This window comes from Peromyscus californicus, unplaced genomic scaffold (assembly GCF_007827085.1).
Source record: "Peromyscus californicus insignis strain IS unplaced genomic scaffold, ASM782708v3 Scaffold_7__1_contigs__length_154581171, whole genome shotgun sequence".
NCBI classification, from domain to species: Eukaryota; Metazoa; Chordata; class Mammalia; order Rodentia; family Cricetidae; genus Peromyscus; species Peromyscus californicus.
The window spans coordinates 84,747,016-85,035,373 of record NW_026294595.1 but is presented as its reverse complement, the minus strand read 5'-3'; the positions used below and the strand labels follow the sequence as shown (position 1 = coordinate 85,035,373).

The following is a 288,358-nucleotide window of genomic DNA, read 5'->3' as shown; positions in this document are numbered from 1 at the left end:
CATTTTGTGAAGAGGTGGTGCAGCTGAGATGGAAACCCAGGAAACTGCCGAGTTTATACCTTCAATCACATTGTGACAGATACCAGTACATTAAGTCCAAATATTTACTGACAGGAAACACTATTTGTTCTTAGTGGATCACTTCTTAAGATGTATGTACAGGCTGATCCAAAACAAATGGCTCAGTTTGTTGGATACTGATGTGAACAAAAGCAGAATTATGATCAATGTGGTTGAATCACTAAAAGAGGGGTTACATGAATCCTAGACAACCAATTCCCTTCCCTAGACCTGCTTCTCTTCTAGTTAAAAAAGAGGTGAGGTAATACAAATGAACTCCTAAAATACTTTGTGTCCCCCACTTCATCTCAAAACAATTAACGGGTACCTCAAGTGGGCGAAATCACTGTTGTCAAATATTGAATGTGAGGCTAATTTAAACTCCAGTGTTTGCTCTACAAAATTCAAATAATGTTTGGCAATGTGAAGGGCTCTTGATCCTCCACCTAAAGCAGAGGTTTTCAATTCCCAGCTATCAACCCTTTTTCTTTTCTTTCTATTGACAGTATTTGCATTAGTCGGGAGAGGGAAGCCCAGACTTGTGTCGAGAGTTTGACTGTTGGAGAAAAGTACATACCTGGAGGGGAATGGTGTTTAACAAGGCACAGGGCATCGGTCTCTGCCTGGCTCCTTCCAAGCTGGGCCTCCCCCACTTTTGCTTTGTTCCAACGCTAGATCAGAGGCTCATGTGGAAACTTGCTAAAGTCAAATACTATCACAAAACTCCAGCCCAGCTCTGCTGGGAGGAGAACAAGATTCTTGCCAGATAAACGTTGGAGCCAAAGGTATTAGAAGAGCTGGAGACTCACACCAGGGCTCCTTGGAGTGACCAGCCTCCTACACTGGTCCCAAACTCTCCTCTATTCCTCGGGGTAACAGGAATGCTGACACTATTCTTATCTGTCTAAACCTTTTAGAATTGCTTTTAATAGGCAGTGGTACAGACTTTCTTTGCTCGGTGCCACAAGAAGGAGAAATGTTAAGGTAATTCTCTGTTGTGCCTCCAAAGCTCTTAGACTATTTCAACCATCAAATGAACCGGGGTTAAGGTTTCATTCAGAACTAGATACATCTGCATAAATGGCTTAACCATTTAAAGGTTAAGTTCCCTCAACTGTGAAATTAGAGTAATTATGCCCCTACTTAAGGATTCAACATGATAACACCTGGCACACACCACATGCATAATAAAAGGGAATGTTTATTATTCTATTCCATTCATGAGGGTCATCTAAGGCCATTTGATCTTCTGAAGCCAATCAAATGTTTAGAGAAAATTCTTTAAGTATTTTCTAGAAGATTTTTTTTTAATACCTTAGACCAATTCTCCCCATGATTTTGTGGGGTGGAGGCTGTAGTTCGGTGGATATCAAACTTTCCCAGCATTTAGGAAGCCATGCATTTGATCCCCACACAATGTATGCTGGACACCAAGGCACATGCCTGTAATGCCAGTACTTGGGAAGTGGAGACAAGAGAAGCAGAGGTCATTTTCGCCTGTACAATAATTTTGAGTAAGGCCAGCCTAGTACACACCTATTATAAGAAATTAACTAAACAGTGTCTTATAAGTTGTATGTACATACATACATGTACAATATTCAATTTAATAAATTATAGCTTGAAATCATTAAAATTAATAAATTATAGCTTGACATCATTAAAATTATTCAAAATTTTTCAAATATTTACTATCATTGAAGTTCATATAGCTAGACTTAGAATTAAACTTCTTGTTTGCTGATTTCAATACAGTATTTTTTTTCTTCCATACAAAGAGTTTTCAAAGGGTTGAAAAGTTGGCTCAGTGGTTAAGAGCATCTAGTGCTCTGGCAGAGACCCAGGTTCAGTTCTTAGCACCCAGATGGCAGCTCAGAACCATTGGTAACTCCAGTTCCAGGAAATCCAACTCCCTCTTCTGGCCGCTACAGATACTGTGCACATGTGATGGACATGACCTCATGGGAGCACACACATATACCTATGCATAATACATAAAACTAAGTAAAATAAAAAAGAGTTTTCCGAGTCTTAAAAACCCTTCGTGAGAGGGCATGATTTGTTTATTTATTCGTGGCGGTCCAGGCTGGATTACAATTTTGTGCTACCATGTCTGTCAAATAGACAATAGCACGCAAGATGGCAAAACACTGTTGTTACTAATAAGAGTTAGGAGAAGGGACACCCGCAGGTCATCCTCCCTCTCTACTTCCCAGAGCTGCAAATCTCTCTCTCCTAGACTCCCCCTCTGGTTACAGCCAGATCTGCGCACAAAGTATCATTGCCTGAGATCCACCAAAGACTAGAGATCTCAACTTAAGAGAGCAGTCAGAAAGCCATGCTTGCTTGCATTTGCCCTGCTCATTCCAGGGGCTCCATGTTCCCCCTGTCCTGATCCCTATTTCCCACTACCTTTCTGACCCTTTAACCAGTTACCATTTTCTGGCTCACAATCCCCCTTAACCTTATCAGCCCCTGACTCTGTTACAAGACATGGTTCTTGAACCTGCTTCTAGCTTCCTGTGCATTGTTGCCTATAGAGGCAGGAAAGCTTCCAACCTTCCCTGATGTCGTGAAGACCTCTGCAGCCCCCTCCTCAATACCCCTTCACCATCTTTCAAAAGTCACTAATGTGGTTACTCAAAGTTCTGGGCTATTTTTCGTGTCCCATTTTCTTTGGTGTCAGATTACTATGTTAAAGGTACATATGTCTCTGTCCCTTTAACTGCTCCACTCAGCGAGAAGTGTAAATCCAGGCAGAATACGCATGTCATATTTCCATATGCATGCCTGAGCAAGCTGTTCTTTGCCTAGGTACAGAACTGAGCTAGTCAGAAAGATTAAGATTCAAGGACTGTTGTATAATTTAAAACCCAACTTAGTTTTTAATCTTGTCAGCATTTATCATAGAACTCTACTGAGAGTTGCTAGGTGCTCAGAGATCTAATTAATTTCCTAATTTGCTTCTATCCAACTCTATTCCCATCAAGAAATCAATGAGGAAAATTGAGTAATAGAATAGAGCCAAGCCTTCCCATGTTCGGGAACAAAAACCCATGAAAATCATCTCTCCATTGTTCTTTTCTGCGCCTAGCCCTCTCCTGGCTCCCTGCTGATCACAACTTGCTCAACCTACCATGGTCCACTAATAAACTAGAACATACGAAGTAAGCCCAAGATCTGTAGGCCTTGAGCCCAGAATTTTCTCCCTGTTTTCTTCCAGCTAAGTTCCACTGTGCTTCAAGGCCTGCAATAAATCTCTTCCCCACCTGAACCTTCCATTACCCCTGTTGGAAAGTGTCTTCCAGCTGCTGGCTCACATAGCTCTTACTTTTTCACTCACTTATGGCGCTTACTTCATTCTGCCTCATGCTCCAAGAACTTGTTTACGGCAGATCAGTCTTTCCCATGAGACTAGAAGCAACTCAGAAGCAGGGAGCCTACTATATTCATTTCTGGCTCTGGCCCCTTTAGCCCCCCTCTATCCCAGCACTTTGCATACTACAGTCCACAGTCTGTTGAGCTGTTCAAAGAACCCACTGTTAGAGCGTCCAGGAGCATTGGACATCTTGAGAGCCTTCTGCATCATGAATGGTAACTACTTTGCCAAGAGCAGGAAGGAACTAATCCAAGCACCACCATATTTGGCCTGCCTGTGAGACTATTTGTTTTCCTGTTTTCCACTCATTCTTAATTACAATTGCGCTACCTCATGTGTTTCCTTTTTCTGCTACTGGAACACACTATCAGCTGTCTGTGTCAATTCAGTATTGACGCAGGAAGTTCCAGTCAGTAAGTTTCCTCCTTGTTTCCAGACACACTGAAGGAGTCCAGCACCCATGGCCAACAGTCAGACTTCATTAGAGTTCCTGCTTCTCCCAGAAAGCCTGGGCTGGGTAGAGAGGGAAACACCGGACTGAAGACTGATGATTCCACTCAAGCTTTCTCCCTGACACCTGCTTTTTATAACTTGGTTTCCTTATCTGTGAATTGATACAAATAAGTTTTAAGTGAAAAGAGCAGCAGGAGTGTTTTTCTAGAGACTCTGGATATAAGGCAAGTAAAGTGCTAGGTCATGTATTTGAGAAGTTTGTTCACTAAAGGGATGGTCAGATCTGTCCCAGGAATAAGAATAACATGGCCTGGTTTGGGTGATAAGTAAATACTATCAAATGTCACCTGGGGAAAAAAAAAAGATCTGTCATTTACTCATCAAGGGCTCACCACAGACAGCCACAGTGATTGGCAGTTACGTTCTCTTGTGAACTGCCTGCCACTTTCTTCCCATTCATCTACCAAGACTCTTAAAATCAAGTTGGCTTTAAGAATAGAGACTCCAGAAAATTAGGTCCTGCCTTTCATACCACTGAGGAGACTGTTGCTATTGGCTTCCCTATCAAGGGTGTTTGCCTAATTCAGTTAAGGAAGGCCCGACAGTGTGCCAGCATTTCTTTTCCTACTTATGCAAGCAGGCCATCCCAGCTTATAGTAACCTATCATTCTTTATTACAAAACTCATTCTGGGCATGTCATTCACCTTGAATAAGCCTCTAAGGCACAGGATGCCTTCAAGAGAGCCACACAGCATCAAGGAACTATCTTGACTGGAGCAGTACAGGCCACAACCTAGAAATGTAGGAAAGGTTGACTGATAGACTATAAGGCATTCATCATACACAGGGCTAACCACTATCTTTACTAACTCTGTGGGGCTTAATAAAGTTTAAAACCCCTCTCATTGCTACCGCCCATGGCTTTGAATACATTGGTCCCAAATTACCAGCAAGTCACATTTCAAATACAAATCATACAGTGTCCCTGAGAAGGTGAACTAAAATCATAGTTATATCCACTGCAATATTAGCTATTTGTCAATTTGTAAAATGCCCAACAAAGATGGTCAGAGGGTAGAGAAGCAGCTACCAGATCCCATGGACATTCCAAAAAAGCATAGGCTGTCTTGTGTTCTAACAAATCCTGCTTCATAACAGATTCTGTCCTTGGAAAGTGGCCTTTGGACCTTATAGTCTTACTCTCTAGAAACAAAACTGTCTATTCATCTAATGGCAGATGAACTATATATATCATCAAACCAGGATGCTCTGTATGAATGGAGCAAAGACAGAAAAAAAAATATCAAAATGTTTGTGAGGGTTTTACATTTTTGTTTGTTTGTTTTTCGAGACAGGGTTTCTCTGTGTAGTTTTGGTGCCTGTCCTGGATCTTGCTCTGTAGACCAGGCTGGCCTCAAACTCACAGTGATCCTCCTGGCTCTGCCTCCTGAGTGCTGGGATTAAAGGCATGTGCCACCACTGCCTAAATGAGGGTTTTAAATTTTCCTGATCGTAAAAGTCTTTGCTTCCATAAGAGATTGGCCCCACCTTTTGGAGCCATTGGGTCTAAAAAGGTCTTTCTGATTATGAAATATTAAAATAATTTTACAATATTAGGTGATTAATGACCATAATAGTACTGGAAGTTTGATGACATCTCCAACTAGCTGTCCACCACTGACTGTTGCTCCCCCTCTAATCCTCACTTTTCCTAGCTACAGAGTGGTAACGAGAGTGAGTGGCCTGCCTCTCACATTTCTCGGGGCTGTTGATTTCACACTGTTGATGGGACATTGGTTTACAAAAATAAAGACTGGATATGATTATAAAGATATATTAAGTTTTTAAGGTTTTGTTACTTCCCTTCATATGAGGACACACACACACACACACACACACACACACACACACACACACACACTCCTGAGTCTGGTATCATAGACTTGTACTTCCAGCTACTAAGGGGGCTGAAGCAAGAGAATTATAAATTCAAGGCCTGTGTAGGTTACAGAAAAAGCTCAAGGCCAGACTGGACAACTTAGCGAAGCCCCGTCTCAAAATAAAATGCATGGGCTGGGAGGTAGACCAGTTGTTAAACTACTTGTTTTGCACACATAAGAACCTGAGTTTGGCCGGCGGTGGTGGTGCACGCCTTTAATCCCAGCACTCGGGAGGCAGAGGCAGGAGGATCTCTGCGAGTTCGAGGCCAGCCTGGGCTTCAGAGTGAGTTCCAGGAAAGGCGCAAAGCTACACAGAGAAACCCTGTCTCTAAAAACCAAAAAAAAAAAAAAACCCAAGTTTGATCTCCAGAATCCATGTGGGGATTAAAAAACAAAGCCAGGCGTGGTCGTACATACTGATAACCTTGGGCCTGGGAAGAGACAGGCTGTATCCTGAGACTTGAAGGCTAGTCATCCTCTTCAACTTGGTGGGTTACAGGCCACTGAGAGACCTTGTCTCAAAATAAAAGTGTACAGCATCTAAGGAATGGCCCCTGACTATGGAACAATGCCTGGAGTTGTCCTCTGTTCTCTATAAGTAAGTGCACACATGTGTGCCCATACACACATATGCATGCAGCACACCCATGCATATACAAAAATAATAAGTTAAAAGGGGGTAAGGGTGTGGTGTCCCATGCCTATAACCCCAGCACTTGGGAGGTAGAAGCAGAGGATGTGAAGTTCAACCTCAGCTGTATAGTGAGTTCCAAGCTACCCTTGGTTTCATGAGACCCTGCCTCCAAGAACACCCTCCACCAAATTCCCAAGTGCCAGGCATGGTAGCTCTCCCCCCATAATCCCTGCTGAAAAGCAGAGAAGCAGATGATCACTGTAAATTGTAGGCTATCCTACATAATAAGATGCTGTCTCAAAGAGAGAGAGGATGGGGGCTAGGATTACAGTTTAGTGGCAGAGCAGTGGCCTAACCTGTGTGCAACCCTAGCTTCTAGTCACCCCCTGACCAGTGGGGCAGACTTCTGCAGTATGTGTGTGTGTGTGTGTGTGTGTGTGTGTGTGTGTGTGTGTGTGTGTGTGTGTATAATTTCTTCCACTGTGTGTTTGGTATATTGGAGCAAGCCCCTTAAGTCCCATCTCAAATGTGATTTGCAAAGCTAGTTAAAGGGATATTATCCTTTAAAACAGTTACTTCAAATAAGAAAAAGTCAGCCTCAAAGTGAATTTGAATCGATGTGCTATGAAGTAGAGAAAACACCAAATGACAGTTTCCCAGGGCACCAGGTTGAATCCTGGGAAGTCAGTGCGGTTTCCAGTTCACTGCACGGGAGCACACACACACCTAAGGCAATGCATGGGCCTGTTCCTAGAGTAACTTTGACTCAGTCTTTCAGAGTAAAATCGCGGTCTTTCTACTGAGTTACAGAATTTTACTGTATGGTACTTCTTCACAACTGGGAAACAAGCAACAATATATTAAATAAAAGCTAGTTGTGAAAGGCATTATGCTGAGTGAAAGACCCCACAGTTGCAAAGGCTACTCACCTTCTACATCTGTAACAGCCCGGATGTTCAAAACTATTGTTACAAGGAACACAAGCTACAGGAAGCAATGGGATGAGGCACCAAATAAAGTTGAAGGTCACAGCATCAGCCCCCTGAACTCTCAAATCTTCCGAACTGTAATTTCTTAAATTTGATAAATTAACTTCAGCTTGGAGATCCTTATGGGCTGGTAACGTTATATAAAACTCCTGGGTAGCATTTCAGTATTTGAAAAACAATGTATCTGGAATCCTGACTGCCACAGGAAGCAAAAGAAAACGTTAATTAAGGGATCGCCCGAGTTACCAGAGTATCGCCACAAGAGGGCGCGTGGTGCTCACCTGTAAAAAAAAAAATCTTACTGGGTTTTTGCATCCTAGCTCACAAATTTCAATCAAATGACTTGAAATCATAGAATAAGCAAAGCCACTTAGTTTATTCGGCAAAGTTAACCGCTGAGAAGCTGCAGCCATGAGAAAGAACTTAAGTGGACACAAGCCGTTTCTGTGGCCTTTGATCCCTCTTGATATGGTCCCTACGCAGACCTTGGTGCATCTTCTTGCGACTCATCACCCATCTCTCTCCCCTTCACTTCAGCAAGAGGCTTTTCTGAGTTCTCTTGTTTTTCCACAAGTGTCCAGCACAAAGTAGGGCCCAGTCCTTGCCTATATAGGCCTAGCATGCTGAATGGCTTAGTACACGGTTTGATCTACTGAATTTTAGATCTGAGATACAGTTGGCAAAGTAAAGGTAAAAGAAATGGTGCTTTTCGACCAGCTTTTACTGGAAGTCTAGTGTCTATTGCCTGTGAAACATGGCAATGTGTGGTCAATGAAAATGAAACATTCTCCCGACTTTTAGAGCTCTCAAAATAATTGAGGTAACTGACTATAAAATGGACAAGAAGGGACAGAAAGGGTGAACAGTTTTGAAGGAACTTTAAAGATGAAGCATTGAGAACATAGACTTATTGCCTCTTATCTTTAATCCACTGCCAAAGTCTATGTTCAAAACACTTAGCTCTCCTAAGCTACAGAGACTACCTGTGTGATTGATTACTCACATCTGCTGGGAGTGCAGAATGCTGCTCAGACACTCTTGTCTTTTTGCTTTTGCTCTGGCAAAACTGAAGCCCACACAAGGGAAATAACCTGGTCCAGGTCACTTCGAACCGGGAAGAGGGGCAGAGTTTTCAGAGCATTATAACCCCAAGGCAGGTCAGTGCCCTGGAAAACATGGAACCATATGTTTCCTGTTCTGAAGGTCACAGCAACTCCCACATGGACGACTGGAAGAGACAACAATCCAGGGCAATTGGAGTGCACGCCTTGGACAGTTTTCTTCTTTTAAAATATTTCATCATTTCTTTTCCTTTTCTATTTTTTAGGAGACCCTTGCATGCTTTAGAATGTGTATACATAAAAAATAAAGTACAGGTGTAAAATAAACATAAATAGAATATTTGGTTCCCTGCCCTGATTCCTCTACCTGCCAAAAGATATCCAGTATTTGAAATGTGACTCTCCCCGCCTCGTTTTCCCTTCTGAGCTTCCCTGTATCTGTTCATATCCTCAGACACTGCATTTCCACTTGTTTGGGAGTATTATAAAAAACTGAATCATGCAGGTTGCATTCCTCCGCAATTTGATTCTTCACTAAAATGTTATTTTAAAGGTTTCCAAAACCCAAGTTTGTGATGGAAGGAGCGCTAGGGTAATTGCATGGACTGGAGGTGAGAACTCCCTGCCACTTTATGAGGCAGTTAACAGTCGCTCAACTGCCTTGAAAGCTGCCTGGGGCCCATGACATAGTTTTCTTCAGCTAAGGCAGAGTGCAAGTTGAAGCTAGAGCTGAACTGTTTATGACAACGGAGGAGAGAGACCCGGCTTTGTGTCCTAAAGGTGTGGCTCTCTCATTTCTCAGTGGTTAACAAGGCCTTTCCTTTAAAAGGATGTCATTTTAGGAGCCTGCCCAGGATACGCAGACTTTCATCCATCCCTAGCAGACTAGAGAAACAGCGAGGTACAGGCTCTACTGCCGTGACCTGCAACAACATGCTGCCCCTGAACCCTCACGCTTCGCAACTCACGCTGAAACATGACCTTCTTCCCAGCCAGTGGAGCTCCTCACTCGCCTGAGCCAGCCTGGTTTCTCTCTTGCCTGGACCACTGCTGCATCAGCATCCATGCTTTGTGTCGACTTCCTCCCAGTTCTCCTCAGCAGGCTCAACTGCCCTTCATTCAGACTCTTCAAGGGCTTCCAAGCCTCCCTCAGAACAAAGTCCAAGACCCTTATGAAAATGGCTGCCAAGCCCCTAATGGCTCTCCCCTTACCTGCTTCTCTGTATTATCTACTTTCCTCTGCCCCTTCAACCACAAGAGCTTTCCTGTCCTTCCCCAGGCTTGTCACATCTTGGGGTAGCAGCCTCATGAGGCAGGCGTATTCCCTACCCCAGATCTGTTCGTGTCTGTTTCCTTCTTATCTCAGTACAAAAGTCATCTTCCCAGAAATGCTTCCTGGATTACTGGTAACAGTCCACAGACAGCACGCCCCTACAGCGGCCCTTCTAACAAGCACTCTTTTATCCCCTCCCACTCCTTATCACTGACTGAAATTGGTTTTTTGCTGTTGTTCTTGTTCACTTGTTCATTGATTTCTACTCTAAGATTTCATTGTCAGGAACTCTGGCTTCGGCCTCATCTGTTCTAATGGGAGTCTCCCATATTTGGTGGAATGCTTATCCCACACTGGAAAACCACTGTGTAGTTACAAATGAATACACTTAATGTTGTTGATGCAGTATCTTGATGTTGACTAGCAGCAACAGAGCCCAGTCGGCACTAGCCTGGATGCTCATACAAACTGTGATTTTTTTTTTATTTTTTTACTATCCTTATCTCCCATGGGGAGGATTTTCCTTTGCTGTTTACAGTTACTGAAACATATTACTCTCTCCTTCCAGACTGGCTTCCTGGATGCAAAGAAACTCAATTACCTTGTCCATTAAGTGGTACTCTCCATGTCCTTAACTCTTCCCTCCCATGTGTATTACTGTCCAATGTCTGGCAACCAGAAAGAGTCTGAGACCTCATCAGATAGGCTACACTGATGTCATTAGTCTTTCCAATGGGTTAACTACATGAAGCAGCTGGTGTGGATGATCTTAAAATCCACACATCAAATCCTGTCACTCTCTGGCCCTAAACTCCGTCACGGCATCCCTTTGCCTTGTCAAAAAACAAAAACAGATCTTTTAAAGGACCCACGAAGCACACTACGGCCTGATCCTGCCACCTCACCAGCGCCATGGGCCACTCACCCTCCCGGCTGTCACTGCCACATCACCCTTGCTTTCATGTGAAACACTCCAAGTCTAGAGAGACAGACTGGAATGAACTGGAATGCTCTTGTTAACAAATGAGGAACAAGCAAACAAAGTTATATTTCTACTACTTTGAGTGGAAACTCTTTCCAGAGTTTCTAGTTCTGATTCTATGGAGGCCAGAGTCAAAAGTGAGTTAGTGATATTCTTTATGGATGTTTAAAGATGAAGAAGAAAGTCCTGATTGAATCTTTCCTGTTCTCACAAAAATTCAATAGAATCACTGCTGTTTGGTATTTTGATCATATTCTGACAATAAAGTTTGCTTTGAATCAGAGAGTAGAGCTAGCTACTAGCTGACCAAAATTAACCATTGAGGTTTTGGAGGACTGAGGACAGATAGAGAGACAGGAAGTAGTAGGATGAAGCTTAGAGAGAGTCTCAGCCCCTTTTTGATCAAGGAACAAGAGAGAGAGGAGGTCACTGGTTGCTTCTCCACTGCTTCTCTGATCATTCAGGTTCTTACCCCGATACCTGACTCCCAAGTTTTTATTGATAAAGAATAATTAGATAAATACTTCTGGTGTTCAACATGGGGCACCATTTGTAGGCAGATTTTTTTCATTGGGACTGCTGGCTCTCCAGTAATGACACTGAGACTTATTATTAATTATAAAAGCACAGCCATTAGCTAGGCAGGAGGTATAGGAAGAATAGCCAGACACAGAATGCCAGGAGACTCAGAGGGAACAAGACATGCTAGAGGGCAGGTAAAACCATGCCATGTGGCAATATATAGATTAACAAAAGTGGGTCAATTTAAGTTGTAAGAGCTAGTTAGTAACAAGGCTAAGCTATGGCCAAGCTTTTATAATTAATAATAAGTCTCATTACTGGGGAGCCAGTAGTCCTGATGAAAAACATCCACCTATAGTCAACTTTTGGGGTTTATTGTTATTGCCTTTTTAAGGAAAAATGTGCTACTTACTAGTATATCTATTAACTGTCTCTTGCTCCAACTGTGGAAAATGAAGAGAGAGTCTTACTGGCTTGTATACACAGTATATTGATCTGGTTAGTGGAGATAGTCTCCATTTATGTGTATGTATGTGTTTATATGTGCAGTTCCATGTCACGGATAAGTTATGTATATTATCAATCCATTGGGTATTCTCACACAGTTAAATCTTTGGAACATATTTTATAATTTTAGATCCTTATGTTGATGTTGCTAATAAGAAAGGAAGTTTCTTAGGTAAATTTCCCTCTTTGTATTTGCCTACTTTTTCCACACCCAAAGGTGATCTCACTTTGCTGTTACCAACTGTTAAGGTTTTATATCTAAATATGTACATAGATCTTGTCCCAACCACATCCTTGTCCTCTCCAAGACTGACATTTGAGTTTGGACAATGGTTGCAAAGACCACACTTGTACCACAGTGCTCATGCTCTGGATCCTCACTAAATGCTTATTTGTGGACAGAGGACATTTTTTTTAAAGATTGTTTTTATCTCAACATCTGGCCCCTGAACTTTAAATAAGTAGGGACTTTCCAACAACTTCCATTTTGCTCATGGTAAACATCACCTCTCTCAGAGCATGCTCTGTCTCTATTGTAAGGGTCCACACTAGTCGGATTTTCAAACAGAAGACCCCTGACACTTCCATCAAGAAGGATGGCTTGGGGTGGGAGGTGAGTGACTAGAGTCCCCATATTTCATTGAATTTGAAACAAAGGGTCAATTTGGGCAATTTGAGTCCTCCATCAATAATATCATCTGAGACAGGATCATCAATTCATTTCTTCTGAACTAAGACCTTCGACCACAGTTCTCAGGCTGAGCTAGTGGCCTTGGATGAGCTGACATTTCTCAGCAGCTCAGGCTCAAATGAGATATCATGGGCCTGTTATGAGCCAGCAAGACTGAAGAGAAGTTGGGGTGTTTCCAGCCACAAATAAGGAATATATGTTTGTACATATATACATATATACATACATGTATTTATGGTGTGAGAGATAAAAATATCAAGAGAGGTGGGTCTCAAGAATTCATCAGCATTTTTAAGGAGTGACAATTGAGAGGTTCAAATGTCTCAAGCAGAAAACAAGGAACAAAAATCACCTGGATATTTCTTTACAGTCTCTAACTAACTTATGCTTCAGAAATCTACAGATGCGTCATTAGTAAAAGTAGATGTGAAGAATGACCCATTTTAACAAAATGAGAATTATGCCAACAGAAATTATGCCTATTAGAAATTATTGAATATAAGGATTAGATTACTCTATAGTAGGTTTTCTGTATCGTGATAATTGGTTTCTCCACTAACACAGTAAGCCAGATCAAGCTGAATTTCAAAAGTAAAAGAACAGGTTTATTTGAGCAAAGCAACTCCTGGGTAAGTCCTCCAGCCCGAGAGGTCAGGCTGGAAAAGTCACTCACCTAAACTAAAGCAGGGAGCTTGTATACCCTGTAGATGAAGGGTGATGATGTGTCTACCATAAGCTGGGTTTGTGCCCAAGTATGGTCAAAAGCTGAGCACTTTGGGCAGGGACTTGGGCTGTTGGCAGCTTCAGGGGAGGAACTGCAATAGCCACCAAAAATGTGGAACTGGGCTTTTTGGTGCCTTTTCTTTCTTGGAGATTCTCAGAGAGGGTGGGGTTTGGAGAGACAGAGAAAGGAATGGGGCTTTCTGCATCATGCAGGGGTGAGCTGGAGCTTCCAACTGAACACACAATTTTGTTTTGGTTTGTTTGTTTGTTTGTTGAGACAGAGTTTCTCTGTGTAGCTCTAACTGTCCTGGAACTCACTCTGTAGACAAGGCTGGCCTAGAACTCACAGATCCACTTACCTCTGCCTTCCAAGTGCTGGGATTAAAGGCATGGACCACCACCACCTAGATAAATTACTCCAAATTTTATTGTTATTTATATTTAAACAAAAGAGCTGACAACATTCTTGATCAATGTATAAGATAATGTAAGAGAAATCAGTAAAAATTATCTACAACGAAAGAATTCTGGGTAAACCTAGTCTTAGTTTTTTAGAGGCAGTTGATGCACAAATACAAAAGTTTTTTATGTGGATGCCTTTTTAAGGCTGTGTAAAAGTTATGCCACATGTGTATATGTGTCCAAAGAGGCCAGAAGAGGGTGTAGAGTGCCCTGTGACTTGGGTGCTGGGAATCTGTAAGAGGAGGAGGCACACTTGAATACTTAGCCATCTCCAGGCCCAGGACCAATTATTAACTTGGGATTGGTCTTGTGTTAGTAACAGTGCAAAAGAGATGAGATTTGTTCTGACGACAGGTCCATGGAGTCCCGTGCATATCTTACTGTGTTATACCAAATCTAACTTTAAAAAGGAACAATTATTTTTAAACACCCAAATTTATGATTTTTATTTTTTTGCCTTTCAGATTAATTGCATGTCTGTTATCTTCTGTCATCTCTCCAGGGCCCAAAAGTAGATCTGCTTATATATAGACTGAAGGTCAGAATTGAGCAAGGCTCCTGCTTTTCTGTGGGACTGTATGTCATGAGTCATGGCCAGAGTGTAACAGCTCCCGAATTATGATCTGTGTGAATGAAAAAAGGAAGGCAGTTACAGACCACAGAGTTGTTACAAATTTTGTTATTATTTTTCCCAAATGTCTCCAAAATATATTTGAATATGCAAAAATTGCGGTGGTGGCGCACGCCTTTAATCCCAGCACTCGGGAGGCAGAGCCAGGCGGATCTCTGTGAGTTCGAGGCCAGCCTGGGCTACCAAGTGAGTCCCAGGAAAGGCGCAAAGCTACACAGAGAAACCCTGTCTCGAAAAACCAAAAAAAAAAAAAAAAAAAAAATTCAAAATCAAGGTGTTTTTACATCAGAAAAGATCTTGGGGAAATGTGCTCAAACTTTCCATTTTCCTTATTCCTGTTTTCACTTCTTTCTCTCTTTTTTTTTTCCGTCCTTCCTGGAGTGAGCAAAACAAACATGCCATCAAGAGGAGATGAGCCAAGAGGAGGTGCAGACAGAAGGGTTTTCCACAAACTCAAATCCACTCACAACGGTTGGTCCCTTTCAAATGCCTTACATAGTTACCCACTGTCAAGAAAGCAGCGGAGCCCTGAGAGGACTTAGGAATGCACCTTCTCTTTCTTCCCATTATCCATCCTCAGATTTGGGCCAGCTGCACCAGGCTGCCAGTGTTTCAGGACGCATTCTGCTCATCCTCATCCAATTTATCCACTCGGCCATGAGTTTCTTGCAGACTGTGGCTGGTCTGGGTACTATGGCCTGTCCTCCATATAGACAGATTCAAACTTCTTATTGAAAGTACTTAAAACTGTTTCCACACTGAACATACATAGACTTTCTTGTCATCATTCCCTAAACATATGTATACCAACTAGTGATAGTGTTATGATAGCTACTGTAATCTAAGCATGGTTTTAAAGAGCTCAGTAGCTGGTGCTTTGTTACATTGAAATACTGTAGTTTTATAAAGGATTTGAGTAGACGCAGATTTTCATATCCAAGGGAGTCCCAGAACTAATCTCACACCGAAACCGAAGAATGGCTGGCTACATTTGTGTTCTCCCCGATTACAGGATAATTTGTTTATACCTTGTTGCCTATGAGTTTCTACCAAATTGGAACTCCCCAACAATACTTCAAGTTGTTAAATTTGTCTACTTTCTTAGTGTGTTACTGACTAGTGAGTTAAGAAGTCTGTGCAAACGCTGAAGTGTGAGGAAGTGAATACTCATGGGCAAAGCATGCATTAGTACAATCTGCCTAAAGAGGGATTTAAACACCAGAAGTCTATTATTTTCAAAAGTAGTGTAGAAAGGAGTGTCTGAACGTGTATCCTAGGGATATACCCCGCACACATGCTAGTAGCTTGACTCTGGTGGTGCTTAGAAGAGAAAGTTGTGATAAACAACCAAAATACTCAACACTGAGTGACTCGCTAATGAAATCATGTGGGAGTGTGTGCTTCATAAATAAAGATGGCTCAGCTGATAAACGGCTTGTCATACAAACATGAGGACCTAAGCTTGATCCTCAAGAACCTGTGTTTAAAAAAAGAAAAGAAGAAAAAACAAAAACAAAAACGGGGCAGACCTGACCTAAAGGGGGGTGGGAGGGTGGGGGGCAGAGGGTGCAAAGACAGGAGGATCCCTGGGTCTCTGACCAGCCAGGCTAGCTAAACAGGTGAGCTCCAGCTTCAGCAAGAGACTCTGCCTCAAAAAATAGGAAAGTGATTGAAGAAAACTTCTCATGTTGACCTCTGACCTCCACACGTGTACACACATACACATTCACAGAAACACACACACACACAAGCACACGTGTAAATAAATAAATATGGCCCAATTAAAGAGAAGTGTTTGCAGCCTTGGAAAGATGATATTGCTGTATTAAGAAGTTGAAAACTGCGGCCTGTGTATTATAATCCAAGTTTTGAAACGAAAGGAATGTTTTATTCATAAAAGATGTCAAAAAAAACCTCACATGTGATTATTTAATTACCTAAGTGACAATAACTTTTTTTTAAATAATAAGATACTACAAAATTGAGATAATAAGTGAGATAAACTGGGCATTAATAGGAACACCTTCAGTTGCCTTGGGCTAGATTCTTTTCTCTGAGCAGAGCAATGACACAGTGGGTCAGTGTCTCAGTTTTCAAGCTGTAGCAACTTCTTAGCTGCGTCTGTTGGTGGGATGACGATGACACCTGCCAGGACACTTTCCAGTGTGGCAAGCTGAAGAAGCATCCATTCCGTAAGCAAGCAGTAACTGTCCTCACATCAGCTAACACACTGGAAAAAGGACGGAACCGTCCTGTTTTGCTTTCAAAGCCCCTCTCCCACCCTTAGTACATGCATCTCACTGCCCACATGCTCAGCTCAGTCATTTCCTCAAAGAGAAAACTAAATTGTTTGCCTCCATCTTTTTACCAATCACAGCACACTCAACTAAAGCATTTTACACAGAGAACAGTAAACTGAGAACTGAGCTACAGTTCCTTAAACATTTCAAGCCCCAAGTGGGCTTTCTAACTCTTCATTAAGTCATTATTGGGCTGCTTCACCAATACATGCTCACCAGTCACCCTGGGACTTAAAACAGAAAGAACTCTTGGTCTACGAGGGTGGAGTGAGGGTGAAGGGCTTGGAGACAGCTGGTTGCTTTTATACGGGGACTGGCCTTTCTCGAAGGAAAATCGGCCTGGCTTCTGACTATAAACAGGAATTAGTAATGTAGAAAGAAGTAGAACAGAGAAGTCTAGTGGCTGAGAGACCTTTCCTAGAGAGCAGGCCCCTGGGAAGGAGAAAGGGCCAGGCTGCTACTCCTTGCTGGGATTTCTGTTAGACTCAGTGGCAGCCAGAGGACCAGGTTTAGGGCAGACAAATTTGACTTTAGAATACTGGCTCGGGTATCTCATACTGTGTGTGCTAGGCAAGTTACAAAACCCTTTGAGCTCAGTTTTCCCACCAGAAAAGTGGGTGTTGTAAAGCCTACCTGGCAACATTGTTGGGAATAATTAGAGTAATATAGGAGCCCATGAACGTACCACATAAATGCTGATGTACCACATAAATGCTGATGTACCACATAAATGCTGATGACGTCATCTACGGAGGGGAAGGGAAATCAAGTGGGGTACAAAGAAGGTTTGTAGGTTTCAATATGCTATCTTTTAATTCCAGAATGCCAGTCAGCATCCCTCAGCCAGAGAGAAGGTATCAGCGGAACTTGCATCATCTCCAGGTAGAGGCCACTGTTGGCCCAGCCTTTCTGAATAAGACAGCGTGGCACTGGCTCTTTGTAGAGACCATCTGCCTCTCTAGCCTTAGATGCTTTCTTTGTCTTTCCCTGCAATTGTCCATATAGGCTTACCATTGTGGGCAAGCGTTTCTGTGTCATCAGAATGCCACCCGCTCCCACTCATGGCTGTGGCTGGAGGAATTCAGAGGCAGAGATTTAAAAAAATAAATAAATAAAATAAAGGAGGAGGAGATTAGGGAGAACAAGAATTACCAGTTGGAGCTGGCATTCTTCACGGATGGTGCATTTGAGTTATTGGAGTTTAATCATAAACCTTCATTGGGAAATACAAAACTCGTTGATGTCCAGGAGTTTGACATTTGCTGCTGACCCCCATCTCGCTTCCAAATGAGGCCTCACTTGCTTGAGTGAGGCAAGCAGGGAAACCAAGGTCATTTCTAGGTTCCTTCTTGACCTTTCTGTATCACCTTAAAAATCAGCTCGCACCCTCTCTCTCTCTCTCTCAAAATCACATACAGAGAGAGAGAGAGAGAGAGAGAGAGAGAGAGAGAGAGAGAGAGAGAGAGAGAGAGAGAGAGAGCCACAGCTCTCCATAATAAAGATAAAAGCAACGGCTAAAGCAAAGTGACAAAAAGCCCTTTTGAAGGAAAAGGCTCACTGGCCTGGAAGGAATCACAGACATCATGTCCCCTATCTGTCTGATAAAATTTCATCTAAAATCCCTCCTGGCTGAATGGAGAGCCAGCCAGTCCAAAAGCTCACGAGAAAGCTGAGAGCCGCACATCCATTCTTTCCCGGTCTCAGCAACAGATAAGTACTGAGTGCTAACACTAACAAAATGAAAACGGGCCCTTACTAAGCCCCTACTCACGATGAACAAAGTGGGCAAGGCACGTGGAACTAAAAGGCTTTCCACGTGAGGCAGATATTGCGCAATTACAAGTAAAAACATATCCTAGGAAGTGCCTGAAGGAGATGCTCAAGGAGCCCCAGAAGTGACCGAAATGGGACCAGACCATATCTAAGGAAGACCTTGTGTGGTCAAAGAACTAAATGAAGCCAGTGTCCTCAGAGCAGGTAGAGCAGAGGTGGGCAGGGCTAGACCACATGGGATTCACTGAGCGGAGGAGGAGGTGGCTCGTTCTCCTGAGAGCAGGGAGATGGATATCCACAGAGTCCAACAGTAAAATATGGTTAACAGCACAGGGCTTGTAGGCAGCCACACCAGGACAGTACGAACCTCTCAAGTCCAAGGCTGCTGCTCAGCTTCTCTCAAAGCTCAACAGGGGCACAGAAGATGACATTCTCTTCAACTCAATGTCAGCCAGCCATCCTTTCAGTTAGTGCTGCGGCCTTTTGACTCAGATACGTGTATTGAGTTCCTCTATGTTTTACCCCATCCTAGACTACGAGGTAAGCAGCTTACTAGAGGCAAGCAGTCAAATAAGACACAGAAGGTTAATGACCAAATCTTGGTCAAAATCAAACAAGTGCTGCTACAAAGAAGTGGGTGAAGACACAGCTATGAAGGCCAGCAGGGTTTAACCCTGGGTTACATTGTTACTGTGACGCCTATTGGCCATGTGACCTTGGGTGGACCCTGTGTTACATTGTTACTGTGACGCCTATTGGCCATGTGACCTTGGGTGGACCCTGTGTTACATTGTTACTGTGACGCCTATTGGCCCTGTGACCTTGGGTGGACACCTCTCTCAGCCCAAACCCTTTTGATGTTTGGAGAGTAGGTTGGGAGCACTGAAAACACTATTGAGATGTTTATCTTGAAGGTTTGGGGGGTTTTACATGTGTTTGTATATGTGATGTATGTGGATGTGCTCATGTTCATGTATGCAGGCACTCTGTATGAGAAAGGATGTGTGTGGAAGCCAGAGGTTGACCGTGGGTATCTTCCTCAATCCCACTACTGGATATATTGATTCAGGATCTGTCACTGAACCTCAGAGCTCGCCGAGATTCTTCTAGTCTAGCTAGCCAGTTTGTCTGACTCTGCCTCCTGGGGCTGGGATTACAGGGGGGCCACCTGACATTTATGTGGACTCTGGGATCTGAACTCTGATCCTCAGAGTTGCCAGAGAAATGCTTTACCCACTGAGCAACCTCTCGACTCCTTAACCTGCAGTTTTAAGCTAATCATTCACTTATAAGTTATAAATCTTAATGTGTATTTTCTCTCTTTTTTTCTATTCAGCCTACAAATTTTATTTTATTAAATATTTGATCAGCAAGGCACTTTTAAAGAGTTCTGCCAGTGGCTGGTTGTATTTACAGACTTAAGGAGTTATATTCCTCAGGTAGTTTAACTGCATTTATAAGTTAATTTAATTTTAAAAGTCTCAATCGAGGAAAGGCAGTGATGGTGAAAGCATTTAATCCCAGCACTTGGGAAGCAGAGGCAGGCAGATCTCTGTGAGTTCAAGGCCAGCCTGGTCTAAGAAAAGAGTTCCAGGACAGCCAGAATGGTTACACAGAAAAATCCTGTTTCAAAAAATGAAAAACAAACAAATAAAATAGTCTCAATCGCCTGATTAACAAAGTTATAAAAAATTAATCTAATAATTAGATTAATCAATATGATTGACATGAATTTTTACTTAAAGTTATATTTCAATATGTCAATTATAAATTTTAAATTAGAATAACATAAAACATTTTAATAAGTTAAATTCTTAATTATTACTTGTATATAAAAGACAACATGGTCTGATGCAATGTTTACCAGGAAAAAAACCACACAATAGAAAACTTAGACTTCCCCTAAGGTCTTCAGGCAGTAAGACATCATCACAAGGGGAGCCTCTGATTTCCCCCACAGGGAAGATATTTGTCTAGAGTTGACCAAGGTCTTCAGAGAACAGCCTTTTAACTGGCCTCCTTTGGAACGAGATGCCTAGCCTTGAGGAGTTATATTCCAAAGTGGTCACCATCTGATCTGAACAAACTTTCCACTAAACCCTTCGTTTTCAATATCTCTTACCCCTCATCATGTGTGTGTGCACACATGCACACACAGAGAGAAAGGGAGGGAGGGAGAGAAGAAACTAAGATCTATTCTGCTCCATGTGACTACTAGGATTTATGAATAACTTCAGATCTAACAAACGCCAGCACTTAACTGAGCTGAGTATTCAGAGCCTGAGTACACAAGCTGACTCTGCCTTTGCTGCCTTCTAGTCCCAACAGGAACCCAATGGTGGAATTATCCTGTTCCCATGGTTAACTGCAACCCACATAAGACCTGACACCTGGCCAAACGGTGCCAAACAGTCCCTGGGCCCAGTCTCGAAAACACTCATCTGTAATGAAAAGCACAGTCCAGTGAGCAGCTAGAGAAAGAGGCCCAGGTGTCACTGGAGAAAGTTTTCTTACTTGAAAGAATACTTGGGGTCTGGCAAGGACACAGCCGTCCCTCCTCCTTGGTCTTGACAGTATCACAACAAGAGCTCTCCTCCAGACATTTGGACTGGCTGGGAAATGAGCACGACAGTAAACACATGCTCTTTCGCTTGGGACCTGACTAATCAGATTACCTGCCTCTGATACATCTCAGGAACTTTATGGTGAGGCCATTTGGAAATTCAGCTCTCTGAAGGTAGGAATGGTGGATCGCCATTGTTTGTTGGGATCTAAAATTACTCTGCATACCTTGCAATCACGTGAGACAGAACATCTCTTACTCTATTGTCCCCTGCTTCGGAGGAGCTAACTGCCAGCCCTGTTCTTGTCAAGGAGTCCAAACATTATCATTCAAAGGCCGTATTTACAAATGGAGCAGGATGGCCATAAAACCGATGACCTTGCTGCTTCTGGAATCTCATAAAAAGTTTCCAAGCTGCTCCTCCCCAGAGCAAATAAGGGTGTTGCAGTTGCTAGTCCCCTGGCAGCACTCCAGCTGGGGCTATTACATTCCTCCCTCATAAACTTTCCTCTGAGCTCCGAATACAGACTTGCCTGCTTGTCTGGGCGCTTAACTCTAGAAGTGCTGCTGTGTTTGGAGCATTTAAACCCAGATGTAGGAACAACGTAGAAGAAAAATAGGAAGAGAAAAAGAAAAGAGGCGACTTGGACACTCTGCTATGGACCAGGAACCATACAGTTTTCTTATTCAAGCTTTGCAACTTATTCACATAATTTTCCCCTGTGTTCTCAGGCACCGAAGGGCTGAGTCTGGCATTTTTTGTGTGTGTGTGGAGATAACAGTGGGCATCGGAGAGTGTGTGTGTGTGTGTGTGTGTGTGTGTGTGCACACACGCGTGTGCTTGCGAACTTCCCTCTGGCCTGCACAATCTAGATCGCCTGGTGATACAGGTGAGGTGGAGAAAAGGCAATGGGGGTAATGAGTCAGAGCAGGACTTCTGAGAGCCCATTGTTTTACTGACAGAGAAGCTGGCCTAGCTGGCAGGTGTCTTTTGCCCTTTCCCCTTCTTGCCTCTTTGAAGGGTGTAGGGCTTAGAGGAGCAGCCTTCACATTATGATCAAAGAGAGAAGATAGCTAGCAGGAAGGACGGCAGAGCCAACGCATGCAAGTCTCTGGGAGATCGTCTCTCAACTCCTAAGTGCCTATGCTCGAGTGTATTATTGACAGAGAGAGAGAGAGAAAGAGAGAGAGAGAGAGAGAGAGAGAGAGAGAGAGAGAGAGGAAGAGAGACAGAGACAGAGAGAGAGAGAGAGAGGAAGAGAGACAGAGACAGAGAGAGAGGGAGACAGAGACAGACAGAGAGAGAGACAGAGACAGAGAGAGAGACAGAGACAGAGAGAGAGCACACCATTCCTTATGGTGGTAGAAAGACTTACTCTACGGTCTTCACCTACTAGTGTCCTAATGACCATGGCTGTGTACCTGACCTCCCTTGCACAGGGAGGGACTGGTGACCTTTCTCTAACAATGGGAATGACAACGGTGGAGGAATGGCTGAGCTTCGACTAAGCATGTGTTCTGAGACTTCATCCACTAGCCAACGCAGTCTAGAGAGCTTCCTGGGCAATGGTGGAGTGAGCGGCCCGTGGAGCTGACAACTTCCTTAGGAGAGAAGCTCATGAGACAAGGAACCGTGGGAGGCATCTAGGAACTGGGTGTGACCTTCCACCACCGAGTCTGGCCCGCATCAGAAGCTGCTCCCAACCCTGTCACTGAGGACTCATCATTAAGGATGCCTCCAGGTGAGAACACAGCCCAGCTGATACCCCCATTAGAGGCTTGTGAGATCCTGAGTGAAGGGCCCAACCCAGCCATGCCCAGACTCAAGACCCACAGAAACTTAACAGTGTGTGCTGTTTAAAGTCGCCAAGTTGGTGGCCATTTGTTCTGCAGCAATATTACATTAAATACACTCTTTTATACTACTCTGACCATCTTCCATATATGCAGAGAAATAAAATCTGTTTGGTGGCTACAGAGGACCCATGTTCAATCTCTAGTACCCATGTTCAATCCCTAGTAGACATGCCAGTTCACAACCATCTGTAAGGATCAACATCCTTTCTGGCCTCCAAGGGCATTAGGCACATACATGATGCATAGACACACATATAGGCAAACACTCATACACAGAAAACAATAATTTGGGTCTTGAAAAGTTGACCTAGCTCCACTGGTAGCCCACCTGTCCAGCATGCACAAGCCCATGAATTTAGTCCCCAGCACAGCATAAATCAAACACAGTGGCACATGTCTGTAATCCCACCACTCGGGAGGTAGAGGTGGAGAGGAAGGCAGGAGAGTTGAAGTGCAAGGTCATCCTCAGTGAAATAGTGACTCAAAGCCAGCCTGGGCTAAAAGCAACCCTCCAAAATAAAATGCTTTTAGCCATCAGGCAATTAAGAACTAGAAAAGAAAAGAAAAACTGTAAACTACATCTTTGACTGGTCTAAGGCAGGAGAATAGACAAACCCTTCTCTTTTTAAAGTTTCCAGATTTGCTGGGAAGTTTTGTAACCTGAAAGTGGCAATATGAGCTGGCATCTCTGAGTGCTCACCATGTGGGCACTGCCTGCATCAAGCTTGTCTCTTAAATTATCTTTACACTGCATTTGTCCTACAAAGTGGGAATAAACATTACTCCCACAAGATGCTTGAGAAAACTGAGATGAAAAAGAGGTGACGTGGCAGGCCAGTGGAGGCAGGACTCAAAAGCCAGCCGTCCGAGGTATTTAAACACTATGCTATTCATTCGGCTGTAAAAGAAGAAAAATTGTAACAAGGAGGGGGAAAAAGCCCTCTCCTATACTCCAAATGCCTGGAGGGAAAACCACAAATAACTTTTGGATTGCTTTCCTAACACAATAGCAAATAGACAAACATCTACTATCTATTTGCTCTTTCAGTTGATATGCTATAAGCAGATGTGTGTGTGTGTGTGTGTGTGTGTGTGTGTGTGTGTGTGTGTGTGTGTGTGTGTGTGTGTGTTCCAAAGTATCTGCAAACATCAACTGTATATTCCTTTCCTTGGACATCCCATAATTTACCAAGTTCTTCTCCAGATAGCATGTAATTTTAGATGCTTCTCATTTGGGGTTATTATGAATGAGGCTGTACTCAGCTTCTCTGAGTACATAAAGTTTTGTCTGTATTTTAAGTTTCTATGTTAAGGGCCAGTGAAATGACTCAATGGGTAAGGCATTTGCTGCCAAGCCTGATGATCTAAGCTAAATCCCCAGGACCCACACAAAGAATCAACTTCCAAAAGTTATTCTCTGGCCTCCACACATGCACCTTAGCCTAAATGCACCTAAACACACAGACATACAGACACACACACACACACACACACACACACACACACACACACACACACACACATCACAGCACATCATATCACAGCACACCAGAATAACATTTTTTGAGTCTCTGTGTTAAGACTGAATCCTCCAAGTGGTTGAATCCAAAAAGATGCTCATACTGAAGGAACTTACACTCCATGCACTGCTTGGCTCTAGCAAGAAGTTACCCCTAGGAAGTTTTGAAGACAAGAGGAGGAAGATGTTTATCTCATGAATGTTTCTGTAGGTTAGTTTCTTCATAAGTGGCACAAGGGGCTACTCCTTTAGAGGGCTAGATTTTTATTGCCATCTGGAGTACAGTCCTTCTTGCAGAAGCTATAAAATTCGAGGTTAATTGTTGGTAAGCTCCTGTAGTGTTTGCTTTCCAAACTGTCTCACAGCCATGGTCTCAGCCCTTTTTACAGGTTCCTAAATAAACACAGGGGCCTGAAGACTGCTGTCCACTGTGAGCAGATCCTAGCTTCCACCCATGTTTTTAATTCTCATTAGCATCTACCATATTTTCCATTTTTTCAAGATGTTCAAAAAGTTGCCAACACCATAAGCACAAAAATACGCTATTTGCTAAAGCCATAATAATTGAAACTGAAAAGAATCCATTGCGATGCTGAATGACCCAGGAGAACTGGTTTTCATTCCATCTTCTACTGATGTGTTTTAAAGTAAGGTGACAGACCCAGCCATGAGAATGGAAAGGAATTTTAAGGTAGCAGATCATGAAGATAGCTGACGTTTTCTAGACACTGTGTGTGTCATACACTAGGCTAAAGACTCCACATGGGTTGTTTCCTGGCATTTTTGCTTGTGTAATAAATAATGACGTTTTGTTTCCATTTCTCTCTGAGTCAAATTGAGCATCAATTTATTGAACTCCAGGCAAGCATTTCTTACTTTATTTGAATGATGTTGTCATGCAGCAAATTGTAGCAAATTAAGATCATTAAAAATGTCTGTGCTGGCCTGGAGAGATGGCTCAGTGGTTAAGAACACTGGCTGTTCTTCCAAAAGTCTTGAGTTCAATTCCCAGCAACCACATGCTGGCTCACAACCATCTGTTATAAGATTCAGTAACTTCTTCTGGCCTGCAGGCATACATGGAGGGAGAACACTGTATACATAATAAACAAATCTTTCTTAAAAAATGTCTGTGCCTAGAGAAAAGATATCCTTGTACCATGGTCACACAATGGCAGATCATCCAAGGCTTACTCCACTGAAGTCTTACTGGAGAGTTCGGCAACCTCCTGAGGAGCAGAGCCACAGCTGTAAGCATGGTCATTTGATCCAGCATTAAATATCTGATGGAAAACCTTGATACCCACCCATCCAACAAACGAAGTCATCCTGGTTCAACTGCTGGGCACTCAAGTAGATACCTCAGCATGTTTAGAGGTATAGTATGCAGGTGGGAAAAGTGACAGAGAAAGGCCACCTAGTCTGAGCCTGGGGTTGTGAAGGGCTTTCCAGAGACAATGAAACTTAAGAGAAGGTGGAGCAGAAGAGTTCTTTGTGCAGTAGGAACCTTGTGATGAAAAATGTAGAGAGCAGAGATAGAGGCTTCCATGGGCTGAGAATGGATGGAACACAATGTTCTAAGGAAGAGAGTGGGTACAGGTGAATCTGAATTGGTCAGCCAGGTCAGCATCCGGGATCTGGTGAGACCAGTTTAAAGTTCACCCAAGTTTACTGTCCACTAACATCCACTATCTGCTGACAATGGGAAGCCATGACAGGTCTCACTTGAACTTGACAGAGACACCAAGCATGAGGCTAAATTGCACATGGACACAATCAGTCCTGAGATTCAGAATTCACTGTGTAATGCTTGTCACACAAGGGTGTGCTGAACACACTTGGGCTCAGAAGCAAACAGCTAGCTAACCATGAAGCGTTTGGAATGTTCACAAACCAGGTCAAGCTGACCAGAGTCTTGAAGGAGAAGTGTAACAATGGGCATTCCAAGTAGCAAATGGCTTGCTTTTCTCTGCACTCTTCTATGACGAGACACTGACATCTTAGGAATTATCACATGCCTGAAGACTTCCCACTTGAAAATATCCCAAATTCACACCTCTCTCTCTCTGTTCTTTATTTATTTATTCTTTTTGAGAGAGAGTCTCTCTATATAGTCCTAGCTGTCTTGGAGTTTATTATGTAGAACATGCTAGCCTTGAACTCACAGAAATCTCCCTGCTGGGATTAAAGGCCTATGCCACCACACTCGGCTTTATTTTATTTCTAATCAGTGGTATGTTCTCATAGTATAAGGCTGGGCTACTTTTCCAAGGTTATGTGACAGAAATCATTCCCCTGCCTCCAACAACCTTCTTCCTTGCCAAGAGAATATTAGCCTATTCAAGAGTCCAAAGTACCACATCCCAGAAGAGGTGAATCCAGATTGGTCTGGATAGGTCATACTTCTTTATCATTTGTCAGGCACTCACTTCCCAAGAGTCCTTAGATTCTAAGAATGTCCACATGATGCTACTTCTAGTCAGTAATACTCTGATCCATCAAAAGAGTAAGCCACTTCAAACTCCCCATCCCACTTCATACCACCATTATAACTGCAAATACTATTGTGATACTTGGAGATGCGGCAGTCATCCTGCAGCCATAAGTCAGATAGCAGAAGGCTTGATGTCCTACATAAGTATGGAAGACAGAAAGGTGCTTGCCATTCAATAATACTGTCAATAATACTGTTAAAGTGCTGTTCTCACCTTAGATTATTTGTCCCTAGACTTTCAGTCATGGGGCTTAAACATCTCAATGACTTAGTAGTCAGAGTTCCTGGTTGTTACTAGTCACCAAATAAATCCTCAATTATATGGGTAAAAGAGGATAATTTACCTTCTTACCAGACTTTTGAATCTTACCAGATTTGAAAACATGAAGGAAGGAAGGAAGGAAGGAAGGAAGGAAGGAAGGAAGGAAGGAAGAGAGGGAGGGAGGGAGGGAGGGAGGGAGGGAGGGAGGGAGGAAGGAAAGAAAAGAAAAGAAAGAAAGAAAGAAAGAAAAAGAGAAAGAAAAAAAGAAAGGAAGGAAGGAGATGCATGTGGAGACCCCTCCCACCTCCAACCCTGGAAACACAAGGCTGCCTTCTGTGAAGCCTCCCCATGCAATGATACTTTTCCTTGGCGAGCAGGAGAGATTTGGTCTTCTGGCTTGCTGACCAATACTGACCCTTCCTTCATCACCCTTTGGGTTTGGCCAGGCATTTGTTCACGGTGGTCCCGCTGCAGGGCCTGGCTGCTCAGGAAAGTTGAACTTGTCAAAAACCAGTCAGATTCTCCTTGGCAACTGCAAAGGCGAGCTGTCACCAGTGCTGTCACCAGTCACAGCAGAAAGGACTATGTGTTCATCGCAGGCCTTCGTGAGTCACAGTCTGCACACTCTGCAAACCTCCCCTGGCAAGTCAGACCCTGCCCCAGTCTCCAAGGAGAGTGCTTCCTACCCAGAGCCCCTTCAACACAACAGACTCTTGGTGTGGTTGCCTAATCTGTGAGCTGCACAAGTGGTCATGTTATGAATGACTCTGAGTCATCGCTGAGGGCAGTCCGTGTGGAACGTGTATGCAAAGAGGAGAGGGTGGTACCTGCTGACTACTAGACAAGACGCAAGTCTTCCCTGGCTGTGGCTCTTCCTCGCTCTACGCCTTTCAGAAGGAACTCATGCCTCATACAATGAGGCTTCGTTTCTCTCCACCTCTTGGTGACCGATTTTTTTAATATGCTCTTGTTTGCCGGTATCAGCCAGAGCTCAGAGAACTGCACCCCATACAGTCGGATCTTCAGAGGACTGAAGGTGAGAAAGAAAAGGAGCTCAGATTGTTTGATTTTTAATTTTAAGCATGAGTTTTAAATATGATTCCCCCTCTTCCTCTTACATCTTTTCACAGGCCTGATATACACCCTGAATGTGACTATCCCGTTTGGCATAAGAAAATTCCCAAACCTCAATTAGCACAATTCATGGAAAGTTTCCCTCCCTACTGACCTTTGTACGTGTGGTCATAGTTCGGTTTTTACTTCTTCCAGGAAGTCTTCCACAATTTCATTGAAGAGTGCTTCATTTATACTACCTACAACTTCCTTGATGAGATAATCTATCATATCATACTGCTAGTTCTAGCAGGGTCTACTGACGCAGGGGCTATCTCAGGCCATCTGTGAATAGAACACTCTCTGGCATGTGCTAGACATCAAAAGTAAATATATGGGGTGAGTGGGGTTGAAGGAAGGGGTTGTCCTCTACATCCCTCTATGACTGAGTTGATCTCAAAACAGGTCCCCAGACCCCTAGAGAAGGGAGGACAGGACAGAGCAGGGGGGCATTCCTGAAGTTTTATCCAAGCCCAAGACCTTGAGAAAACGGACTAACTCTTATATTTGCTATCCAATAAAAGAGAATCCCATCTTCCTACCTCATGTGGCCTCATGGAAGAACTCACAAAATCTTGAGTAGGCATCTATAAAAGCCGTGGCACACACAGTCTACCTTCAGAACACTGGGCTAAATGTTGAAGACCATGGGTAAGTGTCAAAGCAGAAGACTTCTTGGTGGACAAGCACACTATTCAGTGAAAGTAGAATGATATAGTCTCAAGGGTCTGTCCTGAAACACCATCTGTCTGCAGATGGGTCATGTTTGTGAGGCACCCACAAGCTCACCCTTGACTGTCTAATACTGGTTGGAGAGGCCCTTCTAAAGGGACCAGAATGGGAGGAGCACACTGGCTACTTGTTAAGAACTCACCAGATGGTTCAGTGAAGAAAGTAAACATGAGGACCTGGGTTCAGATTCTGAAGACCCACATAAAGGCCAGGCATGGCTGTGTGTACCTAGAAGCTTAGTTCTAAAGGTGGCAGAAGAAGTTCCCTAGCCAGTTAGCCTAACTAAAATTCAGCAAGCCAGCAAACCCTGGGTCAATGAGAGGCTCTATTTCAAGGGGATAAGGTAGAGAGTCACAAAGCAGGACACCCAATATGCTCCTTTGGCCTAAACACCACACACACACACACACACACACACACACACACACACACACACCTCTACAAGTAGAGAAAAAAGGACAGTGAATAAAATTGTCTGGTACCATTTAGACCACAAGAGTTTTCAAGGACCCCACCAGTGAGGTTGGGATGAGAAAGAAGAGGATACAGGAAGTTTAGGAGCCAAGAAAGCTGGGAGGAAGCCAAGTTGTAAAGCATAAGTGCTCCAGGGCTTCTTAACCAAGAGTTAGTCATTCCATATTTCTGAGCCCCAGTTTCTCCATCAGTGAAGTAGGAAAAGCAGTCCCCTACATTATAGGACTGTTGCAGAGATTAAAGGAGAGTGTATGATCACAACTTTCAGCCCACATTAACTGTCCAATATATACCACTATCATTTAATTATGAGTAGGGACCAAAAACCAGTCAGTTCTCCTTCCTGTACAATGTAGAATTCCTTCCTGAATGTCCAGGGCACCCCAAGTTTTATCTGGATGTCTTCCAAATGCCTGAAACACCACCTGGTTTTAAATCATCTGGGACTCATACACCCAGTACCGTCTTCTCCATCAGTTCGGGTCATGTGGATCTACCTTGGGTATTTGTGCATCTTTACTATTTTGTCATTCAACACAGATTCAATTCTTTGTGGCTCTGACTGGACTTTGTGTCATGATTCTCTGATCGATGACGGCAGGGAGCCCTGTGGATGCCCTGCATTTGTCTTCTGGCTCCCCAGAAATTGTGCTTCTTGGATAGAAGCTCCTTAACTTCCTAGCTGAGTCCATCAAACTCCTAAAGCTCAGGTGCTAGTCAGACAAAGGTGGTGCCCAGGAAAAGTGAATGGTACCCACTGGCTCCCATGCTCCATGTCTGTTTCAGGTCATCACTGAAATGGTGCTCAGACCCTAACCTAAACTCTAGAAATGATGGTTTGGCTCAGACTAACAGATAAGGAAAATGAATCACACTGCAGGAAGTGAATCTGAAAAACTAGAATGACCCACCATATACCACACATCCTGTGTAACCCAAATACAGTCCTCACAACCTTAATACTCCTGTTTTTTGTTTTTTTAAGGGAATTGAAATATTCCAATCAGGAATCATGTGGTCAAGCCTAGATTCAAACCTATCTCTGTCTCCAAGGTCAGAGTCTATACATTTTCATTTTCTAATACTAGTCATAAAAAATGCAAGCTCATCTTCTGGGGAAACAATTACCATAGACACATACTATCACCCTTTCGTAACTACTGTACCCTTCTCCTGTCCACCGAAGACTTGTTGAGATCCTGGTCAGCTGCCAAACAGCTGGGGTTTCTTCTTCTTAGGGCCTTCCCTAGAGCAGTTGTTCTCAACCTGTGGGTCGAGACCCCTTTGGGAGTCAAACGACCCTTTCATAGGGTCACTTAAGACCATTGGAAAACACAGATATTTGCATCATGATTCATAACAGTAGCAAGATTACAGTTATGAAATAGCAATGAAAATAGTTTTATGGTTTGGGGTCACCACAAACTATATTAAAGGGTCGCAGCATTAGGAAGGTTGAGAACCACTTCAAGGCAGGAGAATACAACATACCCATTAGATCTGGCTCCCACACCAAGCAGCCTATGTTCGAATCCCTGCTCCACCAATGCTAGCTGGATGTTCTCCGGCTACATTTTCTTTGTCTCCTGTGAAGACTGACAGGTTATACAAGGGCTGACACAGCAAGGGCTAGATAAGTTTGAACTACCATAGTTAAAAGATAGTTTTATAAAGAAATGGACAAGGGTTGCTTTAGTCTTACTGAGCAGATAAGGAAATTGTGACTGAAAATGGCTGATACGTTTTGCTAAGGTCACAGTCTCTTCAGAGACAAGGTCAGAAGGCGAGGACTAGGTAAGGCTTTCCTCCAGCCTCTTCATCCAGTGCTCCTGTGCCTCCTGCTTGCTGATCTACAAGACAGAAAAAGCATGGAAGCGACTGATCCAAGACCTGATTTCTTCTTCCCATGGTGCTGTCACAGGAACCAGGAAGAAGTCGTCCCAACCCTCCATTTCTTTATAAACCTGCAATGCTGTCCTCTCTGCTTAAAAGCTGCTTAGGAACTCACTGGTTAAAATGCATTTCAGATTCTGTGAGAGAAGCAAGGTCACACGGACATCTTGCCTCCATATGCCTCTGAAAACCTGCTCAGCATCCCCTAATCCCTGATGAGGCGTGCTCTTCTGTGGTCCTTTCTTCTAAGGTTTCCACCATTGGGGGTGGGTATTCTCTCAAAGCTCGTTCTCTGACAACTTCTCCTGCCCTGAGTCATGTCCAAATCAGAGGGAGGAGCGCTGCCAAGAGCTTCAGCATTTACATAAACTCTTAATCAGCCCTCAGGTTCACCACAGTGGATGCATCAGTTACACTGATGTCCTGGCAAAGGACCAGGGCCTCGCATTATGCTGCTTTGCCTCAGAAGTGCAAGGGGACCTTGGAAAAATCACGCTCTCTGGCTGTTGCTTGAGCTTCAGGAACAGGTTCCAGATTCTCCCTTTTTAAGAGTTCGATCCTGGGCAGTATTTGTGTTTATTTGTTCATTTTGGTAAATTTGTATTGGCTTGTTACGATGGAGATAAGTGCTGGACATACATTTATGAGTGAAGGAGATTTTATGGATTGACACACAATAATATAAACAAAGGATGCAAAATAGAGTGTAGTGGGGGATAGCCACTTGATCTTTGACTGGGGATCTCTCTTGTGTTTATAGCTCTTCAGTTTCTTGCCCGCTTTTCCACTTTTTCTAGCATTTTAACTTTCAGGTTGCTGACATACGTTATCTCAGTCAATCCTCACCCCAAACCCCTAAAGGATGGCTATGATCATGCCCATTTTACACATGAGAAGAATGAGACTCAAAGAACACAGATGATTTGCCCATGACCACACAGATGCTACGCGCTTTGAACCCAGGTGTCTGATTTCAAGATACAAGTTTTTCAGCCACTCAGCTTTGCAAGTTCCCTGTGGAAGCCGGACTTTGTGGACTGCTGTTTCACTATCATCTGTCTGGCTCAAGAACATTAGAGGTGTGTAGGATTAGGATTGACTCCTGAAATCTCTTATGCCCCATGCCCTGCTCCTCCCTGTTCCGAATCATAGCTGACACTCCTATGTATCTCCTACTGTATGCCAGGTATGGTTCCAGCACTTTACACTTCTAAAGTCTCTACCACAAAGTATGAGGTGGCTGCTTTATTGTCCTGCTCTTCATTTAATGACAGGAATACTGAGTAATAAAGTTGATTAAGCACTTGGCCAAGGAGACACAGTACTAAGTAGCCCAGAGATGCAACTAAACTGGGCAGGCTAAGGTCCGGAGACTCTAAACATTACATCACTCGTGTAATCTTATTGTTTCATGGGCCTCCTTTATATTTCTTTCAAAATTATCGAGTTGTTTACCCATTTACAAATCTAATGTCCTCTTCTTTATACTCTCCAACTACCTGTCCTCATTCCTCAGCCCTTTGGCGAGAGTTAATTGACTGCTGTCCACGTTTCCATCACTCTGTGCTCCATTTCCCAGCATTTTGTCCATAAATCCTCAGTTTCATCAGTTGGGTTCAGGCCATCTCCAGCAGTTAACAGGGGTGGAGCTCAAGCTGCCCAGGGTATTGTCACATAGTGATACCTGGGACTTGTTAGAAGTGCTATTATTATGAAATGTTATACATACATTTATATATCAACAACATTTCATAATATATGTATACATACACATATACATATGTATATATACATATACATATATATATCCATGTTGAATCTCTTCCCTCCTCTGTCTCTTTCTCTGTCTACCTCTGTCTCTCTGTCTCTCTGCCTCTGTCCACCTACCCTTTATGTGTGTGTGTGTGTGTGTGTGTGTGTGTGTGTGTGTGTGTGTGTGTGACACATATTTGAGGAGTGCTCTACCACGGAGACAAGGACAAAGGATTAGGCAGCGGATGTTCAGGAAGAATAAAGCAAAGTGGAAATTCTGACTCTTTTTCCTCCAAGCATAGTTTTTGGAGAAAGAATCTAAAATTGTCCTAGAATGTTTAGGGCCTTTAGTATTCTGAGCCCTGGCCTCCTGCGCATGTCATCTGCCTGACCCTCAGAGAGAGCTGAAGGCCGGCAGCTGCAGGCCCAGGAGGCTGGAAAATGGAGCACAACACGGAAGCGGGTATGGAGTGTGATTGTTCCTGAGCAGCAGGGACAGTGGCTGCTCTGGGCACTTCAGGAAGTATTTGCTCTAAGAGGCCCTTCCAGCTATTGTTGTGAAGGCCAAGCATGCTGGGTTGGCACCAGGACAGGTGCCCTCTCCAGGCGAGAGTTCTTCCCGGGGCATTTGGAGGTATGAGGGGCAGTAAGGCTAAAAGGCAGGTAGTGGGAAGAGAGTGAGGGGCATAGGAACCAGGACAGAGCCTCAGGCTTGATCTTCTGTTGCCTTCATCATTAATTCCAGGAACCACGGCCTCTAGGTTTATTTCTGTTGCTTCCTGTCGTGGTTGCACTGATTGATGAGAAGCCAGATGCTTCTGGCGATCGCCTGGCTGGGCCAGCAGGATTTATCCTGTGCCACCACGAGGAGTGAGGGCTCGAAAGTCCCAGATTCTGGGCATGAATGCTGCCCTTGCCTGTATCCTTGAGCTTCCTCTTCCTTTTCCATAAAGAAGGCCAATAACCAGCTTGAGTGACTATGGGGAAGAGATAAGCTATGATTGATGAACCTGTCCAGAACACAATGGCAGTGGGAAAACGCTTGCTTCCTCCCTTCTCCTGAGCAGCTGGACCCGGGAGGGGCAGGCATGGGGAGGCACTTGGGCAGTACAGATCACGTTTCCCGGGTTCCTCCCTGTTGAGCCTGCTCCAGCCTGAATTCTCCTGACAGCTGCCCCCCTCCACTGCTTGGCCTTGCCCACGACTCCTAATTGAACAAAGAAAAGCCTCTGCTTTGCTCTAGGGAAAGATAAATATGAAGAATGATGCAATATGTGACTCCCAATGCCACAGGCCACAGAGGCAATCCAGGCTGGTATCCTAAAGCCATGCCAGGAATGCAAGCCAATCCTCTTCTATCCCATGAATTCAAGAAATGTTGACGGCAGCTCTGTCTCCTCCCTGTCATGTGATCTAGGGTGCTAGCTCTGACACCGAGGCAGGGGGTGATTTCTTAAGTACCGGCTTCTGTCAAAGTGACTTTTAGTAGCAGTAGGTATTTGTCAAGAACAAAGTACCATTTTATTTTTATTTTTAAGACTTTATTTTGTGTGTGGCAGTTGAGTGCATATACTTGTGGTTGTGGTGCATATACTTATGTATGTAAGGGTGTATATGTATGAGGCCAGAAGAGACCACCGGATGTCCTCCTCTGTCACTTTCCTTCTATCTCTCTGAGATAGGTCTCTCCAGGAACCTGGAGAGGCTAGAAGACAGTAAGCACCAGCAATCCTCCTGTTCCTGTTCACCTCCAGAGCTGGGATTATAGGCATGCTCAGAACACACAGCTTGCTATGCAGGTACCAGGATCCAAAGTCCTGTCTTCATGATTGTGCAGAAAGTGCTGTTAACCAAAGAACCATCTTCCCAGCTCTCGACAGGCATCATTTTAAAATCTTCAGGTTATCTAAATTGATTGTTACAAGCACATTTTGAGGTGACTATTGCTCACATCTCCATTTTACAAAGGAGGAAACTGAATCTCAGTGTTTAGTCACTGTAGAGACCACCAAATTAATGAGCTGTGGGTCAAATTCAAACAGACTTCTATTCTAGCATTTTCAATTTCCCCATACTACAACTAGCTCTTAAATCAAATGAAACCTACAGCCTTAGTTCTTTCAGAGAGACACCATAAAAGTAGAATTCCCACAGCAAATCCGCCTTCAAGAACTACACTGAGTTTGAAGAGCCACTCGGGACTCAGGGTGTTCTCTGAAGGGAAAAGAAGCAGGAAGCCGGATGCAGCTGGCCCTCTCTCAGCTGAATTCAGAACAAGGTTCTGGAATGGTCTTTGGCCCTCTTGGGCTCTCAGCGGGCTCATTTGCAAAAGGAGATGAGAAAATGGATTTGCCTTTCGAGGAGGTCCCTTCCAGTCCCAGCATTCCAGGATCCGAGGGCCCAGCTACGTTCGTGGAGCGTGTCCTTGGCACTGGATGCTGCACTGCATTTTTCTATAATCACAGCCAGTGTTGGCTGAGCACTGGCTGTTTGCCAGGCCCTGCTCTAAGTGCCATGTTCCCCTGTTTATCTCATTTAACCCACCGAACAGCACTAAGAAGTATTATTCTCTCCCGCTGCCAGGGTTTTAAAGCCCAGGTTGGGGCGGGGAGGGGATTGGAGTACACCCAGAGTCACCATATTAGTAAAATGCATGGGGCTTGAATCCAGTTCTGTCTGACTCCATTAACACCTGCTTTTGATTACTGTGCCACTCACAGTGCCTCCTCAATGTCAGGCAAAGACATGTGCCAGGAGCAAGCAATGTTGGTTTTTGAATTCCCACTGGCTATCTGCAGTGGCTTCTTCTTCTTCTTCTTCTTCTTCTTCTTCTTCTTCTTCTTCTTCTTCTTCTTCTTCTTCTTCTTCTTCTTCTTCTTCTTCTTCATTCCAATCATCAGTCACAGAGCGTGACTTAAATAGGTCAGGGAGAAGGAGGTCCGCAGCTGCTGGACATGGCTACAGCCATGCTCTACCTATAGTCCCTCCTGTTGGCCTCATGGCAACGTAAGCAAGGCACTACATTTGAAAATAAACTGCGTCGCTGGGAGAGAGGCCCCTTTAGTTGTAACCCCCACAGGGCTAAATGGTGGCCTAGCAGCTATGAGTATTTTCTCTGAAGTGGAGAGCCAATTCCATGTACTCTGAGTGAACAGGTTGGGAAACTTGAGAACCGTAAGGACATCAGGGAAAATTCTGTGAGTGGTTGCCTGCCAGGAAAGGACAATGTGGCCCTGGCTGCACTCGGCACTCATGACTTGGAATCTGTTTCACACTCCCCTCCTGCCCCACTCCAAACTAAGGAAATCAAGAGGCCTTAGGAGGTAAAAGCCTAAACAGGCTCTCCATGGCGGAGGACTGCAGGCTGCAGGACTGTTTGTCTCAGAAGGGAACCTTGTCATGGCTGACTAGCTTGCCAGGGCAGGTCCCCCTGGCTCAGACACAAATCCCACTAATCCCATGGGCTGACAGAAAAATGGGTCAGAGATGGAGATCCTCTCAGCCCGAGGGAAGGGGTCCAGTCAGACTTTCAGGACAAGCTGCTGAAGCACGGCTCTCAGAGTGGCCATCCATCTGGGACAGGCAGCTTGAAATGAAAGAAATTTCCAATAAAAATGCCTTTCTATGAGCTCACTCACTGCAAGTCACCGCACTGCCCGGTCACTCCCCGAAAACAATTTCTGCCATTCACTCAGAGCTTCTTCATTCTATCAAATGAAATTGGAGTGGGGAAAAGGAGTAATTTCTGGAATAAAACCTCAAGTGTCCTCACTTAGAAAACAATGTAAGCATGTGAAGAAATCCCCATTTCTCTCCCCCTCCCCTCCTAGAGACTAGTCTTGACTCCTTCCTATGAATATTTGTTTGAACATGGAACTGAATTATTGTTAGCTGCATTGCAGTAGATCCATCTATCAATTGGTAAATGCTTCTTGGCCTTCACTCATACTGGTGTAGTTTTGTTTCTGGGTTCAGTGGGAATTTTTAGTCCAAAGGAACTAATTTGAAACTCCAGATTAGTCACGCTGCACCTTCAAGATACTAACAAATGCCCTTTGCTTCCTGGGCCTTGGTGTTCCCCTCTAAAACGGGACAAGTACTAGCACCACCTACCTATCTCAAAATACCAGAGGAGATATTTATACAAGACACCTGGGACAAGGAAGGGGCTCTGAAAAAATCAGTTCTTCCCCCTCTTCTCACACAAAGCAAAGGAAATATTGCAGTAGTGAAGGACAAAGAAAACCATGAAAGATTTTGCTGCCCAAACCTCCTTCTGCTTCAAATAATTACACCTCTCCCAATCCCACCACCTACCAATATATGCCCCAGATTCTTACATTGAGGTCCCCTGCACTGAAGACTTTTCCTTCCCAAAGCCAATCAGAGATACCTAAGTGTGATCAAGGACAAGACTGTGAGGTCCCCTTAATAACTGCCTGGGCCCACATGCCAAGGCTTTGCTCCACATGACTCCGTGACACTGGGCTCCACAATGGTACCCTCATGCTAAATGCCATCAAAATTTCTACCAATGCCCTTCTCTGGATGACCAAAAAGAGTATCCTTTCTCCTTCTGCCCATTCTCACCTCTCACTCTAAGAAATATATTAGAATGACATCTTTTAGTAAAAGTGACTAGGTTTCAGGTTCTGGTGATACAATCTCATTTTGAATTGTGGCTTCATAAGGGCCCATTATAATCATTCATTTAACGTATGTACCACAGTATCTTGGACATAGTGAAGTTACAATGCTCTATTGTTTTTATGTCCTGGTCATTACAGGTTTATAGACCGTTTGCATTCCTAAAAGGTAGTAAATTGTTTTTGCAAGCTTGTCATCAAGAAAAAAAAAAAAGAGGGTTAAAAAACAAAACTATAAAATTTATAAAGGAAAACTTTCTAAGATTTTTTTTTTAAGAAAAAAAAAAAAAGCACAGCACATGGATTGGTTAGATTCTGCCAAATTTTTCTTCAGTCTTCAACATACCCCTTAGGGTAAATACTTGCTTCCCTGAAGGGGAAGATAACAGCTGAGTATAAATGCTGCCCACTGACCAGAACATAATCCAAGTCAATCAGACTTCAAAGCCAACAGAGTGTTTGTTACATTGCTGCTTCTCACATACCTAGTAAGAAAATAATGCTCAGCATTTTTTTTTTTGCAAGGTGGAAAAGATGGAGGGCAGTGTGGGCAAAGAAAGTGGAGCTTGAGTTAGGCATGGTGGTTCATGGGTGCGATCTGAGGCAGGAGGATCAAGAGCCAAGGTCATTCTTAGCTATGTAGAAAGTTCTAGCTCTTGGACCCTGTCTCAGGCAAATAATTGAGAGGATGTTGGGCATTAGAAGAGTGGTTGTGTTTCTGGCAGAATTAATAAGGCAACAGCAAAGGAACTGGTTTGGAAAGGAAAGCAGCCAACAGTGTAAGGGCATCAGCAGCTAACTCAGCAAACACTGCAGCAGCGTTCTGGGTCCTGTTGCTGCCTGGGAGTCCAGCTGGCATTCACACTCGCTTGAAACCCCTTTTGGAAGGGTGCCAGACATCTTGTTTAAATTCTGCTGAGTACAGGGAGGGACAGTGGTATCCCCTGTGTGTCTGAGATGCTGCTTCTCCTGGGTCCAGCCCTCAGGGAGGCATCGTTCCAAAGCACTAAAGCAAACATGCCTGAGCCTCTCTACCAGCTCACAGCCCTCATAAGCACAGAGCCTGGGAACAGTGCTAAAGAGAGCTAGGCAGCAGGCTAGGTAGCAAGAGACTTCATGGAAGCCTCATTAGCTGAGAAAGCAAAGGACTTCGTGGAAGCAGCATTAGCTGAGGAAGCAAAGGACTTCATGGAAGCATCATTAGCTGAGGAAGCAAAGGACTTCATGGAAGCAGCATTAGCTGAGGAAGCAAAGGACTTCATGGAAGCAACATTAGCGGAGGAATTAGCTATGATTAACTTCTCTCTTTAGGGTTTGCTAGAGCACTGAGCATATACTGCTTCAGTGACTAGAAAAGAAGTCAAAGGCGTATTTTTGTTGTGGTGGTGGTTGGTTGGTTTTTAAACCAATGTGGTCATTTCCGAGTTGTGGGATTATATGTGATTTGTGTGGCTGCCTCGTGCCTTTGTGTGTTTTAAATTTTACTATATTTTCCCCCTTCAAACAAGTAATGCATTAGGGTTTAAAAGAAAAAATAGAAGCATTATGAAAAACCAAACAACACTAAGTCTATGGGACTGTGAGTATTAACTCCCTTGGCCTGCGAGTCTCCTGTCACAGCATGTTAAAGGCAGAATTAGGGAAATCCTCCTGCCAGGAAGGGTGGCTGTCTACCTGGGGTATCAGACACAGGTAATTTATGCCAACTGCATCCCTAAATGGACCAAAACACTGTTGAAAAGTTATTGATAATGTTCAACTGGTTTACCTTACTATTTATTAATAAATGATGAGGGTTTGGATGTGTTTCCCCTACCCAAATTCATGTTGTCAGCTCCATACTTCAAACCTGGAAGGAAATACTCAGGCTATCTAGAGAAACCCTTGAGGGCTGCTGACTTAACTGTGAATATATATGAGCTTTTCAGGGGTATAATTTCTTCCAGGAAATGCTAGATTTGGCCAAAGTCAATGCTTTCATTTTTATGTTTGTTTGTTTTCCCCCCTCCAAATAAAAAGGAAGAGAGACAGATAGAGTAAGTGAACAGGGAGGGTGAGAGGATGAGTTATGAAAACAGTGTTAACAATTAGTTTTCTGACAATACCTAACAAAAAGAAACCTGAAATGACCCTTTCTGCCCCTCCCCATTTCCCCATGAGACAGCAAGTCCCAGAGAGTTTGTTGGGGAATCTGCCCTTTTAGGGTATTTGCTGATACAAACAAAACTGAAAGTCACATGTCCCAGTTCTGGGCCTGGCCCACTGACAGCTCTATCTATTTTGCCTCTGTGTGCAGAGAGTTACGTGTGTCCTACCCAGTTCATTACAAAGGTCTGCACGTTTAAAGGATTAAACATTTGGGTGATGGCTTGAGAAGATTCCTTCAAAGAAATTTCTCTCAAAAGAGGAGGATCAAAGAAGACTGGCGGCTGGAGGAGGCTGCACCCATTACAGCATCATCACCAGGCATCCAGAAAAGCTGACTCAGAGCGGCTGACATCACAAAGGGGGGGTTGTTGAAAGTGCACTGAAGTGGCCACATTCGGGGACACTTTATAAACTGAACCATCAGGGTTCCTGTTTCTTCCCATCTCCTGGCTCTCGCTGGGGTGGTGCCATCATCCCCCTCACATACAACTAGGTCCCTATGTAGCCCAAACTCAAACTCTCAGAGCAAGTTATAGACTCATCTCCCTGGACTTCAGCTTCCTGACCTGTTAAAGAAAAGGCTTGGTTATTAGACAGACCTCTTTAAGTCCTTCCCCCAGGACAGTATTTCTCAAAAGGTAGACCAGTACAATTTGCATCAGAAATACCCTTCTTGGCCTGTAGTTGAAACTAACTGACACAAAGTCTTTGTACTTAATGTTTAAACTCACAAGCAACTCAAATACTCGTTAGTTGAGTCTAAACATCATTTTTACATTTAAAAAGAATTGCCTAAAAAATAAAAATAAAAAATAAAACCCCACAAAAGTCAAGCTTCACACATAGAAGAATATGAAACAGAGGCTTTACTTACATAATCCTAAAATATTCACTATCAGGTCTTTACAGGAAGCATTTGCCAGCCTCTTGCCTAGAATAATGAGATCCCTGAATGACAGAAAGAAAAGTGGGTGGGGGATATTTGAACAATTTCTAGGGCTGATGAAGCCAAGAATTCCTGTGAGCAGGAGTTTTCCATGTTCCACCAGCTCCGGGGATGAGCAAGAAAAGAAACCAAAATGTGCTCCAGTCCTACAATTTAGTTTAAAACAGTTGTCTTCCAGAGGGCTCTGGCTGGTTCATCCACAGTCTAATATTAACATGGTGGCCAGCGGGCCACTGCAACTGCCCGGGAATGACAGGCTCCTCCTCCATTCTCTTTGCCCTGAAAGCTACCAGTCAGCTCTCACATCCGCCATGGGGAGTATTTTAACAGCCTGCTGGGGCTCTTTGCCATTCATTCCCTCCAAATGACTGAGTAATGTTAGGGTACTTACTGCCATCCTAGCTCCCAGGGTAATTTTCCAGACACTTGAACAGGAAGATATCATAGTCCTTTTCAGAGAGTGGGCAAGAAAATCTCTGTGGTCAGAAAAAAAATGAACAAAAATCATAGGTTTGTGAGTTGGACAGCCCTGCCCCAACGCTTACTAGCTCTAGGATGTTAGACTTGCACTGTCAAAAAGGATAGTTATGTATCTATTCATATTTAAATTAACTAAAACTATTAATTCAATTCTTCCATCACACCATAGATGTTCATCATGTCAGACTACACAGAATATACAAATGTTTCTACCAGGATAGAAATTTCTGGACAGTGCTGGTCTAGACAATCTTCCAATAATTCATTATAATCTATCCTCTTCTTTGTACCACCCAATGATTTCATTATTCGAGGTCCCAAAGGCTTGTGAACAAATGGTTATTAAGTCTAAGCCTCAGTTTTCTCACCTGTAAAATGAGCATATCAATGTATCTGTCAGAATTAACATGTGGATCACAGGAGCCTGGGAAGTCAAACAATTGGCGTGGAAATAGATGCATAGAAATATCTCAGTAAAAGCCAGGCGGTGGTGGCGCACGCCTTTAATCCCAGCACTAGGGAGGCAGAGCCAGGCGGATCTCTGTGAGTTCGAGGCCAGCCTGGGCTACCAAGTGAGTTCCAGGAAAGGCGCAAAGCTACACAGAGATACCCTGTCTCGAAAAACCAAAAAAAAAAAAAAGAAGAAGAAATATCTCAGTAAAAAGATAGAAAGAAAGAAAGAAAGAAAGAAAGAAAGAAAGAAAGAAAAAGAGAGAGAAAGAAAGAAATGAAAGAAAGAGGGAGGGAGGGAGGGAGGGAGGGAGGGAGGGAGGGAGGGAGAAAGGCAGGCAGGCAGGCAGTATGGTATAGTGGGTAAGAGGTTGGACTCTCGTGTGAAACCTTACAGGTTTAAATCCCACCTCTGCAGTATACCAGCTGATTAAAGAAATATCTCAGTAAATGTGCACAAAATCTTACACGTGGCTTTTGCTAGCATACACCCATCTTCCCCCAGACTGGAGATTCTCAAGCCCTCAGGACTCATCAAACCCCAGTGATTCTGATTCAGTAGATCTTGGGGCAGGCCTGTGGGACTTGGATTTCTGCAGGTCTTGTAGACAAGGCTCTGGGAACCACACTTTGGGAACTGCTTCTCCAGTCAACTCCCTCAGAAATGTCTGCTATCTCTCTGGGGAGGAGGGGTTTTTATGTGTGTTTTTAATGTTGTCTTTTCCTGTTAACTTACTCCCCTGGCTCTGAGTATGATAACACTTCTACCCTCCTGGGGCAGCTTTGTATGCCAATTCCCAGCCCTAACTGATGAGACTAGCCAACAGCTTCCTTCCAACTCACATTAAGCTTGAGGCGCCTTGCTCCGAGCTGCTCCCCAAACGTTGCTTGTTATTCATGCTCTGTAGTGCAAAGTCATTTGTTAATGTTACCAGATTTCCCAGCTATAGAAAATAGTCTACTGCTGACACCCAAGCCAAATTTGGGTGGCACAAATTTTTGATGACACACACAGAAGCAAACAACACAAAATCACATAGTAAAGAAATTGTCACCTTCGTTTCCGTCTGGACTCTGCCGCAGAGAGGGTCTATCTCGGGCTGATATATCTTTATCCCTTTGCTCAGAGCCTGGGTAGATAATTGCATTTTAATTGTCATCATCACCGCTATCATCAACTGAGCAAGGGCAGCTTCATGCCATATGGGGCTTTCCGTGTGCCTGGTAGCATTTTAAATACTTAACAAACATTTATGTACATAAAGTCACTTAATGTCCAAGACTCCATGAAGAGGTGAATCATTATTCCTAAACTACAGACAAAGAAACGGATGCACAGAAAGCTAATGTAGCTTATAATCACATCACTGAAGTGGGAGAACCAGAATCTTAATCTGTGTAGAGTCTCAGAGTATGTGTCCCCTCTCTCCAGGTTTTGTCTGTCTTTCTGTCTTTCATCTGTCTGTTACAGTGGTGGAGATGAATCTAAGATTCAGGTCCTCTACCGCTGAGTTCTATCTGAAGCCCTTGTTTTGCTTTTCATTTTGAAACAGGCTCTCTCTGAGTGGTCGATACTGGCTTTCAACTGGCCCATAGATTAGTCAAGCTTCGAAGCTGTGAACCTCCCACCTCAGCCTTCTGAAGAGCTGGAATTGCAGATTTATGGCCATCAGGTCCATGCTCTTAACCATGATAGCACTGAAATAGTTTTCACTTCTTTTGTTTTCATTCTTGTCTCATAGTTTTGGTGTCTTAACTTGCACTGTGATAAAAACAACAACACAAACATCAACTAAGACAATAAAAACATATTTCTCCAGAGTTCTTGAGGCTGAGAAGTAAAAAAAGAAAAAAAAACAGGCACTGAGTGATTTAGAGATTCATGACCACCAATCTCGTGGCTTGCACAAAGTTAGTGCACTAATGATTCCTCACATACACGAGGCACAAAAAAAAAATATTTGTTTTAACGCATTAATAATAAACTCAAGAGTCACTGATAGGCTTTTGGTGTTGCATTAAAAACAGAAACCAAAGCCCTTCACCTTGGTCTCCTTCAACCAAGACTGAGTCCAAATTGTCTGTTGTACAACTGCATCTTTGCCAGCCTGAAGGCTGTCTTGTGAAGCTGTCTTTGTCTGTGTCTGTCCATTTGTCTGCCTGTCTGAGTGTGTCTGTGTATGTCTGAGTGAGTCTCACCGTTGGGCCTGTCTCTAATAAAGGGTTTTGCTTTCTCTTTGAACAGCATATAAAGCATCATATGGGGAAAGAATGAGGGATACTTTACAGAAAAATTTTAACGGTTGTACAGGGTGTTATGTCACCAACACCAACTGACCCCAGGTGACCCATATAACAAACAGTATTTCAAACATCTTTGTTTTCATCAAGCAATATCCATATGCTACAGCTGATACTCACATATAAGGCCACTTTCAGCCTATTTGTTGTTTCAAGATAATGATTATCATAAAGCACATGAATTACTCTTGGGTTAGGGATGGAAGAGTAGATTACTTAAGATTTAGTTTGTATTGTAAACGTTCATTACATGGGAAATTGACAAGTTAAGGTTGGCTGTTACACTGTTTTCTAAAGGAAGGTTAAACAAACAGGCTGAGGGCACAAAGGGTTAGCAATCTTATGTAACTTTCATTTTTTGTTTTTATTAGCTCTGTCTATGAGGCCCAGAAAAAGTTCCAGCTTTTTAGAATATAAGAGATATTTGTATTATGTTGCCATTGCCGCGTTGGCTTACAAATAGCAGCTTTTCACTGAATCCTTGCATGGTGAAGAGACAAGCCGATAATTTTTTGGGGTCTCTCTGATAGGGTCACTAATTCCAGTCAGGAAGACTTCACCATCATCACTTCATCGCTTTCCAAAGCCTCTATTATCACCTGGAGTTAAGATTTCAACCTATGAAGTTGGGAGAACACCAGCCTTCAGACTATAACAGCAAATACATGCATTTTCTATCTACCTGGTGGTAAAGGGGGTTTTGTGTTTCTCTATTCTTTTTAAACCTGAACTCTGTGTGTGTGTGTGTGTGTGTGTGTGTGTGTGTGTGTGTGTGTGTGTGTGTGCTGCTGTTGTTGTTATGGGTCTGGGGTTGTTCATGGATTTAGCAGTCTGACCATTACTAAAAAGAAGAGGTTTTTAATCAGATACTGGTGCCGGATTTACATCCAAGACAAGGGATTCCCTAAGTGTATTGCCTAACCATATTAGTCAGGAGTTTGTAAAGGCATGAAACATAAAGTTACATTTACATGCAAGCAGAAGGTTACATTATGTTTTTGCAAAGTCTTGGTTATCTCAAGCAAAACAAGCTTTGGTTTACAGAAGTATAAGCAATGGTTAACCTTGTGACCTAGTATCTTGCATAAACAGTTTTGTTAAAGTTGTATAAGACCAGGCAATGGAAGTTCAACTGTACTTTATAGTTCTTTAAAGCACAGTAATTTTTAAACTTTTAAACATAAAGTTAGCCACTGACGTAAGATTAACCATCAATGAAAGATACAGCCAGCCGTAACAGTGGGAAAGGAGTACACAGCACAAGTTATAATCTCATCAGACCAGCTATGAGATGGGAAGCCAGCCTGTTTCTACTCTGCCATCCAGTCTCAGATCATGGAGGCACCTGCTGCAGGTAGACTCCAACTGGATGCCAGAGCCTGGGGTGCCATCCATATGAAGCAAACTCAGAGCAGCAACCCCCAAAAGTGGAGATGGGCCTAGAGTCACCATCAGAGAACAAACAGCACAATAACAGATGCAATGTGGCCCCCAAAGGGGATGCTCCCAGTAAGTGCTCAAGACACATTTGTTATTTCGAATTGCACAAGCCAAATGGAGAAATCGGTTATGAGAAAAGGGAATGTAAAAAAGACAACTGGACCCGGGACCTCTAATGTTTCACTTCCAGCTTATCTGGGCAAGTGAATCATCAGATTTCACTGCCCTCTTGGGACTTGAGTCACATATGTGCTGGTGGAGTTGCACTACTGGTGCCTGCAAAGTGCTTCAAGCTGTAATTATATCCTCCACCTCCTCAGAATGTCTAGACTAGACTTCGAGAGCTGAGAAAAAAAAATGACTGCTGCTTTCTGTAGCCCTCAAACTGGTGGGAATTCCTTAGTGGGACTCTCTTCCCAATGGACACAGGAATAAGTCCCCAGAAGTCACAACAGTCTCAGTGAAATGGAAAGGGAACAGGGGGATTTCCTCTCAAGTGGAAAGAGTCTTGTCAAATACCAGTGATAGAAACACAAAGGAATGCTGCCAGTGATCTCCAGGGAAATTTTGTAAATGACTTATCATTGTGATATTCATAATTATACTGCATCTTTATAACACATGTGCCCTTCACTAGGGCAAGCATTTCACATACTTTGTTGCATCTCGCTTCTATAACTGTGTGATGAAGTGAATGAACTCTATCTACTACAGGTGCCCGAACTTTTGTGATGAGTCTGGCATCATCTTAGACGTTTACTTTAGGCCAGGTACCACAGGGTTCTCGTGTACAGTTCTGGGTCCCCAAGACCCTCCCAAGGACTCTATAAAATCTAAAGGGCTTTCACATTAACATGAAGAAATTGTTCTCCCTTTCTATTGTGTTTACATTTTTATTTATTTATTTTTAATTTTATAATTTAATGTAATTTTACATATCAGCCACGGATTCCCCGTCCTCCCTCCTCCTGCCCCCCCCCCCCGCCCTCCCTCCAATCCATCCCCCATTCCCATCTCCTCCAGGGCAAAGACTCCCCTGGGGATTCAGCTCAGCTTGGTAGATTCAGTCGAGGCAGGTCCAGTCCCCTCCTCCCTTCACCCAGGCTGAGCGAAGTGTCCCAGCGTAGGCCCCAGGCTCCAAACAGCCAGCTTGTGCACTAAGGGCAGGTCCTGGTTCCACTGATAGTGAGATAGAAAAGATAGAGAAGCTACCAGCACCATAGCACAACCAAGGCCGCCTCAAAACCACACCAGTGGTATTCATTTCTTCATTGCCATCAACCTGCAGTAGAAAACAGTGTACATAAACATGCATTTCATGAAAGAGAATAATTATCCACTGTACTGCTTTTCAACCCTTGAACACATGACTCCTTATCATTCTGCATGAGGAAATGAGAAGCTCATAGTGTATCTTGATGACCGAGGAAAGGCACCTGACTGAGTGTTGTAGCTGCAGTCTTAACCAGACTCACTCTTCAAGCATTACCATTTGTCCTTGAAAGAACAGATGAGCACCCGTGGCACTGAGACTCAGGCCTTGTGCTGGCGTGATTAGTTTCTAAGGACAAACTGCCTCATAGAGTTTAACATAATATGAATTTTCCACTATTGTGATTTCTGAATCTACATTACAGATAACTTTCAAGAAATGTGCATTCAAAAGGCTGGGGAGTTCAATCTGTAAACTGCTTGCTCCATGAGCACGAGGACCTGAATTTGATCCCCAGCACCCACCTAAAAGTTAAGTAGGCATGGTGACTTTATACACTTGCAATCTCAGTGCTCTGAGGGTAGAATTAGAAGGATCTACGGAGCTTGCTAGCCAGCCATTCTACCTTAGTCAAGGCAAGGAATTCCAGGTTGTCTCAAAAAGTAAACAAAAATAAGGTGCAAAGCCACTGAGAAAGACTCAACATTGACTTCTGGCCTCCAAATACACATGCCCCTGCGTATACACACACACACACACACACACACACACTCTGACTTCACGTTTTAATGTAGTATCAAGAAAACCTATTAAAATATAACTCTTTTTTCTACAAATGCATATCTACATGAAGCTGTTTTTTAACCACTATTAAATCAATATATAGGAACACATTAAGTTCTAAATGAATTAGGAGAATGTGTCTTCTTCTAAGTCACTGAGATTCACAAAATTATCACTTTTATAGCTATATTTTTTAGAGAAATGGAACTATGTCATAATTAAAATGTTAACTCCAACTGAAGCTGTTGCTGGCAACTGGAATCCCAGCATTCAAGACACTATGCCAAAAATTTGAGGCCGGCTACAAAGCTGTTACAACCAGCCTAGACCACAAAGTCAGACCCTGTCTCTCACACCACCCAGCCTCAGTTATGACATATCCAACAACCATAACACCTAAGGCTCAAAGAACATTTCAGAAAAGGGGGCAGAAATGTGAGAGCCAAAGAACCAAGACAACTGCCTCAAGACAGTGTCTTCTAGACATGGTAGGGATGTTGCTCCCGTGAACTCTCAATGATATGGTTGCCTGAAAAAGACCACACCTGTTGACATGCCAAAATGGATAGGGATAAATTTAACAAAGCTCATCTCTAGATAAAGAGCTACAGGCAGTCAATGGCTGCTGAGAGAAGGAGAATCAGTTTTTTTCAATGATGAGCCCCCTGATAGGTTTCACAATTCTAAGTGGTCAGTTCTAAACCCATGTACATCTAGGCAACACTACTTAGACTAAATTGTAAATATATGAGTATGCATATATGTGTAACTGTAGCTAGAGTTTTCCTGCCTTGCCCACAGTCAGGACAAATTTCTGTCACCCGCCAGTCCCACAGCCACTCAGACCCAACCAAGTAAACACAGAGACTTATATTGCTTACAAACTGTGTGGCCGTGGCAGGCTTCTTGCTAACTGTTCTTATAGCTTAAATTAATCCATTTCTATAAATCTATACCTTGCCACATGGCTCGTGGCTTACCGGCATCTTCACATGCTGTTTGTCATGGCAGTGGCTGGCAGTGTCTCCCTTTCCCTTTCTGTTCCCTTAATTCTCCTCTCTTAGTCCTGCCTATACTTCCTGCCTGGCCACTGGCCAATCAGTGTTTTATTTATTGACCAATCAGAGCAATTTGACATACAGACCATCCCACAGCATGTAACAATAAAAAATATAGAAGTCATGAATTTGCGAGGGGTGGTGTTGTGACATGGGAGGAGCTGGGGAGGGGAGGGAGATGGAAATGCTGTAAATACAATATACTGTCATATGAAATTCTCAAAAAAATATTAAATTAAAAAATGTCAATTATATAAAGCAATTCATTATTATGTTCAACAAGTTATAACTTCTAGTACAATAAATAGCTATTTATATAATCTATATCTTAAGATATAAAGTAAAAATAAAATTTTGGGAGGGGTTCTTAATTTTTTAAGAGTACAAAAGTGTGCTAGAGCCAAAATCTTGTGAGAAGCACCATTGTAGTGAAGCTTCAGCAGGGTAATGAAATTCCAGAGCTGAGAGTCTGTTGGGGTACTAGAAAATCTGGAAGACAGACTTGGGTAGAAAAACAGTTACTAGCTTCAGGACTACCAAAGAAAATTATAAGAATTAAAATTAATAAATATGTAACTCAATGTCTGCAAAAAGTCACCAGCATTCCGATGTCATTAACTGTCCTAGTTAGCATTCAAAAAGATCTCATTATGTCTACTTCAATTTAATGATTCAGTTTTCTCACTTCACAGATTCCCTAAAATATACATATTGATTATAGAGAACCCATAAACCAATCGTAAATTAAATGAAAGTTTACATAGAGCCAAGTAATTTATAAAATAAAAATATAAAAATCCTTATAAAATTTTAAGGTGGAGGTTTTTAGTGTGGAGCATGGGCACAGTTAACGTGTTTGATATGCTGCAGAGAGAGACCTCCAGATGTTAGAATATGGAACACTGTGAAGGCCCAACCCTAAATACAGCATCGCTTTTCCTTTGAATTATACCCAACCTAAGAAGCAGTGTGATAAAAGGACATATCCTAACGATGTGAAAGAGACATCTTCAGCAAGCCAGATCCATCACCCTTACCTTTGGCAGAAGAGGGGAAGAAAAAGCCCAAAGACAGCACAATAAACTGCTCAGCGCAGCCAGCAAACCCCAGCGGAGGGAGAGCAGATGCTGCGCTTCGGTTGCCAACTATGGCAGGCACATCAGGTCAGGCCCAGGGCTCCTGGCAGGAGAGTTAGCTCAGACCTCACACCCACACTCTCATCCTTATGTACGAGCAAAGTAGGGCTAATCGGTTCACCATGGGCTTGTGTCGGGGGGACAGAGAAAGTCTGGGCAGGGGCGGAAAGGCATTCGTCCCAAAGACTGAGTGGTCAAGGCAGAGTCACCCAGCAACCTGCCCCACCCCTATTTGTCAGGCCTGGGCTTCTCTGGTACCTCAGGAGCATATTCCCTGACTGACCAGTAGTGACCTGGATTGCAGAGACCTTTCTCAACTTCCTCACTTGAAAAGTGTCTTCTGTTTTCCCTGTCCCAGTGACAAACGGGAAACAATGCTGGCCCTCCCTTAACTTTACAGTATCAGACTTGGCGACAACATGGCTGCCTCTCTGCAGAGATCTCCCACGGTATTAAGGCTATTTACTTTCCTCTTCACCTGACTTTTCCATAGCTGCTGCTATAAGTGCATTTTCTTTATTTTTTAACTTTCTTTTTATTTATTCTTTGTGTCTTTCACATCATGCATCTCAATCCTTCATATCCACTCTCTGCCTTTGCCACCCTACCCCCCAAAATAAAATAAAATTGAAGAGAAAAAAAAACAGAAAAAGGAAAGGAGAAAAGGAAAAATCTCATCATGGAAGCTGCAGTGTGACACAGTGAGTCACGCAGTAAATCCTTTTGTCTATACATCTTTACTTGCAAGTGTTCATTGCAAAGTCATTGGTCTGTTTCCGAAACCTCTGGTTTCTGCTACACTATCTATGCTGGGCCCTCACTGGGACTCCTCTTGGGCATCCTGTTGTTGCCCTGTGTCATGGAGATCCTGCAGCTTTGAGTATGCAGGACTGGCCCCTTTGTTTGCTTCCACAGATCATAGCTTGGGTACATGTCGGGGTGGGACAACTCATAACCCTGGTTCTGTGCCTGGGTAGTTATAGGATTCGTCAGCCCTTCAGCTCTCCCTCATCCTCACCACCAGGGTGAGCCCTTCAGCACTGCCCTAGCTAGTTCACTCCTTGCAGCAATGAGCAAGAGGCGGGACCAGTTGTCCTGCTTTGACACCCTCAGAGTCCACACTCCCACACTTGGACCATCAGGGCCATCTCTACTCTGTTACCCAGGTGAGGTGCAGTGCAGCTGATGAGGAACAGGGCCAGCTTCCCACCAGTCATAGGTGGTTGTGTGTGGGGGGGGAGAACATCTCTCCCCTGCCCATACCACCATACAGCAGATCACAGGCAGAGCCAGATCTCCCAGGCTCACATTTTCAGGCAGTTCACCTGCACCTGTCAATAAGGATCAGCTTTGCTGTGTTGCCCAGGCTAGGCACAGGGTCCACTTTCCTGAGTGCTGCAGCTAAGGAGAAGGGTCAGTTCCCTTGCTCACCACAGGTAGGAGGGGCAAGAGGGGAGGGCATCTTTCCCTCGCCCTTTCCACCACATGGCAGATGGGGGGGGGTGGCCAGCTATTCTACTCTCACACACTCAGGGCCAGCTCACCCTTGCCTCCGCCAACAGGATCAGCTCTACTGTGCTGCCCAAGTGAGGAGCAGAACCTGCTTTCCTGAGTGCTAGCTGGTAAGGGGTAGGGTCAGCTTCCTCATCTGTCACAGGCCACAAAGGGTAAGGGGGGGAATATCTCTCCCCTGCCCATGTCAGTGCATGACAGATGAGTAGTGGGGATAGCTGGCCCACACTCACAGCTTTGGAGCTGGTTCACCCACATGTCAACCAACAGGGTCAACTCTACTGTGCTGTCTAGGGGAGGTGCAGGGCCTGTTCTCCTCAGTGATGCCGCTGGGGAGGGGCAGGGGCAGCTCTCCCACCCTCTTCCCTCCCAGGGGCGGGGAGAGGGCATCTCTTCCCCTCCTATGCTACCATATGGCAGATGAGGGTGGGTCAGCTCTACTGGGTAACAGTGAGGTGCAGGACCCACTTTCCCAGTGTTGCAGCTGGTAAAGTGGAGAGTCAGTTCCCTTGCCAGCTAGAGGTGGTGGGGGAAGGGAAAAGGGCATCTTTCCCTCATCCCCACCACACACCTCAAATGAGGGAGGCAGTACCACCTATGTCCCTCTCACACTCAGGGCTGGTTCACCCATGCCCCTGTCTACAGGGTCAAGTCTACTACACTGCCCAGGTGAGATGCAGGGCCTGTCCTCCAGAGTGCTGCAGCTGATGAGGGGTTGGGTCAGGTCTCCCATCTGCTTTAGGTGGTGAGGGGAGGAGGCCATCTTTCCCTCACCCATGCCACCACATAGCATACAAGAGGGCTCAACCTGCTCTCCCATTCTCATACCCTCAGGACCAGCTTGCCCATGCCCCTGTGAAGGGGATAAGCCCTCTTGTGCTGCCCAGGCAAGGTGTAGGACCCTCTCTCCTGAGTGCTTCAGCTGGTAAAGGGCAGGACCAGTTCTCCCTAAAGTTAGTGAGGGGCGAGTGTAGCTGGAGTTTTCTCTCTGGGTTCCGCCAAGTCATGGCAGTCCCTTAGCCCTTATAAAATAAACATACAGACACTTACATTATTTAAACTGCTTGGCCATTAGCTCAGGTCTATCATTGTCTAGCTCTTACTCTTATATTTAGCCCATTTCTATTAATCTATACTTTGCCACATGGCTCATGGCTTATTGGTACCTTACATCTTCCTTGTCCTGGCGGCGGCTCCAGCAGTCTTCCCCTCTGACTTCCTGTTCCCTCCTGTCAGTTCCTCCTATACTATTCTCCTCTCTGTTAGTTCCGCCTATACTTCCTGTCTGGCTACTGGCCAATCAGTGTTTTATTTATATAGAATAATATCCACAGCACTTCCCCTTTTCTTCTTTTTCAAAAAGGAAGATTTTAACTTTAACATAGTAAATTACATATAACAAAACAATTATCGAGCAAGAATTACAGTTACAATATTAAAGAAGATAACCTATCTATCTTAATTTGTGAGTTTAAGGTTTCATATCTAACTTATCTTTTATCATAACTAAGGAAAATTATATCTAGCTTCAACTACATCAAAGACCTCAGAAGGATATAATATTACCTGAGAAATGGGAGAATGATGCAAGCAACTTTTGGGAGTCTTGCAGGGTAGACAGAGACAGCTGGCAGCCTGGACAGTCATCCAAAGGTTTTTTTTTGTAAAGTTGGAGCATCTGTCTTCAGCCCACAGGGCTAGAGTCTCTCAGTCATTTTTTGTGTGTGTGTGTGTCCTGTAGAATGTCTGGCAGTTTCCTCTGCAAAGCAGGAACCTGAAGGACCATTTTGTCAAGCAAAGTTTAGTGGTCACCTTCCTATGGGTCCTGCATGTCCAGTTGATACATTTTTTGAAGTAGTCCAGGCTGCTCCCTTTTTTGGGAATGGAACTGTGTAGGCGTTCCCTTGTTATATAGAACTTTGCAGGCAGGTTTAGTTACCCGCCAGCCGGGCAGGAAGCTGAGGGCGGGAGCCACCCATGCCTTTGGAATTTGCCCCACATTGGGCGCCAGATATTGGTGAAATTATTAAGGCCACTCCACGTAGTTAAAAGGGAGGTTTATTTAGTGGCGTAACTTACAAATGAAAGGGATAGGTAGATCATAGGGTCTGGGAAAGACATAGCGCTGTTTGGCAGTGTTCTCTGGAGAACTCTGCTTGGTCTACCTCCAGCGTCCAGGGTCCAAGAACCAAGAGAAGGCGACGCATCTGGATCTCGGGTCTTCAGCCCCCTTCTTGGCCCCACCTTGTAGGTATGATAGTTACCGAAGCCTCAATGGGGGTTGGAACTTCCAGACCAAAGCTGGAATGGCTACCCACTACAGGCGGGGCCAACTCTATACAGCCTACCCACTCCGCCTTTATGGTATCAGGAGCCACCAACAGCAACAAAGACAGCACCTGCATCAGAGCCATGAACCCAGATATGGAGCCCAGCAGCAGCCCAGGCCCCGATATTACCATGGCCCTGGGTGGCAATCAAGCCATCTACCTCAACCCACTCCTCACCTTTCTCTCTTCTGATATGCCCCTGTCCTGTGAACCATTCTGTCTGTCTCTTTCTCACATACCACACCATACATTTGCTCACCATACTACCTGTCTGCCTGGCACCACAAGGTGCCAGGTGGACCCATGTTTTCTCCTTGGAGCTGGGGCAAACTGCTCCAGGCCTGCATGTGGGTCCCTTGCCCCACTCTGTCTGTCATGGTGCTGGGCAGGACCATGCTTCCTCGTCACAAAGAGATCATAATAGTATCCAACTGCCAGGCATCTCTGGGGCACTGGGCAGGCTCCTGGTTGGTCTGGAGGTGTTGCTGGAGTCCTCTGCAGACCGGGGCTAGAAACCCTGGTCTGCATTTAGTTGAGTCCCACCTATCCGAGCCACACGGCGTGGGTGTTCCATTCTCTTTATTTTTAACAATGTAAAGAACATAAGCAAAGTCAGTAATAGATTGTCCATAAGTGGCAGCCTCTTAGTTGGCCACTAGTCTCATAGTTCTCTGATTTTTCCTACATTGAAGTGAGAATATTTCTCCTGTCAAGAGAAGACAAATGGGCTGGACAGTGGTGGCTCACACCTTTAATCCCAGCACTCAGGAGGCAGAGGCAGGTGGATCTCTGTGAGCTCGAAGTCAGTCTGGTCCACAGAACAAGTTCCAGGGCTGCACAGAAAAACACGGCCTTGAAAAACCAGAGAGAGAGAGAGAGAGACAGACAGACAGACAGACAGAGACAGAGAGAGAGAGAGAGACAGAGAGAGAGAGAGAGAGAGAGAGAGAGAGAGAGAGAGAGACAGAGAGAGAGAGAGAGAGAGAGATAACAGATTCACTTCCATTCTCTGGAACAGCCCAGTTTACTAAATTAACAAATAATAAAAACAGGAAGTGGACAAAAACCATGAATGTTAAACAAGGATTGTAAACTTGAAATATTTCATTCCACAGATCAATGCTTTAAGCATATGCACACACATACATTGCAGCAACACAATGCAATAGAATTGTGCAGTTGATGATAAAATTTCAACCCAGTATAGAAGCCATGTGGCTAAGAAGGTAACAAAATGATGAGGCTCTATAACATGTAGAAGTCATCTTTGAATCAGGTCCACTTGTATTTAAAATAGGATCATTTGGAGATGAAACAAATGTCTAAAACCGGGTCTTGAGGCCCAATTCTTCCTTCAGACACCCCCTTTTACCACCACCAACAGGTTCCAATGATCTAGCCTTTGTTCTTCATATGAATATCAGCATTTCCCCATGCAGACATCCAGGCTTCCCAGCCAAAGCAAAGGAAGTCCACAGTCTTCTAGGAGCATTTTTTTATTCTTGTAACATGCATGTAACATACTGATTTAATTTCTGATATTTGTTGAATACCAGTGTAGATGATAGATAGATAGATAGATAGATAGATAGATAGATAGATAGATAGATAGATAGATAGACAGGTGATAAATAGATAAATAGCTAGAAGATAAACAGGCAGGCAGACAGATATCTTCGAAGTTTTTTTTATCAGATATAAAGAACTCTTCCACTAACCATATTTTCTTTGCTTTCTGTCCAGACCCCTTTGAGTAAGAATGCTACCTTTTCCCCATCTACCCTCCCCAGAAAGTGAACACCAATCTCCTGGCGGCTGTTCTTTTTGTCCTTCCTGCTGCAGACAACTTCCTGCTTTGTTGTTTCAGTTGATCCAGTTGTGACTAAAGCATCACATGTACTTTCTCTGAACATGTAACCTCTGATCATGAAAAACAAAGCAAGATACTTGGATGATGTCTCTGGCAAGACTCCTCTCTCATCTGCTTCTAGTTCAGAGCTGGCCTTTGACAGCCCCGTGTCTGACATCATGACTCCAAGTGGGTGTGGAGGCTGCTCTGATCTCTCTGAAGTTGAATGGATCCAAGGAGAGCTATTTGTTGCTCCTAATGAAAAGAAGGGTTTTTACACCCCAGCTTCATGTAGACATAAGCTTATCACCAATTTCTCCAGAGTAGGTCTATCTCATTTGACATAAGGGAAGCTTGCTTATGAGACATGAACGTCTCTTGAATTCTGAGTTTGCTGCGAGAAGACAACAGAGGTTTTAAAACTACATACTGCTGGTGTCTTCAGATCTCCTTGGAGGATGTCCTTTAAAAGATCTTCACCAACCTCCCATTTCTCTATGTCATTCCCTTTAACTGAAGTCATCATTCCTTGTCTATAAAACAATGGCTTAATTGATCTCCCTCTTCTGCTGTCCCTTGCTGTCACTCTTCGACTTGCTTCTGGCTGGATCTTTTGTTTTTAAGTATAACATTCTTATTAATTTAGTATAATTTCTTTGAAACACAAACTTAAGCAAGACCAAATGCCCTTGCCACCTACCTCCAACAATTCCTCATTGTTTATAGGAAAAAATAATAAGTTCACTAACAAACACGTACAGCTACCCAGCCTCAAGGCCCACACTAACCTTTTCATATTCTCTGTGTCACTCTGAACAAGTGATGTTCTCTGGCCTATTAGCCATGGTAGCAGACATCAAGACCAAGTAAAGCAGGCAAAAAACAGATCTGGATGAGGTAAACTATAGGAACTGCCAGAGTCTAGGAACACAACATCCCCACTCCTGATTAAAGTAAAGCAGGTATAAATTTGACATATTGTGATAACTTTTACTCATACAATTCTAAATGTCCCAAAGGTCTCCTGTGCCCCCAGCCACTCCTGTGTCTTTGCACAGCCCATTACATCACAGAGCTCAGTTCGAACACTGGTTCCTTCAGAACTCTTACCTGCCTAGCAAATGAGTTTGCAGGCTCCTTTGTAAGCTTCAGACTTGTTGAAAGTGGAGGTTTTAACTCTTCATTGAGTGAGTACACAGAATAAATGCTTAGCATAGATATGTTTTATATGCACCCAAGATCTCTTTTTCCTTTGTTGAAAACAGCCGCTACCTTTAAGGAACTTGTTTTTGTTTTGCTTCTGAGATGAGATTTTATTACTGAATCCATCCAGACCAGGAACCTGGGATCGGTTTACCTCAGCCTCCTAAGTGCTGAGACTACAGATGTGTGTCAACAAGGATTTGTCCTTTATACTTGTCCTCTACCCTTTATAACCAAGACAGTTCTGCTAAGTAAGTAAAGGCCTCTGACTCAAGATCAACCAATTAATATATTTTGCTTAGAAATGAATAGGGTCCAAATACGATGAAAAGCACCTGAAGTGGCAGATCTGTAGAGGAGTCACAAGGGCCCTGTTTCCCAAAGTCTTTGTGAGCTTTTGCTGTGCAGCAAACAATCCCAAAGCTCAGCAGCACTAACATATCTCAAAATTCTGATAATGAATGGCATCTCTCCTGGACTTCAGAGGCATGCACATAAATTTACAACAGGCTCAGCAAACAGGAGACTTGTTGGTCTAGAGTTTCTTAAGTTGGTATTTGCTGTCCTTCATGGCATCTCTTCTCCACATTTCTCAGTTGATTGTATTCACATTCAGCTGGGCAAATTTCCAGATGAGAGAGTAGAAACTCACAAGGCTCATTAAAACCCAGGTTCAAACTTGTCCCTTCATGGTATACATGCATTCCATTGAAAGAAGCAAGTCACAGGATCATTCCACATTTAAGGGGGACAAAAGCTAGTCTTTCTTACTAGATAAGGAGCTATGAAAACATACTTCAAACAGTGTGGACACAGACAGGTGGAAAAAGCATAGGCAAGTCTATGAACTACTGTAGCCTTGCTATTTAGTTCTCTGTTAATTTTCCTATCCACTCACTAAAATTAAATGTAGTCTAAGTCAGTTTCTGTTGTTTGCACCTGAAAAACCTTAATTAGAACCTGCTTTGAAACTAATGAATGATTTAATAGATAAATGAATGTTTGGGGTCTAGAGATGGCTCCGTGGTTAAGATCACACAGTGCCCTTTCAGAGGACCTGAGTTCCTTTCCCAGCACCCATGTCAGATGGCTTACTACACCTATAACTCCAGATCCAGAGGACCCAGTGCCTTCTGACTTCACCTGCACTTATGTGCACAGACCCACATACAGACACACATTCACAATCATAAAGTCAAATTAAGTCTTTTAAAAAGAAATGTTTTGATGAGTCAAATTTAATTCTAGGCACAGTGTTGAAAAAGGTACAGAGTACACTGGCTGCCTGTGATTGACATATCATGTTCTCTTCCTATTCCTAGTTTGCACCTATAGTCACAGCCTCTGTTAGCTTGAAATGCTTCTAAGAGCTAGACCTGGGGCAAAACGCCATTCCATTGTAACTGCTCTCTTGTCACTGGTTAAGTTGAATTTGTATTTATATTCTGTAACTATCCTCAGGTGTGTATTAATGGAGCCATATGTTATACTCCAGATTTACTTAAATACAAAACATATTTTAAAGAAAAAGAGCTATTTTAGAAATAGGGAATTTTAAAACTGAAGCAATCTCAAGACATGGTCCACTGTTTCCCAATTTGAGCCTTTTACACCCCAACTCCCACTAACTGCCAATAAAAAAATCTCCACTGCTTTAGGAGCCATTTTCCAAAAGGCTGTTAAGAAAACAGCAAGCTACATGACTAACATAGCTATTGTACAAACGACATATCTAACATGCTTCCATATAGAAAATCTGTAATTTGAGAAGAAAAGAAATGTCTTAAGAAAAATCTCTTATGAGTCAAACAACAGGAAATACATCATCACTTTTGGGGAGCTATAGACAGTTTTGTTTCCTTGGTGGGAACAGTGGTATATATAAGAAAAGTTGAATCCAGTTATACACATGTGTAATATGTACCCTGCTGGCAACTTGTCATGTATGATTTAAGCTTGTTAAAAGCAGACTCTGGGGGTAAAGAGGGCTCTCCTGTTCTAAACTCCAGTGTATTTATTTCAAAACTTCCTGTCCTGGGCACCTAGCTCGGTGATGATGAGAAAGGAGAACAGCAAATCGTTAAGGGGAAAACAAACAAACAAAAACATTGTCTTTGAGAACTGCCAGAAGGTAAACCATTCCTAGCCGAGGTTGCTCTTGTTTACCCCATGGTATAAAAAGCCTGTAGTAGGACCAAAAAACCAGAAGCTCATCCATGGGGGTGTTGTACCCTGGAATCTCTCCATCAGTTACTCCATCATGACCATTTGGGGGGCTTCCTCAGTCATGGTATTCTGTTTGTACTCTCAATTGGGTTACTCCAATCATTCTTACTGGATACTGCAAAGGCCCAATTTGATAATGTTTTGCAATCTATCTGCTGCGTGAATCTTGCTGTCTGCTAATTGTTTGTTTCTTTCACTTGCTATAAATTTAATAAACCCACTCATTCAAATGTGAAACCATAGCTATCAAAGACCACACTACAGAGAACAAGAAGACCTTGTATTTTTGTCATAGTTACAGTTCCTTAGGCTTTTCATGGTATGGTTCCCTCAGCCTACAAAAAGTTCCAGATGCTAATCATTATGGTGATTTATAATAAAGAAATATTTATGAAAGTAAGAAAGTCCTCAAGGTTTTACAGCCTTGGGAGACTCAACATTCAGGTTTTATGCAGTGCCCTTAACTTAAGCATTGCTCCTTCCATTCCATGCACATTTCTCACCATTTATAACCACAAAACCATCACTCAAAGTGCTGAGATTCACATCTTTGTGGGTGAGACAAGGAGGAGCCATATCTGCTCTCACCATGTCTCGGGCCTGGGACAGGTGCCAGGACAAGCAGATAGTATCTCCGGGACTGAGCAAGATGGTGCGATGATCCCTGTGAGGGAGGCCTCCCAGGGAGGCAGAATGCTGACATCACTGGGAAACGAAAACAGTTCAGGAGAGAGTAGTTATCTTAGAAATGATCTGCCTGAATCTGAGACCAGTGAAAGGAATTTATTTCCAACACCCTTTCAAAGACCAAGGGTATTTTCTGTTAGTCCTACGATCCCACAGTACTACTTCTTGACCGAGAGATCCCAATTCAAGCAGAAAGGATCTCAACTCCAGCTCTATAAAGAGACCAAGTATGGGAAAGAGCCCTTGGAAAAACCAATTACGAAGTTTTGCTTCAAAATAAGAGCAGAGTGTGCATCTAGAAAGTTCTGCTCTAAGAAACACTAGCCATATCAATGAAGCCTCTGACGTCCGATAATCTTCTTCCTGTTAATGTGCTGATATAAGAGACTGGATAGTTAATAATGAACAGAAATGTATTCCTCAGGTGTCTGGAAGTTGCAAATCCCAGGACTGAGGAAATGGCTTGTGGTGAAAGCCTTCTGGCTGCATCATCCCTAAGTGGAATAAAGGTCAAGACTGTGTGTGTGTGCAAGGGAGAGGTAGGAGGTCCACTAGTCATCCCAAGCATTCAAGAGGCAGAGACAGGAAAATTGAGAGTTCAAGGCCAGTCTGTGATACATAACAAGTCTGAAGCAAATGTAGGCTACATATAGGCTATATAGTGACACCCTACCTGGAAAGAATAAAGATAGATAAAAAGAAAGACTGGAAGGAAGAAAGAAAACAAAGAAAGGCTGGAATGGGAAGACAATTCAGTTGGTAAAGTACTAGCTGAGCAAACAGAAGGGACATGTGTTCTGATCCATAGTATCCATGTAAGAGCCAAACACAGCAGCATGTGTCTGTAACCTCAACACTCAGAAAGTGGAGATGGAGGGTCACAGGGGCTAGCTGGGTAGCCAAGTTTAGCCAAAACAGGAAGCTCCAGGTTCAGTGAAAAACCTTGCTCCAAAAATTAAAGCGGATAGAAATAAAAGAAGATACCTGGCATTGACCTCTGTTCTCCACATATGAATGTATGGGTTAATGCACCCACATACACATGTACACACACACACACACACACACACACACACACACACACACAAAAGAGAGAGAAGGAGGGAGGAAGGGAGGAAGGGGAGAGGGAGGAAGAGAGGGTGTATATTAAGGAAAGGATGGAACAGGGAAGAGAGAGAAGGAAAAAGAAAGGGAGCAGGGAGAAGAAAAGAAAAACTACGTGGGTAGCACTATAGAGTTGTCAAAAATGTATATAATGAGGATGGAGGGTTGGCTCAGCAGTTAAGAGAACTTGTTGCTCTTCCAGAGGACCCAGGTTTCCACCACCTACGGGGCAGTTCACAGCCATCTGCAATTCCGGTTTCAAGGGATCCAAAATCTTCTTCTGGCATTCTGGGCCATCAGGCATGCACATGGTGCACAGACAAACATGTAGACAAAACACTCATACACGTAACATAAAATAAAAATAATTTTTCAAACTCCATACAATGCTTCAGTACAGACAAAAGCTTATTATGTGCAAAGTAAAAATCAGGAGAATCCCAGATGGAGTGAGAATGTGTCAAAAGAGCTAAATGAAGCCCAAGCACATGGAACAAACTCCCCTGAAAAAGGTGAGCAATGAGCAGAGACTGGGAGACTAGTGTAAAGGGAGCTGGACACAGCCCTGGACTCTCATAGACCAGGCTGTTTCCCACTGGACTACATCTCAACAATTCTGCAACCACTACACTGCAATTCACAAGTAAGTCGATGGTAGGATTCAGGTTTCTTTTTCCTTTTTCTTTTATTATTTTATATCCTGCCCGCAGTTTCCCCTCCCTCCTCTCCTTCCATCCCCTCCCCCACCACACCTCCACCCCCTCCCAATCCACTCCTCTTCTGTTTCTGTTCAGAAAGGGACAGGCGCCCCCATGGGTATCAACAAACCATACCATATCACATTGCAGTATGACTAAGCACCTCCGCTTGTATTAAGGCTGGGCAAGGCAATTCAGTATGAGGAATAGGTTACCAAAAACCTTCAAGTGTTAGGGACAGTCCCTGCTCCCATTGTTAGGAGTTCCACAAATAGACCAAGCTATATGACTGTCACATATAAGTAGGGGGCTTAGGTCGGTCTCATGCAGGCTCCCTGGTTCAGACTTGGATTCAGGTTTCCTACTGTGAGAAGTAAATTTACCAACAAGGAGAGTGAGACTTGATTAGAATTTGAAATAACAAGAATTAATAGGAGATATATACATATATATATATAATATTCATAAATGTTTGTGTTCAAATACACACATTTCTGTTTTTACTTACTGAAGATACCAAGAAGAAACAACATCCTAGAAACAATGAGACTGCTAGATCATGGTTCCTAACACCAATCTCAAAGCCAGGGCTTCCTTAGAAAGTGGTTGATTATACAATATGACCAGAATTATGCAAGATGAGTCTAATGGATATTGTTGTCCCAGAAACTAAATGAAATAAATACCAAAAAAAAAAAATAGATAAAGCTATGCTCAAGGAACATTCCTAGGAACCATGTGATGGCATTCCTAGGAACAATTTGAGCAGTAATAAAGAAGTGGTATTTTATTATACCTTAATGCATTGAATAAATATAAAGGGTATTTGCTAATGTAAGTGATCAAATAAGCAAATGAGAGTAATAAAACAAATGCCAATTACAAAGTAATTCCATATAATCCATGTAGCTACTCCTTCAAAGGGGTAGACATGAAGCTATCATTTCTTAGGTTAGTCTTACAAAGATTACTATGTGTCCACATAACCTTTGGCCTACATTGTGTTCTGCCTATGGCATGTGCTGTGTAAGGGTAACCTATAGATTGAGGGAGTGGCCAACCAATGACTGCTCTACACCAAAACTCATGCCAGGAAAGTAAGCTCACCTCTGACACTTCCTGGAGCACCAGGTCCCACAGGCTGGATGACCCAGAGACCTAAGAAAGAACCAAACACAACTGGAAGGAAAAAAATTGTCAATGTAATGATGCTTACTGATATTCTGCTATACTCATAGATTGGTGCCTAGCCCAATTGTCACCAGAGAGGCTTCATCCAGCAACTGATGCAAAAAGATGCATAACCATAGCCAAACATTAGGCAGAGTTTGGGGAATCCTGCAGAAGAGGGGGAGAAAGGATTGTGGGAGCCAGAGGGGTCAAGGAAACCACAAGAAAACTCACAGAATCAAGTAACCTGGGCTCACAGGGGCTCACAGGGGCTCACAGAGACTGAACTGACATCCAGGGAACCTGAATGGGACTGACCTAGGCCCTCTGAGTATATATTACAGTTCTGTAGCTTGGTCCTCTTGTGGGACTCCTAATAGTGGGAACAAGGGCTGTCTCCAACTCTTTTACAGGCTTTTGGAACCCTACTCCTCATACTGGGTCACCTCATCCAGCCTTAATACATGGGGAGGTATTTAGTCTTACTGCAACTTGATATGCTGTTTTGTTGATATTCATGGGAGACATGTCCTTTCCTAAACAGAAATGGAGGGGGAGTGGACTGGGGGATGGGAACAGAGGGGGGTTGGGGAGAGGGACTTGGAGGAAAGGAAGAAGGGAAACTGCAGCTAGGATGTAAAATAAATAAATTTATATACATACATATACATATATATACATACATATATAAATATACATACATACATATATGTGTGTGTGTGTGTATGTATGTATGTATAGCATGCCATTGCCATTACCCAGTGGAATATGAAGCTGTCATTCCTGGAATTCACATATGTTAAGAACAAAATGATCACTGAGGACCTAAGCAAGACTAATTGTCTTCGTCATTCCTAGATGGGGTAGAAGAATTATAAAAACTTAAATGATAAATCTTCTCTGGGAATTTATCTCTTCAAACTCTTGATGGAGTAACAAATTTTCAGTAAGAGTGGTCAATTCCAGGCATGTAGTGTTAAATACAAGAACACAAAAGTTAATGAGATCTCCACCATTGCCTCCCCTGTCTACAAACAGGAGGTCCTGGAGCTATTCCCTCTTAAACATGAGAACAGGCTTTGTTTCATAGTCTTTAAGAAGGTCAGCTTCTACAGGATAGCCATGAATGGCAAAGAGTCTGGATGGTCTGGGGCAGGCTCTGATGCTTGCGTGGCCTGAACTATTTACTCCACCAGGATTTCCCCAGGACAACAAGAAAGAGATTTCTTAGAATTATTTATGAGGTAGCCAAAAGGTCAGCCAGAGTTCTCCGTTCTGAAAGCTATCCACTCCTCTTCTTTTACTGGGATAACAATATCATATGCTGTTTCCAACAGGCTGCTCACACACACTGATACTCTGTGCCAACTACAAGGGTGGATGATGGGACATAGGGAATGATTCAGAAAAAAACAATAGCTACGATGATGATTATGTAATAACATGCATTCTAACAGGCCAAGCACTATGTTACAAGTACTGACTGACTTAATCCTTAGAATACTTCATTGAGATTAACTTTCACTCATTTCCATTTTCCCTCTAAGAAGCCGAAAATTATAATGCCTTACTTAAGGTCATGTAGAAGGCATCGAAGTGACTAAGAACATGGTCCATGAAATTCAGGAGACAAAGTCTAGCTGTTTCATATTAGCTATACAACCTTGGACAACTAATTTTACCTCTTTGTCAAACGGCTGTTGAGTAAATGATAAAGTTAACTTGACCCTCCCAAGTGTTCTGGTCCATGAAGTTTCTTCCATAAATCTAGGGATGACAAGAATTGACATAAGCCTAAAATTTGCCTAAATGTGTTAGTGAGACTTTGTGTTGCTGTGACAAAACTCCTCATGTAAACAGTTTAAAGAAGGGACAGTATTTAGAGGTCATAGTGTCAGTTCATCATGGAAGGAAGGGCATGGCAGATTGGGATAACTTACATTATGGTAACTAGGAAGTAAAAAAAGGGATAGAAGAAGGGAACCAAGACAAGATATAACTTGCAAGGATGCAACATCCATAACCTGGTTCCTGGCACTAGCCCTGCTTCCTGCTTGCACCTCGTCTCAATAAGATCATCATATCATGAATACATCAAAAGATTAATCCATCATCAGTTCTTAAAGCCCTCAGGATCCAATCACTTATTGGCTAACAACCAAGACCACAATACAGAAGCCTTAAGGAACACCTCATACTCAAAACAATGCTAAATGTCATCTTATAGGTAGGAACTGATTTTATCCTCACAATCTGAAATAAGGGCTTATTATTTCCCTCATTTAACTGACATGGAAACAGACCCTTAAATAAATTTAATTAAATTTTTGAAGGACACTCAAGGAAATGATGTAGTTGCAATGTGAGAACACTTCTGTTTGTCCACCTATGCTGTTTTCACTATACTGCTATGTCCAATCAACACTATATCAGGTCCAAAATGATCACAGTTCACTCCAGATAACTTTTCTTTTCATTGTAATTGAAGCCTGTCCCCAAAAGTTCTCTGTGAGTGATATAAATTCCAGGCTGGCATAGTCTCAGCTGGATTAAATAGACCTTTTCATCACTAATATTGGGTTTCGTGGTAACAAGCACATTGGAAAGCAGGGAGTCCTTCCCAAGAAGCTGCAATACATTTCAAAGAACAGGAAGTGTGGTGGCAGATGGAGAGGAGGAAAAGGAAGGCACAAGAAGCTTGAAAGCCTAAGATGAAAACACTTGGGATCTGGAGACAAACCTATGATTTACCCAATTGACCTTGCCATGGGCTGAGCCTCTGTCACTTAGACAATGCCTTTTCAGCTCTGGGGCAACTAGGGACAAAGACAAAGAGGTAAAACAGATTTCAGGCCTGGAGCTATGATGATTACTGGCCACAGTCAAGGGGTAGTTATATTAAGAATATGAGACTTCCATGCTCAGCAGCGGGGGGGGGGGGGGGGGGGGGGGGGGGGGGGGGGGGGGGGGGAGGCTTTGGTCCATTAGTGTATCTGCTATATCTTAGAGAATCAGAAGAGCCACATGCATGTCCAGAATTTGCCATTCTTGCTTAAGGGATGTCACAAACTGGACATGTTTCTGCAGGGAGGCGTTACCTGGGCTCATATCTTAATATGAAGTCAATATGTCCCCCTGGCACCCTGCTTTCCTCCTTGAAAACAAGGGTAAAACACCATTGACAGCAAGAAAAGACCTAATTTGAATTCATTTGGTTTTAAATATTTTGAAAAGAGAGGCAGGGCTCTCTTTTTAGTTCTTTAGGAAGACCTAAAACCCAAAGAGACTCAGGCCAGCTGGAGGGAGTGACTGGGGGAGTTCCAGCCAATTAGCCTCCCTTTGTGACAAGGCCACCCTTTCCCACCCTCAAAGCTTTCAAAAACATTCAAGTTAACAGGACCTCAGAAGAAGAGGGGATGTAGAGAGCCAAACCTCAAGAGTTGAGGGAGCAGAATCTGGAATTTCAACCCCAAACTGGACCCCTGACTGGTTTAACTGCTGCTATTATTTCTTTATAGAGCCCTCAGTGGGCTTTCCTGACCACCAGGAATGAGACTCCAAGAGACTGGCCCATCCCCTCTGCAGTCTTGCTCTGCCCTGCCAAACAGGCTTGTCCACTGTCTCCAAGTCTCCAGCTTTCTACCTCCAAACACTCTGAGTGGGTCAACTTTCCATGGCCAGACTATTAAAAGGAAAGCACTCCAACTGTTTCCTTTAATGAGCTTCTTTTATAGGGTGCCAAATGCCCTTAAAGGAGCCCAGAAGCCCACAGAAATCTCCTGAGTTTCAAAAACCTTGGCCTAACCCAGAGACAGCGGAAGACACAGATCCAGATCCAGTGCAATTAGTCCCCAGGAAATCAGCTTGATCCAGTCCATCTGGAAAGGCATGGAATACTGGAGTGGTCATTCATGTCGACCCCAGGCTCCTCTAAGTCCTTGCAGAAACAGACCCACTCTGCAGGGCAGTGGCTCTTGAGGTTTGGCAGGTCATCTTTGTCCCTTGTCTTCTAAGATACTGTCTATTAAATGGAAAGATTTGTTCCACTGGGTTCTTTGGAGGATTTAGGTGAAGAAATAGGAAGGGAGGGAGGGAGGGGGGAAAGAGGGAGGGAGGAAAGGAGGGAGGGAGGAAGGGAAGGAGGGAGGGAGGGAGGGAGGGAGGGAGGAAGGGAGGAAAGGAGGGAGGGAGGAAGGGAAGGAGGGAGGGAGGGAGAGAGGGAGGGAGGGAGGGAGGGAGGGAGGGAGGAAGCAGAGTTTGAAAGCATAGAAAACACAATGATACCACTTTCTGGAATTAGCAATGTAGGGACTTTGCAAAGCCACAGAAGACAGAAAGTGGAAGTAACCAGGGGAATAAACAGCCTGAGGCTAGGACAAAGCTCTCAGTGAAAAGTGCTGAGGCTAAGGAATCTGGGAACCTGATATTCACATGGAAGTCCTTCGCTCTTTGCTGTGTCTCTGTCTCCCAACTTTCAATGAGATCTCACTTTGGCCTCTCCTCGGCTCATCAGTCCTTGTGATCTCCACTGAATGAATGTAAATGGGACACAGATGGCAGAGTCGGGTGAGAGTGGTCAATGGCCAGAGAGACCATTGTGTAATCCTGCATTTTCCGGAAAGCTTTATACCATTTCTTGAAGTCCCCAGAACAAATGGCTTTCCTAAGGGCATTTTCCTGTCTGGATGACTGACAGGTCAATTTTGATGAATTCTTTTGGGAAGGTACAATAGTATGTCTTTGTTCCTTACCAGAAAGTCTTTGCTAGAGAGCAATCCTATGATCTTTTGGGCAGTTCAGAATGTCATGTCTCCACCCAAAGCCAGAGAGAGAACTCAGATCTCATTCTTTTGAACAGTAATCAAAGTCCTGCTCTTTCTGGTCCTGGCTTTACAAAAAAAGAGTTCATCCTTGGTGACCTTCAAACTGTCTGGTATCTGACTAGCAACATAACACATGGCTCAATTTTTCAGCAAATTTTACAATGTAAATGTATGTATATGTGGGGAGTATGTGGAGAGAGAGAGAAAGAAAGAGGGAGGGAGAGAGAGAGAGAGAGAGAGAGAGAGAGAGAGAGAGAGAGAGAATATGCTTTGTCTGTGTAGGGCTTTTGCGCAAACAAAGAAACCTAGACCTAAGTTTCTAGGTAAGTTTGGAAAAGGCAAAATTTTGGGTGTTGAGATATACAGGGTTGAGAACAAGATGACACTGGGTAACTCTTAGGAATTGACCAAGCCTTCCGGCGATTTCCACACATTACTCTAAGTGGAAAGGGAATTAAATTGTCAGATCTCCTCTCCTTGAATTTTCCTCTATTTCTGAATATTAAAATATTATTGAAAAGTAGTAAAGGGTACAAATTTCACATTTAAACATAAACGCGTCGGAATTCTAGACTGACTTCAGTGGTGATGAGAGTTTAAGCTTCCATTGCCTAATCTAGAAAATGAAAATGGTGGAAACAAACATTTTTGATGTTGCAGAAAGAAACACACAAACCATTTTGTAAAAAAGGTCTGTCAAGATCCAAACCAGACAAGCAAGCACCCTGGAGCAGCAATTTCACTTGGCTTTCAGTATAATGTGGGTGGTGACTGTGGGGTCCAATCTCACAATCTTTTGAGACTCGTTAGTTTTAAAAGAGTATGTGCAAAGGAAATGCAGGAAAAAGAGCCGAGGTCAGTCACTCCAAGTCATCACAGTCCTGGGATACAGAGGGACCTTGAATAAACAAAGTTTTACCGTGTTGGGGACAGTAAAGGATTTACATATAAGTTTTACAAGGTGGGGAAGACTCATGGAATTTTGGCCTTTGGTAGACTAGCTATCTTTGATAGGAAAAATGAAAACATTTCTCACAGGAATATATAAAACATTTCTTTCTTTCTTACTTTTTTTTTTTTTTTTTTGAGACATGGATTCATGAGGCCAACCTGGCCTCAAATTCAAGATCCCCCGCTTCAGATTTCCCCACTGCTGGGATTAGAGGCATGGCCAGGTATTTTCATGGTCATCTTTATAAAGCATTATCTTATACACCAGTCATGCAAAATGACTGACTCCTCATTTGGGCCTACAAGGTACTAAAGCCAGAATGGAAGCCTGGAACTTCTGCTTTGTTCTGCAGCTCTCTCCTCTGCACAGATGTGTTCATCCCTCAGTACATCTAAGACATTGGTGATCACTACCTGTTGTGTAAGTTTTCCCTAGGGGGACATGAATAAATATCTATTTATCCCAGGGGTGACAGAAACAAAATCCAAAGGAACAGTTTCATCTAAGTCTACCTCAGACAGCCAGTGATCAACTGGGGTTGCTTCCAGGAGCATGCATATCTTATAAGCAGCTGGACCAGTGAAGTAAAGCCCTCCTCTGGGAACACTGAAAGGCATATACCCTCTAAGCAGTGTGTGTGTGGGGGGGTCCTCCTGTGTTTTGTGAACTTACTCATGAACCCTCCTCCCCTTCAGTGAAGGAATATTAATAGGTCTCATCTTGTAAGTATCTCCTGAAAGTGGTCACGCTGCTCTGATTTCCAAGTAACAACAGCCACGTCATGACCAGAGGACAGAGTTCACAACACTACCTTATCTTACTCCCCTTCAAGGTTGAAAACACAAAGACTCATTGTCCAAGAAGCAAAACCACCTTGGATTCTAGGTTGAACAAAGTAGAATAAATAACCACACAAATGAGGGTGATTATCTTAGATGGTGAGGCTACATCTTGCAACAGGGGTAATCATCTTACAGGAATTAGATCACTCCCCTCCATCAACAGGGATGGGTTGGTCTACATTTTAGAACCAGGACAGAGACAGTGAGCCATCAGACCACACTTTGACTGAGACTCTTGCCCATCTGCTCCAATGCTTTCTCTAGTTAAACCTAAAGCTTACATTAGTCACTTAAAGATGGGCTTACAGGTCAGTGTATCTTTCCACGGTGTCAGAATTTACTGAATAATAATAAATTCATCCTCTTTAGTAGTCTTAGGGACAACAACTTGTCATATAATCTAGTCTATCTTGGTAACCTGGCCTAGGTGAATGCTATTATTTCTCCCAAATCCTAATTACCAATCTTAATTCATATCACAGAGCACACATTAACTGTATCTACATATTTATATGCATATATATGGTTTACAGAATGAATATAAGTTAATGAGGCTGCAGCAGAATGCAAGAGGCTTTGGAGGTGGGCTGGGTGTATATTAGTAAGACAATAAACCATACCAGTGCTGGGAGGGTGGTACTGATGGAGCTGCTGGACTTAGGATTTGAGAGAGAAGCTGCAGATTTTAGCTCAGAGGTGAAAGGAAAAACCATATTCCAAGAGCAGGAAAATGGGTCCAGATCAGGAAATGAAAGTCAGGTCAAAATGGGTAAACAGGTGGATAGGCAGTCAGTGCAATTGTTCACATCTAGCAGGGCATAGAGCCACACCCATGGTGCAGGGATAGTCAGAAAGTCCTTTGTTTATTGGTTCATGATACCAGATATTGGTTCTGACAGATATCAGATTATAGATTTATGGGGAGCCATGAAGTACATAATGTTAGGCATCCATGTATTCCTGATAAGGGAGTGATACTCATTCCTTGGTCTGGAATGTCCATTATGACCTTGGGCCTGGTTTCATTGATACAATTTTAATATATCCATGTTCCCCTACAGTCTTAATTCATCTCAATAAATTTGTAGGGTGACTCCCTTTCTACTCTCAGGAATAATTCATTTACTGGTATGTGCTGGGCAGATGGTGTCTTCTTCAAATTGGTCAAAAGCTTCTTGTAATATGGGGTCTTCTGTGGGCAAGGCACAGCCTGGTAAACCGCTGTGTGATGCAATATAGGGAAACTGAGAGCAAGGAATTGCCTGGTCTCAGCAAGGTCACCGATACTTTTATCTCCTGATCTCAGCAGAGTCACCAGATACCTTTATCTGTTCCTCTTTTGCTTGTTTATTTTTAAAGATACGATTCTATGCGACCCACGGACTGATGTTCTGGAGTTGTGCCATCTTTATGAGTCACACTGATGGAACCTCCTTCCTCTGCTTTTCACTGCTGCTCATCTTCTAACTGGTGTCCTGGGATACATGGCCAAGCCTAGTCCTTGAGGACTCCCGGACTCAGGCCTTTCCCCTAAAACTCCTTCAACTGGCTCAATGAGATGTTTTATTGAACTGTCTGATATGGTGACTCCCATAAGTGTTTGCCCTTGATTACCTCTTTATGGTGGCGGTGGCCACTCTGATAACGGAAATACCTGATTATAGAGCTCTGGTAGTTGAGGTAAATGAAAAGAAACGGATTACACAGTTCCTCAAGAAGAAGAGAAACAAATTCTGGAAACCTCTACTGATCTTCATCCTAGGATTGAGCTGTGGAGAATGTTTCCTGTTACAATCAGCCTCTGTGTGCTGATTCAGGCATCCCTACACACTGACAAAGCTTGGTGGGGCTATTAAAAGCAGTGAGTTTGGCAAGTTGCATGTGGGTTTATACAGATGACCTCACCAAATTATTCAAGGCTTGCTTAGCATCTCTCCCATGCCACCTAATTTACTATGGTCCCAAGTCAGTTCTTTTTCTATGTGAGAGATTAAATTGATACATGTACACACACATAAACTCAATTTGCAATTTGGATTTAATCAATTGCTAATTGTTTTTTAACCTTGGTGTGCTTCTTCCACAGTAACACCATTTTCTGAACCTCTGACCAACCTCCTGCTACACTCCCTCGTACTGCCTTCTTCTGATCCCCCTGTCTTCTGACAAGCCTGAGTGGCTTGTGGCACACACACAGTCCCAGGTTATCTTCATCTAGGATCCATCATTTTGTTTTTAGTCTGAAAAATAATGCCTCTACTAAGCTGTAGAAACCAAGAAGAATTTATTTCCCTCAAAACAAGTTTCAAGTGAGTCTGCCCAGATAGATTAGATAAATCCAACTTAAATCACTGGCATTGTCTTCTTGTCTCTCCTCACGCCACAGTTGGGTTTTTAAAGGGAGTTAATGTGAAACTGAGATAATCCAGTTTCTCTTTTTCTATCCAACCTTCACTAAAGAGTCTTACCTTAGAAAAGAAGAATGAGAAATGTCTAGCTAATCACAGGATTTCACATCTTTCCAAGCAATGAGGAGGATGAGAATAGTCCTTTTCTAGAATTAGAGCTTGAATACTTTAGATAGATGGATGGATAGATACATAGACAGATAGACGTGAATGGCAATCATTCTTTGAGGAAAAAAAAAGAGTAAAACACCATATTCTATGGCATGATTGGCATGGCCCTAAATCAACATTTCACTGTCTAGTGTCACTTCTGAGAGATTAGTTTCTTCAGACACAAAGCTAGTCAACATTCCATCATCTCTACAATGTTTCATCATGTTTTTGCTTGCTATTAATCTTACCGTTTTTGTTCTCTCCCTTGAAGCTATGTGGGAAACCTCACTTTACAGAATAATGTAAAACATGGCTTGCAAATAGGACCAGGTTTTTTGAATCATAGCTTTGTTACCTAAACTTCATCATGCCTACATTGTACTTTTGTTTTAATGATTACTTGATAAATCATATTCATAATAATAGCTAATGTTTTTTATATACAGAGAACATTAGGTCTGTCAATTTGTTTCATTCTGCAACAATCAATACCACAATAATCTCATTCTCAACTTTATTTTGAAAATAAAAACACAGCGGTACAAAACAAGTAATGTTTTCAAGGTCACACACTGTAACACCCTGGTAGTTCAATGGACTGAAAACTTAGGCAACTCGCCCTCAATTTATGTGTCAAAACCCTAAATGCCAAGATAGCAGTAATGTGAGATGAGTGTCTTGGGTGCTGATCACTAGTGTATGAAAGCATAGGTGTCAAATGATATTTGGACCCTTATAAACAAATGAATAACATCTGCTCCCTGTTCTACCATTCAAGTACACAGTAAGAAAGTACTTATAGACATCAAATTTACCAGCATCTTTTTTCCCCCTGGTTTTTCAAGACAGGGTTTCTCTGTATAACTGCCCTGGCTGTCCTGGAACTCACTCTGTAGACCAGGCTGGCCTCAGACTCACAGAGATCCACCTTCCTCTGCCTCCAGAGTGCTGGAACTAAAGGTGTGTGCCACCATGACCTGGCTGAATTTTCCAGCATCTGCATCATGGTCTTCCTGGACTCACGTGAGAATAAATTTCTGCAATTTATTAGACACACAGTTTAAAGTATGTTTGTTATAATAATAAGAACAATCTAAGACAGGGAGGCAGGTATATATTCAAAGAAGAAACTGAGAATATTAATAAAAGTGTGGCTAGAGGCTGGGAAATAATTCGATTGCAGGATACTTTCCTTGCATGCTTGCAGGCCTGGGTTTAATCCCTAGTACTGTGAAAAAAAAATTTTTAAAATTGATAAAGTATGAATAGAATTAAGAAAAGAAGAATAACAGATCATGGGACTCCCCAAAAGAATTATTATCACCTTTCAACCATAGGACAAGGACAAAGATAGACATAGTTGAAACCAGATGAGAGCTGTGCATGTAAGAAAGATGGGCCTTGATAGAGAAACTCTGCCAGTGGCCAAACCACAGCAAGACAGGAAAGGAGGAGATTAATGCCCTGACTTTCCTCTCTCCTAGTTCCTCTCCTGTCAGTACTTTGCTTTGATCACACTCAACTGGAAGTCAAGAGCATTTGGGAGACATAGAACATAGAGAGCAACATCATAGGACACAGACAAATCTGAGACTACATAAGGAAGAGCTATGGAGGACAGCTGAAGGAAGAAAACTACAGAGCTTTAATACATAGTCTTAACACTGCTGCATTGCCTCCTATATTAGTCAGGATCCTGTAGCGTACTAGAAATTATAGTATGAATATATATATATATATATATATATATATATATATATATATATATATATTCATACACACACACACACACACACACACACACACACACACAAAGGGGATTTATTAGAATGACTTATAGGCTGCAGTCCAGCTAATTCAACAATGTTACAATGTTCTTTAACATTGCACATCTGCATATACAGCTGAATATAACACACAAAAGAGGATTCATCAAATAGAAGTCATTATCAGCAGCACCATTGTCACACTGCTTAAACTAGGGTAAACAGAGAACTTCCAGGGACTGTGTAGGACAGAAACACAAAAAGGTCCTGTCTCGGGCCAGAGAGACAACGCTGCCAAGAGAACATACCACAGAGCTTTGCAGAAGACCCTAGACTACCTTTGACACCATAAGATGTCTCAGTTCAGCATCTCTACCTGGGCTCTCGCCAACATTATTTGGAGTGGTCTTCTCTAGAATAACCCTCCTAGGCACCTTCAGCCATAAGGAAGTTTCTGTCTTGACAGCTTGCAGATGTTCTTCTTTTCCCAAGACATGTCCTGATATATATTATTTTTCACAACGTCGAATTTCATGCTATGAGAATTATGTTCCTGGCTTTCGGTTAGCATGATATAAGAAACTTGAATAACCATGACCAATGGAGGGATAATCCTCTGTTTCTTAACTTTTAAACAGACATTTCTGACATTGCCCATAAGTCTCCTACTCTTTCAATGCACTTTAAGGTCCCAATCACAGCAAGCTCAAGCTTGTTCTCATTGCTTCATTTTCAAATGATTCTATAATCTATCAAATGCATTACACTGAAAAGTCACCCGAAGCTGCACAAATTTGGTTGTATTAAACTTTTTAAATTTTATTAATGTTATATATTTTTGAGACAAAGTCTAATACATCCCAGGTTGGCCTTAAACTCACTGTGTAGGCAAGGATGATCTTGAACTTCTGATCTTCCTGTCTCCGCCTCCCAAGAGTTGAATTATAGCCAAGTGCCACCTGCTACCATGCCCAGTTTGTTCAACATTGGGTCTCAAACCCAGGAATTTGTACATGCTAGGCAAGCATTCTAGCAAGTGAGCTATATCCCTAGCCCATAGTTAGCTTACTTTCATAGTGTATGTGTTAAGGATGTCTGTTTTGATATATATAACAAAACTATGACTATACCCAAGTAAATAAATATATCCATCACCTTCCCCTTCATGTTATTAAGTCTTCATCAATTTCTTTGCTTCAAATACTAAACTTTGATGCAAACTAATAGGTAAAAGTAGTTGGGAATGATAATATGATAGTGAATTGTAGTTAAAACCAGAGGTAAGTTGTCATGAAATTAGCGATCAATGCTTACTGTGGGGAAAAAAAATAAGATACTTCTATCCCTATGGGAATTTTCAGAGAGCCATCTTAAAATGACTCATGGACTTGCCCCTCTCTTGCCACCTTATACTGTCACCCAAATCTGACTTATCACCATGCACCTGCTCATATCTACTAAAATCCTCTGTGGTGGGAACTACATGCCTCTGCTGTCCCTTTCTTAAAGAGAAGTTCTCTGTCACTCTTCCTTACACACAAACCTGACAGAGATGGAACACCCCAAAGGGAAACCAAGCAAGACCAATAGGAACTGGGAGCTGAACAGTTTAGGTTCACTCCTGCTGAACTCTTAGCTGGTCTACAGTGGGGTGGAGCTTTAGTTGCCTACAGAATTGATCGACATCTTTCACATCAGTAGGCTTTGCCTCCATTGCTTCCCTCCGAATGTGTCTTTATTTTCTACTTATGCTCCCTTAATTCCTGTGCAAAATGAGTTGACTGCACCCAAGCCTTAATATCTTGTAGGGGAATCATATCTGATCACTTCATAATTTTCCCCAGCTATCACTTTAATCTTCTGTCATTTGCTCTACAGAAGCCAGAGTAGGCCTTCCAAGTTATAGGTCACAACATGGCATTTCCAGCTCAAAATCTTCTTGTAGCTTCCACCACACTTAGAATAAAAAACCAAGTCGTCTGATGGAAGTACTAACCAGGCTTCACCCCAGTTAACTTTTGAGATCAGACAAGATCGAACATGTTCAGGGGAGTAGTACATCTAGAGACAAAAATTCAAGCCTTTCAACAACTCCCAGCATTCTGTATGATCTGGCTATCATCTGGTACTATTCCATTTTCTTTGTTCACTAACCACCTTGTGGTATTACCCTACATTTTTGTTTCTCTTTTTACAGGCCATCTACCCTATTGGAATGTATATCCTACAACAGCATATATATATATATATATATATATATATATATATATATATATATATATATGTGTGTGTGTGTGTGTGTGTGTGTGTGTGTGTGTGTGTGTGTGTGTATGTATATGTATATTTATAGGGGTGTGTGTGTGTGTGTGTGTGTGTGTGTGTGTGTGCGTGTGTGCCACTATATCTCTAGTATCAAGTTAAGGATTTGGCATTAGGCAAGTATCCAAAAGTATTGTTTAAATAGGCAATGGCTACTGCAATTTAATTATGTCCATGGCTATACTGTTGGAACTGACATATCAGACAGGAGGGAAGAACTTTGTCAGCTTCTCCACTTGAGGGGCTTTGTGATATGTCTATCCCAAAATTGACAAAAAAAAGTGATAAAAGTGACTAAAATGTGATAATCTTAGAGAATTTTTTTTAAAAAAGGCCATTCATTCTAGTCAAAAACTAGATATAATCAAGACTGAGTTTGCCCAGGGGTGTTTAGCATCATAACTATAGACTTAAAGCTACAAAAACACTGGGTGTTATTGAAATGCCTGCAGGCAAAATTACTCCATTGTGTGAGTTTAAATGGTACAGCTCCAAATCTCTCATTTTCTCGTTGAAATAACTATGTTTAGTGTGAGTTATAAAAAGGCACCCCCTCAGGAATGCAGCTACCACACACTAGGACAGGACACACCAACCCCACAAGGCAAGATGAATCTGCATCTCATCTAGAAAAAGCTAGCAATGAGAAATCCTACAGAGAGTAAATGCCAAAGGGTCCTCAGAGATAGAGAACTTTAGAGAAAACTCTCCTGTTGAAGATATAATGACTAAAATTAAGAATGTCCAACAACTCAGCAAGATAATTGTATGTAGTTGAAGGTAGTCTGCCCTCATGAATAACCCAAATCTGTCAGTGGGTAGCTATATGAACCTGAGCAAGTCATTTAACATTTAAGTTAAATTTTCTTGAGGGCAAGGAACTGTCCCATTCATTGTATATTGTTAAAATCCACCATATTGCCTGGCACAAAGGAAGTGCCCAGTCAATGGCTGCTATATTAGTACTGGGGGAACCATAATTTGTACTTTCCGAAGGATGGTACAAATTTAGCAAGAAATATTATAAGTATTTCTTTACCCTGCTAGCATCTTATTTTCATTTCATAACTAAATTATCATGTGGTTTTCAAGTCCAATATGACTGTCATTGTATATCATGGTGGGGATATGGGTCCTGGCACTTGAATCCAGAGCCTCATTCATGCTAGGAAAATGCAGTAGTGCTGAACCTTCTTTTTATTTTTGAGGCATAATCTCAGTAAATTGCCTAAGCTAAACACGAGTTGATGCTGTATGCCAGGCTGGGTTTGAATTTACAATCTTCCTGTTTCAGCTTCTCAAGTAGCTCAGACTACAGACATGAACCCTTGGGGCCAGGTTTGGATATTTCAATTACTTCAAATTAGAAACAGATTGTGTTTACTCACAGGGATTGTTATTTAGTACTAAATGAAAACTGTTGTGCATGAGGTAACTATGACATCCATCAATTCAGAATCACTTAAAAACTAAAGATAGCTTGATGGCTTTTCACAGCAAGAAAACTTGGCTGGGGAATGTGGAGACCTAAACACGTGAATTTGGGCAAGTTAACTCTTACTTATTGGGAGGAGGCAGGACCTCATATAGCCTGGCTATCTTCAAACTGTCTACATAGCTAAGGATGAACTTGAACTCATGATTGTACTGCTCTGCTTTCTAGATGCTGGGATTACTCACATATAACACCAAGTCCATGCTATATGATCCTGAAGATTGAACACAGGGCTCAAGCATGTGGGATAAGCACTTTCCATACTGAGCTCTATCTCCCACCACTGGACAAATCAATGCTTTCTGAGCCTCAGGATTTCTACTTGTAAAATGAAGGCATTGGAGCAGCTGAATTACCTCCGAGTAGGACAAATAACCAGTGTGTGACTTTTGTAAACCCTAAAGCGCTCCAGGACATCTCAGGTGTGTCAGAGAGTATTCTTATTTGGCCTGTCTGCTGATCTTAGATTAAGAAAGAAAAGAGGTTTTTATCAGAATATAGCAACTCATCTCAAAATGTAACATTCAAAAATGACAACATTAGGACTGGAAAGATTATTCAGTGGGTAAAGGCACCTGCCACCAAGCCTGACCACTTTCATAAAATCTGCATACCCACATGGCGGAAAGAGAGAATCAACTCCTGCAAGTTGTCTTCCAGCATCTACACATGCAACGTGGCACATGTGTGCAACACACTCCGAGTAAATGTAACTTTTAAAAATGATGACAATGTCAGTTTGGTAAGAAGTGCTCTAGAAACTGTAACTCATGTAACTCAGTGAAAGACAAATGACAGTGTAACAAAAATAAGACAAACCAAACCAAAAAATACTCTATTCCAAAGAGGAGAAGAGATTCAGAAAAGGACAGGAGTGATTAGACAGTTGAAAAATGAAGAGAAACAGAGGGGAAATGCATACAAAAGAAGACAGCCATGATGAAAGCAGTGTCACTTGTGCTGATCTCCAGCAGGGGCAGGAGAAGCAGCAGAAGATTAAAATAAAAAAAAAATTTAAGCTTATTTTATCTTCTCTGTGTGGTACTGGGAATTGTACTCTCAAGAGTAAACTGAACACCAGCAAGATCATCAAAGAAAACTGGAAAAGATTTCCAAACCAGCAGACTCACAAATCACAAGAAATATGAAAGCAAGCCAACTGATTCCTCCAAAAGAATATAACTCTTCAGTGGCTGCATTCAAAGATACTAAAATGGGGGAAATGTCAGCTGAAGATCTCAAAAGCTAACTAGCAAAAATGATCAACGGCCTCAAGGGGGCTAGAAACAAGCAGACAAATGAATCAAAGAATCAATACAGTACCTTAGAGGAAATTCAGAAACACAGAGGAGGAAAGTCAGCAACATGAAAATGGTCCACTACAATGAGACCAAGCTTAAAAAATTCCTATAGTAGAAGAAAAAAGTGAGATTGAAACAAAAGTCATTGAGAATCTATTCAATGAAATTATAGCAGAAAAATCCAAAAATCTAGAGAATGAAATGGACATAAAAACAGTCTTAAAAAACTAAACAAACAAACACAACACAACACAACACAGGAGGCATTTAGAAGTCCAAAAAGACAAAAGAAGAAACTCTCCACAGCATCTTATATTCAAGATGCCAAAAATACTAAGCAAAGAAACAATAGAAACAGCTAAAGAGGAGGATGGCATCCTATGAGTCCAACCGTTAGTCGGAATCTCCAGTGCCTGACCTGACTACCAGCTGTGGATATTGCTCTGTATAAATAATGCTGATTGGCCAGTAGCCAGGCAGGAAGTATAGGTGGGGCAAACAGAGAAGAGAATTCTGGGAACAGGAAGGCTGAGTGAGAGAGACACTGCCAGCCGCCAAGATGAGAAGCAGATGTTAAGATACTGGTAAGCCACGAGCCACGTGGCAACTTATAGATTAATAGAAATGGGTTAATTTAAGATATAAGAACAGTTAGCAAGAAGCCTGCCACAGCCATACAGTTTGTAAATAATATGTCTCTGTGTGTTTACTTGGTTAGGTCTGAGCAGCTTCGGGATTGGCTGGTGGAGAGATTTGTCCTGACTGTGGGCCAGGCAGGACTAGAGACAACTTCAGCTACAACCAGCCACCCCACCCACAATGCTACCTGGAAATTGCATGGCTTCCTGTAGCCTCGACCCCAAGTTATTAGCCCCTGAGCCTACCTGCCACCTCAGCCTCCAAGATGTCTTTGGGATTGCATTGCATTCTGTGCCTTGAACCCACGTGGGGACTACCAGCCCAGCCTCCATCCCATACATCTCCACCTGAGGACAGTGTGGCAGCCTCCATCCTGCCTTCTGGGAGCACTACCCATGCCTGATGTTACCTAAGACCTGCCACTTAAGGACCACCAAAGAATCTAGTAAGCCCTTCACACACTTCTGAAAATCAGCAGCAAGAATCTTCTAACAGTACAGAGGTTTAGTTCCTGGGTTCAGAAATTGCACCCATCCCTAGCTGAACTGGGACCACTTCTGAAACCATGCACACATCAACACAGAATTGCACAAGGACCATGGAGCTGGCTTATAACCTCTCAAATTGGGGTAACAACCAGTCAACAAAGATCCAAATACCCGTGGAATATAAAAGTGAGGCCAGATAGCAATACCAGGAAAAATTGCCAAGAAACTAATTCCAAAAGCCTACATCTGGCTATAAAAACACAAGCAATGTGAATAAATAAGACAATATCTCTCCTCCAGAAATTAGTACCCCCATTGTAACATCCCCTGGAAAAGCAACTTTTGATGCACAAGACAATTATTTCAGAATAACAAGTATAAATTTGTTCAAGAAATTCAAAGAAAAGATCCATAAGTTCCAGAACGAAGGTGGCAAAATAAGAAAAGCCAAACTGAAATAAAACTTGAAATGAAAATCTCAATGAGTAAATAATTCAATGCAAAGCTTCACCAGAAGAATGGACAAAGTTGAATAAAGAACATAAAGCTTTGAAGACAATATAGAGGAGTTGATCATTCATTCAAAGAAAGAGTTAAATGTAAAAACAGCCAGAAATGGGCCACAAAGGAACTCTGGAACTCTATACAAGATCAAATCTATGAGTCATAATTATATAAGAAGGAGAAGAAACCAAGGCTAAAGGATAGACAATATTTTCAACAGAATCATGGAAGAAAAAAATTACAGATCTAAGGAAAGAGATGCTTATCAAGGAACAAGAGGCATACAGAACACCAAATAGACAGGACCAGGGGGGCAAAAAATATCCTACAGATCACTAAATATATAAAACAAAGAAAGAATACTGAAAGCAACAAGAGAGAAAGACTAAATCATACACAGAGTCAGGCCTATCATAAATAACACCTGACTTTTCAATGAAAAAAAAATGAAAGCTAGAAGAGCTTGAACTGATGTCTTGCAATTTCTTAAAGATGACAGACTTTATATTTTTAAGATTTATTTTCTTCATGCATGCTGTGCTTCGCCTGCACATATGTGTGTGCACTACATGCTTGCCTGGTGCCTGAAGAAGTGGTGAGCCTCCATGTGAGTGCTGGGAATAGAACCCAGGTCCTTCACAAGAACAAGTGCTCTTAACCATTGAGCCAACTCTCTAGTCCCCTTTAATTTATTATTATTTTTTAAGCCCAGATTTTTATACCCAGCAAAAAATATTAATTGTAATTGAAGGAGAAAGAAGAACTTTCCATGATAAAAAGAGATTCAAGGAATGAATGACCACTAAGCTAGATCTATAGAGGATATTGGAAAAAATATTTCAGTCTGAAGAGAAAGTCAACCCACACAAGAGGTCACAAAGAATAAACAACTCCAGAAAAGTTTGTTAAAAGTGGTTTAGGAAAAATATACTACACATACAAAAGAAAAACAAAATTAATAAACATTGTCTAATAATAACTCTCAATATTGATGGCCTCAATTACCCAAATAAAAAGACACAGACTAAAAGACTGAATTAGAAAAAAGGATCCATCTTTCCACTGCTTTCAAGAAACATGCTTCACAATCAATGATAGACACCACCTTAGAATTCACAAGGGTATTCCAGGCAAATAGAACAAAGAACCAAGCAGGAATAACTATTCTAACATCTGAAAAAATAGAGTATATACCAAAACTAGTCAGAAATGATAAGGGACACTTCATATTTATTGAAGGAAAAAAATCTACCAAGAGGATATTACATATATACACCAAATACATAAAAAGATACTCAATTATGCAGGAAATGGCTTTTTGGAACACATTCCCTAGGTGGGATACCTTGCTCAGCCTTGATACAGCAGGGAGGGGCTTGATCCTGCCTCAACTCAGTATGCCAGACTTTGTTGACTCCCCAAAGGTGACCTTACCCTCTCTGAGGAGTGAATGGGGGATGGGATAGGGAGGGTGGGGTGGTCAGTAAAAGGCGAGGAGGGAGAACTGGGATTGGTGTATAAAATGAAAAAAAATTTAAATAAAGAAAAAAAAGGACACCCAATTTGCATCAAGATCATGCTGGGGAAACCTACAGAGACAACCAAACCAAACTAGTGGGAACGTATGAACTTCAGAGCAACAGCTGTGGAGTCTGCATGGGACTGGACTAGGCCCTCTGCATAAGCAAGACAGTTGTATAGCTTGATCAGCTTAAGGGGCCCCCTGGCAGCAGGATCAGGATCCATCCCTGGTGTATGAGCTGACTTTTTGGAGCCCACTACCTATGGTGGGACACCTTGCGCAGTCTTGAGGCAGGGGGAGGGGCTTGGACCTGCCTCTACTGAAAGTACCAGGCCCTGCTGACTCCTCATGAGACGTCTTACCTTTTTGGAGGAGGGAATGCGGGGTGGGTGGATGGAGGGAGGCTGGAGGTGTGGGAGGAGGGGAAAGGGGATCTGTCTGTGATTGGTATGTAAAATGAATTAAAAATTTCTTAATAAAATACAAACAAACAAAAAAGACACCCAATTAAAAAAATACTATTAGATCTAAACCATAAGCTGACTCTAGAGAAAGATAGGGAGGGCCTTCAATATCCTGCTTTCACTCAATAGACAGGTCATTTAGACAAAAACTGAACAGAGAAACTTTGGAGTCAAATGACATCATAAATCAAGTGAATCTACCAACATCTACAGAATGAATAGTCAACCCAAACACTAAAGATGACACTTTTCTCAGCAGACACTGGAGCTTTCTCCAAAATCAACCCCATATTAGGACACAAAGTAAGTGTCAACAAATATAGGGAAATTAAAACAATATCCAGCATTCTATCTGACCACAAAGGAATAAAGCTGGATATCAACAGCAATAAAAAACTCACAAAAACTAAACAACACACTTCCGGGTGAAAAGGAGGTCAGTATGCAAATTTAAAAAATAAATTCCTAGAACTGAATTAAAATGCAAATACAGCATATCAAAATCTATGGGATACAATGGAAGCCACCAGAAGAGGAAAGTTTACAGTACTATGTGCCTGCCTGAGAGAGAGAGAGAGAGAGAGAGAGAGAGAGAGAGAGAGAGAGAGAGAGATCCTATATTAATAACTCAGGAATATACCTGAAGGCCTTGAAAAACCAGTAAGCCATACCCCAAAACATTAGACAGGGAGATAAAATGAAAATCACAGCTAAAATTAATGAAATAGAAGCAAACAAACAAAAAATAAAAAGAAGCAACAAAATGAAGAGTTTCTTCATTGAAAAGATTAACAATATTGACAAGTATTTAGCCAAGTAAAAAAGAGAAAAAGAATCAAAATTAATAAAATCAGAGAAGAAAAGGAAAACATGACAATAAATACCAAGGTGATTTATAGACTCATGAGATACTTTAAAAATATGTTTTCTACTATACTTGAATATCTAACACAAATGATTTTCTAGATACATATGACATACAAAGTTAAATCAAAATGATGTCTTTAAGTAAACCAATGACAACCAGTGAAATGGAAGCAGTAATTAAAACTCTCCCAACTAGCTGGGTGGTGGTGGTATATGCCTTTAATTTTAGCAGTTGAGAGTCAGAGTAGGCCGATCTCTGAGTTTGAGGCCAGCCTGGTCTATAAAGCAAGTTCCAGGACAGCCGGGGCTATACACAGAAACACTGTCTTGAAAAACAAAAACAAAAACAAACAAACAAATAAATTCCCAACCAAAAATAACTCAGGACTAAATGAATACAGTGCAGAATTCTACCAAACTTTCAAAGAACATCAATAATCCTCAAATTATTCTACAAAATAGAAAAGGAAGGAACACTTCAAATTTTTTTTTTTTTACAGAGCCAACATTACCCTGATACCCAAACTAGACACAAAGATAAAACAAAAAATAATTACAGGCCAGTCTCTCTGATGAACCTAGATGCAAAAATTCTCAAGAAAATACTTGCTTATTGAATTCAATAGCATATCAAAAGATTATTAACCATGATCAAATCAGCTTTATCCCAGAGATACAGGGATGGTTTAGCATACATTAATAAATGTAATATACCATATAAATAGAACCAAGGATAGAAACTCCATGATCCTCTGGTGAGATGCAGAAAAGGCCTTTGAAAAATCCAATATCCTTTCGTGATGAAATTTCTAGAGGATATTGGATATAAGGGACATATTTCAGTATAATAAAGGCAATAAACAGAAAACACACAGGCAATATCATGCTAAGTGGAGAAAAACCTCAATGCATTTCCACTAAAACAAAGAACAAAGTAAAGATGTCCATGCTTTACATTCTCATTCAATATTGTCTTAGTTAGGGTTACTATTACTGTGAAGAGACACCACAACCACGGCAACTCTTATAAAGAAAACATTTAATTGAGGGTGGCTCACTTACAGTTTCAGAGGTTCAGTCCTTATGATCATGAGGGGAGCATAGCAGTGTGCAGTCAGACTTGGTGCTGGAGCTGAGAGTGCTACATCTTGCAGGCAAGAGAAGTTGATTGTCTTTCATACTCAGGGAAGCTTGAGAAAAAGAGACCTCAAAGCCCGCCCCCATAAGTATCATACTTCCTCCAATAAGGTCACACCTCCTAATAGTGCCACTCCCTTCAGGGGGCCATTTTCTTTCAAACCACCACAAATATAGTGCTTGAAGTCTGAGCTAGAGTGGTAAGACAAGTAAGGGAGATAAAGGGGATAAAAATCAGAAAGGACAAAGTCAACAGACTCTTGTTTGCAGATGATATGATTTTGTACATGAAGACCCTATGGGCTCCTCCAGGAAATACCTACAGCTGGAAAAAAAAATTCAGAGGGATACAAAATTAACACTCAAGAAAATAGTATTCCTAAATACCAATAGCAAGCATATAAAGAAGAAATTGGTGAAATAATTCCATTTATAATAGCATCAAAATATCTTGGAATAAATCTAACCCAGGAAGGAAGGATGTGCATAATAAAAAATTTATGATATTGAAGAAGATACTATAAGAGAAATATCTCTCCTGCTCATGAATTAGTATGATTAATATTGTGAAAATGCCCATCCCATGAAAAGCAATCTACAGTTTCAAGGCAATCCCCGTGAACATTCCAATGCAATTCTTCACATAAATTGAAAAAAAAAGAGTCTTAAATTTTATAGGATGCAAAAAAGAAAGAAAAAAAACAAGATAACCGAAAAAAATCTTGAGCAATTAAAGAACTGATAAAAGTGTCACCATGCCCAATCTCAAATTGTACTATAGAGCTATAGTAATAAAAACAGCAGGGTACTGGCTTAAACAGACACATTGATCAATATAAAAGAACTGAGGATCTGAATATAAGTCCATGCACCCACAAAGATGTCAAAAATACACACTGGAGAAAAGGTGGCATCTTAAACAAATGGTACTGTTCAAACTGGATAGCTATTTCTAGAACAATTAGATCCTGTGTCCCACTCTGCACAAAACTCAACAAGTGGATCTAGGACCTCAATATAGACCTAGTGCCCTAAGTCTGATAGAGAAAAAGTAAGCAATGTGCTCTAAGTCATTGGCACAGAAAAGGCCTTTCTGAATAGAACCCTGGTAGTGCAGGCATAAAGACCAACAATTGAACTAACAAGCTTCCATATAACAAAGGATACTACCATTTGAATGAAGAAGTATCCTGCAGAATAGTAAAACACTTACTGGGTGTACATCTGACTGAGGGATAGTATCTAGCAAAGAATTTTAAATCCTGGGCTACCGAGTGAGTTCCAGGAAAGGCGCAAAGCTACACAGAGAAACCCTGTCTTGGAAAAACAAAACAAAAAGATATTTTTATATTTTGTATGATGCTAATGTTTCTTCCCTGTTATAGGATCAGCCTATGGGGTTGAGGAAATTGACTCAAACCAGTTGCCAAGGCATGGACATAACATACTTCCTTATGAGCCAATCTGGAGTCTGCCTGAGGGCCTAGCAACAGGCACTGTCAGATCTCCTGATCATGCCCAGCCAATAGGGACGACCACACAATGTCACCAGAGCATGACACAGCCTGGGTGCTGGGAGGAGGGTATATAAGGCTTTCCCCATTACTGAATAAATGAGTCTGCTGTTTGCCTTTCACCTGAAAAAAAAAAAGAATTTTAAAACCTGAACACCAAAACAATAAAAACAAAAATAAAAACCCAACTAAGAGTTGGATCAAGGTACTAAGCAAAGAGTTCTCAAAAGATGCGATATAAATGGTTAAGAAACATTTTCTTTTTAAGTTCAACACTGTTAGCCATCAGGGAAATGCAAGTAAAAACCCTTTGAGATTTCATCTTGCTCTGGTCAGAATGGCAAAGATAAAAAAAAATTATAGGTATGGAAGAATGTTGTTAAGAATCATTTTATTGCTGTGTTCCTTGACCAAAACAATAGTGTTTGGATCAGAAAAACTTCCTCTTGCAGTAGATGGGAACACAGAAACCCACAACTGGACAAGGTGTAGAGAGTTGGAACTTGGAACACTCAGTCCTAAATGGAACCTCTTTATCAATCCACTCCCCTCAGGGCTCAGGGAGCTATGTGCAAGATAAGGTAAAAAGATTAAAAGAGTAAGATAGAGACAGTGGCTAAGGATCTGGCCACCATGGAGGAGCCACTGCCACTGAAACCCAAGTCGAAGCCAGATCACTGTTCTGCTGTAAGAAGGAGTGTGCAGAGCCAATAGTATCTCCTGAACACCTTTTACAAACAGCAGGTCTGAGGAGAAGATGCTTTTAAAAAGTGATCTCACCAAACTGGAAGGAAAGTTGGTGGAACAGAGTTGTGTGTGGAGCAAAGGATGGTTTTGAAACTGGAGACACAGCAGTGAAGAATACGGGAGCGATATGGGAGAGCACGCCTGCAGTGGACAAAGAACATGTCATGCTTTCTCTAAATGTGGATCCCAGCTCTGACTCTTCACATATATGTGTTTCATTTGAAATACCCATTGAGGCTAGAAAACTAATAAAGGACCTCGGAGAAAGGGATGCTTTTAAAGAAATAGAGCTAGAATTCAGTGATATAAAGGGGGAAACTGGAACAATGGAAGAGAAAAGATTAAATGGAGTGGGGATGGGAAGGCAAGGTAAAGGAAAGGATACAGGGGGGGATAACTAGCACTAAAGATCTTTTAAAAAGTTTTGTGGAAACCTACTATTGTAGAAGCTTCCTAAAATATATACATATATACATATAAAATGAGTTTGAATGGAGTTAACCAAAAAACAGAAGGACACTGTCCAAAGCAGACATCACAGTCTAGCCAATAAAATCTCCAGAACAAGGAATGTGTAACCTTTTTTATAGCTGGTAGCCAGTGGGGTCTGATAGACCCCCAAACATTACAAGTTATACTCATTGTTCTTAGTTACCCTCTAGAACTTGATGGTAAGATGCTGTTTGTGGTTGATATGTTGTGCAACCCAATAAACTTATCTGGGGGTCAGAGAACAGAACAGCCACTATATTAAACATAGGTTTAGGCAGTGGTAGCACACGCCTTTAATCCTAGCATTCTGGAGGCAGAGATCCGTCTGGATCTCTGTGAGTTCAAAGCCACACTGGAAACAGCCAGGCATGGTGACACACGCCTTTAATCCCAGGAAGTGATGGCAGGAAGCAGAAAGGTACATAAGGTGTGAAGACCAGGAACTAGAGCCTTTTTAAGCTTTTAGCTTTTAGCAGCAGTTCAGCTGAGATCCATTCAGATGAGGATTCAGAGGCTTTCAATCTGAGGAAACAAGATCAGTTGAGGAAATGGCAAGATGAGGTTGGATGTGATTTGTTCTGTTTCTCTGATCATTCAGCATTCACCCCAATACCTGGCTCTGGGTTTGTTTTTATTAATAAGACCTTCTAACAATTTATGCTACACCTGTTGCTGAAGATAAATATGTAGTTGAGTGATAGAACATAGAGAGATCAATTTGGTACTAATCTATAAGCTTCATAGTTCCAGAAGTGTCTCATGGTTAGCTTTCAAGTACTAAAAGTTATTTTGTCCACTATTAAAGGAGAAATATAATCATCAGTCTTACCCAGATATGAACCCTGTAAGCTACAATAACAACTTCTGGCAAAGCACGCCCACTGATGTGCAGTAATGGTACAAATGTTATAGGAGTAACCAACTACTTTCTGATTGGATTTAAAGCCCTTCTTTGATAATCTATCTCAAGCCAGTCAGAATGGCTATTACTGAGAAAACAAGTAATAAATCCCGGTACAGATGTGGGAAAAGAGGAACATAAATGCCTTTGCAAACTACTCTATTTATAGTGGGAATCACTATGGGAATTCACCCTAAAAAATAAAAATAGAACTATATATGTTCAGTTTATACCACTCTTGGGCATGTAACCATATAACTGAAGGACTCTAAGTCAACAAGCCACAGAAATATGCCCATGACATAAGCAGCAATTCCAGCAAAACAGAAGTTACCTGATATTTTTCATAGATGAAATAATTTTCCTGCATGAACATCTTTGCCACAATTAGTCGGATTTGCTGTAATAACTTTGTGACTAAGAAGGAGGCTATATGGTTTGAAGGGATAAAGGGGAAAAAAATCAAAGGACTAGATTTACATTCTGCCTCTAGAAGAGCATGTCAACAAATATTTGCTACAGCTATGCAGTGTGTCCAGTCCTGTATGAGCAAACAGACTACAGCAACATATGTGAGGGAGAACTAAAGCTAGAAGCAACCTGGAATTGCTGGCATTCCATGCTAGTAATCACAATTATTCCTGAAATACCATTATTTTATCGTTCACTTTTGTAAAAAATACTGTATTGCCTATGTTTACATATATGACTTCATTTAATCCTCAGATCTATTCTATGCAGAAAATACTAGCAATCCCATTTTACAGAAAAGAAGACTAAGGCTTATAGAGGCAATAACTGTTCAAGATTACTCAATAAATTATAGATAAATGTAGGATTCAAATATGTGCCCTAGTATTTCCAGTTACCAAGCTTCACCTTCCATACTCTCAACAGTTTCTCAGCCACATATGCAGAGGAAGTCAAAAGAGAATGTACCAGTAGATCCTGAAGGTCTGAAGAAAACAACGTGGTGGGCTCTTATCTGAGATCCAGCATCACAAGGCACTAGTCTTTCCTTATGAAAGGCTGCAAATGAATTATTTTTCTTCATTCAAGCACATCCTTGTTTGTCTCCCTCACCTTGGCTTCCCTGATATCCCATGAGGTCCTGCCATGACGACTTTGGCTTTCCTGATGTCATCTTTTATCATCACTTCTACTGACTTAACCACCTAAACTTGAGTCACCTGACTGAAGTTTAGGTTTTAGAGATGAAGTTTGAGAACAATGACAAAATATTGTGCCTTATATGCTGGCTCCAGCTGTCAAGTATTAGGATTCGTTCAGAATTCTGAATCTATGAGTTCTTCAAAAGTATAGAAAATTTCACGATATTCTCCTATGTTTATTGTGGAGATGTAAAAAGATAATGTATTATCTTAGATATAACATAAAAAAGTCAGCCAATTCTGAGTATATATTTACCATCAAATTCCACAACCCTAAAGTTCCCAAGCATTCTAATTAAGTAGAATTCTCCTGAAATTTGGTCTAGATACAAAGCTGGCCATCTTTATATGAAGCAGTAAGGGAAAATGCAAGACTGGAAAGAGTTGAGTAGGAAAGACAATAAAGTGCAATAGGAATTCAGAAGAGACATAGTAACTAGCTGGGTGGCCTGTCCCTAATAAATATCATTGGGAATTGGAGAACTGCCTAGGAGTGGGAAGTAAGGACCAAGATGAATAACTGAATAAAGAAAGAGAGAAGAATGTTAACTTCTTCTCCACATGGGATCTTGACTAGATGGGATGTATGTCTATTTTAAATGGAATAAGTGAGTACTTACTGGCACTCAGTCCCTTCTTCCTGGTCTTCCTAAGTGGGGGGGGGGGGATCCTGAAGCTCCGTGACAGTGAGTTAAATGCCCACCAGTAAGTCCCTTTTCTCTGGAGTTTTAAGACTATTGTTAGCTTCCAGTGACAAACTCAGGAAGAGGAATGAAGGCATTCCACAGAAATGCCTCAGACAAAGTGAAATTCTGTTTTGTTAAATAACTGAACAAAGAGTGATGTCTTCTTTCTTTACATTTTATGAAGTTTATTATTCTCAATATCACCTGAAGAGTATGTGAAAACAGAAATCATGATGGGGAAATGCTCCTATAAGCCAGGAGAGTTTAAAAAGTAAAGTTAGAAACTGTGGTGTAGACACTGTGAGAAATGGCAAAGGCAGAAAGGAAATTTAGAAAAATAAACAAACTTCACCAATTTCAGACTGTTCATGAGAATAAGTTTATTGAAAGGTAGTTTCGTTAATCTTTACCTCCTGTTGGGGTGCTGTGTCCAACTTTGATTTGATAGTTTTTGCTTCATCTTATTATATGTTATTCTGTCATGTTTGGTTGTTATCTCTTAGAAGCCTGTTCTTTTCTAATGAGAGACAGAAAGGGAGTGGATCTGGAAGGGAGGGGAAGTGGGGAGGAACTTGGAGGAATAGAGGGAAGGGGATTATAACCAGGATACAATGTATGAGAAAAGAATCTATTTTCAATAAAAGGGAGGAAGCAAAAGTAGTATCATTAAAAAGAAAGAAATCACAAATACAACATGAGATTCAAATATAATTCCAAGTCCTCTGATTGGTGACTACAGAAGGGGGTTGGAGTTGGGGTTTAACTCAGTGGTAGATCACTTGTCTTGCATATGCAAGATCCTAAGTTCAATTTCTAGGACCACAAAGAAAAAAAAAATAGAGGGATCTAATTTCCTCAATCCACAAAAGATTGCATGCCTCTTATCACCTATTGAACAAGTCTTGACTTCTATTTCTGTGAAAAAGCAAGTTTCCTTAATAGAAATAATTTATTTTTGCCAGAGGAATGTAAGTGTTTTTATAAATACGTGCTTTTATTATAAATATAAAAATGGTAATATTAAGATAGAGAAGAAAGTGGCATTGTATATTTTCCAACTGTCATATAATTACATGGTAGAATCATGATTCTATGCTTCTATTTAGTTTTCATGACCACCATATAAATGACTCCCAACCATAATGTATTACAATTTGCAAATTTACTTTAAAAATAACTTGACTACATGAAACAGTCAGGATATCCGATTGAAAATGTAATCTAGACAGCTCCAAAAAAATCTTCCTTTACTGGCTGATGCATTCATCTCTTTGCCCTCATTTTAATGCAAGAGTCTCTGTAATTTTTTTCCACAGATTCACAGTGACTGAAGGAAGGAGTCACTCTAGGGGCATTCAACATGCTTGCTTGTGAGTTGCATGTGAGCTTAGCTTGCATATTTATCAGATTTATAAGTGGCCTAGGAGATGGGTTCATAACTACTGTTAGATTATGAAAACAAAAACGTGTGCAACAAGCTGAAAGAGTGGAAGGAATCAAATAGGAAGCTATTTCTGATGGGAAAGTTGATGAACAAAAGATATTTTGACTTGGCAAATGAAGCCTTAGAGCAGAAAAAATAATTTTACAAAAACCTGCAGAGTTTTCTTCATTCAAAGAGGTATCCACAACTGTAAGCTTTAAATTAAGATGTTGTCTCATGAAAAGATAGAGCTATAAAACAAAGGACCATCCTTTTTGCCATTGTTCATTAATAATGTCACGTGTTCATTCACTCCATAGATATTGCCAAATATATCTATTATTTGCCAAGCTAGGTACCAAGTACTGCCAATACTAAAATGAATGAAGCAGCCATGGTCTGCCTTGGGGGTCTGTGCATTAGCCACACAGACAGGCTGAAACAGAAAAATCAACCAGTTTTCACTCTCACAAAATCTATGTCATAAAACAAGCCATTAAAGGACTGAAATAAAGATTGGTGAGACAGACAGATCACTGTACCCAAACAGACAAGAAAATCTTACTGTGTAAGTAATGCTTCGACAGAAATCTAAAGAGTTAGAGGGAGCACCAGATTGTCTAAAAAGTAACAATAGTGCAGGCCCTATCTCTAAGACAAAAATAAACAAACAAACAAAGATATTTGTCTGAGAACCTAAAGAACACAAGTAGAAATGGAGCACAATGGACGAGGAGGAGCTTATGAGGCTGGAGGATCAGAGAAATAGCAGAGCTGAGCCCTGCAGTAAGGAAAGTGCAGTTAATCCAAATAAAATGAGAAGGTTTGGAAGACATTTAAACAGGTGACTCAAGCTGGTACTTTCAGCTCTTGGGAGGCTGATGTGGGAGGATTGCCTCCCACTAACTTCAAGACCAGCCTGGGCTACATTACGAGCTCAGATTCTATTATTAAAAAAAAAAAATCAAAAGCAACCACAGCAACAAAACTCACTTTGTCTACACTGTGAAGAACAGGTTAGAGAAAAATTGACAAAGATCAGGTAGGAGACTGTTGTTACCATTTACACCAGAGAACAGGGCAGCTTAGGCCAGCTAGTGACCATGGAGACAAAGAAGAGCTGATCTTAGATAGAATGCTGGGCGAGACTGTGCTCTCGGCCCAGAAAGGATTCAGACAGGAGTGATTCTAAGCTTTGTAAGCCCTTTCAGACTCCATGACTCTGTGTAGGACAGAAGAAATTCTAGAAAAGGCACAGGCATGTGAAAAAAGTCCCTCGTGAGTTCAAAACCTGTTTCCCATTGGTTCACATGCACAGGCCGGATTTTTCTAAAATTTTTAGCAATGAAAGACACTAGGTTGGACCAAATTCCTCCACTGAGTTCATTACTGATGGGCCACAGGGGGATTGAAATAAAACAGGAGCATGTGGAAGGCATCAAGCTTACAATGTGAACATGAGCAGCACTAATGGGAGCAGGCCACTGCCAGGCACCATCCCCATCATGCTACAAATTAGCCAGAGTCTCAGGAATCCCAGCTCTGCAGCTGCTGCACAGATGGATGCTGAGCACTGGGATGGGAGCAGGAAAGGAGGGTGGAGCAGAAAGAAGATCCGGATCAAACCAGGCATCTCTGCATTTAAAGAAGAGGCTACCATTCCAGTCCCCATGGAATAACCAGGACGGGTCTTTTCAGCGTGCAGATGTGGCCACAGCCTCATTCTCACCCCAGGCCCTGAACTCTGCAGTGGTTTAGCACTGCTTCCAGGAAGAACAGCAAACTCTCCAGGGAAGAGATCTCATATAAAGTTTGCATATGTCCTGGCTTGCTCTGGGTAGTGAAAGTTTATGTGTATTTTGGTAGTTCCTGATAGTTCCTGGTTTTACTCAACAAGTGTTCCAGTGTAGATATAAATTACAAAGCCCCATATGTCCCCGTGTTCTTTCTATGACTGATCCTCCATCCTCATCTCCTACCATGAAGTCCCATTGGGATTTCTTTGTTCCTCTAGGTGTCTTTCCACAAGCCTCCCACTGCAGCAGAGAGGGCCACCATGCCCTCACTTAACCACACCAATCCTTCGGGTCCTTCTGGAAGGGGCTCTTCCTTTTGCTGTCCCTTAACTTCAAGGCTGTTCCTCTCCTCTACATTGCTTACCTGGATAGGTTCTACTTTGGTTTGGTTTAGTCTTTACACTCATTTGGATGAGTCTATGATTAATGTTGAACTACTTTTCACATTTGAATGAGGGCAGTGACAATCTCTTTGACATTTAAGGTTCAGTTGCTAGGTTTTAATTAAGTAAATTAATTCATGGTAAATGAATAAATAACTAATTACTGGTTACTCCTGCCAAACAGACACACACACACAAAAGGCCTGTATTAATATTGAAAGGAAATGCTAGAGGTAGCCTCAGTGAGATCTTTACTGCATACTTATTTATAATATATATTGAAGTGAATGTAGACTTTCATACCTATAATACCAATTAATAATATCAATTAAATATACTCCTGTTATTCTTTTCTTTACTTTCCTGGGGATTATATTTTCAGCATGTTTCTAAAACATCTATTTGGTACTTTCAGAAAACTCCCAGGATATTCTATTGAATTACATCTCCTCACCAAATGCAAAATTTCAACTCTTAGATATTTTGACTTCCAGAAAAACCAACATTTGACACCAAATCTGATGAACATGTTTGGATACAAGAGAAGAATGTCCCAGTCAATAATCAGATAGAACTGTATTTATGGAGACCAGACCCTCAGTGTCTCCTACACTGCCCGTGAAGGCAGATTCAAATACCTCTGAGCCCCAGCAGGAAAACGGAAGGAAGAGGCAGGCTTCAAGGTGACCATTGTGAACTACAAAATTGTAGTTATTGTGAAAACACGCATAAAAAATCAACCTCCAGAAACACACTCATCAGAGTGGCAATCCCACCTCTAGAATGTGTGGTATTTTTTGTTGGTGGTTTTTTTTTTTTTACTCTTTTTTGCTATTTTGGGGGGTCTGCTACCCATCTCCCAAATAAATCATACACAGAGGCTTATTCTTACTTATGAATGCCCAGTCTTAGCTTATATTAGTTTCTAGCCAGCTTTTCTTTAAATTAACCCATTTACCTTTTCCCTCTGGGCTTTTCCCGTTCTCTTACTTCTGTAAATCCTACTCTTACTCTGTGGTTTGCTGTGTAGCTGGGTGGCTGGCCCCTGATGTCCTCCTTCTCTCGCTCCTAGATCGCCTTCTCCCAGATCTCTCCTTTTATATACTCTCTCCTCCCGCCAGCCCTGCCTATCCTTTCTCCTGCCTTGCTATTGGCCATTCAGTTCTTTATTAGATCATCAGGAGTTTTACTCAGGCACAGTAACACAGCTTCACAGAGTTAAACAAATGCAACATAAACAAAAGTAACACACCTTAAAATAATAATCTACAACAACTTTTAGCTCATAAAGTGCTTTCTCAAAACTGATCAGTGAAAGATTTTCCAAAATGGGAACACTTATTCTAAGGGGCTGCAGTTTTTCATGTTGACAGCAAGGCTAAAGTGGTTAAAGGGGCTGAAAAGTTGAATCTGAGCTCATACAGGGCCATGAGTTACAAAGGCTTTAGAGAAAGTGCCTCCCCAAACGAAGTTTGGTGGAAAAATAAACACCATCTCCCTGGGGCACCATCACAGCAGGCTCCATCCAAGTATTCCCATGTCCCAGAGAACACAAGTTACACTCCCTTACCCCAGGTCATTCAGGGCCTATCCCAGGATTGACAAAACCTGGTTCTAATATTTCTTTAGAATTACCACAATGAAGACACTGTGACTTCCAGGTGGGAAAGAAGGAGAAAAGGTATTTCTGAGTTTCACCTTATCATTACAAGGGCCAAACACAGAAGAATCATAGAGCCCAGAACTCGTGTAATCTGCTTTAGGGCAGTTGGAAGGTATCAGGGTGGATAGAGAACAGGTAAGCTGGGGATGCTGATAGAACTGGGATTCTAGGGCTCACCATTTTCAACTATCTGTGTCAAATTTAATTTCAATTTCAGAATGCCCATGTAATAATTTCATGTAAAAGTGGTTTAGCTCTTTATTGTAGCTATAAATTGGGTTTCTGCTTCTGAGCTGGAGCACACAGCATTCCACCACTTTAAGCATATCCTTCTTGTTCTAACATGAATCAAGAGACACAAAGACAAAAACACCCCTAAAATTCATAGAAATGCATACCTGCCTAAGTTCAAGGGTGTAAAAAGTGTAGTCTGGTTCTGGATGGAGACAGCATGATGAAAACAACAACTAAGAAGGAGAAGTCAGGTGTTAGTTGAAGATGCTGGGGCATGAACTCTTAAATGGTAGCAGTCTGCAAGTGTTAAATATATGCCAGGTTCCTTGGGCATTCAGGAAATTATTTCTTATTAGGATAGATAGCCTGTAAATAGTTGTTGGGAAGGAGGATACTTGTAAATTGCTCATGAGAATGTATGCCACTTTAGCCGTTATGGAAAACAGCATAAGGGATCCTCAAGTGTTAGAAATGCAACTACCTAATAATGCATCAGTCCAAATATTGGCTATCTATCAACGGAATCAGTGTATTAAAGAGCTATTTACAACTGCATGTTTAGGGCAACTCTATTCACAATAGCTAAGGCATAGATTCAATCAATATTGTTGCTAGAGTTTTCCTGCCTGGCCCACAGTCAGGGCAAATCTCTCTCACCCGCCAGTCCCAAGCCGTTCAAACCGGATCAAGTAAACACAGACACTTATATTGGTTTCAAACTGTATGGCCGTGGCAGGCTTCTTGCTAACTGTTCTTACAGCTTAAATTAATCCATTTCTATTAATCTATACCTTGCCACGTGGCTTGTGGCTTACCGGTACTTTACATCTTCCTTGTCCTGATGGCGGCTGGCAGTGTCTCTCCCACCCAGCTTCCTGTTCTCTCCATTCTCCTCTCTGTTAGTCCCGCCTATACTTCCTACCTGGCCACTGCCAATCAGTGATTTATTCATTGACCAATCAGCAACACATTTGACATATAGACCATCCCACATCACAATATGTTGATCAACAGATGAATACATAAATGCATAGACACATAATGGATCTTTATTTAGGCATAAGAGGAGTAGAATTCTGTCATTTGAAGTAACATGCACAGAACTGGAAGACATTATGCTTTATAGAATAAGCCAGACACAGAAAGACAAATACCCCATATCCTCACTTCTACTATGACTGAAGCTAAAAAATCAATTTCAGAAATGTAGACAATAGAAGAGTGGTTACCAGAGGCTGGAAAATAAAAGAGAAGAAAGAGATGAACAGAGAGTTGGCTAGTGGCTAGGGGATACAGTTGGAATACACAGTGGGATAACTAGTTGCCAATTAATTGAAAATTTCCAAACAGCTAGTAAGAGAATATTTCTTACAAATGAATGATAAACATCTAATGATGAATGTGCCAATAACTATGTTCTGATAATATGTATACACATGTTAATGTGTTACATTATACCCCATAAACACAAGCAATTGCTATATGTCAGTTAAAAACACAAAGAAGGGGCTGAGCATTGTGGCACATGCCTTTAATCCCAACACTCAAGAGTTGAAGACAGGGAGATCTCTCTGAGTTCAAAGCCAGCCAGTCTACATAGTGAATTCCAGAAAAACCAGGGCTACATAGTAAGCCACTGTCTTCAACAAACAACAACAACAACAACAACAACAACAACAAATATATATATATATATATATATATATATATATATATATATATATATATATATATATATATATCCAAGGTGACCAAAATGCTCTCAAATATCCAGTTTCAGGGTCACTGATTGAATGAGCATTTTTTTCTGGTCTGGGTTTTAATATTCTGACCCCTTGGTGCCACACTGCATCCTGATGTAAAAGCCTCATTTTAAGGAAAAACCCCTCCCCTTCCCCTCTCTCTTCCACTCTCTTTTCTCTCCATCCTCACAAGGTGTGTACCCTCGACCCCCACCCTCTCTTCCTCTCTCATCTTTCTTGCTTTCTTCTTTCTCTTTCTTTCTTTCTTTCTTTTTTCTTTCTTCTTTCTTTCTTTCTTTCTTTCTTTCTTTCTTTCTTTCTGTCCTTCTTTCTTTCCCTATCTTTCTCTTCATCTCTCTATTATAATAAACTATCCATGTGGATGCAGTGCCTGGGGTGTGAGTGACTTTCCACGTGCCACCGCCTGCCGCTGCATCTGCCCAGAATGTTTTCCCACACAGTGGGACACCCTGGTTTGGTCAGCTGGGGGTCCTCACATGCAATATCACAACACCAGGACCTTAGCAGCAAACAGAACCAGGAATATTTATCTAGTTTATTATTTTATTTTTACTCATTCTCTAAGAGAGGTCAACTTGCCCCCATGGAATGTGTCACAGCCAGTATGAGTACAAGTTTTTGTTAAAACTGAGACCTTTTTAAAAGTAAAATTGGCAGCATTATCAATTTTTCTGAGGGGAAAAAAAGTTAACCTTGAGCCATCCCAAGAACTCCAGGCCTTGCTCCCTTCTCTGTAAGCAAATGCTTTCTCAGTGGAGAGCTTCCAACTCACTCTGAATTTCCCAGAAAAGGAAAACAAGTCAAATGATGCTCTTTCCTCAGCCAACTGAAACCAACACGTCCTCAGGCTGGCGTCTGACAACATGCATCAGGTCCTGAAACCACAAACCACATCACCTACCATTACTTGAAAAACAAGAAGAGACCTGATATTTACCAGGACAGGCAGACGTTTGCCCCCATGACTAAGTACATTAGAGAAAGCCACTACCTCCCATCCAAGCTTCCCATGTATTTTCCAAGTGAGTACAAAGCCTACTGCAACTATGCTGATGGGAAGCATCTGTGGATAACTGGGTTTAATCTCCTATGACAGACTTTCTCTTTTCATATTTTTACTATTTATTATTTTTAATTATATGGTGTGGTTAGGTCTATGTCTGGGTATGTACAAATGAGTGTTGAGGCCTGAGGAGGCCAGAGGTATCAGATCTCTATGGAGCTGGAATTATAGACTGTTGTGAAACTCAACATAGGTGCTGGGAATTGAACTCTGGTCTTCAAGACCAGTCCATGGTGAGACATCTCTTCAGACCCCTATGTCAGATTTTCTAAAGTGTTGTTTGAGTGAAGATCAATTTCTTTTCACCTTTCATGATTGTCTATAGGAACTTTACAAATTCTGCCCTCTAAAAATTGCTCTGAGCACTTTGCAGTCTAAAGCTGATCTGTAGATGATGCAGAGTCTATTTCAAGGGGTTATAACAATTAAGGAGAAGCTGACTTTATGGCTAGTGGGATTGTATAAGAATACCACCAAGCCCTAGCCACTGAAAATGGGTCAGGAGCATCCCCAAAGCAAGTAGCAACAGGATACAGAATTGACCTGGCAAGTGTGCATCTTCATCCTTTCTCTCACCTAGAGAGGTGTACTTCACAGGAAGCAAATGTCACTGACACAGGGGACAAAGGGAGGAAGAGAGAAGAATCTCAGCAGTAGTCAAAGTACACAGAAGACCAAACAAGGTCTAGATTGTTCCAGGAAAAGATACCAGTACTTTAGCAATTATTTTTAATTTTATAATTAATTTAATTTTACATATCAGCCACGGATTCCACTGTCCTCTCTCCTCCCGCCCCCCCTGCCCTCCCCCAATCCACTCCCCATTCCCATCTCCTCCAGGGCAAGGACTCCCCTGGGGATTCAGCTCAGCCTGGTAGATTCAGTCGAGGCAGGTCCAGTGCCCTCCTCCCTTCACCCAGGCTGAGCAATTTTTAAGATGACTCAGAATCCAGGCACAGCATCATGAAAAATGGTAGATATCCACCATGGCTCAAGTTTAGTTTCTGCACACATAAGTCAGTGGCTCAGGAAAAGTTAAATTAGTGAGAAGGGACCAAAGGGAACTAACACAACTGTGGAGAAACAAGCATCCGGTCTGTGACACCACTTAACAAATCAACACCCTACCCCAACCCCAACTAGAGCTCAAATGTTTATCATCATCGCTCTAGTTCTGTGGGTTGACTGAGATTTTCTGGGTTGTTCTCAGTTGTAATCATGACTGTAGGAGCAGCCATGTGTCCGTCTGATGGACCAATGATCTAGTCACTTCAAATACTGAAAGTTGACCATGAATGTCAGCAGAATCTCAACTGTCACTGTTATTCCAATTGCTTACATGTAACTTCTTCAGTCAGAATGGCAAAAAAAAAAAAAAAACAACCAACAAGTATTCAAAAGGTCCAAGTGGGGGTAGGTAACCTCTGTATTTTCTATACTAGGTTAGCGTCTTATTGAGATTCAGCTTCTATTGCTAATGAAACTATTCTCAGAAAAAACAGGCTTGATGGAATATGCCTGTAATTTCATCTCTCACAAGTGGAATCAGCAGAGTCAGAAGTTCAAGTTTATCCTCCACACACACACAAGTTTATGATCAGCCTGGGTTACATGACACTTTGTCTAAAAAAAAATCAATTGTCTTTCATTTTAAAAGATATAGTTCTTTTTTTATTTTATAATTTAATTTAATTTTACATATTAGCCACGGATTCCCCTGTCCTCCAAAAGGTATAGTTCTTAAATTGTACTATGTACCTTCATGAGGAAGCACACAATACCTGTCTATCCTTTTAGAATCTTAACAGCTATTTACAATAAAGTATCTAGATAAATCATATATTAATACTTCAAATTTACATTCTTCCAAGGTCACTTTGTCAACAGTCAAAGGTGCCTTTAGAAGGAATAAACGGGGTCAGTCAACAGAGACTCCAAACCCAAGGGGATGGCAATAAAGACCATGTTGTAAAGGTAGGAATACTTATTTGGTGCCTCACCTTATTTTGGAAATGTTAATCCACTGTAAAATTAAGTAAATTTAAGAGGAAAAGGAATACATACTCTTTTACTGATACTGTTCAATTAGTTCAGAAAGAGTTCCATTATTAAGAAAAGGAGAGTGAGGTGAGGTGGTGGTGGTGCATGCTTTTAATTCCAGTACTCTGGAGGCAGAGGCAGGTGGATCTCTGTAAGTTCGAAGCCAGCCTGGTCTACAAAGCAAATGCCAAGACAGCTAGGACTGTCTCGAAAAACTAAAAAGAAAAAGACAAAAGACAAAAGAAAAAGAAAAAGGAAAGGAAGAAAGAAAAGAAAAAGATAGTGACAACACATTAGCCCTTTAAGATGAACAGAAAATTCATTTATAACAAAACCAGACTATGAAAGTAAAAATTTTCTTTGCTCAAATGCCTGTTTTCTTTCTTCTCTTCTTTTTTTATATCTTTTCTTTCTTTCTCCTTGAATATGGAAATAATTTGAGTTTTTATGACAATAACAACAACAACAATAATAATAGGCAGCAAACCAAATGTAACAAAATTTTAAGTACTGTGATAAAAGTAGTGTTTATGCAAAAATTTTCCAACCTGCAGACTATGTACCTCAGTGCAGTAGCAATGGTCAGCCCTTTACAAGGATGTTGGGCTATGTTTCACAATCACTCAGGCCCTGTTTCAAAGCTACTAAGAGTGGCTTTTTAGATAGAGAATAGAGAGGGTCAAGGTATGAAGCACCTCTCCTGGATTCCCATTTCTTCAGGGTTACATATTTAAGCAGAGAGAAGTTTGAGTGGGGAGAACCAGCACCATGGGCTTTGCTAGACTGCAGAATCTGTCAATAGTTCAGGAGGGAAGCTGGGGTCCTGGGCTTCTGACACACTCCAAGCTGATATATAACCTATATTTTCAGACTGTGGACCACATCCAGGAGGGAAGCTCTAGACTCCACTGGAGCTTCTGTCTCTGCCTTTAAAAGTAAGTCAGTCCTTTGTACTTTTTCCCTCTGTGCAATAGTATTCTCCCAACTGCACTGTGAACACATAAAGTGATATTGTCACTGCCTCCATAAATCCTACTAAGTTGACAATGTTTTCCAGTAACTTTATAAGGAGTGAATCACTCCTTGACCACACAAGGTATTTACGGCAATTCCCTGCAAGTACTGCTACACATAGAGATATGGAGAGAGAGAGAAAGAGGGAGAGGGAGAGGGAGGGGGAGAGAGGGAGCGGGGAGAGACTGTCTATGCAATGAGCAACATTTGGAGGCCCACCAAGAAGTGATACTCTTGACTGTCTAGGAGGAGTCAGGCTTTTACCACAGGACCGAAGTCTGGGTGGCCCTTTGGGTTTCTAGTCTGCATAAGCAGCAAAAGAAAAAAGTAACTTTATAATAATTAGCTTGCACAACATCCTTTCAAGGGAGGCATTATTAGACCCATGTAATAGGTGGAGAAATTAGAGACATGGGGAAATTATTTTGCTCATGTAAGGCCACCCAAAGTGTCAGGGATGAAAATAGGGTTAAGAACAAAAGAGAAATGTGGGGATGTTTGCCCTTGGCACAAACCAGGAGACACTTTTTATGTTGAATGTTCATGTGCTTAATATGCAAGGCCTGTATTAAACTCAAAAGAGTAGAAAAGTATAAAAGAACTCTAGGTAAAGCTGCTGGCTGTCTAGTCTAATTTGTTATATAGTTTGAACATTCACTTAACACAAGCACTTTTCACATTTGTTATCCCTTGAATGCTTGTTAGTAGTATGTCTAGACATGGCAGCATCTTTATGCCTCTCATCTGTGACAAACTAGGGCAGTGGTGAGACCTCTAAAGAATCCAGTAAGACAGACAGTGGGAGAGAAGCTTAGCAGAAGCCAACATTTGATGAGTATTACATGTGCTAGTCATTATTTTCTACACAGACAGTGCAATACATGGTCTCAGTCATGACACAGATTTACCCATGGCCAGAGCCTCAGGCTACACTTTCCTGTCCTCTGTGGTACTGAATGGTACTGACCTCAAGAGCAAGCTGTGTAAGAGATTCCCTGTCTGAATCCCAAAGATACGTCTCATTCCTCTGTTTGGTGCTGTACAGGCATGTCCTTCTAACTTTCCCATAATAAAATGTTCATAATCATGTAAATGACATGCTAACTTTCTCAGAGTATTTTTAAACGATCATAATTCTCCTTGCACTCAGCAAGAAGGCAGAATCTTAATGTATCCATTTTATGGATGGAGAAGTTAAGACTCTCTGAAGCAATTCCTTCAAAGTCATACTGATTAGTAATAATAGTTATTATTATTATTACTACTAACATTTTAAAAATCTAATATGGGGCCAAACACATGAAATTTCTGACATTTTAATATTTTTAACTTACCAAGAAAAAGTATTTTTAGGCAGGCATGACAGTACAAACCTGTAATACTAGCACTGAGGAGGCTGTCTCAAAAAAAAAATGAACAAAAGCACTTTTATATTGTACAAACTAAATATTAAATGCATTATGTCATTTAATCCTCAATAAATTGACATTTTTTTTCAAGAAGGAGAATAAAGGCTCAAAACTAATGATACTTGCCAAAGTCAGACTGGGGTGCTGAAAGTTAAACCCAGGTTTATATGACTCTAAAATTTATACCAGTAGAGACTCTACCATGCATGGCTTCTTTAGCAAGCTACCAGAAAGTGGCCCTGTTCTCTGGCTTTCCCATGCAACATTCTCAGTACAAAATTCATTCATGCTATGCTCCTTCTCCATGATAGCTGGGTGAGGGAGAGAAATTGTTCCCATAGGAAAGATGAGAAAATGAAGGACCCACACAGTAGTTTATTTTCTTATTGTTACAACAAAGTATCCCCCAAATAAGATGATAACAGAAAGGCTTTATTTCAGCTCACAGCTTAAAAAGGGATGCAGTTTATTATGGCAGAGAAGTCACATCAACAGGAGCATGGTTGCTGCTCACACTGGCCTGTAGTCAGGAAGGAGCCAGTAAACATCAAGTGGGGTTGAGCTATAAACCCCCAAAGCCCACCCCCAGTGACACAGTTCCTCGAGTGAGGCTCCAACTGCTAAACATCACAACTGTCCAAGCCAGCAGCACCAACTAGGTACCGAGTGTTTCAAACATGAGCCTATAAGGGACAGACCATATTCAAACCAAAGCACCCAGAAAGGTCACTACTTAGTGAAAGCCACACATCTATTAAGCCTTGAAGTTGGTATTTAAGACTGAGTTATTAAAGTTCACTTTGTGCCCTTGACAATTACATCAGTGGGTTCCAGACCTCATGGGGCTCTCTTAGGACTTCCAAAGGCAGGGTGACTTCCCAGCACAAATCAGTCGTGCCTTCTTGAAGAGGAACGATAGCTTTTGGGAATTTCCAACAGTCCACAGCTGACTCCACATGCAGAGAAGCTTGGGACCACAGTACTCCTCATTGTCCCTCTTCCCATCTCAGTCCACTGTCTCTTCCACCACGTTACATCCACAGGCTTGTAACCCCTAGCCCTCGGGTCTCTTCTGTAGCGATTGTAGTTGTGTTCTATAGAAAGTAAAAGTTTGTTTCCTAGACACACATTCTGCAGAGAGCTCAGAGCCGCAGCCCAAATAAGCCACTTCCACGGAACAATCGATAACAAAAGCTTCTAGTTGAAAACAACCTCAGGATGAGAGGGAAAGCATGTCATCAGCCTGGATAAGTTTGCTCGCAAACGGGTGCACTAACCTAGAGCTGAGTTTATCGGGAGAGCCAGGAACAGGGTTCTGGTCAGTCTTCCACCTTACCCATTGCTCACATTCATATGGGGTCAAGGCCGTGCCACTAAATGTAAACTAGGAGGTTAGCATTGCCGGCATGTCCATTCACCAGCAGTTCAGAAACTTCATCCTTAAAATGTCACTTATTTTTTAAAATGTGCTTTTTTTTTTTTATTCCTATAAACCAAACCCAACAAAAAATAACAGAAACCAAATGCCAGGGGAAGGAAGCCAAGGCAAACACATGTGAGCCCTGAAATAACAGGAGATACTGTGGTCGCATCTGACCTTCTGAACTCTGCTCTGAATTGGAGAAAAATCAGCTCTTTCGCTGCTGCCTAGGAGTGTGTGTGCCGTAACAGCTTAGTGGTAATGTGGAAGACTGTCAACTGAGAGCAACGACACTTTAAAACTTAGGGACCCAGTCAAAGCACGAGGAATAATACCATTTTGAGCAATGGTATTTTTTTTTAATAATTGCCCTTCACCTCTGTGACCAGTAGACACTCAGAATCAGTTGATCTGTATGTTTCAGACGATGAATACCTAAGACCTTCATAGCTTTACAATCTGATTACACCAATATATGAGTGCAGTCTAGCACAGAACTTAGCAGCCTGCAAGACTTATACATGGGAAAGTCCAGGTGGAAGAGGAAAATGACGACCCAGGGTTCAAGGAGAGAGCAGAGAAAGCTCGAGGTTTTCATGATAATCAAATTAGTCCCCAGCACTAAGGCCACATTAGACCTGCTGAGTACGTTCCTATGAGACTCTGGTAACTGCAGTTTTGAGAAATCAAAACAATTCACCGGAGTTTCCCTCATGTTAACAGCACCAAGAAAAGATCACAAGCTACAAAGATCATGCAAATAAAGACCTGTTCTCGTGGAAGACACGTTCACATGAAGTTAACTGTGAAGTTAATATTCCATCCGTTCAAGTCCTAGCCCCCATACTCCACCAAATACAACTCCAGTTCCAGCGGTCGAATGCCTTCTTCTGGCCTCTACAGGTACCTGCACTCATATGCACAATCCCACACACATATATACATAATTAAAAGTAATAAAATAAGTCTTTCAAAAAATGAAATACTTAGTCGTGTGTTGTCATAAAATAATATCCTCTTCCTTCAGTTGATGCATACCCAGAAAATAGTCTTTTTCTCTGAAAGAGAAAAAAAACAATGCAAATAGTTTTATTATATTTATCATTTAGTATAAGCATAAAGGGTATCATATACCTTTTACATATAATAATGTATATGTAGCCATGCTTCCTATGTGTGCAGGAATGGTAAAGCCAACCCCTTTTTCATGTATCTTATTTTATCTTCACAGTGATTGTTATCCTTGTACAGGGGGTTCATTTTTCTTTTTTTTTTTTGGTTTTTCGAGACAGGGTTTCTCTGTGTAGCTTTGCGCCTTTCCTGGAACTCACTTGGTAGCCCAGGCTGGCCTCGAACTCACAAAGATCCGCCTGGCTCTGTCTCCCGAGCGCTGGGATTAAAGGCGTGCGCCACCACCGCCCGGCTCATTTTTCTTTTTTAAGGTTTATTTTTTTATTTTAAATTAAGTATATGTGAGGATAGTATGCATGGGTTTGGGTACTCACCGAAGCTAGAAGAAGGCATTGGATCTTCTGGAGACGGAGTTGCAGGAGGTGTGAACCATCAAACAAGGGTGCTGGGAACCAAACTCAGGTCCTCGTAAGAGCAATACGTATTCTCAACTACTGAGTCATCTCTCCAGCCCTGATTTTACTTTTCTTAATGAGTATGTTTATTCATCTTTCATCAATTCTTCTCTTGCTTAATAATATTAAAAAAATACTTCTGAGAATAAGAAAAAATCCTTTGATGGTTTTTCATTAAGATTTGGATATTAATTCTCATTTAAGTTTTAAAATGTATCTAGGTTAACATGTGATACAGTAATTTTTTCTTCAAATGAATAACCTGTTTCTAGCATCCCTTATTCCCAATGGGACCATACTTTTCACAACGGAAATGCCATATTTGTCAATGCACCTTTACTTATTTAGGTCGGTTACTTTCTTTATTTGTTTTATTCTGAACACAACATCTATATTCCTTATTACTATAGTTCTATAATAAACTTATATTTGATGTGATAAATCTTGACGTTTAGGAACTGAAAAGATGTCTCAGTGGGTAAAATGCTTGCTGCATAAGAATGCAAATCTGATTTTAGAGCTCTGGCATCCACAAAAGCAGAGTACAGCAGCACATGTCTTAACCTGAGTCTCAGGGGATGAGAAAAATGAATCACAGGTGTTCTCTAGCCATACAGTCTATGGTTAACTGTAGGCTCAGGGAGAGACCCTGGATCAAAACATAAGATGAAGAGCCAGTGAGATGACTCTAAAGATAAAAGCCACCCACTTGAATCTGGTCCCTGGAAGGAATGAATGGGCCCAGAAATGTCTTCTGACCGCCATATACACACCACAAAATACATGAACACACTCATCTCCCTCTCTCTCTCTCTCTCTCTCTCTCTCTCTCTCTCTCTCTCTCTCTCTCTCTCTCTCTCTCTCTCTCTCTCACACACACACACACACACACACACACACACACACACACGCAATCAATTCGTTGATTAATTATGTGGCAAACAATAAAGGAAGAAACCTTTATTGAAGTGTACCTCTGGCCTCCGCATGTGCACACACAGACAGGCAAGTGTATCTGAAGGCCTCTAGCAGGCCTGAGCACGGCAAACATGGCACTGGCAGACCTGCCCTTCCACACTTCCCTCTCCCTTGTAAACTGCAGATTACATCCCTAAAGCTATCCACTAAGGTCTATTCCCTGATTTGGACACTTTTTTTTCTTTTATGCCAAACTAATTCCTAAGGCTGATTACCAAGGTCCAGCTATCAAAGTATTGAAGTCCAGCAATCAAAAGCCTACTTTCGGCTAACCTAATTAACATGCCCAATCAAAGCAAACCAACTCATCCTAACATGGGGTTTCCCTTTTCCCTTTATAAACTAAACTGCCATTTGCCTATGGACTACATGTCTCCTCTCTATCTAGAGGCAGCCCTTTGTCCCTCTCGGGCAGGTATCCCATCCCCTTCTCTTACTCCTTTTCCTTTCTCCCTAGTCCTCTGATCTAATATCTAGTTGGTCATGTGTCCTCTTTTCTTGGCACAGAGATATTGTGTAAAAACAATTTCCAGAGGCAAGCTCTTTGGTAAGCCTCAGGACCCAATGAGATGACCCTTCTTTCAAAAGGTCTTCATCAATGCCTGCAGGCTGGCTAACACCCCTCCACAGGGTTATCATATGCACTATGAACTGCAAATACTGAACTCAAGAGTCTGCCCTCATTGATGAGATTTTTGGGGTAGAAATGGTTTCATTTTTCACACTATCTCAAGCATAGTACACAGATCTTGGCTCATAGGGACATATGGTAAGCACTTGCATGAGTGAACTGAATGCTTGCATGAATGAATGATAATTACCTTGGTGGTGATTAGGGCTAGGTTAAATAGAAACCCAAGAACAAAAATATTTCCTTACTGATCTTTTGGTTTTTTTGTTTGCTTTCTTTCTTTTTATTTTGTTATTATTTATTGTTATTATTAATAACAATAATAAATATTGGGGTTTTTTTAGTTTTTTGAGACAGGGTTTCTCTGTGTAGCTTTGGCTGTACTGGAACTCACTCTGTAGACCTGGCTGTCCTGGAACTCACAGAGATCTGCCTGCCTCTGCCTCCCAAGTGCTGGGATTAAAGGCATGTGCCACCACCACCCGGCTTTCTTTTTATTTATAAGCTCTTCAATTGGGCCTGATAGATTTGGTTCTGTTGTTGTTGTTGTTGTTGTTGCTTGGCAATATCTCACTCTGTAGGCTGGCACAGCTTAGAATTCACTATGTGGCCCAGGTTGGCCTGGGACTCATGGTAATCTCCGGCTTCAGTCTCTGAGGAAAGACATTACAAGCATGAGCTGTCATGACAAGCTTGACTAATCTTGAAAAATACTAATTTTTCTCTTTGTGATCTAAAAACGCCTAACAGTCTCTGTAGGGGGTTGTATTTGGGGGAGGGGGCTAAAGTGAATGTCAATTTCAAAATTGAAGAAGAATCACAGGATGGGTATGAATGCATTCTCTGCTCAACATTGTCTTAGCCTGAGGGGATCTGTTGCCTCATGGATCCAGTCTAACTATTTTTCTTCCTCCAGTCTTGAGGACCATTTCATTTCCTTTTGCCCCAGGCCCAAGCACTGGTCTCCTTTGCTGGGACAGCATATCAACCAGATGTTTCTTCCTCTGTGGGTGGCCATTCTGAAAAACTAAAATTTTTCAAATTGATGTGTTTATCATGATTTCAGCTTTCTGGTGTCTTTTTATTCTTCTTTTTTTCCAAAAGTGAACATTTTTCTTTCATTCATGGGGATGTTCTTATTTTTAAAAAAAAAATATGAGAAATCTAGGCATAGTACAGATCCACCTGCCAATGGCTAATACTGTAGAGAAACTTCATTTTTCATTCAGTAAAATGACAGACCAGCTTGCGTCCTCAGAAACAATACAGGGTTGTCTTAATTCCTGGCTCCCATTAAACCATGCCATGCTTCATGCATCAAAATGTTGCTGGATCTGTTCCCCTCCAGAAAGAAAGAAACTGCACAGTATTCAGGAACACAGTTCTTTTTAATTAGCCCAGATGGGATTTGTTAGTACCCCTCCTCCAGTTCCATAATAAATCCTTATAATTAAATAACAGATACTTGTTATTCTTCTGCCTGCAGAAGCCAGGGGAAGCTGTTCTCAGCACAGAAAAGTAGAAGAGAGGAGAGCAAAGAGGAAAAGTTGAGCAGGGCACTTGGGCTTTCTTAGTTAGATAAGTCGAGATGGACTTGTCTGGACTTACGTTCAGACACACCATAGCTTGTCTGAGGAGACTATCTGATCTTGGCTTCTTTCCTGTTGATTGGTTAGAAAAAGAAGGCTGCAGAGGCTTCAGTTAGGATCTGTTAACCCCTAGACATATTACCTAGAGTGTGGTAAAAAGATGCAGTAACTAATTACAAGTAATAAGAGCCGTTGTTATTACTGTTTATAGAGAATAGTACTAGTCTACGTAATGAGAGAGAGGTGGGTGTGATATGAAGTTGTACTATGGGACCCACAGATCAAAAGGGTTTCCAGTCCATGACCTCACGATGACACCCACTCCTCCAAACTATAAACCATTACCTAATGGCCATCTGGAGATAAGTGCTTGGCAGAATGTAAAAATATTAATGCTGAGGCTGGCAGATAAGCTCCATGGATCTTGTACCTTATGAAGAATTCATTAAAGAAAGCAAACCCTATTAGCAGCCAAGGTCACACTGGGTAAATTCAGCTGCCAAGAGGATCAGACAGAAGAAACAGATAAGTATTGATGATGGAAAAGGACCAGGAAAAGCAATATGTGGTTCAAGGCAGATTGTCACTACAGAGGAGGATTGCAAGGTCAAGGGTTGCCTGGGTTACAGAATTTCAATACCAGCCTAGGTGACTTAGGGAAATGCTGTTTCAAAAACTAAACACTTAAAACAAAAATAAATCAACAAATACAAATAAAAAAGTCTGAAATATAGCTCAGTGGAACGCTCCCATAGCACACACAAGTCCCCTAGATTCAATCCTTTAATTAGTGCTATGAAGAAAGGGAGAAGGGACAAGGAGTATGCAGGCATAGCCTTGGTAGTAGGGACTGACTTCGTCTGGTTTAAGCAATGCCTGGTCATGCAATTTGCAACTGGCCCCAGATTTATTCCTCATATCCAGAGTTTAATGGTACTCTCCTGAATGAGGATTACTAAAAACACAGAGAACCCCACACTTTGGGCTTATGCATCATTTCCCTAATTTAATTTAAGACACTTTAAGTGTCTGAAATCTGTTCAAGAATGTAGAATTGCCTGTAGAGAATAAGATGGTCCTAGTGAGCAAAACCCTGACAACCCTGACTATATAAACACAAGTTGCTCAGTCTGGTAGAGTTCCTTGTCTGCATATGACTTCAAGGCTGACCACTTGGGAAGACAAGACTATTTCTCCCATTCTCAGCATTGCTTAGTTGCCTGTAAGTTCTTTGTCTATGAGTGAGGCCCTGAGATTCCCCCCCTTTCCATGTTAGTATATCTATTGGTGTTGCATTTGTTCAAGTCTTATTTGGGCAGAACACACAAAAACTTGTTCAAAAACTCAAATACAAAATTCCTCCCAGGTGCGTTTCAAGGAGAGACAGCTTGTAGAGATGCAGGGAGGAAAGAGGAAACGGGGCGTGATGAGTTGAAAGTTAATTTCTAATCTCCAAGCCTGTAAAAACAGAAGTCATGACCTCCAAAACTGCACTGTTTAACTAATAAAACAGAAACTGTGTAAATAATTAGCAAGTCTAAAGTTACATAAGAGCCAAGTTGGTGGTCTAAAAGTAGTGCAGCAATTCTAAAATGCAAGATAGACTATTCAAGAAAAACATGAAATTCCTCTGTACCTGGAAAAAAGGCTCATCTTTCCCCATAAGCAATAATGGGGCTGGGTTCTAAGTGATAAGGGTAAAGACAAAAATACTTGATTTAGAGTCAAAACAGGGGCAGGTCAGTGACAGGATGAAAAACAAGGAGGGAGGGAGGGACAGAGGGAGAGGGGGAGAAGGGAAGGAAGAAAACATTGACACACAGAATCTCATCCCATCCCCACCAGGTTCCTGCTTGCATGCTGTCCCTGAGCATGCTCACCAACAATAAAAACCTCAAAAAAAAAAAAAAAAGGTCTGCTTAATTCTGTTTGCTGTATACATGTGCTTTACAGGTCTGCTTTCACCGTTTCCATTTCTAATAAATTAAAATTCAAGGATGTGGCTACTCAATCATTAATTCAGAAATTTGAACTGTGACCTCATGATATTCCATGGGCCCTAGAATCATGGCATATTTATTCTCAATTTTTAAGTCTCAGGTGATCACATTAGAAAAGGTATTCCTTACCCTACTAAAATTATGCATTTTCCTGAAACAAGAAATAAAAATTAAACCACTTGAAGCCTACCAGGCCTGATCCAAAGACCAACTACCGTGGCATTTGGGAGAGCCTCAGCAATGCAGGATCTCAGCTCCATCTCTAATCCCACTCCCACACCTAATCACAGCCTGCAGTTTAAGAAAGATCCAAGGGATTCCCATGTATATGAAAATATGTTAAGTCCCAACATTGGCAACAATATCCTACTGTTTTTCTTCAGACTTTCACTGTTTGATAACTTTACAAATATATGTGGATGAAAAAGTGAGTAAATATAAAAGCTTTATGCTCCTGCAACACATTCCCTTTCCTGATGTGGGGCTTCGGTCTGGTCATTGGTGTTCCATTCTACACAAAGAAAACTCACTAGACGTGTGTGTATGTGTGTGTGTAAAAATGGTGTAGATGTGTGCCTGTCTGAATCAAAGAGGAAAAAAATGAAACCTCAAAAGGGGGTGAGTATCACCTTCCCAGCCCCCCAAAGTCAGTGAGATTCTGAAATGACAATCTAGTGTCTTTCACTGTATTGCACCTTCTCCATCAGACTATCCTGGTACCCTGCGATATAACAGTCACCCCCTTTTAAGTTACTGAGAGTCTTCTCACTTTAGCTCTAAATGCCAGTTAAGAGCTTCATGGGGGTACCACCAGAAAAGGCAAAGCTTAATAAGTTTGACAACATACTTTCTCTTCTTGCTGCATACAGAATTCCTACAACATTGCCATGTACGGTAGAATTAACAACGAATAATTTTGCTAATGAAAGTAACTTTTTTTTCATCCATTAGCTTTCTGTAAAGTTCCATTTTCTACTTTTATGCCTCCCTTGTTTTAAAATTGATTCTCAGGGCTGATGAGATGGCTCAGGATAAAGGTGCTTGCTGCCAAGCCTGGCCACCTGAATTTGTTCCCTGGACCCTACATGCTGGAAGAAGGGAACTCCAACAAATGTTCCTCTAACCCACACATGCATTCCATAGTGCCTGGGCACATACAATAAATAAAAATGTAATAAAAATATTTAAATTGATTTTCCACAAACCAGATTCAAATTCACCATTAAAAATTGGAAGAAAGAATCCAAATGGCAATGCTTTTTCTTTTTTCTTTTTCTATCTAAAAAAAGTATCAATGTGCAACTGGAGAGATGGCTTTCTGGTTAAGAATGTGTACTGCTCTTGCAGAGGACCTGAGTTTGATTCTCAGGACTGGAAGAACACTGGGAAGCTCAGAACTGTCTATTGCCTCTGGCCTCAATGTGAACTGCTCCGCGCGAGCACACGCGCGCACACACACACACACACACACACACACACACACACACACACACACACAGGTGCACGTGCCACAGTGCACACATGGAGGTCAGAGGATGACTTTGTGGAGTCCTTTCTCTCCTTCTACCTTCATGTGGGTTCCAGGGACTGAACTCAGGTTGTCAGGCTTGTGTGGCAAGTGCCTCTGTCTGCTGAGACACCTCACTAATCCTAAAACAGATTTTGTTCGAAGAATGCCAAAGTGACGCCTAAACTGAGTACAGTAATGAAAATTAACATTTTGAAAAGAAAGAGGAATTCTGTGGGGAGGGGGGGTCCACAAAAAAAAAAAAACCTGTAGCCATATTGTTTTTACAGATTTTTGACTGAATTCTAAAAATCTAAATGCCTTTTTTATAAAATGTATCTTTCTTCTTAAAGAAATGATTCTTCGTAGAGGCCTGAAGCTGTCAAGAACAGATACCATTGGCTTATCTCTCCCCTGAATCCTAAAGCTCCCTCTAGTGACCATGAACATATGCCAACTATGGGTCTGTATATTAAACACACTCTAGAGCTTCCGGCTTTAACAAACACCTTGCTTCTATAGCATTCCCACAAATGTCAGCTCACTTAACACAAGTCTTATGAACTAGTGTTTCCCCTAGTCCACACAGTAAACTGAGGCTGAGATAGGGTCTGGTCTTGCACAGTCACTTGGCTGGTGGTAAGGAAATCAATGCTAGAAGCCAGGTGTTCTGGACTCCACCATGCTACATTGCTCCATTTTCCACAACAAGCATGTAAAGTTACCCATGGATAGTCTCACAGACACTGCGATCCTTTCCCCTTAATGGAAACACTTTCAAGGAGTTATAGAAGTGATTCTTGACTTTCAAGATAAGAATTATGGACCTCTGCTGACAAATGATTCTATGCAGTATCAGGAATTTCGGGAACATGCAGGATTCCAAGGACCCCAAGTTAAGATTCCTTCAACATTTGAATGAAATCTTGAGATACTGAGAACTTAAGGATAAAATTTGAAGCTCTTTACTCTTTCCCTTAATTATAATGTTTTCCAGGCCTATTTAGTTGTCTTTTCAGCCCATTATTCAGACCACTTAAACTGATTAAACAAATTAGTATATATATTTGCTAAGATTTAAGAAAAAGTGAGTAGATGCTGTCATCAGGGAATCCAACATTCCCACAGGCATGTCTAGGATTAGCAGCAGACTAAGATATTTCAAGAAAAGTAGCAATTTGGAAGCATTTTTTCAAATATAAGAGCACGCCGCAGTCTAAGTGGCTGGTTCCATCTAACTGAAACAGCAACATCTCACATACAGAAGGGCTTTATTCCATAAGGAAAACCCAGTGCTGCCTCTAAATTCTTAGTTCTTTTCAACCTGGTATTTCCAACAGCTTTGTAAAGCCAGAATGAACAGTCATGGCTCACCAATTCACCTAAATGTCTCCCCCGCAACATGCCTAAACCCCATTATGCTTTTTGTAAGGGGGACAGAGTTTTGCCCGTGTGGCCCAGATTGGCCTCCAACTTGTCCTCTCGCCTCTGATTCCTGAGTGCTGAGATCATCTGTGTGTGTTCTTCCTAAGTCTTCTCGATGAGAAGTCCATGAGAGAAGGGACAATGTCTGTACTATTCATTCACATTCCTAACAGCCCAAAATGTCTCTGGCAGTAATACACATCCAACAAATATTTAATGACTGAATATGTAAATGGTCTTTATCGGGTCAACTTCTCTGGGAGCCTGTTCATTTCCTTTCCCATAAGCAGTCAGTGGTCTCTGATTACTAAGGCAATCCCCTAGAATACTCCAAATAGGTAATCTCAGGATATAGAACAGTGGTTCTCATCCTTCCTAATGCTACGACCCTTTAATACAGTTCCCCAACCATAAAATTATTTTCATTGCTACTTCATAACTGTAATTTTGCTACTGTTATGAATCACAATATAAAGAGCTGTCTTTTCTAATGGTGTTAGGCAACCCCTGTGATGGTTCATTTGGCCCACAAAGGGATCATGACCCACAGGCTGAGAACCACTGATACAGTTATTTGGCCATGCTTATAAAAAGGTCTGTTCTCAAGCCATAAAGGTGGCTCAGAAGATAAAGGTTCTAGCTATGCAATCCTAAGGACTCCAGTTAAACACCCAGTACCGACATAAAAAGCCAGATGTGGTGGCCTGCATCTGTAATCCCCGTACGCTACAGCAAGATGGGAGGTGAAACAGAACTGCCCAGACACTCAAGGGCCAGCTTGGAATACACACTGCAGCCGCAGAAACAAGAGAAACTCTCCTTCAACAAAGTAGAAGGCAAAAGCTGACTTCTAAAAGTTGTCCTCTGATTTCCACACAAGTGCTGTGGCATGTAAGAGCATGTACATGTGTGTCTCTATCCCCAGCATGTACATGTGTGTCTCTATCCCCCCCCCCACATTAAATACAAATTTTAAAAAGTTTCCTTCTCTGTTCTATGGCATACTCCTGCAGCCTAAATTGGGGGTACAAAACATACCTAGGCAATAATCCCAGCTTCCTTCTTTAAGCCTTCCAGTACACACAGCTGAAAACATACCTTTGCTGACTCCTGTCCTTTCCGCTTCCTGTTCTGGTCCCAGGCAGAGGTCCCAGAAATGCTCCACACTTACAGTCCACAGCCTCTGCCAAGACACTGCTTGCTGCACCAATGAACTTCTCTCTTGCTTATATTTATCTGAACAGTTTTAAATCAGAAAATGTGTTATATATGGAAAATATGCAAGTAACCATTCAAATTAAATCATAAACCAGGCAGAGTGGTGCATAACTGTAATTCCGGGGTTTAAGAGTTGGATGCTGTTGTGTAACCGTTTCCTCCAAGATGGAAACATTCTATCTGGCAGGGAAGCTCCTTAAACAGGAAGGTAAACAACTCAAAAATAGCTTCAGGATGTCCCTGAAACTGACCAGATTCACTAGGCTCCTGCCTGCCAGAAATAGCAGTAAAAGCTGCAGAAAGACTCTCAGTAAGCCAAGCAGCAGGGCAGACTCATACCAGGCCAGTTGCCTAGAAAAAGCAGAACAAGCTGAACTGCCTAGAAGAGATTTAGTCCAACTGAGGCTGTGCAGCATGCTCCAGGTTCTGAGGTCTGTGAGTTGCCACCCATGCTGGGATGGGCTTGGGTGATGTAGCTGTCTTTAAGTTATTTATGCTCCTGTAAATAACTCTCTCTCTCTCTCTCTCTCTCTCTCTCTCTCTCTCTCTCTCTCTCTCTCTCTCTCTCTCTCTCTCTCTCTCTCTCTCTCTCTCATATTCCTGTAGGTAGCCCCAGTAAAACTCATTGGCTCACCAAGTTGGACTTTGGTAATATCCATACTTTGGTCTGTCATGGGCTCCCTGTCTAGGGTGAGTTGATGTGTGTGTTGTGTCTCCCAAGGAAAAGTTTTGTCCCACCACAAATGCAGAAGATGATAAGGAGCACAAGATCATCTTCAGGTATGTAGTAAATTCAAGGCCAATCTGGACTACATGAGATCCTACCTCACAAAAACCCAAAGCAAACAAATCACTATCAATGGTGGTGGTGGTGGTGGTGGTGGTGGTGGTGGTGGTGGTGGTGGTGGTGGTGGTGGTGGTGGTGGTGCAGGCACTTGTATACCCATCATCCAATTGTATAAATCTTTCTTTGCATCTTCAAATGTGTTTTGTGCAGTTCACCAATATATATCTCTCTTTTCCACTCTATCGTGATATATTGTGTCCCCCAAAACATTGTGCACCCTAATAAAGCTTATCTGAGGATCAGAGGGAAAAGCCAGACACCATAATAAACATAGAAGTCAGGCAATGGTAGTACATCCCTTTTATCCTAGCATTTGGGAGGCAGAGATCCACCTAGATCTCTGAGTTTAAGGCCACACTGGGGAACAGAGCCAGGCATGGTAATACACATCTTTAATCCCAGCACTAACCATAGAAGTCTGTACAGACAGACAGGAAGTAATATAGCTGGGCAGAGAGAGGAAGTGAGATGCAGAGCAGAAAGGCATATAGGTGTGGGTAAACAGGAAGTAGCTTTCTTTGGAGACTGAGGGTTGGTAAGGTAAGGCTGGCGTGGCTTTTCCTATTCCTCTGATCTTTCAGGTTTTAACCCCAATATCTGGTTCCAGGTTTTTTCTTATTAATAAGACCATTTAGCAATTTGTCTACATACTCCTGGCATTTCTCTGTTCTTCCAACACTCACACATGTAGACTTAAGAGACATATCATGTGCCTTTTTTAGTTTTAAACTGTATATAAACATAATCATAGAATATATCCAAAGGTTTGTCTTTTCTCACTATACTTGGAATTTTAGCCCATTTTGGTGTCTATGGCAATAGTTTCTTTCTTTTCACATGTATAATGTGACTAATCTACAATGTTCCTTCATTTTAATTTTTGTAGAAGATTCCATTACATGGCTAACCCATAGTCTATTTAACATGTTACTGTTGTTGTATATTTGAGCTATTTTCAGCTTATTGTTATTAAAAGCAGTACTATCACAGACATTCTTGTCATTGTATCCTGGTGTATATGAGACTTTCTCTGGTGGAAGGTAGCTTTCAAATTTTTTTTAGCCCAATTAATGCTAGGAAATATTTTTACAAGAAGGACTAATAGAATATTGGGAGCCATGTTACTAGTACATAACAGACAAAAATCAAGAAAATGCTGTGTGACCTCACATGTTAGCAATGCACTGTGATCATTTATATCTCTATTCTAATTGTTTATTTGGGTTTTTTGATGTAGGGTCTCATATAACCCAGGCTGGCTTTGAACTCTTGATCCCCCTGTCTCCACCATCCCAGTACTGGGATCATGTATGTACCACCATGCCTGGTTTGTTTTATTTAACTCTGTCCCTTCTTATTCTAACTCATTTTTTAAAGTGATGGTTTAATCAGTCAACCCGACTATGATGAAAATAATTTAAAACGGCTTTGGTTTGCGCATGGTGGAACTCAGAAAGCCGAGGGAGGAGGATCAAACATTCCAGCCTGACTATGCAGTGAGACTTTTTCAGGAAAATAAGCAAACAAAAAACTGAGTATGTGGCTCATACTTATCGTTCCTGTATTTGAGAGGCTGAGGCAGAAGGCTAGCTATGAATTCAATACCAACCTTGTCTACTTAGTGAGTTCTAGGCCACCCTGGACTATAGAATGAGAATCTTTCTAAAAACATTTTCAGATAAAATGGTAGATTAGTCAAGCCCCAAGTTAGTAAAAGAAAATGATCAGGTTACTTCCGAATAATCTTTATTCCTGTGAGAGAAAATAGCTAAACTTGAATTCCCTAAGCCAGGTGCGATCTCTGGGGAACCAAGCAAGTGCTACTGCAAACCTGTGCCCGGCTCCCCTCATAGAGCTCTATGTAAGGCTAATGGGCACCAATGGAGGAGTGTTCCTCCACTACACACACTAGTACTGCAGGAACAGATAACTGGATGACCAAGGGCTGGACAGACTTTTGATGGTGAGAACCATGGCCAGTTCAGGCTGTGACGGCTAGAACTGAAAAGCTTGAAGCAGAGATTCAACTCCAGTGTGGGAAACTCTGAGTGAGGTCTTTGAGGATTGACAGACAAAGATGTGCACCCTCCTTTCTCTCCAGTACCAGTGAGAACAGGGAGAAAGGGCTACTGGAAAATTAAATTGAGATGTTATGAATGAACAATCTCAAGCTAAATAAAAGCTCAGTAGAAAGCCATCCCAACAGAACAAACAGTTGGGAGTCAGACTACTGGAAATGGAAACAAGATGGATCATTTCAAACATTGAAACACTGACAAAGATAACAAGAAGGTATGAACACAACATATGAGATGTGTGGGACGTCATTAAAGAACACAGTTATGAATCATTGGGATAGATTAAGAAGAACTGTAGATAAAAACATAAATGGTATTCAATAAAATCATAGCCAAAATTTTCCTAAATCTAGGGAAAGAGGTGAGCATACAGTTGAGGAGGTATTTAGAATGCCAAATGCATGAATTGGAAAAGAACCTCCACATGCCATATTATAGTTGAAACCTAAAACATTGAGAACAAACCAAAAAAAATGAAAGCTGCAAGAGAGAAGTAAAAAGCCACATATAACTGCATACAAATAAAAATCATATCACATTTCTCAAATGCAGATGACATATTCCAAACTCTGAAAGGAATAACCATCAGTCTAGGTTACAATACCCAACAAAACTATCCGTCATAATTAAAGGAGAAAGGAAAACATTCTATGATAAACAACAAAGGAATTCATAGACAATAAGCCAGCACTGCAGAAGATACTTTAAGGGCCTGTCACACTGAAGAGAGAGATAAACACACTTAAGAGGTGTGGTGGTGTGAATAGGAATGCCCACCACAGGCTCCTATATTTGAGGGCTTGGTGATTGGGGAATGGTACTACTTGATGGGGATTAGGAAGTGAGGCTTTGTTGGAGTGGGTGTGTCCTGTTGGAAGAAGTGTGTCACTGGGGGTGGGATTTGGGGTTTCAAATGCTCAAACGAGGCGGCCCAGGTTCTCCCTCTTTCTGCTGCCTGCAGATCTAAATGTAGAACTCTCATCTCCTCCAACATCATGTCTGCCTACATGGCACAATACTTCCTGTCATGACAATAATGGCCTGAACCTCTGAAACTGTAAGCTAGCCACAATTAAATGCCTTCCTTTATAGGAATTGCCGTCAATGGTCATAGTGTCTCTTCACAGCAGTAGAACACTGACTAAAACAAGAGGCTATAGGGTAACCATACTAGAATAGACAAGCAAGTGAAGAATGAGAAACCACCAAATTACAAAATGACAGTAATTAATACATACAGAAATAGATAAATATAATACATCATATAGACTCAAGGACAGAAGACATATATATGACCATCTCAATAGATTAAAAAAAAAAAAAAGATTTTGGGAGTCGCGCCTGGTCGGTGTAGTTCGCTGCTGGCGCTGCGTCGCTCTCGGGTGGCGTGTTCTGCGTTTCCTGTCGGCTCCCGTGCACCGGTGCAGCTCCGGCCTCGGGCCCGTCCGCCGCACCATGGCTTCCACTTTGGAGGAGTTGCAGAAAGACCTAGAAGAGGTCAAAGTGTTGCTGGAAAAGACCACTAGGAAAAGAGTGCGTGATACTCTTACAAGTGAAAAATCCAAGATTGAGACGGAAATAAAGAACAAGATGCAGCAGAAATCGCAGAAGAAACCAGAACTTGACAATGAAAAGCCAGCTGCTGTGGTTGCTCCTCTTACAACAGGATACACTGTGAAAATCAGTAATTATGGATGGGATCAGTCAGATAAGTTTGTGAAAATCTACATTACCTTAACTGGAGTTCATCAGGTTCCCACTGAGAATGTGCAGGTACACTTCACAGAGAGGTCATTTGATCTTTTGGTAAAAAATCTCAATGGCAAGAATTACTCCATGATTGTGAACAATCTTTTGAAACCCATCTCTGTGGAAAGCAGTTCAAAAAAAGTCAAGACTGATACAGTAATCATCTTATGTAGAAAGAAAGCAGAAAACACACGATGGGACTACTTAACTCAGGTGGAAAAAGAATGCAAAGAGAAAGAAAAGCCTTCCTACGACGCTGAAACAGATCCCAGTGAGGGGTTAATGAACGTTCTAAAGAAAATCTATGAAGATGGAGACGATGACATGAAGCGAACCATTAATAAAGCGTGGGTGGAATCTAGAGAGAAGCAAGCCAGAGAAGACACGGAATTTTGAGACTTTTAAGTCCCTTGGGAACTGTGATATGGAACACTCATGTTCCTAGTAAGGGAATGTTGTTGAACTGCACATAAAATTTGACAGATAACTATTTACACAGCCTTATAAGTAAAGACAGCAAATTCTCTATTTCTTACTGGAGGATTTGATTTAAGTAAATATGCTTATTAAACATTTCCTTCATTAGCATCATAGTCATTTTGTTAAGAAAAGGTTTTACATTTACTGAAATGTAAAAAAGAAATCTTAACATGATGAAAATGTTACTTTTGTTCTGGCTGAAAGGTAAAAAACAAAATATTTGCCTATAACTGACATCATCTCCCATAATGTAAAATTAAAACCAAAATTTTTGCATAAGATTCAAATTTGTACACAAACTTGCAAGTTACGATATACCTGTTACCCATTATTACCAGCTTAAACAATGAGTGTGCCATGCGCTACCATGTATACTAATTGATTTAAGTATACTTATGAATATAAAATTTAAACAAAATACAAATGACAAAAACAGACAAACATCTTACGTTGTAAGTACTGCCGTGGAGCAGCTGGCTTATAAAAATATAACCATGATGCAACAGTTTATCTATTCCTTTGTTCAATAAAGTTCAAGTTTTACGTAAAAAAAAAAAAAAAAAAAAAAAAAAAAAGATTTTGACAAAATTTGATATCCCTTTATGACAAAAGCTCTGAAGAAGTAGAAATAGGTACCCCATAGAATAAAGCTATATATGACAAACCTATAACCAGCATTATACTAAATGGGGGAAAGTTTGTTTTCACAAAAATCAGGAACAAAGCTAAGTTTTTACTATCCTCACTGTTATTCAATATAGTCTCAAAATCTTAGTTAGAGCAGGTAGACTAGGGAAAAAAATAAAAGGATATCACTAAAAAAGGAAGAAGTCAATTTTTTTCTAGACAGCATAGCCTTACAGAAAAGGACCCTAATAACTCCACCAGAAAATTCTTAAAGCTCATAAACACTTTCAGCAAAGTAGCAGGATACAAGTTCTTTCTACTTGAAAGAAGTAATAGCAAAAAACATTATGGTATTGGCATGAAACAGACACATTGACCAGTGGAATAAAACAGAGGACCCAGAATTATACCTACACAGCTACAGCCACATGAATTCTTTAATCCCAGCACTCGGGAGGCAGAGCCAGGCGGATCTCTGTGAGTTCGAGGCCAGCCTGGGCTACCAAGTGAGTTCCAGGAAAGGCGCAAAGCTACACAGAGAAACCCTGTCTCGAAAAACCAAAAAAAAAAAAAAAAAGAATTCTTAAATTTTTATTATTTCATTCTATGGTATGAGTGTTTTGCCTGCATATATGTCTGTGTAGCACATGTGTGTCTAGTACTTGTGGATACCAGAAGAGGACATGAGATGCCCTAGAACTGGATTCACAGGTGGTTGGGAACCATCATGTTAGTGCTGGGAGTATAACTTAAGTCCTCTGGAAAATGAGCCAGTGCTCTTAGCCATTGAGCCTCTCTCCAGCCCCCAGCCATCTGATTTTAGATAAAGTTTCTAAAAATACAAATTTGGAGTTTTGTTCAGATATATAGATATAAAGAAAAATGAAATTATGTAAAGATATAGAGAAAAATGGAATTATGTCACTTGCTGAAATATGGATAGAATTAGAGGCTACTTTATTAAATGAAATAAGTCAGGGACAAAAAGACAAATATTGTATGTTTTCTCTCCTTTGTAGAACCATGTTGTATATAGACATATAAAACCATATTCATGTGAAAACAGAAGGGATACCCCAGGAAGGGGAGAGAAGAAACTAGCAGAGAGGCACAGTGGGAGGAAGGGGGAAATGTCGGGTCTTGGGGGTTTGGAGTGGGGGGTCTGGGAGGGGTGAATGTCATTGGAGTACATGATATACTTGAAACAAACTGTTTTCATGAAACTCATTACATGGCACAATATGTTGTGAAATATTCCTTTACACTGTGTGAAGATGTGTCACTGTAATTGGTTTAACAAAGAGCTGAATGGCCAATAGCTAGTCAGGAATAGGTTAGGCAAGACTTCTGGGGACACAGAGATCTTGGGGAAGAAGAAAAGAGGAGTCACCAGCTGGACACAGAGGAAGCAAGACATGTAGGAGGAGAGGTAAAAGCCATGAGCCACATGGCAGCATGTAGATTAAAATAAATGGGTTGATTTAAGTTATGAGGGAGTGAGTGGGACAAGCCTAAGCTAAGGCCAAGCTTTTGTGATTAATAACTCTCCATGTTGTTGTTTTTTTGTGAGCTGGCGGCCCAAAGGAAAGTCCTATTACAATAATAAATATATATCTCTAAAACTAAAATACCAATAACATGAGCTGATTTGTGTTTTCGTGACTTCCCAAATCACTCGCTCTCTGTGAGATACCCTTCCCCTTTTGCTCATATACGTAACTCTTGTCTTTTAAGTTCCAGTTCACGTATTATCTCACCTATCCAGTTTGCCTTGGTGTCTAACCATCCCTCCTCAGCCACAACCATGTGCTCAGTAAATGAAAATACATGTTGAGAAGATGAATAAATGAAACATAACCGTTTAAATAATTTTCCAGAAAGCATATTTTATTTTAAAACTGACAGGTTAAAAATGGTATTTAAACAACTTCTGACAGACAAAAAAAATTTCTAGTCCAGTGAACAGGCTAATAGTAGCAGGGATGACTGGATGCCATGAACTATGTAAATAGTTTTTCAAGGTGCTTGGAATATCGTAAACCTCCTGCTAATGTTAGTTCTTACAGCAGTTGATCTTATTAGTGGATAGTTGTGTCGTGAAGCTCCAGAGACAGCCAATGAAGGTCACAGAACTCCTCTGGTGGTGGGAAGAACAAATCCTGAGACAACTCAAGGCATGGCAGTGACAGAAAATTCACTTCACAAATGTGACTAACAGGGAGTTTCCTTCCTGAGATTGAGTTCACCACATAGCTTCTTCCCTGCATCACAGATGCTGCCTGGGCCTGGAAGATAGCTGTTTACTGGGCTGAAGAAATGAATCTCCCAATGCTTTGTGATCTTCTAATTGAAGATCCAAAAGTCTGAGTCTACTTTAAAAACTCAAACTAGTTTCAGCTTTGGTGTTTTCTTGCACTTTACATAAGTACGTGTATAAGCAGGTGATGAGAACATGAAGAAGTCCACATGAGAATCTGAACAACAGACACATTGTCTAGAGTTTCTTTGGTATGAGAGAGTAAAGGAATGATGGATAGCGGCTTTACACATACTGCATCTGGGCACCGTGATTATCTTAACAATTGATCCTGGGTTCTTTGTTAATTGCCCAAGAATCTTTTTTAGAGGGTGATAAATCTTTTTGGCTTCCACATACTGTTTCCAAACATTCCTTGACTTTTTAAATTTTTTTTATCAGAATCATGTGTTTCTAAAACCTTATTTTTACACAGTCCTCTCCTCCCTCTCCCTCCCTCCCTCCTTCCCTTCTCTCTCTCTCTCTCTCTCTCTCTCTCTCTCTCTCTCTCTCTCGTATGTGTTATTAAAACCATAGGAAAGGCCAAAATAAAAGACAGGAAAAGAGAACACAGGTCTTGGAGAATGGTTATATTTTAAATATAAACTTATGCAGCAACCATTCATGGGCCCAAAAGACAGATAGCAAAATCTGCCAAAGAAAAGCGGCCCCCAAACAGAATTCAGGATTCTTTCCTGGCTCAATTCATGTAAGTGACAAGACCTGATCACACACGAGTGTGTAAACACACATGTAGATAGTCTGTTACTCACCGTATTTTATTGAAATGTGCTCATTTGGCCTGCCCCATTGATGAAAAGCAGTGATGGCTGTCTAAGGGCATCACTGCCAGAGTGGAAATAAGATTTACTAAAAGGCACTTTATTTCCCGCTGATTTCATCTTGGTAGATAGACTGAGATAGCCCAGGCAGCCAGTGTTTTCTATACCTTTATCCTTCTTCAAGGGCTATCCTTGTTAGTAAATGTGTTATGAGAAAGAAAATTATGAACGATTGACCATGACTCTGACATAGTACATGCACTTCCCTTCTCTGGCTGTTGAGAACAGCTACCATTATCAAATGCCTTTGAACATCAGGTGCTATGCTAAGTATGTGGAAACTCAGTTCTGCTATTAACTAGCAAGTTAGCTTCTCCGCGCTAATGTTTTCCTGTTGGCAAAAAAATAAATAAATAAATAAAAATAAAAAAAATACTGACATTAGGAAGTACCTGTGTAATAGGGTGATCATAAAAAGTCAGCACCAAGTGCTTTAAGAAACAGAGGTACATAGTAGATAGTAAGTGTCCAGTGTTCAGACAGCTAGGGAGCCTGCATGGGACCAAACTAGGCCCTCTGTATGTGTGTGACAGTTGTGTAGCTTGGTTTGTTTGTAGGACTCCTAGCAGTGAAATCAGGACCTGTCCCTGGCACTTGAGCTGGCTTTTGGGAACCTATTCCCCATGCTGGGTTGCCGCACCCAGCCTTGATTCAGGGAGCAGGGGAGCTCGGTTTTGCCTCAACTTGATGTGCCATGCTTTGTTGATGCCCATGGGAGGCCTGCCCCTTTCTGGAGAGATGAAGGAGGAGAGGATGGTGGGTGTAGGGAGAGGCAGGGGGGAGAGAACAGGGTGTAGGGAGAGGATTGAGGGGAAACTATGATTGGGATGTAAAATAAATGAAAATTTTTAATTAACATTAAAATAGTAACAGTGTTACTATTACTTACAGCCATGTAAGTCAATCCCCCTTTGATGTAGAACTAGTTATTCTGCTTTAAAGATGAGAGGATATTTAGCTTCAAACTCCCAAGAAACATGCTATTACTCAGAAATTAGAACCTGACCCATTTTCCTTTGCTTTTAAAGCTCTTTACCTTTACACTGTCTCATCAGTCTGATATATTTTCATTCTTACCTTGAATATAATGACCTGCGTTTCTGTGCCTCTATTTTCTCATCTGTAATATTGGCACAATACAGTGCCTATAGGACTCCTGGATCTATTAATGTCACATAATAAATATCATTCTGAGTTCTGTCCTGTTGGCATCCCTTTCTGAACTTAGCACTGCCTTCAGACTGTCTACACAAGGAAAACAAATGTTTGGCTGCACAGTAAAAGTATGACCAGTTTTAACCTCATCTTTCACACAGTGACAGATTCATTATATTGAAGGTCCTTTTAATCTGTTTAACATTTTATTTCTAAATCTCTCTTTGAACCTCTCTTGGAAAACTCTTACCATCTTTATGTAAGAACAACAGACTCAAACCACCTGAAATAACAGAAGTGGGGATTTTTAAAGGGAGATCTGTTTGTTCTGGAATACCATGAAAGCAGTCAGCTAATTCAGCAGATTAATAGCTTCAAAGCGGTTCAATTGGACCAACTCAAAGCCAAAACAGTCCTCATGGTCAGCACGCTAATGTTAACTAATGACTGGCCTGACCAGTACATCATGAAGCTGTGTGAAATACAAGAGTAAAGTGGGGCCCGAGATCATATGTGGCTGTTTTGTGTTTGATTGGTATAACAGTTGTGTTAGTACTTGATGATCTGTAGTCCAGCCCAGGTTGTTAGTCCCAGCCAACTTTTTCATCCCCCCTCCTCAGTTGAGATCTTCAAATGCTTTTCTGAAATTCAGAGGACTAAACAGGGATCCTGTAAAAATAGTCTTGTCAGAACTAGCAGAACTCTTTACTTCTGCAGGGAATTAAACACCCAGACACTACTCAGAGGGCCCACTTATCATACATAGCATCATCAGTGTTTGATTGAAAACATTAGCAGAGGTGACCAGTGACCCAGATAATCCAAAAATAGTTTATTCAATTCTGAGATGTGTCTTGGTATTTGCATTTGATCCTGGATATATCTGGAGTTCTTGGAATTGGGAACTGGAACAAAATAATGAGCTCACACTGCTTAACTCAAAGAACCAGGAAACACATTTTTGATTCCCTCTCTACCTTGAACTTGACCTCACCTCTACCTGCTTTCAAGTCCATGCAGAGTTGAGTTGTTCTATTCCAGACCAGCAACTTAAGTAGGCTGTGTTTTTTGTTTTGTTTATTTGATTTTGTTAGTCTTCAACCTTTGTAGCACACAAGGGAGAAAAATTTGCAATCAAATTTTTCAAATAGTGGAAAGGCTTTTTCTAGTTGCCTGCTAATAAGGCTGTATTGTGTATAAAGCAAGAATCAGACAGATAAAGGGTGATCTTTGCTGGGCTTCTGTCCTTGCTTCCCCCTTTGTGCAGACTGGTTAGTAAGGGTTACACTATGAGGGTTGCACAAGATGGTGAGGCAAGGCACTCAGCCTATGACTTGCTACACATTTAATTTCATATAAAGGGTTACTCCATTGTCTTAACTTGAGGTCAAAAGAAGCACTGCTATGTCAAGTCACAAGGTCAGTTATCAGTACATAGATGAGAGTTAAATAGGATCCCATAAAAAAATGCTCTAAGTGTCTTTTCTGAAGAAAACACCAACGATCCATGACCCAATGACAAGCTATAAAAGGTTACTTTGTTGATGCTGTTGTTGCTGTTGACAAAATCTCATGTACCCCTGGACTCTCTATGTAGCAGGGGCTGTCCTTGGACCTCTGTGATCCTTCTGCCTCTACCTGCAGAATTCTGGGATTATAATTATCTGTCACTATGCTTGGTTTATGGGGGTAATGTGGGTCAAACACAGGGCTTGACGCTTGGTGCATTGTTGGCAGCTGTTCTGCCAACTCACCTACATCCTTATCTCTAAAGCACTGTTTTTAAAACTTCGGTTGCATTTTTGGTGTGCATGTTTCTATGTGTGTATGTCCACATGTACACAGACATGAATGCCTGAATAAGTCAGAGGGTAAGTTGTGGGAGTTGATTCTCCTACTGTGTGGGTCCCAAGAATCAAACTCAGGTTGTCAGGCTTGGTGGTAAATGCCTTTACTCTCTAAGCTATCTCACTGATCCCCAAAGGATTATTTTCAGGAAGCACAAAGTGTCAAATGGTCAAGAAATAAAAAAACCGTTATACATTTAACAGCCAGAAAACTCAATTTTCCTAGCAAAAAGCCCTTGGTCAATTGCCATATTCCTTTATATTATCTAGAATATAACAACCATCAGCTACTTGCCATCAGCAAACACCCTATGATGGTACTTTTGTTTAACGGTTATTTCATCATTCTGTTACATTATTTATTAAGAGCTTTCATGTTTAACTTCTAGGACCCAATGTCTACAGCACCTGAATTCAATGCCTTGAAAAAGCCTGTCTGACCCAAAGCAAGCACAAAACTTCTTCATAGCAATGAATGATGCAAGGAACTTTTAACATTCATAAATACCAACAATAACTGTAAGGGTTTAATTTAGTAAGTGCTTTCAACTACAGCTTTAGCTTGAGGGTAATAGCACTTTGTTATCTAATATCTAATATCTATGTTCTTTGGAGTGGCCTATATGTTGATTCTATGCAATGGGTTCTCTTTAATGATTTTATTTTGTTTCACCCCAGTAATTCTCAGGTTATTGAGTATTTGTTATAAGACTTAAAAAATGCATGTGTGTGTGTGTGTGTGTGTGTGTGTGTGTGTGTGTGTGTGTGTGTGTGTATGTGAGTATATGCTATGTGCAGGTGCTTCTGGAGGCTATGGGATGCCTTGAAGCAGGAGTTATGAGTGGTAGTGAGTATCCTAACACATGGGCACTGAGGACTAAACTCTGGTCCTCTCGAAGAACAGGAAACACTCTTAACTTTGGCTATCTCTCTGGCCTCAGTTTCTAGGGTTTTAATTCTTTGTTATCAAAACTACATATTAGTAACATTTATTTGAATACTAAAGGCAAACACTTAACTTTCCAGAGATCAATTTAAATTATTATTCATTAACATGTAACTTTACTATCAATTTTCCTCTATACAGTTTATGTTGACAATTTAATGTATCCGGATCATTCCAAATTGAGCTGACACAGTAGATAAAAGTGCTAGCTGTACAAGCATAAACTCTTGAGTTCAAATCCCCAGCACCCATATAAAAAGCTAGGCAAGTGTGGTGGTTTAAATGAAAATGGCCCCCAGGGGCTCATGTATTTGTATGCTTAGTCCTCAGCTGATAAACTGTTTGGGAAGGATTAGGAGGTGTGGCCTTGTCAAACTACGTGTGGTCTTGTTGGAGGAAGTATGTCACTGGAGGTGGGCTTTGAAGTTTCAAAAGCCCAAGCCAGGCATAGAGTCTTTCTCTTCCTGCTGCCTACAGATCAGGATGTAAAGCCCTCAGCTACTTCTCCAGCACCATACCTTCATGCTATCATGTTTTCCACCATGATGATAATGGATTAACCCTCTGAAACTGCAAACAGGCCCCCAATTAAATGCTTCCTTTTATAAGAGTTGCCTTGGTCATGGTGTCTCTTCACAGCATAGAACACTAACTCATAAAGCATGGTTGCATATGCTTGTAACCCTAACATTGAGGAACAGAGACAGGCAGATCATTGGATAGCTAGATTAGCCTTAAAAACAACAAACTTCCAACACAATGAGAGATTCTGTCTCAAGGGAATAAGGTAGGAAGCAACAGAAGATTACATCTGATGTTCTCCTCGGGTCTCTGAATGTGCATAATTGGACAAGCACAGCCACACACATACACATAATTTTTAAAGGGTATATTTTTTTAAGCAGTGCTTGTCATTCTCAAAATTTAGAATAAGACTCCATGATAGCTTTTTTAAATGCAGATTTCTAGGTTCTAGTATCACCGTATTAGAATGTAAGTTTAGGGATGGGCTTCAGGGTCCCACACTCTAAAACAACACCACAGGCAATTCTGATGTAGGTGTTTTGCAACATGTGTTTAGAATCATCAATATGCAGTAATGTATTAATTAAGAATTAAAAAGTGTATTAGGTGCTTTACCCAAAACTTGTATTTTCAGATTATTGTCTTACCAACTCTGGTTATAAAAACTATATTAAAACAACACTAAATACTTTAGAACTTTTATGTTTTATAGTGTCAAGAAATTAGGTATACTATAAAGTGGTATTTTCTGATTTGGTGAGCTGCTAATGTGACGACTTACTGCACACATATTACATTTGTCCTGGATGGAAACATTAAAAAATAGACACAAAAGCAGATACTGTTCAGCAGGCTTTGTAATCTAGTTGGGGAGGCAAGCTGTAACCATACAGAAGTAAGGTCATATGACTTAGAATGAATGACAAAGAGAAATCAGAAGGGGAACTGATGAGGACTGAGGAAAAGGGAAAGGAAAGTGGGGGACACAGACCTTGAGGTCAGGGTACAAAAGGCCAGAGGAGTGAATCTGCTTCTGAGTGATTGGATTCCTGAGCTGCCACAAACATGTCATGTCTCAGAGTCCAGAGATTCTAACTATAATTCAACCAAATGTATCTATACAATCATTACTTAGCATAAAAGGGAAAAGTGCATTCCCAGTTTGGATCTCAAACTATCTAATCTTTTAATGTTAATGAGGAAAATAAAAGCAAACCTTACCCACAGTCAATATTTATCAGAAAATGACTAAAATTGAGGCGAGAAATCAAAAAAATCTAGCACTGAAGTACATTGTTAGTAAAAGTTATATGCAGGTTTTTACTAATTACTTCAAGTCTGTCTGGAAGAAAGTGCAGGAAATGAGGGGAGATGAATATGCTCAAGCCTGTAACAAAGCAGAAAAGCCGGTGGGGCAGGAGAATCCAGTGGGCTGAGCACGGGACATGGGGAGCAACAGGCAATGCTAAGAACTGTAGCTGAAAGAGCTCTCTAAACCTTCAAAAATGGATACTTGTTCACTGTGTCATCTGTTTTTGAGTGACTACGACCATCAGTTATATAATGAAATATTATTCAGTTATAAAAAGATTGAAATTCTGACATTACAACACGGATCACCCTTGAAGACAGGATGCTGTGTGAGAAAGCTTGAGGCCACAGGTTACCTCCTGCCTGATTCTGTTTAAATGAAATATCCTGAACTGCAGGCAGAAAGCGAGTTGGTGGTTGTGGGGCTGGAGCTGGGGATGAATGAGAAGTGACTTAGTGTGGAGCTCTATTTAGGTGCTGGAAAGTTTGGAAATAGGTAAAGTGTTTGGTTGTACAATTTGGTGAGTTTATGAAGCACCATTGTCTTGTTCCCATTGAAATGGCTGATTTGTTTAATCTTTTTAAGGAACTCAATCTATAAGAACAACACAAATAACCATAGCAAAGTAGAAAGTCATTGTACTAACTCATCTACTCCTTCACTGAGTGCTTCTATATCAGAATGTAAGCCTGGTGCTGTCTGTTCCTTGTTGGGGTTGGGGTGTGGTTGGGGTTATTGTACGTGTGGAGGTCAGAGGACAACCTTGGGTGTTGGTCCTCACCTTTCCCTTCTTTGAAGGATGGTCCCTTGTATGCTGGTGTAAACGCCAGGCTATCTGGGGATTCTCTTGTCTCTGTTCCCATCTTGCTGTAGGAGAGATGAGTGAAGGGATGACAGGTGTGCACTAGCTATCCTACATCACATGGGTGTGTGACCTAAATTGAGGTTCTCATGTATGCATTGCAAGTGCGTTACCCACCAAACCATCTTCTCGGCCCTTGAGAATAGAAATGCAACCTCAGGATTCTGTGTAAAAATTCACTATCTTAAGTATTATCGGTTAATTTTAAAATTTTTAAATTGTGTCAGACAGTGGAAACATATTCCAAGATTAAATGCAGTCCGTAGGCTCCAACTCCTGAGCCCTGGCAACACCAATAGTTTTAGTCATCCAGGGCTCACTTATATTGTTTATGATTTCACTTTTTAGATATGGGTTAAATAAGCTAAACTTGATTTTACATCGAAACACACTCATGTGTTGTGGGATATTTGTATACTTTGTGAAGATGTATGGCTGTGATTGGTGTAATAAAAAGCTGAATGACCAGTAGCTAGCCAGGAGGTATAGGCAGGACTTGCAGGCGGGGGGGGGGGGGGGGGGGGGGGGGGGGGGGACTCGGAGGAATCTGGGCACAGGATGTTGCCAGTGGACTCGGAGCAAGTTGGATGTGCAATACTAAGAAGAGGTAACCGAGCCAAGTGGCAGAATGTAGATTAATATAAATGGGCTAATTAAGTTATAAGAGCTAGTTGGGAAAAAGCCTAAGCTAAGGCCAAACTTTCATAATTAATAATAAGTCTCCAGGTCATTATTTGCAGGCTGGTGGTCCAAAGATAGTCTGAAAAGAAAGCTTGCTACAGGCTTGTTTGTTTATTTTTGGTTTTGCAGGATTGGGAGCAGACCAACGTCAGCCTCCCAACACATCCATTTCCACTCTCTCTACAGTCACTGTAAAATCATTTCAAAGCTTAACTAAAAAAAAAATAAAGTCATAAAAATGGGTACAAAATAAATTTACAATGTATCTCAGACAAACATGGTAACTTCTAACTTATCAACCAGTGCTTTGAACTTCCTGCTCTTTTCATGAGCTAAGATTGCTAAAAGCCACCTACAAATCTATGCCCGTCTCCCATAAAAACTTAAATCGTCATTTCCTATTTTTGAAGCTAGAACATTTTCATTACTTTCCCAAATCTTTAATTTGAAAAGGGAATAAATGAAGAGGAGTCAGTTGTAAGGAACAGAAGTCAAATCAAGACAGGTGGATGAGGTGAATCATATTGTTGGGCACCAGTATTGAGGGAGGCATCTCATAAGCCACCCAGGAGCAGCATAGTGGTGAGCAGCTCCAAGTTAGTAACTTGGTTAGTTCATAGACAGGAATCCAGATGTGTTCAAGCAGATTACATTTGGAAGCACAGGGAATACTTTTTTTTTTTTTTTTTTTGGTTTTTCGAGACAGAGACAGGGTTTCTCTGTGTAGCTTTGCGCCTTTCCTGGACCTCGCCCTGTAAACCAGGCTGGCCTCGAACTCACAAAGATCTGCCTGCCTCTGCCTCCTGAGTGCTGGGATTAAAGGCGTGTGCCACCACCACCCGGCAGGGAATACTTCTTATTGCTCCTTAGAAGGGGAAAAGAAAACCTAGGATTTCTTCTAATGCCTTTGTGGGTTTAGGCTTGCTAAGACCTGAACAGAGAGACAGCTCTTACCTGTTAAGTGTGTCACTGTCCTCATGACCCGCACTAGCCTCAGTATCTGACAGTGAAATCATATGCTAATGTAAAGACTTGGGGATGGTGTAGCAGTGGGGGACATAGTGACCTATGAGGAGACTATGTGAAAGTGTATGCTCACATGTATTTTTCTGAGAATAATGTCTAATTCTCAAGACTTGGTGATTTTCAAAAAGCTACACCCTCAAAAAATTCATCAATTACTCAAGTGTAGGTTATGGTTGAGGGGCTTAATGTCTTCCTAAATACCTCTAGCCTGATTCTAAGAGGCTTAGATTCCTCTCCAGTGAATGCTATTTCTTGGAGTTGAGTCACAACAAAGAGGAACTACTTCACAAGGCCCCTTGTCTGAGCCTCTTCTGGAGTACTCACCTGGTTTTTGCTTTGTTTTGTCTTGTTTTATGAGACAAGATTTACATAACTCAGGCTGGCCTTGAACTCACAATCTTCTTACCTCCCCAGAGCCAGGTATTGTAGGCATATATCACCAAGTCAAGCTACTCCCCTCTTCTTTAAACACTCCTCTCACTAGTTTTCTATGAACTGTGCTGCTAATCTTTCTGCAGATTCTGAGTTCTTAATGAACTACTTCTCCTAGTCATTTCTTATTTCCTGAAGGCTGTTCTAATAGTGAGTCTTCTCTGTAGCACAAATCCTAAGTGGTCTTATGATAAATACCTGGAGCCAGATATTGGAGTAAATGCTGAAAGATCAAAGAGACAAAGGAACAAGCCACTAGAAGAACTATAAGACACAAGAAGGGTGGAGTTGGAAGAGTTGCCAGCCAGATGCAGAGGAAACAGGATGTGTACAAAGTAAGGTTACAAGCCATGAGCCATGTGGCAGCAAGTAAAGGAATGGAAATGGGTTAATTTAAAATGTAAGAGTTAGCTACTAACAAGCCTGAGCTATTGGCCAATCATTTATAATTAATATTAAGACTTCCTGTCTGTTATTTGGGACTGGCAGGTGGGAAAGAAAAGTCTGCATACAATAGTGTATATGAGTTTTATGTATCAGTTGAAACCACTAATTTAAAGTCACTTTCAATATTGATATTTTGCTAGTTTCTGAATCAATTGAATTTAAAAGTAAGAGAGATTCAAGAAGTTAATGGGAATGAAAAATGTCTGAAATTTACAATGTAATGTATGAAATGCCAAAGAATAAAAAAAGTATTATAAAAATTAAATTTAGCTATTATAAATAAAGCTGCTATGAACATACTTGAGCAAATGTCCCTGTGATAGGACATCCCTTGGATAAATGCCCAGGACTGGTATAGCTGGGTCTTGAGGTAGATTGATTACCAATTTTCTGAGAAACCTCCATAGTGATTTTCAAAATGGATGTATAAGTTTTCACTCCCACCAGCAGTGCAAGAGTGTTCCCCTTGGTCCACATCTTTTCCAGTATGAGCTATCACTTATGTTTTTTATCTTAGCCATACTAGCAGTTGTGAGATAGAATCTCAAAGTTGTTTTGATTTGCATTTCCCTTATGGCTAAGGATGCTGAACATTTCTTTAAGTGTTTCTTGACTATTTGAGATTCTTGTTGAATGTTGAGAATTCTCTGTTTAAGATATGTGCCCCATTTTTTACATTATTTACACAGTGTAGTATTATTCAGCTGTTAAAAACAATGACATCATGAAATTTGAAGGCAAATGGATGGAACTAGAAAAAAAATCCTGAGTGAGATAACCCAGACCCAGAAAGACAAACATGGTATATACTCACTTTTAAGTAGATATTAGCTGTAAAGTAAAAGATAATCATGCTACAGTCCACAGACCCAGAAAGGCTAAGTAGCAAGAAAGGCCTAAGTAGGGGACATATGGATCTCCCTGGGAAGGAGAAATTGACTTGCAGGTGGACTGGGGGTGGGTGGGGTTGGGAAGAGGAGAGATCCAGTTTAGGGGTGAGGGAGGGAGAAAATACTGGGAGAAACAACTGGAATTAGGGGGCATTTTGGTGGTGATGTGGAAACCCAGGACAATGGAAACTTCATGGTATCTACAAGAGTAACCCTAGCAAAGACTCTTAGTGATGGAGTACACAGAACCTGAACCAGCCATCTTCTGTAACCAGGCATGGCCTCAAGTGGAAGGATTGGTATATCAACTGAGACACAAAACCTTTGACCTACAGTTTGTCCTGCCTGCAGAGTTCTGGGACTAGAGCCTAGCAGAATTATCATCAAAGAGACCAGAAGGATTTCACCCAGCAACTGATGGGAGCAGATGCAGAGTCCCACAGCCAAGTATTAGACAGAGCTTGGGAAGTCCTGCAGAGGAGAGGGAGGAAAGATTGGAGGGACCAGAGGGGTCAGAAATGCCATGGCCCACAGAATCAAGTGCCCAGGATTCTTGCCAAGGGGGCTTGCAGAGATCAAAGAGCCTGTAGAGGTCTGATACAGGTCCTCTGCATATATGTTATGGTTGAGTAGCTTGGTGTTCTTGTTGGACTCCTAACAGTGGGAACAGGAGCTGTCTCTGACTCTTTTGCCTGCTTGTGGGACCCCTTTCCTCCTACCGGGTTATCTTGTTCAGTTTTGACGCAATGGTATATTCCTGGACTTATTGTAGCTTGTTATGTTGTGTTTATTTGATGTCCCTGGAGGCCCTGCCCTTTTCTTGGGGGAGAAGGGGGGGCAGTTCTGGAGGAGGAGAGAGGGGAGAGGGGAAACTGCCATCTGGATGTAATATATGAGAGAAAAAAAACCCAAAAATGTACATTTAATCAAAAGTTATTTAAAAGTGTTTAGCTTTGCCAAGCTTTGTCTAAACATTATATAGAGCTAAAAGAAACAGGCTGGTAAAATTGAACTTCTAAGTGTGTCATAACCATATTTGGAGACCTGTACTTATGTAGTCAAGAGGGATCAAAAGAGAATCTTTGCTCCTTACCCTCTGTGGTGGTTTGAGTGGGAATGACACCTATAGGCTCATATATTTGAATGCTTAGTTATCAGGGAGTGGCACTGCTTGAGGAAGATTAGGAGGTGTGTCCTTGCTGGGGTAGGTGTGGCCTTGTTGGAGGAAGTGTGTTACTGAGGGTAGGCTTTGAAGTTTCAGGTGCCCAAGCCAGGCCTGGTCAGTCCGTCCGTCTGTCCGTCTGTCTCTGTCTCTCCATACTTTTCTGTCTGTCTGTCTCTGTCTCTGTCTCTTTCCCTCTCTGCCTGCTGCCTTTGGATTGAGATCTAGAACTCTTAGCGCCTTCTCCAGCACCATGTCTGCTTGTGTGGCGCCTTGCTCCCCTTTATTAGGATAATGAAATAAACCTTTGAACCTGTAAGCAAGCCCCAATTAAATTCTTTCTTTTAAAAAAAATTAAATTTAGAAAATTTAAAGAACAGGAAATGGAGAGACATTAGGACAGCTAATTATAACAGAACATAACAAGATTAAAGAGAAAAACATACAAGACATTTGAGAACAAAGAGCCCCAAACCAGCAGATTAAGTAACTGAGAGGCCCATAACAGGCTGCTCAGTCTTCTCTCAGAGAACTAGACCTTGGTCCCTGCTTTATGGAACCGAGCAGGCAGTTTCTGAGGAAAAGCCACAAATAAAGGGCAATTGATCACTGGCGCCCCAACAACAGGGACAAGGGAGATAGAACACACCAAGCCTGGGACACTGAGCAGCCCCCCTCCCCTCGCGCGCGCGCGCGCGCCCCTAGTCTACATGCTAGGCCAGTCAGCCTCCACAGAAACTCAAGGACAAAGCCTGGGACTTGTCCAGGCCTGTCACAAAATGGGAAAACTCTAGCCCTGATCAACCCTTGACTAGCCCTAGCCAATTGTACTGATGATTGCTACTTGCTTGAGCCAATCATATCTAAAGTGACCTAACTTCTTTGGACACTCCCCTTAGTTAAGCTTAAAGGGAACCTTCACTTCCCTCTTGGGGTCTTTGTCATCTTGCCTTTGTATGAGATAGTAGGTCCCAGCATGCTGAAATAATAAACATTCTTGCTGATGGCATATGTGGATGGTGGTCTTTTGTGGGACTTCTCCAGGACCCTAACATACTCAGAGAAGGCTTCCTAGAGGGACTTCCTGACTTGGAACTTAATGGATGCTTTCAAAACTTCAACTTAGTTTAAAAGACAGCACTGGAGAAGGTAACAAGTGAGGTCTTCCAGAAGGAGGAGAGAGAACTAAGCAAAACAAACTATAGAAACAGCATGGTTAACCCTGTGTAATAAAAGACAGTAAGAATAGATAAGAATGAGACTAGGGAAACTGGGTTAGATCAAAATGCTGAATTCAATTTCAAGGTTGAGCCCCTTAGTAAAAGACTATGTATCAGAATGGGCAGGAGCAAGCGGGGAAAGGAGTGGGAAAAGGATGCATTTTCAAGCTATAAAAGCCGAATACTCTTGCAGTATTTTGACCCCCCTCCCCCCGGGAGAAACAGGCTAAAAATCTTTGCACAGCACTCACCCAAGGATCTGTGTTATGCTGGTGAATGCTGTGGTTAGAGGAAGGGGCAAACAGGTTGACGGCCTTGAAAAAGTTGGAAGCAGAGCAGTGTGACATGCTTAGATTTGTTTCTGAGAAGTCACCAGGCTGCCATGAAGATAAACACTGGGGGGAGAAGATTAGACATACAGTGACCAAACAGGAAGCTGGTGTGCTAATCTAAGTGAGAAAGGACTGGTGTGATAGTTGGAGGGATAAGTTATCGGCACACAGTGGAATCATCTGAGAAGCTTCCAAAGAGCGTTGTGATTTCACAGGTGTGAGGGGGGGAGTCTGGCTTTTGGAATCTTTCCTAGACAGTGCTAGTGTGCTGGTATGTGGAAGGAGTCACTGATTTAGGGTATTAAATCAGCAGAGATAAGTTACTAACTAGTTGAAGGTGAGAAAGTGGGTCTAGGCACCAAAGACCTATACATTCCATCTTCCCAGCAAGGAAGACCTGGCAAAGCTGAGCCATTGACTAAGTTATCAGGACATTGTATGGCTGATGGCCCACAGTACACACAGTACAAATCTGCTGAGTGAACAAGTTGAGATAAACAGTACATTTTGCCAGGGGAGACAACTATTTTAGTCTGATACACACTCAACTTGGAGGTACAGGCTTCTTTCATAGATCTTAGGTTGACTTTTTTCCAAACCTACCTCCTCTACCCTAGCTTGGCCCTTGTTTCCTGCATATGGCTGTTCTAGGCCCCACTGAACCTCCCACTAGCTCCATGCTGCAAACCAAGGTTAGATTAATTCTATAATACAACTTTAACTTAGTCACTGCTTGGCTCAAAAATCTTATTTAACATAACATGCTGCTTAAGCTGACATTAAAAAAAATTGGCTCCATCTTACTTTTCTGCTCATACCCTACCTATGTAAATCTAGCAAATGTCTAACCAGAGTTCACCAAATTGTATTAGGTCTTTCATGTAATCTTTGTTATCCATCCCCTAAGGACCCAGCATTATTAAGCTTGTTTTTCAGTTGTAAAGTGAGGCTTAGAAGGGTTAAAAGCCTTGTCTAAACTTCTGTAAAGCATATCATCCAACACAGATGAGTCTCCAGTGTTGTCCTGAACCTGGCCACCTCCCAGCAGGAGGTGGGCAGAGCCTAAAAGATGTCTCTGGGAGGCAGCTATTCTTAAATCTTGCTCATTCTTCCGAGAGGGAACCACGCTGGGCGGTGGTGGCCCACGCCTTTAATCCCAGCACTCGGGAGGCAGAGCCAGGCGGATCTCTGTGAGTTCGAGGCCAGCCTGGGCTACCAAGTGAGTTCCAGGAGAGGCGCAAAGCTACACAGAGAAACCCTGTCTCAAAAAACAAAAAAAAAAAAAGTGAACCACACAGAATATAGTACAATCTAAACAATAAAAAGAGGTTTACAAGATCAATCATTATAGGGTCCTCTATTGAATGATACCTAATTTACCTGTTGTGGTGGTTTGAATAAGAATGACTACCCATAAGCTCATATATTTCAATGCTTAGTCATCAGAGAGTGGCAATACTTGAGAAGGATTAGGAGGTGTGGCCTCGTTAGAGAAAGTATATCACTAGGGGTGGGCTTAGAGATTTCAAAAGCCCAAACCAGGCCCTCCAGTATCTCTTCTTCTGCCTCCTGCCTGTGGATCCAGATATAGAACTGTCAGGGGCTCCTCCAGTACCATGCCTTCCACACCTTCCACTATGTTTCTCGCCTTGATGATAATGGGCTAAGCCTCTGAAACTGAAGTAAGCCCCCAATTAAATGTTTTCTCTTATAAGAGTTTCAGTGTTCATGGTGTCTCCTCACAGAAATCGAACAGTGACTAAGGCATTTTTGTTTCAACCTATGGTGATGTGGAATTATTAGTTTAAGATGTGTATCATTCATTTATGCTGTGGAATATTTGTTTAAAGATGCAAAGATGTGTTGCATACTTTTATTTTGCATTTGTTTAACTCTGTAAAGCTGTTTTACTTTGCCTGTCTAAAACACCTGATTGGACTAATAAAGAGCTGAATGGCCAATAACTAGGTAGGAGAAATAGGCAGGGCTGGCATGCAGAGAGAATAAATAGTATGAGAAACCTAGGAAGAGGGAGGGTCGAGAAAAGGAGAAGGAGAGGAGGACACCCAGCCACACAGCCAGCCATGGATGGAGTAAGAAGGAAAGAAGGAAAGAAAGATATATAGAATAAAGAAAGGTAAAAAGCCCAGAGGCAAAACATAGTTAAAGAGAAACAGGATAATTTGTTAGAAAATCTAGCTAGAAACAAACCAAGCTAAGGCCGGTCATTCCTAAGTAAGAATACGGAGATAAGGAGCTGGATGTGGGCCCCAAAAGAGCAAACAAACAAACAAACAAAACTACTACACTCTGGGAGGAAAGCCTTGGCTGAGAGTATATGAGTTGTAGAGAGGTAGGCACTAGGTGATCATTTGTGTAAACCTATTAAAACGAACAAAACATCCCACATCCACAAACACCCTGCACTGCCACCAACAGGCAATAGTGGTAGCTTCCCCTTCTCTCTGGCCTGCAGGTGGTTCCTCCATGATGAGGAAAAATGCAATTCACTGAGTATGAGAAAGAGAGCTGGAGTGGGCACGGAGCATGGATACTCGTAGGGAAGAAGATGGGATGTTCCTTGATGACTTCTGAACTTAAGGCAGCACTTTCTCCTGGTGTGTTATTTCTTCTTGATTTTAAGAGGAAATCTACTGCCTGTTCTGAAAGCTTTTCTCAGGCAGATTGCCACTGTCAATAGCAGTAAGTAAATATTTTCTGTAAAGTAACTTCATGGTTTTCTTTTCTTAAACTAACATATGAACTTGATTTAAGACATTACTAGTACAGTAAGCACACAATATTAGCTGTATCTTCTTGAATTACAAAAAATTAGTTTTTGGTCACTAAGTGTGATTTATTGGCATACCTGCTCTGTACTATTATTTACCTGGGCCGTGTGTATAGTAAACAAGTCCATGAAAAGTGCAAGTTTTGAACTGCCAATTATAGAACTAGCAAATTCATTTTTTTTTTTTTTAATACATAGCTCCATCTGTATCACTTCAGACTTTTGGAGCCATGATGGTGTGTTTTTGCCATCAAAATTCAAAGTATATTTTCCCTTGGGATTCTAAGTTTTCTTCGCAAATCACTAAGAATTTGGAAACTTCTGCAATTTTGGAGTAATGTGTCATTTGATTCAAGTTGTCTGAAAGACAATTTGATGTTCAAATGCTGACCTGTCACCTACCACTGGTCTTTGAAAGACTGTATGTGGACCCACCAACATTCTAAAGCCACTCCTTTACCCCCTCCCCCAGCCTTCCAGATAATCACATTCTAAGTTTTATTTATTTGGGGGCCTTTCGACCTGTATTTCAGCTTAATCACTTCTTCCTGAGTGCTTGACTCCCCAAGAAGGCTAGCCACCTCCACATATGTCCTCATAGCTTGAGCGTCAGGAAAATACCACTTGAAATTTCACCCCGGCCAGCATGCAGGTTCCAACAGGTCTCAGGTCAGAATTTGTAACCTAGAATCTAGCAAGGGGCTAGGAAAGTGGGGCTTCCTAGCACTTATTGCACCCAAGCCATGAAAAACAATCTACTGTTAAACTCAGTTTCTTACCTGGACAGCAAACTTGTGGTTCTACAAGCACCTCCACAGGTTGTCCTGTGACCTCTACCCTTACATTGTTGAGTGTATGCATGTGTGAGCATGCGTGGGCATGCGTGTGTGCACACACACACACAATTAAAAAAAATAAATTAAGCCTAAAGAAACCTCAAATAGCTCAGAATACAGATATCCCTACTCCCATCCCAGGCACTAGGGAGAGCATAGCTTATACACTAGCTAGAAAGAAAACTAGGTAAAGTGAGTTTGTGTAATTAGCTATAATACACAGAAGCTTCCTAGGCCAGCCAGACTTCTCTATCAGCAAATGAACACCCTGAGGAGGAAAGGCTTTCAGGTGTTTGAAGGTCTCCAGCATAACCTGAAATCCAGCATCAACCAACCCTTGCCATGCTTAGACACTTCTAGCCAGCTCCTTCATTATTTATTACACATGGGTAGAGATTTACAATGGGTGTGTCAAGTGAGGCAGGGATTGACAAACATTTGAGGAAAATCTCCAAAAACAAAAATAAGAGTGATTAAAGAAAATCGGGGGTTCCAGAGGAAACACAGATAATTAGAGAAATGAAAAAGTAATTTTAGCTAATGCCCTTAGAGAAGGTATGTCCACAAAGGAAGTAGAAGTTATAACATAAAAGACAAACAGAAGAATGCCTATAATTTAAAATAAGGAACCATCAGAATTACTAAGGAACCATCAAAATTACTCAAGGATGGCAAAAAAGTCTCACAGAAAGATGTCTCCATAAACACACCAGGGTAGAGGATAGGGCAGTGAAGGCCTGAGTTTTCTTCTACTTTATTAGATGCTCCTTTTTAGGATCTTTGCTGGCTACTTTATCAGCTCCTTTTTACTGTCTAAATTCTCGCTGGGCAACCTGATCAAGTTTCTTGTTGATGTTGGTATTGCAAATTTAGCAATATTCACGACAGATTGCTTAAAGACCTCCCTAGTTCCCGAATCCTTTCCCACTTCCTACCATGCAGCTGCTGCCACCTTAATCCAACCATCAGGACATATTGGTAGATACTGCCCAAATCTCTCAAATGTGTTTTCCTGCGTCTCTGCTTTGTCCCACTACAGGCCAACGTCCTCACAGCAGCCAGAATAATCACAAAGTATAGACAAGATCTTGCCAACATCCTGCATAAAATCTTCCAGAGACTTCCCATTACAATTAGAATATAATTAAGATTCTGATTCAGTGACTAATAGCTAAATAACTTCTTGAAAAGTATGATGATTTGTACTAAAGCGTTAGAGCTAAGTGCTAATCTAGCCTGTGAAATAGGTTTATAAATGTATCTAAAAATGTCTAGGAATCAGGTGCATATGTATAACTATAAGAATATTGCCACCCTGGAAAATTATTCATCTTCTATCCTCTCTATAAAAGTAAGTTTTTTCAAATAGAATGATCAGGCCTCTACAACTTTTGACCCAATAAAATTGATTCATATCTGTTCCTAGATTCTTGATGACATGAATACCATTCAAAGATGTTACCAATATTTCCTTACCAACTACTACTATCAACCACCATAAACTTGACACTACTAATCTAGCAAAAACAGAATATATTCCAAATAGAAATTACATTTAAATAAATTTTCGTTTCTTGATCATCTCCTAAAAAAAAAATAGACTTCTAAAAAAAATGGAGATTTTTATAACTTATCAAAAAGTTCTGAGTTTTATTTAACATTTAAGGTGGCCAGTATTACAAATAATATAATGATGATCCTAATTTCAAAGCTAGCAATCCAATTATACTTAGTATATTAAAAGGATTTTATATAGTGTGACAAAATATTATTAGTGTCTCAACATTAGGAAAGCAGTCTCACAGCTGCAGCACAAAACAGTATTTTAAATTTTCTCCTAAAAACTCCAACCCTTATTTCTGTGTTGTAAATCAGTCTTTCAGTTAGGTTTTTAAAAAAATATCTCCACAGGGGACCAATGAGATGACTTGGCTGGTAAAGGTGCTTGCTGTGCAAGTCTGATGACCTGAGTTCAACCCTTGGGACCCAAACAGTAGAAGTAGAGATCTGACTTGCTCCAAGTCATCCTCTGATCTCCACACATGTTATGGCACATGCATGGCCACAGGTATGCACGCTCACAAAAAAGAAATAAATGTAAGAAAGAAAAGTAAAGTTAAAAAATACCTTCATGGAAAACTGTACTAAAAACCATTAACAAATATTGCAAACACTGAAGCTTATTACTCTGGGTTTCTAACCCATTTAAGTAAGCTTTAGACATACTTGTTTGAACAAACCTTATGTTCACAGGTACAAATCACAAGCAAATAATAAGAGTGCAAAAGAACACAAGAAAAACCTTTGGTTTATTGATATAATAATTAGTTTTAATAAAAACTACAATACAATCATTAGATCCAACTGTAAAGTTTATAAAAACAAAAATGTAAAAGCTATCTTTAGCTCTAAGGATTCCATATACAGATTAAAAATTTGGTACCTGTCAGTTATCACATCAAATGTTGACTTACTGATTGAGAAGTGTTAAGAAAAACTATTCTGAGTAAGCTTCGGAAGCTCCAGGGTGAAAGCTATGAAATGTCCACATGCTCTATCTCTGTATGCGGCACAGAGTGCCAAGGCAAAGGTTGTTCTTGGCTTTATGAACTGCTAGAGATGATGATGTGAGTGGCTGGCTCGTCACAGGTCGTTTAGGCTTCTTTCCGGATTCACTCTTAGTTTCTTTTGGAGGGGGCATATGAATTGGCTTCCATGGAATTGGGTTATAAAAAGTTGGTTCTGGGTAGGAATTTCCACTATAAAAACCTATAATCATTAAAAAATCAGAATGAACAAGAAAAATTCTTAGATCAAAGAAATCAAATTTTAATTGCTAGAAAAATATTAAAATGACAACAGGACAAAGTATCATTGGTAAATCAATACACTAACTTAAAACTTGAAGCCTGAAATGTTTTAAAAAAAAATAACATTGTTCCAATATAGTAATCACTGTAGCAAACATTAAAAATTCAGAGAATTTGAATAATACTGTGAAAACCTATCTAAATAAAAATGTTTACAAAGGTTTGCTATGCAATTTCTTTTATAATTCTTAAAACCTTTATGCAAAAAACCAAAAAACAAAACAACTTTATGCTCTTAATTCAGTCTTGGAAATGGCTAATCATGTGATAGTGTCCCTTATCAGATACTAAAGTTTATAAAAAATAAAGACTTTATTATATATAAGTGCCCACAATAACTTAAGATTCCAATTTAGAACCATTCAACTTCTGCATTACTGTCAACTCAGGATTTTGACCACTAATTGGCATTCATTTCTGCTAATGCACACAAAGTGTTTACAGAATGGTGACATCTGACAACCCATAATGGGATGCAGGAAGAACATGCCATGAATTGGCTTTGAGTCCTCCACTCACCGTGGAGACAGAAATCCCTGTACTGTGCAATTTGTAACAATGATATGGACATAAAGGATGGAGACAAGAGAAGCACAGCATGTGAAATTAAGTTCACAAATCCAAAAGCATTGAGATAATAATCCATTATTTTGGTAGTTAACTTCTAGTCAACATCTCCATCCTAACTTTACTATCTTGTCATTTGGTTAAAATAATTGTTTATCATCATCATTTTTCTCAACAAAAAAATTTAAAAAAAATTTAATTTATGCCATGCCAGTGCTCAGTATCCATAATAGATGAGCCTGTGACATAAAGAGAGGTCTAGTCCTGACAGCAGGAATGTGTCTTTCAGACACTCCCAGTCCACACTGACTGCAAAGATATGTCAACACACACTTCACCAAGACAGTCAAAACAAAGTCTGCAGTATGTTCTAGTGTGTGAACAAAACAGAATGGGAGTATTTAATAATAAATCACTTAAACAAGTGAAGGCAGCTGTCAGCAAGGTATGAGTTTCTAACATGAAGCACAAAGAAAAACATGCATTGCCATTATAATCAGACCAAGCCTAAAGGCAAACTGGGTACATTTGGTCATGTGCTGTCTAGCATTCTACTCTTCTAAAAGAATGCATTGGACCCTGGAAGCTCTACCATAAAGACTGGTAGAAAGAGAAAAAGCAAAATGACCTTGCAAACATATCTCAATTGAGGTTCGATGGTCCAATAAATAAGATACTTTATTTTGGAGTCCTAGAGCCTGAGCACAGAGTCAGGCAAATGCTAAAGTTACTCTCTACCACTGAACTACAATGCCAACCATGAGAATTTTTGTTTGCTATCATTAGAAGTCATTGCTTGAAAATGTAAGTTTGTGGCTGGGCAGTGGCAGCACACAACTTTAATCTCAGCACTTGGGAGGCAGAGCCAGGTGATTTCTGTGAGTTCGAGGCCAGCCTGGTCTACAGAGTGGGTTCCAGGACATCTAGGACTACACAGAGAAACCCTGTCTCAAAAAACCAAAAAAAGTTAAGTATGCAAACTGTAACAATGGGTGCTGGAAAAACTGGGTTTATACAAGCAAAAGAATGAAATCAGAGCCCCTTTTTTCACCTTGAACAAAAAATAAATCTAAAATGGACAAGAGGTTTTAATGTGAAACCTGAAACTTTCAAACTGCTAGAAGAAAATGGGTACAACACTTCAGGATACAGGCACAGACAAGAATTGTCCAAAATGATGCAGCAGCAAGGAAAATAATCCCAAGAATTAACAAATGGGATGACCCCATATTAAGAAGCTCCTGTACAGCACAGGAAACAATTACCAGAGTGAAGAAAGCAAGCAGAATGGCAGAGTGGCACTCAATGTGGGCCAAGAATTTCCACCCAAAACCTGGGAAAGCTTTAAAAAGAGATTCTAAAACGGAGCTAAAAACAGCTTCCTAGTTGGGTCTCTCAGGCAAGCCGTGAAAAGAGATGCTGCAGTGTGTGGGCTTGAGCTACAGTAAGGCGGGTTCCTGGCATGTGGGCTTGACCTACAACATGGTGAATTCCTGTTGCAGTACACAGAGGTGTCTCCAAGCCGTGCAGGGCAATGCATGGTAGATTTAGCTTTTGCTAGTATAGAAAAAAAAAAGGGGTTTCTGGGCTACACGCTGCTGGATGGAGGCATAGACCCACTGATTCCCAGAGTCAGGTGGTAAGTAAGCATGGTTTCTCCAGAGCTGGAGGTAAATGTACCTCTGCCATGTTGGGAAGCTGAGGTGGGCGGAGCCAGCAGCCAGGGCTGCCGCTTAGGTCCTAGCCACACTGCAGTTTAAATCAATGGTCAAAAAATGATAACAGATTCACAATAAGACAGATTCAGATGGAATAAAACTGTTTACAATGTGTGTAAAAATGTACATAGGCTTGGAAGAGAGAGGAAAAGGAGTATATGCAGTTAAATAAAGAAATAGTTTTTAAAAAATAAAGTCTTTAAAGAGCCAACAAAATATAAAAGTTAAGCTATATAAAGATGAAAATTACACAAAGAATCCGGATACTGCATATTATTATATTGTCTCTGGGATTTTTTAACTGCAGAGAGACATTTGACTGTAAAGGCTACTCAGTTAAACCAATATTTATATGTATATTTTAAAAGTATCTTGACTTCAAAATTTGTGTCTAAGAATACGTTGCTTTGGAAAAAAGGTTCTGCTTTTGTTTCCACAGAAGATGCAAACGTATGGATTGCTTCTAGGCTAATATGGTTTGATCAACCAAGACCCCCTGAAAGGTCGATACAGTCTCACAGACTACTACAGCCAAGATTTAACTATAATTCTTAATTTTCTCAGGATCCCCATAAGATTGCTAGCACTGTCATCCAGCAGGAAGTAGTATGAGAAGCTACACCCCAAATTCCCAACATATAGTTTATAAATATTTATTTTTATTTAAAGGTGGCTGATTATAAATGCAATCTCTTTCTAAAGAAGAAAAGGGGATATAGAAAGGATGAAAGAGCAAATTGTTGAATCTACTTTTAAAGAGCAAAAACTTATTTGAAATGTTTTACAATGCTATGGATTTTGGTTTATTGATACAAATTTAAAGTTAATTTTGTTATACTATATACATACATTTCTATTCTTGTTTAAGGTATTATGTGTATGCAACTCATTTAAAATTGTAATATATAATTAAAAATACAGAATAATTAGTCATTTATGATAATCAAACTTATAGTCATGCTAGTTTTCTAGGTATACATAGATATATTTCAATTAGGGTAGATAATCTTCAAACACTTCAAAGACTTACAGAATATGGCATTTAAAATGTTTTAAAAACTTAGACTTTCTGGACAATGAGACATGTCTGCTCCTGGCAGCACCAATTGCTTCGAAGAGGAGGATAGACATCAAAGAAACTCCATATGGAGTTTGCTTCCTTTAGGGCAAAAATAGCCATTTGGGCAAGAAACTGCTCTTGCCTGGACTGCTTGATAATATGTTGTATACAGGACCCATAGGAAAATGACCACTGAATTTTGCCAAAACATGGTCCTTCAGGTTTCTGCTTTGCAGAGCAGACTGCCAGACATTCTAAGGACACAGGGAAAAGTGACTGAGAGACTCTAGGCCTATAGGTGGAAGATGGATGCCCCAAAGTTGCAGAGGAACTTTGGGTGACTGTCCAGGCAGCCAGCTGTCTCTGTCCTTTCTAGAATTATGGAAATTGCTTGCAATACACTTCCTGTTTACTCAGGTAATATTATATCCTTCTGGGGTCTTTGGTGTAGTTGAAGACTAGATAGTTATAATTTTCATTGGTTATGATAAAAGATAAATTAGATATCAAACTTTAGACTCACAAATATAGGATAGATGCTAGAATATTTTCTTTACATTTGCCAAATACAAATAGAATAGATATTGTAACTGTAATTCTTGCTTGACAACTGTTCTCTTATATGTAATTTTACTATGTTAAAGTTAAAACCTTCTTTTTTTGATTAGACAGAAAAGGGGAAGTGATGTGGGATATCTTTCTGTATGCTGTGAATATGTGCTGCTCCCATTGGCTAATAAATAAAGCTGCATTGACCTATGGCAGGGCAAGATGGAGCCAGGCAGGAAAATCCAAGAGAAATAGTGAGAGGAGAAAGGATAGTGTGGAGAGACGCCAAACCACTGCCTAAGGAGCAACAAGATGCCAGCAGATCGGTAATGCCATGGCCACATGGCAACATATAGATTAATAGAAATGGGTTGAGTTAAGTTATAAGAGCTAGCTAGCAAGAAGCCTGACCCATAGGCCATAGAGTTTGTAAGTAATATAAGCCTCTGTGTGTTTACTTGGGACCAAGTAGCTGTGGGATGAGTTGGGAGAGATTTTTGCCGACTGTGGGGCCAGGTAGGATCGGAAAAACTTCCAGGTACAGGGAAGGCTTTGCCAATGACACAGTTTTACATGGAAGATTCACAATCTTAATCTAAAAATAATTACAAAATGAAACACTTAAAGAGCAAAACATTCAGTCAATAAATGGGCTGATGAACTGAAGACAGAATTCTCAAAATAAGTATAGTCATAGGGATTTGACAAAGCTGCCAGGCTTGGTGGTGTACATCTTAATTACTGCACTTAGGAGGCAGAGGTGGGTCATCTTTGTGAGTTCTAGGCTCACAATGAGACTTTGTCTCAAAATATATATTTTTTTAAGTTCTCAACATCCTTAGTTTTGAAGCAATTAAAATCACTTTGAGATCTATCTTACTCTAGTCAGAATGGTTGTCATCAAGACAACAAATGCTGACAAGGGAGTGGGGAAAGAGGAGCCCTCTGATGGTGGCAATGTAAAGTGATACAGCCACTTTAGAAAGCAGTTTGGAGGTTTCTCAAAAAAAAAGAACTGCCATATGACCCAGCTCTGGAGTATACACCCAAAGGACTTAAAGTCAACATACCATAGAGATACTTGTACATCCATGTTTATTGTTGCATGAATCACAATAGCTAGGAAATGGAATCAGCCTACATGTCCATCAAAAGATGAATGGATAAAGAAAATGTGGTTCAAATACACAATGGGAATTTTATTCTAGCAGAAAGAAAAATGAAGTCATGACATTTTGAGGAAAATGGATAGGACTGAAAATCATGTTGAGTGAAACAAGCAGGACTAGAAAGACATAAGCTTCATGTGTGCTTACATGTGAAGCCTAGACTTACAACTGAGAAGATGTGCATGCTGTGTCCACATCCTGCAAGGTGATCATGAGAGGGAAGGACTAGATCTAAAGGGGTGGGAGAAAGACAAAACAATGGAACACTTGTAACATGAAAGACAAAAGAGGGAAATAGGAGTAAGGCGGGAAGACCCATGGGAACAAGGTATCGTTGACTCATATGTGTGAATACCTGTGAGCCCAGGACTCAGGAAGGTAAGGTAGGAAGGTCCTGAGTTTGAGGCCAGCCTGGGCAACAAAGGAAGACTGTTTCAAAGAAACATAAACAAATAAACAAATAAAATAAAATAAAATGTAAGTGTACAGTTTTGCAACTGTTGCCTTTAAGAAATATATTTATATATGAAATGCAAAAATTTACAGCATTTCTTTAGCAACACATAGTTACAATATTCTAGAAAACAATAATTTCAAAGAAAAATTACTTTTACACATTTCTATTTCTATCAAAGAGAAACAATATTTATATAGCATTTCCTTCTGCAAGCCATACTTATGTAAGCCACACGACATAAAAACTAACCTGTAAGCTTCCCACTGGCATAACCATAGCTCTTTGCAGCTGGACGAGGTTTATTTTTTGCATTTTCCAACCATTCCTTAAACTTTTTTTCTGCTATTTCCTTTTTCTCTTGTAATTCTGCTTGCCGTTGCTTTTCTTTTTCCTTCAAATGACAAGACCAGAGAATTCCCTAAGGTATTCTGTAACTAAATACTCCAGCCAAGTCTTCCTGTTTGTTTGTCTTCCCCCAGTTGCTTTCTGCCCCAGTGACACACTGGCCATAAAACTCAACTATGTTTCTATAATCAAAGAATAAAAGTAAACATGATCAAAGATTTGGCATTAAAGTGTCTACTGATGAACAACAATAAGATATCAAATCCATAAAACAAGAAAATGCAAGTCTGTCTTAGAAGAACAACTTAAACACAGTAAAACATCTACTAAAAACTATCAAAAATGGTTAAAAGCAGTAATAAAGATTTTGAACCTGACTGATAAATATCCACAGGATTATTAATAATTTTCAAGGATTACTACAAATACATATTTATTTTTGAAGCTTAAACATAAAATAACAGAAGTAAGGATAGTTTGTGTATTTTATACTAAAACAGTGTTAACTGACTATATTTTTGTTTCTAAAATATACATAGAAACACTAAAGTATGTATTCTGACTGGTCACTTCAATTAACAATACCTTCTCTTTCTTCTTTTTCTCACACTCCTCAGCATTTTTTTTCTTCAACCATTCTTGATATTTTGCTTTCGCTTTTTCTTGCAACTGTTCTTTCTCCAGTTTCTTTGCTGCTTTCTCTTCCATTTCTTTATTAATTTTTTGTTCCCTTTCTTTCCTTTCCTTCAATAAAAATGAAGGGATTTTAATTGAAGTATCTGTAATTACCTTTACAGAAGGAAGGCTACGAAGGGCTTGAGACAGTGAACAGTAGGTGCTCAAGAAAGACTGGCTGCATTAATGATCGTCCTGAGTCTCAGTCGGGTTTCATGGGCATTCCTTGCATACATTTCCTCAACAGTCGGCCAGTGCAAATACTTGGATAAATCATCACTATCAGTGAGTTACAAAGGACTGGACTGCTTATTAGGGCAGAAACAGATAAATGCTTGGCTACACAATTCCTACATAGATTCAAAGTCAATAGCCAGTTCACACCTGTGATCCCAACGTTTAGGAAGCAAGGGTAGGACTAACATAAATTTGATGGAGTCTGGGCTACATAGTAAGTTCTAGGCCAAGCTGGGCTACAGAGTGAAGTAGAGAAAGTAGGGGAGGGGAAGGGAGAAGAGGTTGGCAAATGAAGGCATAAAGTCAAATCTGGTCTACAAGCCTCCTACAATTGTTTTATTGAAAGCACTGCTAGACACGGCAAATAAAAACAGACAGACAGACACTAGAGTGAAGAGACAGCTTGCAGACGAGGAAAAACCAACTTCGCCAACTGTACACCAGACAGGGGATTCACAATATGGAATCTATAAAAAAGTACAAAAGTGAAACATTCGAAGATTAAATCCAATCAATAAATGGGATGATGAACTCAAAAGACAGTTCTTAACAGAACAAATAAAAGTGGCCAATGAATACTTGGAAACAGTTTTAAGCATCCTTAGCCATGAGGCAAAGCCTTGAGATGATCTTATTCTAGTCAAAATGGCTGTCATCGAGAAAACAAATGCTGGCAAGGGTGTGGGGAAAGAGGAGCCCCCTGCATGGTGGTAATGCAAATTAGTACAGCCGCTACGGAAATCAGCTTGGAGGCCTCTCAAAAAACTAAAAACACAACTAATATGACCCAGATCGCTAACTGGTGGGTATATACCCAGAAGACTAAGTTAAAATACCTTAGAGTACTTGTACATTCATGTTTACTGCTTCACTAGTCACAAAAGCTGGAAACTTGGACTAGCTTAAATGTCCATCAAAAGATGACTAGGTAAAGAAAATGTGGCTCAGACACACTGTGAAATTTTTATTCCATCATAAAGAAAAATGAAATATAACATTTTCAGGAAGATGGAATTAGAAATCACAAGCTAGATTCAGAAAGGCATTTATCACATGACAACTCTTATAAATGGAACCTAGATGTAAAATCATATAGGTAGGGGTGTGTGTTTGTGTGTGTGTGTGTGTGTGTGTGTGTGTGTGTGTGTGTGTGTGTGTGAGATGAAACTAGAAAGGGGATCATGAGGCGGGAGGAATAATCTTATGGGAGGAAGAAGAGAGAGCAATGAATATATCTGACCTGAAACAGAAGTGGGTAATATGAAGAAAGCAAACCAGCCAGAGGACAGACTTGGAGCAGAGGGAGGACAGTTAGGCAATGGGGATGAATTAGAACAATATGCATTGACTCATACATATGAAAATACTGTCATGAGACCCACTATTTTGTATGCTAGCTTTAAAAATTAAAACAAAAACATTAACTGGATAGATGGCTCAGAGGTTAAGATCACTGGCTGCTCTTCCAGAGGTCATGAGTTCAATTCCCAGCACCCACATGATGGCTCACAACCATCATCTATAATGAGATCTGGTGCCTTCTTCTGGCATTTAGGCAAAACACTGTATACATAATAAATAAATAAATCTTAAAAACAAAACAAGACAAAAATATAAACCATTAAAATTTGGAGCTAGAGACATGGTTTAGTGGTCAAGAGTACTAGCAGTTCCTCCAAAGGACTCAGGTTCAAGTCCCAGAACCCCGATGCCAGCTCATAACTGTCTGTAACTTCAGTTTCAGGAGATCCAATTCTCTGCTGGCGTCTCTGGGAACTGAGCATGCATGTGGTATACAGATCTCTCTCTCTATATATATATATATATAGAAAAAAACGCTCATATACATAAATTGTGTGTGTGTGTGTAAATTTCTTTTTAAAGAAAAGTTAAATGGTAAGAAATATTTGCAGCACATATATCTGCCAGGGTACTTATGCCTGGATAAGGGGTTCCAGGGCCAGAGATCTCTCTCATAGCCCTTGCCTGGCATGTGTGCTAAGTCACCAGCAATAGGCAAACAAAATCCATGTGAATTAACTCAGGGACAGCTATGGTAGCTGAGTGTGTATAGAAGTAACTGCTCAGAAGAGGGAGAGAAGTGCTTGAGTGCAGGAGTTCAAAGACTACAGGGGAACACAGTGACCCCATCTCAAACAGATATGTAATCCTGTTTTCATATCTTTAGAGAGGGTGAGGCTGGAGATTAAAGTCAGACCTTTGTGCATGCTAAGCATAAGCTAGGTCACTGAGCCAAGTTTTTGCATGAATGACAACTTCTTAACACCTTCCAAAAATAGGCAAAAGATACACCAAACAAAACAAAAAAGTCAACTACAAAAGAGACATTGTCAAAATGTGTCATTGACCCAATTCTGTTCCACTCTATTTCTGTTCCCAACATGATTGCATTTAAGGTAACTGAACTGAAATGAAGTCATAATGGTGGACTCTGTCTCCTACAGTTCTGGTGTCCTTATCAGAAAAGGAAATGACATTGGAGTGCGGACAGATAGAAAGCCAAGCAAGGACCAGAAACACAGTTGTTCTGCAAACCAAGGAGACACACAATGAACAGTCCAAACCTGCACATCCTTTCCTTGATTTCTAGGCTCCCAAGCCATAAGAAAATTAACTTCCATTTTTAAAAAACACCTAGCTAGACTAGGAAGATAAGTCTCCCAGTGAGACTAATACAATAAGAAAAGACGCTAGGCTGGGCAGTGGTGGTGCACGCCTTTAATCACAGCACTCAGGAGGCAGAGACAAGCAGATCTCTTGTGAGTTCCAAACCAGCTCAAGGACAGGCTCCAAAGCTACACAGAGAGACCCTGTCTCGAAAAACCAAAAGAAAAAAAAAAAAAAGATGCTAAACACCAGTACATCTCAGGGTAACAAAAATAGCAATGGCAAATCACTATACACTAAAACAAAAATGACTGAGAAGATCAAGTCTGACAAAGGCATAGACCAATTCGAACTTTCATGTGTTAATAATGGGAACATAAAATGGTACAAGCACTTTAGAAAAAGTTTGGTGATTCCCAGAGAGTTAAAACACAGTTTCCATGTAGCCTAGCAACTGAGCTCTGAAGCATTTGCCTAAGACAAATGGACACAAACATCATTTGTGTGTTAAGTACAAACTGAAAACAACTCAGTTTCCTATTAGCTAGTGAATGAATAAGCAATTTGTGCTATTCCACGGGATATTAGAACAATAAAAAGGGATCAAGAATATATAAAATACTATGATAAAATTAAAAACAAAAGAAAATAAACTCAAAGGTGTATATACCCTATTGTTTTATTTAAAGAAATTCTAGAAAAGGCAAATCTAATTTCCAGAACAGGATTACTGTGTTGTCTTGTTGCTGGGGCCAGCTTGGGGTAAGGAGCAGGGTGCTGAGTGTAGGTGGACATCGAGAACTTTCTGGAATGACAGCAATGCTCTTATCACCTCACTGTGGTGCTGCTGGGTTGCCTGCACTGGTATATAAGGTTATCAAGCTTCACAAACTTACAACTGATACAGTATATGCCAACTGTAGCCCAGTGATACAGGACACCAGCTAGACTGCAGGGGAGTGTGAGTAGTGAGAACTAGACATGATCAAGTACCTTATAGGCACGCAGAAAAATGACACAATGAATCCAGAACTCGGAATTAACATGCTAATCACAAGTCTGGAGGGAAGGAATCTAAGCATACATCCATTTTTTAAAATTCGACAGGCTGTCCCCAGGACCTAAAGAGAGAACAGAATGCCTGTGGACAGCAGAGGAACAGAGCAGGTGCTTTTCTACCCAGAGAGCGAAGACCACTAAGTGGCTTCAGAGTTTTCTAGCACACTGATTCCTACATAAGCAGGCACACACTGCGCTTTACAGAAGAAAACAATGAGACTGCCTACGACTTTCTGGCTGTGAACTCTGCTTCCTCTAACAGTGCCTGCCCCTCACAGAAGAAAGGGTGAGCAAACATCAGCTGATGTCTTGAAGGACACACTGATAGCAGCACCATCAGTCATAGACCTCACTGAGCTGCAGCTGGAATTCACACAAAATACCACTTGTGTTTGAGAGTTAAAACTCATTCTATTTTTAAGTAACTTTAAAGCACTGAACATAAAGGCCTAGGCCTTTCTCACAAAATACGTATTAACACTAAAAACCGAGTCTAGAAAAAGAACTAGCATGACAACACAAATATCAAAGTTCTGGATGAGATGTGCCCTGTGTTTAAAAAGGACTGAACAATTTACAGTTATAAGGAACCAGCTTTGCTAATGGATACATAAATTCTTTTGGTCTGATTTTCTGATAGAGCACAGGGAGACGACAGAGGTGGCCGCGGCTAGGGCCGAAAGAGCCTGAAGCCTAGGCAGCAGAGGACCACACACCACGAAATGTAAACAGAGGAGCAAATCCTAGATGCCAGACTGGAAAAGAAGCAGGAGAGGAGAGTGTCTTTCCAAACAGAGGTAACTGTAGGGAAGGCTGGAAAAAGAAACTCGGTAGTTTAAAAGAAAAAGAAGAAGAAGAAAGAAGGAGAAGGAGAAGACGGTGAAAAGGGAGAAGGTGAAGGAGCAGGAGGAGAAGAAGAGGAGAAAAGAAAACAGCAATCAATTATTCCTTAATAGGCACAAGTTTGCTAAAGAAAAATAGTTAAATTCAAATTTTCAGGGTTTATTTTTAAACAGTTCTCAACCTTCTGGAATAGCAATTTTATCAGGGCAAGCTACTTCTTCCCCCTGCTCCCCACCAAAACAAAACAAAACAAAAGGAAAAAAATAAAAAGAATTATTTTCTCCCAATAATTGGATTAGATCTTCCACCATGAATTAAAGCAGCAAATATATCATTGATCTGTCAGTATTATCTTCTGTTCTTAGACAAATAATAACCATGCATGATTGGCATGGCAAAATTAGTTTAATGGAGTTGAAGATAAGAGGGGCTTTTAGATGAGCAAACACAGCATTCTGCACAGGTAGAATTATTCTGATTGATAGTCATACTTCTAAAAGGTATCACCCAAAGTTTTCTTATAGTCACATACTTACTTTGATCTTGGCATTTATTCACAGAGAACACTATTTTGTTATATTTTGGAAGAAGCAAGCAAACAAAATCTACAATTGACGTCTGAAGGAAGAAATTTGCAGATATACACACCTAACTAATTCCTTTTTAAAATCACATCCACCTGCAACTACTGGTCCTTTTAGTAGTATAACTGGACATTAAACTTAACAATAAAGACAGAATTGTAATTAAACAGTTTAAATCTTTGTCCTACAATTTAAATACTTGTTTCAATTCATAAAAGTAGTTTTTAACAATGAAGCAGCACCATTCCTAACATAAAATAACAAGACAAATTTACAATAACATTTTGTTGATTTATTCTCTCTCCCCCACCTCTTTCTCTCTCTCATTTGCTTGCTTGTTGAAGAGCTAACTCAGGGTCTGCATACTGAGGCAAGTGTTCTATTACTGAAATACACCCCCCAGTTCCAGTACTTTTTTTTTTTTTTTTGGTTTTTCGAGACAGGGTTTCTCTGTGTAGCTTTGTGCCTTTCCTGGAACTCGCTTTGTAGACCAGGCTGGCCTCGAACTCACAAAGATCCGCCTGCCTCAGCCTCCCGAGTGCTGGGATTAAAGGCATGCGCCACCACCGCCCGGCCAGTTCCAGTACTTTAAAACTTCCTGATATATGATTCAACACAAGTATGTATTAAAATTGAAATAGGGGCTAAGAGTATACAGCTCAGTGGTTCAGTGTTAGCTTAACACAAAGCCCTGGGTTCAATTATTAGGGCCTATTTAAAAATAAATAAATAAAATAAAAGGAGAGCTGGGAATGTAACTGGATGGTAGAGCACTTGTTTAGCATGCATGAGGCCCAGGGATTTATACACATATAACACAATATATACACATACAAAAGAAGGAAAAATATTTATTCAAAATTATGCTAAAACTAATAATAGATAAAATAATTCATGTTTTAAAGGATCTTAAAAATAAAAGAGAAGTGAAGATATGTATATAACATAAAAAGGCTTTTCTGGCAAATACATACATACACAGGGAGAATATATAGCAAAGTCACTAACAATGATGTGAATTGAACAGATTCATAAGAAAGAATTTCTAACATATCAAGGGAGAGTCCACCTTGATGATGTACTATGCATAGGCAGAATGTGCTGATCCTAGAAGCCTTGGGTTATTCAAAGAAAACCTTAACACCAGGTATGAGATGCCTTTTGGGAAGGCCCCAGAGGCCTTCAAACTATATAGATTATGCCCACCACAGTGGGATATTAAGACCCTATTGCTGAAGACACCATACACTTTGGTTGCAGAATACCAAGAAACCATATTGGACTGAGGTAGAAGTGTCCTCCCTGCTGTCTAAGCTTCACAGTGCACGGCTGCTATGTGAGCAACTGGGGTAGAAGAGTCAGTAATGGTCTTCCCAAGTTTTAGACTTTACGTACTATATTACTAACTTGTCAGGGAAGAGGTGCCTACTAGTTTGGTAGTGACTCAACTGTTACATGGGTAGCCAATTTATTTTGTGCTGTATCTGAGGCCTGCTCCATAAGAGAGAGCTGTGGACCTTGTCAAAGGCACATGGTTGGGAAGTTCATAGGCACTGGGGATGAACCTATGACTTCTGTCTTACTTATTGGACATGTTGTCAAACTGCCTCTTAAATATTTATGTTCATAGTGATACGCTAGTGCTGTCTTCAGCCTTCATCAAAAAAGTTTCTCTTTGTAGCTAACAGCAGTTAAGTACTAGTCACTAACTAGTCAGTGCTGAGAACAAATGACTGTGAGTGCTTAGTATTAAAGGAGACATTCATATATATGCACAGGGAACACTGAGCAAGAAGGGGGGGAAAGGATATAAGAGATGAACCATAGTTAGGAGGGCTATGAAATGCTCTTATGAGCACGGCACGTCTGCTTGCCTGCATACAATCCATATAAGACTAATCCAACAAGAGATGAGGGCATGGTTCATAAGGCCTGTCCCGCCCTGCTCAGGGGAACTAAGAGCAGTCAAAATGCCAGAAGAGTTGGAATCATTATTTCAATGATAGCAACTGGCTAGTTACGCATGCTTCAAAGGATGGTGTCCTACTCAACCCCATGAGTGACCCTTGTCAAACCCAGTGGGTCACAAAGCAAAAACAAAATAAAAAGACATGAAAGAGGGATGGGAATTCAGTGGAGGGAGAGCTGGTGAGGGTGGGAAAAGGATAAAAGAGGGGAGAGAGATGAGTGTGGTCAGAATGGGTTATCATGTATGAAATTGTCAAAAAGTAAATAAATGGAAAAAAGAAAGCGAACTCAATAAAGTCTGATGTAAGCATTTAAAAACAAACACAACAATAAAACCAAGGGGCCTAGAGATGTCTCAGCAGTTAAGAGCTTTTGTTACTATTTCAGAAGGCCAGAGTTCAGTTCCCAGAACCTATATAAGGCATGTCACTCCAGGTTTAAGGGTTTTGATGACCTCCTTTTAGTTCCGTGTGTGTGTGTGTGTGTGTGTGTGTGTGTGTGTGTGTGTGTGTGTGTGTGTACATGTACACTTAAAAAAAACAAAAACAAAACAAAAAACCGGGAAATGAAAAACAGTAAGAAATGATGCACTCTCAAAAATTTGTCAGGGGTATATATTCCTGGAGGCTAGAAATCACAGCCAAAGCTCTAGACTAAATTTCTTTAAAAAAAAAAAAAAGCTACTTATATCTTAAAATTACAAAATTTATAATGGAAAGTAAAAAGACTTTCCTAGCATATGTGAGTCCATCGGTTAAATCCTCACCATTGTGAAAAATAATACTCTATTTCCTATCTGTGTTAAATTTCATATAAGTCATTTTTTCTCTCAAAACTTTTCATTATAACTATACTAGAAGAAGATGGGCTGTGGCTATCTCATGTGCTCTCCAAGAGAAGCCCAGCAATGGTACATCATAGATTAAGAGAAGCACAATTGGGAGAAATCCTTAAGGGGAAGTCTGGATCAGAGAACACAGTGCAGTGCATTAGCCGGCCAGGCTGGAGGCCTAAACATCTCATTCAGAAGACAGAGAGGAGACATGAAAACTAGGGGCCAGCATTCAGACTTCAGCAAGACTAATCCGGCAGCGACAGAGGATGATGCTATTCACTCAGTATCATTTCTGGGTAACTCATTTATGGTGCTGACCTGCACCACAAAAAAATAAAAGATGCTGCCGAACTGGACAGAAGACCTTGAGCTTATGTTCTAGAGCAGGGGAGGAAACAATGGTGTTCAAGAGGCAATGAGACTACTCAGAAGCAATCATAAAAAGGAGATGTTTAGCAACAAGAATTCTGATTATGCCTCAGTGATGGAGGAGACAGAAGTAGTAAGAAAAATAAAGAAGCTAGAAGAAAGGTTCTTGGCTGGGGTAATCTTTTGGTATACTGTGTGAAGATGTTTGTTTAACCTCACCTGCCTAAGGCACCTTCTGCTTGCTTTAATAAAGAGATGCATAGCCAATAGCTAGGCAGGAGAAGATAGGTGGGACTTCTGGGGAGAAATAGGAACTCTGGGAAAGAAATGGAGGTGCGGAAGATTTGCAGGCCAGATGCAGAGGAAGTTGGATGTATGGTACTAGGGAGAGGTAATGAGCCACGTGGCAGAATGTAGATTAATATAAATGGGTTAATTTAAATTTTAAGTTAGTTGGGAACAAGCCTAAGCTAAGGCCAAGCTTTCATACTGAATAAGAAGTCTCTGTGTCATTATTCAGGAGCTGGTGGTACAAACAAAGTCCAGCTCTAGTTCTATGAAGGGGCAAAGGCACCTTGTCATTGGTTGCTCCAAGACCCTGATATTTCACTAATTCCACTAAAGACAGACTTAGTGATGGCAGGCAGACACTAGTGTAAGCCACAGGAAGTGGAGAAGGCAAAGGGCAGAAGACAGACACTTGGTAAGTGTCTATGAAAGTAGAAAAAAAACAAAAACAAAAAAGCAACAGATAAACAGTCTTAGATAATGGGGGAGAAAGAAAGACTTTGTAAAGATTCGAAGTATATACATGCTTTTGTTTTTCTTCTTACCTGTTCATTTTTCTTCTGAACCCATTCCTTGTGCTTTTCTTCAGCAATTATCTTTCTTTTTTCACGCTCTTTCATTTCTTTTGTTTTTTCTATTTGCTGACTTAATTCCTGTGGGGTTTTATTTAAACAAAGAGCAACACTTAATAGAAATACCCAAATCACATAACTGAAAAAAGGCTGAGACTAAATTAAATATGAATATAATTTATCTTATACGATATATACCACTAGTGACAATATCTTATTTAAGTAACTCTAGGATAAAAGAAAGCACTGGTATAACATGTAAGTCATTCTGCAGGAATACAAATAATTGGTTGGTAGCAAAACTCTGGTTTCTTAGACTAAACTTCAGCAACTGATATCAACTTTCCTATACATAAATTTTGTCATCACTGTGAGCTACTGGCAGTAGCTCAAGAGAATTATAAATTCCTTTTTACAGTTATTTATTCTTTTGTGGTGGTATTTTACTTGTACTGAAATGTGATTTTAATTGTATGTTAATAAATAAAGTTGTCTGGGGGTCAGAGCTATTAGAGCCATAGCAAGTGCATGGCATCGGTGGCGCACGCCTTTAAGGACCTGGAGGGCGGTACATTCAGGCAGTGACGAGGCAGTCACATGTTTGGGTTTACAACCAATGAGAAGGCAGAACAGCTAGACTATATAAAGACACACACAGGAAGTAGGTCCCTTTTTTCGGAGAGCTCTCTTGGCTGAAGAGGATCCCTAAATCAGGAAGGGTGAGGCTCTTAGCTCTGACCTCTTGGCTTTCTTCTCTGAATCGGCTCTGTGTTTCTTATTTAATAAGACCATTGGTTACATCTACATTCTTTTTTTTTTTTTTTTTTTTTGGTTTTTCGAGACAGGGTTTCTCTGTGTAGCTTTGCGCCTTTCCTGGAACTCACTTGGTAGTCCAGGCTGGCCTCGAACTCACAGAGATCCGCCTGGCTCTGCCTCCCGAGTGCTGGGATTAAAGGCGTGCGCCACCACCGCCCGGCCATCTACATTCTTTTATAGCTATTTTTTAAAAAGAAACCTTTTAGATTCTTGATGAAAATAAAGGATGAAAATGAAACAATCCTTAAAGTTTTAATTTATAGCTATACTAAAGAAATGTAAAGAAGCTATTTACTTTCCTTAGAGGAAAAAAAAAAGAATCTAGAGTTTTCTTCATTGATTTTATAGCTGCTGGGATATAAAACAAAATCATGTTCAGATCCCAGATTACTTAACTGCCTCTCTGTCACTAGAGTCAATGTCAGGGCATTTCCTCAGGAGAGAAAATGAAGAAGGTACGGCCAGTAAAATACAAGCTGAATGCCACCTGACTTGCTACTCATCAGTTAAATCCATGCATTGGTTGAGAAACTTCTCAAACTAGACTTCTCTAGGATCTTACACTCACTCACTGTTTACTATCTGTCCTCTCTCCTTAGTTATTAGTAATCAGATACATTTACACATCTTCCATTGACCTACTCTCTTATCCAGGCTCCCTTTCCCTAAGACCTAACTATCTGGGCATACAGGCCAATAAGGGCAATTTTCTTTCAGACTAATTTCAGTACCTTAAATGAAGATAATATGTAGGCAAGAACATTGTCTAAATTCCACTGGATAGAAGACAGCTGCCTCCTTCACTCAAAAACTCTCAACATTTTAACACTGTCCCTCTAAAAGCAAACTTCTATCTTGGTATTAAGTCTTTTTCATTAACTAGCTCTTATTCCTTGATTACTCTAATATATTTTTACAGATGCTTGCTATACAGCTAACAAGAACTGCATGGTGATGGTTGTGTATGTGTGTATGTACGCGTGCGCATGCATGCAAAAGCACAACCGAGTGTGCAAGTGCTCACATAATGCATGTGTGTGAAGTGTGGGCACATGCATGCCATTGTACACATGTGTAGGTCAGAAGAAAACTTTCAGGAGACGGTTTACCCCTTCCACTGTGGGATCTGGGGATCAAACTTAGGCCATCAGGCTTACAGGCAAGAACCTTTACCTACTGAGCCAACTCACTGGCCCCCACCTTGCTTTTTTTGGTCCTATCTCAGCTTCCCCAGCACTGGATTTATAAGCATACTCTACCATGAGTGGCTTTGTTTGTTTGAGACACCATCTTTTTTTAAAAAAAAATAATTTATTTATTTTTATGAGCATTGATTGGTGTTTTACCTACCTGTGTATTTGTGCTGAGAATGTCAGAGCCTCTAGATTTGGAGTTACAGACAGTTAGTTGTAAGCTGCCATGTGGTGCTAGGAATTGAACCCTAGTCCTCTGGAACTACTGAACCATCTCTCCAGCCCCCACAAGTGGCTTTTTTTTCCTCGATTTTTTTTTGAGATAGGGTTTCTCTATGTAACAGCTCTGGCTGTCCTGGATCTCACTCTGCAGACCAGGCTGACCTCAGACTTACAGAGATCTGCCAGCCTCTGCCTCCCAAGTGCTGGGATTAAAGGTGTGCGCCACCACCGCCCAGCACAAGTGGCTTTTTAAAGGTCTGGGAAATCATACTTAGGCCTGGGTGTTTGCACAGTGCACTTTATGGACAGTGCTATCTCCTCAACCAATAAACCACTCTTAAAAATAAAACCAGGCCTGTTTTGGGAAATTTTGTTTACATAACTATCAGATCTATATGTAGAGACTTATTTATATATAAGTATTCATATGCATGCACACATGGGTGTATATATAGACATATTTTTCTTCTTTGTTTTCTGACATAACTCCAGATGGTCTTCCCCTTATAACATGTACTACAATAATTTCCTAGTCAGTTTTCTTCAGAATGGTTTTCAAGCCATTAATCACTGTCACCAGCTTTTGTCATTGAGAACTCTAAATCACCCCTTTGCCATGAATGCTTCATAGTATTCAATTTATACTGGTTTTCTCAAAAAGAAGAAAGTGATACCACACTCTAATTTTCTAACATCTCCACCCTACCATCTTGCCCTTTAAAGCCATGCCCTCAGAGTTAAAAGCAGTTTTACAGTTTAGATGTACAGGTAGGTATGATGATCGGACTTATATCCTTCTAAAGGTTCTTTAAATAGTGAACAATTGCAGAGGGGGTTACTCAGACCTTATATCCTGTTTTATAGTTGTCAATTTTCAGTTAGTGTAAGGGCTAAAGAAGACCCTGTAGTACCTAGAAAATGCTACCACTGACCTACATAGTGGTCTAATTCCAGAGGATCTGTTTTAATATTTTGCCCATCCAAAATACACATCATATCCTAGACACAAGAATCTCTCCCAAGGTTGGCCTTGACTTGTTTATCACCAATGTAGGCCTCTTCCAGGACAGGAGTGTTCTCTCAAAAACCCGACATAGTCTTCTGGGGTACCACTGAATTTCAATAGGATATAGTTATTTTCCCATAGAGTACACACTTTATGGTAAAAATAAAATCAACATGCATTTGTATTTCAATATATTGTGACTACCTACAAAGAAGTTTTAGCCACCGAAAGTAACAGTTAGAAACAATACAAAATAGCTTTAACCAATCTATATCCCATCTGATTGCTTTATCCAAAGCTAATTAATTAAATGACAAAAGTTAATGTGTTGGTAGGGGGAGAAAAACTAAAAAAAGGTATTTTACAGTTTTGAACACATTAATGTATAAAGCTAATTAATGGAACCAAAGACTATAGAGAGAATGGGGCTAGAGAGATGGCTCAGTTGTTAGAAGCATGTTCTTGCAGAGAATCCAGTTCAAGTTCCTAGCACCCACATCAGGTGGAGCACAACCACCTGTAACTGCAGATCCAGGGGGTCGAGTGCCTTCTTCTGGACTCCACAGGCATCTGCATTCATGGGCACATAGACACACACATGTGAGTGCGCATGTACATGCACATGAAGTAATAAAAATAAACCTTAAAAGAGACCATAGAGAAATTTAGGCAGCTAGCTAAAGAAATTTTCAAAGTAATAAAAATGTAAATAAAATACAAATATTCTACAAAGTCCAATATGCTGGCTTTTATAATATTGATATTCAAAAGTAATTATAAATGTTTAAAACTTGTAAATGGATAATTTGGATGAGTTAAAACAATTATAACTCTAACAAAAATGTCTAAAATGATTATCTGTTGATGGACTCAGACACTTATGAATGAGGCTAATCTTTTTAATGGTCCAACTTACCACATAAAATTTCCTTTAAATTTTAAAGGAAAAAAAAAAACCAATAATGCCAGAATATTGAGAAAAGAGGACTAGAGAGAGGAGAAGGGATATCCCTGGCATGACTGGTACATAACATTCAGACAAAAATACCTTAGACATGTCAGAGTTACATAATAAGGTAGCACAAGAAATGCCAAATAATTCAAAACATGAAAAGGATTTAATCCTTATAGATAATTATACCCTGCTGTATGCTTAACCATTGTGGTGTGGACTTCATACTACTTTAATTTGTTCTCAAAACAACTTTTCATAGTAATTATCATCTTTCATACTCAATAACAGCTAACCTGAATTGAGTGCTTTCTATACACTCGGCCATATTCCAACGGTTTGTTCTCCCCCTTTCACGGAAACACAGAAGACTATGCTCAGTCTGTTTGGAATGGAGAAAGTATGGCTCAGATGTGTGCTATTAACTACTCCTCTATTGCTAATGTCTGATTTGTAGATGAAGAACCCAAAGACAAGGGAATGTAAACAACTTTCCCAAGTTAAAATTTCAGCCTTATCAGCAAGATTTCCAGTGGAGGGATTGGGACACCAACCCAGCCACAAAACCTTTGACCTAAAATTTGTCCTGCCTACAAGATGTGCTAGGGTAAAGGTGGTATAGAAATTGTGGGAGTGGCCAACCAATGACTGGTCCAGCTTGAGAACTATACCATGGGAGGGAGCCCACCCCTTATACTGCCTGGAGGTTCAGGACCCAGAGGCTGGAAGGTTAGAGACTTAGGATAGAACCAAACATGAATGGGGAAAAAAAGTCAATGAAATGATTCCTAATGATATTCTGCTATACTTGTAGATGGATGCCTAGCCCAACTGTCATCAAAAGCTTCTTCACTCAGAAACTAATGGAAATAGATACTAAGACCTACAGCCAAAAATTAGGTGGAGCTGCTGCTCAGGGAATCCTGCTTAAAAAAAAAAGAGAGGAAGGATTGTAGGAGCCAGAGGGGTCAAGGACACGACAAGAAAACCCACTGAATCACCTGGGCTCACAAGGGCTCACAGAGGCTGAAATGACAACCAGGAGCCAGCATGGGACTGACCTAGGCCCTCTGCACATATGTTACAGTTGTGTAGCTTGGTCCTCTTGTGACACTTCTGACAGTGGGAACAAGGGCTGTCTCTGCCTCTGTTGCCTGCTTTTGGGAACCCTTCCTTGCTGGGGATGTCGTTCTGTATGCTATGAATGTGTTGCTCTGCTTGATTTATAAATCAAACACTGATTGGCCAGTAGCCAGGCAGGAAGTATAGGTGGGACAAAGAGAGAAGAGAATTCTTGAAAGAGGAAGGCTGAGTCAGGAGATGTTGCCAGGCGCCACTGCCATGAGAAATAAGATGTAAAGATACCAGTAAGCCATAAGCCATGTGGCAAGGTATAGATTTATAGAAATGGGTTAATTTAAGATATAAGAACTAGATAGCAAGAAGCCTGCCACAGCCATACAGTTTATAAGTAATATAAGTCTCTGTGTGTTTACTTGGGTCTGAGTGGCTGCGGGCCCAAGTGGGACTGGAGAAAACTCCAGCTACAAATGGTGCCAGAACATGGAGGCAAGAGTTTCCACCTAAAACCTGAGAAAGAAGATTCTAAAAACGGAGCTAAAAACAGCTTCCTAGTTGTCTCTCTCAAGTTAGCAGCAGTCTGCGGGCTTGAGCTACTCTATGGCAGGTTTGTGGCGTGCGGGTTTGACCTATGCCATGTTACACAGAGGTGTCTCCAAGCTGTGCACTATGCTACATGGTGGATATAGTTCTTGCTAGTTAAAAAAAAAAAAAAAAAAAAAAAAAAGGTTTCTGGGCTACTTTGATAAAGCCATAGACCCACTGCCCCCCAGAGTCCTGCGGTGAGCATCCTTCCTCCAAAGCTGATGGTAAACATAGTTCTGCCATGTTGGAAAGCTGAGGTGGGTGGAGTCAGCAGCCATAGCTGCCTTTTCAGTCCTAGAAATGCTACAATTTAAAGCAAGAGGTTCACAATAAGACAGATTCAGATGGAATAGTTTACAATGTGTGTAAAAGTGTATGTAGGCTTGCAAGAGAGACAAAAAGAAATATATACAGTTATATAAAGAAATGGTTTTAAAAATAGTCTTTAAAGAGAAAGTAAAAGTAATATAAAAAATAAGCCACTTAAAGATGGATATCACACAGAGAATCCGGATTGTGCTGTCTTTGATATTTTTAACTGCAGAAAGACATTTGATTGTAAAGACTGCTCAGTTAAACCAATATGTATATTTTAAAGATACCCTGACTTCAAAATTTGGATTTAAGGATATGTTGCTTTGGAAAGGAGGCTCTGCTTTTATTTCCACAGAAAGCAAGAGGCTATGGATTTGTTCCAGATTAAGATACATCAGGTTTGACCAGCCAAGACCCCCTGAAAGTTCTCCGATGACAACAAGGACCAGGTGATCCAACATCCAGAACGGTTTCAAGGCAACTGGCTCTAACAATACAGCCTCACAGACTATCCCATAATCCTAACATTTTCTTTGTGTCCCCATAAAAATACAGCACCCTCATCCAGCAGGAAGTAGTATGAGAAGCTACTCCCAAATTCCCAAATATACCAAACTGGCTTTGGAGATGAAATTGGCTCACTCCTTCTCTAAACCCAAGCATATTGCTAAAATAAAAGGTTGAGAGATTTTTCTGTCCCATATCAGAAGAGCCCTGTGGTGTGAGACAGAGCAAAACCAATATTTTTATTTAAAGCAGGTTGATTATAAATGTAATCTCTTTCTAAAGAAGAAAAGGGGAGATAGATATGATAGGATAAACAGTAACAACTTATTTTAAAATGTTTATATTGCTATGGATTTTAGTTTATTGAAACAAGCTTAAACTTAATTTTGTTATACTGTATATATATTTCTACTCTTATTTGAGGTATCATATTTATGTAACCCATTTAGATTGTAATGGATAATTTGAAAATACAAGTTAATAATTAGTCTTCTATGATAGTCAAACTCATAGTCATGTTAAGTTTTCTAGGAATACATAGATATAATTCAATTAGGTATGTAATCTTCAAATACTCCAAAGTCCTACAGAATATGGCATTTAAAATGTTTTAAAAATTTAGACTTTCAGTTTCAAGAGGTCCCATTTATTAATTGTTGTGCTCAGTGTCTGTGCTGCTGGTGTTATATTTAGGAAGTGATCTCCTGTGCCAATGCGTTCAAGAGTACTTCCTACTTTCTCTTCTATTAAGTTTAGTGTAACTGGATTTATGTTGAGGCCTTTGATCCACTTGGATTTGAGTTTTGTGCATGGTGGCAGATATGGATCTATTTGTAATCTTTTACATATTGACATCCAGTTATGCCAGCACCATTTGTTGAAGGTACTTTCTTTTTTCCATTGTATAGTTTTGGCTTCTTTGTCAAAAATCAAGCGTTCATATGTGCATGGATTAATGTCAGAGTCTTCAATTCCATTCCATTGGTCTGTATGTTGGTTTTTATACCAGTACCAAGCTGTTTTTATTACTATAGCTCTATAGTAGAGCTTGATGTCAGGGATAGTGATGCCTCCAGAGGTTGCTTTATTATACAGGATTCTTTTAGCTATCCTGGGTCTAGAGGATGCGGAGTAAAAGGAAACACTCCTCCACTGTTGGTGGGAATGCAAACTTGTACAACTATTGTGGAAATCAATATGGTGGTTTCTCAGAAAATTGGGAATTAATCTACCTCAAGACCCAGCCATACCACTCTTGGGCATATACCCAAGAAATGCTCAATCATACCACAAAGATACATGCTCAACTATGTTCATAGCAGCACTATTTTAATAGCCATAACCTGGAAACAACCTAGATGCTCGTCAACTGAAGAATGGATTAAGAAAATGTGGTACACAATGGAGTACTACTCAGCAGAGAAAAACAATGACAGCATGAAATTTGCAGGCAAATGGATGGAACTTGAAAAAATCATACTGAGTGAGGTAACCCAAACCCAGAAGGACAAACATGGTATGTTCTCACTCATAAGTGGATTCTAGATATAAAGCAAAGAACAATCAAACTGCAACCCACAGAACCAGGGAGGCTATATAGCAAGGGGGACCCAAGGATGACTGTGGCTTATAATAAGTTTTGGTTTTACTCAATTACTGGGCAAGCCTCAATGTAACATTTCACAATTAGGATAAGAATTTATACTGTATCAAGCTGATAATAGAAAAATAAATTTTAAAAAAGCGAAAAAAAAAACAACAAACAACAAAAAAAAAAAAGGAAAAAAAAATTTAGACTTTCTGGTCAGTGAGATATGTCTGCTCCTGGCAGCACCAATTTACTTCAGAGAGGAGGATGGGCATCGAAGACACTCTATATGGAGTTTATCTTCTTCTTGGCAAAAATAGACAATTGGGCAAGAAACTGTTCTTGCCTGGACTGACTGATCAACTGGACAAGCAGGACCCATAGGAAGGTGACCACTGAACTTTGCTTGGCAAAATGGTCCTTCAGGTTCCTGCTTTGCAGAGGAAACTGTCAGACATTCTATAGGACACAGAGAGAAGTGACTGACAGACTCTAGGCCTGTGGACTGAAGACAGATGCCCGAACTTTACAGAGGAACTTTGGATGACTGTCCAGGCTGCCAGCTGTCTCTGTCTACTCTCTCAAAGTTGCTTGTGTCCTTCTCCCATTTCTCAGGTAGTATTATATCCTTCTGAGGTCTTTGATGTAGTTGAAGACTAGATAGTTATAATTTTCTTTGGTTATGATAAGAGATAAGATAGATATCAAACTTTAGACTCACAAATAGAGGATAGATAGGATATTTTCTTTGATTTTGCCAAATATAAATAGAGTAGATATTGTAACTATAATTCTTGCTTGATAATTGTTTTGTTATATGTAATTTTACTATGTTAAACTTAAAAACCTTCCTTTTTGAAAAAAAGAAAAGGGGAAGTGCTAGGGATGTCTTTCTGTATGCTGTGAATGTGTTGCTCTGATTGATTGATAAATAAAGTGCTGATTGGCCAGTAGACAGGCAGGAAGTATAGTATAGGTGGGATAAGCAAAGAAGAGAATTCTGGGAAGTGGAAGGCTGAGTGAGGAGATGCCGCCACCACCATGAAAAGCAAGATGTAAAGTACCGATAAGCCACGAGTCACGTGGCAACTTATAGATGAATAGAAATGGGTTAATTTAAGATAGAAGAAGTAGATAGCAAGAAGCCTGCCACGGCCATACAGTTTAAAAGTAATATAAGTCTCTGTGTGTTTACTTGGGTCTGAGCAGCTGCAGGAGCCAGGTAGACACAGAAAAACTCCAGCTACACTTCCTCCTACTGGATTGCCTCATCCAGCCTTAACAGGAGAGAAGGGGCATAGTTTCAATGCAACTTGATATGCCATGGCTGGCTGATATACAGGGGAGGCCTGCCCTTTTCTGAAGAGAAAAGGAGGAAGAGTCTGTGGCGGGGAGGGGGTGGTTACAGCTGCAGTTGGGATGTAAAAAGAAAAAATATTCAGCCTTGTTCTATATGACTCCACAGGTCAGATTTTCTTTCTACTTTTCTCTAATTTAAGAAACTTCAAGCTCTGTATATGCTTAGCTCTATTCCCTAGCGTGGCCTTGACCATACAGAGATCCTGCCTGCTAAGGGATTAAGGGCATGTGCTGCCTGACTTCTTTGTTTATTTAAAATGGCTGGCCTTTTCCCTCTGATCTCCAGGCAAGCTTTATTTATTAGCATACAAATAAAATATCACCACATTTCAGCACAAATAAAACATCACCACAGCTTCCCTCACAGAGTACATTTCCGGGAACAGATTTACATTCTAGAATACAGAGTAACATGTAGTAGGAATCAGCCAAATGGATTGGTACCTATAACCATTTGACTTATGCCAAACCTCCTGACTTGTGACTCTCTACCTAGTTAGAAATTTAACATAGAAATAATTGGTTTTAAAACTGATAAGGAATTATTTTAATACTATAAAAGGTTTAGTTTACATAATTTTTATATTAACATGTTTACTAACAGATGAAAATAAAATCTTCACACAGTGAATAAATTTTGACACATATTTAGTGCATTCTATACATATTATTAGGAAACCACTTTAAAATGATACTAAAGCCGGGCGGTGGTGGCGCACGCCTTTAATCCCAGCACTAGGGAGGTAGAGCCAGGCGGATCTCTGTGAGTTCGAGGCCAGCCTGGTCTCCAAAGCGAGTTCTAGGAAAGACGCAAAGCTACACAGAGAAACCCTGTCTCAAAAAACCAAAAAAAAAAAAAAAAAAAAAAGATACTAAAAATATGAAATAAGGACTGGGAATGTAATGAAAGGTAAGAGCACTTGCCTAGCATGTTCAAGGCCTTAGTTAAATTTTCAGAACAATGAAGTGTTTACAATGATATGGAAAAAGAAGTGTTTTCAATGATATGGAACTATATTAATATGTAACAGGCAGAAAATGCAGGTTATAAAAGAGTTTGATTCTATTTCCTTAAAAATCAGAAGTACCCTTTAATATTCTTTGCCTTCTATGTTTAGATATGAAGAATTAAGATAGAACGGTTGGGTGGGCATGGATATGCACGCCTTTAATTCCAGCGCTCAGGAAGCAGAGGCAGGTGGATCTCTGTGAGTTTGAGGACAGCCTGTCTACATACTGATTTCCAGGACATCAAGGGCTACATAGTGAGACCCTGTCTTCAAAGATAAAGATAGAAAGGTTGGATAATGAGTTTGGGGAATGTAAAATTATACAAATCTAAAACTAATTTGTTTTTTGAATTTGGACAGAGTTCAAAAAGAGATTCACTCACAGAAAAAATGTCCATGAGCAATACTGAGAGCAGAGAAACATGAAACACCTTGAGAAGCCAGCAGGTCCCAGCACATACTCGCTTTAGGATGTGCTCTTTGTGGGGCGATGGGTAGTTGTCTCTGTTCAGCTTCTCTGTCATTTCTTCAGATTTTTACTCATTATATACAGTTAAATTTATATTAGTTAAACGTACATATGCTAAGGTTCCATTGAATGTGCCTGTTTATACACATTAGTACATAGCCCTTCGTATCACTGGTTGCTATTTATGAATACAACCAAGAATGGATCAAAATATTGAGAGAAAATTGTGATCATCTCTCTCATAGACAGGTTTTTTTTTTAACATCATCTTCTAAATAATATAGCATAACAACTACTAACACAGTATTTACATTATATTCAATAGTATAAACAATCTAGAGATGACTTAAAGTATGAAAAAGATGTATATAGGTTATAAGTGTTATGCCGTTTTATATAATGAGCCTTCATAGCTGAGGATCTGTGCATCTAAGAACTTGAAACCCATCCTTTACTGATACCAATGAGTTACTCTTTATGTACAAAAAGATAACCCGGAATGCTACATGCCATAATATCAGACTTAGTCTCTACAGGTGCTGAAGTAAGAAGGGCTCATTTCTTAATGGCGCTTAAGCTTGTTTTTCAGACCCTCTCCTAAAGAGAAAATAGTATTTTCTTTCTTTCTTTTTCTTTTCCTTTCTTTCTTTTTTTTTTTCCAGACAAGGTTTCTATGTGTAACAGTCCTGGCTGTCCTAGAACTCCCTTTGTAGACCAGGCTGACCTCCAACTCACAGAGATCCCCCTGCATCTGCCTCCCAAGTGCTAAGACTAAAGATGTGTACTGCTGTGGGATGTTCTGTATGTTACATGTGTTGCTCTGATTGGGTAATAAATAAAACACTGATTGGCCAGTAGCCAGGCAGGAAGTATAGGTGGGACAAAGAGAAGAGAATTGGGGGAAGTGGAAGTCTCAGGCAGAGAGACCTGCCAGCCACCACCATGACAAGCGAGATGTAAGGTACCAGTAAGCCACGAGCCATGTGGCAACTTATAGATTAATAGAAATGGGTTAATTTAAGATATAAGAACTAGATAACAAAAAGCCTGCCATGGCCATACAGTTTATAAGTAATATAAGTGTCTGAGTGATTATTTTATATGTGGGTTGCTGGACTGCGGGGGCTTGGTGGGACCTGGAGAGAAGCTCTCCAGCTACAGTGTACCACCACTGCCTGGCAAGAAAATACTATTTCTAAATAAGATTTATTAAAACTGATATAGTACCCCCTGCCATACAAAAGCACAAACATTATTTCAAGGACAATAACATTAACATTTTAATTGATAAAAGTAGCTCAATCTATGAACTCAGGATTTAATGACGAGATCATTGTTTAGTTTTACCTCTAGAACTTTCTGCTGTAGTCGGCCACGCTCTTCTTTTTCTTTGCCAACAAACCACATCTCCCACGGTGTCAGGCTGTTTTCCCGTAATAGCACCTGCTTCTGTTCTTGTTTATCCTGTGACTCAACTTCACAGCTACAAGGGAACAAAGTGCAGTACTTACTATCAAGAACTCTTCTTTCCACTCACAATTACTTAGCTGTACAATGAAAGCAAAATGTGATATTTCTAACAGTTGAATTTTTACAAATCCATATAAATTATTCACAATTCCTATTAAAATTATAAAGGTCAATCTTTGAAGTAGTTTATCATCAAACTGCCTTTATTTCTAAACCACACTATTTAATAAGCCATAGGAGTATCCCAAACCCAACCTATCTGTCTCAATTTAGGCATTTTTCCTTTTCCCTTTCCCTCCTTAAACAGTACAAGAGAAAAAATAATGTGCATACACACTGAGCAAATATAAAGCAAACGTGTTAACAATCCCTGATTCTGGGTAAGGGATAAACAGAAATTTTTAAGATTCTCTTTCAACTTTTTGTAAATTTGAAATTGTTTTAAAATACAAAGTTACAAAGAAAATGAAACTTATCTATTACTATATGCTTTTCTGTTTTCTCTAAGTTTTGGTGCTGCAAATTGAACTCAGGGCCTGGGGCCTGGTGCATACTAAGTATGCAGCATGAACTACAAAGAACTACACCCAACAGTTAATATTATGGTTGATTGCTTTTGCCAGTTATCTTAGAGTGTCCACAACTCTCCTGTCTGGCAGTCTCCTGTAAGTCTCCATTCCCACCATAAACATCTTCTGTAACTCTTCTGGGCAAGGAAATCTAAGAGCTGAGCGACTTAGCTAGATGCACAAAGCTCACAAAACTTAGAGAAAGCTTAACAACCAGACTCCAGTGAAAGACTGCTCAGGTCCAAAACAGCTCCAGAGATGAGGCTGTTCTGTCTTTCTTGTTAACTTATTAGTTATGTGTATGTATGTGTCTGTATGTACATGTATGTACACATGAACACAGTGCCAACAGAGGTCAGAAGAGTGTGTCGGATGCTTGAAGCTGAGTTACAGGCAGTTGTGATCATCAGCTGTGGACACTGGTACTGAGGTTAGATCCTTTGTAACAACAATGTGTGTTCTTAACTACTGAGCCCTCTCGACAGCCTTTTTAAATTGTGTGTGTGTGTGTGCGCGCGCGTGCGTGTGCGTGTGTGTGTGTGTGTGTGTGTGTGTGTGAGAGAGAGAGAGAGAGAGAGAGAGAGAGAGAGAGAGAGAAACTGATGATTAAATCTTATGCTTAGATAGACATTCTGCCAGACCCATCTCCTTCATTTCTAAAATCTAGTTTATTATAGACTTAGTTCTTTGTGTCTTTTATATTGTTCCTTCTAGCAAACAATGGCCTTACCAACTGCTTTCCATAATTTTTTCTACCTCATAGATTCAGTTTACTCATTTTCCTGCTATTATTTGTTTATTCACACCCTTATAGAATCTGTATTCTGGTAGGAATGAGACACCGTTGATGTATTAGTTATATACTTCCTTCTTTCTCAGTCTTGCAGAATGACCTTATCTTGTCCTATATAACCAAGTATCGTCACACCTTCTGGGTAATATAGCTCAGACCTTTACCTTGGGTTCCAGACTTCTTTCCACTCCTCTGACTATCAAAGTCAGTACAAAATCAATTCAATCAATTGAGCAGTCACCCTTCAGCCACCCAATAAAAGTCCACTTCTCTTACAACCCTTAGTGAAGAGTACCAGCACCCCACCCAGTTACCAAAGCCAGAAATTCCCATTTTTTTTAACTTCACATGCTCCCACACTCTACATTCATGTGGCCACTTGTTATGTCATCTCTAGAGCCTTCGTTTCTCTTCAAGCCATTCTCTTCTCCAGCCTTACAATTGCTCTGAATAGAAATGGCCTCGCCTCTCTTTCAAACCACTCTTAACAGCGGTATCCAGGTTCACCCCTTAAATGAATCCTTGTCTCATCTCAAAGTTCTTCAGTGAGTCCTTTACCTTCAGCATAAAATTCAAACTCCTGAGCAAGACACCCATGAATTGCTTCCTTCTCTTTTAGCAAACTGATCCAGACTTCCTATTTCAGGTTTGCTGAACTACAGGCTGATGAATGTGTCATGCCACTGTGCTGTCTATAGCTTTTCCCTAAAACTGAAATTCCTTTCTGTAGTAGCAAGCTTTCTTGTCAGACTATTCCCTTTTAAAAGGTTTATTTTTATTTATGTGAGTATATGTGTATGTGTGAGTTTATGTGCATCAAGTGCAAGTGCAGGTGCCAGCAGGGGACAGACGGTGTCAGATCTTCTGGAACTAAAGTTACAGGTAATTGTGAAACACCTGAAGGAGGTACTTGGAACTGAACCTGGGTCCTCTGCACCAGCAGTTAGCCCTCTTAACCACTGAGCTCTTTCTCCAGCCCAAGTCAGACTTTCTGTATTCAGATACAGTTTTGTTATTTGTAAAATGATTAATTTGGGCTTTCATTTTGATAGCAGAAGCCTTGTATATCTCGTTTATGGTCCCCTATACCCACACTAATCTGTGGCAAAACAGTAAATGTTTGCTGAATGAATCAATGTAAATAAAAATATTAAGATGGTGTTAATAACCCCCTTGATAAACATTCACTATTCCATTAAATGTTCCTGCAGAGTACGAACATTACTGGCTGGCGACTGTACTCAGCTCTTTGTATAAAAGCACCTACTTACTACAACCTCGTACCTACTACACATTTTGACAAGCGCTCTGGAGTCAACGATGTGGTTTTTGGAGGATTTTAAAGACTCCTGGCAGCAAAGTTTTGTGTGCTTGCTTCTGTGTACAGTAAGTTTCCATGGAGAGTGAGACTGCAATAATCAGTCTCAGGAAGAGGGACGAAGAATCATGGAAAATAACTGGTCCTCTGAATTTGCCCAGCACTCCAGGATGGAGGTGCTTCGCAGCCTTTGAGTTGGAAGACAGCATGCGGTGGGGGTGGGGATGGGCGGCAAAGGATTCTGAGCACCATCTCTAGGGAGTCTTGAGAAGGGCTGTGGGGGCCGGGCCTTGAGTTTACCTGGAGTGCCCCGGTAACTCCGTTCCTTCCAGGCTCTCCACCTTGGCCTCTGACTCACGGGCATCTTCGTCCACTGCCTCTTCATCCTCCCCTTCACTGTCGTCCTCGCCAAACGGAAAGCTCTGGTGGCCCAGGGGAGACAACAGGGACAGGGTGGAGTTGCTGCAGCTCAGAGGCAGCGGCGACAAGCACTCGGTCACCACCACCTCCTCCAGTCCTGGGCCCTGGGAGTCCGCTATGAGGTCGGTGACAAAGCTCGAGGAAGGTCGGGGGCCCGGCCTGCAGCAGGCCACGAAGCGGGTGCACGGAACGGGAGAGACCGCCCGCCAGGGCCCGGCCGCCTGCATCAGGACCGCCAAGTTCAAACGGCCCGAGCAGGGCCGGAGGCGCCTTCTCCCAGCAGGCGCCGCGCGCGGCCATCGGCCAATCAGCTCCGAGCCTGTTCCCCGTTGTCATAGCGACGCTTGGAGACTACGAGGCGCTTTTTCCCGGCCGGGGAAGCGTGGCTTCCGCACTCTGTAGCTGGAAGGTTCACCTCCGCGCCTCCCCGGGTCGCCAGCCAGGTCCTGGCGCCCTCCTGACTACTATGTTTGCTGTGGTGCTGTGGGCCATTTGGTACTCGACACGTGTCGATGTCACTAAGGCAGATCCTTTTAAAGGAAAAGGCAGAAGTGGGAAGCCATGATTATCCCCAGCTCCCACCCCCTTGCTCATGTAAGGTCAGGATCATAAAAAATAGCAATCGTGATTAGGTTGTTTGTTTTTATTTTGTTTTGTTTTGACATTAGGCTGCATTCTAGGGAAGAGAACTTCATCCAAGCTAAGAATCCTCTTTGGGCACAGTCTTTCACTGTATTGGCAGCATCTGTCAACTTAAACAGTTTGTCAGGGCTTGTGAACTTTTTGGTCTTTTTAAAGCGTTTGTGTCCACACTCCAGCATGTCCAAACCACAGCAGGTCATGAGCCAACTTTAAAATCCCTCATTCTTTTAGGCATTTTTCTAGGGCCTCGAGGCACTTTTAGGGGTTGGGGATCTAGATGAAGCCCTCAAGGAAAAGTTGTCCTACACTGAAACCGGGCTTGTTATTCATACTCACTAAACTGCGTACACTTGTAAACACAGCTTTTGTCTGGCTCCTAATGAACATTACTGTCAGAAACAACACAAGTGAAAAATGAGACTGACAGCATGCAACTTTAATGATCAAAGATACAAAATCTGATGAAATTTGTATCTGTAGACTTTTCACAAGGCAGTTAGACATGGTAAAAAATACTAGCACTCAAAGATGAGGCAAAGGTTACAGTGACTATAACATGACATGCTAGCAGGGTTATATAGCCCTGGGGTACAGCACTATTTTCTTCAAATTTTCAGTAAAAACAATGACATTGAAGACAATTGTACAACTGACTAAGAAAAGTGATTTAGTAGAATTATTTTTATGCTTTACACCAGTTATTCAGTATTGGCATATCTAGTTTAAACCTTTTATCAGAAAACATCCTGAGTATCAGTAACTCAGAGACACTGAAATACCTTACAGCTTCATAAAGATGGAAGCTTGAGAAACAATTTCCCAATAGAAATAACCTAAAGGTTTTGGGGAAGAGGAAGGAAACTGGCTTTGAACCAGTAGTTTTCCCCTTAATAAAATATACTAAAATAAGCTATTTGACCACAATGACCTTAATTTGGTCTTCTCTAAACCATTATCATATTTTTTCATTAATCCTTAGCTCTACCTCAGGACCTGGCATCAATGGTAATCCCTTTTAAACCCTGGCAGTTTCCCACATTAAACCTCTTGGTGTGAGAATCTTATATACTTCCTTTACCCCCTTTGTGTTTTATTAAAGCATTCTTGATACTCTAGGATCATTGTGCCCACCAAGTTCATTGCACTTTAGCAATACTGGAGCCTTAAATGCTACAAGGCAGTTACATGGCCTGCAGCTATGTTTATTTGAATGTAATAAGGTTCCACAAATGGTCTATTTTTACATTGCTTTTTTGTTACTTGGGCTGAGAAGCAATAGTCAAGATTGGTAGGATTATATGAATTATCCCCCCTTTTAAATTACAGAGTACAGACTTAATCATGTCTTCTTGATATTCACTTATTTTCACTTTAATCAGTTTTAATTGGTATGGGAACCTTCTGTAAAAGTGACTTTTGCTTAAAAATATGTAACTATATTACAAAACTAATACCTTTGTCAGCCTTATGACAGTTTTATGGTATGGCTTTGAAAATGTCTTTCTTCACATACTGAAGTATTAACAGATGAAGTAATATGATGTTTTAGCTTGCCTCAAAATAATCCAAGAGGCAGAGGGACTGAAGAGGCTTAGTGAATGTGACGATGCCAAGATTTATTGTGTGCTATGAGCAATTGTTAAAGTTGTAGTAGGTACTTGGTGAAAGGTGTAGGTGAGGGGTAATTAATTATACTGTGCTTTCTGCTATAAAGATTACCAATATTCAGAGTTTAACATAACCTTATACTAGATCCAGAATTAGGATGAATGGGACTAGGGGTATGACTTGGTCAGTAAAGTACCTACCTCGCAAGCATGAGGACCTGAATTCAATTCCCAGCACCCACGTAAAACTGCTGAGTGTAGTGGCACAAGCTTGGGCCAATCAGTCTAGCTAACCAGCCAGTCTAGCCTAATCAGTGAGCTTCAAACTAATGAGAGAACCTGTCCCAATGGAGGTGGACAGCTTCCTTGACGATGTCTCTTGCATACACCCACACATAAGATAAAATATAAACACAGAGAGAACTGGGTTCTGGTTTGGATGGTATGTGTTTCGAGGATTTACTGAAATTGGCTGTGGTTTATCATTTGTCTTCTTATTTGAAAAAGGAGGGGTTTTCTAAGCATCTAGGCAACTGATGGCCTTTAGTGTCCTGCAGGTTAATCATCTGTCTGTAAATAAAGATCTAATTAATAGGGTCCTCTTAAATATCACAATTTATTTTCAACTATGGTTCGGTTTGGGATAGAACTTTACTTCTAATTTCAGTACAGTGTCCTAGACTTTTATAGATAGCATGAAAATTGTGTTTTCCAGTGGTTATTTCCAACAACTCTTCTAATATTCTCTGCTTAAAAATTTTAGTATCCTACCAGGTGGCGGTGGCACACGCCTTTAATCCCAGCACTTGAGAGGCAGAGCCAGGCGGATCTCTGTGAGTTCAAAGCCAGCCTGGTCTACAGAGAGATCCAGGGCAGGCACCAAAACTACACAGAGAAACCCTGTCTCAGAAAAAAACAAAATTTAAGTATCCCATGTGTAATACTAAGTATACTCAGTAATATATTTAGTTATAAATTAAGAGTTAGACTGCTTTCTAGAAACTTGTAATCATTTAAAACACTGTGTACAATGCTATATTTAATAATTTCTAGCACAGTTTACCACATACTTTATATAGCTATAGCCCTGGCTGTCCTGGAACTCTGTAGACCAGGCTGGCCTTGAACTAACAGAGATCCACCTGCTTCTGCCTTCCAAGTGCTGGGATTAAAGGCATGTTCCACCATGCTTGGCCTATTTCTTAAAAGAACAAAATGAACAGTTTTCAATAACTTGAATTTTAGGAAGAAAGCCTTTAATTGGGATTTTCTTACCAAGTTATGATTTAATATTTATCAGATGTGTAAATATACATTTTATTTAAGCTGTAAATAGATGACCTTACAAAATTACAACACACAGTAAATAAATCCCTCCCACATTTTATACAAACTACATGATTTCAATATACAAAGATTCTGTTTTTATTCCACTGACAATTTACAACCAAGACTATTTACAATGCAAAAAAAAAACCCAAAACAAAACAAAAAAACAAAAAACCACACACAAAAACATGTATATAAACCACAATTTAACATTCTGCTACTGGCAGTCACTATAGTTTAGGAGGTAGCTTTAATTAAACGAAATGAACAGAAGCCACATTTCCCAACTCATGTTCTAAAAATAATTTACATAAGATAAAAATTCATCATATGCACAGTATATACAGTCTAATCATCAAACTGCAATCTAGCTTAAGTTTTTGTTTAACCAGGCAATGGGTTTGCTACTGACTTAACACAGTGTTAAGCCTCCTTATTGGAACATATCAGAAGCTTATAGGTAAGAATCAAGTCAATTAAAAAACTTTAAAGACACAGGACAAGCTTTGATCCCCCAACTCTTACTATGTGTCTTGTTTAACCAAAGCATAGCAACTGAGCTATGGGATGGGCTTTTAAAAAAATTGCTGGATGGGAAAAACGTATGGAAGTTTTCATATACCATCACAGGAGACTCTAGCTCACTAAAAAATAAACGTTAAGTGCTTTGTGTCATGACTACTACCAATTTCTTCCAATTAAATAAAATTACCCAAATTTACTTCCTGTATAATCCAAACTAAAGATAACACATCAACAAAATTGGAAATGTCAGTGCAGCCAATGACATTAGGAAGTGTCTGTTAATGAGAACATCACATAAAGCCATCAAACCGCTTGGTTACTATTAAAATCTCAATATTACTTAGTAGTTAGTCATCTCTACTAAGCCCACATAGCAATGTGCTTTTTGCTTTGCCCTAGTACCTGACTGTAAAACACTGAGGGGGGAAAAAATCACCATGATTTCATCAAAGCAATGTATAATGAACAAAAACAAATGTTTTGCTATTTTTTAAAAAATATAACAGCTGTTAATATTGTCTTTAAAACATCTTCAGGTTTTAGATTTAAAAATCATTTGAACAAAACCTTTGATTTATGGACACAGAAAAAAACATGAAGGTAATGCCTGTTTGAACTCTCATAGCTCTAGCTGGGAGACAATCCCTTTTTTGGCCCTGAAGTAAGTCGTCCTGAGATTAATGATGAAACATTAGGTAAAATTAGCAAGACTTTTTTTCAGTTTTATAAGTTCACATTTTCAATTAAAAAATATTAACAGCTGTCCTTTATCTTGTGCTTAATTCAGAAACAGTTTGAACTTTGCACCTGATGAATCAGAAAAAAACAAAACTAATTTTATATTGCTATGCCATACATCAAATCATTTTTAAGTTGTATTTATTTCAATCAGACCACACATCGCTGGGACATTGCATTTTTTTCACCAATATATAATTTAGGCACCCATTCTTCACAAATGTCCAGTTTGAGAAATAAACTGCCACCTTCCTCCTCTTCTGAGTGACACCAGGCAGTGATTACAGAAGTGCTTCCCAGATGAGAGGTCAAAAGACAGACAGCTCACTCTATGAGCACTGTGATTTGGTTGATGGGGGAAATGGTTTACAGACACAGTAGTTCAGTCTCTGACTCTTGGTAGATTATAAGCATAGCGTACCAGAGGGAATCCACGACTCTGGTAGAAGCAGGCTCGTCCACAGGCCTGCACCTGGTCAGAACTGTCTGAGACAAAGGAATCTTCTTCATCTGCATAGTCAGAGTGGGCTGACTGTGTGCCACAGTCAGACCAATAGCCCTCTGGTCTTTGGCAAGAGGCCACTGTCAACACAGGACAACTGTGTGATTTTATTAAGTGTTTGCAGGATACTGGTTTTGTCAAAAGAAATGACTCACAACAGTCGCACACGGTCAGGTTACCCTGCAAGTGGGAATACATGCCACAGTCATAGTAGAAATCCTGTTCCCCACAACCACCTTGGCTGCTGATGGAAACCGAAACAGATCCATGTTTCCTGGTAATGCGCCGTTTCAGTAGCTTCCAGTCTTCTTTAAACTTTGGGTTGAAGAAAACATACAGGACTGGATTCAGGCAAGCAGGCAATGGGAAGAATATCAGTGTAACAGACTTCATTATTTCGGGGCTGATAGAGATTGCCGTGATCAATGGTGCAAAGGAGAAAAACGCAACGGGGCAGAAAAAGATGCAGTTGGTGAAGATCAACCAAGCAACGTGCTTAATCATGCTAGACTGTGAGTTTTCTGACAGATCTTCTTTCTCCAAGTTGCAATACAGTTTAGTGTAGATAATGGCCATTAATAAAAACGCTAGTGAGTTTAACAGCACTAAGGTCACAGTAAATCCTAACGATGGGGTTTCTCCTGTAGGAAACGGCAAGCACAAGGGGGATGCAGAATATTCCCCTCCGTGGAAAAGGGGGAAGCAGCCTGCTATGGCAGCACCCAGGAAAGCTAAGAAGGCAGCGACCCGAAACTGTTTAAGGTGACTGCTCTTCCCGTTTTTCATGATTTCCTTTGCAGATAAGCTTCTCTCCACAGCTGCCAGCATTAACAGGAAGACGGCGCTCTCTGAGGAGAAGACCGCCAGAGACCCAGCTACCTTGCAGCCACTGCCGGTCTCCCACCAAATGCCAAATTCGGCAAATCGGCCCCAAGACACGGCATCAAGAAAAGTAAGGATGCCAGTATAGATGCCCATAAGTAAGTTAGACACAGAAATCAGGCCTATGAAGAGTGTGGAGGCAGGCAGTGACGAGCAAGATGCAAACACTGTGACAAGGACCAGCAGGTTGAAAAGCAAGGCGACCAGGAAAATAAACCACACTGTAAGGCGGATCATCCAGCTCCCCAGCAGATATTCACAGGGCTTGAAAGCACCTAGAAATGAGAAAGAAAGGGTACAATGAAAGACAGCTGGAGAACACTGTGGATCACACGGTCTGGCTTAGCAATGAAATCCAGAATAAGCCTGCCTGCCACCTGCAAAATCAAACATTACCACTTCTAAGATATTATAGTCACAGACTAGCTCACTTAAAAATAAATTGCCCTTAATTTTTGAAATTTTGAAATTAAATATCTGGTAAGGTCACATGGAGATAACTGAAAGAAAATGTCACTTTAGGTAAAATTAACACAGGTAGCACAATGTCTAGCAAATAAAAGGTACTTGGTCCAAATTCTGAACCTCTGTAATCAGAGAGCCTGTATCTTGCTGTCCTTCCTCTCATACTCTACAGACCCCATCCTATCCCTTGTGGACAGTCAATGCCTGTCTCAGGGATATGTGCAGCTTACACAGAACCACATGCTTAATATACTTAAGCAGCTGCCAGGTATATTGTTAATTTCAGTAAATACGACCACCCTTTTTTTACTAGTCTCTACATACTTTATAACCATGTATGTATGTACACATATTTCTTTAACACATTTTTGCCCATTTCTCATGACTTTCAAAGGCAACCTGAAGAGGCAGATTAAGACAGATACAGTTAATCTGATCTTCAAAGAAACTGACATTTGAAAGCCTTTAATTGACTTGACAAAGGTTACTCACTAAGCTAACAGAGCTAAGATTAAATCGCATAGATATTAATTCTTTATAATAAACAGACTAGGTTTCAATGAATACTCATTTAGTAGCTGAACTGTTTGTGTTTTTTTTTTTTTTAACTTTTTCTTGATGGGGTCTTCCTATGCTCTAGCTGTTCTGGAATTTGCTGTATAGACCAAGCTAACCTAGAACTCAGAGATCAGCCTGATTCTGCCTCCCAAATGCTGGAATTCAAGGTATAAGCCATCGTTCTGGCTGAATTATTTATCTTAGTTATTAATTTTCACATGCTAATTATATCACAAATAATAAGTGTTTTGTTTAAAAATTCAAAAATAAAAAATTTGACTATGAAGCTGAACAAAACTATATACTGTAGCTGGTTAAAGGCATATTTTATTTTCCTGAGCAGTCATGGAAATTTAAACATCCAATAAAGTATCTTATTTTTAAACAGTATTTATTAAAAATTATATTTGTATTTATTTATTTTGCATTTAGAGGGTATGCATGCCACAGTGCATGCATGGAAGTCAGAAGGCAACTTGCTAGCCTTGATTCTCTCCTTCTACCATGTATTTCTGGGGGTTGAACTTAGGTCATCAGACTTAGCAGTAAGCCTCCTTACCCTCTCAGCCATTTCATCATCCCCATCTTAATCATATAAAGTCAATTCTATACAATTTTTGATTTCCACATAACATAAACTTTTGAAACTGTGTTGTACTACCCTCAGGAAATTCTACACGAAAGCACTTTATTGCCTTTATTTCTGAGTCAGAACTCAGCCCTCTATAAAAAGAAGAGCAGGGCTGGGCAAGGTGGAGCATACCTTTCATCAGCAGAGTCAGGTGATTTCTGAGTTTGCAGCCAACCTGGTCTACACAGTGAGTTCCAGGCAAACCAGAAATACATAGTGAGACCCTGTCTCAAACACAACACAACAAAACAACAAACAAACAAACAAACAACAACAGAACAATAACAACCAACACAAGCCAGAAGAGAGCTCTTCTGGCAGGAATGCCATCCTTGGGCAACTGTTTCTCAGATGGGTAGGGCTACTTTCCTAACAACTGGACTCTGTCTTTGGAAGCCTACTGCTTCCTGCATCTGATTCCACAGAAGGATCTGGATTCTACTCCAGACTGCTTCTATCTTAGAATATCTGTCATATTTATGTGTTTCTATAGCTCAGCTGGGGAGAAATCCATCTTCTTTGGTAGATTAGGCAGATTATGCCATAACAACAACAACCAAATATGCGACATCAGTTTAATAACTTTCACAAAACTAATAAGATAAAGGAAGTAAGTGAGAAAAAAAGATAAGATGGACTGTGGTGGTGGCACATGCCTTTAATCCCAGCACTCAGTGTAGGCAAAGGCAAGCAGATCTCTGTGAGTTTGAGGCCAGCCTGGTCTACAGAGTGGGTTCCCAGGCATCCAGGATTGTTACACAGAGAAACCCTGTCTCTAAAAACATTACCAAAAAAAAAAAAAAAAAAAGAGCTAGGAGATAGCTCAGCTGGTTAAAGTGCCTGCTGCACAAGAACATGGACCAGAGTTTAGATCCCCAACATCCTCATAAAAAGCCCTGGCATAGAGGCATGTGTCTGTTTCTCCAGCAATGGAGGAGGTGGTGGCAGACAGGTGGATCCCTCTAGTTCACTAGCCAGTTGGTCTAGCTAAATCAGTGCATTCCAGGTTCAGTAAGAGACCCTGACTCAAAAAATATGGTGGGGTAAATTGATATTGACCTCTGGCCTACACACACACACACACACACACACACACACACACACACACACACACACACACATATTGCACACACCCACTTGAGCACATCTCTGTTGAACCCCGGAAGTGATTTTCCGAAGTAGTTCTCCAAAGAGCATTAGGCTGAATTTGAACAATAGCTTTTATCAGGTTATCTAATCCCTCCTCTACCAACAGCTATCACATCCATGCCCAGACATATATTTACCCAGCGTTACTGAAAGTGAAAAATTACAGCCACAGAGGTGGGGCACTACCTGTTGAAGGTGTACAGTGGATAATTATTTGGCTGTGTTCTTCATTTTCAGCAGTGCTAGTGACATTTGCTGCATCAGCGGCACCTGAATACAAAACAAAGTACATCGAATTCAGAAGATACACAGTTTGAAAGGACCAAATTCCCTCTACAGTGTTTCTTTTATGTGACTAATACAAGATTCGCTTATATGAGGCTTGACAGCATTAAAGATGCTGGTAAAAAGTACTGGGGGGAGGGAGCTGGGGGAATGGGAAGGGCATCATGGTTGGATATGAACAAGATACATTATATACATATATGAAATTGTCAAAGAATACATAAAATATTCTTTTTTTATGCAGGTAGCACAGTAAATGCTACTTTCCTCACAGATTTCATTCTGATCCTTTTCAAATTGATTACAACACAGACAGGTTGATTAATGCCTTAGGGAGGTGTCTATTTCTCAGAGTGGGCACACTTGCCTTTCTCCTTTGTTACACTGTGGTCTTGGAGGCTGCTATCTTCGGTGTTTAAATTTGCATAAGAGTCACACCCCCAAAATGCACAACACTGATAAGCATATGGTACTGATAGAGACCTGGGAAAAGAATTGTAAAACACACACTGAATACCAGATTTGCAGACAGGACTTAAGTCCTGCAAAAACACTGAAGCCAGCCAAGGCACCAGAAACAGCTGGCATATGCTTTCAGTTGGCTATGCATCTTCCCCAGACCAGTTTCCTCATCTATGAAAAGAGTTCTGGTAAACCTCAAGAACACAGCTGGAGGCCCCCCTTTTATGAGTTGTTTCTTAATGTCTGGATGGAAATTAAGTCGTATGTTAAAAATTTCATAACCATGCAGCAATCAAAATATCTCAGTGATCCTTTAATATGGGTTTGAAGCATAGGAAATGGATAGTTTATTTAAAATCAATACCCCAGGTCATCTGTAGCTTTGTTCATATAAACAAAGTGAATATGCTCAAGCCCTTTGCTGCATCTAATGAACCCCTACAAATCTGCAGTCTCTAGGACAGGTGATGGCACTGTGCCAGCTTCCTGTCAGTTCACACTTGGGACATTTCCAGTATCTTGTTGCTAATGACAAGTCCATTAAAAAAAAAAAAATCTGACAAACATCTTTATGAGAGTATCCAGAGCTTAATTCATGCTCTTGACAACTATGGGATAGTGTTCAGGTTCTATTTTCACCAAATTTACAAGGACAGAGGTAGAAAATACTCCTAAATTACAACCTACCAGAAAAAACCTGGAAACCACAGGGGAAGAGAAAAACAAGAGGCTCAGTAATTTGGGGTCTACCATAACTACCAGAAGGAAGAGTGGGCCCCAACAAACGCACCTGAGGTTAGCAAAGTCTCTTGCTGCCAAGGCATCTTTCAGCTTGAAGTTGCCTACAAGTTTTAGTTGATTGAGCCCATTCAGGCCTTCCGTAGGAAGTGAAGTTAATTCATTGAAACTTACATCCCTGAAAGGTGAAAGACACTTCAAGTTAACTCTCTAAGACACAAATCACATACAAATCTCTCCATCTGGCTTCGCAGACAGTTCAGCTGGGAGGGACACTGTGAAGCCTGAAAACCGGAGTTCAATCTCCCGAATCCACGTAGGAGAGAACTCACCCCTAAAGTTGTCTTTTAACCTCCCCATGCATGTTGTGACATGTACACATGTGCACATGTATGCACACACAGAATACATGTAAAAATAAGATCAAAGAAAATCTGTGCATATATATTAACATCATACATATTAGATATTTATGATTATATAATTTTATCTTATTTATGTATATTATTAGATAACTAAAATGAAGCTTAGATGTGTTAAAAAGATAGATCTAGCATAGTTCTTGACACCTAAGAAGCTGTTACTACATCATCACAGCTTAGCATTTATATAAGGAAAGAACTAGAGAAATATTCTGATGTGACCACAGGTTTTGTAGACCATTTACTCCTTATGAAACTGCTTTTACTTACAGGTTGGTGATTGTCCCAAGCTTCGCAAAAGCTCCACTGTGAATTTCACTGATTAGGTTCCTACTCAGATCTCTGCAGTGACAAGGGCAAGATGTTAATGATTTCAAATAAACACTCCAGACTCCAGCCAGTCACTCAGACTGCACTGTATAATCCGAGGTTGTAACACAGCATCCCTTAACCAGACCTTCCATCTTGCCTAACAACATTTCTCAGATGTTTACAGTCACTGCCTCTCATTTACAACACTCTTCCCTGTCGCATTGATTGTAGCTGGCAACTCTTTCAAACCAGTTGTGAATTTTCTCACTTTATCATTCTGGTACCAGTTCCAAAACAGCACCGATATGATATCACCTTTGATACCGTTAACCAGGGCAGGAAACGCCCAAGTCCTGACAAAGCTTAAAAAAATAAAATAAAATAAATGGGCTTCATATTGTTTGCCTTCTCAAAGCCCAAGAGAAGACTAATAATCAATAAGCAAACAAGAGTGCTCAAAAGAGCTTCCGATATCATTCTTTCTCAAAGCAGGAAATAAAACTCCTATCAATGTTAGAGCTAGCCCTACTTACAGAACACACCCTGAAAATTTCTGATACCACAGCATTAACAAACCAGAGAAATAGTGTCACATTTAAATTGGATGTTAACATAATAATAAATTAATATCACATGTCCTGGATAACAGAAACTCATGAAATGACCAGCTTTCAGTTGTCATTTATCAATGCTTTAAAAGTGATGGCAGATATGAGCTGCCCCTGTCCCCTGGAGAATGAACTCAAGAGCCTTGTGTCTAGGAGGCAGATGCAATGCCGCAAAGCCACAACCCAAACCTGTTTCATTTCTTAAAGGGAACCCACTAGAAAAGCAGATTTGGCCGGGCGGTGGTGGCGCACACCTTTAATCCCAGCACTCAGGAGGCAGAGGCAGGTGATCTTTGTGAGTTCGAGGCCAGCCTGGTCTACAGAGCGAGACCCAGGAAAGACACAAAGCTACACAGAGAAACCCTGTCTCGAAAAACCAAAAAAAAAAAGCAGATTCAATAGATGTAATTTCTCCTCAGTGTCAATTTTTCAAACCTTTTCTATATTTAAAAATTATTCATTAATTGAGTCCATTACATTTTCTGTTCTTAGTCAACTCCATATTCCCAGGATTAGTAGCGTGCCAGGCAAAAGTATGCATTTAAATTTAAGTGTTTTAAATGGGTACATCTGCTTCATATGAACTATATTTAACAAGACAGGTACTCCAGAACAGGGCCAGCAAACTTCTCTTTGTAAATGCCAAAGAGTAGATCTTTTCATCTTCTGTTTTTTTTTTCTTTTTTTTTTTTTTTCTGCTACTGCTCAATTGTACCACAGCCTGAGAAGAGCAGCTTAAATCAACATTTCCCCAAGAGGCCTGGCTGTGTGTCCACAATCTTCGTAACTACAAGAGGCTGCAGACAGCACACAGGCTGGGGTCGGCCTACTCTTGCTCTAATGAAGCTCCAAACTCGCTCAACTTGAAAACAAGTATAAACATTTCACTGGCTAAGAACCAATATCATAAATGAGCTATGGTGAAAAGTACCAAAAGTAGATCGTAAAGTATCACTAGGTAAAGTCTAAATGATGTTTATAAAATATCAAGCATGTTTTAAGTGTTATTAGTAACATGGAAATCATTGTGACAGTTTTCACTGTCAACTTGACAGAATACGGAATCACTTCAGAAAGGAGTGTCAATGAGGGACTGTCTATCAGGCTGCCCTCTGGGTGTACTCATAGGGGATTCTCTTGATTACATTAATTCAGGTGTGAAGAACCACTCACTGAGGGTGGTACCATGTCCTGGGTAGAGGACCCTATACTATATAGAGTGAAGAAGACTAGCAGGTCAGGCATCCATTAACATCTCTCTGTCCTGGACTGTGATGTAATGTGACCTGGACTGAGGTATCATGGGACCTGCATTGTGGCATCATGTGATCTGGACTCTGATATCATGTGACCTGGACTATGATGTCATATGATCTAGATTGTGATGTCATGTGACTAGCCTCTTATAGTCCCTGCCACCTTGACTTCCCTATAGTAACCACAACCTGGAATTCTGAACCAAAGGAACCTTTTCTTCCTTTTATCAGGGTTTTTTGTGCTATTTTACCACAGCAGAAGGAAACTGAAGACAATCATGAAATGTAAATTTATAGCTTGACAAAGCTTTGTCTTTAATAATCACAGACAAACTTACAGAATTCTTAGGGATGATAGGCCTTGAAAAGTGTTTTCCTTTATTAGGTAGATTTGATTACGCTGCAATGAACTAAAAAATAAATAAGAATGGGGGAAGAGAGGGAAGGTAGAGAGAGATTAATAAACAAGAAGGAAAAAATTCTATGTTGAAAAGTAATATTCTCTGTGAAGTTTTTTACAAATTCAAATATTTATTACACTGATCTTGTTGAAAGTAAAAAATGTAATTTCTTTATCTACAAAATGAAGAAATTAGACTAACTGATATTCTGCCTCAAGTTATACTGGGAAACAGTTAACTGGTACCCTATCTAAATTCCCACCGATCTTACTCAGATATGAGAGAAGAAAGATGACTAGTGAGAAAAAATTTGAGATCTGGCATGGCAGGCAGCAGAGGAAGGAAAAGTGGGGGACAAAAAGAGGAAGAGGAGAGAAAGGGGAGGGGATGCGGAGAAGAGAGAAGAAGAGGAGGAGGAGGAGGAAGAGGAAGGGCAGGAAGAGGGGGAGGAGGAAGAGGAGGGGCAGGAGGAAGGGGAAGAAGTGGGGGAGGGGGAGGGGAAGGGGGAGGAGGAGGGGGAGGGGAAGGAGACGACAATTAATACCTCTGGCATACTGGAAACTAATATTCAGATCTGTTCCCCTCAGTAGCCAGAATCCATTTTTCTGTTTTCTGAAATAACTGCCCTCCCTTAGAGATTCTGACGGAATGTCTAATAGATAGAATGTCTAATAGAAGAATAGATATACCTTTTCCTAGGCAGGAAATCAAAATTGTTAGAGACAGCAGAGTTAGTTCTATTTCTAGGAACATAACCTCAAATTATTGACATGCTAGAACTAATGAACCAGAAAAAAAAAACTCTATAACCAAACTTAAACTATGCCATAACAGAAACATAAAAATTGGATAAATTCATTTCAAGGAACATCTCCTGGGTAACAGAAAAATTTCCCATTGTTACAAAACATGAAAGAAATGGTCACTACAGTAACACATCAGACACAAGGACATTTTATTTACAGGAACTATATGAACCTCTGATTTCTTGCAACAATCCATTATAGGAACCGATTGGTGAACAGTATACTACAACAAGATAGGTAAGTCAAAAGCCAACTTACATTTCTTCCAAAGCGTGACAACCATTGAAACTTGGAAGGTCTCTTATGTTGTTGTAAGACAAGTCCCTAAAAACAACAGAACAACTTAATGCCATTATTAAAATGCTATAGTAAAAGCGCTGTGCATAGAAGCATGGAAAATAGCACTAAGGTCTTCCAAAGAGGAGAGCTGGCAAGAAAAACAAGCTTTGTTCTCCCTGACGTTCCCTGATCAATCCAAGACTTGAGATTTATAAAGTTAAAGAACACAGTGTTGAGTGTAAACAATATAAAATATGCTAAAATATATTAAGTTCTGCAACATATATAAAAGATAACGTGCATAACGTCTGTGTTGAGTAGTAAAGCTATAGATTTTTAGAAAATTTATATTTTCCAATACATTTTTATGTCATGTATTATGCTGTTCTTTAATTAAAAGGCTTTGCTACATCTTTTAGATCATGTATATGAAATTATGTCAGAGTAGTTAACGTTTGGTGTCACTGGGTTTTCCCTCGTGGCACTCATCATGTGTAAGTTAGGGGGTCCACTATAACATGTAATTACTCAGTCAATCCATCATTTATTTTGTTGTAATCTCCTTTAAGTACTTACAAATCAGGATCTAATTGTTTGTTCTGCTGAGAGCTCTACGTCTTCCCTTTTAATTCCTACGTCAGCATACAAATTTGAGAAAGCTACAATTAATTCATTCTTAACTCAAAAAAGCAGTGCTGCGGGATCTGCTTAGTTACGAATGAAAGAGAAAATGTGTGTGTATGTGGCGGGGGACGATGCCCAAGTGAATCAAAACAACACTAATTAGTCTCTTAGTTTAATTAGAGACTCCAAATAAAGTAACAAAACAATTAATACACGATAACATAATACACGATCCTAAAAATCAAATTCAGACGCACACCCCCTACCCTGTGAAGTGAACCCCTTACTTACATGAAAGAAACAAAGAAGAAATAATGAAACATCATTATTATGATCCATAACACATAATACCTTATGAACAACCTTATGAACATAGTGCACTCAAAACAAGTGAGCATCTAAAAAAGCACATGAAAGGAAGGTATAGGGAGAAGGAGAGAATAAGCCAACTCACAGAGTCCTCAGCATCTTCTGGTTTTGGCACAGATTATCAGGTATGCTGCTTATCTTTGTCCCTGTTAAGGTTCTGTGGAAAAACAATTATTTACTTAAGAGACAGTTCAAGTCGGGATAGTGCACGAAACGCCCCTCTTATATACAAAGTGAATGTTTGGACATTAGTGCATATGTGCCTGTGCACCCCACTGCCTAACTACCAATTAAAGGTAGGCATGTAGGAAGGCGAACTCTCGATCCAGCATCTGCACAACAACGAAAAAGAGCTGTGGCATAAGATTTGAACCCTGTCCAGGGAACAGCTTGAGTTCCCACAACCCGCCATCTTTCCTCACACCACCTAACCCATTTGAAACCACCCCGGAACCCGACGGCAAGTTACGTCTCTGCCTTTTCTTTCTGTCAGCCAGCTCAGCATTCTGAAGCATCACTCCTCTCCCCTCTGCCTCTTTCCCCATCTGTAGTCAATCACCAGTTCCAGCTATTTCTTCTAACACAGTATTCTACTATCTCACCCCTGCTCTCCCTTTCTTTTCTTTTTTGCTGCTATGCAGATGAAGGATGAAATACTTCAATATTTCAGGAAGCGAGCCGTAAAAGAATCTGATCATGCCCTTCGTTCCAGAAGAACTCCACTATGGACTGAATGCCTGGAGCACAGTTAACCGGTGTAGCTTGGGCCATGCGCTCACTGTCCTACATCTTGATCTCTTCACTGTACTCTTCTCACACTCCCTGGACCAATATTCTCAACATGCACAAACTACCTTAAGGACCAAACTGGAACTCTTTCTCAGTGCTTCCCAACTTCTTTTATTCCCTACATGAAAATCTTACCACTTAAACAGTGCACCATAGTAAAACTCCTACAGATAACAGCCCTGGGCTACTCCAGGCCCAAGCAGGCTACCTTGAGGGCTGACAGCAAAATCACAAAAGCACCTATACTCCATTCACAGACCAGTCACCAGGAATCTTCTCTATAGCCAGATGTACAGGAGCTCAAGATTTGGTCATTTAAAAACCTTGTCCCAAATAATTTTCCCAATGTCTCATCCCACATTCCCATTCCACTATAAACATGTGAGTCTTATCCATATTTCATCGTCTGCATGCCACCTTAGTATATTTTTGGTATTCCTTGTCTGATTAAAACTTGCCTTTCTAAGTGAAAGTTTCAACTCTGAGAAACTTGACATTACTTAATTTTCATATATTGCATCTCCCCCAAGGTGCCTTTTTTTTTTTTATGATCTAGATCATTTGGTCCTGCTTTTGAATTTCTGAAGTTCTGCTTCTAATTAGCCATTTAGTTGCTACTTCTCAGTAACCTTTTCAGATCCGTCCACACTGGAGGCTGCACTCTGCCTGAGCTAAATGACCTCAAGCCTAATACACTCATCTCCAAGCTTGACAGTCACAAAAGGAGTTTAAAAGAGTGACCATAAATCCATCCCCATCACTAAAGAGCACTGCACTCTGCAGCACACTGGACTGCAATGCTGTCTTTACGTAAGGATCACACATACAGACTCTCCAGATGGGCAGTTCCGGTCAGGTTGGGGAACCACTGCACCAGGCTTGCACCACGAATAACTCTGTAAGAAATTGGGAAGAGAAAAAAACGAATTTAAAACAAACTTTTTCTTACATAGTATTTTCATTTTTTTATCTTGAAATTACAACATTATAAACATATATAATGGGTTTTGTCTCTTGAAGGTTCTTAAAAATGTGATAATTTAGTCAAGTGTTCACATAAATAAGAATACTTTAAAAACTGTTAGAGTTATCCTTTGAAATGTCACATAAAGGGCAGGGAAAAGAAATTTGTTTTCTGAAGCTACAACAATACTAATTCTTGTTTTTTGTTTAACAAGCTGCATAAATATTCAGGTGTGTTTTTAAACTTGCATAATACTTACAAGGAATGCAGATCAGACAGGTTGTGAAATGCTGAGTTCCCCACAAAAGACAGAGGATTATCATACAAATGGCTGTGAAAATATCCAAAAGAGGCAATGTTTTCATATGCTTATGAGCACTCTGAGATGAAATCCATATTCCCTGTGTCCATATATCAGAAAGCCCGAGTTTTTTTACTTTTGTTGCTGATATCTGGCATTTCTCGACATAGCTGCACGTGATTATATATTCAAAGAAACTTTCAAAAATACTTACATAGTTCTTAACAGTGGATTACCACCAAATGCTCCATCAGGGATAACAGAAATAGAGTTGCTGTGAAATCCCCTAGGACGACAGGAGGAAACCACTCTGAAACCAGTTAAAACCAGAGTGCCCACTGCTGCCCAGCATTACATCAAACAGAATTGATAGCGTTAACATAAACATCATGAAAACTGAGAAACCTGAATTTTGAATTCCATTTTACTTTATTCTTTTGAAACCCACTCCTTAGCCAGGAATCTTATCGGTTCCTGTTGCTTCACCATCAAAGAACTTTACGGCATGAAGATCTACAGTGAAATAAGCTCCAAATCGCCACCGCAGAGGCCTGCATTTTACCTCTGCAATGTGAATTCTCAGTTCGTGACACAATCTCTGTTGTGCCATACACATGCCTATCATCGCCGCTCAAGACAAACCCAGCCTCTAGATGCTCCCTCAGTCCTTTCGCTTTTTAAGTTTTCCTACCGTTTAGATGTGGTCAAATTCCTTTCTTTTAGTGATTTATCTTCCAATGACCCCAGGCTTCAGTGAGATCTTTTCGTGGAATGATTTATTTGTCCTACTTATTCACACCTGATTTCTATATGGAAACAGTTATCTGCTGACATTCATGCTCTGCCTTTCTAGTGAGCTAAGACTGCAAGCTCCTCCAGGCAGACTGTACCTCATGCCTTTTAGTCAGGAGCATCTACTCCTGTACAATAATCTATGCTCACAACCATTTGTGCTAATACAGTCTGATTTGTGGACTGACTGTGCATGTGTTTGTATGTGTTATAGATCTATATAATGAGAAGAAGATGCTCCAAGAACTAACTACTAGAGCATTTAATGGTGAGCTCCAAGATGCTCATCATAAAGAGAAAAAGCAATACTTACAGCTCTTTTAGGCTGGGAAGGGCTTTAATAGCCTGAGGAAATTCATCCAAGTTATTATAATTCAAGTCCCTAGGAAAAAAAATCGGAGAAAATATCAAGAATAGTGATCAGCAGTCATAAACTGTAAGACATTCTGGTATAAACACACATTAAATGATCACAACCTGTAGTTAACAATCTTTCTCTCCCAACTACATTGTCATTCAAAACCCTATAGGAGCTTAATTTAATTTACAGATATTTAGAGAATATTAAATAGGAAAAGTTATCTTTATGCTTTTAGGTAAATAAATAAATAAATAATAAATTTGCAAGCTCAGAGCACTATCAGATCACATGGCCACTGAAGGGTTAAACACACAAATCTTGTGTCATTTCTCGGAAAATTTACCATCAAGTAGAATTTATTAAGCATCCACGTATAGGTGACAAGAGTATGAAACTTAGGCTTCCCTTGAAGTGGACAGCAGCTCCCTGCAATTCTGATATAAGAACTTGAAACGAGAAGCCAACGGAAAGACCAGAGTTGTTCTCATGCAGGTCATGAATTACTGACAATGGTATATTCACTAGGGAGAGATTAAGCCACAGTGATCTATAACAATGCAGGTCTAGTTCTGAGAGTGACTATATTTTAATTTCTCTTAACATAAAAAAAAAACCCATGATAGCATATGGTTATTGTGGCTGATTTCCGAATGAGAGAGAAAAGGAATTAAAAGTCAGCTTCTTTAAAACCTACTGATTTCCTTTTCTACATAGAAGGGAAAATGGTAAATAAAAACTAAATTAACTGGGAAGAAGACATTTAATTTTAATATAATTTGAATAGCATACATGGCCTAGCTTTTATTACCACCTAATTAAATATATCCAGCAGAGGAGACCTGAGTTTAGAGCTCAAATATCCACTGGTGTCTATTATTTGTTTTGACAAGAAAGTTGATTAAGGTCCTATAAAACTTGAAATCGTCTCAATAGCTCACAGTTAACTAGAAATTTCAGTTCAACAAAATACTACAGATCTTAAGTATTCCAATTAGGTCATCCAAAGGAGACATTCTCCAAATCTGTTTACTGTATTACAACAGTAAACATCATGCATCTTTAGATACAGGTAATAATGCAACTAATATAAATGAAAACAACAAAAGCGAACAATCTAGTTTCAATTACACACAGCTATACAAGGTCTGCTGGTTTAAGACTGGACAATGTGTAGTCCAAAGAGCCAGAATCCCTCTTCAGCTAGTGGGAACACAGCATCATGCAAAATTTTAAAACATTAATTTGTTACATATCAGCATATGAAAACACATGCTATTCCAACCAATTTAAACAATTAGCTAGGTTACTGAAATCATAGTGGAAAAATCAACAATAAATAGCAAACTATCCCAAATAGAATTAGGTTTTAGAAATGTCAAAGTTCCCAAACTGTCACAAATTTAACAAAATTAACATTTTAGAAAGGCTAAAATGGAGCTGCTTTTAATACATATTTGGGGAAGGGGAAAGTTTTAAGTTCACATTTAAGTACTAGTTTTGAATCATAAATTGAAATTATTTTTCACAAGTGGGTTATTAGATGGTGAAAACTGAGTTGTTAATTGAAGCTTATTAATAATGAGCTATTCTCAATGTCTTTCCTTCAATTGCAGTATGTTTAAGATTGCACTGTCCCAATGACAATGTGACTGTACAAAATATAAATGTACTTACAAAGTTTCCAGGTTATCTAGTCCATCAAAGCAGTGTTGACTGAGGCTTTTAATTTTATTGTTATGAAGATGCCTATGGGAAAAAAAACACCAAAATGACATTCACATTTCCCAAATGCAACTGTTAGAAGCTTAATGTGTCTAAAATGGTGCGGCTGAAAGCAATGGTATAGCTAAACATTTCCACACTCAATTACAGAAAGCTGACAGTGACTCCCTGAAGACACAATGCCAACATTAGGGGGCAACTAATGCAGAAAATGGTGACACACTGAAGATTACTTGATTTTCATTCATATCAAAATAAAACTTTAGATTAGCTCTTCCTTTACATGAAGCAGAGCACTGGTCCATTCTCTGGGGTGAGAAGACAGTATTATGGAATTTTATATCACTGAAGATGGAAATAGATTCTAAAAGAAATGAGACTGGTTAAAAAGGGGGGGGGGGCGGTGGTGGCACACGCCTTTAATCCCAGCATTCAAGAGGCTGAGGCAGGTGGATCTCTGTAAGTTCAAGGCCAGCCTGATCTACACATCGATTTCCAGGACAGCCAGGGCTACATAGAGAAACCCTATCTTGAAAAACAAACAAACAAAAAAAAAAAAAAAGAGAGAGAGAGAGAGAGAAAGAAGAAAGAAATGAGATTGTATTATGTCTTACTGAGTTTTGAAAGATGAAAGACATGGATAATCAAGAACTTTCTGAGCGGAAAAGTTGGAAAAAATACAAAACATCCTTTGAACTTATTGCTCTGAGCATTTCAAAACAGTTTCCCTTCCTTTAACATTGAATAAACAAATTCATTGTTAGGATAAAAACAAAGGTTATACAAAAGCAAAAGTTATAAAAAAAAAAGTATTTGGTGAATGATCCAATTTTTTTTAAAAGGTGATTACAAGTGGCTACTTATTTTTAAAAGACTCAACATCTATGACCAGGTATTATTCAAGAAGTCAGCATGTTTGACCTTATCAAGGGCAACTCCCCCAAATACTAACTGTCTAGAAGCAAGATCACTGGGCCACTTATATAATAATTTGTCACAAGAAACCCATCTTGCCCCCAAATTAACACAAACATACAGTAATAAAAGGGTTGGACACATACAGAACCACCAGGCTTGAAAGGTTGGTGAACGCAAAGTCAGGGATGCTGGAGATGTTGTTGAGAGCCAAGGTCAGTGCCTGGAGGGTTGGCAGGTTGCTGAGGGGACGCACAGGCACTTCCGTCAAGCTGTTGTCATCCAGCCACAGATGCCGTAACTGAACAAGCCCTTCAAAACTGTCCTCGGGGACTGAGGTAATGTGGTTGGCATCTAAGCGTCTGAGAAACAGAAACATTCACGGTGAGGAAGGAGTCAATTTGGAGATGACAGCTCTAGCACTTCCAAACAGAAAGGAGTTATAAAACCAGCCTGAACCATGCTGACCTCTCTTTATTTAACTGTAATAGAAGTCTTGAAAAACAACACAAATCTGAAACTTCCAAGATCAGTACATCAGAGTTCTTTCCTGGCTAACTTCATTATGGAAGGATATACTTATAACTCACAAAGCTCAAGCTGGGGATTTATGTTTCAGAGTATACCTACCTGAGTTACAGAAAGAGGGCTAAAGAGATGGCTTGGCAGTTAATCCTGTGCCCACATACATGCAAACACACTGACCCAGACACACACACACACACACACACACACACACACACACACACACACACACACACACACACCCCACATGAAAAAGATACAGAAAACAAGAAAAATGAAGCTGAGCAAATAAACTACTATACCTCCAGTGTTACAGTACAGCCAATATTTTAGATTGAATTTAACTGTTACTCTGATTTGATACCAAAAGGAAAAATAAGTAAATGTTTACAATTTTTCAAATAGCAACAAACCCATTTCAGTAGATTCTCAACTACGTTAGCAGATCAGTTAAAACATGTCCTATTGGTAAAGTAAATTTCTCTCAGTGCTAAATATTTAAGGTTGCCAAAAGTTAAGTCACTCACAAAGGGTCAGACTGTTCACAGGAAAATTAAACTTCTGCAATCAACACTACTATGGCTTTAAGGTTTCATCTCTTTCAGAAAATTCTGGAATTCAGGGCCACCTAATTAACAGGATTATTTAATGTTTAAGTCTCCATCTAAAAACCTGGAAGCTAAATCCCAAGTATTTCTTTCTGTTGCCATAACCAAGTATAATTGTTATAATCACTTTTCAATACAAAGACAGCCTGGTGTTAGCAGGATGAGGAGCTGTACGAGCCAGGAAATCCTAGCGTTCCTCATAATCTCTTGCTGATGTTTATCACATGCATTCCTGTCTCATAGCCTTGGACCTCTCTGTGAAAGTTAGGGAAGAGAAAAAAACTGATAAAAAACTCAATGGCTTTTTTTTTTTTTTAAGAAATGGCATCTGGCAACTTTAAAGTACAAAACCTTCTGAGTTTTAAAGAGATTTCCCTGCCTTCTGTCTTTTTATCCTGCTCCAACTTCAGCCCCTACCATTACTGCCACTTTCAACTGCAGGCAACTGCTGCTCTCCCACTCCCAGCTACCTGCTCTCAGCTCACACATTTTCCGTCCTGAGGCAGTTAGCAAGGGCTAATGACCATGGGTCCTTGTGGATATCTAATGGGCAGCTTCTGATAGCATCAACACTGAAGAGAGATCTTAGGAAACTCCACTAGCCATAAACATCTTTAGGTTTATATATTCCCTGGGTATTTCTAGAGCTTATCCATGAAAAGATACTGGTATCTTCAACATAGCAGACTGGCAATGTACTAGAGACAGAGCTGCTTAGTTGTTTCGCTGTTATTTATGCTTTAATGGACAGATAAGAAAGCGTTTAAACACACAGATACAAGCCATAACCTCCGGGAACCCATTCTTGGGAAGAAGACACTAACCATAGTCATAGAGATTAACCACACAGTGTAACTGAATTACACTTGTAGATGATTTGATTAGCTGCAATTCCCTCTACATTCAAACTGACATCTTGTTAGACATAAAAGATGAAATGGTATGGTAGGAGGCACTCTGTGGGTGGGAGATGCACAGAGTAATAAATGACAAAGTGAACAGAGTGCTTAAAAAAAAAATGCAGCCAAGTAAACGGCAGGGCGGGGGACGAAAACCGACGGACACTGGGAGCAGCAGGAGCTACCAAAAATGTACACGGTTCGGACAATTATCTTTAAAAAGATGATATTTACACTGGAGCCTAAGGAATTAGCAAGGGCAAGCAGAAGTTGAGCAGGAAGTGTTTTAGGCAAAGATCAAGGCCAACAGAGACAAGCTTGGAAAGACCACCCAGCTCCCTGAAGGTCAGAGTGACGAGAACACAGGGGTGGAGGGAGGGTCCAGGGAAACATGCCTGTGACTGTAAACAGAGTCCAGAATACACAGGCCCCATAGGTCAAGAGAGAGACTTGGGTTGTATTTTGATTACAAATTAAATTTCTTCCCCAGTTTCTCCCTGTCACAGCAGTTTAAGTGTTTAAATTACTTATTTTATCAGTGATGCTAAATTGTATTTATATTTAATAATGCCCAGAGGCACTTCTAAGTAAGCCAACAATACTTTACAGAAATCAAGTCTCCTCTATAAAATGTTTCATTAAATATGACAAATACCATACATAGTGAACATTCAGTACTAGCGATACACATTCCTATGAATTCCCCATCATATACCATCAACCAAGTGAGTCTGAAGTAAGAAAACAATGAAACTCTCATTTATGTGAAAAAGTAATACAGTAGTGAAGGCACAGATGCTATCTCTGCTAAGTTTTCCAAAATCAGAAAAGTGCACACAAGTAAGAGCACAAACAGAAGAGCTATAGAAAAAATGGTACCCTGGGATATGAAGCTAAAATGAGTAAAAAGGACTTGTGGAGTCTTGTAAAACAAGGGATTCAAGAGTTTAATCTAAATACCCAATTCATGTGGGCATCAGCGGCACACCTATAAGGGTAAAGACTTATACTGAGATCAAAGCTTAAAGGAAAAATTTTAAATGTGGTTTCTTGTAACTTGGTGGTAGACAATTTGACGAGTATTTGAAAGGCTCTGGGTTCAATCTCTAACACTATAACCAAAACAGAGAAATGGGGCTGTGTCCCAGTGACCTACACTATTAACAGCCATCCTAACAGACCAAGAAGCAGTATAATGGACTGTTAGAGGAGGCTAAGCAGCATCCTATCTCACAGAATGGAGAGATTATGTGAGCTTCTGCAATGTCCTAATATCAAAACTCCATACAGTATGTATATATTACTTTTAAGTCCTAAAAAAATCCCTTTCTAAAAGGTTAGCAATATAGTAACCATATTTTATCTTGAAAATGTATATTGTCAATTCTCAGGAATGCATTTTAGCCTTAAAACACATCTTTTAATTTTTTTTTTTTGCCTTAAATAAAATTATAGTGACAAAATATTACTGTAAGGGGCCTGGAAGATTTCACATCATTCTAACAACTTGTCACCTTGTGGGATCTGACCAAAGCCCAAATGACATGAGTCAGTGACCAGCAGGACCACACCCTGAGACTGACTGCTTGATCAGTGGCCTTCCATTTAAACGTTAATCTCACTTCAGAATCCCAAAGATGGGACTTGTGGGCTCAATGGATCTCTTTGTTCCTCTTTCCAATGTGGCCACATTGAATAAATCTCCTTTTCCTGCTTCCCACTATTAATTTGACTTTCTTTTTTTTTTTTTCCCCTCTGTGTAGTTTTGCGCCTCTCCTGGAACTCACTTTGTAGACCAGGCTGGCCTCGAACTCACAGAGATCCGCCAGGCGGTGGTGGCGCACGCCTTTGATTTGACTTTCTTAATTGGATTATTAAGGACAGGTGGCTGAATCTGGCTTCGAGCACAGTTTGTGAGCCCATGTTCTATAACTGTCCTAGTGTTGAAACAATCTGTGATCAATAAACAAATATTCTGTGTAATCAAAAGCTCTTTTCTAACTTTTCAATAGGGCAAATATTATAACAGACTTTTAAAATATTTAAGAAATCCAAGGGCATTTCATCTTTGAGATCCTTTAATATTCAATATAAATTCGATGTAAAGAAAAACTACCACAGAGCTCATTCTGACTGCCATTTTAATATTGTGCTCTGGTAATGACTTTGTAAGAGGCGGTTACAGTAGCTATCTTTTTATTAATACTTACAATCCACTCTGACTTTCTAGTCACCATCAAGCATGCACTTATCTCAAACACCTTCTGGTCAATTTCAACGCCTAATGAACTTTGTTCTTTTCAAGGTCTGTGGTGAAACCACAAGGAAATCTTTACCGTAATTCGGGTCTGAAGATCAGATTTGAAAACTGACTCAAATGCTGATAAGGCTGTTTTACACCAGGGTAGAATTTCAATGATATCTCACTTGACCACAACACCCACTATGCTAACAAACCCGAGAACACTTCTTTCTTAAATACAGCACGGCTGATACAGAGCTCCTCCTACAGTTTCTGTTACATATGAAAGCAGCATGTGCACGCACTCACGCGCGCGCGCGCGCACACACACACACACACACACACACACACACACACACACACACACACGCGGAGGGAGGGGGTGAATATTTTTTGAGTTGAGTTTTTATTCTCATAACAATTTGAGATGATTTGAGCAACTGTGCACCGAGTACGAAGCACCCTGAGCTTTGGTTAACTCCAGTTTCTGTACCAGCGCCACTTCAATTCACCCATCTTACTAACAAACACCACATGCTCTGGAATGTACGTGCTGACCACAAGTAAGAAACAAGCTGCTGAAATTTTCTTGGTAATTTTTCTGTCCTGAACTTGAAAATGAGATTTTAGTTTTCTCTTTTTTGCCTTAGAACTAGGCGAAATAATTGGTCCTTTGATCATTAAGTCTTGGAAAACAATGATTCAATGTGAAGGTCTTAAAGTCAAATCAATTAATTGTAAAGTACCAAAAGAAAACAGGACCTATTTAGGACATTCAGTGAATTTAGATCTGGAGGAGATCAGACCCCTCCCCCCAAACGCCTCCTTAGTTGCAGAGCTTACTTAGCCAAACAGTTCTGTAAAAGCAACTTGTTCTAATTGACTCATTCTGAGTCAAATGTGCTCTGTAAGCAACAAATCCTTCTATTCCATAACTTCCCCGTTTTGTAAAGTGAACTATTTAATATGCATAATCTTAACTTCTATCTGAACTAAAACTTCAATGGCCAACACCCAGGGTACTCCCTGTTTGTGACAGACATGATTTAAAGTTTAACTTTTACAACCTGTGTTTTATTAGTATGTTTTCACTCTAACATTCATTTCACACTGATTACTAGTATCTCTGCTAAGAAATTCAAACTAATTAGGCTTCTGGAACAGGTCTGTCTGGTTTTGAATCCCCACTGTGCCTTTACTAGCTATGTGCTATTGGGCAAGTTACTTAAAATTCTCTCTACAGTCATTTGTTCATTACTTATCAAGAACGCTGTTGTAAGAAAAGCATTCAGAATCATATAAAAGCCAAGTTCTTTGTATATGAAGAATGTAAAAACGCAAATAAAGTGGTATTAAAAAAAACACTCAAAGTTAATGACTGCTCATGGAAAAATCCAAGAATTAAAAACCTGCATATGCCATATAAAACCAAAGTTTTATCAAAAAAGAAAAAACCTGGGAAAGGAGTGAGCTCAGACAGCCAAGTTATCCCCAAAATGTATTTCAAGCCCACAGGTCAGATGCTAAACTCAATTGATACCAATTACTGAATTGCCTAACCCAGAATCATCGTGGCTGTCAGGACACCAGACACCAGAACTCCTGCACATTTAACTCTGGTTTCAGAGTATCAGCAGCCATGTACACCCTACACTCACAGATGTTCCCCAAGCCAGAGTCAAGAAAGTACACTGAAGGACCACTTTATGCCTCACCAAAGAATATTTTAATAACAGCAACTGGCCGTCCCCATTTTCATCTCAGGGAAGAGGATAAAGCTCATCTGGCCTTGGGTTCCAGGCCCTTACTCTTGAGCAGCTACAGTGGCCCTCCAATGACCCAAGAATGCAGAAGACAAAACACTACTTACAAAGACTGCAAAGCACTCAGTCCATGAATGGCTTCACTGGGTACTGTTCTCAACTGATTATTCTGGAGTGTTCTGGAACAAAATTTTTGGTTTGCGATTAGTAAGTCATACTTTTTTTTCATAGAAGAATATGGAGTCATATTTTTTTTTCCCTAAAAGAATTTCTAATGGCATCGAAAGTGGGGTGTGTGGAGTGGAAAGCATCTAGGGCGAGAAAACTGCACAATGTAAAAAAGTGTTTGCTCTAAACTCAGAAATGAAATGGATGCTGCTATCCTAGGCCATTTCTTAATGCTGCTGCTGGGTGACCGCATTTCCAGGGGTTGTTTCATTCCTGGGCACCCTAGGATGTTCACTAGGATGCAGAATAAATTCATTGGGGGGTCTAATTAACAAGCCTGTCAGAATTTCTAATGCTTTCTCAAAGCAGAAGAAAGCAGAGCCCAGAAACCTGGGCATTAGCCAGAGAAAGGCAGTTTGCAAGGAGAGCAGACATTGGGCCTTTAGGGAGAAGCCGCAATGGCTTTGGTGCCTGCAGGAAACATTATTACCCCTCAGTCACTGTAAAGCCGGGACCTAGAGAACGGAGGCAGAGAGCTCTCTGGAAAAACGAAATCCTTTCCATTTCTACCGAAAGCCACGCTTGTCACCACATCTTGTAAGAGGATCACCCAAAAGCACAGAATCAGAGAGGTCTGGTGACTCTGCCTGAGCAGTCGCGGCAAAAGGGGAGGAAGGGGTGGCTGTCAACCCACCCCATCTCCAGGTTGTCGCACTCCAAGCTCCTGCATGGTCAGAAGTTTCTCTTCTGATCTCTGACTATCTTTATAAATCATGGGCAATTTCTTCAGCTCTAAAATGCTTTTTTAACATGTTACAAACCTCTCTCCCTTTAGGGTGGACTAATTCAAAAACCCCTATAGCTATAAAGTCAGTAGAAATGAAACCCTACCAATAAAGTTTAAATGTGGCTTTGATTAAATACATTAGCAGCACCGAAAGTCTGTGATGCCCTGGAGATCAGAATACTTACAATTTAGAATTTTAACCTTCGTTATCTAGACCCACGTTTGCCCAGACCAACCTCCAGCCTGCTCCACTGCCCATTGGCCATGCCTTAAACCTTTTAATCCTCAACTAAAAGAAACTGTGCTTAACCTAGCTCCAAGCATGTTGACTCTGCAGAAAGAAAATACACAGCCAGCTGTGAAGCTTGAAAACTGCATACTTACAGGACTTTGAGCTCTTTCAACCCAGACAAGGCTTTGGGGTGGATAAAAGAAAGGTCGTTGCCAGCCAGTTGTCTAGAAAAAAAGTAACAAGAGAAAAAAAAAACTAATTCAGAGTTAAAATTCAGAATCCACAGTAACCTAACTGTGATTAAAACTCTGTACTAAACATTTCTCAAGACGACAGGACATTAAACAGGGACTTAAACCCTTGCTAAAGCAGTCCCAAGATTCTTCCAATGAATTAAGTATGTCTAGAATTTTTCTTTTTAACTTCCAATACAATAATTTAAGTAGGCACATTTTTATTCTGGTGAGGTCAAGCAAGCCAAAACACATTAAGCCAAATTAAGTTTGCTATTCACGGTCACTCTGCAGCTTGCAGTGTTTTCTGGGGGCCTCGTAAATACAGCCTACTAGTCAGCAGACAGGAGTGTTTACACAGAGGGGAGCAAACCAGTCTGTCAAAGAAGAATGCTTTCAGGAGGCAAGTCAGCTTGTTCTCTCCACAGAAACCCAGGACACCATACTCCAGACAAAAAGGAAGAGCTGTTGGGAGCCTAGATTCCAAATAAAGGCTGGAAAGTAGACACTTAAAGAAACTGTAAAATAGAAAATTTAAGTGGGAGTAAAGTGAATAAAGAAGGATATGAATTCCTTGTACCCTTTGCTCATTTTTTCATCCCATTTCCTCAGGCCTATAGCTCAGAAACATTAAAAAAGGAAAACAAAACAAAGCGGAAATAAAGCAGAAACTCGTATAAAATCACCTGCAAACAGGTAACCTGGAAAACTGTTGCTAAATATGGACCATTAACTGGCAGTTCTGCCAGAGCACAGTACTCTCCACTTCTTGATTCTACCAGGGTAGGTCTTTCAAGCAGACGGATTCTGTAACTGATTTTTTAAAAAATAGTCTTCCCATGTATTCAAAGGGAGCTTGAGATACTCCTAGTTACAATTTAGTTTCAATTAATTTTTTAATTTATAAAACAAAATTTGTAATTTCTCCTTCAAGCAGGTCTATTTCCAGTCAGACAGTACATGCCTGTACTCGGGAGGCCGAGACAGTACAATCTCAAGCTGAAAGCCAGCCTGGGATATACAGTGAGACCCTATCTCAAAACTGAGAAAACAGGAGCTGGAGAGATGGCTCAGCTATCAAAAGCACTGGGTGTTCTTCCAGAGGACCCAGGTTTGACTCCCAGAACCCACAGGACAGTTTACAACTATCAGTGACCCTAGTTCCAAGGGGTCTGATGGCCTCTTCTGATGTCTGAGGGCACCAGGAAGACATGTTAGTATACGTACATACATATAGACAAAACACTTCTACACATTAAAATAAAATATCTAAAAGAAAAGAAAATAATTTCCTCTGCTCTCTCTGGTCACTCTGTAAACATCCTATATCCCTGGGCTTCATTTAGTTTATTCATTCACAAATCAAGTTCTAGTTGCTACTGAGTGCTAAACATTCAACATCCTCTCCCCCTTCTTTAATCGGCTACACTTACTACCTTGATTTTAGGGACACAGGGAAAACATCTTCACTAACTACAATTCAAAGTAATGAAGGTCTGAAATTCTACCATAAGTGCCTTGTTTTCTTCTAAGGTTTTGTACCACTTAAAATGCAAACAGCATTAGAAAACCTGACTCCACCTGAGCTCTGGTCCACAACCAGACATATGTTCTGAAGACGGGTGGAGTAAAACAGCTCAGAAATCCCAAAGATACATATGATAAATAATTTCATCAAAGTAAACACTGCCACTCATTGTGCCCTCTCATCCTAGGAAATGTACTACATGCTTTCTGAGGGAACTGTACTACATGCTTTCTGAGGCTTCTCATAATTTGGTTCTCACAACACACTACTCGATATCATCAGTCTTTTAAATGCCATCTAAAATGGTACCATGGCCTAAAGATTCTGAGTAGACAAAGCCAAGTGGCCTCGTTAAGTGATAAGTGACTTAAACTTTGCAAACATTAGCAAAACTTGAGCTATATTTTATAAAAACCTAAATTAAAAGAAAACAGCACTTAAGCTCAATGAACTAGAAGTAGCCAACAATAACTATGTATGCGTTCATGATAAAAAAAAAAAATTCTTTTTCTTTACTTCTATGCTGGTCCAATAAAATCTCCTCTCTTGCATTTCCACAGTGGAGCTTCTGAACCATACCTGGTGGACAACTGCCTAATTTATGAATTGTTGTTTGCCCAAAATAAAGTTTTAAGGGGTTGGAGAGATGGCTTCAAAGTTAAGAGCTTGCACTGCTCTTGCAGAGCACCTGAGTTCAATTTCTAGCACTCAATGGGCAGCTCACAACCTCCTGTGACTTCAGTTCCAGGAGGCTGTCACACCTCTGGCCTCCACAGGCACCTGCAACTCATGTGCCTTACCATATTCAGACATTTGCCTACAAACACGGCTAGAAATAATAAGCATTAATCTTTAGGAATTCATAGTTTCCTTTTTAAAAACATCATGGCCTTTCACCACTGAGAATTAGTATACAAAACAAAACCAAAAAAAGAAATGAAGAGGACAGCATTAAGCCCTTTTCAAGGCAATCATTTCAAAATGTTTCTCCTCTTGGTCCCAAACCAGTCAGCTTCAATGCTACATCATCTAAACCCTTCATCTTATAACCTCACTGCTACTCTTTAAATATCCAATGGTAGTGCTTCTTCCCTTGACCTACACTTAAATACAGCACAAAACTAAACGTGGTCACAGGCTACCTTCTGGCTGTTTATTGCGCACAAGTCTCACAGGCCAAGTACAAATGCTTCTCGGAACGGAGTACACATCCCACACTTTCACTACCACCTACGAATATGCCACATCGTTGATGTTCAGTTGAAAGCTCCACTCTGGTCCCATTAACCCCCATCCCAAACCCCACCCCTCTCAGAGAGCCTGACAAGCAGCAGCTCCTCCCCCGGAGCTGTTCAAGACCACACCTACAGGGTATTTAAGCTCAGGTCACTAGACCTGCCTTGTGATTTCTCCTCCTCCCTCCCCGCCCACCTCTGGGGGACTTGAGAGTCACCGGAGTGCTTCGCTCAGATTAAACCTAGTTCTTTACTTTTTAGTTCAGCTTGATCTGGTTTATTGCGTTGGCAGAGAAACCCACTACCAGGGTACAAAAAACACCTATCAATTAGGTACAAACATCTCAGCTGGGAGTTTACTGGCTGTAAGTATTCTCAGATGTCTCCCTCCACCCCTCCATTAGAGATGTAGTTGAGAGCTTGCCTAACAGGGGCAAGGCCTTGGGTTCAATCTCTACTACAGCCAACAGAACAAATAAAAGGCAGAGAAGTTCTTTGCAAACACTCCTTGTGCCAATACACAGCTTCCTGCAACCCACCTCTGTGCAAGTTCCACATAAGCAATGAACGGGTTTGCTCCACTCCAGCTCCCTCATTAAATTCCAACTAAGGATGTTCACAATTGTAACACACAGTATTTGAAAGACCACATTTTCCAAGCTCAAACTGCACCAGAAGGGCCATAAGGGGCAGTAGCCATCTTAACCCAAGAGCCTCAAATAGTCTTGTAACCTGGCTCCTCCCAGCTGTCTTTAAAACCTGTGTTAAAAGCTAGCATCCGCCAAAACAGAAATCCTATAAACACAGTGAGCTTTCCAGGATCCTTCACCTCTTGCCTCTAACATTAGCTTTTACTGTCCTGATATCTGTGGGCCTCCCTTGAGGAATTTAACATGCTGTGCCATGACCATGAGAAAGAATGCTTCATTAATTCATCAAGAAGTGGCAAAATGCAGAACACCTGATTATCTTGTCAACAAAAAAGATTGTTTAACCACACTAGTCAAAATATTTGCTTCCTTTCCCTCAAGTCTCTGCCCCTTTATAAACTATGCGAACACTAAAGTGACCTGGTTTCAAAAAGCATTCCACTTCTCCTGGACTTATCGTTAATAGAAATGATACAATGAGCCCTGTGCATGAGGCTTATCCTGAAACACAAGCCCACAATGCGGAGATCTGAAACAAACACCATGAGTGTGCAGTGGATGGGCTATAACGCTACAGATGACTTTTGTTTCTTGGGAGTAAACACACCGTGTGGAGCCTTCAGGAACGCAGCTCCCGAAGTTTACCAAGCTGCTGTGTTAAGAAATGATACACTTTGCAGCTTCAGCGCTCACACCCTCCAGAACCTTTTGGCAGCTTCAGCGCTCACACCCTCCAGAACCTTTTGGCAGATGCTGAGTATTCATGGTCTTAGGAGCCAGCACTTCTTGTGGCAGCACAACTTGGGAGTGCTTCACGTCCTGAAGTTCGGATCCAGTCAAAAGCAAAGGGACAGGCGTAGGGTCAAGCGCCCAGATCCTTAGGAGACAAACACCTAAGGTCTTACCAGGCGCAGAGGTCAAAACAGATGGGATGATGTAGATGTTCTTTCACTTTCATCACATCATGACAGCAACCCAGCTTTTCTAAGGAACCAGAGAAGTTAGGTGACTTGGCAAAAATCACACAGCTACCAAGTGGAGGAGCCAGCATTCTAGTGCTTACCTAGCTGCCTTGCAATGTTTATCAACTTGTTCCTGACCTGAGGTGCTTCTGTGGTGTCACCAAAAGATTAGGAAATCATTCTCGGAGAGGAGAGGCGGAGCACTATGGACTTGAGCAAGCTAACAGCTTTGTTTGAGTATCAACAGCTCTCGCCCAGCAGCCCAAAGTTGACAAGCTCTGCCTCTGCATGAATAGCTCTGAACTGCAATTATGGGGGGATTTCCCAGCAGATTAACAGTACATGCTTCTTGAAGCCAAAGATGCCCAGAGGGGAGGAGATGAGAAAGGGACCCCTCAGCGCCCATGTATAGGGACTTTTACTAGAACTATGCAGAGTTTAGAGCGGTCTATTACCATTTTTGTTTGTTTTAGTAACTTTCCAGTAAAACTGAGGTGGCTGATACAGAGGAAGAATTATAACCAAAGATGTCTTAGCAAAGACCAGTGACTTCCCATTCCATGCCTGGGTTTGTACTTCTGTGCCACAGACAACAGTTGTCTTAGAGGCAACTTTGGGAGTCTCGCTGCAGGTCTCAGAAAACCTTCTCAATTCATTAAACAAGGATATTTATAATTTTTATCCCACAAAAATAACTTTATTATTAGTATACTCCTCAATGGCTATTAATTTCTAAGGAAATCTCAAGGTGAGGGTAGAGAGGGTAGATGTGGCATACTTTTCTGCAAATCGATGTTTACAGTCCCAGGCATCATGTCTCTCACTTGTGAGCCCAGTAGCTTCTGGCTACCAAGATAGAGAGAATAGCTCTACAAGGTTTCAAGCCACGTACTCCCAATCTTTCTGTTGTATGAGTTTAGGCTCTCATTATTATTTATCTGGATTGTCGCCATGAACTTCCTCAAGACTTCTGCCTCACCCTACTTAATTATAATACTGGAAGGGAGCTAGTGAGATGACAACAGTTAAGAGCACATGTTGCTCTTTCAGATGACCTGGGTTCAGTTCCCAGCACCCACATGGTGGTCCACAACCACCCATCCATAACTCATTACAGGGGATCTGACTCCATCTCTGGCTTTTACCACTACGAAGACATGTGGTGCACATATATACATGTGGGCAAACACATAAAATGAATATTTTAAAAATATGCAATACTATGAGATTTAAATCTTTAAATGTACAATTCTAATAAATTTCTCAAAGCCTCCCCTGCTGAATTTGCCAGACTTTCAACATAACTTTCTTCTTTTACATCTTAATCCACTGTTCTTATTTCCTATAATTTAGCACTTGTTACACATCCAAACACACCAGGGTTTCCCTATACAACTCATCACTCACACCATTTTTCTTCACCTGTAATACCCCCATGTTCCAACCTCTGCCAACTGGAATCATGTTGACTGCTTGAGTTGAGTATTAGCAGTATGAAACCACTTAACATCACCTTCCTGTGGGGTTCCACAGGAGTCTTAAATAAAACTTTATCACTGGTGCATCTTAGTTTACCTCTAGATACTATTCACCTCCCCCACCTCTATGGCATTATGATGTTCCTTATGAGTGGGGACTAAATCACATTAGTTTTATATTCTTGCACTAGAGCACGCATATGGCACATATGCTGTAATACCTCAACTAAGGCCCAATATAAGAATCGGAAAATATAATATTGGTTCTTAAAAAATTTGGAAAGCTACCTGATTATCTTTCCTTTTCTGTTCTTTCATTTCTACTCCCTCAATCTCCTTCATACTTTTCACAGGAAAGAAGTACTTGGCTAGACTTTAAGGTAGCAGGTGCCAGGACAACTATCACCTCCCTTATTATATGCTACAAGTACTAAAGAGGAGCTAAAAGTTGGAAAGACCAGTTCACAGGTCAACAGTAGTATCTCAACTCACTGTACTGTGTACACAAACACGAAGAATTGAAACAAGTCCAACAGCACCTCAAATAGTGACCTCAAACAGTCTACCTCAGGGCAGGTCTTATTTACCCTGTTTACTACAAGAGTCTCAGAAGCAAAGAAAGCAGGGAGAGAGAGAGTGAGAGAAGAGAAGAGGAAGAGCTGATGGTAGGGAGACATCAGTTCTCTAGGCTTATGCTCTCCCAATACATCTGGAGCCATTCCAGGGAACAGGGGCCAAGTGGTGCAGTATGAATGTCCTTATGAATCAGTTTTATGTTTATTATTCATAAGCACCATGGATTCATATTAGGAGCTCCTTAGAGGGGGCATAAGAGTTCTCAAAGATGTTATCTACTCTTAATGAATATACTACATAAAACTTCCATTTGCCAGAAAAGAGAACAGAAATAATGTAGGTTGAACATGGGAAATGGGTGAATGATGGATATGAATAAGCCAGTCACATGTCAGAAGGAAATGTAGGCCTGAGGCTTGATACCTTCATGCAACGCACCCAAGTGATTGGAATTTCTTCACTGAAACAGATAGGAGAGGTTGAGGCTATAGCGATAGCTTAGCAGTTAAGGGCACTCACAGCTCTTGCAGAGGACTCAAGTTTAGGTCCTAGCACCCACATGACAGCTCACACTTACCTATGAACTCCAGTTCTGGGTGATTCAATGCCTCTTTGACCACCACAGGTTCTTGCACGCATGTGGTGCACATATACACACTCAGTTATACACACATACACATAAATTTTTTTTACATAGATAATATTTTTTTAAAGAAAAGGAGAGGGGCAACTGTGAAATACAGAGTAAACTAACTGGTGTTATTTGTACAAAAACCCTGCATTAGGGCCATTATATAAATTTCATGGTGGCTAGAATTCTAGTCAGGATTTAGGAGAATAAAGACTACAATCTGTACACTGATTCGATATTTACTGAGTTGAGGGGAATATGCCTGAAGTCTTCTAGCAGCTGTTCTGAGGAGACATGGGGTGAAGAAGGGACAGGGATACCACAGCAACTATGGGGGTAGGGGTGCTGTGGGATGTTCTGTATGGCAAATGTGTTGCTGATTAGTCAATAAATAAAACACTGATTGGCCATTGGCTAGGCAGAAAGTATAGGCAGGACAAGGAGGAGAATAAAGCTGGGAAGTGGAAGGCTGAGTCAGAGAGACACTGCCAGCCGCCACGATGAGAAACAGCATGTGAAGATGCCGGTAAGCCACGAGCCACGTGGCAAGGTATAGATTAATGGAAATGGATTAATTTAAGCTGTAAGAACAGTTAGCAAGAAGCCTGCCACGGCCATATAGTTTGTAACCAATATAAGTCTCTGTGTTTACTTGGTCGGGTCTGAGCGGCTGTGGGACTGGCAGGTGATAGAGATTTGTCCTGACTGTGGGCCAGGCAGGAAAACTTTAGCTACAGGGGGGCAGGAAACATGTTCACTGAACAAACAAGAGAGCTTTATAAAGACAGCCCTTCTCATACTGTGGGGAGGTGAGAAGTAGGCTGCACAGCTTGCCATCCACTCTTGTCTCTCACCTTCATTCTGCAGGTGATTACAAGATGGCCTGTTGCTGTGCTCCTGTGAAATGTTTACTGAAAAGTATCACAGTACTGCCCCTTGGTCTGATCAACACTTTTTGGCCCTCAACAATGGCGTCTCTCCTGCTCCATTGCTTCTCTCTACACAACCTTTGAAGCCAAGCAAAAGAAAATATTACAGCTCATCCCCAAACATGTCCAGGCTGCCTCCCCTGTAATGCCATTGATTCCCTCAAGTGGGCAGATGGCCAGTGTCAGTCATACTGCTTACAAAGTACAATAGACTAAGCCATCAGCCTGTGATGCTTCCTGTAGAGAAGACTGTTCTAAGTCAAGACTGAACTAGGCAAGCATGGCCACCAGAAAGTGTCTGACAGGAGGTGAGTGTCACTCTTCCAGACATTATTTGAAAACAGGAGGTAAAATGCTAGCAACCATTTTCAACAGCATAAAACATATTTCTATTATTAATCCTAAACTATATATTAATTTACATGTGAAGCTCTGACAGTGTATTCAGAACTATGGGGCTTCTAAAAATAAAAAATAAAAAACCTCAAGGGGTTTGCTGGTTCCCTTTAGGCTATCTGGTCTCAAAACAGACAATGAAAGTTGAAGACTCCTTTAGTCCTTTTTATTATCTGATTACAGTGGCCCTTAAAGCACCTTGATAACCTCAACAATTTATCACCAGTGGCTCCTCTTTTAACAAATAGAGAACTTGAGCATCTGCCCCTGACATGCCCAGCCCAATGTCCTACAGGACTGTTAAATAACGCAAATCCTAGAAAACAATGTGAATCCCACAAGCCCAACATTGCTCTTTGGTGTTTTCTACCACTAACTTCAAGAGAGCCACAAGAAAGAAATACTTTTGTAGTGGACAAAAAAGGCCAATAATTAAGCAGCATTCTTTCTAGATCCCTTGGGACCTTCTTTCTACCAGGGTTAAACCTCATTTGATACAGTAGATCAAAGTACTCTGAAGTCCACTAACCATGCCTGGCTTACTTCCCTATTGCTTTTTCTTCTTTACCCACCCCAATCCCAGTGCCGGGGCTTAAACCCAGGGCCTTGGGCATGCTGAGCAACATCTCTAGCTCTGTTATCCCCATTTTTCACATCTTCAGGAAGGATTTTATCTTCATGCAACTATTAAAAACATGTATATATGTGTATATATATAAAAGCTGGAGGTGGTGTATATATGTATATAAAATATGTATATAGAAAGTATATGTGTGTGTGTGTGTGTGTGTATGCGTGTATGTATAAGCTAGAAGTGGTGGCTCATGACACCCAGCCCTCGAGAAGCTGAGGCAAAAGAATAACAAGTTTCAGATGAGCTTGGAATAAACAAGTACTTGGTAGGGCATCTCAGGTTCTGTAATGAGACCCTATCACAAAAAGCAAGGAAACAAACAAACAAAGCATGTGTAAAAATGCAACGTTTTAAGAACATATACATATTTAGATCTTTTTTAAAATAGTTTGTCTTTGCAAGAAGGAAGAAATTCTCTTTCTCTCTGTCTCTCACACACAGAGCTATACACTGAAGTAATCTATAACAAAAATAATTACATCCCTGCTAAAACTTGGTATGAAGGCCATCTAGTACTCTTCCACACACGAAAGAACTTTATTTAACTAGAGTTTAAGTTCCACCTGTGCCAAATTGGCCTTTTGTGTCTCCCACTTCCCCACTTTCATCTACAACAGACTGTAGTTTAGAGGTAAATCAGTAAGAACCGTGGCAATGGTTATTATTATGAGCAAAGCTATTCTAACCATCTAATCATTTACCTTTTGATGATAAGTACATAGGCTACTCACCCATGTGAGGAAATAATATAATACAGCATTAAAACTATTTATATACCTAACATCAACCAGCAGGTACTTACTGCACTTCTACTACTGGATAGCCAAAGAAGCACTGTGTTTTCTCAGTTGTTTCTCATTTCATTTCTTTTAAGTAGTGACAAGTCTATCAATCATGAGCTTCAGCAGAATTTAATTTCTATCTGTGCTGACAAAATTTCTTGCATCAATAAATTCAAAATGAGAATTCTTTTTCTTAAATTCTCCCCCAACTTTAAGTTAAAAAAATACAATTACTGAGCCAACACGATGACTCAGAGTGTAAAAGCACTTGCTGCCAAGCCTGATGCTCTGAATTCAATCCCTGGATCCCATGGTGGTAGGACAGAACTGGTTCCCAAGTATAGTTTTCTGACCTCCAAATGTGAGCCATGAAATACACACCCATACTCACATATGCACATTACATATTCGTGCACACAGGAGTAATAAGTGAATAAAGATGAATTTTAAAATGTGGTCATTGTCACCATGAGTCATACAGAAGTAAGACAGAGTGCCCTGCCTTTGGGAAAAAAAAAAAAGTCAGAGTGCACAGTACAAACTGACTATCTGACTTACCTGGGTCACAAAATGGCAAGACACACAAAGTGGTGTGTGAGGAGTGGAATTCCAGGGCAGTCTGGGAAAGGAAGGCAGGGAAAGCTGTACAAAGCAAAGAGCGCTCAGAATGAACTGCATCGAACGGCTCAGATCGAGAGCCATTCCTCTACTATAAGAATTCGTCTCCTACTGTTTAAATAGGAAAGTGAGCTCTGTTGCTTGCAGTCAGAAGTTGCTTTGACTAACTGCATTGCCAATAAACATTTTTCCTTTCTTACCTAGTAACAGAATCCTGACTTGAGTCCAAGTATCTGAGCTCTCATTTGCCAGCATTCCCTGTTAAAAACCCATGTCACTAAGTACTAGCCAGTGAAATGTCAGAAGCACTGTATGATACACTCAAGGTGGCTTCTTAAAAGAAGTGACCTAATGGGACATTACTAACCCCCCTTTCTCCCTCCCTCCTACTCTGAGAGGTGAATGTTGATGACTACAGTTCCAGGAGCTACATGATCTGGATGTGAACACTATAAGCACAGAACTGCAGACTAGAAAGCTAACCTCTACATCTCTGCTAACTTTGTGATTTTTAATAGCAGCTCCTGGTTGCTAGGCTGCAGATTTCAGATGCATGCAAATAAAAAAAAGCATTATGTCTTGAAGTCACTGTTATCTGGAACTTTCCACTACAGTCAAATATAATTCCAATTCAAGAAATTTAGGAAAAGAGCATGCCAGGCTGTAATAAAAACAGCACAATTAAGGATAGTACATGAAGGGGCTAGGGATGGCTCTGTAGTTAAGAGCACCTGCTGCTCTCATAGAGGACCTGAATTTGGTTCCCATCACTCATATCAGGAGGCTCACAACCACCTCTAACTCCAGTTCCAATTGACCTGATACCCTCTTCTGTGTATGTGTGTGCATGCAAATATATTAAAATATTTTAAAGGACAGTACATTAAATACACAAAAACTAGGTAAAAGGGTTTCTAAAATTATTTATAACAATAGATAAGCACCAGAACAGTAGGAAATTGGTTACATAAAATGTGAAGTATTGAGAAGAAAATATACTATATATTCATTAGTGGTAAAACTTAGATCTATCAGTATGTTAGTATTATGACAAATGAGTATAAATAGTAAGATTTTATTTTTAAAAGTATATGAATGTATTAAAAAACTCTATGATACATAACAAAATATCAACAACGGGTATCTCTCAGGGGTGAGATAATGATTGGTTAGTCTTCCTTTCTTCTCTGTATCTTTCCATATGCCCATGTTTTCAACACTGAGTTTTCATTAATTTTATAATCAGTTTTGAAAATCTAGCTTTTGTCAAGTTGTTTCATACTTTATAGTTTCATATCCATATATATGTTCAGTTCAAATATTTGCAGCACCTCCAACATGACCATCTTCAAGGTACAGATAGCGCCCAAAGCAACTGATGGTGAACAGAGAGGGCAAAGTTCAAGTGCTGAGCCAAACTTCCTATAATGGAATACAGTATTATTGATATTATATTGAATAAGCATGGCTCATGTAATAGTAGACGATAAATAGAAGAAATGGATCAGCTTATTGCCTTGTTGGAAAACTTAATTATGCTAATAGAAAATCAAATATATTTTTGTAATCACTATTATATTCAGACAAAGAACCAATAACCATCATTGATAAAAATACATAACAGAACCAACAAACTGTGCTTTTATGTATGTCTCTACAATTTCTATATCCTGTATCACTTCACCAGTGAACTGCTTAGAGTTCCCAAGTTTGATTTCTTCTAGCTCTCTATTAAATTCTGATTTCCTAACCCCAAAGTCAGACTACATCACATTTGCATCATCTCTATTCATGAGCTATGAAGCAGTCACAACAAAGTTTAGTTTAATGAAAATAGCTAAATTAATATTATTTCCTATTTAAATGGAGTATTCTCCAACAATTCTTGGTTCATTTCAGATTGATCCATTAAAGAAACATTTCCTGCAGTTGTGTCTAGTAGCTGGTTTTTAGAAGGCAGAGATATCCATGGTTTCTTTCTGCCCAGCATATCTTCCTTCCTGCTTCTTCTGCTCGCTTTGGGGGACCATTTCCACGGTCTAAATAGTTCTACTAGGGATGGACTGATGAATCAGGTTAGACTATACCATCAAAAAGAATGGATGTTTTAAGAAGAGGCAAGGGAGGCAAAGTCCTCCCAGGTCTCTGCTCAAAGCAGCATGGAGTCCTTCAGATATTCATGTGGGATTTTAGGATGCAGAGGTACACCTGGGACTGTTGAAGGAGTTATAGTCCCCACTCTATGGAGACAGGATATTTACAACAGGAAAAGAGCCAAAACACAAAAGTAGAGAATCAAAACTGAACAACACAGAACATGTGAAAACTCTCCTAACATTTTAAGTCTCAAGGTCCAAAGCCAGCTGAAGCAACTCCACCTTTAGACATTTCTGTTCTCCAGGGAGCAACGCTCAACCGTGCCTCAGCTGTACTTGTGTCTTAAACCCAGTGAACTCTAACATACAGACGACATTAAAAGCTTTATTCACTCCCCCAAACCCGGAAACTATCTACTAACAGTCCCCAAACACCTGTTTCTTAATGAACTCCTTTCCCCAAATGGCACTGCCACCACTCTACTGAAACAACTGTAAAGCTACTTTAACTGAAATCATTTTTCAGCGTCTGGCTACAGGCATCTCTCTCTAGCACGTCAAAGCTGATTCCTTGTTTTGTTATAGAAACCTCTTCTTCCACAGTTCCTGGGGAAGAGTTCTGCCCCAGTTCTCATCTGGCACATGTCTTCTTCCCACACCTTGATTCAAGTGTTTCCCAAGGAGCTGTCTTTGGCCCTCTTCCCTTCCCTTTCTTCTGCCCTCTATCCCTTGGCAAGCTTTTACACTCTCAAGTTTCCATTAATCACCTCAACATAAAAGCCTCTCAACTCTACACTAATGATTCTCTATTCTAGATTCTCCTATATTCTATGTAACTCAACATGCTTACTTGAAACTAAATTTGATATTTTCTCTTCTGGAACAATTTCTTTTCACACTGTCTCTAATTCTAATAACTCCTGGAAATACTAAAATGAAGTACTATTGATATTGCCTCATCAGGCACAGCCTTGACTCTATTTTGCCTCTCATCTGCCCTAATTCAGATTTACACACACACACACACACACACACACACACACACACACACACACACACACACAATCACAATCACTCACTTTTTAGACAGGGTCTCTCTATGTAGCCCAGAACTCACAGTGTAGAGCAGGCTGGCTGTGAATTCAGAGAGATCTGCCTGCCCCTGCATCCTGAATGTTGGCATTAAAGGCATATACCTCCACGCTAACACAAACTCTGAAAACTGTCACTTACACCTTAACAGTTAGCTAGTTCCATTATCTCCCTCTCTTCCCGACCTCTCTCAATTCTAAGCTCTCTGCTATGAAATTATATTGATAGAAGACCCTATCTGATGGAACCAGTCCCTGGCTCAAAAAAACAACAATGGCCACTCAAGAACTCCTCTGTCTACCAAGAAAGGTCCTCAGTCTGGCTCCAAATGCCTCACTAAGTTTCTCTTCCCTGGTTGCTTTCAGTAACTCAGCACTACTCCACCTAACATTTGCACTCCCCATCCCAGTCTCCCTTTCTCTACCTGAGCTTCTTTTCCTATCTCCTCATAAATAACTCCCTCCATCCCTCAAGGCTCTCCAGAAATGGCAGCTCTTTGATGAGGTCTTCTTTAATCTTTCGTGCTAAATGTAATTTCCCTTTTCCTTTGAACTCTTGTAGCTGGAATATACTATTCCTTTCCCTTGAAGCCAAGAATCTCATTTAACCCAGTGCCGAACACAGTGTTTTAGTTGACAACGGGTTATTGAATTAGCAAATGGTGTACTAAGTCTTTCCTTGGCCTTCCCACTTGTACAGGAGACATAACCAGTCCAATGACCCATAGCAGGCTCCACTACTAATGAATTCTGTCACCTAGCAAGGTGCTTCTGTGAGGAAAAACTCAACCTCCTCAAAGAGTTTTATGGGCTAAAACAAAAGCAAGAGAACAACATTCTAAAAGGACCTATCCTATAACTATTAGGTCCTAGTTAGTGCAAGCTCCCTTCCCCATTCCTCCCTTGTCAGCTTTACTTTCTGGTCTGAGAGTTCTCCCCATGACTCATTGTAGAACACAGTAAGAATCAGACAGGTAATGAGGCTTCTTGGGCTCACTATGCAAATGCTAGGGTGGTGATCTTCATGAATGGACCTCCTACTAGAGTAGTGCAAAGGGAAACAAGGAAATGCTACCAAAGAACTGAGTCTATCACCAGGCAATCGAGGACAAGCTCTGCTTTATCTGGGATGTTCCTGCCGTCACCAGAGCTTATCTGGAAGGTTTCATTAAGGAGGTAAATGTGAAGTTGGGAAGCAAAGGTAAGTTCTGAGTACAATACCAAAAGAGAACACTAGCCAGTTACTAACTTCACCTGTGAACCACATAGTGAGACTATTTGACAATAATTCATTTGAAATTTCTCAAACTATTTTTTCATAGTCTCTACCTGAAACCCTTTATAAAAATAACTAAAATTGTTCAATCTTAGTAAAAGGCAATTACTGCAGGGTAAAACAGAAATAATAATGGCAGACTACACTGATTGTAGGCTTATTATATGCTAAAAACTTAACTAGTGCTCTCAAGGTCCTATGAAGAAACAACATATTTTTGTGGATTATGGATGAGAACATGGAGGTTTCAGAAAGGTGAAAATCTTGCTGTGGTTAAATACTCTGTATTTAATTACCCATCCTTGTTGGAATTGTTTACCCCTTTTTTAAAGTAGTGGTTCCATTTACTACTGAACAAATTAAACAAAACAGGTAACAATGAATTGGGACTCAAAGTCCTAACCTTCACTTTAGTATCATGAAGCCTTCAGAGTCAAAGTATTTGGAAATGACCGGATTATCTTAGTCACAGAGTGTATTCAATAATAACTGACTGAGTGCCAGTGCTGGCAGTGACTTTAACTGCTGTTGCTACATCCCTGTAGTATCTACAGGGATTTTTCAGTGACAGCCTGTGGAAAAGTAGTTGGTATTGTTCCTGCTGTTTCTAACTAAATCATTTTAACAACTCTAAATTTCAACCATTCCCCAAATGGCTACCAATGCCCTGACAAGTCCAAGGGAATCAGAAGCATTTGTGGCTTTACAGACAGTATCAGGCAATATAGATCCTGACACTGCTGCATGAACGCTTTCCCAGAACCCCAGCTTTCTTTGAATATTGCTAACTGACATACTAACCTACTCCAATTCCTTCCTCCAAGCAAACCTACCTCTCCTCCAAATTTTTCAATAAAGAGACAGACATGCTTACAGTAACTATTGAAATTTCCTATTTCACATGGAATACTTTTACAAGTTGTTCGATATTCTTTTTACAGGAGTCCTGTGAGAATTCTCATTTTAAAGACTAGGAAGATGAGATACAAAAATTGAGAGTCCTGAGAACCATCCATCTGCTGAATTTAGGGCCAGAATCTAGAGGAGAATATTACTGAGTAATAATCTTTATGAGCTATAAAGCTTTCAAAAGTAAATTAAGTGTGAAAATAACTGGCAACAATATTATCTAAAATATCTAATCCATATAGAAAAGGTTGGATGGAATAGTTCTCTAAGAGTAAGTAAACATTCTTCAGTGATTAAAAAAGAACAGGGCTGTGAAGGCCAGATTTTGGGACCCAGAACAACAAAACATCAGACTCATGAACTTGAGTAACACCCAGAACACTTTCAGCTCAGCTCCTGCCTTTATAAAGCTCACTTTCTTGTAGCACTGAGGAAGGACTTAAGCACAATGAAAGGCTTTACCTGTGTCCTATTCTCCACTCTATGTTTATAAAACTTAATTGTTTAGGTCCCAAGCAGACTGGCTTGCCAGTGTCTCTAGTCTTAGTAAGTGGCATCTAAAAATCCTAGTCTCCTCCTGATGAACCCATCAAACCAAACTTTTTGGGGAAGCATTTAACCCCCACCCCCCCACACCACACACACCCCAGCTTGGTTCAAAGCATTTCATGATATGGGCATAATCTGAGAAATGTCTTTAGAATCACCATCTAATCCTGTCCTAACAAATCACTTCACATACCAAATTCCTCTGAAGTTTCTACCTCCATACCACTCCACATTCTATGAAGTTCTTACAAGGTATCCTTTCTACCTATCTTCATCTGGCCTCTTCCCACAACTACAAAACTCAATGGAAATGATTATAGGAAGCAAAGAAGCTTCCCGCATTCTAGAGTCTCAAGTAAATCTAGTGCTTTTGGCTTCCACTCACCCTATACACTTCCTCAGCACAATGTACAAACTGTTAGCTTCGTTCACTCTGAAAATTAGATCAACTTTGTCCAACAGAATTTCCTGCAATTGATGGAGATTATCTATGTCTGCTTATATGGTACTCACTAAGCGTAAGTTACTACTGACACTAAAATGTGGTCGTTCAGGGCTGGCAATGTGATTCTGTGCAGAACATTTGTACAGCATGTATGAAGCCTTGGGTTCAGTCACCAGCACTACAAAAAATAAACAACCTGTGTGAAATGTAGCTAGTTCAGCTAAGGAGCTGAATTTTTTACTTTCATTCATATCTTAATTTAAATGGCCACCTGCTTCTAACTAGTATGGTGTCAAACAATATAACTCTAGGGATGCTGTCAGCTACCCCCAGAACTATGCTTGTGTCTATTTTCCTAATAAGCCCAAAGACTAGCAAGTAACAGGACTGAATGTTTGTTGAAAGAACAAGTGGATGTGCAAATATCTTCAAACATTTCTTCTATATCGTTGGAAAGTCAATACTCTAAATACCCCATATTCTAAACATTCCAGATCCCTATGTGAAATTTGGCCAAAGCCAGTCATATGTTATAAGGAACACCTCATTAACTAACATGGAAAAAACTCTGGGCAAGTCACTCATTTCTACTTAGGGCACTCAGCTTCACAATCACTCTTAAATCATTTCCAGATGACTTTTGAACAAATGATTATGCTGTTTATGAAACATTACAATAGTCAAGGCCACATCGTTTTGGAATGTTAAAATCAACTACATTGTTTTAAAAAGCAAAAATTAAGCTTTTTAATGTTTATATTAACCTGGAAAATAAATTTTCTTGAATGCCTAAACTATTGCCAGAGTATTAAATATTTCTGAAATATTCTTTGTAAATAACTTTCAGCTCCTAACTGATTTTTTTTTTTAATCCTATACAGTATCCAGAGTGGGTATAACAGCTTGATTTGATAGGCTTCATTCTTGTGACAGTGGAATAGAGAGAGAACATGACCTTGCTACAAAGAACTACCAATCAAACTCAATTTGGCTCCAATTAAAACTCTCAGTTGATAGAGCTCAAGAGGTTCACAAACGCTTAGTCATTTGAGATGTTAAGAAATCCAAGATGTGAAATTTCACAAAGCAGGGATTGGCCAGGTTCTCACTCCAAAATCCTTAAAAGTGTAACTGGTAATTGCAGGCATCAACAAATGTGGTCTGCATACAGCAGCCCCCTCCAGAGTGGGGAAGCTTCTCCATTTCCTGTCTGGTACATCATATATCCCACAGTGGCTATACAATGGCTGAGCAACCACTTGTGAATGTTCTTTGATTACATGAGTACTTCTGTAAAGAGATCCTAATCCTGAAGTGTAAAACTACATGTGAAAAAAAAAAAAATGGAAGCAGAAAAGTACCTTAAAGATTGATTATAGTGGTGAAGATAGAGACTTCAAATGCAATTAGCTCAAACAACATTATTTAGAGGCAACTAATATTCATTACATAAAAAGGCATAAATAAAACACACCATATACACCATACTCTTAAATCCTTTTACCTGAACATAATTTGCTCTTTATTCACTTTAAAAATGATAAAATACTAGCTAGCATTTATATAACATTCTGTATCATATGCCATAATAAACATTTAAGATATATATTTTGTATGTACCAGAATAATACAAAGGAGGGATTATTATTAATTACACCTTATAGTCAAAGACAGCAATCAGAGAGAGTCTAAGTAATTTGATCCAATTTTCAATCTTGTAACAAATAATCTCTGTTCAACTTTTGCAGTGAAAGCATTGAGTCCAACTAAGCAGTGTGGGAAGAAAAAAATTCTCTTTAATTTGATTAAGTCTTTAAACTGCTATTTCAATGAGGTAGGAACACAATCTGGGTCTTACTGGACTCTGACTCTATGCTGTAAGGGAGGGGCTGATCTAGGAGAGGCAGCCTCACTGACTTGGCTCTATTATTCAACACAGAGAGAGAGAGAGAGAGAGAGAGAGAGAGAGAGAGAGAGAGAGAGAGAGAGAGAAAGAGAGAGACAGACAGACATGATGTATAATGGAAATTTAGATCCCTTCAGGCCTGTGTCTTTTTGATGCTCACAGTATCGAACTGTAACCTTTCTACCACCCCATACCACATAATCCCTGAACTGGGGCTTATATTAACTGACTCTAATTTTACTTTCCACCAGGATTCCAAAAATATAATGCATAGTTTCCTATTCACAATGCAAATGACAAATACAGAAATTGTTCTTAAAAGTGCTCTAGGAGTCGTAGCGGGCTGCTGTCACACACTTTTACCCCCAAAAGGTCATGTGCAAATGGCCAAAGAGCTTTATTATCAGTTTCCTGCTTGCTGTTCACTTACTGGCAAAGTGGTCTGTTGATTCAAGACCCTGGAACACCTTGTGTTATTTCTCCTGGTTCTGTTACCCATACAGCAACTCCTTTGGCAACAACGGTAATTATGCAGGAGCCATGTTATCTCAGGATCACACTGTAATTAGCTTGTGTCACTGCGGCAATCATGGTTATAATAATTGCAGGGGGGGAAATGTCTTATGGAAGTAGCAGTTTTTAGTTCTGGCTTTCAAAAATAACTTCAGTAATTATACTGCTTAAAAAGCAAGTTTGTTCTCCCCCAACTCCCAAACATGACTCCCCTGCACAAAGCTCACTGAAACTAAGCTCTGAGAAGTTCTCAGACCGGAAACATTGGGCTCTCTCCATAGAAAGAGGTTCCAAAAAGGAGAAGAAATTACACGTGTACAAAAAGAAAGAGTAGAAAACACACGGATACACAATGCTCAAAGTAGTACTTACAGCTCCTCTAGAAAAGGGAAGTTCTTAAACGCATCTTCTGGTAACTGGGTGATATTGTTCATACTGATATCCCTGCAAAACATGAAGTTAGGAACAAGGTTAGCTAAGTAGTGGTTGTCATCAACTGCTAAGCCAACAGAAAACAAATTACATGAGCGTACAAGACAAAGGGGAACAGTCATGATCTGATTTTAGAATGAAATACTTAGAAAAGTTAACTCTTTCACTATGAATTATGTCTCATGATTTAGAAACATACCCCGGTCCTGGAAATACCCTCCTTTAGGTATTGTTTAGAAAAAAAAAAAAAAAAAAGCTTCAAACTACCTAGAACAAATGGGCTGGTATAGGTTTCCAGTGTCCTTGACTAGCAAGGATAGTCAAAGCCCTATACCTCACCAAAATAGGCAAACACACTCCAAGACTAGATCACATAGATCTGCGGATGGAAATGGCTTCCGGATTACAATCAAGGGCAATGAAAGCAAATCCTACCTCCATCCCAGTCAGATGTTCTTTAAAAACTATGAAAGTCCTCCAGGTGAGAGTTGTCAGAGGATTTCATTTTTAGCCTATGAGCAGATGTAGGCTAGAAACAAGTGCATACATGATAGGTATGTAGTCAGTTTAGAAAGGAGGGAACTCACTCAACAGGGTAACTCAACAATTAACCGGTTAAAACATACTTTATTAATCATTCCCCTCTTCCCTGGCAGCTGTCTTTGAATTGACTTTCTCTTCCATACTCCACTTGATATCAACAATGTGAAAGACATATTAACAGTCTTCTGAGGGAAAGTCCTGGCATGCACTGGGCCAACTGGGCAACTCTCTCAGCTTCCTCTGTCTCTTATCTGGAGGTAAATGAAGTAACTGAGCCCTTGGGTCCCTCTAATGCCAAAATCACCATAAAGTTCAAGCACAAAACAGTTCCGTTGTTGGGACTGTAAGAACTGGTAGGCAGAGGCATTAGAAAAATCATGTTTAATCTAAGGTCCAGCTGTCATCAATTCACCCAGACAAAGTCTTTTCAAAGTAAGACACTTTCAATCCCCCAGTACAGGAGTCACTCTGCCCCATCTTTCCTCTTGCCAAAATTCAGAAATGGGAATCGCAACCCTTTCTTCCTATCCTTTCCCAAGTCAGTTGTGGAAAATGTCCTGGACTGGGAATGACAGGAACAACAGTAGGAACAAAACCAGCAGGAACAGAAGCTGCAAAAAGGCAGCACATGCTCTCGGTGTAAAACCGCACGTAAAATCACCCTTGGCTCACTGAAAAACTGAGGCTTACTCTGGGGTAAGATAACCTCCCCAAGGCCAACAAGAGGAAGAAAATGTACATTCTATGATTTTAACTGCCAACTCAGCCTTCCTGTGTAATATTTAATTCCTATAACTCTCCTCAAGGCTAATCAAGAGAGAAAGCAAAGCCTGAATCCTACCAAGGTTAAAAATGAGGAAAGAAGGAGCTAGTGGGAACCTCAGTGACAGAGTGTATTTAAACATGTGTAAGGCCCCAGGTTCATGCCCCAGCACCAAAAGGAATGGAAGGAGAATGATGCCCTGAAGACCTTGGCATAGTCATCAATGTATCTTAGGCAGTGTACTTCTGCTTAAAAACTGAATAGAAAAAGAACTATAAATAGCTCAACAATTGAGGAGTCAAAGCTCCCATAAATTTCTCATAGCTTGAAATTTCCCTTTAAGTGAATCTTATTACCATACAGACTCACAAGCATTCCAAATTTTTCTAGCATTGAGAACAACTCAATCCTATTAAAGATAACTTAGAAGAAACTAGGTCCTTCTCCAGGAAGTATTATATTTTAAACCCAGGTCCCAATACTACCTAAGGTAGCAATCAACAGGGAGAAAAGGGGAAGGATCCTTTCTCACAAACACTTTGGCAAGTGTTAGAGAGATGGCTCAGTGGCAAAGAGCACTTGGTGCTCTTCCAGAGACCCTGGTTCAGTTCCCAGCTCCCACACGGCAGTTTACAACCCTCCGTAACTCCAGTTCCAGAGGATCCAATGCCCTCTTCTGGCCTCTGCAGGAACCAAGCATGCAAATGGTGCACAGGTATATATGCAGGTAAAACACCCATACACATAAAGTTAAAATTTAAAAAAATAATAATTTGGCAAAAGACTGGAGAAATACTATCAAAATAGGGGACAGAAAAGGAAGGCCCAAGTCTGACTACTGATACCCAACCACAATTTGATACTGGGCCTCTCTCTGCTTAACAGTAAAATGAAGCAGTTGAGTTAATCAGTTTGGGCAGCTTCCTAGTCTTTATTATATTATTATTACATAAAATTATATTGTTTCATGTTTCACCTTTTGCTGTAAGTTTATTTATCATGGAGGAGTATGTTTTTTTTTTAATTGAGAATATACACAGCTCACTTACGGATTTTTTTCTGAACAGTTTACCATGATAGACAATGTAAAAGCTTCTCCTTTAGAAAGCCACTCAATGACTTGTGCTGGAAACACATGAGTCTTAACCACCAAAACCATCCTTTTCGTTTCCAAAACCAATCTTAAGAATACATACAGATTTTAATTTGAAAGGCAAAGCAATAATCTCATACAAGTAACTAGTGATTCTGCAAAGTCATGCATTTTTGCTACTTTTTAGCCACTCTAACAAAAGGGAAATAAATTATTGATTTATTACTTTACACAGAAGCACCCCAAACTAAGGTTGGTATACCTGAATTTAGGTGAGTCTCACAGTATCAGAAAAACTAATGAACTGCTTCATCAGAAAAGGTCTGGAGGGACCCAATTAACCTCATGCCAAAGGTGGGGGGCACATATTGTAATTAGAAACCATTTATTTCAACATGTTTAACATGCTTCTCAGCATTCAGCATTTTATAACACACACACACACACACACACACACACACACACACACACACACACAGTGTTCTCACTTTTCCCCCTCAAAGTAACAAGCAAGACACAGCAGGTAGTTTGCTGTGAGCTGTAAATGCAATTAGTGAGACTCTGTATTTACAAACTAATGCATGTTAAACACACGGGAGGTTTTGTTTCTAAGTCCTTGGTCAGGAACAAGACTTCCAATATTCTAAGAGATTTTTCACACACAACCCTAGCAAGAGGCTCTTTTTTTATAAACGTTTTCTCTCACACTGTCTGAGCTACAGTTAGCAAATATCAAGGATAAAGTAAAACGAGCTGAAAGGAGTAGACCACAGATACTATCTGCAGAGCAGCCCTGGAATCCTGTGGTTACAGAGTAGAAGGTGGGTGGCTACCCATTTAAAATAATGAGAGCTAATGGCAATAAACAACCTACAGACTACTTACTAAGAGTAGATTCTAGACCTGACATCACCAACATCAGCAAGAGAATCCAAGCTGTACAGACTTCAGAAGTAAGAGGTTAGAAGGCACGCTGGCTGATGAGTTACACTGTAACTGTTCACAAGTGGAAGCCCTAGCCAGCAATTACAAATATATGAAAGTCACATAAAATACGTTAAGAAAAAAAAAAGCTACTCAGAAATCTTCAACTAGGGCTGAAGAGATGGATCAGTGATTAAAAATGATCGTTGGCAGCTTTTCCAGAGAACCTGAGTTCCATTCCTCACACTCACACAGAGGGTTTATAATCATCTGTAACTAGTGCCAGGGACCATGACCCTCTTCCAGCCTCCACAGTCACCAGGCACGCATGTGGTATGTAGACATACATGCAGGGGGAATACCTCCACACACAAAATAAGAAATAAATAATTTTTTTAAGAATTGTAAAGAAAGAAATCTTCAGCAACAAGCCACTCTCACAAATCAGTCAGTAACTTTAAATGGACTTGAGCAGCTCAATCTACGAGCTACATGTTACTGAACCTAGTAATTCACCACTCTAGATTCCCAAAATTCCCTACCCCAAAATAAATGTAACATGGAAGACAAAAGGAAAGTCATACAAGGTCAGTGCTACTCAGAAACATCACTGAAGGACAATTTCAACAGAACAGAAGGCCTCAGAGCCAGGCTGCTGATTAGAAATGCACCAGCTTCCAAGGCCAAAAGCCTGGGATTCACGGGTACTATACTTGCTGTGCGACCTTGGGCAGGCTGTTGAGATTTTGACATCTGGCTACTTCGTTGTTAAAATGGAGGCAGTAGGCATGTAAATGTAGACTGCTGTGAAAAATCAGAAAATGTCATCCTATGTCATAAGCTCACCACGTGATCGCTATTATCTTCCCACCATCTGTTTCGACTGTTTCTGGGAGTTCTCTGAATGCAGCAGACTGAGACAGGACTGAAAAGGAGGTGAAGCATCACATGGTTGGTGCCCTCCCAGGGAAAAAAAAAACCCTTACAGAAGAGAACAAGAGACCCTGAAGAGTAACACCCAGAAGTGAAAGCTGATCCAAAAAGTTCAACAAAACTCCAAACATCAGGAGTCAAACATCTTACTCTAGTAGAGCTCATCAGATCAAACACTTCACTGAAAACCAAAAACCAGTTAAGGGTCAAACACTGACTGCCACGCCCTTCTTAAGAAATTTTATTTTTTCAAGGGAAAAATTTCAGTGGGACAAAAAACAAGATCCTCTCTCAAAAAGATTAGGATGACTTTGAGCAGTCTGGTGAGAACGCTAGAGATAGAATCTAAAACTTAGTCTGGCGGGGTGGAGGGAAAAATCTTTTCTATACATCTTTGTTTTCATAACAGACAGAACACAAGTCTACACTGTCCACCCACACAGCACAATGCTCCCAACTTTTCACCACAGAGATGAGACACACAACAGTACAGCATTTCACTAAAAAAACCCCACACTTGAACACCCAAACACCAGCAGTCACAGATTTCAACATTACTGTTTAAAGGGTGCAGTTGTTCTCATTGAAACTGACAAAGCTAACATGGTTAAACTCTCGTCTTTTCTTTTTTTTCCCCTCCCATAAAACTCCCATAGTAATGCTGAAGCATCTACATTGCTTCACGTTTCCACATCCCGGATACCTTTGCAAATCTCCGTAACTGGTTCACAGGGAGCTTAACCTGTCGGTTGGTGGCCAATGTGTATAGGACTGTGGCCTCTGCCACTGTGGCCTCAAAGGGTCTGGGACTTCAGCCTCAGCACTATTTAATTTTAAACAGACTATGTGCTATCTCAATTTGAATAAACGTCCTACTTAAAACTGCCTTGCTACTGTGATGTTGCTGACTGTACACCTCAAGACTCCCCCACAGTTTAAAAAAAAGTCACTGAATCACACACAGGTTCTATGGAACACAGTTTTTTAATGTATTCCTGTGTGTGTGTGTGTGTGTGTGTGTGTGTGTGTGTGTGTGTGTGTGAGTATGTATGTGGGTGTGTGTATGTGTGTGTGTGCGCACACAAACAACAAAACTGGTTGATGGTGTTCCTTAACTCAAATAGTACATGTTGATTATGATAAACTAATAGTCTCCCAATAGCTTTTCCAGGGTTTCTGGTAATCAACCAGAAATAGCAGGTCCAAATTTCCAGATAACAAATGTCTACAGTATGACCCCAAACTAAAAGCAACTTTGAAAAATTCTTCATGGGCCATAGGCCAGCAAAATGGCTTAGCAATTGAAGGCATCTGTCATGCAAGTATTGTGGCCTAAGTTTGATCTCTGGGACCCACATAAAGGGAGAAGGAGAGAACCAAATTCATAAAGTTGTCCCTGACCTCAACACATACACACACACACACACACACACACACACACACACACACACACACACACACAAGATATATATATAGATAGATAGATAGATAGATATAAAATAAACATTTTTAATTATTAAAAATGCCTCCAATGTAAACATTTGGAAAGAAAGTTTCTCTCATCCAAAAGACTCACACAGCAACAGTTTCCTATTAAGGTTAACCAAGTTTAATTTCCTTTCTGACACTATTCAATATCTACAGGAGAACAATCTTTCTCCCCACCTCTTATAATCACAAAAGTAACCTATGCTGTTTTTTAAAAATAAAATATAAATAAAACCATCCACACTATCAACACCCACATAAGACCAATGCCATATTTTATGGGTATCATGACAGACTTTTTTTAAAGTTATCATATAGTTTTAAGCATGTTCACCTCTTGATATGTATTTTCATTTGCAAAATGAATAAATGTTTCTGCTAAAAATATCTTTCAGTGTCTGTAAATACTAAAGCTTAACATACATCGATTTTTCTGTTTGTTTTTTCCCTGCAGCCTATATACACCACAGACCACAGAATGAGCACACTACTGAAAGCCAAAAGGAATAAGTTCACTAATGGTTTTCTTTACAATTAAAGAAAAAAGAAAAAACTTGTTACCCATTCACTAGATTGGTACAAAGTTCCCACTATGTACATATGTGCAGACATCAGGCTAGGATGGTAAAGCTGTCATATCAAATAATATGCTGACACTTAGTTTTAGCTTTAAAATCCATCATCCCACTCTGTTCTTAACTTGCAATTTATATAAGGTATAATTTAAACAATTAAATAAACTTAACTTTAAAAAATTGCATTATTGGGCTGTGTTTAGGAGGTAGTGTTTGCACACAGACATGAGGCCCTGAGTTCAATCCCCATAACCCACATTTAAAGCTGAGTGTAGGATGCAGCTCACTTGGTAGAGACCTGCTTACCATGCACAAAGCCCTGGGTTTGACCACCGGCACCATAAAACCAAAACAGTGCTTCAGAAGTTCAGGTAGGAGAATCAGTAATCAAGGGCTATCTTTGACTACACAGGGAGTTCAAGGTCAGCCTATGCTACATGAAATTCTGTATGAACAAAACTATCAAAAAACAACAATAAAAAGACTATTGATTTGAACATAATAATAATAATAATGATGATGATGATGATGATGATGATGATGATGATGATAATAATAATAAAAATAGCTGCGTGTGGTATTCCCACACTTGTAATCCCAGTGCTGAGGAGGCACAGACTGCAGGATCCCTGGGCTTGTTGGCAAGCAAGCCTAGATTACTTGGAGAACTCCAGGTCAATGAGATATCCTGCCTGAAAATCTGAAGTTGGTGCCTCCTGAGGAATAGAGCCTGATCTCCACATGCATCTACATACACACACATGGATGTGTAGCCTCACATATGCAAAAATAGCATCCTTGCATTTCAAAAATAAGAATAAGTACATATCCATGAAGAACTGTGACTTCACGATGCAGATGGGGCCAGAACTGCATAGATGCTATTTTAATTAGCTGCAGCTCTACAGACTTCTGTCCTGTTTTATCCGGCACTCCTAGGATCCTACCAGCTATTAACACAGACATGCTTCTAACGCCTGTGCAGCATTTCTACTGCAAACAGCTTTGGGCAGTGGTAGACAAGGCTTCTGTGCTGTCCAGCCTCTTCCCTGATGTTTCAAGAAGACTTATTTCTCTGTAGTCTGTATCTTTGGAATACTCCCCACAATCACCATACTGACACTTAAAATAAGTGTTAATTACCAGAGAGAAAAGTTAGCAACTTGTAAAGTCATCTTCTACTCTAGGTCCTGAAATATCCTAGGAATAAGATCTTTCTCCCCACTCATGGTTGAGAAAATGCCAGGTTTAAACCTTGAAAACATGTGACTCTTCATATCACAGAGGAAGAACGTTTAATTTATTTTACCATCACTATCGTGGGTTAAAAACCTCCATTTTAATGCCATTCAGAATGTTTTCATTAAATAAACACTGCAAAAGCGAACTACCATTTTTAAAATATTAAAAGACACAAAAACACTAAGAAGACCTATTAGTAAAACATGAGGAACATCAATATCTACTGCCTTGAAGCCTTGCCAAGGTCCTACAGAAACACAATACAGAAAAAATTCTCAAAATCAATGATGGAAAACAAACCCAACTTTAAAATGGGCAAAAAAAAAAAAAAAAAAAAAAAATCTTTGAACAGCTATTTAGCCAAAGAAGATTTACAAATGTGAGTAAGCATTTCAAAAAATTATTTAGCATTAATTACTAGGAAAATGCAAAGTGCGATACCACAGAGCTATCAGAACTGACAAGCGCTGATGAGGCTGCGAAATAACTAACGCCATTCACTTACGGAGCTATTGCAAAAGGCACAACTGCTCTGGAAAGCACCTTGGTCGTTTCTTACACAATTGAAGAAAAAACTTACGATCATATTGCACAGCATCCTAGGTCTGAATAATATCACTGCCAAAAAAACTGGAAACAACTCAAATATCTTTTACCACTAAATGCACAACAAATCCCATGCATGTGTATTCAACGGAATGTGACCCAGCACAGGATGGGACGAACTAGGGATGCAAGCAATGGTGCAGAGGAATCTCACACTCATTACACCAATATAAGGGGGAGAAGTTATAAAGACAGAAAATAGAACAGTAGTGTCAATAGATGAGAGACATATAACTACCTCCTAACATCTCTGTCTAAATCATTCATTCTGTGCCTAGAGGGTTTCTCTCCAATCTCTATATAAAACCAAAAATGTGATTGACAGACTGGCTTGAGAATCAAGAAACTGGGTGTTTTTTCAGTTTGGATCGATTATTTTGCTCATGTTGGTTTTTTATTTGTTTGTCTGCTATCGACTTGCATGAGGACATTTAGCCAAACCTATTCATTCTCTTTACTGAGCACCTACCGTGTGTGTGTACCTGTGTTTGGGGATACACAAAACATAGACTAACCCTTAAAAGCCTCACAAAGCAGTACACACAAATGACAGAACAAGAAGAAATTATCAAGTTAGATCACTCTAAGAAACCCTCAGTGACTCCTTGCTGTACACTACAAAGCAGAGGGGTTGGGGTGGACAGCTTGCTCAGTGGTTAGAGCATTTGATGCTCTTGCAGAGGATCTGGGTTCAGTTCCCAGTACCCATATCAGGGGACTCAAAAATATCTGTAAATCCCATTCAAGGTGATCTTGCACCCTCTTCTGGCCTCCATGGCACCAGATACACACACGGTACACATAAAATCATGCACACACATATATAAAAATAAACAAATATATATTTTAAAAACCAGAAAGGAAAGGTGTTAATTTATAGAGAGCGATTATTTAGATTTGTGGTTTCACTTATTAGGTTGACAATGTTTCTCAGTAAAGACACAATGTGCATGTTCAATGAATGGGCTAATTCTTCATTATTTAAGACACTTGCTGACCACTAGAACATTTGCCATGGATGTTTCCTAACACACCAGTCCAGTATAGCCAAAAACCCTCCCAAATACTTTTAAGTTGGTAGCATAGGAGAAGGAATGAAATCTATTTAGCTAGTGATAAACATCATTGTTTAAAAGAAACATAGTAAACAGCCACCACCGAAGTTAAGTAACCTACATATAAAATTAACTACTGATATATGAAAATTATTTATGTCTATATTTGATAGAACTATATATAATATGCATACATATATAGACATTTATATAATGTATATTGTCATGATGTAAACCATAGTCCACACTGTGTTTCTTTGCCTTTTTTTAAAAAAAAAGAATGATGCTGAACTAAGTAACTGGTATGAGGTGTATGAGGATGCTTCCTAGGAGAAAGGGGTAATATAAAAAAAAAAATCATGGTCAAATGAGATAAAATTAGAGTTGTCGAAAGCACAGAACCATCAAAGAATTAAAGAATTACAAGTAACACGATAAATTAAAACATGATCATCAGGAAACTCAAACATTATGAGCAAGGTGGCTACAGATCATAAGAGCAGCTACCAAGGTAAGCAGAGGTACAGCCTGAGGCATTTTAAGTGACCTTTAGAAATAAGAACTTTAATTGCATGAAAAGCTGCTGACATTTAAGCGTGCCCGGTTTGCTATAGGAAGATCATATACAGGGCAATGAGACAAAAGCAGAGAAGGCTTCCAGCTCTCTGAACTTCAGTAACTTCTAAGGCTAAAGCTATCATTATAACTCCCACTTTAGCATTCCTGATCCCGCACATTCCATGCATTAGTAGAAAATAAGAAACCTTCAGATTCATACTTTTCCTATCTGTCTGTGTGGGCTCCTTTGCTTGTGTTAGCAAGTGTGTGAATGAGTAGACAAACACACCCCCCTTTAAAATTATGAGAGTTCAGCAATTAAGAACGACGCATGACTTCATTCCAAACATAATATTTTATGCCGTAATTGTTTATGCTCTTGATGAAGCAACACAGGCCAGGAGACACTTAGGGTGTGTTCTTCAGGGAGGCACAAGCCCGTAAGTTAGAGAAGACAGTGAACCCCACACTAGTCTGCAAATATCACTCCACAAAGAAAAGGCATGTGCGGCTTAAAAGGCATGTTCTTAAAGGAGTAACTAAAAATAAAAATAAAACTAGTGAGGCTAATTCAGTATTTCCTAATAGTAGAAGTTCAGCTTCTTTTTGGTTAGTTTTCTGTGTTTTTAAATAGAGACTAGTTTTCAAGTGTGGGATATACTCTAAAGAGAAAAACATAATGTTCTACTACTGGAGAATGTTTATTACACTGAAGAATGAATGCCAGAAACAGAAGGAGCTTAGTTTCTTCATGATCAAGTACTCTACCATCTGGCATCATATAAAGCAGAAAAGGGTTAAAACTATGATTTCTTTTTTCTGCTACTTAACGGGTGTTTTCAGGCATTCTTTGGGTGTCAACAGCTGTTCTGGTAACCCTACAATGACAAAACAGTGTTCATTACCAGCCAAGACACACAGACAAAATGCTATTTCAATAGACCATTTAACATCAACAACAAGTATTGTAAGGATTACCGTCTGGGCAGATTGGAAACACTCAATTACTTCATCCTAGCAGACAGAATGCACTATTCATAAGGAAAGCAACCCAACAGCATGTATTATGGTAAATATTCTAATTAACTAAATGGTTCATGCTTTATTATGGCTCATTATTTATTATACTTATTAACAGGACTGATAGGAAAACATTACTTCATGGTTCTTGCCTTCACACATGCGTACCCACAAAAAAAAAAAATCTATTTAGACGCGTAGTTTTTAAACTTCAGCTCACAACCAATTAATGGGTTGTGAAATCATCTTAATGGTTCGGAGCCAACTTTTTAAATTTGAAATAGAAAAAAAAACAGAGCAAACAAAAAAAGGTAAGAATGGCTTCCAGAGACTTTGTTTGAGCATGTATGTGTGTCTCTCTCCCTGACTGCAAAGTGAATGCTGTGGCTTAGGCCTCCACGTCTCATGTGTCCTCTCTGACACAGCCAGACTCAAGGAAATGGCTATTCCAATGCAGTATCGCTTATTCTCCATCAAAACTGAGTCAAAACTGCAGCTGGTCCCCCAGCACCCAGAGTTGCTCTGGTGGATCAGTTAACATTTAAGGCGTCGCCTTCCTTTTGCTCCACCTTAGTACCGTCTCCTCTTGTAGGGCAATGCTAAAATGGACTGAACGGTCTTTGGGCATTGCAAAGATTTGAATACATTGTTACGTTCAGGTGCTTCCATGGAAATGGTAATAAACTGAGCTAGCTACATTTTCAGCCTGCGACTCTGGGCTGTGTTGAGGTTATTAGAATTACATGATAACATCTTGGTGTTGTTTTTTGTTTTTTTCACTTACTGGCCATAAATGGTGGTAAATAACCTTGACAAAAATCCCCCCTAGATAAGGTAATGATTTTTAAGGTTAAAATCGTAAATTCTGAAGTCTCAAATCCAAAGGGAACTACTAATGAGTGGCCTGGACAACAGCTCTAATTTCTAAAACTCTAAGGCCCTAACTTCATTCTATAGGGGCAGGAAATGTATTCCTAATGATGAATCAGGTAGTACCCTGCAGACCAGTTGCCAACAAGTATGGCTTAAACCTAAAAGCAAGTGCACTCAGGGGATTTCACCATTTCCATAATGCAGGTGGGTAGAGCAATCTCTCCTCTTCCTTCTCCTCTCCTCCCCTCCCCTCCCCTCCCCTCCCCTCCCTTCCCCTCCCCTCCCTTCCCCTCCCCTCTCCTCCCTTCCCCTCCCCTCCCCTCCCTTCCCCTCCCTCCCTCTCCCTACCCCCCTCCCCCTTTCCCTGACCCTCTCATTGTTTTCTGTCCAAAGAAAGACTACTCAGGGTTGTTACTTTATACTTCACTGAGAATTTTTGCTTTAAGACACTTACCTGAGAAAATCTGTAGATTCTGTAGACTGGGAAATAAACTCCTGCCAGGAAAACCATATCTAAGCCTACCAACTCACAAACCCAAGGGACTACCTCTGATATGTGTGTCATACACTAACACCAACTTCATCATGGCAAACAACGTTCAGCTTAGGGCATCCATTCAGATCATTAGAAATGAAAATACATTGCAGTCAACCTGGTACAATTCTGGCTTATATTTACTGTCCCAAAATAAATATTAACAGTCCCCCCCACACACACTTTTTTTTACTCAAAAGTATCCTAGACAGAAAAGTAAACTGACCGTCCTACCAACAGCAATGGGTGTAGATGAAAGATGGTGGATGGATGGGCTGTGAGGAAGAGTTGGAAGTTTGGGCCTGGGTCATACTGGGAAAAGGCTTGAATAAGACTAGCTGCTCATATGTATGATGAGATGATAGTAGCTATAGTTTGATAACCACGAATCAAGAGTCTGTAAAACTTCTCAGATATCTCCTTAAGGATCTGTGTTTTTGCTATTTCATAGCACGCTTCTAGCACAATCAGTGGTCATAGTATCTGTGGAGTGAATGACAATAGATAATCCATTAAATACTCCACATAGTGATCTGGCTAAATACTTAGTACTTCCAAAAAATCCAAGCTTGACCATTCTCCAATGCTTCAGAGAGGGTCAAAGGCCTGTTGCAGAAAGGAAAGAAGAGTGGTGCTGTGGATATCACTCGATATAAATAAAGCACTGATTGGCCAGTGACCAGGCAGGAAGTATAGGCGGGACAAGGAGAGAGGAGGATTGAGGAAAGAGGAAGGAAAGGGAGACCGGCTGGAGCCACCGCCAGGACAAGGAAGATGTAAAGTACCGGTAAGCCACGAGCCACGTGGCAAAGTAAAGATTAATAGAAATGGGCTGAATATAAGAGTGAGAGCTAGACAATGAAAGGCCTGAGCTAATGGCCAAGCAGTTTAAATAATGTAAGAGTCTGTGTGTTTATTTTATAAGTGGGCTCCGGGTCTGGCGGGACTTGGCGGTGGGAGCTGGAGAAAAATTCTCCAGCTACAAGTGGGTACAGAAAACATTCTCATAAGGGCTGGAGAGATGGCTCAGTGGTTAAGAGCACTGACTGATCTTCCAGAGGACCCAGGTTCAATTCCCAGCACCCATGTGGCAGCTAACAACTGTCTGTAACTCCAGGATCTGACACCCTCACACAGACATACATGCAGACAAAACACCAATGCAAACAAAATAAAAATAAATAAGTTATACCAAAAAAGAAAGAATATATCCTCATAAGTGATGCTGAGTCTCCTGCCAGACAGACACTGAAGATCACAGAACATCAGTAACTGACTTCTTCCCTGTTGTCTAATGCTATAGTCAAATAACCCCACACGCAAACACATTTGGGAACAAGCAAGAAAGTACCACTTTCATTTAAATATAAGTTACTGGATTTAAAAATAACTCGGGAGGGATAAGGCAAAACTGAATTTCAGTAAAACTAATTTTACTGCCTCAAAATTTCAAAATACAGGCTTTGCCTTATAAATAGCACATCACAGAACCACTGAACTAGAAAGCATAGCGGTTAAGGGTTTCTCCCAGAAGCCAGGCCAAGAGCCTGTCGGATCGCTGGCTGTACAACCCTGTCCAAACCCTGTAATCTGTCCCTCAGCCCCCACTTGTGTAAACAGAAATGACAATTCTGACTTCAGAACATCACTGGGAGGACTAGACGGCTTTACCTGTGGCCAATGCCAGGACTGAAAGTCACCTCTGATAATCTCTCCTGCTATCATTCAATTGCAATCTAATCATCTCATTTTAATAACAAGGTAACCAAGTACCAGACCATTAAGTAATTAATTATAGAATCAAGATGAGAATCTAAATGATAAATCCCAGGAGTCTTTTAGCCACACTTAGCTGTGGTATTGTTTTTTTGTTTGTTTGTTTTATAGAAATATCTTAGAACTATGATCCAGAATGTGAAAAGCAAACAAACAAAATTTCTCTCAGAAACAATGTACAAATACATACATTCTGAGATTTGGACCCCATCTCCTGTTTCCGTGGTAACACTAGAAAGGTAAACATTAGTTTTGCCCCATCCTTAGGCCTCCTGATTAAAAGAATGGAATACCTCTGTCCCTGGAGAGATAGGATCTGTTCTAAAGATTAGGATGTTACATAACATTGTCTCCTCTCCTTAAGGGTTAATCCAACTGGGCCTATCAATCAACTGATCAGGAGACCACCCCTTAGGAAGCTGACTCATCTAAAGCCAGAGGAAGATGGGAGGAATAATTATTCCCTCAATGAGATATTCTCGGGAACACCTTTTCCATACAGCCCCTTAGGCTCAGAGCCTCTGCCATGGGACGGACCTGTTCATTCTTCTTTTGTCTCTTTTTCCAATACTGGCCAAAATTCTACGCATGGCTTCCCTGGCTTTCCCCACTCTTTCTCTGAAGCAACCCCTCCACTCTTCTACTACATGGCTGTGTGCTGACCTGCATGCTGAAAAATGTCAGTTTTGTAGGATCCAATCTCAAAACATAAGGCTTTCTTTCTCTTTTCTTCTCCTTCATCTCCCTTCCCCTGGCAGCTGCTGATTCTCAGCCTGTCTGTCCTGGTGGAGTATTTTTTTTGGGGGGGGGGAACTAATGTAACTGTCTTTAAGTTTCCTTCTGAATCCGTTTCTAAATTCTATTATTATTATTATTATTATTATTATTATTTTTTTTTTTTTTTTTTTTTTGGTTTTTTTGAGACAGGGTTTCTCTGTGTAGCTTTGCGCCTTTCCTGGAACTCACTTGGTAGCCCAGGCTGGCCTCGAACTCACAGAGATCTGCCTGGCTCTGCCTCCCGAGTGCTGGGATTAAAGGCGTGCGCCACCACCGCCCGGCTAAATTCTATTATTAAACAAGACTGAGAATCCAAAAAATGGAACCCAAGTTTTCCCAGTAACATAAATTATTATTACATAGAATTAGTATGTGCTATCAAAAAAATTTTAAAAAGTGCCAGACTGATTCTAAGAGTCAGCTGAACTGTAGTTAACAAATACATTTTTATAAAACAACACAAATACATCAGAACAAATGAGAACAGGACTATGAAGTCTCTTATTAAAAATACTGCCCCCAATACATATTAAATTTAAAATGAGACAACAGTTCTACCAAAGAATTCTGTTTTGTTTTGTTTTTTGTTTTTTAATGGGTTGATGTGTTGGTGGCAGTGTGTTTGGTTTTAATTAAACTTCTGTGAGTTGTTGATCAGCAAATCCTATGAGCATGGCAACTGCTTTCTGACCTTGATGTGAAGAAAGCACGTGTCTTCACAGGGATGGGCAGCAAGGTGAAGGCAGTGAGGGAAGGCAGATCCAGCGGCCAGGGCCATTCAGGACCAGCAAGAGATGTGCAAACAAGCCAAGAACAAGATACAAGGATAACAGCTTCAGACTGGAAGTCATGAGATCTGTGTAATGATGGGTTTGGGGATGGGAAAAGGAGTTGAGGATGTACTGTGACGGCTGCTTTACCAGAAACTGTGGTGGGTCTATGTTCCCCACACTCTTAACTACTTTTATTGAACTTACACACTCACACTCCTCCTCTGCTGGCTCACACTGAGCACTGTTAGAAGCAGCAACCCCCCAATAGTGATTACAATAGGAATACCAGAGAGATTATTCATGAGGTCACAAGGAACTCTCTTTTATCAGAGCCCTTGGGGGAAAAGTTCTCTCTGACCTCCATTCCAAGAATAGCTGTGTTTCTTCTGTACAACTTGTCCTACTCTCTGGACAGTGTGGAATGACAGAAATGGACCCTCCTTCCCTCTTCCATCAGCTACTAAAAGTCCATTCACAAATGCATGCATTAGGTGGGTGCTTCAGTTAACTCCTATTTCTGATTTACTTGTAGGAGGTATCTGTGGTCCTCTTCTTCATTTACTTTGTATTTTATCTTATCAGAGCTGTTGTGAATTCATTTCAGAATCAAGTAGACAGTAGTATCTTTTGAGCACTCTCCCATGTGCCTGTCATATACAAGCCAACAAATGTACAAACATTTGTTGTATGTACAGCATGAATGAGTAATTGAAAAGTCAAGAAGGTTGGGGATGCATGCATGAGGTCTTAGATTAAACCTTCACCATTAAAAATTGGTAAATAATTAATGTTTGAAAATAAGGAAACTGAGTACAGTGGCAGCTGGGTACGCTGGTGCCTTTAATCCCAACAATCAGGAAGCAGACACAGATAGATTTCTGAGTTCTGAGGCCAGCCTGATCTACAGAGGGAGTTCCAGGACAGCTGGGGCTGTTACACAGAGAAACCCTGTCTCAAGGGGGAAAAAAAGAAAGAAAGAAGAAAATAGGAAAGGAGGAGGAGAAGGTTGGAAAGGGAGGAGAAGGTTGAGTGGAAAGTTTAGTCTTGAGTGATAATAAAGTTCTGAACCACCGGACTAGCACATGGGACAGAAAAGGACACACTGATGGATGGATAGGTGGAAAGACTGATAGGCAGACAGACAAAAAAGATAGGCTGATGAACTAGAGTCCCTTCAGTGTAGAAGGTGGAGGAAAATTAAGGTGAACCTTGAAGATGGCCCAGTGGTTTTTCAGAACAATCTGCTGTCATATAGAGAGACAACAGGAAAGGACGTGAGTTGGTATGCTGGGTCTTGTAACATTATTAACTAGGAAGCAGATTTCAATTCAAGCCCAGAATTGAGCCGCAACGTCAGAGAGGAGGAGCAAGCGGCTAACGAGGTAGGCAACGTACTGAATTAAAACTTCAGGACGGCATCTCCAGAATGGAAGGAAAAAATACAATAGCTGAGAAAACATTTCTAGACACAGCTGAATTTGAAGTACAGAAAAGGACGGGGAGACAGCAAGCACAAATGACTGGAAAGGGGGAGGAGACCCCAAAAAGAAGAGACTTAAGCAGAGGAAATGCTGCACTGACAATGGCCGCCAAGAAATCTGTAATCCAACAGCCACCAGATTTGGTAATTGGATCGTTCGTCAATATGATTATCCCAGCATGAACCTCATGTATATTAACCATGACTAGGATTCCCGCACCCTCCCTTACTTTGGCTCTAGAATAAAACAAAGGGAAAAAAAAAAAAAGAATTTCCTGAGGTAAACTGGGCAAGATTTAAAAGAGCAAAGGAAAAAGAAACATACCGTTTAAAGAGAATGTGTGTAAACATGTAAGAAAGCGATCGCCTGAGGTGGAGCTGACTGGGCGAGAATCCCAAGAAACAGGAAGGGGGGGACCCACTATGTGATGGCTCCACTTACAGAGGACACACTGATCAGGGGAGCTAGCTCCTGCATCAGTGAACCAGTGGGGCTAAGAGCTGACCACACCTCCGTGGTACAAACAGACAGAGCCCCATTTGGCATCCGCTCTCGCCTTTAAGTTCTGGATAATTTATTCTAGGCTCCCTCTCACGCTGAATCTTTTCCTCTCACTCCTACATCACAACTATCTATTTTTTTTCCTAGTGTGTTTTCCCAGCTCTTTCTCAGCTGCAGTAATTAATTCGAATACACCATCACTTAACTGCCAATCAAAGCTCCATCGAGATCTAAGAGAACAATAGCATGCCTATATGCACAGTCTATTAATTTAAATTACCAGTTGAGTCACTACATGCCAACAATTAAGCAATGACACACACACACACACACACACACACACACACACACACACACACACAGATTATACTCCCCAGTAACATAAATAAACCAGAGAGCTCAGAGAACAAGTTGTCCTGGACAGCCAAGCTTCCCAGATAGTTGAAGACTTGCCTGCAGGGGATCAAGGGGAAGGTAATGAATGACACACGTAAGTTTTGATGATGTATGTTTTTCCAAAATGTTCTCTCCACTCATCTCCTTTAAAACAACACATATAAAATGTAATTTAACCTTTCCTGGGCTTTCATTATGAGCATTGGCTGCTGGGATAAAACACTGGATACAAGGCAGATGCAATCTTTGGCTCACCTCTTTATGCTTCACCTCACCTCCACCGCTGAACACATACCCTCCTCATGCCCAGTCCCTCTGGACTCCTACTACAGTCTCCTGTCTGGTCTTCATATTTCCACACTTCCTATCCCTCTCCCATTCAACCTACACATAGCTGCCAAAGCAATCTTAAAAAAAAAAAAAAACAACCCGTAGCGCTCCAGCCGTGGAGCTCCATTTGCTCTCCATCAAACCCTACTTGAGGTTGCTCCTGTATCCTTCCCAGCCACCTCATGCCATCCCTGTGCCCCTAACTCAGGTTGGCTTCCTCTGGGGCTAATGTCCAGACCCTTTTCTCCCCCACTCTTTGATCTCATTATCTGCCTGGATTGCTCTTCCCTCAGTCCTTCCATAGCAGTTTCAGCCTTTGCCTTCTTCCTTAGTCCCTTTAAAGTGACCTCCATGTAAGTCTGTCTTATCATCCAGCCCATTTCCTCTCTGTATCTATCATTTAAATTACCCTCCCTTACTTTTACTTCACTAGAAGAAGACTTCTAGGGATGGAAAGACGGCTCAGTCAGTAAAGTGAACAAATGTGAGGAACTGAGTTTGGATTCCCAGCACCTAGGCACAAACCAAGCATAGGGGTGTACACCTGAAATCCCACCACTGGGTGGAGGAAACAGGAAGATCCTCAGGGCTTGCTGGCCAGCCAGTTTAGCCAAATCAATGAGCTCAAGGTTCAGGGAAAGACCCTGTCTCAAAAAAGATGAAGACCAATAGAAGACAGCAGACAGCTGGTGTTGATCTCTCTCTCTCTCTCTCTCTCTCTCTCTCTCTCGTGTGTGTGTGTGTGTGTGTGTGTGTGTGTGTGTGTGTGTGAGAGAGAGAGAGAGACAGAGAGAGAGAGAGAGAGACAGAGAGAGAGAGAGAGACAGAGAGAGAGAGACAGAGAGAGGAAGAGAGAGAGAGAGATGAGAGAGAGAGAGAGAGAGAGAGAGAGAGAGAGAGAACAACTATCTTGTAGCACATTCTGTAAGCCAGCACTAACAATTTGGCCAGGACTTCACAAAGATATGGTTTAATCCACTTGGGGATTTGATAGAAATGCACATTTAAGGGCATTAAAAAGTTTCAAGTTCAGGTGATTCTGAGGAGTACTCAAATATAACAGCCCTTTTGGTTATCATCTTCCATGTAATGGTCTTGGCATTTATGAGGGTAAAGACACAGTCTGTCTGGATCACTACAAACTTCTAACTCCTAGCCCAGACTGGAGTAAACTCGGGGTATTAGGGTGGGGGTGGGGTTATTCCTGTCAAGCCACTGAACCAAAACTACATAACTTTCATGGATGCTAAATGGCCTGATGCCATGCATCATTCTGCAGAGAGATTTTCCTGCATGGGTGGCTCTTCCGTGGTTGTTTTGTTTTTGTTTCGGTAATTCTTGGGTCACTGTTTCTTCCACATTTCTCATCTTTCCGGATAAAATAATTACACATATAAGATGAACAATCCTCAAAAAACTACATATATATGTACACACACACACACACACACACACACACACACACACACACACACACACACAAAGAATCTTTCCATCTCAGGCAGAACTAACTTAAGGAAAACCCAGGCTTTGCTTCCAGGTTGCTATGTTCACCTTCAAACTCCACTTCAGATTAGCTCTGTGAGTGGTATCACTAGCAGAGATTGAAAGGAGAACCTCATGAACGCTGCTCAAGCACTCCATCACTGAGGCACATCCCCTGGGGGTAGCTAGGTTGGTTATTAGGAAACGGACTAACCTGTGCTTTCACTGCATCTCCAAAATAATGAAACATGCCATTTACTTTACAAGCCTGCCCTGAGAATTATAAAATAACTTGCGTCAAATACTTGGACAGTAGCATCATACAGTAGGTACTTCTGCACACTCTGATGGTAACTGCTAAATCTTAGGCGAATTCTTGGCCCAGCTGGCCCAGGACGAACAATCTGGCTACAGCTGAGCATTGCTACTCAGTCCTAGACAAAGAATGCAAAGGCATAGAGCAGGCAGGATAGCCAACTCTCTGGAAGATACACTGTAATTTTTACAGTTCCCCGAGGTTTCCTAAGTATTCTGATAATCTCTTTCACCTAAACAGCCTCTTTCCTCAGCTCTCGTGCTGACCTTGCTTTGGAAATGCTCAAAAACTAAACCTTTGTTTAACAAATAAAGACACTTTCTGAGCGTCAGCGTAGTAGACAAGAGAGCAGGGAGCTGGCGGACCTCAAAAGAAAGTATCCAACCTGAGAAGGCCTAGAGTCGAACACAGTAACAATACTGAAAACAACCTACTTCTGCTCTTTGAACGACACAAACAAGAAAAGCAAGAAAAAATAAAATCATGACAGAACAGTTGACACAGAATACAGCATTTTCAGAGGTACACAGAGCTGACAAACAGTGGCAACTTTACCAGTGGTGCCCTTGAAGGCCACACATGGTATTAGTCGCCTAAGATCTTTAAGTGGCTCCCCACTATTGCTGTGGGGTCACATTAAATCCCCCAGACTCCTCGAAGAGTATGAGATTCTCTAGCCGCTAACACCGATGGAGCTTTACTTTTCCTCCCAGGCCCCACTTAAATTGATATGCTCTGGCTGAGTCCTCCCACAACAGCTGGTTTCTGCCCCGTGGTGTTACCCACTAGACCAGAGTCACACAAAACACCAGGCTGGTCTGCAAACTGCCGGCAGCCAACAGTGAACCAAGCAGACACACTGAGCGTCCCTGTCACCCCAATCTGGCAAAGGTATTTTATGTGTTAAAAGAAAAATGCTGGGATTTATACTGTGTCTATGTTCTTTTCTCCGTTTCACTTTCTCTAAAAAAGTAATCCTTACTGTATTTTACAAGAATATTAAACAATACTGAATCAGAAATTTACCAAAAAGATCTGACTCATCGCGCTATTCTCAATAGTAACCCAGACATCTCACACTGAACCATTTGCTTCTCCCACACCTGCTCAGGACTCCTTTAAAACACATTCCCACTCAGTTCACATCGTTTCCCCGACATTTATAAACTGCAGCGACTGAATTTATTCACAGCACTAAACAGGAAAATTATTCACTTTATTGTTGTGCAAACCCTTTCCACTAAGGAGGCCCGTTTTCTTTTCTCCATATGCACCTCTCCATGTGGTGCACAACACAGGCAGGACCTTACTGTGGTTCAACTTCTGACTTAAAATGGGACTTAAAAATGGAATGTGGCTTCCAAGGGCCATAGCCAAACGTGAGGCATGTGGCCTGAGGCGAGTCCTTAAACTCTTCTAAGCAGCTAGCTTGTCTTCTGGGATGTGAGGCCAGTATGGTATGCAAAGCCTTTCCAACTCTAAAATTAAATGATGGCTGTTTGTTCTTAGAAAGGTTCTCAGGTTCTCCCCGGGCAGATTGGGAAACATCTGTTCTACCACAAGGCTGGGAAATGGGAAAGCAGCTTCTAAACAAGAGCCCTCCATATACTTAAAACACTGCTATTTACACTGCATATATAGGGCATCTCTGGAGAGAACACATGACCCTAATATAGAAATCTCAAATTCTGCCTCTAAGACAGAAGAACTGAACAGTGAGAGGTCTCAACATCCAAGATGGGAGAAGGGCACTGATACACAAAGGATCTGCCCTGGAAAAGGTTGAAATTGAGGAAGAAGCTTCAGAACTCAGCTGTAGGAAAGAGAACACCATCTTCCTCGATATGGATCAGTGAGTTAGGTACTGTGAACAAATGCTACACACAGCAAAGAAGTAACAGCTCCAAGAGTGTCTGACATGTGCTCAGTGTTCATATCTGGATCTTCTCTTATTTCTTTCATTGTCCTTTTATTGAGAAAGGGTCTCGCTATGTAGCTAAGGATGACCTTGAACTCCTAATCTTCCTGGCTCTACCTTCTAAGTGCTAGAATTTATAGGCTTGAGCCACCATGCCCAGTTTATGCGATGCTGGGATCTGACCCAAAGCCTCATGAATGATAGACAAGCATTCTACAAACTCAACTACAGGTTGTTTTTTCTTTTTTTTTTTTTTTAACTAATAAATCTGGTCTTACTTTCTCAAAGGAAAATAACAACAGATGGAATAGAAATCTATGTTTTTCCTATTATACTGAGCTGTAATGCCAATTATATCACAAAATATAACAGAAAAGGACATCATTAATGCCTGTCTAGTTTATTTATATTGTTTATTTATACTATTTAGTAAGAGAAGCAGAAGCCTTGTTAAGGGCTACAACACCATCATCTTCCAAGGACTGTGGAGAAACGATTCCTATCATGTATCTTTCCTAAAGCTCCCATTACTTACATCAATGCAATGCTCACTCTCATCCACAAAATCCTATATATTCAGCAGGACTAAAATCAGACTGTCAGGGCTGGAGAGATGGATCAGTGGTTAAGAGCACTGACTGCTCTTCTAGAGGACTTGGATTCAACTCCCAGCACCCACATGGCAATTCACAACTGTCTATAACTCCAAGATCTGACACCTTCACACAGACATACATGCAGGCAAAACACCAATGCACATAAAATAAAAATAAAAAAATTATGAAAAAAATCAGACTGTCATTTTTTATTTAACAACCCCACGAGTCTATTTTTAGAAGAGATGGTGCATAATACCCCCCAAAACTTTCTGAAAGGGTATAATCTTAGAAAGCAAGGATGGTGGCCAGGGGTACACCTCAAGGGTACAGCCCTTGCCCAAGCATGCTTGAAGCCCTAGATTCAGTCTTTCATACATCTCATGCATGTATGCACGTGCAGACACACACACACACACACACACATACACATTTAAAAAATGGAAGATGATTACAAGTAGACTTTTTTAAAAAATCCCAACATTATCCTTAGTTTTCACCATGTAAATCATCATGTCCTCAGCTAGGAACCCATACCATTACACCAAATAACCCTCTACTTACTTAGAACATTAAAACCCAGAAACCGTGATGTGACAACTAGACACAACCTTCTCAAGTCCACTAAAGGAGGAAATTCTAAAAATATTGCCTCTTTAGATAACACTTAGGAGGTCACAAGCCACTCCTAACCAACACTACTAACAATAATGAAAGGAGCTGGTACTCAGTGTGGGCACTGTGGCAAACAATCCACATACATTACCCTTACTACATCCTTAAGAAGTCCCACTGTTCTTCCGTTGCATAGAACTGCCCAAAATTGCTAGCAGAGATGACAAGCAAGACTTGAGCATCACACCAGTCATTTGCTGAATGTTGATTCCTCACAGCACCACAATGTCAAAAAAAAAAAAAAAATAACCAGGCACTAGCAAAAGGCTTTATAAATGTTCCCAAACCACCACTTATTCAGAAAACATGCCCTATAACAATGAGAGTTTCATTTGGTGTGGTAGAAATTAAAACTCTTGATATAACCACAATATATATTCCATAGTTCTTCTACTGCAGTTTTTTCATCATCTATGTAGAGGAAAAAAAAAATGAGAAGGATCTGATAAGAATAAAATCCTGATGGCAGTACAGAGGTCTTCTCAGGGCCCTGCTAGTTTGACAATGACCTTTTATCAGATGCTAATGAAAACAGTTACTGTGCCAGTCATTCTTGCTGCAGGTGTTCATACTGTTTGCTCATGACTAGGCTTATCCTACTGCATATCCATCACAGACCTATCCGTAACTCTAGGCTTAAACGTTTATGTTTGCAACACCAGGCTACTTTTTGCTTTGACATATGATAACATTTACAAAGCAACCCCACGAAACTACCTTCAGAAGAGAGATGGTACTTAACATCCAAAGAGCCTAAAAGGGTATAATCTGAGAAATAAAAGATGGAGGGCAGAGGTGCAGCTCGCTTAGCTAAGCCTAGTCAGTCTCTGGCCTGCATGGATGAGGAGAGAATGAAGGAGGAATATTGCACTGGGAGGGAGAAGCAGGTGGATCTCTGTGACTTCAAGGCCAGCCTGGTCTACATAGTGGGTTCTATAACAGCCAGAGCTATGTAGAGAGACCATGTTTTGAAAAAAACAATAATAATAAAAATAAAGCTGCATACATTTACCTATTTGGTATTAACCAATTTTAATTTCAGACAACTCCTTCCTCATTTTATTTCAGTCTTTCTGTTGTTGCCACCCAACATTTAGATAGCGTCATGAGCCATAAAAATTGGGATGGGTCTAAAATTTGAAGGATGGCATGCTAAAACAGCTTGGTCCAGATCACAAACCACCACTTACATGGCTGCAGTAGGACAACCAATGTAAACATGTATGCTACTCCAAATACACACAAATTTGTTCTTATTTTAAAACTTACTTTGTATCTTAGCAATTTCTTCCTTAAAAATAGCCAAGAAGCCCACTGCTTAGACCTTTTATCTATTTTTTTTTTAATAAATTGCTATCTTGAAAAGAAATCATACTTATCCATGCATGGTAGATAGACCAATGATATGCTATTTCCTGCAGTTAAAAAAAAATTATAAATGCTGCCTAGAAATAATCATTAAAAGCATTGTATCTGCATAATATTCTCTTTGTAAATAGTAAATTGGGAGGGGAGTCTATTTTGACTAACTGTCCCTAGTCAGGTATTTAATAAGAACAGCATCAGCTCTCTTCTTGCTATGCTAGGCCAGGAAAGAAAGTAGACTTGCTTGTGAAGTCGGTCCATCATCTCTATTAAAGAACTGAAAAAGTGTGGGTGTGCATATGTATCTGCCTGTCCACCCTCCTTCCCTCTCTCCCACTCTCTCTCTCTGTATGTGTGTATGTATGTTAAAAGCCATATATATTATCCGTATCAAGTCTTCCCCACTGATGTGGGCCAATTTCTCTTAATGAGTCTCAATTACACACACACACACACACACACACACACACACACACGAGGTGAGGGGGCAGGCAGGCAGGCAGCAGACAGATAGACATGTCATATACTTAATCTAATAGTACTGTTTCTCAGGAGAACCCAGACTATCATAGAACCCTGCAACAATGAATTATCCAGCCCCCAAATGTCAATGCCAAAACTCAAACTCTGAAGTACAAGAATCTTAGCATTTCCATAGTGGGGCCACATGGAAGACCTATCATTTATACAGTTCATAGGCGTTAAGGATATTCAGATTATCAAACAACCATCTCCACTCTACATCCACAGAGCTTTTTATCTTGCAAAAGTGAATGTCTGCACCCATTTAGCAATTACCTCCCTATTCCCCATTCTGGCTAGCCACTGGCAGACACCATTCTGCTTTCTCTGCCTATGAATTTTAATATTATAAGGACTTCATACAAGTGAAACCATAAAATATATATTCTTTTATCACTAGTATATTTCACTGAAACAGTAACTTTGAGTTTCATCCATGCTATAATAAAAGGAAGTATTTCCTTCCTGAGACTGAGTGGCATTTCATTATATACACACCACACTCTGTTTACCCATTCACCTGTCATGATATTTGGGGTGTATCTATCCATTAAGAATAATGCTACCGGATTGTTTGGCTCGGCCTGGGAGGAGGGGACTAGACCTACCTGGACTGAGTCTACCAGGTTGACCTCAGTCTGTGGGGAAGGCTTTGCCCTGGAGGAGATGGGAATGGGGGGGGCGTTGGGGGGAAGGTGAGGGGGACGGGAGGGGGGAGAACAAGGGAATCCGTGACCGATATGTAGAACTGAATTGTATTGCAAAATAAATTAAAATAAATTAAAAAAAAACAAAAAAAACAAAAACAAAAACAAAAACAAAAACAAAAAAAAAAAAAGAATAATGCTACCATGATGAGACTATACAAATATTTCTTAAAGTTCCTGCCTTCAGTTCTTCAATCTGGAGATTCCATTTTACCTTTTTGAGGAACCACTACACTGCTGTCCATTGACGTTACATTCCCTCGAGTTTATTTCTTACTGACAAAACTCGCCCTATCAGAATTTTCTCCCTGTCTACTGTCCTCTGAACCTTCCCTCCTGCACCTGTGCCCTGTCAAAAAGCACAGTAAACAAACCCCTGAAAAACTGCAGGAAATGGTATTTTTATGTCAATAGTTACCTGTTCAGTTTCCTTGATGTACAATCTCTCTAATTCATCTTAAGCAAGGTAGGAGGGACTGGAGAAGCCCAGAGAACGTGAGAAGAAACACACCTGCCTGCCCAGCAGGTGACCCTTCTTCAATAACCCTGCAAGTCACAATGACTCCCTCCATGAAACCTGAGAGAAATAATCCCCACACCACTTGTGTTTTCTATGGGCACCTGTCTGTATTCTTTGAGTATCTTCCTGTGTTGTAGATCTCTTATTAACATGTACTCTTTCAGAAAAGATACTGGTTGTAGAGGGTGCAGTACTACTATGGAACTCTCAAGTTAAGTTAGAGCATTAACAGCCCATTTTGGGAAAGATGCCGCTTTGCATGCTTATGCAGGAGAAAACAATGGGTCCAATATATTCAAAATAAGTTTGAATTCCAGTAAGTTTCTAACATTAGTCCCACAAAGACCCTTAGGCCTATCTTGGGCTTTGACAATAAATGGTGATTTGTCTGGAACTATTTGAAAAGGCAACAAGGTAATATTCCACACACATAGAACTCCATAAAGAAGCTGTCTTCATGGCTGGGGTGTAGCTCAGAAGTGCAGCATCTGCTTAGCATGTAAGAGACACTGAGTTCACTCCTGAGCACCACTGGTGGGGTGAAGGGAGCACGAAACACACCCTCAGGACTAACAGCATCAAGATGACCTGGGAATTTATTAGAAACACAAGCTACTTAGCACAACTGTAGCTTTACTAAAGCAGAAGCTGCAGGGGGAGGGCCCAGTAATCTGTGTTCCATACAGCCCTCCTGGTAATTCTGTGCCCAAGAGACTGCCCAGATATCACAAAGCACATTATATCTATATTATGTGGACTTCACATGCAGGCTTGGCAAAGTGTCCTTTCAGTTATGCTGGTGGAATCTGAACTCTGGGTCTCAAATACACATAGTAAGTGCTCTATCAAGCTATACCTCCAACTCTAACATCCCTTTTGCACACAGAGACACGAAGGTCAGAGCAGTTGCCTCTAAAACAAGAACAAGAGGCTCAGGGTTTTTTGTTTTGTTTTTGTTTTATTTTATGTGTATGTGTGTTTGGACTGCAATGTGTTTGTGTACCACGTGTGTGCCTGCCTGGTGCTCAGGGAGAACACCAGAACAGGGTGTTGAACCCCTGGAACTGAAGTTACAAATAGTTGTTTGTGAGCAGCCAGGTAGGTTCTGGAAATCAAACCTGAGAATCCTCTGGAGTAGCAGCAAGGCTCTTAACCACTGAGCCATCTCTCCATTCCCCCAAGAAGCTAGTTTTAGTATGTGTGTGTAAAAGAAATGCTGGGAATCACCGAGTCAAGTATCCTCAACATGTAGAAGAGGCAAAGAAAGCAACATGATCTGGGCAAAAGTCATACAACATCACCACAAAGCACAAGCCTCAATTTCCATCAAACCAGTACATACAAGCAGCCCATGGCTACCAGTCAACAATCTTCTGAAGCCAGGAGGTGCCGTGATAGGCACTTTCTTTGGGATAGACCAGGTTAGCACTTCTTAAACTTCTCCACTTGTAACCCCATTCACTTGAGGAATTCTTACATGTACACGGGCACACAAATTTGTTGATAATAAACCATAATTCATTTAATATCAGTCCTTTTGGTGTTCATATAGTTTTACCAGTTCTTAAAGACCAGAGCAAATTTGTATCCTAACGAGATAGATGTGCCTGTTTTTCACTTAAGGGATTAAATCTTTGCTGAATATTTGATACTGTAGGACACATAGCACCTTCAACATTTTTTACAGCTGATCAATATTTTAATTTTATAATTATCAATGTTGAGATAAGTATATAGCCCAAAATGGCAGAAGTATATTCAGGACCACCAGAAACTGTTGGAAGCTCTATCCTAATGCTAATACAAAATTCATTTAATTTTTTTTCGATGAAACTCCATTTATCAATGCAAGCAGCGGGAATTTTGTTTGTTTGTTTGTTTGTCTGTTTGTTTGTTTGTTTTTGAGACAGAGGTTCTCTGTGTAACAGCCTTGGCAATCCTGGAACTCACTTTGCAGACCAGCCTGGCCTTGAACTCACAGAGATCCATCTGTCTCTGCCTCCCGAGTGCCGGGATTAAAGGTGTGCGTCACCACACTCATCTCACAAACAGCAGTTTTTAAGATCAAAATTCTGCCTATTACAATACAATTTAAAGATACACTGATCTAATGTTTACACCATGATGAATAGCAACAGGAAAATTTGAAGTCTCTGTTGACAAAATTAACCCATATGTCTCTGTAAGAGCTAACATATCTGTACATACAATAAAGTCACTGCAACTCATACCACACAACAGTGTCACGTCTGAGCCAAGGTGTTTTAGATAGTGTTCTTTGTGCTACCTGGTGAAAAAGCATGGCTATAGTGAAGGTGTGCAAATATCTTGGATACACTGAACATTTGATTTTTGAATTCATGTTCGACTATCACCCACTCAGAAAACTTTTACAGCTGACAAAGTTTTCATGACTCTCACATTCGGTTATATGACACTGTACGGTCACACAGTTTAAGGAGCAGGGCAGTAAGGTATTTCACAGAACAGAGGCACAGATTACCTAAAAGGATTGATCTCCTCAGTAAATAAAAAGTCAGCTTTGAGAGAACAATAGAGTAAGAAGGTTAAGGATACTGGTGAGAAAAAGTAAAGAATCATTTAATCTGACCAGAGAAATAACAAAAGTATAAGGATTCATAGATTGTTTAATAAGGTTGAAAAAAAACATGAATTTAGAATAAACAGAGATGAAAAAGAGAAACAAATAAGTTGAGGTCAGAAGTAGTGAACGGTTACAAGTTTTATACACTCCAAATGTGGCCATGGGGATAAATGGCTGAAGGAGGAGAATTATCTAGGTGAGGTAAATGCTAGAATCTACAATAAGAGACAGGACAGCAAAGACTATGAGATCATGAGTTTGGCTTTAAAGTGAACGGCAGAGAGACTAGGTGTGGACAGTGTGGGTGAGGGAAGACAGTCGTTGGGACCACAGAAGAAGCAGGCACTGGAAGTGTAGATATTATCCCGATGACCTGCAGGCAGAAAGTGGGAGGGGCAAGAACTCCAACGTTTGGCTATTCTTTTAACAGTGCAGTGAGATGAGCAGCCTCCATCCAGGAGCCTACAAGGAAAGCTGTTCTCTAGGCTAAGTCAATGAAGAGGCCGAGGACGCTAGAAAGTGCGTCAGTCTGAGGGAGAGTTTCAGAGGGCACAGCCAAACAAGATTTGGAACAGAGAAGAGGGGGAGTGAACTCAGAGGAGAAGAGACACAGCTCAGCTCCAGGCCATCTTTTTTTTTTTTTTTTTTTTTTTTTTTTTGCAAAGTCTACAGAAAGAAGACATGTTCTCTAGACTTAAATGAACTTCAATGTTTATTCAAATGACAGCCAGGCCCATGAAGCCACACAACCAGGCTACTTATCTTGCCATAAAAATTGACTTTGTTTTGTTTTTAGGCTTTAGGGTTTGGAATGTTTCCCAAGAGCTCGTGTATCTGAACACTGGTCCCAGCTGGTGGTGCTGTTTGGGGAGGTTGAGAATTTTGTAGAAGGGGCAACTACATGGTGGAGGTGGACTGTGAGGGATAGATGGGCCTTTGATGGTTACAGCCCAACCTAGCTGCTTCCACTTTCCAATTGAGGGTTATGCTATGCCACTGCCTCCCGCTCCTACTGACTCAGGCTGAATGGCTCTCTCCACCATGCCTTCCCCACCATGACAGACTGAAATTTCCTGAAACCATGAGCCAAATAAAGCTGCTTCTGTTATATTTTGTCACAATGATGACTAAAGTAAATCCATGGACCACACTGTCTAGTAATATCGTGATATCGACAGAGAGCTTAAGAATCACTGAGGATGTATTCATCTCCAGAAGACACCTGAAGAGTAAGGACAGATTCTGTTTATTTGCTGCCAATAAATACAGAAAGACCTAAGAAAGCTCACAACAGCTTCTCAAATGGCTTTGGAGAAGTGGTCCCAAAAGCAAGGCAGGAATACACATGTCCTTCTCTTAAAGTAGACACAACCAGGCTGGTTTTGTTCCTGGTGGGGCTACTTTTAGAATACCATTGAAAACAAAAAAGAAAGGCTTAGTTTTACTAAAAGGAACCACAACTGTACACAGCCCCCCAAACCTACTGCATGCTCACAATCTGAAAACATATTAAAATGAAGTCATCCCGGACAACGCTCATGCCCTGAGCCCAGTTGCAACTATTACTGTACATTCATTAATACCAAGACACAAGGGAGAGCTCCCCAAGCTCATTTACCACTGAATGCTAAAGCCGGAACTCTGCATTAGTGGTAGGTGGTCTCTGGGATTCATCTGTCCCACCTAAGTAGTCTGTATATCAGAATAGCTTGAAGCTTACTCAAGACTACTCAATCTCCCACTAATTGCTTCCTAACTTTAATAAATTATGAGCTCTCATTAAAAGTAAAACAGGAAAAGGCTGAAGGAGCTACAAACGTACAGAGTAGAAAACAGATTTTTAACACTGAATCCTTACATTAAAAAGATGTTAAATTATGCACATGGGTATCATATACAACATATATGCAATTTTTTACAGAGAACTACAAAACGGCTTGACAAACTCACCCTTCCATGATAAATTCCAGGGCATATTCATAACAAAAGTCAGACAGATTTTGTTTTCAATCACATAGTTCTATAAAAATAAACTGTCATCACAACATCCTTGCGGTAGTAAAAGGCCATATTTGCCCGCAGTTAAATCCAACAGCAGCTGTTCTATGGAAAAAGAGGGCCCAATAATTGGCTTCTTTCACCTCTGTTAATCATGAACAAAAGTGTCATTCAGTTTCAAAATGGACAAAATGCTCCAATGGATGGTCAGCTAGCTGAGCCAATGGGGTGGAATAACAATAACCCTGTAGCATTTTCCTTTTTCCTTTTGTTTGGTCTTTCAAAGCCCTTAATTAAGACCTGCACAAAGCACCCCTCCAGGCTTTTTTCAATGAGGCATTACATGCCTGTTTTCTTGTATTTAAAGAAAAAAAATGGCAGGGATTTTCTGAAACACATTAAACAGAATACACAATTTCCATTTATTTGCAACTGAAATACTGTTAAAATTTTAGAGCTTAAATATTATCATAAGTAACAAAGCAAGTTCTTTTTATTTCAGGGTCTGTCGGGGAGTGGAGGGTGATGGAAGGGTTGGTTAGAAGCAGTGGGAGAGCAGGGTCAGAGGCGAGGGAGGGCGAGTGCCAAGCCTGAAGTATTGTTCAGCCATTTCTCCAGAAATAAAACTGTGAGCAGCCATAATTTAGAAAGATCTAGAGCCGTCTCCTCAACTTTTCAATAATTCAACACACACAAATGGAAAGAAATGGCAAAATATGAGACAGTCTTAAAGCAAACAACTAGATGACTGGAATAAAGCAGATGCAAGCTGGAATCAGATTTTCTTCTTAGAAACTCATTTTTTTTAAAAAAAATTACAGAAAGTATTTTTTAGAATTAAATACTCTCTATAAGAATAGTGTATGATCCTATAATTGATTTCTTTTTCTATCCTAGCCTGAACAAAAATTCGTCTAATTATGGTGGATAAGAATCAGAATGTCTGAGATTTAAAAATACCCATGGCCTAATTAACTTTTCATTATCCAATTTTCTTTTTGCACAGATTTAAAAAGGGCTGTTGTGCTCATTTTTAAATACTCTGAAATATAATCTTTCCGGGTTGTAGGCTGTTCTGCAAATACCTACTCCTGCCCATAATTTGCCACCACCCGCCCCCCAATATCCTGAATGACAGCTTAATGTGACAGCTTTCTTGCCACAATTCACCAAAGGGGAGTGGCAGGTAGAATTCTCAGAGAACAAGCACCTCACAAAGCCATCATTCTGGGGAGTTACTTTCAATCTGTCAATCTAATCCATCAAGTGGAATGTGTTCCACTATTCTCTTGTAAATGTGCTTATTTCAAACAAGGCAGAACCTGGCAGCTGCCCTGCAGAAGACTAAATGACCCAGCTCAAATGTCACCTCGGCTGGGAAGGCTTCCCAGTCCCAGAGTGGAGTGAGTTCCTCGGCCTCCTCTTGTTCCCACAGACCCCAGTCCATGTTCCTGTTCGGCGCTCTCATACCAATTCTTCTTGCCCTTATTCTGTCTTCCCCACGAAACCACATCACCTATGGACACTTGTGAGCCACTGTGACAGGGAAAGGGCACAGGCCCTAGAGTCAGATAGAATGGGTTCAAGCCCTGGTTAGAAACTACAAACCATGACCTTGGATATGCACTACTAACATATTTAGCTAATTAGATGTTTTATAACAGTGCCTCCTTTCAAAGGGGGATAAAGACCTCTCCAATACAGTTGTGACGATCAAGCAAACTAACAAGTATAAAGCTTCGAGTACAATGCAGGGTACATAGGAAGACCCTGGTTCACATTAAAACAGGAAGTTTCATCCTTATTTTCCCTTGTCTACCCTTGAATACAGCAACACACCTGGAAGTCCAACAAGCACATACTTTGTTAATGGTATAAACTTTTGCTCAGCGGGTTAATTCATAAAATCTCATGAATAAAAGACGATCTCTAAACATCAAAGTTCTGCGCCCTTCAATTTCTTCAACATAGATCAGTATATATGTTACATGCAGGAGAAAAATAATGGAAAGCGAAGAGCTGGAGTCAGTAAGCAAGTAAGAGCTAAGGACCCTAAGTAAGACCTGATTCAAGCTTACGGATAATTGTAAACTAAGAACCTAGCCAAATGTTTACTGTAGCGATAGCTAAGATTACATTTTCACTATATGTCACTTGTATATTTCCTCAACAGTGTATCAAATCTTCCAGTAGTTTTGTTTTTGTTTTTGTTTTTTTAAGATAACCAAGGCTCATCCTTTCTCCAAAGAGGAGAAACAATGAACTTTATTTATGTGCAGTGTTAAGGCTCTAACTTAGGGCTTCATGAAAGTTAAACAGGTGCTTTACACACCCAACTGCTAGCGTTAGTTAATGGACTTCAATGGACTTTATCATCTCCCTAATCTTCCCATTGGTATTGCACCACACCTGTGCTCCAGACCTGCATCCTGTGGTCCTGGGATTACAGTCGCTGTTCCCTGTAGTGCTTATAAGAGTCAAAGCCACTGGTACTAAGAAATTAAAGAATTTGGGTCATAAACAAAAAGTAAAACAAAAATCACTGTTCTCTTAATGTGTCTTTCAAAGACCTTACTATTAAATACAGGAACATTTGATTATATGTAGCAATTCCACTAAGCTCTAATTTAATGAAATCGTTACTAAGCTAAAAACCATTATTACATTAGAATAAATCATTTGGAGTTTTGTTAACTAAGAAGAAATCACAGAAACAAATGAACTTCCTGTGCATTTATTCATTGTCCAACTCATTTTAAGATTCAACAGTAACTTCATGAATCTGATTTAAGTATTAAAACCACAAATACATATTTCCATTTGAAAACTCAAGCATCCCATGCTTTTTTCCTGGAGACTAACAAAGTAATAGTAAACCAACCAATGTAGGAAGGCCCTTGGAGGCAGGGTGCTTTCTTTTTGCCTACTCTCTAAACAAGTGGGAGACCAACATAGGACTTTTCTCACTCCAATTCAAATAAAAGGAAAGCTATCACCCATGTGAATGTTTTCTTTCCTCATCTGCCTGTAGATAAACAAGGAAAGGAACTCACCTAGTTGATGATGTCTGACCAGCATAAGTAATTAAGTTGTAACAAGTCAAACTATTTACTATCTTAATCTAAGACAGGGTTCTTAACATGTGGGTTGTGACCCCTTTAGGCTGGAATGACCTTTTCACAGGGGTTGCTTACAACCATCAGAAAACATAGATATTTACATTATGATTTGTAACAGTAGCAAAATTACAGTTATAAAGGAGCAAAGAAAATAATTTTATGGTTGGGTGTTACCACAACATGAGAACTGTACTAAAGGGTCTCAGCACTAGGAAGGCTGAAAACCACTGTTCTAAGAATAAGATGGTTCTGCCATCTTAACCCTGTCCAGATAGTCCTTACAAGCTGTCCAATGATCAATGCTTACTTAAATACAAAAACAAACAAACAAAAACTCATGAAAGCACTGGAATAATCTATTTCAGCAAAATGTCTTATTGATGAGGGGATTACTACTTGCCATACTACTTAGAGAATTCAAGGGCTGGCCAGATGGTTCAGTTGGAAAATGCAACCTGAGTCCCCCAATCCCTGGGACTTGCATGGTAGGAGAACCTACTCCCACAAATCCCTCTGCATTAGTGTAGCCCATATGCAGCAACACCTACATATGCATGTGCATACACCATCAAGCATTCAATAGATATAAGAAATAAATGTAATTCAAATAGATATCTGTAAGCTGGACACGCTGAGCACATCAAAATTACTTTTGAAAAGTCCAATAGTACTCCTGTTATCCTCAGATTCATTTGCATGATTTCAGTTATCCATGGCCAACCAAGATCCAAAATTATTAAATGGACAAGTCTAGAAGTAAACAACTCACCCTTACTTTAAATTATATGGCCACTCTAGTAGTACAATAAATTCTCCTGTTATCCTGCCCCATCCTGGCCAGGACATATAGATCACCCCACTGTCCATAGGATTCACACCATTTTTGGTCACATAATAGATAGGTAATGAGACTGACCATTTTGGCTTCTACTAAAATAATGGCTTCAACTCTCATATACACTCCTCCCCTATCAAGTACTTGGTCTATATAGAAAGCTAAAAGTTTCTGATTTAATATGGATAGGGAGAAACAATCATATGCTATAGTAAGATAGAATCTTCTGTCTGTGAAATTATGACAAACCAAAAAAGAAATTCATTCAACTTTGGCTGTCAACTATCCAACTGCAAAAGTTAAGGCCACAGTGTCTGATAGGGGCATACCTAAAGTAAAAAGGCATTCAATTTGTATCTATTCACACAGGAATGTGTGTGTATATATGTGTGTGTGCGCATGCCCTCCTATATCTTCAGAGGTTCCTGCTGTGCTTCCTCTTCAATCCTTAAGTTGGAGCTCTTTACTGTTGTGGGATAATCTTTTGTTCACTGTACAGATGTGTCTTTGCCTAAGGCGCCTTCTGATTGGTTTAATGAAATGCTGAATAGCAAATAGCTAGGCAGGAGAGGGTAGGCAGGACTTCCGGACAGAGAGAGGAACTGGGAGGTGGAATCTAGGTGCAAGGATTCTGCCAGCAGACTCAGAGCAAGTCAGACATGCCACACTTAGAAAAGGTAAAAGAAGAACATAGATTAATAGAAGCATGTTAATTTGTTCTAAGAGCTAGTTGGGAAAAGCCTAGGCTAAAGGTCAAGCTCTCATAACTAATAAGAAGTCTCCTTGTCGTTATTTGCAGGCTGGTGGTCCCCACGAGAAAGCACAGCTCCACTTTATTATGCACATCTCCTCAAGTACATATTCCTGACATTTCTCAAGTTAGTAAAATGAAGCCAGGTGTGGTGGCGTATGCCTTTAATCCCAGCACTTGGTAGGCAGAGGCAGGCAAATCTCTGTTGAGTTCGAGGCCAGCCTGGTCTACAAAGTGAGATCCAGGACAGTCAAGGCTGTTACAGGGAGAAACCCTGTCTTGAAAAAAAAAAAAAAAAAAAAAGGTTAGCAAAATGAGCTGGTTATCCAAAAACTGATGACTTAAGGTTATACTGTCTTGTATGCATAGAAATTGAAAAGCAGAATCTTGCTGCATAAAACATCTTCAAACACTCCTCAATTAAGTCTGATAAATTCTGTATTCAGCTTTATAATGGAGTAGCTATAACTTAACCAGCAAAACAAGCAATCAGTCTTTTCCTTCTTAACAATATCACAAATGGAAGATTCATTCTTACAAATGTCAGCATCTTCAATATATTATTTTTCTTTATTAAATCAAAAAATTTTAGCTTTTCATTTAAACATAGCACTTTGCATTGTTTTCATTGAGAATGCCTAGTTATCCCCAGCATATCACTATTGGTCCACCCCTACCCTCACCCCATAGAGAATGGAGTGCTTAATATTATTAAAGGAAATGAGCAGAAAAACGATTTTGAAAAACGAAGCAGAAGACTTGTAACTAAAACTATGTTGTAAAAAATAAAACCTAAAAAGTAGTATTTAATAAACCTTACAACCTGTTTCCAGAGACAAATCTACAAGTACATGAAACAAAGTCTTAGGTAGCATGAATACCTTTTTTTTTTTTTTTAAAGAATGAATACTTTCAATTGTTCCTGGTAGAATACTCTCCTCCTGGCAGAAAATGCATGTTCAATCCACAAACTTCAACTTTGAGAATCAAACAGAATTGGAGTTAAGGTCATTGCCATAAAAAATTATTTTCAGAAAACAAATGATCTCTCCTCTATTCCTTGCTTTCAGGCCATAAATATAACAACTATATTTTAGAACTAAGCAAAATGAAAACCACCTCTTTGCTAACCCTAAATATAACTCTAAATATAAACCTCTTTGCTGTTCATAAAATAACATCCAATGGGATAACATGTAATGATCTTGTCTCTACCATATAACTAGGATTTCATGTTATGGCCTTACAAAAATAGTTCTTACAAATACTAAAAGTTTTGGAAGTCTAAAAGCTATTTTAAGAATCTAGTTTTATTTCCAGAGTTGGCACAATTCCTCACTTAAAATTAGGAAATAACAAATTTTAAAATTGAGACCTTAGGGAACTGTTTAGTGCTATTTAGCCATGAAAAGCACCTTAAGACAAATGTCTGACACTGCTACGCCAAGGAACACCCATCCACCAGCCATCACTTAAGAACCAAGGCTTCAGTCACTATGTCAAGGTATAAATTATGATAAAGACAGCTCTGGACACGGCTGGGCTTGGAACTGCTTACTGAGCAGCCACGTTCTTCCAAACAAACTAAACATTTAAGAGGCTAAAGGGCAGTGGAGGCAATTATTGCAGGAAATTTCTAACTAAGCCAGAAAGGAATAATTAAGTCTTTGCATGTTAAATCACATCACTGGGGTTAGCAATGAAGTAATCAAGTGTAAATGGTGACAAAGCCCATCCGTAGGACTCGTGAAAGGGAACTAAGGTTGTGGGTAATCTGGACTATTGTTGCTTAAATACCACAAAAATTAGTCCTTAAAACTTCATTCATTCATCCTATCTTTTTACAAATGTGTGCACCTTTTGTGGGAGGCAAAAAAAAAAAAAAAAATGGTTAATCTAGCAATTAAGGCAAATATACTGAGTCATCAGAAGCAAAACTGCTACTAATTTACAGGCAGAGAGACCCAACACCAGGCCCCACACTTCCTAGACTGGGTGCTCAGTAATGAAACACTGCCATTACTAGGAAGTGCATGGGTGCTCCACACAAAAACATGATTGCAACCATTTAAACTGACAACTTAATGGACTTAAAGTATTGTACTTCCTGTTTCAGGACACATTAATGTGTGTGCACCTGCACACACACACACACACACACACACACACACACACACACACACACACACACGACACAGAAACAGACAGAGTCACAGAGAGACACAGAAAGGCAGGAAGTTGGGGAGAAAGAGAGAAGCCACTTACACAGCAGCTGCTCAGTAACAAATAAACTTCAGTGATGCTCTCAGGGAGCAAAGTAATGTTGACCCTGAAGCCAAAGGTGCACACAGAGCCTTTGGCTCCACAGCTATACGTTTATCGCCTCACTTCAGAGTCTGTTTCCTAATCTCACTTAAAAGGTAAAATCAAGACTAAGAGTACAGGACTCTAAACTAATGCGGTTACCATTCTTGTTTGAAATACTTTGTCACTGGAAGCTACAAAAATGCTCCACTGAGTCCCAATAAACCTTTAACCTTGATCTTGCTAATGAGAATTTTATATATCCACAGTACAGCAGCTAGACGGAGAAGTTTACTCTGGTATAATATATTTAGTAAGCTAGGGGCCTAACAAAGCCTGACAAGTTATATGCCGTATTTTTTTTCTTTTGGCAGTACTGGGGATCCAAATGGGCCTCCATCACACATGCTAAGCAGGTGTTCTACCACTGAACTATAACCCCAAGCCTTAAAAGAATTTTTTTGCTGTTTCATTTGTTTTGTTTTTTAAGATAGGGTTTCTCTGTATAGCCCTGGCTATCCTGGAACTCACAATACAGACGAGGCTGGCCTCAAACTCAGAGAGAGTTGCCTGCTTCTGCCTCCAGGGTGCTGGGATTAAAGGCGTGTGCCACCACCGTCCACCTTAAATTATTGCTTTTTATATTGAGACATGGTCTAAGTTGCTCAGGCTGACCTTGAACTCACAATGTTGCACAGCAGGCCTCAACAGTGTTAGCCTCCTGGGTAGGCAGGATAATGGGCCTGCACCACAGCAAAGCTAGAGGCACTCATTTCTTAAATCACATGTACACTACTCACAATACTGCAATTCTAAGGAATTGTCCCTCATCACAAGGGAATACTCCCACCCCTAACCAACCACACCATCTCTTCCCTCACTGTAGCTGCCATGGATTTGCTCTCCATCACTATCATTTTATCATATCTACAACCCTATGACATCTAACCCCTACTCTTGAGCTCGGCCTATGTGCTTGCGTGGATCAGTTCCTTTACTCCTGTCTGATGCTGTTCCGCTAGTTCATCCTGCTACACTGATTCTTATTCCTTACGTATTTAAATCAAATTGTCACTATAGCATGGAGAATAATTTTTTTTTTTCTTAAAGCCGAAAAGGGAGAATTGTTCAATGTAACCACATTGGAGGAGGAACACACAGGTCCCATGACCCCACAAAACCAACTCTGGTGTCATAACATGAGGTTGTGATTTCCACAGAGGGCACAGCTAAGCAGTTCCAGTCAAGGGGAGGTCCCACCACTCCCCTCAGGTCCTTTCCAGCTGGTCTGACAAGTTGTCAGAAGAATGTCCAATCACTTCCTGGGAGAGAAGGTCCCCTCCGGCTGGTACACAGACTCAGCCTTTTTCTTCTCTCAGCAGATTCCTAGACAGAAACTTTATAATACTGTTTTGCCAGTGCTTAAAATGGATTCATATTTCCAAAGATGTTAACTGCTCATCATCTTGCAAGTCCTTTGCCTAACCTAAATAGCAACTTCCTTCATGCTGTTTATTTTTGACAGTATTTAATATTATCAGACCTTATAAGAGCTGCTGTGTTTAATTACTTTTGTCCAATTAACTACTTCCTTCCTTACCCAGTAGATAAGTGTCATGAATCTGGTGGGGATGCCATCAGGCATTATTTAATTCTGTGTCCCCAACACCAAATAGGACAGACATATCATAAATGTGTTGAAGAAATTACCTTTTTAAGTAACTAACTTGTTATCTGAGGAACGCTTCTTCTAAGCTGGAGACTAGTGATGCCATTATATAGATACTGTTAGTGCTCAAAACTCAGTTATCGTCTTATTCCCCATCACAGTTAAATCATCTGCTGCCTATGAGTCCAAAAGAACCAGGCCCATAAAGGCTGGAAAGACAAGCGGGAAGCATTTACCATCTGGCAGCACAAGCCGTATCAACACGACTGGCAAAGTCTTACTGGATGCTTGAGCTTTACCGGGGCGAAAGAGGACACCTTTTCTGACGCTGTTCTTTCTGCTTCTGCTCTTGACTTACTCTGGCAGTTGGGAATGGTTCTGGGAAAGCGGCAGAAAATCATTTCTCCCCCCTGACAAGGGAATTGGAGCCAGATCAACTTCATCTCCACCCCCCCACCCCGGGTTTCTCTCCTTCTCCTCCCTCCATACTCCCTTTTTGTTTATTTTCTCGGAGATAGTATCTTACCACACATATATAGTCCAACCAGCCTTGAACTCACATCTTTCGGCCTCCACTTCCCAAGGGCTTGGATTTATAAATCCACCAGCCCCAGCTTCCAGCTCAGACCTAGTTCTTTAGAAGTACACCGAGAAGGAAGGAAAGTTCAGCAAAGTACCAACAAAAATGTGGCATTATAATTTATTTAATCGAACGTTTTAGTAAAGAAAAAAAATACCAAGTCTACAAACACGTAGATGTGAACATATGTCCTCGGGGCAGTGGAGGTGACTTTTTTTTTTCCTATAGAATGTCTCCAGTGTTTTTTTTTTTTTGGGGGGGGGGGGTGAGGGGAGCTTATAACAGTGAAGCTTTACATTCGCTGCACTACATGATCCTTCACATCCCTTCATAATCCACTTTCTAAGTGGCTCAGGACATTTCAAGCAGTGGACCAAACAAAATCCTCTCCAGAAGTAATTCCTGGCCTATGAAATGAATACTTCCAACTATCTAAGACGCAGAAGGCAACTGACTGACTACAGGAAAGCATAGAAGGACAGTGTTGTAAAACTCACTCAACTAAGTAACTCTGGCTTTTTTCTTTCTTTCTTTCTTTTCTTTTCTTTGAGGGAAAGATGGAGTGTCTGTAGCCATGCTGGCTTTAGTATCCGGGTGATCTCCAGAGTCACCTACCAAGTGCTGGGATTGCAGGCATGAACCACCATGCCTGGCTGTACTCAGATCTAGAAAGCCAAATCCAACACCTCCTCTGCAAAACATCCCTCCTTAACTGCGGCAACTGCCCTCACATCAACACACTCTGCTAGGTTTCTCCTTCTCTGCAATGGTCAAGAGAAGAGCACATACAAGAGAATGTGACTGGAGGATGACAGACGTCACACGTGAAGCAAAGCACTCAACGCCTGGCACCTGGGAACATTCTTCATAAGCAAGTAAATAACAAGACAGTGAGGATGTCTCTGAAAGGCCAGAGAGACTACAAAGTTCCTCATGGCAATGCCATCTAAGTGAAATGAAAAAGGGAAACACTTCAGGAGGAAAAAAAAAAAGAATCAGCAAGCAAATGGCTCTCCAGGATGGCGCTGGCAATCACCAGAACGCTGAAATTATGGCCACAGACTCAATCCTGAATAGCCCTGCTATTAGAGGAAAAAGTGTGCATAGGACCAAATGGGGACTCATGAAGTCTGTAAAATATTAACAGCTTAATAAACATCAGCTCACACTATCAACAAACACAGTGTTCAAGTCAACTAAAGAGTACCAACTAAATTAATACCAAGTTGAGTAAATGAAATGCCTTGGGGGAAAAAAAACGGCTCATGGGTGATTCACTTTTATGCTGACTTCCCTATAAAAACATCTTCCACGGGAGAGGCAGGAAATTCCAGTGAGTGAAAAGGGGCAGCTATATGGAAACCATCACACCACACACTTGGTTTTCTAATCTTCCTCAAGGCTTTGCTTTAAAGGAGCACACTGAGAGACTTGCTCCTTGAGAAACAGGAAAGCGAGTCTGCTAGCAGATCTGATCCTCCTATACCATCTACACACGGGCAAGAGAGAAAGCCAGTCACAGCGTGCGACTGACATGTGTCCCTGACACTCACTACTGAGGGAGGTGGAGTGTTCTGCTGATGTTCACATCAGAATTCTTCTTTCTTTCAGGTTTTGTTTCTTTTATGAGCATACACTCCTGTACAAAGTAACAGATTTCATTATGACATTTTCATACCCATCTATAGTGTACCTCGATTGTATTCACCTCTTCCCTCTGACGTAACGTCTTTTAAATGCAGATCAATGAAAAGCAGGAGTTACAGTGGGGGGGGGGTGTTGAGGGAGACTGATACATTCTCCTCCCCCACAAAAAAAAATCCACTGAAAATAAAAAACTTCATGTTACACACAGAGTACATAGATTTTAACATTAGGTCAGTCTTCCACAAATGTAGATATGTGGACATACACATGCTTTAGAGTATGCTCTATTTTCAGTCCTGAGTTTTTCTTTTACTGTAATAATCTAAAACTTCCCACCAGTTTTTTTCACCTTTCTTTGTGTGTGTGTGTGTGTGTGTGTGTGTGTGTGTGTGTGTGTGTGTGTGTGCGCGCGCGCGCTTGTGTGGCTCATATGTGGACACCAGGGACAACTTGCAGGAAGGAACGGGTACTCTCCTTCCACATGTGGGTTCCACGGGTGGAACTCAGGCTCTATGTAAGGTCTAGTGGCAAGTGCCTTTACTCAGGCGCCCTCTCACTAGCCCTGATCTTTTACCCCACTCTTTTATGATAAACTGTCAAACACTCAAACAAACACAGATGACAAACTGAAGCACAAGTACCTGACAAACCAGCACCCACCAAGTGTGGGTGTTGGAGAAAGTTACCCAATCCTTGAAATCTCACTTTGCTTAGCTATAAAATGGGAACCCTGAAATGGACCTAAATACTTATTACAGAAATTATAGCACACATAACATGTCTAACACAAAAGGCAGATCCAGAAATTCCTTACCAAATTTCCATTTTTAAAAAGAAAATCATGCTTTTCAAACACAGATACCCGAACAATCCAAAGACTTCACTTTTGGTAAAATGTTTTACAATAGGTCATGTCTGCAGATGTTTTCAGGGTATCAGGGTAAATGCCATGGATCAAAAGGATGTTGTAAAATGTTCTTTGACAAGTATAAACTTCTAAATAAAATCAATTTTTAACAGGTTTGACTAATGTTGGATACTAAACTAACTAGGCTTAAGAAGAAACCTTGCCATAGTTTTAAGACATTCAAATCCAGACTACCATGTTCTTAAAAATGTATATTTACCTCATGACTTGAGATCTATGCACCGCTGTGGGTGGTGGCTGGTCATGCCTGTAATCCCTGTACTCAGAAGGTAGAGGTTGGGGGAGTTTTACAAATTCAAGGCCAGTCTAGGCTACATAATGAGTTCCAGGCCAATCAGAGCTATATATCAAGACTCTATCTCAAAACATGTGTCCTAAATACACCAAACTGAGCAGTAAAAATGCAGGTCAATTTTAACAGAGGGTTGAGTTTTTTCCTCATTATGAATTCATAATTATACACTAAACAGGGAAATTGAGTAGACTCATTTGTGAAGAGCAGAAAACAAAGTTTTTAAAAATTTAGTCCTCAGGGGCTAGAGAGATGGCTGAGCAGTTCAGAGCACTTGCTGCTCTTGCAGAGGACTTGGGTTCTCTTACCAGCACCTCCCTGGTGACTCACCACCAACTGTAATAATAGTGCCAGAAGATCCAACACCCTCTTCTGACCTCCCCAGGTACCAGGCAGGCAGGCAGGCACATGGTGCACACAGATACATTCAGGCAAAACACTCATACACATAAAAGAAGTATTTTAATTTAAATTTAGCCCTCCAAGTTCAACAAATTTAGAGAATAGTTTATCAAGAACTATAAAGGAGTCAGGTGGTGGGGCATGCCTTTAATCCCAGGAGGCAGAGACAGTTGGATCTCTGTGAGTTCGAGGCCAGCCTGGTCTACAAAGTGAGTTCCAGGACAATCAAGGCTGTTACACACACACACACACACACACACACACACACACACACACACACACACACACACACAAAGAATTACCAAGTGGTAGGGCTGCACTACGGCTCAGTAGTAGAGCCCATTGCTGAGCATGTACAAAGCCTTGGGTTAAGAACTACAAAATAGATGACTCTTACATAAAAAAAAGTGTGAAAGACAATTTCTATGAACTAAATTGTTACACAGCTTATGCTCAGCTATGACACTAAGAGCCATCAGAAATAACTTTTAGATGAGATGTATATATAAATGTAAATATTTGGTTTTATGTGGGATTAAACAATAAACAGGAGATCACACCCATAAGATAAATCGTGACCATGTGTCAAAGCCAGTCCACAGGTATGACAAACAATGAAACTAGAAATTCAGGCTGGGGTATCTTAGGGATTGGAAAAGAGCTGATGATATGGGCATCATTATTTCCTGCACCAAAGTTATGAATCATCTCATTGCTGGATATCTTGGGCTTTCTTTCATTATTTATTTATTTGTCATTCTATTACTGAGTGCCATTTCAAGCAGAGTGGTACTAAGGGCAGGATCCTAACACAAAATAAAGCCTACTAAAGCCAGAAATTAGAGTGCTCTCTCTTTTCCACTTTCTTGCTTAGCTCCTGGTAAATCAAGGAGCCTCTCTCTATCCTGTAGCTCCAGACAGCACAAAGCAAAGCCCTTAAGGCTAGCAGAAGGCTGGTACTGTGAAGAAGAAAACACTTAGTGGCCAAGTGTTTGGCTAGCACAAGGCTGATCAATTGATCTCTTTCTTTGGACTGACAAGAAGACAAACATACACACAGATAGCCCTCCAAGCATGTTCTACAGGGAATTAAGCATCCGAATTCCCTTTACACATCACATAACAAATGCCCTGTGTGTATGCACGTGAACATTTCACTCCCTTTAGTGAAACGTATGATTAAGTGGGCATCCGTGAACGCAGATAATACAACGACACTCAAATCGATATTAGAAACTGACTCGACCAGAACGTGGAATTTTCTTTTCATAAAAAGTATCTAGGTTTTGCAAGCATGGCTTGTTTACTTGTAGCAGAGCCCATTATTAGTGCAAAACGTACCAACCTATCATGAAGAAGGAAGCGTTCTGCTGCATGCCCTCACAGGCCCAGACTATTTGTAAAGGGCAGGAATGAAATATTCCATATGTTTTCTTTGTCAGTGACAAGGCTATTGAAAGCCATACTAGTCTCCCTGCTGAGGGACTGGATCAGGCTATTCATGTGTAACCAGGCAAATGTCAAGATGGCAATAGCAAAAACATCTCAAACTTTTTTTTTTTTTTTTTTTTTTTTTTTTTTTTTAAGAAAGCAACCCAGGGTAGAAAATGCAAACTGGACTTGAACCACTCAAACAATCTAAACGGGCCGTGGGCACTGCGGCCACCGACAGCTGCTGTTCTGGCTTATGAATCATTTCAAAGCAGGGCTTAATCAAAAAGCCAAAAGTTCTTAAATTTTCTGAAGAAAATAAAATAAAAAGCAAATAAGAATGCCAGGGACAAGGATACAATTTAGCAGCCAAGCATTTGGTGATCACATACAGAGACCTTAGTTTAAATCCCAGCGCCAAAAATGAGTGAGAAAACTATACAGCATTTTAGAAATGACATCCTTAGAAAGAATGTTATTTCTAAAATTACTTCATAAGTGTATCTTTATCTACAAAGCATGAAGATTATATCTGCATATGTGTGTATGCATACACACACATACACACACACACACACACACACACACACACACAGAGTAACCAATAAAAATACCTTTTCAAAATACTTCCAAGAAAAATTTCTAGCAATGTGAATATTTCTAGAAACACGGTTGATGTGAAGGAATAAGAATGTAGCTAAAAATTTAATTCTGAGTTACTCTTCGCCATCTCAAACATGAAGTGACCAAATGGGTCTGAGAGACTATAGTTAAGAGAATTCCCCAAAAGGTGAGTTTGCTCAGTGAAAATTCTTGGTGTTGTAAAGTTTGGCTATATTGAGCAAGGTCCATGCTGTTTTTAGAAAGACACTTTCTCTATTGAGACAGCACCCTGCCATTTGACCAACTGTGTCAGGAAAGCAGCATCAAGCCCCAGGGATTAAGGTTAAAAAAAAATCTTATTTCCTCTGGGCTCCCTCCTCCAAAGAGACACCATCTCACCAACATCACAGACCTTCTGGTTAGAAGGTTAGCAGCCTTACCTATGAGACAGCAGTACCATTAAAAAACACATGCACTGATGTTTCTTTACTGAGATATTGTTAGAAACATGTGGTAGTTAAGCAGACTTTTCCATCAGCCCAGTGGCTCACCTATGAAATCTAGAACAAGCTTTCAATCTAATACACACTCAAAGAAACAAAGAAAGAGAGTACAGATTTTTAAATCACAAACTGACGGCACACATATGCAGCCACCTATTAACTCCCCAAAGAAATGACAATACGTGGGATCCTCACTCTGTGTCAGAGACACCATGCATGCTACAGAGAGGTCCTCAGTACAGCCTGAAAGGGAAGCAACCTCCCTCTTTTTCCAGATGGGAAGTCTGATGCCCAAAGTGATGAACTGACTTGCTTGACCTCTCGATCCCTTTATAAATTAAAACCCAAAAATCATTTCTGAAAGTCTGTTCATGCAAGCACACCAGCAAAGAAGACTGGAACCCTACAGTGACATAAAAAGACAGATGACAGGACCATGGACTCAAAACGACCTTGGAGAACTTAAAACCAACAAGGAAGATTTCCTTTTTAAGAAAATACTGGAGCCAGATATGGTGGCACACGCCTTTGGTCCAAGCACTTGAAAAACAGAGACAGACAGACCTCTGTGGGGTCAAGGTCAGCCTGATGTACACAGTGATTTCCAGGCCAGCCAGGGCTAGTTAGATGAGAGCCTGTCAGTCTCAGAAAGACAAAGAAAAGAGGAAAGAGCAATATTGGAGATTGAGGAGACAATTCCATGGATAAAGCGTTTGAACTGCACACATGACATGCAAGGCACAGACAGGGGAACCCCCAGAAGCTCACAGGCCAGGTAGCCCAGTATACAGAGCAGAAAACAAGAACTTCTATTTCAAATTAGGTTGAGGCAAGAATGAACACCTAGGGTTGTTTCCACCCCCACATACATGCTGTGGCACATCTGTGTCTTCATATATGCACGTACATATACAAACACACACACACACACACACACACAATTTAAATTAGGGGGAAATTTATCAAAATAGGTGAGCAGAAGTATCCCAGAAAAGATGAAAACTGGGTTTATGCTAGGACACTAACTGTCAGTTAATGCCAAATGTATCCTATTAAAACCATGGTACCAAAATATGTTAAATATACTGAATTCATTTAATATTTGCTTCTTATGAATGTAACCTGCATTGTATTAAGAAGTCTGTGGACATTTCCACTATAGGAGGTAAGGAAAGCTCAGTGAAGATCCAAAGGACAATTATGACATTACGAAAATACAAATACTAAATATACCCAGCAAGTAAAACAAAATGCTGACGCGCACAGGACCATAACCTCAAGTCCAGTGCTGGCACTACTTGCTCTTTCTCTCCCCCAACTACTGAGCAGAAGCTGACACACTAGAAGAACATGCTTGCCGAGGTATACCTGTTTCCAGAGATGCTGCGCGCTCGCTCTCCCTCTCCCTCCCCTCCCCTCCCCCTCCCCTCCCCTCCCCTCCCCTCCCCTCCCCTCCCCTCTCTCTCTCTCTCTCTCTCTCTCTCTCTCTCTCTCTCTCTCTCTCTCTCTCTTCCTCTCCCTCTCCCCCCCTCTCTCTCATTCTGCTGCACACATGGGGAGGATGGCAATCTAGAACCTAAGAATAACCATGTGCTTCCACCCTCCTAAAAGATGGTGGTGGGCCAAGCCTTCCTGAGGTATATACTTTCTTCAAAAGCTTCTGAACAGACAGAGTACCCCTAAGAGAACCAGGAAAAAACCGGATGTTCATCAGCGTCACAGACCAATGAGTTTCATAGAAGAGACTGCCAACTTGGAAGCACACTTCCCACTCTGCACCTTCAAAACCAAAACCCTGAAGAGAGCGAGGGTGTTGAAACTGATCTCCCTTAGCTTAAAAAAAGTCTCTCAACTAGTTCCTTGGGGGGGAGTCTAGATGTCAACACTTGTACCAAATTATTCTGTGGTTCATGCCAATCGCTATACCATGAAATCTAATGTACAGGGAGAATGGAAAAGTTAGACTTGAATCAGTTCTAGACACAGCCCTGAACCATGCCTAGAACCAATCTGAGGTGAAAGAGCCGTATGCTTGCCAAATTACTGTCCATTTTCTAGAAAAGGAAAATGTCCCTAAATAGAGCTTTGCAAAAGGGTAAGGGGGATATAACTCACAATTTTTTAAAGGATTCTACATCATGATTTAAATAATGAATCAAAAATACTTTGTAGTCAGAGCATAATGAGATTTCATTCTTTCAATGGTCAATATTAAAAACAAAAACAAAACAAAATAAAAATCATACTATGTTCTTCTAATGTTAAAAACAACAACAACAACTCAGGAGACTGGAGGACGGGGATTGCAAGGTCAAGGCCGATGTCAGTTACACCACACTGTAAGGTCTTAACTTTGTCTCAAAAAATAAAGAAACAAGCAAAAACAACCAGCTAAGAGGATTCACACAGCCCTTTGCTTATCTTGATTCAGAATATGCAAATACAAATTTCATATGGAGGATGGAGAGTCAATGTATTAAATTTGCATCTTCCACATGTCTCATTACTAGCAGACAGGACACTCGCTCAGAAGCTAACCATACACACAGCTGCCTCTTAAAATATCTTCGGCTAACATTCCCTTAGGAGATATTTTCATATTCTATGGGACAATATGCTACCACAGGTGCACGATTCAGTCTTTCGTTTGCTCTTAAGACCTTCCAATACAAAAAGCTAAGAAATGAATACATGAATACACTTAAAACATTTGAACATTCATTTCTTGGGCCCAGACTGGTAAAAGTCTTTCCCAAACTTTAACCACTTGCACCTAAGGAGGCAAAGTGAATAAATAAACAAATAAATAAGGCGCTTGATGCCAAACATGGTGGTTTGGGAGAACCTAGCTATTGTGTCTTTATGACAATTAAAAAAATCTTAATAAAAACCATATTTTAAAAACTGAAAATAAGCAACCCAAACATTAGAAGCTTTAATTGCCCAGCTGTGGCATATAATACCTCAATACTTTAAGAATCTTGCAAAATAAATAAGTAAATAATAGCCACATACAAAGTTTAGTAAATTTGTCTCTGTGAATCAACACGGTGTATATTGCACACACGTACACAGTACTATTTAAAAGGGTATTTGATCTTGCTACAGTCTTTAGAAAGTTTAAATACCATTAAACACCTACAAACTATAAAATCATGGTCTCTCACTCTAAGACTGTTTTTTTAACTCAGATGAGGAACCTGCTCACTTTCAAACAATAGGCTGATACCTGACATGCAGTTTGACCATCAGGTGCTTAAAGATACAAAAGAAATGTCAAGAAGGCAGACAAATTAGCCATTGTGTAAGAGTACTGATTGGCTGCATGCCCTAGATTTTTCTTCTTCATTGCCATTATTTAAAATTGGAGCATTTTATCACCTTCAGTCAAGCTTTTACAAAAACCATACTTCACTAAGCAGAGGTACCAAAAACAAAAACAAAAAAAAAAAACTTTCTTTTTTCATTTATTGAAAACAAACTTTGACACTGTCAAATATGGACCATCCACGACTTTTAAGGAGCAACCTAGATAATATATTTATAAACTTAAAACTTTAACATCTACTTTTCCAGATGGAAAGAGCCATGCTGTCCTATCATGAATACATATGTTGGCTTACTTACATTTTTTTCAAAGTTGAAGGTATATTTGGTGGGATTTAACTTTTAAACTATTATATTATTAATATTATATTAACAGCCCAATAAAGTATTTTTGTTACCATGAATTGGTTCCCAGGTATAGGAACCAGTACTGTGCCTTCTCAATCCCTGCATTACATGTTTATGGAGACAAAAGTAAGAGTCAGTCTCAGCTTTATGATTCACCAAATGATTCTTACAATTTTATGTTCTACAGGATTCAAAGAAATCCAAAGGAGAGGCGAAAGCTACTATATAGTCTAATACCCATTACTAAAACACACACATACACAAAGAGAGAGAGAGAGAGAGAGAGAGAGAGAGAGAGAGAGAGAGAGAGAGAGAGAGAGAATGAGAATAAGCTCAAATCAAGGAGACCAGAAACTAAAATCCAAACTGGCAGGCTGTCAGTGTTTTCAACCATTATAAAGATGACTAAAATACAAATCTGAGAGACAGACTGACAAAGGCAGAGGCTAAGAAAATGCCTAAACTTGCCTGGATCCACCTACTAAGACAGATCTTTGATCTTTCCTGAGAGATTAAGCTGTCAAATGTTACCTTACAATTCTAAAGCTAAGAGCCAACTACATGGACAGTAAATACTTGTGACACCAAAACTGGCACAGTAGTCAGTTAAACTGGAAATTGGGAACTATTATTGGTTACAGCAAGTCTTCAGAAGTATGGAGTAAGTAAATCCCTGGCATAAATTCTCAGCACTGTTCAGGCAATAGCTAACACATCCCTGCTTGGGGAGACATGGATACCCTATTCCATGGGAGTACTCCAGCTGAACTGGACAACTGTAAAATCTACTGGGTAGACAAGAGCGTCCCCATCACTTCTCTTCACACCACTGACTCAAGAAGTTCATAAAAATCAAAATTCTGAGCTAATGGGTATAGCTGTGTGGTAGAGTGCCTGCCTAGCATATACAAGTCCCTCAAGCCCCAATTCATTGAAAATTATTTACATTAAATAGAAAGAAAACTCTTGTCAATAAGAGTGTTTGCTGTCTCTGTTTTTCCAGACTGTAAAAATTAGAGCCCTGAAGGGTTAGGCACATGACTCACTCAAGGTTACTCCAGTGAATTATTGACAGATCTGGAACCCAGCTCCTCATGTTTCCCATAGAATGCACTTTCCTCTAGGCTAGTTAAAGAGCATAGTGGTTCACTAGTTGGTAAAATAAAGGATCCAAGCTGAAAGATGTTCAGATATTGATCTTTCTCTGAAGTACACTTTTTGCACAAAACTAACCTATCTCTAACAATGAAATTTGAAGAGAATTAGGAAATAAAAAAGATATCAAATTTTACTACTAATAAAAACATGAACATTCAGACACTGATTACTGATTTGACCTGTTATGGAATACACAGTAGATACTGGAAGTTAGAAAAATACTTTCAACTGATATCTGTAAGAGAAGATGTGCGGTATACTGAAGAAAACACATCTTGGATAAGAATCCAAGATGATACTAATAAAGGGAGAAGAAAAAGCCACTGGGTCTTTAAACACTACTTCCAAGCCCTTCAGGTAACTATCAGTTCCATAAGGAAGGCTTGATAAATCTGCTCAGGTATAGAATATTCTCACTGTGAAGGTCTGCGCTATGACTAATTACATGGAAGGGAGGACACTGAGTAACTTTTTGTACAGTATCCAAATTAGTGAAACAGAGTGATTTTCTTTTCCAAGTGTTAAGCCATACACACAGGAAACAATCAGGGCTATTCTACCCTAGCAAAGCGCCCTTGCTACTCATGAATTCTGCAACAAGTCTCCATGGAAAATTTCCTAACACACACTTCTAAACACAGACAAGAACTCCTCCAAGTGAGTGGTAATAAAAAGGCTTATGCAGCTTCAACTGGAAGACTGTTCTGCTGCTCGTGAGATCTTCTCATGAGGTCATTCGAACATTCGTGTCACTTTGCCATCCTCAAGTAAGAATTAAAAACCATCAGACTTCTACAGGGAATAAGCGGCTTAGCAATCATCCAGGGAATGCAACGACTTCATTTTTTTCAGATAAGGAAACTGTCACACACTCCAAAATGGTGTGGAATGACTTGCCCAGGGCTACACACTCACTTAGTGGTGAGCTAAGAACGATGATCAAGGGTTCAGCTCCACCTCTCTCCGGGAAGCCAGGAAAACAGACTTTCAAAATCATCTTCAAGTTATGTGCCAGGCATAATGTGGATATGAAAAGTTGTGTCCCAAATCTACAGTTCTCAAACTCCGTTGCAGAAACACATGAACCAGGAAGCACACACGGAAACCTCCCCACCATGGCCACTTCGTCTCTTCCGCCCCCAACCTTGGAATGTGGGTACTAAGACTGATTTTTATCACCACTAACGCAGGGATAACCTTGAATCCTTCTGATAAAATAAAATGGAATTTGAGTATTAGTAAGAGTACTTAACTGCAACAGGCCCACAGACATTGTGGCACAGGGTTCAAAATAGCTGCTCAGAAATACAATCACTATAAATGGTATTAATGCGGGAGCCCCATCGAGGATCCTAGGGCTTGCAGCTGCTTCTGTCCCCCAAGTTTTATAAGGTAGCATTCAGCAGGAAATAGTTTGGCTGAACAAGTTTAAACCAGCCTAAAGTAGGAGCAGCAGGTATGTAATCTCTGGGGCCTTCTCAATTCTGGACAAAAGGCTAAATGCAGAGAAGTCCAAGTTTTGAAAGCTCTCATGGGAATAGTGTCGTCTGGATCTGAAGCTCTTTAGTGTGGCCCTATGTGCTCATTTACTCACTCCAGAGTTTTTAAATTCCTCCAGGGTACCAGGCTCTGTGGACTGAGTCAAATAAAATCCCTGTTCTCTGAAGGTCCTGTGGTCTCCAAGGCAAGTTGTGCGCACACCTCAGAGGTAGGTGTCACTTGACAAGTCACTGAGGGTTAAGAAAGAACTTTGAGGCCGGGCGGTGGTGGCGCACGCCTTTAATCCCAGCACTCGGGAGGCAGAGCCAGGCGGATCTCTGTGAGTTCGAGGCCAGCCTGGGCTACCAAGTGAGTTCCAGGAGAGGCGCAAAGCTACACAGAGAAACCCTGTCTCGAAAAACCAAAAAAAAAAAAAAAAAAAAAAAAAAAACTTTGAGCAACTACAGTCTCATGTTAAGGCTTCTGTTTTTGTGTTTGTAACTTCACAAATGACAAGCTCCAGAAATTATGAATATGTAAACAACGGCATAGTGACTGTAGGCCTAGCCTCTTAGTGTAAACTGTGCTTCACAGAAGCGGCAACGGTACCTCAGAACGGAAGCCCTTGGTTATCCTACGCTGTCCTGTGAGAGCAGAGTGCAGATCTGGGGCACCTGCCCCTCCTGACTCTGCAGCCAGCTGGTGTGTTAAAAGCAAATATCCAGCCCTTCCAACCCCTTTAAGATAGTGGTCTATATATACCATTTATACTTCTGAGGGTAAAAGCAGGGGGACTGGGGAAAATGAGTTCTCAGCCTGTGTAATCACTCTACCTATTGACCACATTTGACCACTGCTGCAGCTCAGAAAAATGTTATCTGTCCACACCACGAGCTATGCACGGTTACTCCCCAAGGCTCCACATGGAAGATAGGGTGTTTCATTGTCTCCAGTGAAATCTTCAGGTTGTGTGATGCTCTCTGAGAGAGGAGCATGTTCCCATAAAACATGACAGTATTCTCTGGTTTTAGGTACTGTGTAAAACAGATCCTTTTCCTTATGGGGCAAGTCTACTTGTTAACGTTTGAAGAATGTGCTAAACACAGTCTTTACAAATCAGCTAAATAGTGAAATCGTAGTTTAAAAAAAATTATTATTATTATTATTATTATTATTATTATTATTATTATTATTATTATAAAGGCTTCCAAATGGTTCAGGTAAAGTCACCTCTCTTTCTGCTTGACTTCTCTTAACGTTTCCAAACGCGAATGTACATGCCTATCTCCTCTACCAAGTTCTTTTCCTCACTTCCCAACCCTGCTCCAACTTTCCCACAAATATACCCCTGTGAGCAAAACGCTGCACGCTTCAAAGTTAACTCTTCTGGTGAAAAGTTAAATGACATACTGAAAGAAAAGGTCTTTCGATGCGTGCATAAAGTAACACCTGAGACAGAGACAAAAACAAAGACTAGGGTGAAATACTCAAAGCCACAGGCCTCAGTTCTCATTATCCCCAACCTACAAGGCCGGCGGAATGCCTTGTCACCACCCACCTGGAAATACAGCAATGCCCCAGCTTGCCTAAAAGGGAGTTTTCCCTTCCTAAGATCTGTGACTCCTTTAAAGCTACCTCTAAGAGGTCTCTTTTGGTAGCTTGAAGGTAGAAAGGAAGTTTCCTTTGCCCGAGGGCCTCTCGGGCCCCTTTCTCTCTAACAGTTCTTTCACTGCTCCTGATTTAATCGTGCAATAGGCCACACAACACGACAGACAGGACACAAGAAGGATGAAAGGGACATGCAAGCTACCCTTCGCTCAATTACCCTATTCTTCTTCTATCTATCGCTGGCATTTGCCAACACCACCTCCAACACCTCTTTCAGAGTCCTCCTCTTTCCCGAGATGTTGAAAGCTCTCTGAGGAAAGAGGTGTGGAGGCTCAGAACCATTGGTGACTCTTCCTGACCTCAGGCAGCTCAAATGAAAGGTTGCCCACCTTGCAGGCTGCACTGAATGTGTGCTCTGGAACTTTCTCTCCCAACATTCTCTAGCTTAAGCCAGCATTCCTTCTTTAAAACGCCTTATCCAGTAAGAGGATTCCCGCCGAGAAAAGGCTGAATCTCCCCTCCTCCCTAGTGCCCGGCGTGTGGTAGTGAGTCCCGAGTGGGTCTGGGTTGGGGGTGGGGTGGGGCTACACTGCACAGGCAGAATGGGGCCAAATTGGAAAGCGATTCACCTTCTAAGGTACAGGTGTTTCTTCCCTCCGCCTTCTGGAACCCTGGGGGGATCCAGGTGCTTCCCCATGGAACGTGCCTTGTTGGCAAATGCAGGCCAAGTTCTAGGCACCCTCATCCGTGGCCAAAGTTTTGCCAGCCCAACAGGGGGCCGCATGGGGGAAGAGGTCGCTGAAAGGCTGCCAAGGACAAGCGTTTTCAGCGTCCTCCCTCCTTCTTGGCCCTAGACACATTTGGGATTTGAGATGGGGGCTGGGGTGTGTAATTGCGCCCAAAAAAAGTCTGGGAAAGAGAAAGCTCCTCGGGGCTCAGATCCGGACTAGCTAAGTCTGAAAAGGCCATCTTTCGGGAAAGGGTGCCAATGTGCCCACACACATCCACAGGTGATCGGTGCACCCTGGACCCTAGGGCGCTGGGGGTTGGGAGGCTGAGGTCTAGCCCTGGCTCCGCCCCGCTGCGCCCCGCGGGTCCCCCAGCCCGTAGCCCGGTCGCCCGCACTCACAGCGCTTGGGTGAAGGCGCTGAGCCCCTCCGGCACGGCCGTCAGCCCCTTCCCGGAGCAGTCCACCCGACGGTCGCCGTCGCAGCTGCAGGGCGCAGCGCAGAGAGGCGGCGCCGCGCCGCTGGGCCCGGCCGAGCCGAGCAGCCCGAGGGCGAGGAAGCAGAGCAGCCGCAGCGGGCCCGGCATTGCTGCGGCCGCCGCCCGCGCCCGCCTCTCCCGCGGCGCCTCTCGCTCCTCGGCTCGCCTCGGTTGCCCTCCGCCGCCCCCGGGGCGGCCGGCCTGCCGGACTCGGGGCCCGGGCGCCGTCCCTCGGCGGTCCGCGTGCGCTCGCTCCCTTCAGCAGTCCGCCGCTGCAGCGCAAGGACGCGGCGCTCCGCAGTGTCTCCCTTCCCGCTGCTCCATGGACGCGCACGGGCAGCGCCGCGGCTCGGTGGCTCAGGCCAGCCGGGCCGGCCCAGAGCAGCTGCCGGGGCCGCCCGCTGCCATCGCCGCCGCCTCCTGTCCCGGGCCTCCTCCAGCCACACTGCTCCTCAAGGTTGCGGAGCGCAGCCTCCAGCCATGCCGGCCCGGCGCCCCAGCCCCCGCCCCGGCTCTCACAAACACCCCCCGGCTGTCCGCGTTCTCCCCGGCGCGGCTCCCGCTCTGGGCGTCCTTTTCCCTTCTAGGGTTGCACGCTCGCCTCCGGAGCCCCCGGCCGCCGGGTTATGCAAATCACTTAGGTACATGCAAAACTAACCCTGCTCCCAGAGCGCCATTGGTCAAGGGAGGTCTCGAGCTCATTACTATGCAGGTAGGGGACCCGCTATTGGTCAAGAGTAGAGGGGCGTGTCTCTCTGGAGTGAGTGACAAGGTAGTGCTGCTGCTGTTAGTGGTGGGTGGTGGTGGTGGTGGTTGGTGGTAGAGGTTCAAGGAAAACCCCTGACTTGGTTGTGTCTGCGAGTCAGGTTGAGGATTGAAGGTAGACCTATCGCAAGACGAAGAGTCGGCTGTTTCCCTCCCCCACCCAGTCTTTTTCTTCCCTCTGCAGAAATTGGATCTCCTAAATTGGATGACCTGAAAAGTAAAACTCGTCTCCAGCTTTCGGTCGTTTCAAATGACTCTCCGCTGTTCCTAAGGGCAAGGGCATGGAGAGCTTTGCAAACAGGGGAAAAGAAAAGAGAGATTTCGAAAAGGAAGGGGGAAACATTTCTTTCTAGCTGACGCAAATTTTTGAATTTCAGTTGTGCACTAAATTAAACAGTGTAACCCCTCCCGTATCTCACTTCACCTCTGAGATCTTAGTGCTCCTTTTCATTCACACTTGGGAACTAAATTAGCGGTTAATCGTCCGTGACACAAATCAGACTTCTTTCTCCCTCTAAAAATCCCAAAACACAAGGATTTTGAAGAGTTCAAGATGGTGATGTTCTAGAACAGAACATTCGAGTGCCAAGTGACTGCCCTCGAGACGCCAGAGCCAACGTGTGTGTTAACTATCAGCATTCCTTCCTTTTCCTGCGCTTTTGTTTTCCTTGTGGCCTAATACCCACAAGCATTATACAAAAATACAGCCTTGTCAATGCCTTCTTTCTTGCTTTCTGCTATGCCTTTGGGTTGTTTTACTCTATATTGTAGATGCTTTTAATGAATCCGTTAAGTTATTGTGAGAAGGGTATTAAAATATCCGTGTTGTGTAAAGTTAACTAGATATTTCATGCAAATAAAAAAGAAAATATAAATAAATTAATGAAGACCTAGACAATACCATTTTTAAAAAGATCAATTTATTTATTTATGTATATGAGTGATCTATCTGCATTTACTCCTTTATTCCAAAAAAAGGGCATCAGATCCCACTATAGATGGTTGCGAACCACCATGGGGTTGCTGAGAATCGAACTCAGGACCTCTGGAAGAGCAGCCAGTGCTCTCAATCCCCGAGCCGTCTCTCCAGGCCCTAGACAATATCTTAAATGGAAAAAAAAATCCACCATCTTTGCAGCCAAGAACTTATGGTAAAAGATAATAATAATAATAATAATAATAATAATAATAATAATAATAATAATAATAATGATGATGCCAGGTTGGATCCATATATACTATAAAATCATGCTAGTGAATCAGTAAATACGGACGAGTTTTAAGAATGATGTATTTCCTCACTACAGCGTTGGAAGAGAACTTTCAAAAAAGATGAGCATCAGACTCTCTCGGGCACCATGATCTGCTTCAACCTAAGATCACCACAGAACAACTCCTGGCTTCTGAATCTTGGTCTTCCCCCAACTTGTTTTTTGTTTTTGTTTTTCCCTTTCTGTTACTTTCCAGCAACTTTCATGAGTAAACAAAGTAAGGAAAAATTATAAAGTTAGTTCTAATTGATATTTTGAAGTCTTCTCTCTCTTAAAAAAAACCACTAAAAGGTAGTACAATTTCTCCTCCTAAGGTACACCTTCTGCTTTATTAAAATAACTATAGACTTTACTGGTTGCATTCATTTCTAAGGAATATTTATGTGAACAGGGTCTTGCTATGTAACCCAGGCTGACCTCAATTCACCATCCTCCTGCCTCAGCCTCATAAATGCTGGAATAATGGTATGATAATACTATTATTAATATAATGATTATATTTTATTCTAATATATTTATATCATATTGTATATGATATAATATAATTGATAATGTAATTAATATAAATATAATAATAGTGTTGCAGACTCATTTCCATGCTCTCTCTCTCTGTCTCTATCTCTCTGTCGTTTTCTCTATCTATCTGTCTGTCTGTCTCTCTAAAGAAGTGTTTCCTAGTGGCTGGAGAGATGGCTCAGTGGTCAGAGCACTTGTTGTTCTTGCAGAGGACAGGAGTTCTTTTCCCAGCAGCCCACATGGTGGTTCACAACTGTCTGTGACTCTGTCCAGGGAATTTGAGACTCTCCTAGCCTTCATGAGCATCATACATGCACGTGTATGTGGAACACTCTTATATATGAGCATCAGCCATGCATGTGTATATGGTATACACATATACATGCAGGCAAAACACTTATATACATCAAATAAAAATACAGTGTTTTCTGAATTTCCGTAGTCCTAAGAATCACATGCACAGAATAATTTAAAATGCAGAGTAATTTAGTGTGCCTGGACTGGGGCCAGGCATTGGCATTCTAAAGATCATGAAATGAAAAAGACACAGGTGATTCCTGATCACTTTCAAGAACTTTGTTATGGTTGGTATCTTAGGTGAAAATAGAGACTCAGATTTTCAAAAAGGGAGAGGTATAGATTTTACTAAGGAATAGATTTGTATTGTTTATGAAATGAGGAAAGTAAATTATAAAAGTGATTAATGTTTACATCTTAGCCAAAAAGACAAAGATCACAAAGGACTTTGTCAGTAAAGTGAAAAAAAATCTATTAAAAAGTTCATTTCCCATGGGCTGAAGAGATGGCTCAGAGGTTAAGAGCACTAACTGCTCTTCCAGAGGTCCTGAGTTCAATTCCCAGCAACCACAGGGTGGCTCACAACCATCTGTAGTGGGATCTGATGCCCTCTTCTGGCATAAAAGTGTGCATGCTGCTAGAGTACTCATACATAAAATAAATAAATCTTAAAAACAACACAAAACAAAAAAACCACTCATCTCCCTATCATTACTACATTATGTGAGCCTCACTAAGAATAAATCGATCTATTAGTTTTCACTTCTTGGGCAAGTTGTCCCGCAGGAACATAAAACCAGAATGAACTAAAGAAACACAATCTTCAGTGAGCTGTTCCGAATAGCTAGAGAAAAATGGTCAACTTTTACCTTAGCTACAAGCACCAGGAAGATACCAAGAACCCAAGGACACATTTGGTGGCAAGCAAAAGAGCCACCTCACTGGTCTCTGCTGAAGATGGTCTTTTCTCATGGCCACAGATGGCTCATTTATAGCACCCACAGGTGAAGCAGAGACTGCAGCCTGTAAAGTGGCTTTAGTAGTACACACCATAATTATAGACCTAGAAAAGCTGGAGAATTGTAAAGTCAAATCCAGCTTGGGCTCTGTACACAGGGAAACAGTCTTAAAAGGAAAGAGACCAAAAAAAAAAAAAAAAAAAAATGTGTGGCCTGGTTGCTGCACCCTGAGGACACTTTGTGGGGTACTGGAAGTGAAGAAGCATCCCATCTGATGATGCTTCCTTTGTGCAAAGGGCACAGGACTGACTGGTAGATAAGTTGGACATCACCCCATTATCCTGACACTCTTATAAAAAGGACCTGAACAATATATATAGAAGCCATGCAGGGTAGGTAAGGATTCAAAGTACTCAACTAAGGAACAAAACAAAACAAAAAGGGATAGTAGGAGCTCTCAGCCAGTGCTGAAATGATTAACAGGTTAAAAATCCTCACCTATACAGAATTTCATTTTTTATTAAATATCTCTGACTCACAACAAATGGGAAGCTACAGCAAGCTGCTTAGGAGATAAAATGTTACCAATATGGTTGAAGTTCTCTTTGTCTTTCTCCCCAGTCATTCTTTTCTTCTTCCTCTCCCAGCAAAGTAAGCATTTTTCTAAATGTCATAGCTAATTCCCATGCATAGCTACACGGTTTTCATTGTGTCCCTAAACAATGCACAGTATTGCCTTGAAAAATATCACTCAATACTTTTGTTCTCCAGCTAGCTCTGTTTTGCACTCAACTTATGAGTTTTCTCCACATTCATGAAGTTAATAGCTTTCCTTAATTAATTTTCATTGTTGTATTATGTTCCACTGAAGGAATTTTCCCCAGGGACTGAGACTTTAACTCACTGTTAGAGTGCGAGTTTATAGTAAATATCAGTAAACTTCCTGTTAAGGACTAATAACTGGGTATTTTAGGTATTTTTTTAAGGTATCTCTGTCACAATTCTTCGATGTCACTATTACAACTCAAAAGCAATCACATACAATAGTAAGCAAGCAGTTATGGCTGTGTTTATTCCAGTAAGATTTTCTTTCTGTGTGTGTGTGTGTGTGTGTGTGTGTGTGTGTGTGTGTGTGTGTGTGTGTGTATTGTGAGACAGGGTCAATACAGTCCTGGCTGTCCTGAAGCTCTTTATGTAGACCAGGTTGGCCTCGGACTCACAGAAATTCTCCTGCCCCTGTCTTCCCAGTGCCACCATACCCAACTTTTTTTTTTTTTTTTGGTTTTTCGAGACAGGGTTTCTCTGTGTAGCTTTGCGCCTTTCCTGGAACTCGCTTTGGAGACCAGGCTGGCCTTGAACTCACAGAGATCCACCTGGCTCTGCCTCCCGAGTGCTGGGATTAAAGGCGTGCGCCACCACCGCCCGGCTATACCCAACTTTTTAATATACAAAGCAGTGGGTTTTCTTAGGACATTTTCATGCATACACATCACTGTATTCTTATTCCTCTCCCTCCTCCCTTGTTCTCACTGTATCTTCTTGTTGCCCTCCTCTGTTCCCCTTTTTCTCTCAGAAGCTTCCCTTTGATTTCCCACGCTATCACATGGACTTCATTCATCTCATCCTTCCCTTCCTCTTACTGTTCACTCTCACTTAAGGTCTGTTTCTTTTCACAGTCCCCTTTCTACTCTCATTCCCCCACCCCCACCTACCCTCCACATTTTAAATCTGTAGTTTACATATGAGAGGAAACTGGGGAATTGGTCTTTCTGAGTCTGACTTCTTTGCTTAACAATGATTTCCAGTTCCATTCATTTTCCTGCAAATGTGGTGGTTTCATTTTCCTCTAAGACTGAATGAAATTCCATTATTCCTATGCCACATTTCCTCTACCCATTCATCTGTTGATGGACATGTAGTCTGGTTTCATTTCTTTTCTAATGTGAATAGAGAGGTCATAGGCATGATGTGTAAATATCTCTGTGATATGCTGACTTACTCCTTCAAATATAGGACACATAGTTAATAATTCTATTTTCAGTTTTAAAATTGCATTAGTTAATTATTATCATGTGTGTGTGTGTGTGTGTGTGTGTGTGTGTGTGTGTGTGTGTGTGTGTGTATTCATGATGGGGGCGGGGCGCATGCCATGGGAGTGCATGTGTAGGTCAAAGGACAAGTTTGTTGAGCTCATTCTCTCTGTCCAGATTTACATGGGTTCCAAGGATCTGACTCAGGTCTCCAGCCTTGCATGACATGCAGCTTTACCTGTTTAGCTATCTTGCCAGCCTCTGTCTTCAGTTTTCTTGGGACACCCTCACACTAACTTCCATAGGGGCTGAACCAGTTGACATTCTCACTGTCATTACATGAGGATGCCTCTTCCTCTACATCTTGGTGAGTATTTATTGTTGTTTGTGGATAGCTATACTGACTGGGGTGAGATGAAATCTCAAAACTGTTTTAACTTGTAATTTCATGATGGGTAAGAAGGTTGAACACTTTCAAATGTTTATTGGACATTTGTATTTTTCCTTTGAGAACTGATGTTCTACTCGTCAGCCCATTGTAGACTGGATGGTTAGTTCTTTTGATGTTTCATTTTCACAATTCTTTATGTAGTCTAATGTTAATTCCTGTAGGATGAGTGGTTGACATAGATTCACCCCATTCTATAGAGAGTCTCTCTGCTCTGGGGATTGTTTCTTTTACTGTGCAGAAGGTTTTAAATTCTACACAAGTGTCAGGGCAGTGGTGGTGCATGCCTTTTTTTATTTTAAGATTTTTTATTTATTATGTATACAGAAGAGGGCGCCAGATCTCATTACAGATGGTTGTGAGCCACCATGTGGTTGCTGGGAATTGAACTCAGGACCTCTGGAAGAGCAGCCAGTGCTCTTAACCTCTAAGCCATCTCTCCAGCCCCCAGTGGTGCATGCCTTTAATCCCAGCTCTTGGGAGGCAGAGACAAGTGGATCTCTGAGTTTGAGGCCAGCCTGATCTACAGAGTGAGTTCCAGGACAGCCAGGGCTACACAGTGAAACCCTGTCTTGAAAAACCAAAACATAAAAATGTAATTGTAATTTTTTTTAATGGGGATTGCATTGCTTTTCTTCATCACTTCCAATAATTAGTCGTTTCTACAATATGGATTCTGCCGTCTGTGATCATGGGAGGTCTCATTTGAAAAAGAGTTCTTCATTCCTTTCTTTGATGTCAAGTTTCCACAGTAGAATTCTTCCATTTCCTGGATTAGGAGTATTTCTGAGTAGTTTGCTTTTCTTAAAGCTATTATTTTAATTTTTTTCTGATTTCTTTCTTGGCAAATTCATTATTGTTATTTATGAAACTTGTTGATAAATATAAAATAAAGTCCTTTTTTAAGGCCACTGGTTTCTGTGTACTGACTGTGTCCTTTTCCTTTAAGATTTAAAAACTGTCTTGTAAAGCTGTTAGGGTTTTGTAACTATCAGATCATATTGTGTGCAAATATGATCTTTTCTTTTTAGATTTGTTTTATCCCCTTTTATTCCAATCTCTTGTCTTACTGCTATAGTTAATATCTCAAGCACTGTATTGTACAAGAACAGTGAGAATGGGAGCCTTTGCCTCATTCACATGTTAAAAGACCTTTCTGCACCTATTGAGACAATAATGTGATTGCTATATTTAAGTAGTATATTTATCAGCTTGGAAAGATTGAAGTTTTGCAAACCTGAGACAAAAATCATCTTGGTCATGGTGTATGATTATGTGTTCATATTGCAAGAATTTTATTTTGAAAGTTTGTGTCTATATTCAACATGGAGATTAGTTTATTTTTGTTATCTCCTTACCTGGGTTTGGTGTTAGGGTAATAGTGGTTTTATAGAATGAATATGGTAGTATCTCTTCCTTTTCTATTTTGTGGGACAGTTTGAGGAGTACAGTCTTAGCTCTCCCTTCAAGGTTTGGAAGAAGTTATCCATAAATCCACTCAGTCCAGGACTTTACTTGGTGGGGATACTTTTTATAATTGCTTTGATATTTCTGTTTTGATATGTATCTATTTAAATTAATTTTGTTTTAATTTTGGTAGGTCACATGCCTCAATATTTATCCATTTCTTCTACATTTTCCAGTGTTTTAGAATATATGTTAGATTCTAAGTATCTTTAATTATCTCAAAGACTTCCCTGGGGTCTGTAATACCTCTGTTTTTCATCTCTAATTCTATTCTATTCTGCATCTTCTTTCTCTGTTTCATTTTGATTTGAGATGCCAGTACTGTTTATCTCTTCAAGGAATCAACGTTTTGTTTGATTGACTATATGTATTGTTCTCTTAGTCTCCATTTCATTCATTTCTGTCTTGATTTTTATTTTTTCATGTTGCTTGCTGCCCTGGGGTTTGGTTTATTCTTGTTTGTCTAAGACCTTGAGTTGCATTATTAAGTTATTTATTTGAGACCTTGTTGATTTTGTAATGTGAGCAACCCTTATTATTTTCCCATTTCATGTTTTTGACAGTTGACTACATCACAAAGAAGTTGTCAGTTTCCTTGCTGAACTTTTCGTTCCACATTTCTTACTTTTTCATTTAAATTGCTGGTTTTTCTCATTTTCTCTTCAGTGTTTCTGATTTTGCTGTCCTGTGCTTGCACTAAATGCATCTGCTTATATTTTTGGTCATTTTTATTAGTAAGTTTGAAATATTCATCCAATATTTTATCTATTGTAACATTTGTGAAGTCAGTAGTCCTTTGAGCCACATATCAGTGAGTTTTTGTAGCTGTAATAAAATAGTGTGACCAAAGGAAACTTAAGGAAGAAAGTTTCTTTGGTTTCTGGTTCCATGGAAGGAATCCATGAGAGCAGAAAGCTGAGCAACTACTTTATCCACAGGTAGGAAGCAGAAAGAGCAAACTGGAAGTAGGGTGAGGCTGTAGACTCTGAAAGCCTACCCCCAGGTACATACTTCCTCCAGCCAGGCTCCATGTCCTAAAAGTCCATAACCTCTCCAGACAGCATCACCAACTGACAATCAAATGTCCAACTACATGAACTTACAGGGAACATTTCTCATGCAAATCACGACAGACCGTATTTGCTTTTTCATATTTCTTGTTTCTGTAAACATGATTTGTACATCTTTTGGCCTAGATAGCTTTTTCAGTTTGATTTGAGGATCTTATTGAGCATCCTACTCTTGAGAACTCAATCCTATGTCTCTTGAGAACATCCTTCCCTGTCTCTCCAGCTTGAGGTGGCTGATGTCTTAGCTAGGGGTAGAGGATGTCTCTCAGTTGTATTGGGAGCATGAGAAGCAAGTACAGCCCCGAGATCTGTACAGACAGAGGACCTATCTGTATACTCTCAAGGCATCTCCCTGCTAAAGGGATGCAGCTGTGGGTGTCCAGTAGATCACTGAAGTGTCTGAGTTTTCAGGCTTTACAGAAGTGAATTGTGGGTAGGTAGAGCCAGAGGTTGATTCACCTGCTGAGCTGTGACACAGAGCTTCCAAACTCCAAGGTGAGTCTGGCAAGTGAGGGTGAGACTGCCTCTCCTGTGCACCTCAGTGCCTGAGCTGAGTGTCCTGCTGTCTGCACTTACCCGCCAGTCATTATCTGGACTGCCTCCCAGGGCCGTCTGTCACTCTGGGAATGTGTTAGATTAAGTTCAAGCTCTCTGCCCTGTGTTTATTTCCTCTTCAGGTGACTGCAGTAGCTCAGCTAAAGTTATTTAGTAATTTATTACTAAATAATAAATTATCTCTCAGAATATTGCCTCACCCTTGCCCACATATAGAGTGATAACACGGGTGTTCCATGCATGGAGTGAACCATTGTCTCATAAAAACCTACACTGTATTTGAGGTTTGTGGGGACTGTGAACTTGTTCCAAAGGTAAGACTAACAGTCTCTTTTTACCAGGGCCACTTAACTAACCTTAACCTCTAGCAATCTTTCCCTCTACCCTAACCTCTGAGATCCACAGCTAGAGCTGTCTTCACCTTGGCTTTTCTGTGAGTTGCCCACATTTTTCTATCTTGTGAATTTCTGACATTAGATCTCTCTGGAATAGTCACCACCCCCACTCCTACCCCAGTTTTATATGGAGACCAGGTTGGCCTTAAATTCACTATGTAGTGTAGAATGGCCTTGAACTTCTTTCTTTCTTTTCTTTCTTTCTTTCTTTCTTTCTTTCTTTCTTTCTTTCTTTCTTTCTTTCTTTCTTTCTTTCTTTCCTTTCTTTCTTTCTTCCTTCCTTCCTTCCTTCCTTCCTTTCTTTCTTTCTTTCTTTC

The 288,358-nt window shown here is 40.7% G+C and overlaps 3 protein-coding genes across 10 annotated transcripts; 1 reads left to right on the top strand and 2 right to left on the bottom strand.

Annotated features, from left to right (window-relative positions):
• Positions 1-46,713: 46,713 nt before the first annotated feature.
• On the bottom strand, positions 46,714-174,895 carry Ccdc34 (coiled-coil domain containing 34). 4 transcript variants are annotated; one of them, XM_052726129.1, is made up of 7 exons: positions 174,483-174,895; positions 171,380-171,515; positions 158,904-159,011; positions 149,458-149,616; positions 148,777-148,918; positions 114,635-114,772; positions 46,714-46,733 (listed from the first exon to the last, which is right to left on the bottom strand). In XM_052726129.1, the coding sequence occupies exons 1-7, from the start codon at positions 174,827-174,829 to the stop codon at positions 46,729-46,731; spliced, it is 1,035 nt and encodes a 344-aa protein (XP_052582089.1). In that variant the 5' UTR covers positions 174,830-174,895; the 3' UTR covers positions 46,714-46,728. The 4 variants fall into 4 exon arrangements, with proteins under 4 accessions (XP_052582089.1, XP_052582088.1, XP_052582087.1 ...); XM_052726128.1 differs by lacking the exon at positions 46,714-46,733 and adding an exon at positions 102,812-104,878; XM_052726127.1 differs by lacking the exons at positions 46,714-46,733; positions 114,635-114,772 and adding an exon at positions 142,428-142,906 and having other exon boundaries at positions 174,483-174,893.
• LOC128102400 (calcyclin-binding protein) lies at positions 119,006-120,418 on the top strand. The gene has a single exon (XM_052726131.1). The coding sequence runs from the start codon at positions 119,135-119,137 to the stop codon at positions 119,822-119,824; it is 690 nt and encodes a 229-aa protein (XP_052582091.1). The 5' UTR covers positions 119,006-119,134; the 3' UTR covers positions 119,825-120,418.
• Positions 174,896-178,085: 3,190 nt separating the features above from the next.
• Lgr4 (leucine rich repeat containing G protein-coupled receptor 4) lies at positions 178,086-278,416 on the bottom strand. 5 transcript variants are annotated; one of them, XM_052726122.1, is made up of 18 exons: positions 278,192-278,416; positions 223,070-223,141; positions 203,413-203,484; positions 202,181-202,252; positions 196,183-196,398; positions 195,074-195,145; positions 193,352-193,420; positions 192,461-192,532; positions 192,205-192,276; positions 191,809-191,877; positions 190,278-190,349; positions 189,179-189,244; positions 188,052-188,123; positions 185,808-185,879; positions 185,168-185,293; positions 184,283-184,398; positions 183,817-183,900; positions 178,086-181,102 (listed from the first exon to the last, which is right to left on the bottom strand). In XM_052726122.1, exons 1-18 carry the CDS (start codon positions 278,374-278,376, stop codon positions 179,826-179,828), a joined length of 2,856 nt encoding a protein of 951 aa, XP_052582082.1. In that variant the 5' UTR covers positions 278,377-278,416; the 3' UTR covers positions 178,086-179,825. The 5 variants fall into 5 exon arrangements, with proteins under 5 accessions (XP_052582082.1, XP_052582083.1, XP_052582086.1 ...); XM_052726123.1 differs by lacking the exon at positions 278,192-278,416 and adding an exon at positions 254,031-254,165; XM_052726126.1 differs by lacking the exon at positions 278,192-278,416 and adding an exon at positions 235,257-237,859.
• Between the last annotated feature and the right edge of the window lie 9,942 nt (positions 278,417-288,358).

Excerpts from the sequence above, each read along its gene's own strand:
- LOC128102400 (XM_052726131.1), top strand. The coding sequence starts at position 119,135 with ATGGCTTCCACTTTGGAGGAGTTGCAGAAAGACCTAGAAGAGGTCAAA.
- Ccdc34 (XM_052726127.1), bottom strand. The coding sequence starts at position 174,829 with ATGCAGGCGGCCGGGCCCTGGCGGGCGGTCTCTCCCGTTCCGTGCACC. Across the intron at positions 159,012-171,379 it reads TACAGCAGAAAGTTCTAGAG|GAATTAAGTCAGCAAATAGA; the intron begins GTAAAACTAAAC and ends AAAACCCCACAG. Across the intron at positions 142,907-148,776 it reads TGCCAGTGGGAAGCTTACAG|GTTTTTATAGTGGAAATTCC; the intron begins GTTAGTTTTTAT and ends TAATGATTATAG.
- Lgr4 (XM_052726122.1), bottom strand. The coding sequence starts at position 278,376 with ATGCCGGGCCCGCTGCGGCTGCTCTGCTTCCTCGCCCTCGGGCTGCTC. Across the intron at positions 189,245-190,277 it reads CAGAAGATGCTGAGGACTCT|GGACTTGTCTTACAACAACA; the intron begins GTGAGTTGGCTT and ends TGTTGTTTTTAG. Across the intron at positions 184,399-185,167 it reads AGAGACTTTGCTAACCTCAG|GTCTCTATCAGTACCATATG; the intron begins GTGCGTTTGTTG and ends TTCTTTTCCCAG.